General features: G+C 45.4%; 3 protein-coding genes and 3 long non-coding RNA genes across 10 annotated transcripts; 5 read left to right on the top strand and 1 right to left on the bottom strand.

The window, feature by feature from the left end:
- The first annotated feature begins 8,774 nt into the window (after positions 1–8,774).
- Positions 8,775–10,720, top strand: LOC138663422 (uncharacterized). Its single transcript, XR_011318185.1, has 3 exons — positions 8,775–9,224; positions 9,571–9,651; positions 9,859–10,720. It is a non-coding gene; the product is annotated as an uncharacterized lncRNA (long non-coding RNA).
- A 686-nt stretch (positions 10,721–11,406) lies between these two features.
- LOC138663421 (uncharacterized) lies at positions 11,407–15,403 on the top strand. The gene is made up of 3 exons (XM_069749622.1): positions 11,407–12,763; positions 13,829–14,620; positions 14,828–15,403. The coding sequence occupies exons 1-3, from the start codon at positions 11,695–11,697 to the stop codon at positions 14,839–14,841; spliced, it is 1,875 nt and encodes a 624-aa protein (XP_069605723.1). The 5' UTR covers positions 11,407–11,694; the 3' UTR covers positions 14,842–15,403.
- Positions 15,404–17,319: 1,916 nt separating this feature from the next.
- Positions 17,320–18,634, top strand: LOC138667410 (uncharacterized). Its single transcript, XR_011318746.1, has 3 exons — positions 17,320–17,448; positions 17,615–17,733; positions 18,535–18,634. It is a non-coding gene; the product is annotated as an uncharacterized lncRNA (long non-coding RNA).
- A 412-nt stretch (positions 18,635–19,046) lies between these two features.
- On the top strand, positions 19,047–20,148 carry LOC138663420 (uncharacterized). Its single transcript, XR_011318184.1, has 3 exons — positions 19,047–19,162; positions 19,484–19,564; positions 19,772–20,148. It is a non-coding gene; the product is annotated as an uncharacterized lncRNA (long non-coding RNA).
- Positions 20,149–63,696: 43,548 nt separating this feature from the next.
- On the bottom strand, positions 63,697–191,301 carry LOC138663418 (zinc finger protein 345-like). 4 transcript variants are annotated; one of them, XM_069749615.1, is made up of 8 exons: positions 188,896–188,984; positions 167,543–167,681; positions 88,644–88,794; positions 88,333–88,512; positions 88,126–88,249; positions 87,942–88,039; positions 79,895–79,985; positions 63,697–65,699 (listed from the first exon to the last, which is right to left on the bottom strand). In XM_069749615.1, the coding sequence occupies exons 3-8, from the start codon at positions 88,719–88,721 to the stop codon at positions 64,267–64,269; spliced, it is 2,004 nt and encodes a 667-aa protein (XP_069605716.1). In that variant the 5' UTR covers positions 88,722–88,794; positions 167,543–167,681; positions 188,896–188,984; the 3' UTR covers positions 63,697–64,266. The 4 variants fall into 4 exon arrangements, with proteins under 4 accessions (XP_069605716.1, XP_069605718.1, XP_069605715.1 ...); XM_069749617.1 differs by lacking the exons at positions 167,543–167,681; positions 188,896–188,984 and adding an exon at positions 191,199–191,301; XM_069749614.1 differs by lacking the exon at positions 167,543–167,681 and having other exon boundaries at positions 188,896–189,202.
- A 35,026-nt stretch (positions 191,302–226,327) lies between these two features.
- LOC138663414 (zinc finger protein 773-like) lies at positions 226,328–263,926 on the top strand. 2 transcript variants are annotated; one of them, XM_069749611.1, is made up of 7 exons: positions 226,328–226,384; positions 256,575–256,722; positions 256,852–257,031; positions 257,115–257,238; positions 257,322–257,419; positions 257,618–257,708; positions 261,742–263,926. In XM_069749611.1, the coding sequence occupies exons 2-7, from the start codon at positions 256,645–256,647 to the stop codon at positions 262,776–262,778; spliced, it is 1,608 nt and encodes a 535-aa protein (XP_069605712.1). In that variant the 5' UTR covers positions 226,328–226,384; positions 256,575–256,644; the 3' UTR covers positions 262,779–263,926. The 2 variants fall into 2 exon arrangements, with proteins under 2 accessions (XP_069605712.1, XP_069605711.1); XM_069749610.1 differs by having other exon boundaries at positions 226,339–226,384; positions 261,739–263,892.
- Positions 263,927–286,851: the final 22,925 nt, after the last annotated feature.

Below are 286,851 nucleotides of genomic sequence, written 5' to 3'. Positions count from 1 at the left end.
TATATATAAGTGCAAATAGTGCAATAATATACCAAAAATTGGGGCTAAAAAGTGCAAATAAATCTCAATATAATACGCAATATTGCAACCCCTGCATAAAATATAAAAATGTGCTGCTATAAAGTGCAAAAGGGCTGATATTATTAGCCACTACTAAGTTCCTATATTGCACAATTACCACAGTTCAGCCAAAAGAGAAAGTAGTGCAACAATATTGAAAAAATAGGACAATGCCGCATTAAAGTGCAAACAGTGCCTTACTGAGTCGACCGCTATTGTGTACTAACAGCAGCATGGGTAAAATAAGTAAAATCAATTGCTAACAGAGGCTCCACATACCTATAAGTGCTCAAACCCTACGCACGTTTCCGCTGATGCTTTCTTCCGGGGGCGTATCAGACGCCTGAGACTGCAGGGTGTAGACCCAAATCCGGGACTGTCCGCTGTATCCGGGACAGTTGGGACTAGAGAGGAGCGGGGGGATTCAGGGGTCTCTGGTCCAGCACGTGGGACCTGGGGATTATTGTTTGTTCCTCCATTCACAGTCGGAGCCTCCAGAACTTTCTCATCTTTATGTAGCGTCACTATACGACATCCGGCTTTGTTGTGTCTGTACGGCTGTGTTCACACGTTGCAGAAATGCTGTGCTTATTGCTTTCTGCGTCTTATAGTTGGAATGCAGGCTTACCGTCTGGCGGCGGCAGAGGTGCGGGGATGATGAGGCGCAGTGAGCGGTATGGCGTTCCCTCTTATTTGGCAAGCTGCAGAGGGAACGTAAAAAATTGAGACCCAGCGGTAGCTTCCAGAAAAGGAAGATGACAGATCATGTGCCACTATCTCCATTCATTTCTATAGGAACTGCGGAAATTTCTGAATGACCCTGGTAGGACATTTATGTATGTAACATACCGTAGATTATATATCCCATCAATATGCCATACATATCCCTGATGGGACAGGGAACTTTCTAATTATATGCAAAGAAAAAAGAAAAAAAGCCAGCTCACTATATCCAGCAGAGCACGGAACCAAGTCCTGACACGATGCGAACCAATGGAAAAAAAAAACCACGATGTTTCAGCTCCAAAAGGTAAAATAAACAAACTTTATTGGGAAAATATAAAAACATGAAAAATCATGACCTCCTTGAAGACAACACCATGACCTGCGTGAGTTTGGCTACGCGCTTCGACCGGAAAGGTCTTTGTCAAAACTTTCTAATTACATGGTCAAGATATACAGACATACACCTGTACTTTAGTCAGAGATTAGTATACACTAATATAACCAAGTCTACCCCATATAGTGACCATATTGTGCTCAGATAGCAGGTCTGGGCAGGCAGGCAGCAGAGGATTTTTACGCTCTGGACTTTACAAGAGTCTACAGCACTGATCAGCCTGTTCTTGGGAGAGGTAATATGGACCTTTCTGCCATCTTCACTAAATATATGAATAAATTGACAAATGGCTGATACCATTCATCTGTGTGTCCCTACCAGTCTAATCTTGGCTGATCGCTGCCGAAAGTGTCAGACTGTATGGGCGCATCTTATTTAGGAGGGGAATTGTGATCCCTAGTTGTCAGTTAGGCCTGGGATACAGATTTTGCAATGTGACTGATTAATTTAACCCATCGAGTGAAAGCTGAGGTTCTAAGAATTGCAAGGCACACAGTAAATTGCTTTGTACAGCAGCTGTAGCCCTATAGGTTAGGCTAGTTTCACATTTGCGTAAGAATCTGCAGCGCTTAATCCGCATCCGCAAGTGGTGGAAAAAACGCATATAAACGCGGCGTTTTTTAGACGTAGGTATTTTCCTTTCTGTTTTTAGTGTAAACACACCATAATTAGAATAGTTTATTATTTTTTGGGGGTTTGTTTTTCTTACAGATTTCTGGCAACCGGAGAGAGTTGCCTCCACTTCCAATACCAATATCCACCCTGTCTGGAATAGTTGTGGACACCTGTTGGGCTTTGTGGAATGTACTCCAGGATGAGTTTATACCCCTACCCACCTTGAACATGTGGCTTGCAATTGCGGAACAATTCTGGAATGTGTGTGATTTCCCCAACTGTTTAGGAGCGGTGGATGAAAAGCACATTCGCATTATCAAACCTGCCAGAACAGGATCGGAGTACTTCAACTATAAAAAATATTTTTATGTTGTGCTCATGGCAATAGCCGATGCGGACTTTCGCTTCATCGCCGTGGACATTGGAGCTTTTGGCTGTGGCAACGATTCCCAGACTTTTAAGAACTTGGATATGGGCCGGCGTGTGTATGGCAAAAATTTCAATATTCCCCCGCCACAACCTCTCCCCAACACTCAAGGTCCACCGATGCCATTTGTTATGGTTGGGGATGAAGCCTTTCAGATGTGTGAAAACCTACTGAAGCCCTATTCCAGTCGAGACTTGAACCACACTAGAAGGATCTTCAACTACAGACTGACCAGGGCCCGGAGAACAGTAGAGTGTACCTTTGACATTCTAGTCTCAAAATGGCGCATTCTTGCATCAGCCATTAATCTAAAAATGGAGACAGTCGGCGAGGTGGTCAAAGCCTGTGTGGTTCTGCACAATTATATAATGGCAAAGGAGCAACCCAACATTGAACTGGATGAACCAGTTGCACACCCATTGCCCGATTACCAGCATCACCCGCTGCGGTCAACTGCTGAAGTTGGTCACATGCGGGACCAATTTGCTGCCTTTTTTGATTCTGATATTGGACGTGTGTCATTGCAGGACAATGTTGTGTAAATGTCCTGTTGTAATTTTATCTGTACAAGTAATTTTCTTAAATGTTAATAATATTTCTCATTAATAAACTTTATTTTTGGTTGTTTTGACCGTGTCTCCTATGTATTTCCTCTACAAACCAAGGCTGTCCTCAAAGTAGCAGTATTTGGTGTGTATTTAATATCAGTATTTGTAATCCAAAACCTGGAGTGGGTGATAAAGGCAGAGGTGCTAGTTATTATGTTAATATCAAAATTTACCTCTAATTGTTTCACTCCTTGTTTTGGCTTACAAATACGGATATAAAACACTGACCACATACTGCTAGTCTTATGGCAGCCATGTTGCTTTAGTGGTAAGCTTTTTGATCGTGTGTTATTCCACTTTTTGTTCGGCGGTATGATAATAAAGCATTGTTTTTTGCCTCGTTTTTTTTCTTACGGTGTTTACTGAAGGGGTTAACTAGTGGGATAGTTTTATAGGTTGGGTCGTTACGGACGCGGCGATACTAAATATGTGTACTTTTATTGTTTGTTTTTTTATTTAGATAAAAAAAAAATTTATTTATGGGAATAATATTTTTTTTTTCTTTATTTAGGAATTTTTTTTTTTTTTTACACATGTGGAATTTTTTTTTAAACTTTTTTACTTTGTCCCAGGTGGGGACATCACAGATCGCTGATCTGACAGTTTGCTGTTATGGACCTGGTGGATAGGAGCACCAGGAATGACCTGATGGTTAAACCATAAGACAAGCTCTGGGTAGTGGGAACTCTGCTGACCGCAATCCCTAATCCTATCACACACACTAGAAATAGCCGTGGAGCGAACCTAACAGGCCTAGTCGCCTCGACACAGCCTAAGAACTAGCTACCCCTAGAGGAGAAAGTAAAGCCTACCTTGCCTCAGAGAAATTCCCCAAAGGAAAAGGTAGCCCCCCACAAATATTGACTGTGAGTAAGATGGAATACACAAACATAGGAATGAAAAGAGATTTCAGCAAAGGGAGGCCCGACTAATTAAACAGACAGAGGATAGAAAAGGTCACTTTGCGGTCAGCACAAAAAACTACAAAAGACCACGCAGAGTGAGCAAAAAGACCCCCGCACCGACTCACGGTGCGGAGGCGCCACCCTGCATCCCAGAGCTTCCAGCTAGCAAGACAAAATCATGAAAGCAAGCTGGACTAGAAAACCAAGAACAGAAAATAACAATCGGGGACTTAGCTTCTTGCAGGAAGAGACAGGTCTCCAGAAGATCCAAGAGCGAACTGAACCAGCACAGGAACATTGACAGCTGGCCAGGAGTAACGATCAGGGTGGAGTTAAATAGGGCAGAGCCTAAGAACAAACCAGGTCACCTGTGGAAGGAATCTCAGAACCAGCAGCTCCACTCACAGCCACCAGAGGGAGCCCATGGACAGAACTCGCCGAAGTACCATTCATGACCACAGGAGGGAGCTCCAAAACAGAATTCACAACAGTACCCCCCCCCTTGAGGAGGGGGTCACCGAACCCTCACCAGAACCCCCAGGCCGATCAGGACGAGCCAAATGGAAGGCACGAACCAGATCGGCAGCATGAACATCAGAGGCAACAACCCAGGAATTATCCTCCTGACCATAACCCTTCCACTTGACCAGGTACTGGAGTTTCCGTCTCGAAATACGAGAATCTAAAATCTTCTCCACCACATACTCCAACTCCCCCTCGACCAACACCGGGGCAGGAGGATCAACAGAGGGAACCATAGGCGCCACGTATCTCCGCAGAAACGACCTATGGAACACATTATGGATGGCAAAAGAAGCTGGAAGGGCCAACAGAAATGACACAGGATTAAGAACTTCAGAAATCCTATAAGGACCAATGAAACGAGGCTTAAACTTAGGAGAGGAAACCTTCATAGGAACATAACGAGACGACAACCAAACCAAATCCCCAACACGAAGTCGAGGACCAACACAGCGACGGCGGTTAGCGAAACGTTGAGCCTTCTCCTGGGACAATGTCAAATTGTCCACTACGTGAGTCCAAATTTGCTGCAACCTGTCCACCACCGAATCCACACCAGGACAGTCCGAAGACTCAACCTGCCCTGAAGAGAAACGAGGATGGAAACCAGAATTACAGAAAAAAGGCGAAACCAAAGTAGCCGAGCTGGCCCGATTATTAAGGGCGAACTCAGCCAAAGGCAAGAAAGACACCCAATCATCCTGATCAGCAGAAACAAAGCATCTCAGATATGTTTCCAAGGTCTGATTGGTTCGTTCGGTTTGGCCATTTGTCTGAGGATGGAAAGCCGAAGAAAAAGACAAATCAATGCCCATCTTAGCACAAAAGGACCGCCAAAACCTCGAGACAAACTGGGAACCTCTGTCCAAGACAATGTTCTCCGGAATGCCATGCAAACGAACCACATGCTGGAAAAATAATGGCACCAAATCAGAGGAGGAAGGCAATTTAGACAAGGGTACCAAATAGACCATCTTAGAGAAGCGATCACAAACCACCCAGATAACCAACATCCTTTGAGAGATAGGGAGGTCTGAAATAAAATCCATAGAAATATGCGTCCAGGGTCTCTTCGGGACCGGCATGGGCAAAAGCAACCCACTGGCATGAGAACAGCAGGGCTTAGCCCGAGCACAAGTCCCACAGGACTGCACAAAAGAACGCACATCCCGTGACAAGGAAGGCCACCAAAAAGATCTAGCCACCAAATCCCTAGTACCAAAGATTCCGGGATGACCAGCTAACACCGAACAATGAACCTCAGAGATAACTCTACTAGTCCATCTATCAGGGACAAACAGCTTCTCCGCTGGACAACGGTCAGGTCTATCAGCCTGAAATTTCTGCAGCACCCGCCGCAAATCAGGGGAGATGGCAGACAAGATTACCCCCTCCTTGAGAATACCAGCCGGCTCAGGAACGTCCAGAGAGTAAGGCACAAAACTCCTTGAAAGGGCATCAGCCTTCACATTCTTAGAGCCCGGAAGGTAAGAAACCACAAAATCGAAACGGGAGAAAAACAGCGACCATCGAGCCTGTCTAGGATTCAACCGTTTGGCAGACTCGAGATAAGTCAAATTCTTGTGATCTGTCAGGACCACCGCTCCTTCAAGCCAATGTCGCCACTCCTCGAATGCCCACTTCATAGCCAACAACTCTCGGTTGCCAACATCATAATTACGCTCGGCAGGCAAAAACTTTCTAGAAAAGAAAGCACATGGTTTCATCACCGAGCCATCAGAACTTCTCTGAGACAGAACAGCCCCTGCACCAATTTCAGAAGCATCAACCTCGACCTGAAACGGGAGCGAAACATCTGGCTGGCACAACACAGGGGCAGAAGAAAAACGACGCTTCAACTCCTGAAAAGCCTCAACGGCCGCAGAAGACCAATTGACCACATCAGCACCTTTCTTGGTCAAATCAGTCAATGGTTTAACAACACTAGAAAAATTAGCGATGAAGCGACGGTAAAAATTCGCAAAGCCCAGGAACTTCTGCAGACTCTTCACAGATGTAGGCTGAGTCCAATCATAAATGGCCTGAACTTTAACAGGATCCATCTCGATAGTAGAAGGGGAAAAAATGAAACCCAAAAATGAAACCTTCTGAACTCCAAAGAGACACTTAGACCCCTTCACAAACAAGGAATTAGCACGAAGGACCTGGAACACCATTCTGACCTGCTTCACATGAGACTCCCAATCATCCGAAAAGACCAAAATATCATCCAAATATACAATCATGAATTTATCCAGATACTCTCGGAAGATGTCATGCATAAAGGACTGAAACACAGATGGAGCATTAGAAAGCCCGAATGGCATCACCAGGTACTCAAAATGGCCCTCGGGCGTATTAAATGCTGTTTTCCATTCATCGCCCTGTTTAATACGCACAAGATTATAGGCTCCTCGAAGATGTATCTTGGTGAACTAACTAGCCCCCTCAATCCGAGCAAACAAATCAGACAGTAGTGGCAAAGGGTACTGAAATTTAACCGTGATATTATTAAGAAGGCGGTAATCAATACAAGGTCTCAAAGAACCATCCTTCTTGGCCACAAAAAAGAAGCCTGCTCCCAACGGTGACGATGACGGGCGAATATGTCCTTTCTCCAAGGATTCCTTTATATAACTCCGCATAGCGGTGTGTTCAGGCACAGATAAATTGAACAGTCGGCCCTTAGTAAACTTACTACCAGGAATCAAATTAATAGCACAATCACAGTCCCTATGAGGAGGTAGGGCACCGGACTTGGGCTCATTAAATACATCCCGGTAGTCCGACAAAAACTCAGGAACTTCAGAAGGAGTGGAAGATGAAATTGAAAGCATTGGAACATCACCATGTATCCCTTGACAACCCCAGCTGGACACAGACATAGATTTCCAATCTAATACTGGATTATGGACCTGTAGCCATGGCAACCCCAAAGCAACCACATCATGCAGATTATGCAATACCAAAAAGCGAATATCCTCCTGATGAGCAGGAGCCATGCACATGGTCAATTGAGTCCAGTACTGAGGCTTATTCTTGGCCAAAGGCGTAGCATCAATTCCTCTCAATGGAATAGGACACTGCAAGGGCTCCAAGAAAAAACCACAGCGCCTGGCAAACTCCAAGTCCATCAAATTCAGGGCAGCGCCCGAATCCACAAACGCCATAACAGAATAGGACGACAAAGAACAAATCAGAGTAATGGACAAAAGAAATTTAGGCTGTACCGTACCAATGGTGGCAGACCTAGTGAACCGCTTAGTGCGCTTAGGACAATCAGAGATAGCATGAGTGGATTCACCACAGTAAAAACACAGCCTATTCTGACGTCTGTGTTCTTGCCGTTCAGCTCTGGTCAAAGTCCTATCACACTGCATAGGCTCAGGCCTATGCTCAGAGAATACCGCCAGATGGTGCACAGCTTTGCACTCACGCAAGCGCCGATCGATCTGAATGGCCAAGGACATAGACTCATTCAGACCAGCAGGCGTGGGAAATCCCACCATGACATCCTTAAGGGCTTCAGAAAGACCCTTTCTGAAAATTGCCGCCAGGGCACACTCATTCCACTGAGTAAGCACAGACCACTTTCTAAACTTTTGACAGTACACCTCCGCTTCATCCTGACCCTGACACAAAGCCAGCAAGATTTTCTCTGCCTGATCCACTGATTTTGGTTCATAACAAAGCAATCCAAGCGCCAGAAAAAACGCATCAACATCACGCAATGCAGGATCTCCTGGCGCAAGGGAAAATGCCCAGTCTTGAGGCATAGCTTGTATCTCGAGGAAGCAATTAGACAACTTGGTAACCAGCATTTTTATCGAAGACTCCCCTCCAATCCTACGGGGGTATTCTCTACGAAATTGAGAGCTCTCTTGGATAGGGCTTTTGAACTGGGGGTTATCAGTGTTCAGGAACGGGACTTTATTTGGGTAGAGGAACCAACTACATCTACGTTCTATATGCTACCCAAGGTTCACAAAGATTTGAATAAACCCCCAGGCCGACCTATCGTGTCTAGTATTGGGAGTCTGTGTGAGAAGGCGTGTATTTACATTGATTTTTTTCTACAGCCATTTGTGCTTAAATTGCCTTCTCACATTAGGGACTCCTCACACTTTATCAGCATATACAAAGGGTTGGATTTATCATCAGGGGAGATTATGGTTATCTGTGACGTGGAATCCCTTTATTCGAATATCAGTCACGATGATGGCCTACAGGCAATCATGTTTTTCCTCGATCAACAAACCAATTCTGACAGAATGCATGACTCCTTCATTATTGATTTATTAGACTTTGTTTTGAGACACAATTTTTTCTTATTTGACAGAACCTTCTATATTCAAACATCAGGCGTGGCAATGGGGGCGCGCTGCGCCCCAGCTTTTGCAAACCTTTTTTTAGGGTGGTGGGAGCACACTGTCGTCTATGTCTCCAATTTCTTCATCAATTAGGTACGGCATTGGTCGCGATTCATAGACTACATTTTCTTTATTTGGTCAGGCTCTATTGAGGAATGTCTGGAATTTCTGGACGTCCTCAATCATAATCCTTTTAATATTTTTTTGACTCACCAGTTTTCTTCTGTTGCAGTGCAATTTCTGGATCTTGAGGTTAAATGTCAGAATGGCAAATTATCTACTTGTCTTTATCGCAAGCCCACAGCGGTTAATAGTCTGTTGGAGTATCGTAGCTTCCATCCAAAACATACGAGGGATGGCATTCCGAGGGGACAATTCCTCAGGGCACGACAAAACTGTACCGATGACGAGGATTTTCGTAGGGAAGCCCATGATCTTACAGAGAGATTTAGGAGGAGGAATTACCCCAAGAAATGTATCTCTCGGGCCTATCAGAGAGCAAAAATACAGACACAGGACACCTTACTGGTCCCTACAAAGAAGGAAACGGACAAATTTGTGCGCTTCATTACCGGATACCATACTCAGTGGAACCAGGTAAGGGACATCCTGAACAATCACTGGAGAATCCTGACTGCTGACACGCAAACAGCACAGGTGATCAGCCCACGACCCTTAGTGACCGCAAAAAGGGCTCCCAATTTTAGGGACATACTTACGAGGAGCCATTATTCTAGGCCCACTCATAAATTGAATCGTGGTATTGTCCTGAAAGGTTCTTTTCCTTGCGGGAATTGCACGGTATGTACATATATGCACCCCACGCGAGATTCCTTTATTAACCCAACAGATCAGACGCCACATAGATTAAAGTCCTACATTAATTGCAAAACATCTAATGTTATCTATGCCATCATATGTACTTGCCCTCGTGTCTATGTAGGCCAGACCACACAGGAGCTGCGCCGGAGGATTCAGGGACATTTTTCCACGATCAATACAGCGGTGGCTGATAGACGCAAAGGTAAGACCCTTACTACGGTGGCGGTTCATTACTTGACGCATCATGCTGGGAGTTATACCAATACTAGAGTTATTGGTTTGGAACATCTGAGGACCTCCGATAGGGGTGGCACATTGCATAAAAAATTGCTACAGGTAGAATCCCGTTGGATCTACCAGCTCCACTCTATGGCGCCCCATGGAATTAACGAGGACCTCCTTTTTACAGGTTTTTTGGGATAACTCGGCTATTCTTCTTCAGGATTTCTGCGGTGGTGGTGGACGTTTGGAATAGAGTTATGCATTTCCCGAACAGCATATTGAGTGGCATCGACTCCCTCTGGTTGTGATATGGAAGTCTGGAGAAGAATTTATATGTTTTTTTTTTTTTTTTTTTTTTACAAAACTTCGGAGAAGAGGAAAAGACTCTGGACCTAAATGGAACATTATATGGGGGAAAGGGAGAGGGATCCAATTCTTCTCCTCCCCATTGGACCATATACTACATAACAGGACAATTGAAGTATCCGCCTGTAATCCTGTGTAATATCATATCATGGAAGTGTTATCCATATATATTGTGAGGATGCTGTATATATATTGATGAAATAATCTGATTCAGCATAGTTTGATAGTATTTAATTCTGTCTTCAATGTACTGTATGTTCTAATGAAGTCTGCACACCGGAATACATATATATATATATATATTTATTTCATGTTATAACACTATGATCTATATATGTGCTTATTTATTGGTATATATATGTACATAATCATAAAATCTTTTTTCAGGATTTAATCTTCTGGTTCTATATTAATCTTATAGGATTTGTTCTGCTTTCTCTTCCTTGCTGTGTACTTGCTGCCTCTCTCTATGGACTGTACAAGTATGCTTCCTCTCTTGTGCCCATAGATGTGCTGACAGTCATGCATCGCAGGACTGTCACCACATCTGCTCCCGGGAGCTGCGCTGTCATAAACACTTACGTTTCTTCAGGCTTTTTGCCTGTATCCATTCAGCTGTTTTGACCTTCCATTGGCACATGTGCAGTGTGTTATTCAGGACACTTTCATTTTCCCTTCTTCCTGGTGAGTCACTTTCGGTTTTCCGGCCCCCATGCTCTGCCAGCCACACACCAGACCTGACCACACAATTGATTATAAGGTATTTAAGCGCTATTGGGGGTATTTGCACTACTTCCCCTGACGAAGCTGTCCTAGAACAGCGACACGCGTTGGGCTTCTCCTCCGGTCGCATTTGCCCTGTGACTATTCAGCCTCACAGCCTCCTGCAGCAGGATTTATCCTATGGTGCTTTCTCCAGCACTATCTTCACCTTTTGACCACTCCTAGGATCAGACTATGCAGGGTATTTCAGTGTTTATATTTGGACATCTTCCCCTGTCCCTTTCTTTGGATATCTAGGGCAGTTTATTTTATCTGCTCCTCTGGGTCCATAGGGGTTTTTTTTGCTGGAAGCTGCATATTGTGGTGGGGTGTTGCATGCTATTTGCATGCTGTGTGGCTTGTATTATACTTGACTGTGTGCATATTTGTTGTTATATGGTTGTATACAGCGTGTTCATTTCAAATTTTGACTATATATAGTTACATTAATAATATTAAGTGCAGAGGGCAGGGACACGTCTGGAAGATTTCATACGTTTATATATCTATGTATATTTTGGCATACAGTGTTCACAGGCGCGTCTGCACGGAGGTTATGTGTGATTTTAGATGTTTTTAATTATGTTCCCAATAAAGCTTATATTATTTTTATCATAACTTTGGTGGTGTGCAGATATTTTGATGGCTCTTGTTTCTTGTGCTTTTGTTAGTTTGCATTATTAGCCATCAGTCTTGCACCCCCTTTATATATTATATCTGCATATTGCAGTGGTGCGTCAGCTATCCCATATGTTACAGGTTTTTTAAACACCCAGTGGTGTTTTTTTCTTTTGCTTGGCAGCACACGGCTTACTGTAGCTTATTTCCTCATATTTGTGAGGATCTATTGATATAAAATATATATTGTGTGGTTATTTGGTCCCTTGTGGGTGGTATGGATTGGGAGGCGAGGGAAGCGGCGTGGAAGGCCTCAGCCTCTGCGGCATTTGTGGACACTATTGGTAACTGTCCAGATTCTAATTTTGCGCGTTTATCTATGGATCTTATGGCAGCACAAAAACATGGAATTAGATTATTATGGAACATTCGGTGTTTGGAGGAATACTTTAAATTGAATTTAGTACCTAGAGGTTTGAGGATACCTATTTTTCCAGCATGGGAACCCTCGGTGGCTTTTCGCACTACATGGGAGGAGGGGTTACTCCGCTGTTCACAAATTCTAATTAACATGCTTATTGCACATGATAGGGAACTCTTGGTGCAGGTAAAGACAGAAATCAGGGATTTGGAAAATGGCCTCAGTAAATTTGATGAGGTCTCACAAATCCAGCCCTTTAAAATCAAACTTAAAGAGGGATTGGACAAGTATGACAAGGAGATTATGGATAAAAAAAGAGCAAAATTTTTGAGGGATAAATTGGACTTCGATCAACATATGGCCTATAAGTGGGGACATCAAGGCAATCAACGTCGAGGTCTTAAAACCAGACAAGGTCCAACAAATTCCTCCCGTAACATCACAACCACTGAGGGTCCGTCTTCGAGTGATTTTTTTGTCCTCGGCGGAAAGCGACACAGAACCAGGACCAGGACTAGGCGTGGGCATAGGAGACGTAGACCTAACCACTCGGATCACCAGGAACAGGGGATACAGACCTCCATATCACAACAAACGGATGAAACAACGCAAGTGATCCCGTCATCAACCAACAGTGATGGTGAGTCTGATGTTCGGGTTAAACATGATTCATTGCAGATTGTCAACTTGTCTCAACACCAACTAACACCTATTGAAACTGCAGTATTAAGCAGGGGTCTGACTTTCTCACCAGCACAACGGGCTGATAATTTCACTTTGATCAAGGATCTTTTTTTATTCTGTAGGAAAATCGTCCTCCAGGTTTTGCACATACAACCACAGGCGATTTCCTCTCTTGATCAGACTGAACATGGAGTTTTTCAAGATCTGATGGAGCTCCTACAAGAGGGTGAATCTAACACAGGTAGGCGTAATTTTCCTCACAAGAACAAATCCACTGTGTGTCCACCCCTGTCCACTATACCAGCTGTCAAAATCTTCTTCGAGATGGTCAAACAGGATATTGAAGCACTCCCCCCTAGGATAGGCCTCATGCCTAATTTGACTACTCAGGAACGACGGGCTCTATCTGACCTACGGTCAAATAAAGAATTCTTGATCAGGGAGGCGGACAAGGGGGGTAATGTTGTCCTGTGGCCCCATAGCTTGTATCTCGAGGAAGCAATTAGACAACTTGGTAACCAGCATTTTTATCGAAGACTCCCCTCCAATCCTACGGGGGTATTCTCTACGAAATTGAGAGCTCTCTTGGATAGGGCTTTTGAACTGGGGGTTATCAGTGTTCAGGAACGGGACTTTATTTGGGTAGAGGAACCAACTACATCTACGTTCTATATGCTACCCAAGGTTCACAAAGATTTGAATAAACCCCCAGGCCGACCTATCGTGTCTAGTATTGGGAGTCTGTGTGAGAAGGCGTGTATTTACATTGATTTTTTTCTACAGCCATTTGTGCTTAAATTGCCTTCTCACATTAGGGACTCCTCACACTTTATCAGCATATACAAAGGGTTGGATTTATCATCAGGGGAGATTATGGTTATCTGTGACGTGGAATCCCTTTATTCGAATATCAGTCACGATGATGGCCTACAGGCAATCATGTTTTTCCTCGATCAACAAACCAATTCTGACAGAATGCATGACTCCTTCATTATTGATTTATTAGACTTTGTTTTGAGACACAATTTTTTCTTATTTGACAGAACCTTCTATATTCAAACATCAGGCGTGGCAATGGGGGCGCGCTGCGCCCCAGCTTTTGCAAACCTTTTTTTAGGGTGGTGGGAGCACACTGTCGTCTATGTCTCCAATTTCTTCATCAATTAGGTACGGCATTGGTCGCGATTCATAGACGACATTTTCTTTATTTGGTCAGGCTCTATTGAGGAATGTCTGGAATTTCTGGACGTCCTCAATCATAATCCTTTTAATATTTTTTTGACTCACCAGTTTTCTTCTGTTGCAGTGCAATTTCTGGATCTTGAGGTTAAATGTCAGAATGGCAAATTATCTACTTGTCTTTATCGCAAGCCCACAGCGGTTAATAGTCTGTTGGAGTATCGTAGCTTCCATCCAAAACATACGAGGGATGGCATTCCGAGGGGACAATTCCTCAGGGCACGACGAAACTGTACCGATGACGAGGATTTTCGTAGGGAAGCCCATGATCTTACAGAGAGATTTAGGAGGAGGAATTACCCCAAGAAATGTATCTCTCGGGCCTATCAGAGAGCAAAAATACAGACACAGGACACCTTACTGGTCCCTACAAAGAAGGAAACAGACAAATTTGTGCGCTTCATTACCGGATACCATACTCAGTGGAACCAGGTAAGGGACATCCTGAACAATCACTGGAGAATCCTGACTGCTGACACGCAAACAGCACAGGTGATCAGCCCACGACCCTTAGTGACCGCAAAAAGGGCTCCCAATTTTAGGGACATACTTACGAGGAGCCATTATTCTAGGCCCACTCATAAATTGAATCGTGGTATTGTCCTGAAAGGTTCTTTTCCGTGCGGGAATTGCACGGTATGTACATATATGCACCCCACGCGAGATTCCTTTATTAACCCAACAGATCAGACGCCACATAGATTAAAGTCCTACATTAATTGCAAAACATCTAATGTTATCTATGCCATCATATGTACTTGCCCTCGTGTCTATGTAGGCCAGACCACACAGGAGCTGCGCCGGAGGATTCAGGGACATTTTTCCACGATCAATACAGCGGTGGCTGATAGACGCAAAGGTAAGACCCTTACTACGGTGGCGGTTCATTACTTGACGCATCATGCTGGGAGTTATACCAATACTAGAGTTATTGGTTTGGAACATCTGAGGACCTCCGATAGGGGTGGCACATTGCATAAGAAATTGCTACAGGTAGAATCCCGTTGGATCTACCAGCTCCACTCTATGGCGCCCCATGAAATTAACGAGGACCTCCTTTTTACAGGTTTTTTGGGATAACTCGGCTATTCTTCTTCAGGATTTCTGCGGTGGTGGTGGACGTTTGGAATAGAGTTATGCATTTCCCGAACAGCATATTGAGTGGCATCGACTCCCTCTGGTTGTGATATGGAAGTCTGGAGAAGAATTTATATGTTTTTTTTTTTTTTTTTTTTTTTTACAAAACTTCGGAGAAGAGGAAAAGACTCTGGACCTAAATGGAACATTATATGGGGGAAAGGGAGAGGGATCCAATTCTTCTCCTCCCCATTGGACCATATACTACATAACAGGACAATTGAAGTATCCGCCTGTAATCCTGTGTAATATCATATCATGGAAGTGTTATCCATATATATTGTGAGGATGCTGTATATATATTGATGAAATAATCTGATTCAGCATAGTTTCATAGTATTTAATTCTGTCTTCAATGTACTGTATGTTCTAATGAAGTCTGCACACCGGAATACATATATATATATATATTTATTTCATGTTATAACACTATGATCTATATATGTGCTTATTTATTGGTATATATATGTACATAATCATAAAATCTTTTTTCAGGATTTAATCTTCTGGTTCTATATAAAATCTTATAGGATTTGTTCTGCTTTCTCTTCCTTGCTGTGTACTTGCTGCCTCTCTCTATGGACTGTACAAGTATGCTTCCTCTCTTGTGCCCATAGATGTGCTGACAGTCATGCATCGCAGGACTGTCACCACATCTGCTCCCGGGAGCTGCGCTGTCATAAACACTTACGTTTCTTCAGGCTTTTTGCCTGTATCCATTCAGCTGTTTTGACCTTCCATTGGCACATGTGCAGTGTGTTATTCAGGACACTTTCATTTTCCCTTCTTCCTGGTGAGTCACTTTCGGTTTTCCGGCCCCCATGCTCTGCCAGTCACACACCAGACCTGACCACACAATTGATTATAAGGTATTTAAGCGCTATTGGGGGTATTTGCACTACTTCCCCTGACGAAGCTGTCCTAGAACAGCGACACGCGTTGGGCTTCTCCTCCGGTCGCATTTGCCCTGTGACTATTCAGCCTCACAGCCTCCTGCAGCAGGATTTATCCTATGGTGCTTTCTCCAGCACTATCTTCACCTTTTGACCACTCCTAGGATCAGACTATGCAGGGTATTTCAGTGTTTATATTTGGACATCTTCCCCTGTCCCTTTCTTTGGATATCTAGGGCAGTTTATTTTATCTGCTCCTCTGGGTCCATAGGGGTTTTTTTTGCTGGAAGCTGCATATTGTGGTGGGGTGTTGCATGCTATTTGCATGCTGTGTGGCTTGTATTATACTTGACTGTGTGCATATTTGTTGTTATATGGTTGTATACAGCGTGTTCATTTCAAATTTTGACTATATATAGTTACATTAATAATATTAAGTGCAGAGGGCAGGGACACGTCTGGAAGATTTCATACGTTTATATATCTATGTATATTTTGGCATACAGTGTTCACAGGGGCGTCTGCACGGAGGTTATGTGTGATTTTAGATGTTTTTAATTATGTTCCCAATAAAGCTTATATTATTTTTATCATAACTTTGGTGGTGTGCAGATATTTTGATGGCTCTTGTTTCTTGTGCTTTTGTTAGTTTGCATTATTAGCCATCAGTCTTGCACCCCCTTTATATATTATATCTGCATATTGCAGTGGTGCGTCAGCTATCCCATATGTTACAGGTTTTTTAAACACCCAGTGGTGTTTTTTTCTTTTGCTTGGCAGCACACGGCTTACTGTAGCTTATTTCCTCATATTTGTGAGGATCTATTGATATAAAATATATATTGTGTGGTTATTTGGTCCCTTGTGGGTGGTATGGATTGGGAGGCGAGGGAAGCGGCGTGGAAGGCCTCAGCCTCTGCGGCATTTGTGGACACTATTGGTAACTGTCCAGATTCTAATTTTGCGCGTTTATCTATGGATCTTATGGCAGCACAAAAACATGGAATTAGATTATTATGGAACATTCGGTGTTTGGAGGAATACTTTAAATTGAATTTAGTACCTAGAGGTTTGAGGATACCTATTTTTCCAGCATGGGAACCCTCGGTGGCTTTTCGCACTACATGGGAGGAGGGGTTACTCCGCTGTTCACAAATTCTAATTAACATGCTTATTGCACATGATAGGGAACTCTTGGTGCAGGTAAAGACAGAAATCAGGGATTTGGAAAATGGCCTCAGTAAATTTGATGAGGTCTCACAAATCCAGCCCTTTAAAATCAAACTTAAAGAGGGATTGGACAAGTATGACAAGGAGATTATGGATAAAAAAAGAGCAAAATTTTTGAGGGATAAATTGGACTTCGATCATCATATGGCCTATAAGTGGGGACATCAAGGCAATCAACGTCGAGGTCTTAAAACCAGACAAGGTCCAACAAATTCCTCCCGTAACATCACAACCACTGAGGGTCCGTCTTCGAGTGATTTTTTTGTCCTCGGCGGAAAGCGACACAAAACCAGGACCAGGACTAGGCGTGGGCATAGGAGACGTAGACCTAACCACTCGGATCACCAGGAACAGGGGATACAGACCTCCATATCACAACAAACGGATGAAACAACGCAAGTGATCCCGTCATCAACCAACAGTGATGGTGAGTCTGATGTTCGGGTTAAACATGATTCATTGCAGATTGTCAACTTGTCTCAACACCAACTAACACCTATTGAAACTGCAGTATTAAGCAGGGGTCTGACTTTCTCACCAGCACAACGGGCTGATAATTTCACTTTGATCAAGGATCTTTTTTTATTCTGTAGGAAAATCGTCCTCCAGGTTTTGCACATACAACCACAGGCGATTTCCTCTCTTGATCAGACTGAACATGGAGTTTTTCAAGATCTGATGGAGCTCCTACAAGAGGGTGAATCTAACACAGGTAGGCGTAATTTTCCTCACAAGAACAAATCCACTGTGTGTCCACCCCTGTCCACTATACCAGCTGTCAAAATCTTCTTCGAGATGGTCAAACAGGATATTGAAGCACTCCCCCCTAGGATAGGCCTCATGCCTAATTTGACTACTCAGGAACGACGGGCTCTATCTGACCTACGGTCAAATAAAGAATTCTTGATCAGGGAGGCGGACAAGGGGGGTAATGTTGTCCTGTGGCCCCATAGCTTGTATCTCGAGGAAGCAATTAGACAACTTGGTAACCAGCATTTTTATCGAAGACTCCCCTCCAATCCTACGGGGGTATTCTCTACGAAATTGAGAGCTCTCTTGGATAGGGCTTTTGAACTGGGGGTTATCAGTGTTCAGGAACGGGACTTTATTTGGGTAGAGGAACCAACTACATCTACGTTCTATATGCTACCCAAGGTTCACAAAGATTTGAATAAACCCCCAGGCCGACCTATCGTGTCTAGTATTGGGAGTCTGTGTGAGAAGGCGTGTATTTACATTGATTTTTTTCTACAGCCATTTGTGCTTAATTGCCTTCTCACATTAGGGACTCCTCACACTTTATCAGCATATACAAAGGGTTGGATTTATCATCAGGGGAGATTATGGTTATCTGTGACGTGGAATCCCTTTATTCGAATATCAGTCACGATGATGGCCTACAGGCAATCATGTTTTTCCTCGATCAACAAACCAATTCTGACAGAATGCATGACTCCTTCATTATTGATTTATTAGACTTTGTTTTGAGACACAATTTTTTCTTATTTGACAGAACCTTCTATATTCAAACATCAGGCGTGGCAATGGGGGCGCGCTGCGCCCCAGCTTTTGCAAACCTTTTTTTAGGGTGGTGGGAGCACACTGTCGTCTATGTCTCCAATTTCGTCATCAATTAGGTACGGCATTGGTCGCGATTCATAGACGACATTTTCTTTATTTGGTCAGGCTCTATTGAGGAATGTCTGGAATTTCTGGACGTCCTCAATCATAATCCTTTTAATATTTTTTTGACTCACCAGTTTTCTTCTGTTGCAGTGCAATTTCTGGATCTTGAGGTTAAATGTCAGAATGGCAAATTATCTACTTGTCTTTATCGCAAGCCCACAGCGGTTAATAGTCTGTTGGAGTATCGTAGCTTCCATCCAAAACATACGAGGGATGGCATTCCGAGGGGACAATTCCTCAGGGCACGACAAAACTGTACCGATGACGAGGATTTTCGTAGGGAAGCCCATGATCTTACAGAGAGATTTAGGAGGAGGAATTACCCCAAGAAATTTATCTCTCGGGCCTATCAGAGAGCAAAAATACAGACACAGGACACCTTACTGGTCCCTACAAAGAAGGAAACGGACAAATTTGTGCGCTTCATTACCGGATACCATACTCAGTGGAACCAGGTAAGGGACATCCTGAACAATCACTGGAGAATCCTGACTGCTGACACGCACCCTTAGTGACCGCAAAAAGGGCTCCCAATTTTAGGGACATACTTACGAGGAGCCATTATTCTAGGCCCACTCATAAATTGAATCGTGGTATTGTCCTGAAAGGTTCTTTTCCGTGCGGGAATTGCACGGTATGTACATATATGCACCCCACGCGAGATTCCTTTATTAACCCAACAGATCAGACGCCACATAGATTAAAGTCCTACATTAATTGCAAAACATCTAATGTTATCTATGCCATCATATGTACTTGCCCTCGTGTCTATGTAGGCCAGACCACACAGGAGCTGCGCCGGAGGATTCAGGGACATTTTTCCACGATCAATACAGCGGTGGCTGATAGACGCAAAGGTAAGACCCTTACTACGGTGGCGGCTCATTACTTGACGCATCATGCTGGGAGTTATACCAATACTAGAGTTATTGGTTTGGAACATCTGAGGACCTCCGATAGGGGTGGCACATTGCATAAGAAATTGCTACAGGTAGAATCCCGTTGGATCTGCCAGCTCCACTCTATGGCGCCCCATGGAATTAACGAAGACCTCCTTTTTACAGGTTTTTTGGGATAACTCGGCTATTCTTCTTCAGGATTTCTGCGGTGGTGGTGGACGTTTGGAATAGAGTTATGCATTTCCCGAACAGCATATTGAGTGGCATCGACTCCCTCTGGTTGTGATATGGAAGTCTGGAGAAGAATTTATATGTTTTTTTTTTTTTTTTTTTTTTTTTTACAAAACTTCGGAGAAGAGGAAAAGACTCTGGACCTAAATGGAACATTATATGGGGGAAAGGGAGAGGGATCCAATTCTTCTCCTCCCCATTGGACCATATACTACATAACAGGACAATTGAAGTATCCGCCTGTAATCCTGTGTAATATCATATCATGGAAGTGTTATCCATATATATTGTGAGGATGCTGTATATATATTGATGAAATAATCTGATTCGGCATAGTTTGATAGTATTTAATTCTGTCTTCAATGTACTGTATGTTCTAATGAAGTCTGCACACCGGAATACATATATATATATATATTTATTTCATGTTATAACACTATGATCTATATATGTGCTTATTTATTGGTATATATATGTACATAATCATAAAATCTTTTTTCAGGATCTAATCTTCTGGTTCTATATTAATCTTATAGGATTTGTTCTGCTTTCTCTTCCTTGCTGTGTACTTGCTGCCTCTCTCTATGGACTGTACAAGTATGCTTCCTCTCTTGTGCCCATAGATGTGCTGACAGTCATGCATCGCAGGACTGTCACCACATCTGCTCCCGGGAGCTGCGCTGTCATAAACACTTACGTTTCTTCAGGCTTTTTGCCTGTATCCATTCAGCTGTTTTGACCTTCCATTGGCACATGTGCAGTGTGTTATTCAGGACACTTTCATTTTCCCTTCTTCCTGGTGAGTCACTTTCGGTTTTCCGGCCCCCATGCTCTGCCAGCCACACACCAGACCTGACCACACAATTGATTATAAGGTATTTAAGCGCTATTGGGGGTATTTGCACTACTTCCCCTGACGAAGCTGTCCTAGAACAGCGACACGCGTTGGGCTTCTCCTCCGGTCGCATTTGCCCTGTGACTATTCAGCCTCACAGCCTCCTGCAGCAGGATTTATCCTATGGTGCTTTCTCCAGCACTATCTTCACCTTTTGACCACTCCTAGGATCAGACTATGCAGGGTATTTCAGTGTTTATATTTGGACATCTTCCCCTGTCCCTTTCTTTGGATATCTAGGGCAGTTTATTTTATCTGCTCCTCTGGGTCCATAGGGGTTTTTTTTGCTGGAAGCTGCATATTGTGGTGGGGTGTTGCATGCTATTTGCATGCTGTGTGGCTTGTATTATACTTGACTGTGTGCATATTTGTTGTTATATGGTTGTATACAGCGTGTTCATTTCAAATTTTGACTATATATAGTTACATTAATAATATTAAGTGCAGAGGGCAGGGACACGTCTGGAAGATTTCATACGTTTATATATCTATGTATATTTTGGCATACAGTGTTCACAGGGGCGTCTGCACGGAGGTTATGTGTGATTTTAGATGTTTTTAATTATGTTCCCAATAAAGCTTATATTATTTTTATCATAACTTTGGTGGTGTGCAGATATTTTGATGGCTCTTGTTTCTCGTGCTTTTGTTAGTTTGCATTATTAGCCATCACCATCAGTCTTGCACCCCCTTTATATATTATATCTGCATATTGCAGTGGTGCGTCAGCTATCCCATATGACACAGCCTAAGAACTAGCTATCCCTAGAGGAGAAAGTAAAGCCTACCTTGCCTCAGAGAAATTCCCCAAAGGAAAAGGTAGCCCCCCACAAATATTGACTGTGAGTAAGATGGAATACACAAACATAGGAATGAAAAGAGATTTCAGCAAAGGGAGGCCCGACTAATTAAACAGACAGAGGATAGAAAAGGTCACTTTGCGGTCAGCACAAAAAACTACAAAAGACCACGCAGAGTGAGCAAAAAGACCCCCGCACCGACTCACGGTGCAGAGGCGCCACCCTGCATCCCAGAGCTTCCAGCTAGCAAGACAAAATCATGAAAGCAAGCTGGACTAGAAAACCAAGAACAGAAAATAACAATCGGGGACTTAGCTTCTTGCATGAAGAGACAGGTCTCCAGAAGATCCAAGAGCGAACTGAACCAGCACAGGAACATTGACAGCTGGCCAGGAGTAACGATCAGGGTGGAGTTAAATAGGGCAGAGCCTAAGAACAAACCAGGTCACCTGTGGAAGGAATCTCAGAACCAGCAGCTCCACTCACAGCCACCAGAGGGAGCCCATGGACAGAACTCGCCGAAGTACCATTCATGACCACAGGAGGGAGCTCCAAAACAGAATTCACAACAGTTTGCACAGCACTCTGTCAGATCACCGATCTGACTTAGAGCACTGCAGGCTTACCAAGCGCCTACTCGGAGCAGGCACTTGGTAAGCCACCTCCCTCCCTGCAGGACCTTCATGCCGCGGCCATCTTGGATCCGGGGCCTGCAGCGAGGAAGAAGGTAGGAGAACCTCGGATCAACGCGATCACATCGCGTTGCTGCGGGGGTCTCAGGGAAGCCCGCAGGGAGCCCCCTCCCTGCGCGATGCTTCCCTCTACCGCCGGCACACCGCGATCATGTTTGATTGCGGTGTGACGGGGGTTAATGTGCCGGGGGCGGTCCGTGACCACTCCTGGCACATAGTGCCGGATGTCAGCTGCGATAGGCAGCTGACAACCGGCCGCGCTCCCCCCGTGAGTGTGGCCGATCGCTTGTGACGTACTATCCCGTCGGTGGTCATACGGGCCCACCCCACCTCGACGGGATAGTACGTCTAATGTCAGAAAGGGGTTAAAATACTGTAGAACTAGCGCCTATTCACACTAATTTAATTGTGAAAGATGCCCAGTTAGTTGTTCATGCATATAAATACTGGCAGGTACTGTTAGATAAAAGGGCTGTACTCATTAACCCCTATTTCCACAAGAAAAAGTTATGCAATTATATACAAAAAAAAACAATGTAAATTTATAGATCAGAGCAATAAAAGCACTAAAATAACAATTTAAAAGAATGTTTATGGAGACCCTCCTTAATGTCTAATATAGGGTGTATCAGAGTCCCTCTTCCTTCTAATTTAAGGAAGTTCTTGCATTATCCGCATAGGATTTATGATTTTCAGAGTCCCTTCATAAATTAAACAGGATGTGTCTCACTAAGGCTAAGTTCACATTAGCGTTGTGCGGGGCAGCGTCTGGTGCAGCCGCGGTGACGCATGCGTCATGCGCCCCTATATTTAACATGGGGGGCGCATGGACATGCGTTGTCTTGCGTTTTGTGACGCATGCGTCATTTTGCCGCAACTGTCAGGGTGCAGAAAACGCTGCATGATGCAGTTTTTTCTGCGCCAAAAATCGTGCAAAAATGAATGCATGCGTCACAAAAGGCTGCGTTGTGCATGCATTTTTGCATGCGTTGTGCGGTGCGTCGCTGACGCTGCCCCGCACAACGCTAATGTGAACGTAGCCTATGACACACACCCCATGTCCAGATAAAGTATTAAAATATTAAAAATACATTTACAATGAATGTTTTTTTTTTTCACCATTGAAAGCAATGACAAAATGGAAAAATGCAGCAAAGAGGCTACGTGTAAACACAAACCAAGGGATGAAGGAAGATTATTTTTTCTCCTTTTTAAATTACCTTATGTACAAGAACAAATGTTTTTACTTGTAAAATACATTTTATTTTCGTTTTTGGATGTTTTGTTGTCACTCCTTAAAAGTGGCGCAATACTCTGACAACATTGATCCCAAAAGCGACCTGAGAGTCAGAGATGCATCCAGCCATCTTCCCCATGCTGTTCTCATTCCAATTTAGCACAGTTTTCATCCATTTCAGCAATTTTCCTGCCCCCTCAGTCTTCCTGGAAAAGTCTGCTGAGCATGGGACCTGTTGACTCAAATATCGAGCACTCAAGTATTTTAGTGCTCGCTCATCGCTAATAATGACTGCTATCTGTGTGGGATTTTTGATGCTTAAAAGGGTTGTCCACTACTAGGACAACCCCTTCTTATTCCTCATGATTGGTCTATTTAACCCCTTAAAGAAGTTGTCCACTACAATAATGTTTTTTTTTCTTCATAAATCTTGCTATTATGTGCCACTGAAAACATCCACTGTGTTTATTTTAGCAATATTACGTTTTATCATGCTGTAGCAGCACATGTTCAGTGCTGGATCCAGCTCTCATGGGGTTAATCGACAACTTCCTTTCTCCTGAGTTATTATGCTCTAATACTACAAGTTCCATGATGCATTGCACTGCCACTAAGCCCGAACCTACCACACCCACTCCAAAAACACACCCAAACCCCTCCCTCCTCTCGCTTCAAAAAGATTTGTGATGTCATTTCTGTCCAACCTCCTCTTTTACATTTGTCCAACCCACACTCCATTACAGATAGATAGATAGATAATAGATAGATATGGGATAGATAGGTACATACAGATATATCTATATATCTATTCCCATAGATATGTCCATATCCATGTTTCTAAACCCCTTCACCCCTGGAGCTTTTTTCATTTATCGCTCCCCTTCTTTCCAGAGCCATAATGTTTCGGTCAATATGGCCATGTGAGGCCTTGTCTTTTGTGGGACAAGTTCTACTTTTGAACGACACCATTGGTTTTACCATATCGTGTAACAGAAAATGTGAAAATAAATCAAAGTGTGATGAAATTGCAAAAAAAGTGCAATCCCACATTTGTTTTTTTGCTTGGCTTTTTTGCTAGGTTCACTAAATGCTAAGACTGTGTGGACACAGACTTGTGCACATGCTGCGGAAAAGGCCGCACCGAAACGCAGCTTCTTTTTCCGCAGCATGTCTCTTCTTTTGTGCCGAACTGCAGCGTTTCTGCACCCTTAGACGTTCATGGAGTCGGACACATCTGCAGCAAAACCGCAGATGTAAAAAAGATCTGCAGTTCTGCTGCGGATGTGGGTCCGAGAAACACTGAAGTTCGGGAGGAGGGAAGTGTGTGGGCTGTGACTGTGTGCGTGTATGTGTGTGCGGATGGGGTCTGCGGGCTGTTCGGGTGTGTGCGGGACTGTTCAGGTGTTAGCGGGCGGGGTAGGCGGGCTGTTCGGATGTGTGCGGCGCTGTGCGGGACTGTTTAGGTGTGTGCGGGGTCTGCGGGACTGTTCGGGTGTGTGCAGGGCTGTTCGGATGTGTGCAGGGCTGTGCGGGTGTGTGCCTGGCTGTTCGGGTGTGTGCGGGACTGTTCAGGTGTGAGCGGGTGGGGTCTGCGGGCTGTTTGGATGTGTGCGGCGCTGTGCGGGATTGTTCAGGTGTGTGCGGGGTCTGTGGGACTGTTCGGGTGTGTGCGGGGCTGTTCGGATGTGTGCGGGGCTATGAATAGATAGATGTATGCATCTATAGATCTATCTATATGTAGATCTGTCTATCCATTTCATCCATCATCTATCTGTGTGTAATTGAGTGCGGGTTGGACAAATGTAAAAGAGGAGGTTGGACAATAATGACATCACAAACCTTTTTTTTCTTCAATAATACATCTTTACTTAGCTTACAAAAACGCACAAAAGCCGCACCAAAGAAAAATTTAAAAATGCATCAAAACTGCACCAAAAACTGCATCATAACCACGCAAAAAATGCACCAAAAACCGCACCAAGAACTGCATCAAAACCACACAAAAAACCCACATCAAAACCGTGCAGCTGCGTTTTCTGCAAGGAGATGCAGATTTTTCTGCACCCAAATCTACAACGTGTGCACACAGCATAAAACTGACCTACCATTATGATTCTCCAGGTCATTACGAGTTCATAGACACCAAACACGTCTAGGTTATTTTTTTATCTAAGTGGTGAAAGAAAAATCCAAACTTTGCTAAAAATAAATAAAATAATTGCGCCATTTTCCGATACCCGTAGCGTCTATATTTTCTGAGATATCGGGTTGGGTGAGGGCTAATTTTTTGGGTGCCGAGCTGACGTTTTTAATGATACCACTTTTGTGCAGATACGTTCTTTTGATCGCCCGTTATTGCGTTTTAATGCAATGTCGCAGCAACCAAAAAAACAATTTTGGCTTTTGATTTTTTTTCTCACTACGCAGTTTAGCAATCATGTAAATTTTTAATTTGTATTGAAAACAGCTGACATGTTGCAGCTTTGAAGTGGGCTCACCGCCGAAGTCCTCCTCAAAGCGGGGGATACTGCCAGCTGACGTACTATTCCGTCAGCTGGCAGAAAGGGGATAATGAACAATATGTTTCAGTTAAAAAAAGGCGAAAAAAAATGGCGCGGGCTCCCGCGCAATTTTCTGCGCCAGATAGGGAAAGCAGACGGCCGGGCACCAATATTTGTAGCCTGGGAAGGGGGTAATACCCATGGCCCCTCCCAGGCTATGAATATCAGCCCGCAGCTGTCTGCATAGCCTTTACTGGCTATTAAAATAGGGGGACCCCCCCAAAAAAAATGACGTGGGGTCCCCCTATATTTTATAGCCAGAAAGGCTACGCAGACAGCTGCGAGCTGATATTCATAGCCTAGAGAGTGGCCATGGATATTGGCCCCCCTGGCTACAAATACCAATCCGCAGCCGCCCCAGAAATGGCGCATTTGTGAGATGCGCCAGTTCCGGCACTTAGCCCCTCTCTTCCCACTCCTGTGTAGCGGTGGCATATGGGGTAATAGGGGGTTAATGTCAACTTGCTATTGTAAGGTGACATTCAGCCGGGTTAATAATGGAGAGGCGTCAATATGACGCCTATCCATTATTAATCCTATAGTAGTGAAAGAGTTAAAAAAAGACGTAAAAAAAGTAAAATAATAAACCGTATACTACCTGTCCGCCATAGTCCTATTAATAACGATTGTCCCACGACGATCTCCCCTATAGAACAGTGACATCGGGTGATGTCAATGCTCGATAGGGCCCTCAGTGACACACTGACAGGAGACAATGGCTTTTGCAGTGCATCACTGAGAGGTTACCTTAGGACAAAGCCTCATTTTATGGCAATTGCTGCGTGGGAAAATTTCTCACCCAGCAATGCCATAAGTGAGACTAGAGACTATTTTCTCACAGGGGCGTAGGAATACATTGTGGGGAATACATTATGGAAGGATACCTTCCATCATTGTATTCCTGGAGCCCCTGGAGAGCGGTCACATCAGATGATGTTGCTGCTCTCCACGGGAGATTGTCGTGGGACACTCGTTTTAATTGGATATCTGCGGATCAGGGAGTATATTGTTTGTTTATTATTTAAAAATTTTTTACAGGTGACACTGGCTTCGGGGATCAAAGTGACAAGTGATGGTGAGTATGTAATCTATGTTATATGTACTGTATGTCTATATGTATGTTGTATGTATGTACTGTATGTGGCATGTTGCATGTCGCATGTTGCATGTCGCCGCATGGTGCATGTCGCATGGTGCATGTCGACGCATGGTGCATGTCACATGGTGCATGTCGCACAGCGTCGCACGGTGCATGTCGCATGTGCATGTCGTCGCAAGGTGCATGTCGTCACATGGTACATGCCTTCGCATGTGCATGTCGCATGGTGCATATTGCATGTCGTCACATGTGCATGTTGCATGTCACATCTTGCATGTTGTCACATGTTGCATGTTGCTTAGTGCATGTCGTCACATGTTGCATGTCATGTCGCATGGTGAATGTCGCATGGTGCATGTAGTCGCATCTTGCATGTTGTCACATGTTGCATGTTGCCGCATGTCGCATCTTGTATGTTGTCACATGTTGCATATCGTCACATGTTGAATGTCTAATGTGCATGGTGCATGTCGCATCTTGCATGTCGTCGCATGTTGCATCTTGCATGTTGTCACATGTTGCATGTTGTCACGTCGCATGTGCATGGTGCTGATATGGAAATTTGGGTTGGATAAATCTATCCTTATGTGTGTGCTGCGGCCATTCCCAATAAGACTGAGTATTTTGAGCGCTCAAGGAATGAGACTGCACAACATTGTGTCCATAACATTCCATCAATACTGATACTTTATTTCCTGATACATAGTTTTAGAATTGCATATAGAAAGGAGTGGTTAGGGGTGGTTACTTAATTACCATATTGTCTAGCTCCTCTGTTATTGGTTATCTGAATATATATGGAATATTGTTATTAATGCACATATGATTGCTGATTAAGCAACTAAAATGTATCTCTGCATCTAGGACAAAGTTGAGACATCTCATGAGCACTTAAGACATCTGGAGTTCTTCCGCTTTTTTTGGTGGAAATCACCGAACAGTCTGTCTGGCTTATATCAGTTTATGTCAGTCATTTTAAGCAATTGATTATAGTGTATATAGATATATTTGCGTTTATAAGAGTATATATGATTATAGAGGAGTATACATGCAAGTGAGATCTACATGATATAAATATTTCTATCACAAGCCCCCTTAGATATCACTTGCCCTAATCCTAGCCTCCTGTCCCAATGCGCTGCAACTCTCTTGTGCTGCCGGCGAACTCATGCAAGCCTAGCGCCTACACTCTACACCGTACAGACTTTTCGCAAATGGGCGGTCAGGAGATCTGTCCCTAACGAGGGTTTGTTGCAATCAGTCTCTTAGTCAATAGCATGTGTAGTGTATTCTTTATCAGGTCGGTCATCTATTCGGTCAGGCATGGCATCCACAACATCGTTCTGGCTTGGGTGTCAACTTCTGGTAGGGGAGCGTTCTTGCAATGCGATGTGTGGAGCCTCCAGCTTCACAGAGGTTGGTGTCATCAGTGGCACTTGGACAGGACCATCAGATCTGGGATCAAGTGGTGTTCTCCTTACAAACGTTTTTCACCAACAACCAGTCTCCTGGCTTCAAGGAGTGCGTACCGGACACTGAATCTGGATCTGGCAATGAAGAAAAAACTCGAGAATGGATGTTAGCAAGTTTCTTGGTGAGTTCAATTACATAAGCAGACAAAGTATCATATTACATAGTCAGCTGCTGAGGAAAAGAATACCCCTAACCTGGGACTAGACCCAAACAAAATTTCATATGGTGACAGCTTTTCTAGGCCTCTGGGAGTGTGCCTTACACTAAGTAGTGAGATTGGGAGTGTCTCATGCCATGGTTTGCGTGTCTTGGGCAACTTTCAACATCCTGTTCTTAAGTGTCCCATTCGATCTATCCACTTTCTCGCTACTCTGGGGATTGTAGGGACTGTGTAGGCCTAATGGGCACCAATGGAGAAATATGAAGAGACTGGATCTCAATTCTGTTTCCAATAAAAACAATACTTTAATTGCAAAAATATATTAAAACAACATTAAACATACAATAACATGGTGAGATTCAATTACTGAACTGTTGTGAATTCTGCTTTTGGGTTCCCTCCAGTGGTTGAAGGTGGGAATGCAGTTGTCTCTGAGTCACAGTCCTGGCCAGGTGTATCTGCTATCTCTTTCTGGTTTCTCCTGCTTAGCTGCCAATTCAGCAAATATAAGTGTCTGTTTCTTTTTCTGTGGCACACAAGCTGTGTGCTTATATTCTGTGCTATTCATTTGTTTTTTCTTGTCCAGCTTAGACTGTGTCAGTGTTTTTTCAGTCTTGTTGGATTCTCTGGAGTTGCAGATATACGCTCCACATCTTTAGTTAGATGGTGGAGTTTAGTATTTTCTGCTGTGGATATTTTTGGAAGGATTTTAATACTGACCGCTTAGTATCCTGTCCTATACTTTCCTATTTTAGCTAGAGTGGCCTCTTTTGCTAAATCCTGTTTCCTGCCTACGTGTGTCTTTTCCTCTACTGCTCACAGTCAATATTTGTGGGGGGCTGCCTATCCTTTGGGGTTCTGCTCTGAGGCAAGGTAGATTTCCTATTTCCATCTATAGGGGTATTTAGTCCTCCGGCTGTGATGAGGTGTCTAGGTTTTGTTAGGCACACCCCACAGCTACTTCTAGTTGCGGTGTTAAGATCAGGATTTGCGGTCAGTATAGTTACCACTTACTCCAGTGAAAGTTTTCATGCTGCTCCAAGGTCACCTGATCACAACACTGAACATTGCGGTGTCCTAACAGAGCCAGAAATGTTGTGAATTCTGCTTTTGGGCTCCCTCCGGTGGTTATGATTGGTAGTGCTGCTGTCTTTGGATCGCAGCATTTATCAGGTGTGTCCACTTTTTGCAATTTGGACTGGGCTATTTAGTCTTGCTTTATCCTTTAGTCAGTGCCAGTTGTCCATTGTTTTTGGAGGATTCACATCCATACCTGGTCTCCTGTTTGCTGTTCTTTTCTACAAAGATAAGTTCTGGCTTTGTTTTTGCTGTCCACAGGCTGTGGACCTTATAGTTCAGTGCATTTTCACGTATTGTCTTGTCCAGCTTTGTCTGTGAAGGATTTTTGCAGCCAAGCTGTGTCTCTGGAGATGCAGATTTACCCTCCATGTCTTTAGTCAGATGTGGAGATTTGTATTTTCTGTGGTGGATATTTTCTAGTCTTTTAATACTGACCGCATAGTACTCTGTCCTATTCTTTCTTTTTAGCTAGAATGGCCTCCTGTGCTAAATCCTGATTTCAGTCTGCGTATGTCTTTTTCCTCTCCTCTCACAGTCAATATTTGTGGGGGGCTGACTATTCTTTGGGGATTTTCTCTGAGGCAAGATAGTTTTCCCTTTTCTATCTCTAGGGTTAATTAGTCCTCCGGCTGTGTCGAGATGTCTAGGGAGTGTTAGGTACATCCCACGGCTACTTCTAGTTGCTGTGCTAAGTTCAGGGTCTGCGGTCAGTACAGGTACCACCTTCTCCAGAGTACGTCTCATGCTGCTCCTAGGCCACCAGATCATAACAGTACAACTGGCCAACAATGAGTTAAACGCATCTCAGAAGAAGGGAAGGAAAGTGCTGAGCCATTTTTTTTCTGTAGTCTGTTTTGTCTTTCCTTCCCTCTTTACCTCTGGGTGGCTCAGGAGTTAGGCGCTGGCATGGAGGTTCAGGAATTGGTTTCTCGTGTGGACCAACTTGCTGCTAGAGTACAGGGTATTTCCGATTATATCATTCAGACTCCGGCTTTAGAGCCTAGAATTCCAACTCCTGATTTGTTTTTTGGGGACAGGTCCAAATTTTTTTTGCTTTAAAAATAACTGTAAACTGTTTTTTTGCTCTGAAACCCCGTTCTTCTGGTGATTCCATTCAGCAGGTTAAAATTGTTATTTCCCTGCTGCGTGGTGACCCACAGGATTGGGCATTTTCCCTGGAATCTGGCAATCCTGCTTTGCTTAATGTTGATTCTTTCTTTCAAGCATTGGGGTTATTGTATGATGAGCCTAATTCTGTGGATCAAGCTGAGAAGACCTTGTTGGCCCTATCTCAGGGGCAAGAGGCGGCTGAATTGTTTTGTCAGAAATTCAGAAAATGGTCTGTGCTGACTAAATGGAATGATGATGCTTTGGTGGCAATTTTCAGAAAGGGTCTTTCTGAATCCGTTAAGGATGTTATGGTAGGGTTTCCCACACCTTTCAATCTGAGTGATTCTATGTCTTTGGCCATTCAGATTGACCGGCGCTTGCGGGAGCGCAGGGCTGTGCGTGATATGGCATTATCTTCAGGAAAAGGTCCTGAGCTTATGCAATGTGATAGGATTCAGTCTAAAACGGAACGACAAGGTTTCAGACGTCTCAATAGGTTGTGTTTTTATTGTGGCGACGCTTCTCATGTCATTTCTGATTGCCCTAAGCGTACAAAGAGAGTCGCTAGTTCTGTTACCATCAACCTAAATTTCTGTTATCTGTGACCTTGATCTGCTCATTATCGTCATTTTCTGTCATGGCGTTTGTGGATTCAGGCGCCGCTCTGAACTTAATGGACTTGGAATTTGCCAGACGTTGTGGTTTCCCCTTGCAGCCTTTGCGGAACCTATTCCTTTAAGGGGGATTGATGCTACACCGTTGGCTATAAATAAACCTCAGTTTTGGACACAGCTGACCATGCGCATGGCGCCAGCCCATCAGGAAGATTGTCGTTTTCTGGTGTTGCATAATTTGCATGATGATATTGTGCTGGGTTTTCCATGGTTACAGGTACATAATCCGGTGTTAGATTGGAAATCTATGTCTGTGACTAGTTGGGGTTGTCAGGGGGTTCATGGTCACGTTTCTTTGATGTCAATTTCCTCTTCCCCCTCTTCTGAAATTCCTGAGTTTTTGTCAGATTTCCAGGATGTATTCGATGAGCCCAAATCCAGTTCCCTTCCACCGCATAGGGACTGTGATTGTGCTATAGACTTGATTCCAGGTTGTAAGTTCCCTAGGGGCCGACTTATCAACATGTCTGTGCCAGAACATGCCGCCATGCGGAGCTATATTAAGGAGTCTTTGGAGAAAGGGCATATTCGGCCATCTTCTTCACCATTGGGAGCAGGTTTTTTTTTTTGTTGCCAAGAAGGATGGCTCCTTGAGACCCTGTATTGATTATCGCCTCTTGAATAAGATCACGGTCAAATTTCAATACCCTTTGCCTTTGCTTACTGATTTGTTTGCTAGGATTAAGGGGGCTAGTTGGTTTACTAAGATTGACCTTCGAGGGGCATATAATCTTATTCGTATTAAGCAGGGTGACGAATGGAAAACTGCATTTAATATGCCCGAAGGCCATTTTGAATACCTTGTGATGCCATTCGGACTCTCTAATGCCCCATCTGTGTTCCAGTCCTTCATACATGATATCTTTCGGAGTTATCTTGATAAATTCATGGTTGTATATTTGGATGATATTTAGATTTTTTCCGATGATTGGGAGTCTCATGTGAAACAGGTCAGGATGGTATTTCAGATCCTCCGTAATAATGCTTTATTTGTGAAGGGGTCGAAGTGCCTCTTTGGAGTGCAGAAGGTTTCTTTTTTGGGCTTCATTTTTTCTCCCTCATCTATAGAAATGGATCCGGTTAAGGTTCAGGCCATTCATGATTGGATTCAGCCCACATCTGTGAAGAGCCTTCAGAAACTCTTGGGCTTTGCTAATTTTTATCGTCGTTTCATTGCCAACTTCTCCAGTGTGGTTAAACCTCTGACCGATTTGACGAAGAAAGGCGCTGATGTGACGAATTGGTCCTCCGCGGCTGTTTCTGCCTTTCAGGAGCTTAAACGCCGATTTACTTCTGCCCCTGTGTTGCGTCAGCCGGATGTTTCTCTTCCATTTCAGGTTGAGGTTGACGCGTCTGAGATTGGGGCAGGGGCCGTTTTGTCTCAGAGGAATTCTGATGGTTCCTTGATGAAACCGTGTGCCTTCTTTTCTCGGAAGTTTTCGCCTGCGGAATGCAATTATGATGTCGGCAATCGGGAGTTGTTGGCTATGAAGTGGGCATTTGAGGAGTGGCGACATTGGCTTGAGGGGGCCAAGCACCGTATTGTGGTCCTGACCGATCATAAGAATCTGATTTACCTCGAGTCTGCCAAACGACTGAATCCTAGACAGGCTCGATGGTCCCTGTTTTTCTCCCGTTTTGATTTTGTGGTCTCGTATCTTCCGGGTTCTAAGAATGTTAAGGCTGATGCCCTCTCTAGGAGTTTTTTTCCTGATTCCCCTGGGGTTCTTCAGCCGGTCGGCATTCTGAAGGAAGGGGTGATTCTCTCTGCCATCTCCCCTGATTTACGACGGGTTCTTCAGGAATTTCAGGCTAATAAACCTGACCGCTGTCCAGTGGGGAAACTGTTTGTTCCTGATAGATGGACTAGTAAAGTGATTTCTGAGGTTCATTGTTCTGTGTTGGCTGGCCATCCTGGGATTTTTGGTACCAGAGATTTAGTTGGTAGGTCCTTTTGGTGGCCTTCTTTGTCGTGGGATGTGCGTTCTTTTGTGCAGTCCTGTGGGATTTGTGCGCGGGCTAAGCCTTGCTGTTCCCGCGCTAGTGGGTTGCTTCTGCCTTTGCCGATCCCTGAGAGACCTTGGACGCATATTTCTATGGATTTTATTTCAGATCTTCCTGTTTCCCAGAGGATGTCGGTTATCTGGGTGGTTTGTGACCGGTTTTCTAAGATGGTTCATTTGGTACCTTTGCCTAAATTGCCTTCCTCTTCTGATTTGGTTATGTTGTTTTTTCAGCATGTGGTTAGTTTGCATGGCATTCCAGAGAATATTGTGTCCGATAGAGGTTCCCAGTTTGTCTCTAGGTTTTGGCGGGCCTTTTGTGCTAGGCTGGGCATTGATTTGTCTTTTTCTTCCGCATTTCATCCTCAGACAAATGGCCAAACCGAGCGAACTAATCAGACCTTGGAAACTTATTTGAGATGCTTTGTGTCTGCTGATCAGGATGATTGGGTGGCTTTCTTGCCATTGGCCGAGTTTGCCCTTAATAATCGGGCTAGTTCTGCTACCTTGGTTTCGCCTTTTTTTTGTAATTTTGGTTTTCATCCTCGTTTTTCTTCAGGGCAGGTTGAGCCTTCTGATTGTCCTGGTGTGGATTCTGTGGTTGACAGGCTGCAGCAAATTTGGGCTCATGTGGTGGACAATTTGGTGTTGTCTCAGGAGGAGGCTCAGCATTTTGCTAACCGTCGTCGGTGTGTTGGTTCCCGGCTTCAGGTTGGGGATTTAGTCTGGTTGTCTTCCCGTCATGTTCCTATGAAGGTTTCTTCCCCTACGTTCAAGCCTCGGTTTATTGGTCCTTATAGGATTTCTGAGATTATCAATCCAGTGTCTTTTCGTTTGGCCGTTCCAGCCTCTTTTTCCATCCATAATGTTTTCCATAGATCTTTGTTGCGGAAGTATGTGGTGCCCTGTTGATCCTCCGGCCCCGGTGTTGATTGATGGGGAGTTGGAGTATGTGGTTGAGAAGATTTTGGATTCTCGTTTTTCGAGGCGGAAGCTTCAGTATCTGGTCGAATGGAAGGGTTATGGCCAGGAGGATAATTCTTGGGTTGTTGCCTCCGATGTTCATGCTGACGATTTGGTTCGTGCCTTTCATTTGGCTCGTCCTGATCGGCCTGGGGGCTCTGGTGAGGGTTCGGTGACCCCTCCTCAAGGGGGGGGTACTGTTGTGAATTCTGCTCTTGGGCTCCCTCCGGTGGTTATGAGTGGTAGTGCTGCTGTCTTTGGATCACAGCATTTATCAGGTGTGTCCACTTTTTGCAATTTGGACTGGGCTATTTAGTCTTGCTTTATCCTTTAGTCAGTGCCAGTTGTCCATTGTTTTTGGAGGATTCAAATCCATACCTGGTCTCTCCTGTTTGCTGTTCTTTTCTACAAAGATAAGTTCTGGCTTTGTTTTTGCTGTCCACAGGCTGTGGACCTTATAGTTCAGTGCATTTTCATGTTTTGTCTTGTCCAGCTTTGTCTGTGAAGGATTTTTGCAGCCAAGCTGTGTCTCTGGAGATGCAGATTTACCCTCCATGTCTTTAGTCAGATGTGGAGATTTGTATTTTCCGTGGTGGATATTTTCTACTGTTTTAATACTGACCGCATAGTACTCTGTCCTATTCTTTCTTTTTAGCTAGAATGGCCTCCTGTGCTAAATCCTGATTTCAGTCTGCGTATGTCTTTTTCCTCTCCTCTCACAGTCAATATTTGTGGGGGGCTGACTATTCTTTGGGGATTTTCTCTGAGGCAAGATAGTTTTCCCTTTTCTATCTCTAGGGTTAATTAGTCCTCCGGCTGTGTCGAGATGTCTAGGGAGTGTTAGGTACATCCCACGGCTACTTCTAGTTGCGGTGCTAAGTTCAGGGTCTGCGGTCAGTACAGGTACCACCTTCTCCAGAGTACGTCTCATGCTGCTCCTAGGCCACCAGATCATAACACAGGAACTGAAGTGGCTCCCCACTTGGTCACTGTGTGTGGAACAGAAATGTGTAACCACATATATACACTGGTACGAAAACCATGCCCATGATAAAGCTAGCCCACAGTATTACAAAAAGTATATACCTGGATCGTCTTGCTATACATAAGAAACAATCTGACCTTAAGTTGTCATGAGGCTAGCAAGACCAACACGATTAATCGCATATAATAATTATTTACCTGCAGTCATGTTCAAGACCAAGAGGAGGGGGAGTCGCCTCAGCCAAGGCACACCTCGACGTGCGTTTCGCCATATAACAGCTTCGTCAGGAGGTACGGAGCCATTGCTGTAATGATCTTTTTATATCAACCTGATAGTACTCTATTGCCGGCATGTGTGTGTGTAATCGCGCACCGACGCCATGATGCGATGTCACTGAAGGGACCGCGCTCAGTGTGCGCGTCATCCGGTCACATGCCCCGGTCATGTGACCGGGCAGGTAACCAGGACGACGCAACGCAGCGAGAGAGCGCCTCCCCACAGCGACGGCACAGCGCATGCGCGCCGTGCGCCCACACAGCCCTGCAAGATGTACAGTTAGGTCCATATATATTTGGACAGAGACAACATTTTTCTAATTTTGGTTATAGACATTACCACAATGAATTTTAAGCAAAACAATTCAGGTGCAGTTGAAGTTCAGACTTTCAGCTTTCATTTGAGGGTATCCACATTAAAATTGAATGCAGGGTTTAGGAGTTTCAGCTCCTTAACATGTGCCACCCTGTTTTTAAAGGGACCAAAAGTAATTGGACAGATTCAATAATTTTAAATAAAATGTTCATTTTTAGTACTTGGTTGAAAACCGTTTGTTGGCAATGTCTGCCTGAAGTCTTGAACTCATGGACATCACCAGACGCCGTGTTTCCTCCTTTTTGATGCTCTGCCAGGTCTTCACTGCGGTGGTTTTCAGTTGCTGTATGTTTGTGGACCTTTCTGTCTGAAGTTTAGTCTTTAACAAGTGAAATGCATGCTCAATTGGGTTGAGATCAGGTGACTGACTTGGCCATTCAAGAATATTCCACTTCTTTGCTTTAATAAACTCCTGGGTTGCTTTGGCTTTATGTTTTGGGTCATTGTCCATCTGTAGTATGAAACGACGACCAATCAGTTTGGCTGGATCTGAGCACACAGTATGGCTCTGAATACCTCAGAATTAATTTGGCTGCTTCTGTCCTGTGTCACATCATCAATAAACACTAGTGAACCAGTGCCACTGGCAGCCATGCATGCCCAAGCCATCACACTGCCTCCGCCGTGTGTTTACAGATGGTGTGGTATGCTTTGGATCATGAGCTGTACCACACCTTCGCCATACTTTTCTCTTTCCATCATTCTGGTAGAGGTTGATCTTGGTTTCATCTGTCCAAAGAATGTTCTTCCAGAACTGTGCTGGCTTTTTTAGCTGTTTTTTAGCAAAGTCCAGTCTAGCCTTTTTATTCTTGATGCTTATGAGTGGCTTGCACCGTGCAGTGAACCCTCTGTATTTACTTTCATGCAGTCTTCTCTTTATGGTAGACTAGCTGAAGAGCCCGGCGTTGCCTGGGCATAGTAAATATCTGTGGTTAGTTATAGCACCTCACTTGTCTTATTTTCCCATCACGCCTCTCATTTTCCCAATCACATCTTTCATTTTCCCCCTCACATCTCTCATTTTCTCCCTCACACCTCTCATTTTCTCCCTCACTCCTCTCATTCCCCCCTAACACTTGTCATTTCAACCTCACATCTGTCATTTTCTGATCACTCCACTATCTTTCCTCACTCCTCTCATTTTGCACTCACACCTTTTCATTTTCACCTCACACCTCTCATTTTCACCTCATCACCTCAGTATATACATGTTTGTCATCTCCCTTATATATAGTATACATCTGTATGTCATCTCCTGTATATAGTATATACCTGTATGTCATCTCCCCTGTATATAGTATATACCTTAATGTCATCTCCTTCTATATATAGTATATACCTGTATGTCATCTCCTCCTGTATATAGTATATACCTGTGTGTCATCTCCCCTGTATATAGTATATACCTGTGTGTCATCTCCCCTGTATATATCTGTGTGTCATCTCCTGTATATAGTATATACCTGCATGTCATCTTCTATATATAGCATATACCTGTATGTCATCTCCTCCTGTATATAGTATATACCTGTGTGTCATCTCCTCCGGTATATAGCATATACCTGTATGTCATCTCCTCCTTTATATATATGTACCTGTATGTCATCTCCTCCTCTATATAGTATATACCTGTGTGTCATCTCTCCTGTATATAGTATATATCTGTGTGTCATCTCCCCTGTATATAGTATATACCTGTGTGTCATCTCCTCCTGTATTAGACCTCGTTCACACGTTATTTGCTCAGTATTTTTACCTCAGTATTTGTAAGCTAAATTGGCAGCCTGATAAATCCCCAGCCAACAGGAAGCCCTCCCCCTGGCAGTATATATTAGCTCACACATACACATAATAGACAGGTCATGTGACTGACAGCTGCCGTATTTCCTGTATGGTACATTTGTTGTAGTTTGTCTGCTTATTAATAAGATTTTTATTTTTGAAGGATAATACCAGACTTGTGTGTGTTTTAGGGCGAGTTTCGTTTGTCAAGTTGTGTGTGTTGAGTTGCGTGTGGCGACATGCATGTAGCAACTTTTGTGAGATGAGTTTTGTGTGGCAACATGCGTGTAGCAGCTTTTTGTGTGTCGAGTTGCATGTGACAGGATAGTGTAGCAAGTTGTGTGCAGCAAGTTTTGCGCATGGCGAGTTTTGTGCGTGGCGAGTTTTATGTGTGGTGCGTTTTGAGTATGTGCAAGTTTTGTGTGAGGCAACTTTTGCATGTGTTGCAACTTTTGTGCATGTGGCAATTTTTCCGCGTGTGCAAGTTTTGCGTGTGGCGAGTTTTCCATGAGGTGAGTTTTGCACTTGTGGCGAGTTTTGCAAGAGCCTAGATTTTGCATGTGGCGAGTTCTGCGCGTAGCGAGTTTTGAGTGGGGACTTTTGTGTTTCGACTTTTATGTGGCGAGGTTGGTGTATTTGTGGTGAAATGTGTGCTGAGGGTAATATGTGTTCAAGCACGTGGTAGTGTGTGGCGCATTTTGTGTGTGTTCATATCCCCGTGTGTGGTGAGTATCCCATGTCGGGGCCCCACCTTAGCAACTGTACGGTATATACTCTTTGGCGCCATTGCTCTCATTCTTTAAGTCCCCCTTGTTCACATCTGGCAACTGTCAATTTGCCTCCTACACTTTTCCTTTCATTTTTTCCCATTATGTAGATAGGGGCAAAATTGTTTGGTGAATTGGAAAGCGCAGGGTTAAAATTTCACCTCACAACATAGCCTGTGACGCTCTCGGGGTCCAGATGTGTGACTGTGCAAAATTTTGTGGCTGTAGCTGCGACGCCTCCAACACTTTTCCTTTCACTTTTTCTCCATTATGTAGATAGGGGCAAAATTGTTTGGTGAATTGGAAAGCGCGGGGTTAAAAATTTCGCCTCACAACATAGCCTATGACGCTCTCGGGGTCCAGACGTGTGACTGTGCAATATTTTGTGGCTACAGGAACACATGGGCTACCTGCACAGTGAACAAGTCTGTATGTTCATGTTCACACACCACCAAGAAACCTGAAGACACAAAAGAGAATAGTAAAACCAAAAACACTCAGTTTGAAAAAATGTTGCAGTAATCCGCAAGTGCTAGTAAAAGATGTAAAAAACAGGGTATTTGGTTGATACGTTTTTTGCAAAAAATGTATACTAAGCTGCTCTACCAATCTTCACGGTATACCCTTATCAGAGCAGTCCTAACTAATGTATGCAATCCCTATCTGATGTATTTAAAAACCTGATCATCTGTATATAACCTGTGTGAACAGGGTTAGGAGAGGAAAAATCCATGTGTGCATACAGGGTAGAACAGCTTTTGTGCAGCCAGCCCAAGAGGAGTGGTGGAACTCCCCAGTCTTGTAGACACAAGAGAACAATTATGGAAACAGGAACACATGGGCTACCTGCACAGTGAACAAGTCTGTATGATCATGTTCACACACCACCAAGAAACCTGAAGACACAAAAGAGAATAGTAAAACCAAAAACACTCAGTTTGAAAAAATGTTGCAGTAATCCGCAAGTGCTAGTAAAAGATGTAAAAAACAGGGTATTTGGTTGATACGTTTTTTGCAAAAAATGTATACTAAGCTGCTCTACCAATCTTCACGGTATACCCTTATCAGAGCAGTCCTAACTAATGTATGCAATCCCTATCTGATGTATTTAAAAACCTGATCATCTGTATATAACCTGTGTGAACAGGGTTAGGAGAGGAAAAATCCATGTGTGCATACAGGGTAGAACAGCTTTTGTGCAGCCAGCCCAAGAGGAGTGGTGGAACTCCCCAGTCTTGTAGACACAAGAGAACAATTATGGAAACAGGAACACATGGGCTACCTGCACAGTGAACAAGTCTGTATGATCATGTTCACACACCACCAAGAAACCTGAAGACACAAAAGAGAATAGTAAAACCAAAAACACTCAGTTTGAAAAAATGTTGCAGTAATCCGCAAGTGCTAGTAAAAGATGTAAAAAACAGGGTATTTGGTTGATACGTTTTTTGCAAAAAATGTATACTAAGCTGCTCTACCAATCTTCACGGTATACCCTTATCAGAGCAGTCCTAACTAATGTATGCAATCCCTATCTGATGTATTTAAAAACCTGATCATCTGTATATAACCTGTGTGAACAGGGTTAGGAGAGGAAAAATCCATGTGTGCATACAGGGTAGAACAGCTTTTGTGCAGCCAGCCCAAGAGGAGTGGTGGAACTCCCCAGTCTTGTAGACACAAGAGAACAATTATGGAAACAGGAACACATGGGCTACCTGCACAGTGAACAAGTCTGTATGATCATGTTCACACACCACCAAGAAACCTGAAGACACAAAAGAGAATAGTAAAACCAAAAACACTCAGTTTGAAAAAATGTTGCAGTAATCCGCAAGTGCTAGTAAAAGATGTAAAAAACAGGGTATTTGGTTGATACGTTTTTTGCAAAAAATGTATACTAAGCTGCTCTACCAATCTTCACGGTATACCCTTATCAGAGCAGTCCTAACTAATGTATGCAATCCCTATCTGATGTATTTAAAAACCTGATCATCTGTATATAACCTGTGTGAACAGGGTTAGGAGAGGAAAAATCCATGTGTGCATACAGGGTAGAACAGCTTTTGTGCAGCCAGCCCAAGAGGAGTGGTGGAACTCCCCAGTCTTGTAGACACAAGAGAACAATTATGGAAACAGGAACACATGGGCTACCTGCACAGTGAACAAGTCTGTATGATCATGTTCACACACCACCAAGAAACCTGAAGACACAAAAGAGAATAGTAAAACCAAAAACACTCAGTTTGAAAAAATGTTGCAGTAATCCGCAAGTGCTAGTAAAAGATGTAAAAAACAGGGTATTTGGTTGATACGTTTTTTGCAAAAAATGTATACTAAGCTGCTCTACCAATCTTCACGGTATACCCTTATCAGAGCAGTCCTAACTAATGTATGCAATCCCTATCTGATGTATTTAAAAACCTGATCATCTGTATATAACCTGTGTGAACAGGGTTAGGAGAGGAAAAATCCATGTGTGCATACAGGGTAGAACAGCTTTTGTGCAGCCAGCCCAAGAGGAGTGGTGGAACTCCCCAGTCTTGTAGACACAAGAGAACAATTATGGAAACAGGAACACTTGGGCTGGCTGCACAAAAGCTGTTCTACCCTGTATGCACACATGGATTTTTCCTCTCCTAACCCTGTTCACACAGGTTATATACAGATGATCAGGTTTTTAAATACATCAGATAGGGATTGCATACATTAGTTAGGACTGCTCTGATAAGGGTATACCGTGAAGATTGGTAGAGCAGCTTAGTATACATTTTTTGCAAAAAACGTATCAACCAAATACCCTGTTTTTTACATCTTTTACTAGCACTTGCGGATTACTGCAACATTTTTTCAAACTGAGTGTTTTTGGTTTTACTATTCTCTTTTGTGTCTTCAGGTTTCTTGGTGGTGTGTGAACATGATCATACAGACTTGTTCACTGTGCAGGTAGCCCATGTGTTCCTGTTTCCATAATTGTTCTCTTGTGTCTACAAGACTGGGGAGTTCCACCACTCCTCTTGGGCTGGCTGCACAAAAGCTGTTCTACCCTGTATGCACACATGGATTTTTCCTCTCCTAACCCTGTTCACACAGGTTATATACAGATGATCAGGTTTTTAAATACATCAGATAGGGATTGCATACATTAGTTAGGACTGCTCTGATAAGGGTATACTGTGAAGATTGGTAGAGCAGCTTAGTATACATTTTTTGCAAAAAACGTATCAACCAAATACCCTGTTTTTTACATCTTTTACTAGCACTTGCGGATTACTGCAACATTTTTTCAAACTGAGTGTTTTTGGTTTTACTATTCTCTTTTGTGTCTTCAGGTTTCTTGGTGGTGTGTGAACATGATCATACAGACTTGTTCACTGTGCAGGTAGCCCATGTGTTCCTGTTTCCATAATTGTTCTCTTGTGTCTACAAGACTGGGGAGTTCCACCACTCCTCTTGGGCTGGCTGCACAAAAGCTGTTCTACCCTGTATGCACACATGGATTTTTCCTCTCCTAACCCTGTTCACACAGGTTATATACAGATGATCAGGTTTTTAAATACATCAGATAGGGATTGCATACATTAGTTAGGACTGCTCTGATAAGGGTATACCGTGAAGATTGGTAGAGCAGCTTAGTATACATTTTTTGCAAAAAACGTATCAACCAAATACCCTGTTTTTTACATCTTTTACTAGCACTTGCGGATTACTGCAACATTTTTTCAAACTGAGTGTTTTTGGTTTTACTATTCTCTTTTGTGTCTTCAGGTTTCTTGGTGGTGTGTGAACATGATCATACAGACTTGTTCACTGTGCAGGTAGCCCATGTGTTCCTGTTTCCATAATTGTTCTCTTGTGTCTACAAGACTGGGGAGTTCCACCACTCCTCTTGGGCTGGCTGCACAAAAGCTGTTCTACCCTGTATGCACACATGGATTTTTCCTCTCCTAACCCTGTTCACACAGGTTATATACAGATGATCAGGTTTTTAAATACATCAGATAGGGATTGCATACATTAGTTAGGACTGCTCTGATAAGGGTATACCGTGAAGATTGGTAGAGCAGCTTAGTATACATTTTTTGCAAAAAACGTATCAACCAAATACCCTGTTTTTTACATCTTTTACTAGCACTTGCGGATTACTGCAACATTTTTTCAAACTGAGTGTTTTTGGTTTTACTATTCTCTTTTGTGTCTTCAGGTTTCTTGGTGGTGTGTGAACATGATCATACAGACTTGTTCACTGTGCAGGTAGCCCATGTGTTCCTGTTTCCATAATTGTTCTCTTGTGTCTACAAGACTGGGGAGTTCCACCACTCCTCTTGGGCTGGCTGCACAAAAGCTGTTCTACCCTGTATGCACACATGGATTTTTCCTCTCCTAACCCTGTTCACACAGGTTATATACAGATGATCAGGTTTTTAAATACATCAGATAGGGATTGCATACATTAGTTAGGACTGCTCTGATAAGGGTATACCGTGAAGATTGGTAGAGCAGCTTAGTATACATTTTTTGCAAAAAACGTATCAACCAAATACCCTGTTTTTTACATCTTTTACTAGCACTTGCGGATTACTGCAACATTTTTTCAAACTGAGTGTTTTTGGTTTTACTATTCTCTTTTGTGTCTTCAATATTTTGTGGCTGTAGCTGCGACGGTGCAGATGCCAATCCCGGACATACACACACACACACACACACACACACACACACACACATTCATTCAGCTTTATATATTAGATTTGAATATTGATACGCCTACCTCCTGGAGAGTGTTGTTCACTTGCTTGGCTGTTGTGAAGGGGTTTCTCTTTACCATGGAGATTATTCTGCGATCATCCACCTCTGTTGTATTCCGTGGGCTCCCAGGTCTTTTTGCATTGATGAGTTCACCAGTGCTTTCTTTCTTTCTCAGGATGTACCAAACTGTTGATTTTGCCACTCCTAATATTGTAGCAATTTCTCGGATGGTTTTTTTCTGTTTTCGCAGCTTAAGGATGGCTTGTTTCACCTGCATGGAGAGCTCCTTTGACCGCATGTTTACTTCACAGCAAAACCTTCCAAATGCAAGCACCACACCTCAAATCAACTCCAGACTTTTTATCTGCTTAATTGAGAATGACATAATGAAGGGATTGCCCACACCTGTCCATGAAATAGCCTTGGAGTTAATTGTCCAATTACTTTTGGTCCCTTTAAAAACAGGGTGGCACATGTTAAGGAGCTGAAACTCCTAAACCCTTCATCCAATTTTAATGTGGATACCCTCAAATGAAAGCGGAAAGTCTGACCTTCAACTGCATCTGAATTGTTTTGTTTAAAATTCATTGTGGTAATGTCTATAACCAAAATTAGAAAAATGTTGTCTCTGTCCAAATATATATGGACCTAACTGTAAGGACGATGCGACGCAGTGAGAGAGCGCCTCCCCACAGCGACAGCACAGCGCATGCGCGCCGTGCGCCCACACAGCCCTGCAAGATGTAAGTATCTGCTCCTAAAACAACATAAATCAAACCCTTGCCATGTGTCAGCATATGTAAATCACATGCTATGCCCCTTAAACAATATTAAATACAAAGTGTATATAATTACAACTTATTACCGCTGTTAACCCTCAAATAGCCGCATCCCTCCACCCAACCTATACAGACTCATAAAGATTATACAATTCATATCTTAAAAGACATAACATCAAGTCCGATGTGCAATATTTTTAGAACTACATAGTCCAGTAACATAGATCTCATGCGGAGTATCATCCAATATTCATATCTGGAGATGACGGTAACTTCATTAGTTTTTCAAAGGTTGTCATGCACTGCACCGGTATAAATATCGTCTTCCAGATGCTTGGGGTAGCTCATAGTATCAATACAAAATGCTCATCGGACATTTCTGAGATGACCAGCATTAACTGCTCTAGTGTTACATTGGAATGGAGGAGAGCAATATAATTATTATATCACAGAGACGGTACAGCTAACAAACAATGAAATGTGCAAAAAGAAAGGGACAAAGAAAAAAAGGGGGGAAAAGAAAAAGAAGAAAAAGGAGAGGGAATAATATACACATATTAAAACAGCAACATATAAAATTTGCGCTAACCTAAAAAGGATTTGAAGCTAACAAACTCATTTAAGCCTTTGGGGGCAACTGTGTCCAGATCTACCATCCATCCACAGGTGCAGGTGGGTGTTCCGACATTTCTACATGGCAAATCACAACATTTTCCCCCTAGTGGCCTATGTCCAAATGTTGACATTTTTGTCAAACTGGTCAAAAGAGATATGGCTGAGATTTCTAAAAAACCTATACACTTTAACCTGTCAGCAGCTCAAAATAAAGCGATTAAAGAACTTAAAAATATGAAAAGTGTAGTTATAAAACCTGCTGACAAGGGGGGAAATGCTGTGGTTTGCCCAGTGAAGATGTACGAACATGAGGCATTTAGACAATTGAAGGTTTCACAGTGTTATAGACATTTAGAGAATAATCCGCTCGAGCGATTTAAAAGTGAATTGGACGTGATACTTACATCAGCAAGGGATAATGGAGTCATTTCAACAAAAATGCTGCAAGGCCTTACAGTCGATTTTCCTGTTACTCCTACATTTTACTTGACACCAAAAATTCACAAAAATGACACCAATCACCCAGGTCGGCCAATCGTGTCAGGGATAGGAAGCCTTACAGAAGGTGTCTGTAGGTTTATTGATTTCTACCTCCAGCAATGTGTGGAGATATTACCCTCATTCATCAGAGACACGACTGATATTCTCAACCGGTTGAATGGAGTACAGCTTGAGGAAAATATGTACATAGTGACATGTGATATAGAGTCACTATACACGTCTATACGGCATGACCATGGGATCGCGGCGTCTGGTTTCTTTCTGAATATGGCAAATTTTGATGATAAACTATGTTTGTTTATTTTGAAGTTGTTACAATTTTCTTTAACACACAATTTTTTTGTTTTTAAGGACCGTTATTTCCTACAGCTCCAGGGAACAGCGATGGGGGCGACTTGTGCGCCTTCATACGCTAACCTTTTCCTGGGGCTGTGGGAGAGAGAGACAGTCCAAAATACTGTAGGTATTGACGCCGTGGTCTCATGGTCTCGCTATATAGACGATGTCTTGTTTATCTGGCAGGGCTCTGAGCTTTCCCTTATTTCTTTCCTCAATAGGCTGAATGACAATCAACTGAACATTAACTTGACATGGAAATACAGTAGAGATAAAGTTGAATTTTTGGATGTCATTTTGGGAAAAGATGACAAGGGATTCATTACAACCAATGTATTTCGTAAGTCTACTGCCACTAACACCTTGCTACACGCAACATCATCACATCACCCCAGACGTTTAGATCAGTGCCCATTAGCCAATTTTTGCGTATAAACCGTATTTGTTCAGATGATAATACATTTGAACAGCAAGCTAAGATCCTTAAAAGTAACCTCCAGCAAAGAGGATATAATCACAGGGCTATACGTGCTGGCTATAGAAGGGCAAAATTTACATCACGAGAAACACTCTTGGCCCATTCTGGACATAAGATTTTAAAAAGGTGCCCTGAAAATCAACCTGTGCGATTTATAACTACCTTTAACTCCGGATGGAGAGAGATATCAGGGATTTTAAGAAAATACTGGTCTGTACTCTTAGCTGACGAAGATGTGGAACCACATATTTCCCATCATCCATCAATAACATGGCGTAGGTCTAAAAATCTTACAGACCTGTTAACAAGAAGCCACTATGTGCCACCCTACAAGTCAGTGTTTTCTGAAAGGACAGGCCCTAGATGGGGGTCATTTCAGTGTGGTGAGTGCTCTGCTTGCAAATTTACAGAAAGGGCTTTTACATTTGAAAATAGTAGCACCAACAAAACCTTCTCCATCACCCATCATATCAATTGTAAAACCGAAAATGTGGTATACTATGCAAAATGTGCATGCAACCTTATCTACATAGGGATGACCACACGCGAATTGCGCGTGCGTGTTCTAGAACCTGTAAGGGATATAAAAAACGGAGCCCTGGCAGTTGATATAGGAACTTTAAAAACAATCCCAAAACATTTTAGACTGTTTCACAATAGCAATCCAAAACTGTTCAAAGTGAGAGGGATTGATCGCGTCCAATTAGTTATCAGAGGAGGTAACTATAAAAAGGAGTTACTTAAGAGAGAAACCAGATGGATGGTAGATCTGGACACAGTTGCCCCCAAAGGCTTAAATGAGTTTGTTAGCTTCAAATCCTTTTTAGGTTAGCGCGAATTTTATATGTTGCTGTTTTAATATGTGTATATTATTCCCTCTCCTTTTTCTTCTTTTTCTTTTTCCTCTTTTTTTCTTTGTCCCTTTCTTTTTGCACATGTCATTGTTTGTTAGCTGTACCGTCCCTGTGATATAATAATTATATTGCTCTCCTCCATTCCTTTGTAGCACTAGAGCAGTTAATGCTGGTCATCTCAGAAATGTCCGATGAGCATTTTGTATTGATACTATGAGCTACCCCAAGCATCTGGAAGACGATATTTATACCGGTGCAGTGCATGACAACCTTTGAAAAACTAATGAAGTTACCGTCATCTCCAGATATGAATATTGGATGATACTCCGAATGAGATCTATGTTACTGGACTATGTAGTTCTAAAAATATTGCACATCGGACTTGATGTTAGGTCTTTTAAGATAGTCTGAGAGAGTCTGTATAGGTTGGGTGGAGGGATGCGGCTTAACGTTAGCGGTACTAAGTTGTAACTATATACACTTTGTATTTAATATTGTTTAAGGGGCATAGCATGTGATTTACATATGCTGACACATGGCAAGGGTTTGATTTATGTTGTTTTAGGAGCAGATACTTACATCTTGCAGGGCTGTGTGGGCGCACGGCGCGCATGCGCTGTGCTGTCGCTGTGGGGAGGCGCTCTCTCACTGCGTCGCATCGTCCTAGTTACCTGCCCGGTCACATGACCGGGGCATGTGACCGGATGACGCGCACACTGAGCGCGGTCCCTTCAGTGACGTCGCATCATGGCGTCGGTGCGCGATTACACACACACATGCCGGCAATAGAGTACTATCAGGCTGATATAAAAAGATCATTACAGCAATGGCTCCGTACCTCCTGACGAAGCTGTTATATGGCAAAACGCGCGTCGAGGTGTGCCTTGGCTGAGGCGACTCCCCCTCCTCTTGGTCTTGAACATGACTGCAAGTAAATAATTATTATATGCGATTAATCGTGTTGGTCTTGCTAGCCTCATGACAACTTAAGGTCAGATTGTTTCTTATGTATAGCAAGATGATCCAGGTATATACTCTTTGTAATACTGTGGGCTAGCCTTATCATGGGCATGGTTTTCGTACCAGTGTATATATGTGGTTACACATTTGTGTTCCACACACAGTGACCAAGTGGGGAGCCACTTCAGTTTCTCACTCTGTTAGGACACCGCAATGTTCAGTAATTGAATCTCACCATGTTATTGTATGTTTAATGTTATTTTTAATATATTTTTGCAATTAAAGTATTGTTTTTATTGGAAACAGAATTGAGATCCAGTCTCTTCATATTTCTCTATTGGTACCCACTAGATTATAGATGGAGGGATCAGAGTAACCTCATGAGGATATTTCTTGTGTGTTGTGTGTAGGCCTAAGTCTGACCCTACTGCTGACCAGATCTCTCGTGTGAGACTTGCTGTGAATGCGGGTCCCTGGTCACTGCCTATCACTTCTGGGACCCCATATCTGCGTATCTCATCTCTGAGGGTAGTCTCTTTGCAGTAGTCTTTGCTGACTGTTTCCTCACTGGGAAAACTTCTGGCCATCCACAACCACAAGGGCATATTCAAAACCTCCACTTGGCGGCATCTGGATGTGGTCTATCTGGATCCTCTGGAAGGGGTACAGCGGTCTGGCAAGATGATGTGTGGGAACTTTCTCCATTCTTCCAGAGTTCCATTTGCCGCTGGTCAGACAGCTGCTAGTGAACTTGGCTGTTAGGGTGGAGATCCCTGGAGCGAACCAGTAAGCACCTATCAGATCATTCATCTGTGTCTTTGATCTGTGTGTGGGCCCATGTGCCCACTGGACCACCATAGGATACATGCTTCGGGATAAACAGGGCGGGGTAAACAGAGTTTTGTAGTCCATTGCATATACCCTTCCTTCTTCATGTGTTGCTCCATTCCGCATCCAGCATTCCTTCTTGTCCTTTTTTGGGGCTTGCTCTTGCAGGTTTTTGAGCAGATCCCAGGACGTCATCTGGTCAGGTTTCTTGTCTTCAGTCGTCATGTAGTAGCCGTTCGGCTCTACGACCTCTCCCACTTCTCCATTTTGCCTTCCTTTGGCTGCTTCTTTGGCTGCTATATCTGCCATGTTGTTACCCTGTGCCTCTACTGTGTTCAGTTTTCCATATGCTTTAACTTTTAGTACTGCCACCATTTTTTGGAAGTTGGAGTGCATCCAGCAGGTCCTTGATGGCTCCATGATGCTTCATGGTTGTTCCGCTTGCTGTGATGAAGTCTCTTGCAGTCCAGACGGGTCCAGAGTCGTGTGCTATGCCATGCGAGTACCTTGAATCGGTGTATATGTTCACAGTTTTGCCTTTTGCAATCTGGTAGGCCTTCGTCAGCGCTATCAGTTCTGCTTCCTGAGCTGACAGACTAGGCGGCAGACATCTGGACCACAGGATCTCTTGATTGCTGGTCACTGCACATCCCGTGTTGAATCTTCCTTCATCATCTGCAAATCTGGAGCCATCCATGTAGAGGATCAACTCTGGTTTGGTTAGTGGCTCTTCTGCCACCTTTGGTAGCCCTGCTGTTTCCTGTTGCATGATAATGAAGCAATCATGGTCATCCATCCGGAGCAAATCCAGATCCCTGCGGAAGGTATCATGCAGATTTTGATCAGTATTTTGATCTGAGGGTCCATATCTGTATCCCCCCTTGGGAGTGGGAGTAGAGTGGACGGGTTGAGGACTGTGCATCTGGAGATGGTGACATTGTCGGGCAGGAGTAGAGAGCACTGGAAGCGAAGATGCCTGGCGGTGGAGAGATGTTTTGGCTGGGTTTGGTTGAGGATTGCTGAGATGTCATGCAGAAGGAGGCTTCCCTTGCAACTGGATCCAAGCAAACTGAAAACTAGCCCAAAGGTCTCGGCTTTCCCCCCTGAAGCTGCGTCAGGACTCCAGTAGCAAGGCCTTCTTTTTCCATCAGGTAGAGACGGAATGGCTTCCCGTAGTCAGGTAAGCCTAGTGCTGGCGCTGAGACTACAGAGTCTTTTAACTTCTTGAACGAGCTGAAGGCTGCATCTGTCAGGAGGAACGGGGTTATGTTGACGCAGTCATACAGAGGCTGCATTAGGACTGAAGCATCAGGGATCCAGGCTCTACAATACGAAACTAGACCAAGGAAGGCCTGTAGCGCCTTTGGAGTTGTTGGAGGAACCATCTTCTCCACTGTGGTCTTCCGGTCATCTGTCAGGTGTTTCGTCTGGTAAGCAATACAGTGTCCCTGGAACATAACTCGCTTCAGACACCATTTGACATTGTTCTTTGAGACCTTGCAGTGCTGCTCCACCAGGTAGAGTAGGAGAGACAAGGAATGGGCTTTACACGTGCACAAAGGAGTAGATTGTCCACATATTGTAGCAGGGTTAGTTCTGCATGTTCTGTGACCCAGTTGGTGAGGACTGTGGACATTGCTTTGGTGAACTGTGAAGGGCTGTTCTGGGCCCACTGTGGCATCACTGTCCATTTGTGGTGTCCCCCCTGGTGCATTAAAGCAAACAGGTACTGGTCATCTGGGTGAAGGGGAACACTGAAGAAAACATTAGCCAGGTCGGTCACTGTGAACACTTTTGCTGTGGTAGGCACATTTGAGAGCAGAGTGTGAGGATTCGGCATAATTGCAGTTTCAAACACCGTGGCGTTATTCACGTCTCTCAGGTCATGTACCATTTTGAACTTGGCTGGCTCTCCTTATACAGTCTTTTTTTTTCCTTGACCGGGAAAAGCAGGGTATTGCAAGGCGATGTGCAAGGAACAATGATTCCTATTTCCAGGTAGACCTTCAGTTGGTCAGAGGCAGCTTGACTCTAGGCCTGGCCTGGGCCTTACGAGGGTATGGGGTACCTGGCTTGAGTGACACCCGTACTGGGGCAACTTGAGGTTTTCCCACATCCTGGGGTCCCTTAGACCATAGACTCTCTGGTACTACGTCCAGTACCTCCTAGGGTAGGCCTCATCGGTTGTTTGAGGTTCTTGTAGGGCCGCCAGCATGATTCTTCTTCGGTCAGGGAAGAAGAAAGTGTCACGGTCCCATCTTCCTGGAACACTGTGGTTGCCTTCAGCTTCTGCAGTAGGTCCGCTCCCAGCAGGTTGAGTGGCAGGTTTTTGACACCACAAACTGGGACAGGATAGAGTGTCCTGGCTGAGTGCACACGCTCAGAGGCTTTGTAAGCTGAGAATGTCTGACTTGACCATCAATGCCCATGCGAGACACAGAGGATTCTGATAGGCAGGTGGGATCAGCGAGTTCCACAGGTCTCATCACACTTCTGGCTGCACCGTTGTGCAGAAGAAAAGATCTGACAACGCCATCCACTTTCAGGGCAATTTGAGGTATTGGTCCTGCAGACGGGGTTTTACATGTCAGGAGCGTAGTGTCTTGCAGACCTGGCTTGCTTACCCCTGTCCCATGGACGGGGTACTTCACTGTTTTCTGTACTTCTTCCTTGACCTGTTTCTCTGGACCAACTCTTGGGTTGCATGGGTGCTCTGCACTGGTTCCGGAAATGGCCAAACTTGCCACAGTTGCAACATTTGACACTTCTGTCTTTGTAGGGTGGTTGCGCTTCCAGGTCAGTGGTCACCATGAGAGGGGCTGTCTTCTGCACTCCTGGTTGGGACTCAATCCCTTTGGCTACTGTGGACAACGGCATGATGGGCACTGTAGCGGCAGCGGGGTCCGGCCTGCTGATTGAATCTGCGGGGCCTGGTGGTAAGATGGGGCCTGCAGGTGCGTCCGTGTTGAGGCCCAGGGGTGCCATGAAACCGGCGGCTGCATCCAACCTGAGGTCTTGGGGCATTACAGGGGCTGCGGCTGCATCTGCCACCACTTCTTCCCCCTGGTTTAACATAACTTCTCCCCTTTGCTAACCTTATTGAGGTCGGTGTCTCCTCTCCAGAGTCTGCAGCGGTTCTTCCGGAGTGTCGCTTGACACTTTGCAGCGTCTTCACTTCTGGCTCCCCTTCCAGCGTTCTCAGCAGCACGGCACCCGTTTCCTTCTTCGCGCGCTTTGTGGCGCTATAATGGCAGTTTTGGCGACAATTGGCAATAAACAGTCTCCCAGGCGCACATAACTCATTTTGCTGGGTCAGTCCACTGCTATTGACCTGTTCTCGGGCCTAGCCACTATCAGTGGTTTCCTGATTGGCTGTCTCAGTCCATGCACAAAGGCCTGTGCCAACATTTGCGTGTGTATCTGGTCATGAATAGTGAATCCCAAGTCTTGGAATACTTGCATTACTCTGCCATGAAAACTTCTTTACAGACTCTGTCTTGTCTTGACTCATGTCATGTAAGCTGAGGGCTTGTCCTGCCAATCTGCCTTTGGCCCACTCTCTGAGCTGTTCAATTAGCTGTGGTCCTGACTCCCAAGCGTGTACATCTAATTCTGCTGGAAGTTTGAATTGTTCCTTCATGATTGGCCAGAGTGCATCACCTGCTTTTATTTCCACTTATGGCCCAGAGATCATTCCAGGTGACTGCATATGTTCGCTGGTTCTGCTACATTCTTCAGTAAAATGGCATGGGATGCATCCCTGGTCTGAAAGATTGTCACCTGTCTTGAAGTGCAGTGCACATAGTGTAATGGTGGTGCCTCTATCTGCCCCTGCATTCTTGGTGCCTGTGGGTTTCTTTAACTAGTACTGGACAGCATGTATGATGTTTCCTCCTCATCTTCATCAGAGGAATAGTTGTGATAGCGTGTGCTGGGGTCATACACTGGCTGATTTTGGACTTAGAAGCTGCCTTTTTGTGTGAGGATGTCTCCCCCCTTGCTGAAGCTGTGGTGGACTAGGCTTATAGCTCTATGTTGATGTGAATGTAGGCAGCTCTGACCGGTGCTGAAGTTGTACATTATCAACAGATGGTGAGTCCTCCCCCCTCTGCACCCAGGGCTGAGCTGTCTGCTGCCTGATGTGTCTGTATCTTGGGGGGTGCCTTCTACTGGGGAATCTCCACCTTCCTCCCCCGATACCATGACTGTCAGAGGCTGGGCTGTATTGGGAACATAGAATGTGCTTTGTGCTGTGAGCACCAGATACAGAGACACCTCACGGCTTGAATCTGGCACCTGCCCAAATCTGGCACCAGGCGCAAAGCAGGAGAAGGAGAGTGTGAAACAGGAAGAGATAAGTGGTGCAGAGGAAAAGAAAGAGGTAGAGATATGAGGTGCGCAGAAGGCGGGACGTGCGGAGGTGAAGAGTGAGGGAGCGGAGCTGATAGAGCAAAAGACGGGTGGTTTAGAGAAGGGGGAGAGAGAGAGGAGGCAAAGGGTTGTGGCGAAAGAGAAGGAGGAGGTGTGGAGTGTGATGTAGAAGGAGGGAGGAGAACAGAGGGAGGAGAGAGAGGCAAAGGGTGTGGTGAAAGAGAAGGAGGAGGTGTGGAGTGTGATGTAGAAGGTGGGAGGAGAAGATGGGAGGTGTGGAGGAGAAAGAGGAGGAGGAGAAGAAAGGCGTGAAGATGGGTGTGGAGAAGGAAGAGCAGGAGGAGATAGGTGTGGTGTGGAAGTGAAGAAGGAGGAGAGAAGGAGGGTGAGTGAAGGAGGAAAGAGGTGTGGAGAAGGAGGAGTAGATGTGTAGAGGAGATAGAGAGGGAGAGGAAAAGAGAGTGAGAGGAGAAGGAGGAGAGAAAGAGTGACAGAGAAAAAGGAGGATAGAGAGGAGAAAGATGGAGGAGAAAGACAAAAAACACAACAAAAAAAAGAAAATTCCTTCTTCTTTGATGGCAGATGCAGCCTGAGACTGCATGGTCAGAGCAACAGCGCCATCTCCATGTGCAAAGGTTGGGCGGGGCGCACCACATACTGTGCAAAAACTCCCTATACCATGGAATCTGTTGAGAGCATGGGGAGGCGCTGATGGCTTAATACCTTTCCCCATTTTATATACATAAAAATCACTTCCTGGTTTGCTCACATATCTCTCTGTACCACCTAAGCGATGTAAGCTCTGCTGCTACTGTATACTATGTATCAGCATTCAGCAATGTAACATCAGCTAACTTCCCTTATTTTCCTTTCTACGTCATGCCATTCTGCAGCTTGAATTCTGCCGTTCTGATGAATTTCACATACAGTACTTTATACCTTCTAAAATTCTTCACGTACTTAACACCTTCGTGTTCTACCACTATCTGGTTGGCCGTTTTCTCATCAGGAAGTAAAAGACCCTCCTGTTGCTTGGCCACCTTATTCCCCATGGCAAAAACCAAAATGAAAAACAAACAAAAAAAAGGAAAAAAACAGCAAAAACTTCTAAAAATGAGTATATAAAAACTCCAAAAAAAAACAAAAGAACAGAAAACAATCAAAAACCTGGTACACGATCAAAAACTCAAAATTTTGATACAAAAGGAAAAAAAACGTTTTTAAAAAGTAAAAAGTAAAGAGATTGAAGGAAAACTTTGGAAAACTTAATAAATAAAAACTTAAACTTTAAGAATATGAAAAAACAGAATAAAGACCTTCAAAAGAGTAAAGAGTAACAAAAACACAAAAACAGCTAATTTTTTTTCCTTCTCTCTGCGCTCAACGCAGTCAGAGTCACACTTCCCCTTTTCTTATGCCGCTGTATCCAATGTCTAAGATCACGTATCTGAAAACACGTATGTCGCATCAAAAATAATAGATACAATTTGTTTCACTTCTTCACAAAAAATGCTATACCATAGCCAGATATATGCAAAAACAGGAAACTTAGAAAAAGGAAAAAAAAAACATATGACTGTGTGATTTACAATGGATATACGGTATCTCTGCTTGCGGCGTGGAAAAGGGGAAGTTCAGAAGAGAAAAAAAAAAAACCCTCTTTTACAATTGTATGCTCTTAAAGCAGCGATACATGAATCGAACCAAACAGATAGACGTCCGGGAGATGCCCCTTTTCATTCTGTGACACTTGCAGGTTGTGCAGGGAACAGACTACTGCCAATCGCACTGGGCACACCTGTGCCCGGGCCGCCTGAGTGAGAAACACAAGCGGGAAATCTACCACCCCAGTCCGGTTTACCTAACTGGCTGACCGGCACTACAGGAATCTGCAGTGGCCCTCTAAGTTATCACTACCCATGTGCCTGGATATGGAGCCACCTGCCCCAGAACTGAGCTGTTCCTCCTATGCACAGGAATCCTGCAATAACTTATCGAGCGATATGACCTCCTGCGGTCTGTTACCCAGCAACCACAAACAGTCACTGTTCCTTGCTTCTCCGGAATCTTACACAAACACAGAACACATACACGGCACACAGCAGACACCTTGATCCCAGGGTTTTGGGTACAGGCTTTGGACTTTTTACACTACTTGGGAATGCGGTGGTGACCACACCTGACAGTCAAGAGGTATAGACCTGGACTGGGCACAGGGGACTTTCAGGTAAGATGATAACATTTTCTTACCTTACTTATGGAGCTGCGCAGTCTCCGTCCCATGAACCAAGGCCGTGGCCAACACCTCCGTCTCTCCGGTCAGCAGGGTCCCGTGTGTTTTGTCCACGCCTTGCAGTTGGGGGCCATTTGATATGAAAATTTGGGTTGGATAAATCTATCCCTATGTGTGTGCTGCGGCCGTTCCCAATAAGGCCGGCGTCACACTCAGCGTATAAAAATACGGCCTTAATACGCTGAAAAGTCCCCAAAATAGTGGTCCGTATCTCCTCCGTAGGCAGGGTGTGTCAGCGTATTTTGCGCATGGTATCCTCCGTATGTAATCCGTATGGCATCCGTACTGCGAGATTTTCTCACAGGCTTGCAAAACCGACATACGGATATACAAGGGATCCATGTGCTCAAAAAACAATAAAAACATATGTACGGTATATATATATATATATATATATATATATATATACAGTGGGGCAAAAAAGTATTTAGTCAGTCAGCAATAGTGCAAGTTCCACCACTTAAAAAGATGAGAGGCGTCTGTAATTTACATCATAGGTAGACCTCAACTATGGGAGACAAACTGAGAAAAAAAAATCCAGAAAATCACATTGTCTGTTTTTTTAACATTTTATTTGCATATTATGGTGGAAAATAAGTATTTGGTCAGAAACAAACAATCAAGATTTCTGGCTCTCATAGACCTGTAACTTCTTCTTTAAGAGTCTCCTCTTTCCTCCACTCATTACCTGTAGTAATGGCACCTGTTTAAACTTGTTATCAGTATAAAAAGACACCTGTGCACACCCTCAAACAGTCTGACTCCAAACTCCACTATGGTGAAGACCAAAGAGCTGTCAAAGGACACCAGAAACAAAATTGTAGCCCTGCACCAGGCTGGGAAGACTGAATCTGCAATAGCCAACCAGCTTGGAGTGAAGAAATCAACAGTGGGAGCAATAATTAGAAAATGGAAGACATACAAGACCACTGATAATCTCCCTCGATCTGGGGCTCCCCGCAAAATCCCACCCCGTGGGGTCAGAATGATCACAAGAACGGTGAGCAAAAATCCCAGAACCACGCGGGGGGACCTAGTGAATGAACTGCAGAGAGCTGGGACCAATATAACAAGGCCTACCATAAGTAACACACTACGCCACCATGGACTCAGATCCTGCAGTGCCAGACGTGTCCCACTGCTTAAGCCAGTACATGTCCGGGCCCGTCTGAAGTGCTAGAGAGCATTTGGATGATCCAGAGGAGTTTTGGGAGAATGTCCTATGGTCTGATGAAACCAAACTGGAATTGTTTGGTAGAAACACAACTTGTCGTGTTTGGAGGAAAAAGAATACTGAGTTGCATCCATCAAACACCATACCTACTGTAAAGCATGGTGGTGGAAACATCATGCTTTGGGGCTGTTTCTCTGCAAAGGGGCGAGGATGACTGATCCGGGTACATGAAAGAATGAATGGGGCCATGTATCGTGAGATTTTGAGTGCAAACCTCCTTCCATCAGCAAGGGCATTGAAGATGAAACGTGGCTGGGTCTTTCAACATGACAATGATCCAAAGCACACCGCCAGGGCACCGAAGGAGTGGCTTCGTAAGAAGCATTTCAAGGTCCTGGAGTGGCCTAGCCAGTCTCCAGATCTCAACCCTATAGAAAACCTTTGGAGGGAGTTGAAAGTCCGTGTTGCCAAGTGAAAAGCCAAAAACATCACTGCTCTAGAGGAGATCTGCATGGAGGAATGGGCCAACATACCAACAACAGTGTGTGGCAACCTTGTGAAGACTTACAGAAAACGTTTGACCTCTGTCATTGCCAACAAAGGATATATTACAAAGTATTGAGATGAAATTTTGTTTCTGACCAAATACTTATTTTCCACCATAATATGCAAATAAAATGTTAAAAAAAACAGACAATGTGATTTTCTGGATTTTTTTTTCTCAGTTTGTCTCCCATAGTTGAGGTCTACCTATGATGTAAATTACAGACGCCTCTCATCTTTTTAAGTGGTGGAACTTGCACTATTGCTGACTGACTAAATACTTTTTTGCCCCACTGTATATATATATATATATATATATATATATATATATATATGTTAGTGAGACACATATATATATTAATATTTCATCCAGCGCGAGATAGCTTAAAAGCCGGTAATTCAATTGCCGGCTTTTGCTATCTCCTTCCAAAACCCGACATGATATGTGACATGGTTTACAGTAAACCATGTCATATTCCCATTTTTTTTTTTTGCATATTCCACACTACTAATGTTAGTAGTGTGTGTATGCAAAATTTGGCCGTTCTAGCTATTAAATTAAAGGGTTAAATGGCGGAAAAAATTGGCGTGGGCTCCCGCGCAATTTTTTTCCGCCAGAGTAGTAAAACCAGTGACTGAGGGCAGATATTAATAGCCTGGAGAGGGTCCATGGTTATTGGCCCCCCCCTGGCTAAAAACATCTGCCCCCAGCAACCCCCGAAAAGGCACATCTGGAAGATGCACCTATTCTGGCACTTGGCCACTCTCTTCCCATTCCCGTGTAGCAGTGGGATATGGGGTAATATATGGGGTAATGAAGGGTTAATGCCACCTTGCTATTGTAAGGTGACATAAGCCAGATTAATAATGGAGAGGCGTCAGTTATGATACCTATCCATTATTAATCTTGCTTAATGTCACCGTACAATAGCAAGGTGACATTAACCCTTCAATTTAAGCTATCTAGCGCTGTATGAAATATTAATATATATACATATATGTGTCTCACTGACATATACAGTGGGGCAAAAAAGTATGTAGTCAGTCAGCAATAGTACAAGTTCCACCACTTAAAAAGATGAGAGGCGTCTGTAATTTACATCATAGGTAGACCTCAACTATGGGAGACAAACTGAGAAAAAAAAATCCAGAAAATCACATTGTCTGTTTTTTTATCATTTTTTTTGCATATTATGGTGGAAAATAAGTATTTGGTCAGAAACAAACAATCAAGATTTCTGGCTCTCACAGACCTGTAACTTCTTCTTTAAGAGGCTCCTCTTTCCTCCACTCATTACCTGTAGTAATGGCACCTGTTTAAACTTGTTATCAGTATAAAAAGACACCTGTGCACACCCTCAAACAGTCTGACTCCAAACTCCACTATGGTGAAGACCAAAGAGCTGTCAAAGGACACCAGAAACAAAATTGTAGCCCTGCACCAGGCTGGGAAGACTGAATCTGCAATAGCCAACCAGCTTGGAGTGAAGAAATCAACAGTGGGAGCAATAATTAGAAAATGGAAGACATACAAGACCACTGATAATCTCCCTCGATCTGGGGCTCCACGCAAAATCCCACCCCGTGGGGTCAGAATGATCACAAGAACGGTGAGCAAAAATCTCAGAACCACGCGGGGGGACCTAGTGAATGAACTGCAGAGAGCTGGGACCAATGTAACAAGGCCTACCATAAGTAACACACTACGCCACCATGGACTCAGATCCTGCAGTGCCAGACGTGTCCCACTGCTTAAGCCAGTACATGTCTGGGCCAGTCTAAAGTTTGCTAGAGAGCATTTGGATGATCCAGAGGAGTTTTGGGAGAATGTCCTATGGTCTGATGAAACCAAACTGGAACTGTTTGGTAGAAACACAACTTGTCGTGTTTGGAGGAAAAAGAATACTGAGTTGCATCCATCAAACACCATACCTACTGTAAAGCATGGTGGTGGAAACATCATGCTTTGGGGCTGTTTCTCTGCAAAGGGGCCAGGATAGTAACATAGTAACATAGTTAGTAAGGCCGAAAAAAGACATTTGTCCATCCAGTTCAGCCTATATTCCATCATAATAAATAAATACCCAGATCTACGTCCTTCTACAGAACCTAATAATTGTATGATACAATATTGTTCTGCTCCAGGAAGACATCCAGGCCTCTCTTGAACCCCTCGACTGAGTTCGCCATCACCACCTCCTCAGGCAAGCAATTCCAGATTCTCACTGCCCTAACAGTAAAGAATCCTCTTCTATGTTGGTGGAAAAACCTTCTCTCCTCCAGACGCAAAGAATGCCCCCTTGTGCCCATCACCTTCCTTGGTATAAACAGATCCTCAGCGAGATATTTGTATTGTCCCCTTATATACTTATACATGGTTATTAGATCGCCCCTCAGTCGTCTTTTTTCTAGACTAAATAATCCTAATTTCGCTAATCTATCTGGGTATTGTAGTTCTCCCATCCCCTTTATTAATTTTGTTGCCCTCCTTTGTACCCTCTCTAGTTCCATTATATCCTTCCTGAGCACCGGTGCCCAAAACTGGACACAGTACTCCATGTGCGGTCTAACTAGGGATTTGTACAGAGGCAGTATAATGCTCTCATCATGTGTATCCAGACCTCTTTTAATGCACCCCATGATCCTGTTTGCCTTGGCAGCTGCTGCCTGGCACTGGCTGCTCCAGGTAAGTTTATCATTAACTAGGATCCCCAAGTCCTTCTCCCTGTCAGATTTACCCAGTGGTTTCCCGTTCAGTGATGACTGATCCGGGTACATGAAAGAATGAATAGGGCCATGTATCGTGAGATTTTGAGTGCAAACCTCCTTCCATCAACAAGGGCATTGAAGATGAAACGTGGCTGGGTCTTTCAACATGACAATGATCCAAAGCACACCGCCAGGGCAACGAAGGAGTGGCTTCGTAAGAAGCATTTCAAGGTCCTGGAGTGGTCTAGCCAGTCTCCAGATCTCAACCCTATAGAAAACCTTTGGAGGGAGTTGAAAGTCCGTGTTGCCAAGCGAAAAGCCAAAAACATTACTGCTCTAGAGGAGATCTGCATGTAGGAATGGGCCAACATACCAACAACAGTGTGTGGCAACCTTGTGAAGACTTACAGAAAACGTTTGACCTCTGTCATTGCCAACAAAGGATATATTACAAAGTATTGAGATGAAATTTTGTTTCTGACCAAATACTTATTTTCCACCATAATATGCAAATAAAATGTTAAAAAAACAGACAGTGATTTTCTGGATTTTTTTTTCTCAGTTTGTCTCCCATAGTTGAGGTCTACCTATGATGTAAATTACAGACGCCTCCCATCTTTTTAAGTGGTGGAACTTGCACTATTGCTGACTGACTAAATACTTTTTTGCCCCACTGTGTGTATATATATATATATATATATATATATATATATATATATATATATATATATATACCTATTCTATGTGTACACATTTATTCTACCTATTCTAGTGTAAGCTGTCAGTGTGATTTTACTGTACACCGCACTGAATTGCCGGCTTTTCTCTCTAACATGGCTGCGTATTTCTTGCAAGTCACACTGCTGGTCCGTGTGTAATCCGTATTTTTCTCGCCCCCATAGACTTTCATTGGCGTATTATTTGCGCAATACGGTAATAAACGCAGCATGCTGCGATTTTGTACAGCTGTAGAAAGCCGCATAATACGGATGCGTTATATACGGCTGATAGGACCTGACCCATTGAGAATCATTGGGCCGTGTGTAATGCGTGTTTTACGGACGTATTTTATGCGCTCATACGTCTGTAAAACTCGCTAGTGTGACGCCGGCCTAAGACTGAGTATTTTGAGCGCTTAAGGAATGAGACTGCACAACATTGTGTCCATAACATTCCATCAATACTGATACTTTATTTCCTGATACATAGTGTTATAATTGCATATAGAAAGGATTGGTTAGGGGTGGTTACTTAATTACGAAATTGTCTAGCTCCTCTGTTATTGGTTATGAATATATATGGAATATTGTGATTAATGCACACATGATTGCTGATTAAGCAACTAAAATGTATCTCTGCATCTAGGACAAAGTTGAGACATCTCATCAGCACTTAAGACATCTGGACTTCTTCCGCTTTTTTGGGTGGAAATCACCGAACAGTCTGTCTGGCTTATATCAGTTTATGTCAGCCATTTTAAGCAATTGATTATAGTGTATATAGATATATTTGCGTTTATAAGAGTATATATGATTATAGAGGAGTATACATGCAAGAGATATCTACATGATATAAATATTTCTATCACAGTGCATGTCATGTCGCATGGTGAATGTCGCATGTCGTCGCATGTCACATCTTGTCACATGTTGCATGTCATCACATGTTGCATGTGCATGTCATATGGTGCATGTCGTCACATGTCGCATCTTGCATGATGTCACATGGTGCGTGTCATGTCGGTGTATGGTGTATGTTCTGTATGTGTGTAATGTATGTTGTCTGTACTGTATATGTGTGTATGTGTTTTTTTTTTACATTCAACACATTAGCTGGATGATGTGACTATATTGTCCAATCATTGGCTAATGTGTCACTCACTGTCACTGTAGCAGGCATAGCCCAATGGGACTTGTAGTCCTTTCGGATGATGCCTGCACAGAGACACAAAGACCCCACTGCACAGCCCCGCAGACCCCCCACCTGCACACTCCAGCACCTTTCGCAGACCCCCACACCCTGCCGCCGTCCCCGCCACCACCGCAACCGGCTGCCGCCACCTCCGCACTGGCCGCAGATCTCAGCACATTAGCGCGGCGGCCGGCCAGCAGATCCGAGCCCCGCCCGCAGATCCCAGCCCCGTCCACCCGCAGATCACAGCAGGCAGCCCCGCCCACAGCCCAGTCACTCTTGAGTGACCACTGTCTGTGGAGGCTAGGTCATGCCTGCAGCTGACGTCACGTCAATTTCCAGACTCTGGAAATTGACATGACGTTGGTGGAAATTAGCGGCGGCTGCAGCCTGGGGGTCACGTGACCCAGACTCAGCCGCCGCCATAGCACCGCTCACAGGCGAAAACGGCAACAGAAGGCATTTATAAAATTCATTAAGGGCCCTGGGGGGATACATTGGGGGTTAACTGAAAGTAGTGGACAACCCCTCTAAGAACCAGGGTTATTTCCGTTTTTGAGTTTCCATCTTTTGCTCCCCTTCTTTACACAGCCATAGCTTTTTTTTTTCCGCCAATATGGCCATGTGAGGGCTTGTTTTTTGCAGGACAAGTTGTACTTTCCAAAGGCACCATTGATTTTACCATACCATGTATGGGAAAATGGGAAAAAAAATCCAAATGCGGTGAAATTGCAAGAAAAGTGCAATTTCACAACAATTTTTGTGATTTTTTTTTTACCATGTTCACTAAATGCTAAAACTGACCTGACATTATGATTCTCCAGGTCATTACAAGCTCACAGACACTAAACATTTCTAGGTTCTTTTTACTTTAAGTGGTGAAAAAAAAATTCCAAAGTTTGTAAAAAAAAAAAAATGTTGCCATTTTCCGAGACCCATAGCGTCTCCATTTTTCGGGACCTGGGGCTGGATGAGGGCTTATTTTTTGAGTACCGGTCTGACGTTTTTATTGATACCATTTTGGTGTAGATATGATCTTTTGATTGCCCGTTAATGCATTTTTGCATTTTATTGTAATGTTGCATCGACCATAAAAACATAATTCTGGCGTTTCAATTATTTTTCTCAGCGAATGAGCAAAAACCAAGGCGCACCACACAGATGTACATATGGTATACCAACAATATGAAAATATGATACGGGGTGCAAGTGAGTGATAAACAACTATGTAATACAAACAAAGAAACAGGTATCACTCCAATGATGCACACCACATATAAAAATAAGAAACAAGATATTGAAAAAACACAAGATTTTATTGAAACACCACATAAAACATAATTAAAAACAACAAGCACAAAACCCTGTCCATAACAATAAATGCAAGGTACAATAATATGTATAAAGCACAATAAATGTACAAACCTGCAATGCTGTAACCCTGCCTATACCCCAGATAAAGTAAGGACTATATATGGTCAGCTGAAAATACCAAGCTGGCCAGAGAATGTACACCCTGCACCACCCTATACGTAGCGATGGGTACCTGACCCAAAAAGGTGCCTGAATATAAACAGTAACCTATGCGGCTCATGGGACACTTATAGGTGTCTTACCCAGACTCACTGGGCTATGAAAATTCAGCAGTCCCAAAATAACATGCTAACAGCAGAGAGAGGACCACCAAATGGCGTCCCCAGCAAATGCTGGGATAAAGATTACCCAAGGCAGAAGGGTGGCCAGGAACAGTCCAGGGGTAAAGCGGCACGCCAGCAGGACTAGGGACAAAGCTAGGGCTGCTTTGTCCCTAGTCCTGCTGGCGTGCCGGTTTCTTATTTTTATATGTGGTGTGCATCATTGGAGTGATACCTGTTTCTTTGTTTGTATTTAAATTTTTTTTCTCGCTACACCGTTTACTGATTGGATAAATTATTTTTATATATTGATAGAGCGGGCGATTCTGAATGCGGTGATCCCAAATATGTGTATTTTTTTTCTTTTTTGAATGGGGTGAGATGGGGTGATTTGAACTTTTATATTTTTTTATTTTTTAATATTTTTAAAAACATTTTTTTTTACTATGTACTTGCTTCAATAGTCCCCATGGGAGACTAGACGCTGCACTTGTCTGATTGCTTCTGCTACATAAAGCAGGGCTGCTCACTTGCTATGAGTGCCGACCGCTGGGCAATGCTCATAGCTATACGGCTATGACAACCACAGGAGTCTCCTGCTGACGCCGGGTTGTCATGCCAACCCTTTGGCGACCCGCGGTCATGTGGGAAGACTCGGTCATTGGATGTTAAGGGGTTAAAATAAAAATATTTATAGTCACCTTCCATGCTGGAGGGGCTTCTCCCCTATGTGGATTCTATGATGTTTAACAAGTTGTGATTTCTTCACAAAACATTTTCCACATTCTGAACAGGAAAAGGTTTCTGCCCTGTGTGGGTTCTCTGGTGTTTATCAAGATTTGATTTCCGGTTAAAACATTTCCCACAATGAGAACATGAAAAAGGCTTTTCCCCTGTGTGGATTCTTTGGTGACTAACAAGATCTGATTTCGTCACAAAACATTTTCCACATTCTGAACAAAAAAAAGGTTTCTCCCCTGTGTGGCGTCTCTGATGTTCGATAAGATGTTTTTTCTCTACAAAACATTTCTCACATTCTAAACATGAAAAAGGCTTCTCCCCTGTGTGAGTTCTATGGTGTCTATCAAGATGCCCTTTCTTATTAAAACATTTCCCACATTCTGAACATGAAAAAGGCTTCTCCCCTGTGTGAATTCTCTGGTGGCTATCAAGATTCACTTTCTGGGTAAAGCATTTCCCACATTCTGAACAGGAAAAAGGCTTCTCCCCTGTGTGAATTCTCTGGTGCTGAAGCAAATCTGATTTTAGGGTAAAACATTTTCCACATTCTGAACAGAAAAAAGGCTTCTCCCCTGTGTGAATTCTCTGGTGCTTAAGCAAATCTGATTTATGGTTAAAACATTTTCCACATTCTGAACAGAAAAAAGGCTTCTCCCCTGTGTGAATTCTCTGGTGCTTACGAAAATCTGATTTATGGTTAAAACATTTTCCACATTCTGAACAGAAAAAAGCCTTCTCTCCTGTGTGAATTCTCTGGTGCTTAACCAAATCTGAATTCTCAACAAAATATTTTCCACATTCTGAACATGAAAAAGGCTTCTCCCCTGTGTGGAGTCTCTGGTGTCTAACAAGACGTGATTTTGTCACAAAACATTTCCCACATTCTGAACAGGAAAAAGGCTTCTCCCCTGTGTGAATTCTCTGGTGCTTAACCAAATCTGCTTTCTCTACAAAATATTTTCCACATTCTGAACATGAAAAAGGCTTCTCCCCTGCGTGGAGTCTCTGGTGTCTAACAAGATTTGATTTCGCCACAAAACATTTTCCACATTCTGAACAGAAAAAAGGCTTCTCTCCTGTGTGGAGTCTCTGATGTACGATAAGACTTGATTTTTGTGCAAAACATTTCTCACATTCTAAACATGAAAAAGGCTTCTCCCCTGTGTGAATTCTCTGGTGCTGAAGCAAATCTGATTTTTGGTTAAAACATTTCCCACATTCTGAACATGAAAAAGACTTCCTTGCTTTAGGAACAGTTTGTTTTTTAATGCCTCTTTTGGGTCTTTGATTTTCCTTCGTAGTCGGTAGTGAATCAGATGACAAATCTTTGCTGTGAAGGGATGATAGTATATCTGGAGTAATGGCATTCACTTCAATTGTATCCTGTGAGATCTCAAGATCATCTGATTTTAAAATTGAAGATGTCAGCTGTCCCTCTGATCTCCAGGTACAGTCATCTGTCAAGAATAAAAACAATTATTTTTCAATAAAATATCCTTGAACTTTATATTTTTGAACATTTCTCCTAAAGCTGTCTGTAAAAATGGTAAGTTGATGTACATACTCGTGTATAAGTAGAGGTTTTCAGCACTTTTTTTGTGCTGAAATCACTCCCCTCAGCTTATACTCGAGTGAGGTGTCAAGAACATAGAGAGGGAGAGGCAGCGGCAGAGCAGCGGGTCACAGAGGTAGGAGCCGGCTGCTGCAGCTAACTCCGGTGCCCGCTGCTAAAATGAAATGAATATTCATTTCTCTGTAAAAGCTCGTGCAGTGTTAGCTGCAGCAGCTGGTCCTGCAGCTACTGGGAGGTCACGTGTGCCGCTACTTAACAGAGATGAATATTCATTCTGAATATTAATTTCTCTTAAGTAGCGGCACACATGACCGCCTGGCGGTTGACACTGTGTGCCCTAATTAATACTCACTGCCCCACACACATAGTTCCGGCGTTGGGAGCGGTGAGTATTCCGGAAGCTGTGCTCCGCTTGTGAGCAGCGCATGACGTCCCTGCCATGCAATGCTTACAAGCATAAAGCAGCTGCTGGCATCGAGACAAGACGCTGCGAGGGAGCGAAGGAAGGTAAGTGTAATGGTTTATTTTTTAATGCTTTTTGATGGGGGCCAATCATACAAGGATAATATTGGGGGCCATGCATTCAAGGATAGGGATGGGGCCATGCATACAAGGATAGGGATGGGGCCATGCATACTAGGATAGGGATGAGGGCATGCATTCAAGGATAGGGCTGGAGCCGTGCATACATGGATAGGGATGGGGCCGTGCATACAAGGATAGGAATGGGGACATGCATACAAGGATAGGGATGGAGCCATGCATACAAGGATAGGGATGGGGCCGTGCATACAAGGATAGGGATGGTGCCGTGCATACAAGGATAGGGATGGAGCCGTGCATACAAAAATAGGGATGGGACCATGCATACAAGGATAGGAATGGGGCCATGCATACAAGCATATGGATGGGGGCCAATCATACCAGGATAAGGATAAGGAGCCTTGCATACAAGAATAGGGATGAGGAGCCTTGCATACAAGGATAGGGATGAGGAGCCTTGAATACAAGGATAGGAATGAGGAGCCACGCATACAAGGATGGGGATGAGGGGACAATGCATACCCGGCTTATACTCGAGTCAATAAGTTTCCCAGTTTTTTTAGGTAACATTAGTAAAATTAGGTGACTCGGCTTATACTCGAGTATATACGGAATGTAAAGATAGCTTTATTGATTTATTCTCATTTGCACAATGAAAGACTAGAAGCAATGGGATGAAAATGAAATGGAGGAGACACAGATTGGATATTAGAAAAAAACCTTTTGACAGTGAGGGTGATCAATGAGTGGAACAGGCTGCCACGAGACGTAGCGAGTTCTTCTTCAATGGAAATGTTCAAATAGCAGTATGACTTTTATAAACCAATCCATCAATATCCACTTTCACAAAGTCAAATCTTCCCATCGCTTCTGAGCCATTCAGGATGCCCAAATCAAAATTAGGACCCATGTAGTTGTCATTATTATAGTGAGAAGAACCCACTTAATTTACGGTGTGTGTCACTTGGAGCACAATCTGGGCACTATGTGGTGAGTAATAAAATGGTATATTCAAGAGTTTTCACTCTCCAACATCCACTGTGCGCTAATTTTTGGAAAGTGGCTGTGGAGTCAAAATAGTCACTACTATAGATTAATTCACTGAAGGTTAATGTAGCACCCCAGGTAACCGGTTGCTACAGTGGTGTTGCTTTTCCTTCGGTGAAGGTAATGTCATGATCAGAGGCAAAAAAGTTCTCTTCACTAGGTAAGGCACCCACATGCAACAAATTCTGAATCCAGGCCAGGAGGGGGAGCTCAAGACCCGTATTCAGGGGAGCATCCCCCAGCTATATGTATCCTGACCTGGAGGAGGAGTTAGGTTAGTTGGAGAGGAACAATGAAGTGGACGGACGTCTAGGAGAGATGCAGAGCAGGAGAGAGGTCTGACAGCCACAAGGGAGCTGCAGCCTCTGGGAAAGGAGAAAGAATCTGGAGAGTTGGATGTGGAGTATCTGGAGAGGAAAGGAGCAAAGGTTATGAACAGGGCTCAGAGGAGAACTGTGACTGGGCACCCTCAGAGCCGAAGCGCAGGAACCAGGTACTGGGAGCCCGAGGCTTTTGTGGAACTCTAGGACACAGAGCATAACCGGAAGGCCAGTAACTGTATGTAATTGGCCCACACCTCGCCTGAGACGCAGCAGCACCTAAGGAGCCCGGGGCATGATAGAGTCCCTGTAAAACGGCTCAAGCTGCCCATCGTGCAGGTACCTGTCCCAGGACAGGGGGAAAATGGAAGTGTTATGATAAGGTAATTCAGTACCACAATGGACATAGAAGTCAGAGCACATACAGTGACCTGACAATAACCCAAAAACATAGAACGAGCTCTGAGACGTGGAAACTCTGCTGACCGCAATCCCTAATCCTCTCCAACCACACTAGAGGCAGCAGTGGATTGCGCCTAACGCTCCCTATGCAACTCGGCACAGCCTGAGAAACTAGCCAGCCTGAAGATAGAAAATAAGCCTACCTTGCCTCAGAGAAATACCCCAAAGGAAAAGGCAGCCCCCACATATAATGACTGTGAGTTAAGATGAATAGACAAACGTAGAGATGAAATAGATTTAGCAAAGTGAGGCCCGACTTTCTGAACAGAGCGAGGATAGGAAAGGTAACTTTGCAGTCAACACAAAACCCTACAAAAAAACCACGCAAAGGGAGCAAAAAGACCCTCCGTACCGAACTAACAGCACGGAGGTACACCCTCTGCGTCCCAGAGCTTCCAGCAAACAAATAAGCAAGCCGGACAGAAAAAACAGCAAACAAAATAGCAAAAGCGGAACTTAGCTATGCAGAGCAGCAGGCCACAGGAACGATCCAGGAGGAAACAGGTCCAATACTAGAACATTGACTGGAGGCCAGGATCAAAGCACTAGGTGGAGTTAAATAGAGCAGCACCTAACGACTTCACCACATCACCTGAGGAAGGAAACTCAGAAGCCGCAGTACCACTTTCCTCCACCAACGGAAGCTCACAGAGAGAATCAGCCGAAGTACCACTTGTGACCACAGGAGGGAGCTCGGCCACAGAATTCAAAGCAGTACCCCTGCCTTGAGGAGGGGTCACCGAACCCTCACCAGAGCCCCCAGGATGACCAGGATGAGCCATATGAAAGGCACGAACAAGATCGGGAGCATGGACATCAGAGGCAAAGACCCAGGAATTATCTTCCTGAGCATAACCCTTCCACTTAACCAGATACTGGAGTTTCCGTCTTGAAACACGAGAATCCAAAATCTTCTCCACAATATACTCCATCTCCCCCTCCACCAAAACCGGGGCAGGAGGATCAACAGATGGAACCATAGGTGCCACGTATCTCCGCAACAATGACCTATGGAATACGTTATGTATGGAAAAAGAATCTGGAAGGGTCAGACGAAAAGACACAGGATTAAGAACCTCAGAAATCCTATACGGACCAATGAAACGAGGTTTAAACTTAGGAGAGGAAACCTTCATAGGAATATGACGAGAAGATAACCAAACCAAATCCCCAACACGAAGTCGGGGACCCACACAGCGTCTGCGATTAGCGAAACGTTGAGCCTTCTCCTGGGACAAGGTCAAATTGTCCACTACATGAGTCCAAATCTGCTGCAACCTGTCCACCACAGTATCCACACCAGGACAGTCCGAAGACTCAACCTGCCCTGAAGAGAAACGAGGATGGAACCCAGAGTTGCAGAAAAACAGCGAAACCAAGGTAGCCGAGCTGGCCCGATTATTAAGGGCGAACTCAGCCAAAGGCAAAAAGGACACCCAATCATCCTGATCAGCAGAAACAAAGCATCTCAGATATGTCTCCAAAGTCTGATTAGTTCGTTCGGTTTGGCCATTAGTCTGAGGATGGAAAGCCGAGGAAAAAGACAAGTCAATGCCCATCCTAGCACAAAAGGCTCGCCAAAACCTCGAAACAAACTGGGAACCTCTGTCAGAAACGATATTCTCTGGAATGCCATGTAAACGAACAACATGCTGGAAGAACAATGGCACCAAATCAGAGGAGGAAGGTAATTTAGACAAGGGTACCAAATGGACCATCTTAGAGACGCGATCACAGACCACCCAAATGACTGACATCCTTTGAGAGACGGGAAGATCTGAAATAAAATCCATAGAGATATGTGTCCAAGGCCTCTTCGGGACCGGCAAGGGCAAAAGCAACCCACTGGCACGAGAACAGCAGGGCTTAGCCCGAGCACAAATCCCACAGGACTGCACAAAAGAACGCACATCCCGCGACAGAGATGGCCACCAAAAGGATCTAGCCACTAACTCTCTGGTACCAAAGATTCCAGGATGACCAGCCAACACCGAACAATGAACCTCAGAGATAACTCTACTTGTCCATTTATCAGGGACGAACAGTTTCTCCGCTGGGCAACGATCAGGTTTATTAGCCTGAAATTTTTGCAGCGCCCGCTGCAAATCAGGGGAGATGGCAGACACAATTACTCCCAATTTGAGAATACCCGCCGGCTCAGATAAACCCGGAGAGTCGGGCACAAAACTCCTTGACAGTGCATCCGCCTTCACATTTTTAGAGCCTGGAAGGTATGAAATCACAAAGTCAAAACGGGCAAAAAACAGCGACCAACGAGCCTGTCTAGGATTCAACCGCTTGGCAGACTCGAGATAAGTCAAGTTCTTATGATCAGTCAAGACCACCACGCGATGCTTAGCTCCTTCAAGCCAATGACGCCACTCCTCGAATGCCCACTTCATGGCCAGCAACTCTCGATTGCCCACATCATAATTACGCTCAGCAGGCGAAAACTTCCAGGAAAAGAAGGCGCATGGTTTCATCACCGAGCAATCAGAACTTCTCTGCGACAAAACAGCCCCTGCTCCAATCTCAGAAGCATCAACCTCGACCTGGAATGGAAGCAAAACATCTGGTTGACACAACACAGGGGCAGAAGAAAACCGACGCTTCAACTCTTGAAAAGCTTCCACAGCAGCAGAAGACCAATTGACCACATCAGCACCCTTCTTGGTCAAATCGGTCAATGGTTTAGCAATACTAGAAAAATTGCAGATGAAGCGACGATAAAAATTAGCAAAGCCCAGGAACTTTTGCAGACTTTTCAGAGATGTCGGCTGAGTCCAATCATGGATGGCTTGGACTTTAACAGGGTCCATCTCGATAGTAGAAGGGGAAAAGATGAACCCCAAAAATGAAACCTTCTGAACACCAAAGAGACACTTTGATCCCTTCACAAACAAAGAATTAGCACGCAGGACCTGAAACACCGTTCTGACCTGCTTCACATGAGACTCCCAATCATCCGAGAAGATCAAAATGTCATCCAAGTACACAATCAGGAATTTATCCAGGTACTCTCGGAAGATGTCATGCATAAAGGACTGAAACACTGATGGAGCATTGGCTAGTCCGAATGGCATTACTAGATACTCAAAATGGCTCTCGGGCGTATTAAATGCAGTTTTCCATTCATCGCCTCGCTTAATACGCACAAGATTATACGCACCACGAAGATCTATCTTGGTGAACCAACTAGCCCCCTTAATCCGAGCAAACAAATCAGATAACAATGGCAAGGGGTACTGAAATTTAACCGTGATCTTATTTAGAAGGCGGTAATCTATACAAGGTCTCAGCGAACCATCCTTCTTAGCCACAAAAAAGAACCCTGCTCCTAATGGCGACGATGACGGGCGAATATGCCCCTTCTCCAAGGACTCCTTCACATAACTCCGCATAGCGGCGTGCTCAGGCACAGATAAATTAAACAGTCGACCTTTTGGGAATTTACTACCAGCAATCACAATCCCTATGCGGAGGTAGGGTATCGGACTTGGGCTCATCAAATACATCCCGGTAATCAGACAAGAACTCTGGAACCTCAGAAGGGGTGGATGACGAAATAGACAGAAATGGGACATCACCATGTACCCCCTGACAACCCCAGCTGGACACAGACATGGATTTCCAATCTAATACTGGATTATGGACTTGTAGCCATGGCAACCCCAACACGACCACATCATGCAGATTATGCAACACCAGAAAGCGAATAACCTCCTGATGTGCAGGAGCCATGCACATGGTCAGCTGGGTCCAGTACTGAGGCTTATTCTTGGCCAAAGGCGTAGCATCAATTCCTCTCAATGGAATAGGACACTGCAAGGGCTCCAAGAAAAACCCACAACGCCTAGCATACTCCAAGTCCATCAAATTCAGGGCAGCGCCTGAATCCACAAATGCCATGACAGAATTAGATGACAAAGAGCAGATCAAGGTAACGGACAAAAGAAATTTTGACTGTACCGTACCAATGGTGGCAGACCTAGCGAACCGCTTAGTGCGCTTAGGACAATCAGAGATAGCATGAGTGGAATCACCACAGTAGAAACACAGCCCATTCAGACGTCTGTGTTCTTGACCGTTCAACTCTGGTCAAAGTCCTATCGCACTGCATAGGCTCAGGTTTATGCTCAGATAATACCGCCAAATGGTGCACAGATTTACGCTCACGCAAGCGTCGACCGATCTGAATGGCCAAAGACATAGACTCATTCAGACCAGCAGGCATAGGAAATCCCACCATGACATCCTTAAGGGCTTCAGAGAGACCCTTTCTGAAAATAGCTGCGAGCGCACCTTCATTCCATTGAGTGAGTACGGACCACTTTCTAAATTTCTGACAATATACCTCTATCTCATCCTGACCCTGACACAGAGCCAGCAACTTTTTATCTGCCTGATCCACTGAATTAGGTTCATCGTACAGCAATCCGAGCGCCAGGAAAAACGCATCGATATTACTTAATGCAGGATCTCCTGACGCAAGAGAAAATGCCCAGTCCTGAGGGTCGCCACGTAAAAAAGAAATAATGATCCTAACTTGTTGAACTAGGTCACCAGAGGAGCGAGGTTTCAAAGCCAGAAATAGTTTACAATTATTTTTGAAACTCAGAAATTTAGTTCTATCTCCAAAAAACAAATCAGGAATAGGAATTCTTGGTTCTAACATAGAATTCTGAACCACAAAGTCTTGAATATTTTGTACTCTTGCCGTGAGCTGATCCACACATGAAGACAGACCTTTAATGTCCATCGCTACACCTGTGTCCTGAACCACCCAAATTTCTAGGGGAAAAAAAAGGCAAAACACAGTGCAGAGAAAAAAAAAAATGATCTCAGAACTTTTTTTCCCTCTATTGAGAATCATTAGTACTTTGGGCCTCCAGTACTGTTATGATAAGGTAATTCAGTACTACAATGGACATAGAAGTCAGAGCACATACAGTGACCTGACAATAACCCAAAAACATAGAACGAGCTCTGAGACGTGGAAACTCTGCTGACCGCAATCCCTAATCCTCTCCAACCACACTAGAGGCAGCCGTGGATTGCGCCTAACGCTCCCTATGCAACTCGGCACAGCCTGAGAAACTAGCTAGCCTGAAGATAGAAAATAAGCCTACTTTGCCTCAGAGAAATACCCCAAAGGAAAAGGCAGCCCCCACATATAATGACTGAGTTAAGATGAAAAGACAAACGTAGAGATGAAATAGATTTAGCAAAGTGAGGCCCGACTTTCTGAACAGAGCGAGGATAGGAAAGGTAACTTTGCAGTCAACACAAAACCCTACAAAAAACCACGCAAAGGGGGCAAAAAGACCCTCCGTACCGAACTAACGGTACGGAGATACACCCTCTGCGTCCCAGAGCTTCCAGCAAACAAATAAGCAAGCCAGACAGAAAAAACAGCAAACAAAATAGCAAAAGCGGAACTTAGCTATGCAGAGCAGCAGGCCACAGGAACGATCCAGGAGGAAACAGGTCCAATACTAGAACATTGACTGGAGGCCAGGATCAAAGCACTAGGTGGAGTTAAATAGAGCAGCACCTAACGACTTCACCACATCACCTGAGGAAGGAAACTCAGAAGCCGCAGTACCACTTTCCTCCACCAACGGAAGCTCACAGAGAGAATCAGCCGAAGTACCACTTGTGACCACAGGAGGGAGCTCTGCCACAGAATTCACAACATGGAAGACCCTGTAGGAAACTTCAGGCAGTAGGGACTTCATCTTCAAGAGGCGCTAGAGGAAAGGCTCACGGACCTCACCTGGAGAAGGGGACCCTCCATTGCCTCTGAGTTGGCCGGGCCATACCACCATCCGTGCCTGGTGCCCTGGACTGTGGCCAGCCAATTGAAGTAAACCAGGTAAAGGCTTACAACTTGTGCCCTATCTTTATTCACTGGCACATACCATCCACACCTTACATCTTAGGACCCTGCTTCACCTGTGGGAAGTGTAACATCAGTGCTGCCACAACATCCCCAGAGGACTCCTTTAATGCAGCGTCGGTCCCACTATTGACCGAACTCCACAGGTGGCATCACTACAGACTTTAAACATTTTTCCCTGAAAAGACAGTTCCCCTTTAAATTTGAGGCCAAGGGCCACGGACCGGGTCGCAGCCACCGTGACATTCCCCCTCGAGACCGGACCCGATACCGAGTACCCCACTGCCCTGGGAGCGACTCATTATCATTTCCAAAATGGAGTCACTTTATGAGGTTTTAAACTGCTCTGGTTTTCTGCATTTTGTCATATTAAGGCTTGTGAAAATGGTGTGTACCATCTCGCCTGGGATTTGCACCTGCCACCTCTACTTCTGTCACCAGGCATGGCCTCATTCATTCTGCAGGCAGCACTGGGGATGGAGGAGATATCGGAACCAGAAGCTCTGAATGGTGCAGGCTCTGTTCAGCCATTTAGATTAGGGTTGCTGTGAACTGTAGTACCATTGTCACGCCGTTCTGTCTGTATCTGGTTTTCGGCGTGACAATGCTTATGTTTGCGTTAACCCTTTACTCTTTTCCACCTAATTTGAGCTGGGATACTGTTGACTGTTACCTGGATGGAGCCTTCTCAGTTCCCTGCTCTGCTGCACAGCCGTACATGGGTATAGGTCTTTTCTATTGCTTACCTTCCTCATGTGCTGTCCCTGGTTGTCCGCGGGTTGCAAGGTAATTTGCTGCTGGTGCATGACTTTCCACGTGTGTCAGTGCATGCAGTCACAGCCAGGTGCCCTAAGCCACAGTTCCTGCACTTATTGTGCTTTAATGGTTTCTGTTTGTGCTTAGGGCATGCGCGGCCACTTGAAATGCTGTCCCCAGCCAATTGCTGAGGGGAAGCTCCTATTTAAACTTCCCCTGCCCTATGGGTGGGGCCTGAGCTACTCACAAAGCTCCTGAATTTTGCTATGTGTGTTTGTGTTCCTGCACCTCTCCTGTCTATGTTTTGGTACCAAAGTCCTTGCCTTGATTACTGTTTTGTCCTGTTCTGGCGCCTGTCCTGGAGGCGGTATATCCAGGCCAGATTCCTTGATCCTGTACCTGTCCTGTACCTGAACCTGTCTGAACTGTGTCTGCTGTGATTATGTTCCTGGAATCCCTCTGCATCTGGAGCCTCACACCCAGTGACTTTGAGTCTCTTGTAACCGGTGACTACCATGCGGTGTTAACCCTGTTTGGCTCACGTCCAGTACAGCGGTGCTTGCATCATCACGCTTGAGTTCCTTCCTAGGTCCGATGCCCGGAGCCTGACGACCGCAGTCTAGAACCTTATGACCGCTGCCTGGAGCCTGATGACTGTGGTGGTGCCTGTAGGTCGTTTCAGATGTCCGGAACCGAACAACTCCTGTCTGATGTCTGCCGGTGACCCTGATGTCCTGATATCCTGTCTGTACCCTGATGTCCTGTGCTCTATGTCCTGATGTAACTGATGACCTGAGCTGCCAAGCCAGTGTCCCAGCTGATGACCTGGGCTGCCACGTCAGCGTCCCAGATGTCTATCCGATGCCCTAATGACCTTGTGCACCCTGATGTCCCAATGACCTGATGTGTCCTGATGTCCTGCCTGTGTCGTGATAACCATCCAGTCAGGCATTATGGGTGTGTGTGCTGTCCATCTGGAGTAATCCGCTTCCTGCTTTCGCCAATTGGAAAGCACCCCACCCTACTAAAGCTCAAAACAAATTGCAGGAAGATGCCAGATACAGCCTTGTTCTCCTCTGGTTCAGTCCTCTGTGCTAAGCTGCTGTGACCCCTTAATCTTGCTTCTTATGATTTTGTATTTTCTCTGCCCTCGTGGATCTGACCCAACTACTTGACTATTCGTCATCCCACCTCACTCCACAGAACAGCAGGTAACACCATGGCCCAAGCCTAGGGATCTCTGTGTAAGAACAGATCCACGTAAAGAATGTTGAGCAAGGAAATCCTTGGGATCTGCAAAGCTGAGTAGATAGTGCCAAGCCTGATTGTGGTAGCCATATTTTGAGCTGCCAGGTAACCAATACATTGTGTCTGGAATCTATTCCAACAAGATATGCATTCAAATAGCTAAATGGCAAGCCTTCCCTTCTTAACCCTGCCATGTGCCCAGACAGTAGAGTACAACCATATACAGGGTATTGTTGGATTCAAGAGATGTTGGAAAATAATTTGTGAGGTCCATTTGTTTCCCATTATCCTTTGTGAAGAAGTCCACAGTTATCACTACAAAAAGCGACTGTGACTATGGACAATAACACATCTATCAAAATGTTCAAACTCAACAGTCTTTATCAGTAAAATATGAGTAGTGGTATCAACTCTCTGGAGTAATTAGAGTATGGGGCTCGGTGGCTCTTGGCAATCTAAACTATCGTAAGGGCCAATATTTTCTATCAGATGAGTTTCAAGAAAAAATATTAGACATTTAAAGAGAACTTTTTATAATACTGCAGAGCTGGGGCATCTTCAAATTAGATCTCACACATTTGGAAGAGGTAATGGAGACTTAAAAAAAAAAAAAATACCAGGGAGTTCCAAACTTACAAACTCACCTAACTGAGGCAGGCTGAACCTACCACAATCAAACTATCAACCAGAATGAACATGTAAAAAAAAAATTAAAAAAAAAACAGAACAAAAAATATGTTACATCTTTCCAAAAAAAGTATGTACGAGGGGAGAACTCCAACACTAAACTGGAGTTGCACTCGTTTATGGTGGATCATTGGAGCTACTGAGTACTGACCAGAAGAGTAAAGAAAGTATTAGCGCCCCCATTTTAGGAGAGATTGTGCAGTAATCTGAATCTATGAGACCAGGACTCGAGCCATGCCAACACATGCCAACACAAGGGCTTGCGCCCTTTCTAATCACACTGTATACTTCAGACTTTCAGTATAAATCTGAACTTTGCCACCTTCAAAAATTTTCAGATTACTCTGTGGTTGTGGGATGCATTAGGGGAGATCAGGGGGATGAGGAATACAGAAGGGTGGTGTCGAATTTAGTGGATTGGTGCAATGGTAACTATCTACAACTAAATGTTAAGAAAACTAAGGAGTTGGTGGCCAACTATAGCAGGATTAAATTGGAATGCTTACCGATCACTATTGCTGGTCAGGAGGTAGAGCAGGTGGAGAGTTACAAATATTTAGGGGTCCATTTGGATAGCAAACTGGACTGGAGATGCCACTCAGAGTTTGTCTACAAGAAGGGGATGAGCAGACTGTATTTCCTAAGGAAACTGAGGTCTTTTAATGTGTGTAGCAAAATGTTAGAAATGTTCTACCAATCTGTAGTGGCAAGTGCCATCTTTTTTGCAATCACGTGCTGGGGTAGTAGTGCGCGGGCCTCTGATGCAAATAAGCTGAATAAGATTATTAAGAAGGCAAGTTCTGCTGTGGGCTGTAATCTGGACTCTTTTGGGGAGGTAGTGGAGAAAAGAACTCTGAAAAAGTGTATGGCAATTATGAACAATAATGCACATCCATTATATGAGCTATTCATGAGACAGAAGAGCACCTTCAGTAACCGGCTAATACTTCTGAGGTGTAAGAAGGAAAAATATAGGAAATCGTTTGTGCCAACTGCCATGGGAATGTACAACAATAACATTAGGGTTAAACCACCAAGGTGAATGTCTACTTATTTCTCTACATTTCAGTTCACTTGTTGTGTATGTCCTATTCTAATGTATAATGTTCTTCTGTCAACTCCACTGTCATGTCAACTATGTAATTCCTTTATGATTTAAGTTGTGCTGCTGTGATACCATAATTTCCCACGGGATCAATAAAGTGTATCGTATCGTATCGTACATCTCCTGCAGGCATGAATAAATGTATATTACAGCCATGAACCATGCACAGCTTAGAGATATATCATGGTACAAGTGTAATGTTTTTTATGTAGTTTATCACAATCCTCCTTGAAATTAGTCGGTTTTAATACAAATTGAAAAGTCAGGATAAAGGGAAACTCTGTTATTGTACAGAAATTCACACTTGGCCCTCACTGCACATTAAATGCTGTTGATCATAAATGCGAAGTTTGTCCAGAAAGACTGGACCTGGTCTTGTAGGGACCATATGAGCACATTCAGCAGCACAGAAGGGGGAGAAGGTAGATTCATCCAATAAGATATCAGGGTTCTAGGAAGCCAAAAGCATCATTACCCTCCGCTTTCTCTTACAGGCCCATCATAATATCTTGTCAGCACATTCTACGTACGTTGTTATTTGGCTTTGAAGTCTACAGACCTTGGCAGGTAACGGTCAGTGTGTTCTAATCCCTTAGGGGTAGGTGGATCCTGTGTAAGAAGGTGGCGGGGACCCTCATGTGCCCTCTCTCTCCTGGACTCTGTTCGCACGTTCACATGTGGCTGCCAGACCTGAAATAACGAGCACTTTTCACCTATTGTGTCCCCCCATTTCCTTGTAGATTGTAAGCTTGCGAGCAGGGACCTCACCTCAATGTCACTGTTTAAATTGTCTTAACTTGTACTGAATTTGTCTGTACATGCCCCCGCTTAATTGTAAAGTGCTGCGGAATTTGTTGGCGCTATATAAATAAAAATTATTATAATTATTATTATTATTATTATTATGTGGCACCTCACTGTGTATTACTGTTCATATATTGTAATGTGATGTAATGTTTATATACATACAGTATATATATATATATATATATATATATATTCCAAAAAATGGAGGCAGCTCTCCAACTGTAGTGGGGCTAGAATAGAGGGGGGCACAGTAGTGATAGATGATATCATAGAATAGCGCAGGAGGTAGGGAGCACAGGGGTTAACTGAAGGGGAGGTACAGCAAAGAGCAGGGAAGTATAATCAGGATACTTCCTGATTAGAGACAGACTCCCGGGCAGCCTTGCCAAGGGCAGGGTGCATGCAGTGTATGAGACAGCTACAGGTTATGGGGGTAAAGCTGCGGATGGTAATAAGGGGCCCCAGACTGGAGAATAGTACAGTCGGGCATCAGCTCAATAGGATTATCCTCAGGGCGGTTCTGGGGTCTACGACTGGGGCGGGAGTCAGTAAGATGGAACTCCAGGCACCTTTGCAAGATGGAATCGGACAAGAGGCTGACAGAGAGCTGGTGATGCAGGAAGTACGGAAGGGACACGGATTGTCCACAGAAATGGCATGGATTGTCGGGAGAGAAGGAGAGGTTATAAAGGAAATGGAGTCTGCGCAGAAGGAAGGGAAAGTGCAAGATATGATGCTTTGTGTGAAACGTGCTGCAAAAGTGATGGGTGCCCATGTTATCAGTAAAGTTGAACTGTTTGAAAAGGACTGTGACGCTGCAGTGTTTTATGGAACGTGGAATCCTGAAGCTAGAGTGAAACTGAGGGAACTGAAATGAGTACTCTGCTGCACACATCACACACACACAACAGAAAGGACTCTGTATTTCATCTGCGGGGTGACAGGGTGTGGAAACACTACAGCTTGTTGCCACGACTACCACCCTGGCCGCCTTACACTTGCAGGTTGTAAGCGCTATACAAAAGAGTTTTCAAAATTTCACAAAGCCATTTAAACATTTTCAGATGGAGGAGAATGTTATGCTCTACCAGCAAAATGGGGATCACTTGATAGTGGCAAGTCTGAACTACACCATTGATAAAGCAGCCACAGCTAGTGACTGAGAAGAATCTGTGACTTCTCTGTAGTTAGTGGTCACTACTCACCTGGGTATTCATATGTAGGAATCTTCTCTTTACACCGCTCATCGCCCCTCACATATGTCTCTGTAGTATTAATATGGGTCAGATCTTCACCCTGAAATAAATATTATAAAAGTCACAGACAGATGGAGAAGTCACATCTATGATCAGCTCTAATCAGGGTCGGACTGGCCATCGGGCAGCTCTGGCAAATGCCAGAAGGGCCAGTGCCAGTAGTGGGCTGCTGCGCGCCGACTCACCCTTCCCCCCCCAGCGCCGCCCCTGCTGCATTCAACTATACCGCTCCCTCTCCCATCATTCCCCGCTCTGCCTCTGACACTGTGGGTGCGCACTCACTCCCACTCACTGTGTCCCAGGCAGTGCAGTGGCAGCCGCCGAGACAGGAGCAGGGAGCACCGCAGGCAAAAGGGGAGGTGTATACTACTATGTGGGCTGTACTGTATACTACTATGTGGGCTGTGCTATACACACCTATATGTGGGCTCTGCTGTATACTACTATGTGGGCTGTGCTATTCACTACTATGTCGGCTCTGCTGTATACTACTATGTGGGCAGTGCTGTATACTACTATGTGGGCTGTGCTATATACTACTATGTGGGCAGTGCTGTATACTGCTATGTGGGCTGCACTATATACTAATGTGTGGGCTGTACAGTATGCTACTATGTGGGCTGTGCTATACACTACTATGTGGACTCTGCTGTATACTACTATGTGGGCTCTGCTGTATACTACTATGTGGGCAGTGCTGTATACTACTATGTGGGCAGTGCTGTATACTACTATGAGGGCTGTGCTGTATACTACTATGTGGGCTGTGCTGTATACTACTGTGTAGGCTCTGCTGTACACTACTATGTGGGCTGTGCTATACACTACTATGTGGGCAGTGCTGTATACTACTATGTGGGCTGTGCTATACACTACTATGTCAGCTCTGCTGTATACTACTATGTGGGCAGTGCTGTATACTACTATGTGGGCTGTGCTGTATTCTACTGTGTGGGCTCTGCTGTATACTACTATGTGGGCTGTGCTATATACTACTATGTGGGCAGTGCTGTATACTACTATGTGGGCAGTGCTATATACTACTATGTGGGCTGTGCTGTATACTGCAACATTGGCTGTGCTGTATACTGCTATGTGGGCTGTGCTATCTGCTATGCGGGTTGTGCTATATACTATGGTGGGTATATTATATTCTATGGGGGAGGCCGTGTTATATACTATGTGGCTGTTATACACTATTGTGGGGTATATTATATTCTATGGGGGAGGCTGTGTTATACTATGGGGGGCTGCATTATACTCTAGGGGGGCTACATTATATATTATGGGGAGGTGGGCTGTATTATATTCTATGGGGTGGCTGCATTATATTCTGGGGTGGCTGCATTATACTCTGGGGTGGGTGCATTATACTCTGTAGGGTGGTGGCTGCATTATACTGTATGTGGGCTGCATTATACTGTATCGAGGACTATGGGGAATACGTTATACTATATGAAGAACTATTGCGTGAATTATACTATGGGAAGTGAATTGTACTACATGGATGACTATGGCGGTGCATTATACTATATGGAGCACTATGAGGAGTGTATTATGCTATATGGAGGACTATGAGGAATGTATTATGCTATATGGAGGTCTGAGCAGTGTATTTTAATATATGGAGGACTATAGGGAGTGTATTATACTATATGGAGGACTGTGGTGCACATTATAATATACTAGCTATTGAACCCGTTCTACGCCCGGGTGGCGAGCATTTATATTGGTATATGGTCTCCATCCTGTCATGTGCTGCTCCATCCTGCGTCCCCATCCTGTCATGTGCTGCACCCATCCTGCGTCCCCATCCTGTCATGTGCTGCACCCATCCTGCATCCCCATGCTGTCATGTGCTGCACCCATCCTGCGTCCCCATCCTGTCATGTGCTGCTCCCATCCTGCGCCCCCATTTTGACATGTGCTGCTCCCATCCTGCGCCTCCATTCTGACATGTGCTGCACCCATCCTGCGCCTCCATTCTGACATGTGCTGCACCCATCCTGCGCCTCCATTCTGACATGTGCTGCACCCATCCTGCGCCTCCATTCTGACATGTGCTGCACCCATCCTACGCCTCCATCCTGTCATGTGCTGCTCCATCCTGCGTCCCCATCCTGTCATGTGCTGCACCCATCCTGCGTCCCCATCCTGTCATGTGCTGCACCCATCCTGCGTCCCCATGCTGTCATGTGCCTCACCCATCCTGCGTCCCCATCCTGTCATGTGCTGCTCCCATCCTGCGCCCCCATTCTGACATGTGCTGCTCCCATCCTGCGCCCCCATTCTGACATGTGCTGCTCCCATCCTGCGCCTCCATTCTGACATGTGCTGCACCCATCCTGCGCCCCCATTCTGACATGTGCTGCTCCCATCCTGCGCCCCCATTCTGACATGTGCTGCACCCATCCTGCGCCCCCATTCTCTCATTTGCTGCTCTCATCCTGCGCCCCCATCCTGCTCCCCCGTTCTGTCATGTGCTGCTCCCATCCTGCGCCCCCGTTCTGTCATGTGCTGCTCCCATCCTGCGCCCCCGTTCTGTCATGTGCTGCCCTATTCTGTCATGTGCTGCTCCCATCCTGCGCCCCCATTCTGACATGTGCTGCACCCATCCTGCGCCTCCATTCTGACATGTGCTGCACCCATCCTGCGCCTACATTCTGACATGTGCTGCACCCGTCCTGCGCCTCCATTCTGTCATTTGCTGCTCTCATCCTGCGCCCCCATCCTGCACCCCCGTTCTGTCATGTGCTGCTCCCATCCTGCGCCCCCGTTCTGTCATGTGCTGCCCTATTCTGTCATGTGCTGCTCCCATCCTGCGCCCCCATTCTGACATGTGCTGCACCCATCCTGCGCCTCCATTCTGACATGTGCTGCACCCATCCTGCGCCTCCATTCTGACATGTGCTGCACCCATCCTGCGCCTCCATTCTGTCATTTGCTGCTCTCATCCTGCGCCCCCATCCTGTCATGTGCTGCTCCATTCCTGCTCCCCCGTTCTGTCATGTGCTGCACCCATCCTGCGCCTCCATTCTGACATGTGCTGCACCCATCCTGCGCCTCCATTCTGACATGTGCTGCACCCATCCTGCGCCTCCATTCTGACATGTGCTGCACCCATCCTGCGCCCCCATTCTGACATGTGCTGCACCCATCCTGCGTCCCCATCCTGTCATGTGCTGCTCCCATCCTGCGCCCCCATTCTGACATGTGCTGCTCCCATCCTGCGCCCCCATTCTGACATGTGCTGCACCCATCCTGCGCCCCCATTCTGTCATTTGCTGCTCTCATCCTGCGCCCCCATCCTGCTCCCCCGTTCTGTCATGTGCTGCTTCCATCCTGCGCCCCCGTTCTGTCATGTGCTGCTGCCATCCTGGGCCCCCGTTCTGTCATGTGCTGCTCCCATCCTGCGCCCCCGTTCTGTCAGGTGCTGCTCCCATCCTGCGCCCCCGTTCTGTCATGTGCTGCCCTATTCTGTCATGTGCTGCTCCCATCCTGCGCCCCCATTCTGACATGTGCTGCACCCATCCTACGCCTCCATCCTGTCATGTGCTGCTCCATCTTGCGTCCCCATCCTGTCATGTGCTGCACCCATCCTGTCATGTGCTGCACCCATCCTGCGTCCCCATGCTGTCATGTGCCTCACCCATCCTGCGTCCCCATCCTGTCATGTGCTGCTCCCATCCTGCGCCCCCATTCTGACATGTGCTGCTCCCATCCTGCGCCCCCATTCTGACATGTGCTGCACCCATCCTGCGCCTCCATTCTGACATGTGCTGCACCCATCCTGCGCCCCCATTCTGACATGTGCTGCTCCCATCCTGCGCCCCCATTCTGACATGTGCTGCACCCATCCTGCGCCCCCATTCTGTCATTTGCTGCTCTCATCCTGCGCCCCCATCCTGCTCCCCCGTTCTGTCATGTGCTGCTTCCATCCTGCGCCCCCATTCTGTCATGTGCTGCTGCCATCCTGGGCCCCCGTTCTGTCATGTGCTGCTCCCATCCTGCGCCCCCGTTCTGTCATGTGCTGCTCCCATCCTGCGCCCCCGTTCTGTCATGTGCTGCCCTATTCTGTCATGTGCTGCTCCAATCCTGCGCCCCCATTCTGACATGTGCTGCACCCATCCTGCGCCTCCATTCTGACATGTGCTGCACCCATCCTGCGCCTACATTCTGACATGTGCTGCACCCGTCCTGCGCCTCCATTCTGTCATTTGCTGCTCTCATCCTGCGCCCCCATCCTGCACCCCCGTTCTGTCATGTGCTGCTCCCATCCTGCGCCCCCGTTCTGTCATGTGCTGCCCTATTCTGTCATGTGCTGCTCCCATCCTGCGCCCCCATTCTGACATGTGCTGCACCCATCCTGCGCCTCCATTCTGATATGTGCTGCACCAATCCTGCGCCTCCATTCTGACATGTGCTGCACCCATCCTGCGCCCCCATCCTGTCATGTGCTGCTCCCATCCTGCACCCCCGTTCTGTCATGTGCTGCTTCCATCCTGCGCCCCCGTTCTGTCATGTGCTGCTCCCAACCTGCGCCCCCGTTCTGTCATGTGCTGCTCCCATCCTGCGCCCCCATACTGACATGTGCTGCACTCATCCTTCACCTCCATTCTGACATGTGCTGCACCCATCTTGCCCCTCCATTCTGACATGTGCTGCACCCATCTTGCGCCTCCATTCTGTCATTTGCTGCTCTCATCCTGCGCCCCCATCCTGTCATGTGCTGCTCCCATCCTGCACCCCCGTTCTGTCATGTGCTGCTTCCATCCTGCGCCCCCGCTCTGTCATGTGCTGCTGCCATCCTGCGCGCTGTTCTGTCATGTGCTGCTCCCATCCTGCGTCCCCGTTCTGTCATGTGCTGCTCCCATCCTGTGCCCCCGTTCTGTCATGTGCTGCCCTATTCTGTCATGTGCTGCTCCCATCCTGCGCCCCCGTTCTGTAATTTGCTGCTCCCATCCATATGGCCCATACGCTGCTCCATAAAGGTTTATGGCCCCCATAAAATGCTCCATAGTATATGCCCCGTACACTGCTCCATAAAGGTTGATGGCCCCCATAAGATGCTCCATAGTATATGCCCCCGTACATTGCTCCATAAAGGTTTATGGCCCCCATAAGATGCTCCATAGTGTATGCCCCGTACGCTGTTCCATAAAGGTTTATGGCCCCCATAAGATGCTCTATGGTATATGCCCCCGTACACTGCTCCATTATGGTTTATGGCCCCCATAAGATGCTCCATAGTATATGCCCCGTACACTGCTCCATTATGGTTTATGGCCCCCATAAGATGCTCCATAGTATATGCCCCGTACACTGCTCCATTATGGTTTATGGCCCCCATAAGATGCTCCATAGTGTATTCCCCGTACGCTGTTCCATAAAGGTTGATGGCCCCCATAAGATGCTCCATAGTATATGCCCCCGTACACTGCTCCATTATGGTTTATGGCCCCATAAGATGCTCCATAGTGTATGCCCCGATAATAAACAAGAAAAGGAAAGCCACTATAATGTATGCACCCCACCAAAAGTTATAATAAGTCAAAAAAGCTTTATTGGTAACATATAAAAACAATTAAAACCATACATACAAAACTCCCTCCATATACGTGTGCCCAACACTGCCCAATACACAATACTTCCATATAGTAGTGGAAAACATGCTTCAAATATGGCAGATAGTCAAATAGTATACACATATAAATAATTACTGACAAAAATCCGCCCTGTCCTGATCAGCAAAAGATATATCCATCGATAGCAAAACCCTGTCAGGCTGCAGCTTACCCACAGCAAATAGTCCTCCTGGTATATAATGAGTAGGGCACAAGCAAATACGGCCAAATAATTACCCCAAATAGGAAGAAGGAGCACGGCTGTCACCCGTCCTGAGCATAAGAGGGGAACATGCTGCGGCAGCTAGAAGGTGATCCAGACAGAAGGCTCACAAAATATAGAGAAAATATAGCAAGAACTGGGCAGCCAGCAAGTGAGGGGCAACGGAGGGAGAGCCCTACGCGTATCGCTGTTCAAGACAGCTTCGTCAGGGGAAGTAAGATGCTCTATTGTATATGCCCCGTATGCTGCTGCAATATTTAAAAAAAAAAAAAAAAAACATACTCACCTATCGTCGTTGGGCGCCGAGTGCTTGGGGGCCTGAGCAGGCGGGGACACCGGCGCGCTGTGGGGGTCAGGTGCCGGTATCGCCGCCAGCTCAGGCCCCCCAGCACTTACTATATTCACCTGTCCTCCGTTCCACCGCTGCGCGCCGCCATCTTCCCGGTCCTCTGGCTGTGACTGGTCAGTCAGAGGGCGGCGCCGGCGCGCATTAAGCGCGTCATCGCGCCCTCTGAACTGAAGGTCACAGGCTGAGGACCGGGAAGATGGCGGCGTGCAGCGGTGGAACAGAGGACAGGTGAATATAGCCGATACTCACCCTCCTGGCGCGTCCCTGCTTCTCTGTTGGAGATCTCGGTGTGCGTTCAGTGTTTACACATACCGCGATCTCCTGGGAGCGTCACTCTGTGAGGCCCAGACTGCGCCGGCGCTTGCGCTTTCGCAGTTTATAAAGGCTTCGGACAGAGTGACGCTCCCAGCGTTATATTATAGATGGAGGATTATGGAGTGTATTTTACTAAACAAGTAAATTGCTGCTGTTAGCATTTGGGGCCCCATTTTAAACTTTGCCTAGGGCCCCACTTTGCCTAAAACCGGCCCTGCCTACAAGTGTGCAAATATATTATACATTGAATAAAAGCTCACCGACACAAAAAGAGGACTTACAAATCCTCCAAAAAATTCAAAAAAGTCACAGAAAAAAGCAGAGATGTTTTACCTGCTGAAGCCTCCAACTGAATGCACCAGCAGGGCGCAGCGGACCTGATAAATAATGGCAAACACACAGGTGCAAAAGATACCGATGAAACAACCACTTTCAATCCAGTGTTGGCTGTTTGGCATTAGTGCACAAAAAGATAAGAGATACTTGTCTGTATATGGCATAGTTCACACACGCAATGCAAGGCATCTGGTTTGCAACCTATTAGTAACGCACATACAGGCGGGCTGCCCAGTGCTACAAAATGCATGTTGTGTGAACAGAGGCCAATAGTTTACAGAGCCATCATGGTCCGACTGTGCCCTGCAAGATAAAGTGCAAAAAGAAAACCACATATCAATGTATGTAAGGTATTAGTTTATATTGGGGCCTCAATACGTAAGCTGGCAACCCACGTCACGGGTCCTTACAATTTGCCAGTCCTAACGCTAAACATTGAATAAAAGCTCACCGACACAAAAAGAGGACTTACAAATCCTCCAAAAAATTCAAAAAAGTCACAGAAAAAAGCAGAGATGTTTTACCTGCTGAAGCCTCCAACTGAATGCACCAGCAGGGCGCAGCGGACCTGATAAATAATGGCAAACACACAGGTGCAAAAGATACCGATGAAACAACCACTTTCAATCCAGTGTTGGCTGTTTGGCATTAGTGCACAAAAAGATAAGAGATACTTGTCTGTACATGGCATAGTTCACACACGCAATGCAAGGCATCTGGTTTGCAACCTATTAGTAACGCACATACAGGCGGGCTGCCCAGTGCTACAAAATGCATGTTGTGTGAACAGAGGCCAAGATGGAGGATTATGGAGTGTATTTTACTAAACAAGTAAATTGCTGCTGTTAGCATTTGGGGCCCCATTTTAAACTTTGCCTAGGGCCCCACTTTGCCTAAAACCGGCCCTGCCTACAAGTGTGCAAATATATTATACAGTCACCATGTGACAAGTGGGCCAGTTTAACTTCAAATGCCAGGGCTGAATTTTAGTCCCAGTCCGGCCCTGGCTCTAATCCTGCCATCTCCACCGTTCTCATGAAGCCAGTATGAAACATGTAATACTGGTGGATAAAATAAGACTGAGCATAAGACCTTAACCACCGTCTACACATCATAGGAGAGATCTCAGGACACCTTCTCTCCATCTACCTGATGATTCTGAGGAACATTGGGATCTTCTTGTTTACAGTCCTGTGGAAGAAGAGGACGGGGACATCTCTCTGGTGTTGTCCTCTTACTGGATAGATCTGGAGGAAACACACAGGGACTGAATTCATTCCTTACATACAGATAATACAGATAATTATAGGCTGTGTGTATTTAATCCTTTTACCTGGTGATGTGAGGGGCTGGGGAACCTCCATCATGACGTCCTCATACAGATTATTGTGTAATTCTAAATACTCCCACTCCTCCATGGAGAAATAGACAGCGACATCCTGACACCTTATAGGAATCTGACACATACAATGATACCGTCATCACTCCGATACCTTCATAGTTTTACTGTATAATGTCCCAGCATTCCCAGCAGTGTCACCTCTCCAGTCAGCAGCTCAATCATCTTGTAGGCGAGTTCTAGGACCTTCTGGTCATTGATGTCCTCATGGATCAGGGGGTGAGGTGCAGGCCCCATGACTGGGCACAGGGGTCTTTCCCATCCCTCAGACACAGGGTCCTGACAGTGCTCACTAGAGGTCTTCTTCACTACTGTGTAATCCTGGTTAAGGAGAGGCACATTAATAAATGTCACTACAGACATTTCCAGATTCCTCAACTCTTGAGTTCTGTCCAACAGTTTTATTGCCATAAATAAGAATTATGTAATATGACGCTATCAAAATCTCTCACCTCTCCAGTAAGACGGAAGAGGATCTCTAGGGTGAGGTGTAATATCCTCTCTGCCATCTTGTCCCTCTTCATATCCATTCTTGATGGGTAGTTAAGAAAAATTCTCTTAATATAGAAGATGTCTACTGAAAGGATTGGATATTGTAGGGACCTGAATAGGAAGACGATGAGAGGATGAATCATTACAAAGAATTCTGTGTAATAATAAAATTACTGGAGATAACAAGGGAAACATTTCAGAAGACAGAACGTGTAGATGTTGTATTCTCTAGTCTTGTATGGACTGGAACATAAGGCTAAGTTCACACTGCGTTAGTGAAGTCCGTTCAACACATCTGTTAAACGGACTGCACTAACGCAAGTGCCGACGTTTGCACAGTGCAGCCCGCGTCTCGGGCCATCACTCAATGACGGCACATCGCTAGCGCACGCCCATTGTGGGCGTGCGCTAGCGATGCATCTGCCATTGAAAGTAATGGTGGCATTAACGGACTACGTTACACCACGTTATGCCGCGGTGTAACGTAGTCCGTTAAACGGGTCACACTAACGCAGTGTGAACCCAGCCTTAGCTGAGTTACTGAGTAAGACATCTCCTCCATGCATCCAATCACTGGCTAAGTTACTCACTGCTTCGGCAATTAATTTGCTGTAGGAGTCACAAGTTCGTTGGGGCAGACCAGAAAATACAGAGTCTGGCGGGGACCCAAGCAGCAATTACCGTATTTTTCGGACTACAAGATGCACTTTTTCCCAAAAAAATTTTGGTGGAAAATGGGGGTGCGTCTTCTAGTCGGAATGTACTTACAATTAGTGTGACGGCAGCAGGAGTCGAGTGATTCTATAGCGGTCCGACACTGCAGGGAGATCACACTCCCTTCCTAGGCTGGTGCGGCAGTATTCGGCGGTGTGCAGTGGTGTGGGGCACTGCACATCCACACTGCTGCCATGCGTTAGCCCCTGGTAAAATGTCCACCGGGTTGGCACATGCACACATTGAGATCTCAGGAGATGAGATCTTGGAGCAGAGATCTCAATTTGCAGCGGCATTTTCCCAAAGGCCATTTTACCGGAGGCCACTGCATTGCAGCAGTAGGGGTGTGCGGGGCTCGAGGGCTTTCACAAAATGACAGCGTAGCCCCTGCAACCCTGAGCACTGATGAACCTGCTGCATCAGCCTGGGATGGGATTTCCCAGAGGCCACTGCTTCACAGCAATGGATGTGCAGGTGCTTCGGGCTTTCAGAAAATGTTGGAGGAGCCACAGCACCACAGAACCTACAGCATCAGTCTGCGATAGGAGTCATATCACTGCCGAACCACCGAACACCCCCTGTGACCACCCTCCACCAGTGCTACTGATTTCCCATGGTAAGCTGAATTCGGTCTGTATGATGGACCACCATTTGACACATTTTTTCCCCTATTTTCCTTTTGTAAATTTGGGGTGCGTCTTATGGCCCAGTGCATCATATAGTCCGAAAAATATGGTATATTTTTATTATTTTACAACATTGTTTTTTCTCTGATATCTACTAATAAAACCTATAAAGTTTAGGCCACAGTCAACAAATAGTTTGTTCCTCGGAGTCGGCAGCTGAATACGTTTCTCATAGACTCATCTTCCATAACGCTAATTTACAGATGCTGGAATCGGCATTAGCAATACTGCAGGAGATATTCATTACACAGGACAGGAGAAATAACTACTTCATGATGAGGACGACATCTTCATCTTCTACTACGGCTCTAGAAACATATTTGTCCGAGTCCGTCACTGACTCCATCACCACCGGCCGTCTATATGAATGTTTCCAGTCTTCCCCACACTGTAATCTTCTATCACGTTAGATCTCAGGTCTGATTCACACACAGAAGTTTGAGGCTTTAATAAAAGCTTCTTTGTTTTCAAAAAACACCATGGTCAGAAATTACCATATTTTTTGGATTACAAGACACACTGGACCATAAGACGCACCTAGGTTTTAAATTTTATATATACAGCTCTGGCAAAAATTAAGAGACCACTGCAAAATTTTCATTTTCTCAGATTTTTCTCTTTATAGGTATGTTTGAGTAAAATATACTTAAAGAGGACACCTCATATACTTATTGAATGGGGATACCTTCTACCCTAGGCATATACCAATAGAGAAACAACTAAAGGAACGGTTCCCAATATAACAATTTTTATTAATTAATCTACATAAAATTATTCCATTACAAAAAGACTTTCTTTTATACACATATAGTGGAAAGAGTACATTTCCAATGGTTTTACACCATATATACAGAGGTTTAGCAGAGAAAGAGAATATAGGATCACAAAACTGAAGACCATGTAGCCATATACAGATCCTTTAAATGGCTCACAGCCGTATTTCTGTCCAGCCAATCCATGGGTGTCAAAGGCTGGTATCAAAATAATGAAAGTGCATATGTGCCAATCCTAAAGGAACTCACACATACTATATAACTTACAATAACAAAGATCATTGCACTCCACCCTATAGCCTATATTCATATAATGATCCCATAAGATGGTCCGCGGTTATAATAACAGCCATATTATATCTGCAGTCATGGTGTCCTCAGTGTGATCCAATGGTTACTACACCTCAAACCATGTTTGAGTAAAATGTACACTGTTGTTTTATTTTATAAGGTACTGACAACATGTCTCTGAAATTTAAAGCTAAAAATGTTGTACTTATTTTCAGAAAATGAGAAATTGACAAAATAATAAAAAATAAACAGTGCTTTCAGACCTCAAATAATGCAAAGAAAACAAAGTCTTATTCATGTAGTAACAATACTATTATTTTAACTCAAGAAGAGTTCAGAAATTAATATTTGGTGGAATAACCATGATTTTTAATCCCAGTTTTCATGCGTCTAGGCATGCTTTCCACCAGTCTTTCCCACTGCTTTTGGGTGACGTTATACCACTCCTGGAACAAAAATTTAAGCAGTTCTTCTTTGTTTGATGGCTTGTGACTATCCATCTTCCTCTTGGTTACATTCCAGAGGTTTTCAATGGGGCTCAAGTCTGGAGATTGGGCTGGCCATGACAGGGTCTTGATGTGGTGCTCCTTCATCCACACATTGATTGACCTAGCTCTATGGCATGGGGCATTGTCCTGCTGGAAAAAAACAGCCCCCAGAGTAAGGGAGCATTGCCTGAGCAGAAGGAAGCAAGTGGTTTTCAAGGATAACCTTGTATGCGGCTTGATTCATACTTCCTTCGCAAAGATTAACCTGCCCAATTCCAGCCTTGCTGAAGCATCCCTAGACCATTACCGATCCTCCACCAAATGTCACAATGGGTGCAAGACGCTGTGGCTTCTACGCCTCTCCAGGTCTCCGTCTAACCATTAGATGACTAGGTGTTGGGCAAAGCTGAAAATTAGAAGCATCAGAGAAGATTACCTTACTCCAGTCCTCCATGGTCCAATCCTTAGGGTCTTTGGCAAACTTCAGCCTGGCTCTCCTTTGCTTCTCATTGATGAAAGGTTTTTTTCTAGCTTTACATGACTGGAGGCCTGCCTCGAGGAGTCTGTTATGAACTGTTCTTGCCGTACACTTCACCCCAGCTGCCATTTGCTATTCCTTTTGTAGGTCACTTGATGTCATCCTGGGGTTGCTGAGTGACATTCGAATAAGATGACGGTCAACTCGATCAGTGGAGAGTCGCTTTCGCCCTCTGCTGGTCTGTAGCTTTGTTGTCCCAAATGTCTGCTGCTTGACCTTGTTGTAATGGACTACAGTCCGTCTACTAGTAAAGCCAGAATTGAGCCCATCTTTTCCTCACTCAAGACTTTTCTTTTCAACTCCTTTGTCATGGTTAAAATAATTTTTTCATTTAAATTAATTTTGGACTATTTCTAGCACTTGTTTGGTCATCCAGCTTGTCCTATTGCAAGAGGATTGTGAAGACCACTACAGTGGTTTTTATACTTTCCCTCGTTAAATAAGATTTTGTTCATCTGATCACCTAATCCGAATCACATTAAGTAGAATGAGGTGTACTTTGGTTGGAATTGAACTGATCCTGGAATGGAATGGCTGTCAGACATGTAGAGATGGTGATTTTTAGAAAACTGTGCAGTGGTCTCTTAATTTTGCCAAAGCTGTATATGTTCCAAACCTGATATAAGTGGCTCCATTCAGGTATATATAATATCTATCATGGTATGCATGTCCTCATTCAGTTATATATAGCCACCAATCCAGGTATACGTGCCCCCCATTGAGTATACATGGCCCCTTATCCTGGTCTATATGGCCCCCACCCCCATCCTGGTTTACATGATTAACCATCCTGGTATATATGGCTGGCCCCCATCCCGGTATACATGGCCCCCCTTTCTGGTATACATGGCAACCCATCCTGGTTCACATGGCCACCATCCCCATCCTAGTATACATGGCCCCCATCTCCATCATAGTATACATGGCCCCTATCCCCAACCTCATATACAGTACATGGCCACTATCCCCATTTTGGTAAACATGGCTCCCATCATTATCATGGTATAGATGCCACCTAATCCTGGTAAACATGGCCCCATCATGCTGCTCACTTAAAAAAATAAACGATTTTACTCACCTTCCCTCTGCTCAGCGCCATGTTTGATTCCATCAGCTGATTTCAGAGTGTAAGCAGCACAACGTGTAAGTAGCCTCCACACGCAGAGGTCAGCTGCTGGGAATATTCACTGCTCCCCACACCCATATTTTTGGGCGTGGTGAGCAGTGAATATTCATTTTCTTTAATAGTGGTTGGGCGATCATGTGTGCCCCCTATTAAAGAGAATGAATATTCACTGCTCCACAGGCCCAGTGAGAGGGACTATGGGTGAGAGGGACTATGGGTGTGGGGAGCAGTGAATATTCATGTTCTTTAACAGTGGGCAGATGTGTTAGCCGCAGCTGCTGGCTTCTGCCTCCTGTAACCTGCTCCTCTGTCTCTGCCACTTCCCCCGGGCCCATAGTCACTATAAGGTATATCTGGGCTATAGGACGCACCCTTTTCTCTAAAATTTTGGAGGGAAAAAGTGTGCCTTATTGTCCAAAAAATATGGTACTTGACTCTAAAGTCTCCATATACAGTGTTTTTTGGGGTTTATTTCTGGCCTTAAGGTACCGTTACACTAAACGACTTACCAACGATCACGACCAGCGATACGACCTGGCCGTGATCGTTGGTAAGTCGTTGTGTGGTCGCTGGGGAGCTGTCACACAGACAGCTCTCTCCAGCGACCAACGATCAGGGGAACGACTTCGGCATCGTTGAAACTGTCTTCAACGATGCCGAAGTCCCCGGTTAACCAGGGTAAACATCGGGTTACTAAGTGCAGGGCCGCGCTTAATAACCCGATATTTATCCTGGTTACCATTGTAAAAGTAAAAAAAACAAAACACTACATACTCACATTCCGATGTCTGTCACGTCCCCCGCCGTCAGCTTCCCTGCACTGACTGTGTCAGCGCCGGCCGTAAAGCAGAGCAAAGCGGTGACGTGACCGCTTGTCAAGAAAATAGACACCAACAATTCTTGGAAGAAGAAAAAAAACATAAAAAAGCAGAAGACACAATCTAATATTTTTTAACACGCTAAAGATTTGTTTTTAAATTGACTCTTTTGGACCCCAGAACATAGATGTACACTGCAGGGACAGAACAGGTGCGGCTGTAACAAAAACCCTGGCAGTTTAGGGGTGGATGACTGTATGAAAATAGTCGTGCATTCAGGCTTCCACTATGCCTTCATAAGACCTTCACACCAGCGGAGAGGAATTATTTCATCGGGGACAGGGAGTTGCAAGCTATGAAGTTTGCCTTTTCGGAGTGGAGACACCTCCTGGAGGGGGCTCATTTTCCATTCTAAGTGTACACTGACCACAAAAATGTGGTTTATTTACAGACAGCCCAGCGGCTAAACTCTCGCCAGGCTAGATGGTCCTTGTTCTTCTCCCTCTTAGACTTCACCCTCCATTATCTTTCCGGGGAGAAGAACATCCGTGCCGAGTCTCTCTCCCGTTCCGTAGTGTCATAAGTGGAGGAGGAGGAGGAGCCTCGGCTAATTGTCCCCTCAGAGAGCATGAGAACTGTGGCCCAGGTCTCCTTATAGTCTGTACCTCCAGGCAAGACTTTTGTTCCACCTAATTTGCAACCGGAGGTTCTCTCTTGGGCTCACTCGTCCTCCAGGGTGGGTGGACATTTTGGGACCAAGAGGACATCTGAGCTCCTGGCGAGGACGTACTGGTGGCAGCATATTGCCTGTGACATAGTAACATAGTTATTAAGGTTGAAGGAAGACTTTAAGTCCATCTAGTTCAACCCATAGCCTAACCTAACATGCCCTAACATGTTGATCCAGAGGAAGGCAAAAAAAACCCCTGTGGCAAAGAGTAAGCTCCACATTGAGGAAAAAATTCCTTCCCAACTCCACATACGGCAATCAGACTAGTTACCTGGATCAATGCCCTATCAAGGAATCTAGTATATATATACCCTGTAACATTATACTTTTCCAGAAAGACATCCAGTCCCCTCTTAAATTTAAGTAATGAATCCCTCATTACAACATCATACGGCAGAGAGTTCCATAGTCTCACTGCTCTTACAATAAAGAATCTGCGTCTGTTATTATGCTTAAACCTTCTTTCCTCCAGACGTAGAGGATGCACCCTTGTCTCAGGTCTATGATTAAAAAGATCATCAGAAAGATCTTTGTACTGTCCCCTCATATATTTATACATTAAAGTAAGATCACCCCTTAGCCTTCGTTTTTCCAAACTAAATAGCCCCAAGTGTAATAATCTATCTTGGTATTGCAGACCCCCAGTCCTCTAATAACCTTGGTCGCTCTTCTCTGCACCAGCTCTAGTTCAGCTATGTCTTTCTTATACACCGGAGACCAGAACTGTGCACAGTATTCTAAGTGTGGTCAAACTAGTGACTTGTATAGAGGTAAAATTATGTTCACCTCATGAGCATCTATGCCTCTTTTAATGCATCCCATTATTTTATTTGCCTTTGTAGCAGCTGCCTGACACTGGCCACTAAATGTGAGTTTGTCATCCACCCATACACCCAGGTCTTTTTCATTGACGGTTTTACCCAAAGTTTTAGAATTAAGCACATAGTTATACATCTTATTACTTCTACCCAAGGGCATGACCTTACATTTATCCCCATTAAAGCTCATTTGCCATTTATCAGCCCAAGCTTCTAGTTTACATAAATCATCCTGTAATATAAAATTGTCCTCCTCTGTATTGATTACCCTGCAGAGTTTAGTGCTATCTGCAAATATTGAAATTCTGCTCTGAATGCCCCCTACAAGGTCATTAAAGGGAACCTGTCACCTGAATTTGGCGGGACCGGTTTTGGGTCATATGGGCAGAGTTTTCGGGTGTTTGATTCAGCCTTTCCTTACCCGCTGGCTGCATGCTGGCCGCAATATTGAATTGAAGCTCATTCTCTGTCCTCCGTAGTACACGGAGAATGAACTTCAATCTAATGCATGCAGCCAGCGGGTAAGGAAAGGGAAAATCAAACACCTGAAAACTGCACCCATATGATCCAAAACCGTTCCCGCCAAATTCAGGTGACAGGTTTCCTTTAATAAATATGTTTAATATAAGAGGGCCCAATACTGACCCCTGTGGTACCCCATTGCTAACCGCGACCCAGTCCGAGTGTGCTCCATTAATAACCACCCTTTGTTTCCTATCTCTGAGTCAGCTCTTAACCCACTTGCACATATTTTCCCCTATCCCCATTATTCTCATTTTATGTATCAACCTTTTGTGTGGGACCATATCAAAAGCTTTTGAAAAGTCCATATACACTACGTCCACTGGGTTCCCTTGGTACAGTCCGGAACTTACCTCTTCATAGAAACTGATCAAATTAGTCTGACATGAACGGTCCCTAGTAAACCCGTGCTGATACTGGGTCATGAGGTTATTCCTCTTCAGATACTCCAGTATAGCATCCATTAGAATGCCCTCCAGGATTTTACCCACAGTGTAGGTTAAGCTTACTGGCCTATAATTACCGAGTTCAGTTTTTGTCCCCTTTTTGAATATTGGCACCACATTTGCTATACGCCAGTCCTGTGGTACAGACCCTGTTATTATGGAGTCTTTAAAGATTAAAAATAATGGTCTATCAATGACTGTACTTAATTCCTGCGGTACTCGGGGGTGTATCCCATCCCGCCTGGAGATTTGGTAATTTTAGTGATTTTTAGACGCTGCCGTACTTCCTGCTGAGTTAAGCAGGTGACATTTAATGGGAAATTTTTGTTATCACTGATCATATTGCCCGCCATGGAATTTTCTTATGTAAATACTGATGAAAATAGTAATTTAGTATATTGGTTTTTTCCTCATCCTCATCCACCATTTCACCCAGACTATTTCTAAGGGGGCCAACACTATCATTTTTTTAGTTTCTTACTATTTACGTAGTTAAAGAATATTTTGGGATTATTTTACTCTCTCTGCCAATGAGTCTCTGTCACGATCCATGTTTGGATCTGTGGCAGATCTGGTTTTCCTTTGATTTAAACCTTTTTTCCTTTTCTGGTCATTGGGGGTTAATGCAGTTTTCTCCCCCCGGTGGCCGGTGGTGTTATTGCATAGCATTGCTGCTAGGTAAGCTGATGTTTGTGACCACTCCCACCATCCTATATAAGGTCACCTGTGCATCAGCTGACTGTTGGTTATACAGTTCCTTTGGAGACCAACCTTGCAGTAGCCGCTCCCTGGTGTCAGCCAAGTCTGGTGTTTGGAGCTCAGTTTTTTGTATTATCTTTGTTGTGGAGTTTGCAGCGGCGTGCACAAGCTAAGTTCTGAGTTTTGTTATTTTGTAGTTTGTGCATTCACCTTTTGGTATCGTGTTCCCCTCACTCTTATATTATTTATTTGCTTTGTGGTGCCGTTTACACTGTTCACCCACTGGGGTGGGGGTTGGGAGTTTAGTACATGGTTTAACAGGAGACAGTGACAGGTCGGTGACTTGGGCCTACCTACCTTCAAGGGTACCCCCAAGTTAAGGAAAGACAGGGCTTCCCCTAGCCTGAGGGGAGCATTACACAAGTCGTAAACAATATACATCTGCGTATAGGGGCTTGTCATGAAGAGTAGTTATCATGCTACGTCTTGGAGGGCATACCAACTCCCATGGTTTTAGGACTCCCTTGGTTGAAAAGACATAACCCGGTCATAGACTGGTGGTCCAGGGAAGTTGTCAGCTGGGGTCAGTCGTGTAAGGACTGCTGCCCGGGAGCTACAATCTCTGCCGTTCTTCTAAAACCTACCCCTTCCCCTTCAGTGGGGCAGCAGAGGTGCTGCCAGGGACTAGAGGCAAGACTATACCCTCACTACAGGTTAACCCAGTGGGTCAGAGACCTCTTAGGAGGAGGGGTCAGAGGAGGGTGGTGGGTCCCTCTGAGCATAATGGGGGTGTGAGTTTGGCAACACAGGGGGACGCCTTTGTTGTCAATTCTTCAAAGAATTCTCCGTCCTGTGGCAAACGTTTGCATGGAAATAAACGTTCAGGTCCGGACCTGTGTGTGAATGAGTACGTATGGGTGTCCACCAAAAACATCAGGTGGAAGTGTGCAACTGGGACCTGGAGTTCCAGGGTGATTGGGCCATATCGGGTGTCGGCCATTCTCAGCCCGGAGACGTTTCAGTTGGAGTTACCCCCAGTTATGCAGGTACACAACTCATTCCCCAGGTCGACCCCCTGGAGATTTATGGCTCCTCCGGAGACTTAGTTGGTGACATTTTCATCAGGTTGCGTTTGTCATAAACCTGAGAGTCAGGTGACTGCCGAGGTGAACTCTGGTGGATCGAGGTGTCCTCGCTGTAGGTAGGTCTGGTGAGGTCTGATGTTGAGTGTCCTGAGGCCACTCATTGAAAGGGGGGCACTGTCACGATCCATGTTTGGATCTGTGGCAGATCTGGTTTTCCTTTGATTTAAACCTTTTTTCCTTTTCTGGTCATTGGGGGTTAATGCCGTTTTCTCCCCCCGGTGGCCGCTGATGTTATTGCATAGCATTGCTGCTGGGTAAGCTGATGTTTGTGACCACTCCCACCATCCTTTATAAGGTCACCTGTGCATCAGCTGACTGTTGGTTACACAGTTCCTTTGGAGACCAACCTTGTAGTAGCAGCTCCCTGGTGTCAGCCAAGTCTGGTGTTTGGAGCTCAGTTGCTGTATTATCTTTCTTGTGGAGTTTGCAGCGGCGTGCACAAGCTAAGTTCTGAGTTTTGTTATTTTGTAGTTTGTGCATTCACCTTTTGGTATCGTGTTCCCCTCACTTTTATATTGCTTATTTGCTTTGTGGTGCCGTTTACACTGTTCACCCCCTGGGGTGGGGGTTGGGGGTTTAGTACAGGGTTTAACAGGAGACAGGGACAGGTCGGTGACTTGAGCCTACCTACCTTCAAGGGTACCCCAAAGTTAAGGAAAGACAGGGCTTCCACTAGCCTGAGGGCCAGTTCAGGGGCCCAGATTCCTCATTTCCTGGTTTCCTATCTCTGACCTGTGACACTCTGTCTCCATCTTTGCTGCCTTGATTTGCTTTTTACAGAATTTAATTAATTTTCTGTATTTAATGCCTCATCACTACCTACTTCTTTTAATTCTCTAAATGCTTTCTTTTTGTCACTTATTGCGCCCCTTACAGCTCTATTTAGCCATATTGGTTTCCTCCTATTTCTAGTACGTTTATTCCCATACGGTATATGCTGTGCACAGGTCCTATCCAGGATGCTAATAAACGTCTCCTATTTTCTTTGTGTATTTTTATGTCTCAGGATATCGTCCCAGTTAATTGCACTAAGATCATCTCTCATCCATTGGAAATTTGCCCTCCTGAAGTTTAGTGTCCTTGTAACCCCTCTACTACACATCTTATTAAAGGATACATGAAAACTTATTATTTTGTGATCACTATTCCCCAAGTGACCCCCAACCCTTATATTTGATATGCGGTCTGGCCTGTTGGTTAATATTAGGTCTAGCAGTGCCCCCCTTCTTGTTGGGTCCTGAACCAGTTGTGAAAGTTAGTTGTCTCTCATAGTTGTCAGACACCGATTACCTTTGCTGGAACTACAGGCTTCTGTTCCCCTATCTATTTCATTTTAGTTGAAGTCCCCCATAATAATGACTTCTCCTTGAGTCGCAGCATCATCTATTTACTTTACGAGGATATTCTCCATTGCTTCCATTATTTTTGGAGACTTATAACAAACCCCTATCAGTAATTTATTATTTTTCCCCCTCCCCTTATCTCCACTCACAGGAACTCTACATTTTCATTAGATTTACCTATATTATCACGCAGGATGGGTTTTAAGGATGATTTTTCATATAGACACACCCCTCCCCCTCGCTTATCCATTCGGTCATTTCTAAGCAGATTATAACCCTGCAAGTTAACAGCCCAGTCATAGCTCTCATCCAGCCACGTTTCAGATATCCCCACCAAGTCATAATTATGCTTCAACAACATTAATTCTAATTCCTCCATTTTGTTGGCGAGGCTTCTGGCATTAGTATACATACACTTTATGTATCTCTCTGTACCTGTATTCTTTCTTAAATTATTAATTGTTCTAACCCCACCCCCCATGCCACCACCACCCCCAACTTCCTAATTTGCGCTCAGGTCTTTATCTGCACTATCTTCCCTTCTAGAACCTGTAGCCAACTGAGAAGTCGGCCCAGTTCTGCAGGAACCCAAACCCCTCCTTCCTACACCAATTCTTGAGCCACTTATTAACCTCCCTAATCTCCCATTGCCTTTCTGGCGTGGCACGTGGTACAGGCAGTATTTCGGAAAATACCACCTTGGAGGTCCTTGCTTTCAGCTCGCAGCCTAATTCCCTGAAATCATCTTTAAGGACCTTCCACCTACCTCTAATTTTGTCATTTGTGCCAATGTGCACCATGACCGCTGGGTTCCTCTCCAGCCCCTCCCAGTAATCTGTCAACCAGATCAGCGATGTGTCGGACTCGATCGCCAGGTAGGCAGCACACCGTTCGATGATCCCGGTCTTTGTGACAGATTGCCCTATCTGTTCCCCTAATAATTGAGTCCCCCACTACCAGCACCTGTCTGGCCTGCCCTGCTCTCCTGTTTCCTCTCTTACTTGAGCAGTCACTCCTCCGGATTTCAGAGGACATGCCTTGCTGCAGCAGTGCTATCCTTGTACTGGCACCCCCCTCATCTGCCAACTTAGCTAACTTATTGGGGTGTGCCCAATCAGCACTAGCCTCCCTGGCACTCTTCCCTCTACCCGGCCTTATAACTGTCACCCAGCTTGCTGCTCCACTGTCCTGCAGCTCCATCCTACCATCCCCCTCATCTATCCCATTGAGCTCAGTGAGCAGAAGACTCCTTTCCATATTGTCACTGGATCTCAGTGTTGCCAGCTGCACATTTAGATTCAGAATCCGGGCTTCCAAATGCACAACGTGCTCACATCTCGCACAGCAGTATGCACCCTCAACTGGCTGATCAAGGAATGCATACATATGGCAAGATGTACACTGGATTGTTGTGAATTCTGTTGTCAAGCTCCCTCCTGTGGTCATGAATGGTACTTCGGCTGGTTCTGTCCATGGGCTTCCTCTGGTGGTTGTGAGTGGAGCTGCGGCTTCTGAGTTTCCTTCTACAGGTGACAAGGTTAATTCGTTAGCTGGCTGCTCTATTTAACTCCACTTAGATCATTGCTCCACGCCACCTGTCAATGTTCCAGTATTGGTCTTGCTCTCTCCTGGATCGTTCTTGTGACCTGTCTTCCCAGCTGAAGCTAAGTTACTGCTGTTTTTTCTCTGGTTTGCTATTTTTCTGTCCAGCTTGCTATTTTGATTTTTGTCTTGCTTGCTGGAAGCTCTGGGACGCAGAGGGAGCGCCTCCGCACCGTGAGTCGGTGCGGAGGGTCTTTTTGCGCCCTCTGCATGGTCTTTTTGTAGGTTTTTGTGCTGACCGCAAAGTTACCTTTCCTATCCTCTGTCTGTTCAGTAAGTCGGGCCTCACTGTGCTAAATCTATTTCATCTCTGTGTTTGTATCATTATATGGGGGGGCTGCCTTTTCCTTTGGGGAATTTCTCTGAGGCAAGGTAGGCTTTATTTTTCTTCTCTAGGGCTAGCTAGTTTCTTAGGCTGTGTCGAGTTGCATAGGGAGCGTTAGGAGCAATCCACGGCTATTTCTAGTGTGTGTGATAGGATTAGGGATTGCGGTCAGCAGAGTTCCCACGTCTCAGAGCTCGTCCTATATTATTAGTAACTATTAGGTCATTCCGTGTGCTCTTACCCACTAGGTCCATTATTGTCCTAACCACCAGGTCATAACAGTACAGGTGGCCCAAAGTATTAATGCATCTCAATAGAGGGATAAGAGAACTTCTGAGACCATTTTTTTTTCTTTGCACTGTGTTTTGTTTCTCATTTCCCCTACACCTTTGGGTGGTTCAGGACACAGGTGTAGGTATGGACATTCAAGGTCTGTCCTCTTGTGTAGATCATCTCACTGCAAGGGTACAAAACATTCAAGATTTTGTGGTTCAGAATCCGATGTTAGAGCCTAGAATTCCTATTCCTGACTTATTTTCTGGGGATAGATCTAGGTTCTTGAATTTCAAAAATAATTGTAAACTGTTTCTAGCTTTGAAACCCCGCTCCTCTGGTGACCCCGCTCAACAAGTAAAAATCATTATTTCTTTGCTGCGTGGTGACCCTCAAGACTGGGCATTTTCCCTTGCGCCAGGAGATCCTGCATTGCGTGATGTTGATGCGTTTTTTCTGGCGCTTGGATTGCTTTATGATGAACCAAATTCAGTGGATCAGGCAGAGAAAATCTTGCTGGCTTTGTGTCAGGGTCAGGATGAAGCGGAGGTGTACTGTCAGAAGTTTAGAAAGTGGTCTATGCTTACTCAGTGGAATGAATGTGCCCTGGCAGCAATTTTCAGAAATGGTCTTTCTGAAGCCCTTAAGGATGTCATGGTGGGATTTCCCACGCCTGCTGGTCTGAATGAGTCTATGTCTTTGGCCATTCAGATCGATCGGCGCATGCGTGAGCGCAAAGCTGTGCACCATCTGGCGGTGTTCTCTGAGCATAGGCCTGAGCCTATGCAGTGTGATAGAACTTTGACCAGAGCTGAAAGGCAAGAACACAGACGTCGGAATGGGCTGTGTTTTTACTGTGGTGTATCCACTCATGCTATCTCCGATTGTCCTAAGCGCACTAAGCGGTTCGCTAGGTCTGCTACCATTGGTACGGTACAGTCGAAATTTCTTTTGTCCGTTACTCTGATTTGCTCTTTGTCATCCTATTCTGTTATGGGATTTGTGGATTCAGGCGCTGCCCTGAATTTGATGGACTTGGAGTTTGCTAGGCGCTGTGGTTTTTTCTTGGAGCCCTTGCAGTGTCCTATTCCATTGAGAGGAATTGATGCTACGCCTTTGGCCAAAAATAAGCCTCAGTACTGGACCCAATTGACCATGTGCATGGCTCCTGCACATCAGGAGGATATTCGCTTTTTGGTGTTGCATAATCTGCATGATTTGGTCGTTTTGGGGTTGCCATGGCTACAAGTCCATAATCCAGAATAGGATTGGAAATCTATGTCTGTGTCCAGCTGGGGTTGTCAGGGGGTACATGGTGATGTTCCATTTTTGTCTATTTCGTCATCCACCCCTTCTGAAATCCCGGAGTTTTTGTCGGATTACCGGGATGTATTTGATGAGCCCAAATCCAGTGCCCTACCTCCTTATAGGGATTGCGATTGTGCTATCAATTTGATTCCTGGTAGTAAGTTTCCTAAGGGCCGACTGTTCAATTTATCTGTGCCAGAGCACGCCGCTATGCGGAGTTATGTAAAGGAATCCTTGTAGAAGGGTCATATTCGCCCGTCGTCGTCACCATTGGGAGCAGGGTTCTTTTTTGTGGCCAAGAAGGATGGTTCTTTGAGACCTTGTATTGATTACCGCCTTCTTAATAATATCACGGTTAAATTTCAGTACCCTTTGCCGCTACTGTCTGATTTGTTTGCTCGGATTAAGGGGGCTAGTTGGTTCACCAAGATAGATCTTCGAGGGGCCTATAATCTTGTGCGTATTAAACAGGGCGATGAATGGAAAACAGCATTTAATACGCCCGAGGGCCATTTTGAGTACCTGGTTATGCCATTCGGGCTTTCCAATGCTCCATCAGTATTTCAGTCCTTTATGCATGACATCTTCCGAGAATACCTGGATAAATTCCTGATTGTATATTTGGATGATATTTTGGTCTTCTCGGATGATTGGGAGTCTCATGTGAAGCAGGTCAGAATGGTGTTCCAGGTTCTTTGTGCGAATTCTTTGTTTGTGAAGGGGTCAAAGTGTCTCTTTGGTGTTCAGAAGGTTTCATTTTTGGGTTTCATTTTTTCCCCTTCTACTATCGAGATGGACCCTGTTAAAGTCCAGGCCATTTATGATTGGACTCAGCCGACATCTGTGAAGAGTCTGCAAAAGTTCCTGGGCTTTGCTAATTTTTATCGTCGCTTCATCAGTAATTTTTCTAGTGTTGCTAAACCGTTGACTGATTTGACCAAGAAGGGTGCTGATGTGGTCAATTGGTCTTCTGCGGCTGTGGAAGCTTTTCAGGAGTTGAAGCGTCGTTTTTCTTATGCCCCTGTGTTGTGCCAGCCAGATGTTTCGCTTCCGTTTCAGGTGGAGGTAGATGCTTCTGAGATTGGAGCAGGGGCTGTTTTGTCGCAAAAAAGTTCTGATGGCTCGGTGATGAAACCATGTGCCTTCTTTTCTAGAAAGTTTTCGCTTGCTGAGCGCAATTACGATGTTGGCAATCGAGAGTTGTTGGCCATGAAGTGGGCATTCGAGGAGTGGCGTCTGTTATGAAAGGTAATTCAGTACCACAATGGACATAGAGGTCAGCGCACATACAGTGACCTGGCAATAACCCAAAAAACAAGGACGAGCTCTGAGACGTGGGAACTCTGTTGACCGCAATCCCTAATCCTATCCAACCACACTAAAGGCAGCCGTGGATTGCACCTAACGCTGCCTATGCAACTCGGCACGGCCTGAGAAACTAGCTAGCCTGAAGACAGAAAATAAGCTTACCTTGCCTCAGAGAAATACCCCAAAGGAAAAGGCAGCCCCCACATATAATGACTGTGAGTTAAGATGAAAAGACAAACGTAGAGATGAAATAGATTTAGCAAAGTGAGGCCCAACTTTCTGAACAGAGCGAGGATAGGAAAGGTAACTTTGCGGTCAACACAAAACCCTACAAAAACCACACAGAGGGGGCAAAAAGACCCTCCGTACCGAACTAACGGCACGGAGGTACACCCTCTGCGTCCCAGAGCTTCCAGCAAGCAGTAAAAAACAAATTGACAAGCTGGACAGAAAAAAACAGCAAACAAATAGCAAAGAGGAACTTAGCTATGCAGAGCAGCAGGCCACAGGAACGATCCAGGAGGAAACAGGTCCAATACTAGAACATTGACTGGAAGCCAGGATCAAAGCACTAGGTGGAGTTAAATAGAGAAGCACATAACGACTTCACCACATCACCTGAGGAAGGAAACTCAGAAGCCGCAGTACCACTTTCCTCCACCAACGGAAGCTCACAGAGAGAACCAGCCGAAGTACCACTTGTGACCACAGGAGGGAGCTCTGCCACAGAATTCACAACAGTACCCCCCCTTGAGGAGGGATCACCGAACCCTCACCAGAGCTCCCAGGACGACCAGGATGAGCCATATGAAAGGCACGAACAAGATCGGGAGCATGGACATCAGAGGCAAAGACCCAGGAATTATCTTCCTGAGCATAACCCTTCCACTTAACCAGATACTGGAGTTTCCGCCTTGAAACACAAGAATCCAAAATCTTCTCCACAATATACCCCAACTCCCCCTCCACCAAAACCGGGGCAGGAGGATCAACAGATGGAATCATAGGTGCCACGTATCTCCGCAACAATGACCTATGGAATACGTTATGTATGGAAAATGAATCTGGAAGGGTCAGACGAAAAGACACAGGATTAAGAACCTCAGAAATCCTATACGGACCAATAAAACGAGGTTTAAACTTAGGAGAGGAAACCTTCATAGGAATATGACGAGAAGATAACCAAACCAAGTCCCCAACCCAAAGTCGGGGACCCACACAGCGTCTGCGATTAGCGAAACGTTGAGCCTTCTCCTGGGACAAAGTCAAATTGTCCACTACATGAGTCCAAATCTGCTGCAACCTGTCCACCACAGTATCCACACCAGGACAGTCCGAAGACTCAACCTGCCCTGAAGAGAAACGAGGATGGAACCCAGAGTTGCAGAAAAACGGTGAAACCAAGGTAGCCGAGCTGGCCCGATTATAAAGGGCGAACTCAGCCAAAGGCAAAAAGGACACCCAGTCATCCTGATCAGCAGAAACAAAGACTCAGATATGTTTCCAAGGTCTGATTGGTTCGTTCAGTCTGGCCATTAGTCTGAGGATGGAAAGCCGAGGAAAAAGACAAGTCAATGCCCATCCTACCACAAAAGGCTCGCCAAAACCTCGAAACAAACTGGGAACCTCTGTCAGAAACGATATTCTCTGGAATGCCATGTAAACGAACCACATGCTGGAAAAACAATGGCACCAAATCAGAGGAGGAAGGCAATTTAGACAAGGGTACCAAATGGACCATCTTAGAGAAGCGATCACAGACCACCCAAATGACTGACATCTTTTGAGAGACGGGAAGATCTGAAATAAAATCCATAGAGATATGTGTCCAAGGCCTCTTCGGGACCGGCAAGGGCAAAAGCAGCCCACTGGCACGAGAACAGCAGGGCTTAGCCCGAGCACAAATCCCACAGGACTGCACAAAGGTACGCACATCCCGCGACAGAGATGGCCACCAAAGGGATCTAGCCACTAACTCTCTGGTACCAAAGATTCCAGGATGACCAGCCAACACCGAACAATGAACCTCAGAGATAACTTTATTCGTCCACCTATCAGGGACAAACAGTTTCTCCGCTGGGCAACGATCAGGTTTATTAGCCTGAAATTTCTGCAGCACCCGCCGCAAATCAGGGGAGATGGCAGACACAATTACTCCCTCTTTCAGGATACCCGCCGGCTCAGATACACCCAGAGAGTCGGGCACAAAACTCCTAGACAGAGCATCCGCCTTCACATTTTTAGAGCCCGGAAGGTATGAAATCACAAAGTCAAAACGGGCAAAAAACAACGACCAACGAGCATGTCTAGGATTCAACCGCTTGGCGGACTCGAGATAAGTCAAGTTCTTATGATCAGTCAAGACCACCACGCGATGCTTAGCTCCTTCAAGCCAATGACGCCACTCCTCGAATGCCCACTTCATGGCCAGCAACTCTCGATTGCCCACATCATAATTACGCTCAGCAGGCGAAAACTTCCTGGAAAAGAAGGCGCATGGTTTCATCACCGAGCAATCAGAACTTCTCTGCGACAAAACAGCCCCTGCTCCAATCTCAGAAGCATCAACCTCGACCTGGAACGGAAGCGAAACATCTGGTTGACACAACACAGGTTCAGAAGAAAAACGACGCTTCAACTCTTGAAAAGCTTCCACCGCAGCAGAAGACCAATTGACCAAATCAGCACCTTTCTTGGTCAAATCGGTCAATGGTTTAGCAATACTAGAAAAATTGCAGATGAAGCGACGATAAAAATTAGCAAAGCCCAGGAACTTTTGCAGACTTTTCAGAGATGTCGGCTGAGTCCAATTATGGATGGCTTGGACCTTAACAGGATCCATCTCGATAGTAGAAGGGGAAAAGATGAACCCCAAAAATGAAACCTTCTGAACACCAAAAAGACACTTTGATCCCTTCACAAACAAAGAATTAGCACGCAGGACCTGAAACACCGTTCTGACCTGCTTCACATGAGACTCCCAATCATCCGAGAAGATCAAAATGTCATCTAAGTACACAATCAGGAATTTATCCAGGTACTCTCGGAAGATGTCATGCATAAAGGACTGAAACACTGATGGAGCATTGGCAAGTCCGAATGGCATTACTAGATACTCAAAATGGCCCTCGGGCGTATTAAATGCAGTTTTCCACTCATCGCCTCGCTTAATACGCACAAGATTATACGCACCACGAAGATCTATCTTGGTGAACCAACTAGCCCCCTTAATCCTAGCAAACAGATCAGATAACAATGGCAAGGGGTACTGAAATTTAATCGTGATCTTATTTAGAAGGCGGTAATCTATACAAGGTCTCAGTGAACCATCCTTCTTGGCTACAAAAAAGAACCCTGCTCCCAATGGCGACGATGACGGGCGAATATGCCCCTTCTCCAAAGACTCCTTCACATAACTCCGCATAGCGGCGTGTTCAGGCACAGATAAATTAAACAGTCAACCTTTTGGGAATTTACTACCAGGAATCAAATCGATAGCACAATCACAATCCCTATGCGGAGGTAGGGCATCGGACTTGGGCTCATCAAATACATCCCGGTAATCAGACAAGAACTCAGGAATCTCAGAAGGGGTGGATGACGAAATAGTCAGAAATGGGACATCACCATGTACCCCCTGACAACTCCAGCTGGACACAGACATGGATTTCCAATCTAAAACTGGATTATGGACTTGTAGCCATGGCAACCCCAACACGACCACATCATGCAGATTATGCAACACCAGAAAGCGAATAACCTCCTGATGTGCAGGAGCCATGCACATGGTCAGCTGGGTCCAGTACTGAGGCTTATTCTTGGCCAAAGGCGTAGCATCAATTCCTCTCAATGGAATAGGACACTGCAAGGGCTCCAAGAAAAACCCACAACGCCTAGCATACTCCAAGTCCATCAAATTCAGAGCAGCGCCTGAGTCCACAAATGCCATGACAGAATACGATGACAAAGAGCAGATCAAGGTAACGGACAGAAGAAATTTTGACTGTACCGTACCAATGGTGGCAGACCTAGCGAACCGCTTAGTGCGCTTAGGACAATCAGAGATAGCATGAGTGGAATCACCACAGTAGAAACACAGCCCATTCAGACGTCTGTGTTCTTGCCGTTCAACTCTGGTCAAAGTCCTATCGCACTGCATAGGCTCAGGTTTAAGCTCAGGTAATACCGCCAAATGGTGCACAGATTTACGCTCGCGCAAGCGTCGACCGATCTGAATGGCCAAAGACATAGACTCATTCAAACCAGCAGGCATAGGAAATCCCACCATGACATCCTTAAGGGCTTCAGAGAGACCTTTTCTGAAAATAGCTGCGAGCGCACCTTCATTCCACTGAGTGAGTACGGACCACTTTCTAAATTTCTGACAATATACCTCTATTTCATCCTGACCCTGACACAGAGCCAGCAAATTCTTCTCTGCCTGATCCACAGAATTAGGCTCATCGTACAGCAATCCGAGCGCCAGGAAAAATGCATCGATATTACTTAATGCAGGATCTCCTGGCGCAAGGGAAAATGCCCAGTCCTGAGGATCGCCACGCAAAAAAGAAATAACGATCCTAACTTGTTGAACTGGGTCACCAGAGGAGCGAGGTTTCAAGGCCAGAAACAGTTTGCAATTATTTTTGAAATTCACAAACTTCGCTCTATCACCATAAAACAAATCAGGAATAGGAATTCTTGGTTCTAACATAGGCTTCTGAACCACCAAATCTTGAATCTTTTGTACATTTATAACGAGATTATCCAATGAAGAGCACATACCCTGAATATCCATGTCCACACCTGTGTCCTGAACCACCCAAATGTCTAGGGGAAAAAAAAGGCAAAACACAGTGCAAAGAAAAAAAAATGGTCTCAGAACTTCTTTTTTCCCTCTATTGGGAATCATTAGTACTTTTGTCTTCCAGTACTGTTATGAAAGGTAATTCAGTACCACAATGGACATAGAGGTCAGCGCACATACAGTGACCTGGCAATAACCCAAAAAACAAGAACGAGCTCTGAGACGTGGGAACTCTGTTGACCGCAATCCCTAATCCTCTCCAACCACACTAAAGGCAGCCGTGGATTGCGCCTAACGCTGCCTATGCAACTCGGCACGGCCTGAGAAACTAGCTAGCCTGAAGACAGAAAATAAGCCTACCTTGCCTCAGAGAAATACCCCAAAGGAAAAGGCAGCCCCCACATATAATGACTGTGAGTTAAGATGAAAAGACAAACGTAGAGATGAAATAGATTTAGCAAACTGAGGCCCAACTTTCTGAAAATAGCGAGGATAGGAAAGGTATCTTTGCGGTCAACACAAAACCCTACAAAAACCACGCAAAGGGGGCAAAAAGACCCTCCGTACCGAACTAACGGCACGGAGGTACACCCTCTGCGTCCCAGAGCTTCCAGCAAGCAGTAAAAAACAAATTGACAAGCTGGACAGAAAAAAACAGCAAACAAATAGCAAAGAGGAACTTAGCTATGCAGAGCAGCAGGCCACAGGAACGATCCAGGAGGAAACAGGTCTAATACTAGAACATTGACTGGAAGCCAGGATCAAAGCACTAGGTGGAGTTAAATAGAGAAGCTCCTAATGACTTCACCACATCACCTGAGGAAGGAAACTCAGAAGCCGCAGTACCACTTTCCTCCACCAACGGAAGCTCACAGAGAGAACCAGCTGAAGTACCACTTGTGACCACAGGAGGGAGCTCTGCCACAGAATTCACAACAGGCGTCATTGGCTTGAAGGATCACAAGAATTTGACTTATCCCGAGTCTGCCAAACGGTTGAATCCTAGACAGGCTCGTTGGTCGCTATTTTTCTCCCGTTTTGATTTTGTGGTTTCGTACCTTCCAGGCTCTAAGAATGTTAAGGCTGATGCCCTGTCAAGGAGTTTTGTGCCCGACTCTCCGGGTGTTCCTGAGCCGGCGGGTATTCTCAAAGAGGGGGTAATTTTGTCTGCCATCTCCCCTGATTTGCGGCGGGTGCTGCAAAAATTTCAGGCTGATAGACCTGATCGTTGCCCAGCGGAGAAACTGTTTGTCCCTGATAAATGGACTAGTAGAGTTATCTCTGAGGTTCATTGTTCGGTGTTGGCTGGTCATCCTGGAATCTTTGGTACCAGAGTTTTGGTGGCTAGATCCTTTTGGTGGCCGTCTTTGTCGCGGGATGTGCGTTCTTTTGTGCAGTCCTGTGGGACTTGTGCTCGGGCTAAGCCCTGCTGTTCTCGTGCCAGTGGGTTGCTTTTGCCCTTGCCGGTCCCGAAGAGGCCCTGGACGCATATCTCTATGGATTTTATTTCGGATCTCCCTGTCTCTCAAAAGATGTCGGTCATTTGGGTGGTTTGTGATCGCTTCTCTAAGATGGTCCATTTGGTACCCTTGTCTAAATTGCCTTCCTCCTCTGATTTGGTGCCATTGTTTTTCCAGCATGTGGTTAGTTTACATGGCATTCTGGAGAACATCGTTTCGGACAGAGGTTCCCAGTTTGTTTCGAGGTTTTGGCGAGCCTTTTGTGCTAGGATGGGCAATGATTTGTCTTTTTCCTCGGCTTCCCATCCTCAGACAAATGGCCAAACCGAACGAACTAATCAGACTTTGGAAACATATCTGAGATGCTTTGTTTCTGCTGATCAGGATGATTGGGTGTCCTTTTTGCCTTTGGCTGAGTTCGCCCTTAATAATCGGGCCAGCTCGGCTACTTTGGTTTCGCCGTTTTTCTGCAATTCTGGTTTCCATCCTCGTTTCTCTTCAGGGCAGGTTGAGTCTTCGGACTGTCCTGGTGTAGATACTGTGGTGGATAGGTTGCAGCAGATTTGGACTCATGTGGTGGACAATTTGACATTGTCCCAGGAGAAGGCTCAATGTTTCGCTAACCGCCGGCGCTGTGTGGGTCCCCGACTTCATGTTGGGGATTTGGTTTGGTTGTCATCTCGTTATGCTTCTATGAAGGTTTCCTCTCCTAAGTTTAAGCCTCGTTTCATTGGTCCGTATAAGATTTCTGAGGTTCTCAATCCTGTGTCGTTTCGTTTGACCCTTCCAGCTTCTTTTGCCATCCATAATGTATTCCATAGGTCATTGTTGCGGAGATACTTGGCGCCTGTGGTTCCATCCGTTGATCCTCCTGCCCCGGTGTTGGTTGAGGGGGAGTTGGAGTATGTGGTGGAGAAGATTTTGGATTCTCGTATTTCGAGACGGAAACTCCAGTACCTGGTCAAGTGGAAGGGTTATGGTCAGGAAGATAATTCCTGGGTCCTTGCCTCCGATGTTCATGCTGCCGATCTGGTTCATGCCTTTCATTTGGCTCTTCCTGGTCGGCTTGGGGGCTCTGGTGAGGGTTCGGTGACCCCTCCTCAAGGGGGGGTTACTGTTGTGAATTCTGTTGTCAAGCTCCCTCCTGTGGTCATGAATGGTACTTCAGCTGGTTCTGTCCATGGGGTTCCTCTTGTGACCTGTCTTCCCAGCTGAAGCTAAGTTACTGCTGGTTTTTCTCTGGTTTGCTATTTTTCTGTCCAGCTTGCTATTTTGATTTTTGTCTTGCTTGCTGGAAGCTCTGGGACGCAGAGGGAGCGCCCTCTGCGTGGTCTTTTTGTACGTTTTTGTGCTGACCGCAAAGTTACCTTTCCTATCCTCTGTCTGTTCAGTAAGTCGGGCCTCACTGTGCTAAATCTATTTCATCTCTGTGTTTGTAATTTTCATCTTTACTCACAGTTATTATATGGGGGGGGGCTGCCTTTTCCTTTGGGGAATTTCTCTGAGGCAAGGTAGGCTTTATTTTTCTTCTCTAGGTCTAGCTAGTTTCTTAGGCTGTGCCGAGTTGCATAGGGAGCGTTAGGAGCAATCCACGGCTATTTCTAGTGTGTGTGATAGGATTAGGGATTGCGGTCAGCAGAGTTCCCACGTTTCAGAGCTCGTCCTATATTATTAGTAACTATTAGGTCATTCCGTGTGCTCTTACCCACTAGGTCCATTATTGTCCTAACCACCAGGTCATAACACTGGATGGCATTAACAATAGTGGAGCACATTTCCTAATGGAGATTCCACCAGACAGAAAAGTTAAATACAAAATAAATACAAAGTATTGATAAAATACAGACAGCAATTAAGAAATTCCTCCCTTGGAAACTCCCTGAATCCAAAGTCACTGAATCACAAGTCACACTTACCGCCGTTCACACTACGCTCCGGTCACACTCAGCTCGTTCACACTCACTAAGCTGACGATTTAAATAGATTCTTTTTTTTTCTTCCCCTCAGCAGCAATCCACCTTGCTGTTCAATGCACTTCCATTGTCGGAGACTATATTCGGGCGTGTGTCTCCTGCGACAAGAATCGGTCTTCTCGGCAACGGCCTGCTGGGCTACTTTACCCCCTGACGGTGGGGGACAGGCCCTGGAAAATGGTCGGGTGGGCTTACCCAAGTCTCGTAGCTGCACAGTCACAGACCATTTTTCCAAAATGGTGCACTTGGTGCCTCTTCCTCGGCTACCTTCTGCATGGGCCTTGGTGGCGTTGTTCATTAAGCAAGTTTTTTGCCTACACGTTATGCCTTACAAAATTGTCAGTGACCGGGGTCCCCAGTTTGCGTCTCAGTTCTGGAGAGAGCTCTGTCGTCTACTCAGCATTGAGCTGAATCTCTCTTCAGCTTACCATCCTGAGATGAATGGGTTGGTAGAAAGGGCCAACCAGACCCTGGTCACATACCTGCAACATTTTGTTTTGGCCAGGCAGGATGACTGGGCATCTTTGCTACCGTGGGCGGAGTTTGCACTGAACAATGCCGTAGCTGACTCTACTGGACAGACCCCATTCCTCCTTAACTACGGCCAGCATCCACGTGTCCCTGTGCCCATGCCTGTGTCGTCCACCGATTCTAGGGTGGCAGACTGGGCGGTGGAGGCACGTAACGTTTGGGACCACACACAGGATGCCATCCGGGCCTCCAAGGAGAGAATGAGGGTTTCCGCCGATGCACACGGCGCCCCGCTCCGACTTTTGCTCCTGGCGGCTTAATGTGGCTATCTGCCCGTAACATCAGGCTGCGAGTTGAGTCTACTAAGTTTGCATAGGTCCCTTCAAGGTCCTGGAACAGGTCAACCCTGTAGTCTATCGCCTGGCCCTTCCTCCATACCTTGGTATCACCGACACCTTTCATGTGTCCCTCCTAAAGCCCATCAACATGTCCCGGTTTTCTGAGTCACCTGCTGGGACATCGGGTTCGTCCATGGACGATTATGAGGTGAATGCTATTGTTGGGTGCAAGGTGCTTATGAGACAAAAAGTACTATCTGGTGGACTGGAAGGGTTATGGTTCCGAGGACAGGACCTGGGAGCCTATTGGGCTCCTCAGCTCATTGCAGCTTTTGAGCGTAGTGAGGCCCAAGTAAAGGGCCCTAGGAAAGGGGTAATGTTAGATGTCGAGTTCCCGCTGCTGCACAGGGGGAATCTCGCACCATGTCCTCTGCAGTCTCCCATTCTTCCCCAGCCGCAGTGGAGTCTGCTCAGCAGAGACATCGGTCCCAGCATCTGGCTCAAGCTGATACTGTGCGTCTGGTTACAGCTGCTGTCCCTGGTTCAGCCTTTGTGACAAGCATTGATCAACAGCGAGCAGACGTTCCAGGGACTAAGTCCTGCATTTCATCTTCTGAGCATGCCTGTGGGATGACCTCTCATTGGAGGTCGGATGTCACATGCCCAGGTCCTGTAGCAGCTCTGATTGGACCACCAGGAAGGTGGTGTACGAAGGATATGGAGCGAGGCCATGTGTGTATGAGGTGTACGGAGCGGAGCTGTGTGTGTAAGAGGTGTACGGAGCGGAGCTCTGTGAGTACGAGGTGTACGGAGCAGAGCTGTGCGTGTACGGATCGGAGCTGTGGTGTACGAGGTGTATAGCGCGGAGCCGTGGTGTACGAAGGATATGGAGCGAGGCCATGTGTGTATGAGGTGTACAGAGCGGAGCCGTGTGTGTACGAGGTGTATGGAGCGGAGCCGTGTGTGTACGAGGTGTATGGAGCAGAGCCGTGTGTGTACGAGGTGTATAGAGCAGAGCCATGTGAGTATGAGGTGTACGAAGCGGAGCCGTGCGTGTACGGATCAGAGCTGTGGTGTACGAGGTGTATAGAGCGGAGCCGTGGTGTACGAAGGATATGGAGCGAGGCCATGTGTGTATGAGGTGTACAGAGCGGAGCCGTGTGTGTACGAGGTGTACGGAGCAGAGCCGTGTGTGTACGAGGTGTACGGAGCAGAGCCGTGTGTATACGAGGTGTATAGAGCGGAGCTGTGGTGTACGAGGTGTATAGAGTGGAGCCGTGGTGTACGAGGGGTATGGAGCGAAGCCATGTGTGTACGAGGTGTACGGAGCAGAGCCGTGGTGTACCAGGTGTATAGAGCGGAGCCGTGGTGTACAAGGGGTATGGAGTGAAGCCATGTGTGTACGAGGTGTACGGAGCAGAGCCGTGGTGTACGAGGTGTATAGAGCGGAGCCGTGGTGTACGAGGGGTATGGAGCGAAGCCATGTGTGTACGAGGTGTACGGAGCAGAGCCGAGGTGTATAGAGTGGAGCTGTAGTGTACGAGGTGTATAGAGCGGAGCTGTGGTGTACGAGGGGTATGGAGCGGAGCCGTGTGTGTCCGAGATGTATGGAGCGGAGCCGTGTGTGTACGTGGTGTATGGAGCGGAGCCGTGTGTGTACGAGGTGTACGGAGCAGAGCCGTGTGTATGTACGAGGTGTATAGAGCAGAAGCAGAACTGTGTGTGTACAGAGCGGAGCCGTGTTTATACGAGGTGTACGGAACAGCTGCACGTGTATAGAGTGAAGCCGCACGTCTACGAGGTGTACGATGTGTGGGATGATGGCGGTACTGTGGAAACATTATACAGTATGTAGGGATATGGTGGTATTATGAGGTGATCAGTGTATGTTACCATGCATGTTATGGGGGGTTTACTGCACTATACACTGTGTGGGGGATTTTACACTGCACTGTTCTGTCAATAGACGATTGGTCCTCATCAAATAGGGAGACACAAAACTAATATGTAAATCTAAAGTGCATCATCTGGAAGGGTCTTATCCCACAAAGAGCAGGTGACCACAGTGACAACATGAAGAGAATATCTGCACATAAAGAACATAACAGATACTGATAATGGATGATAAAATCAGGAGCCTCTAGTGTGAGAGACACAAGGACATTGTACCCAGCGCATGTGAGTAAGGGTATCGTCACACAGTGGCATTTTGATCGCTACGACGGCACGATTCATGACGTTGTATACTTACAATCTTGCTGTGTCTGACACGCTCCTGCGATCAGGGACCCCGCTGAGAATCGTACGTCGTAGCAGATCGTTTGAAACTTTCTTTCGTCGTCTAGTGTCCCGCTGTGGCGGCATGATCGCATGGTGTAACAAAGGTGTGCACGATATTGTATACGATGTGCGCATAGTAACCAACAGCTTCAACATCGCAAATACGTCGTGAAATTATCGCTCCAGCATCGTGCATTGCGAAGTGTGACCGCAGTCTACGACGCTGGAGCGATATTGGAGCGATGCTGGAGCGTCACAGATCGTGCCGTCGTAGCGACCAAAGTGCCACTGTGAGACGGTACCTTAACGACATCCTGCACAACAATAGTGCCTCCCTACTTACAAAATACAGTGCTAGAAATGGAGACAGTAAGACTAGATGCAAATATAGATGACAGGGAAGGGCCACACATGGTGTCTAATCCAGCAATAAGAAAACTACAGTGCATAGTGCGTATGTATATGGAGCGCCCCCAGACACAGGGCCACGGGTTACTCGGTACCGGTCTTCTCTGTCTCAATCCTGGGGTTGTCACGGTGGCTGGACCCGGTCCGTGACCCTGCTAAGGGGCGTCCAATGAATGGTGATGGAAGTTGGTCAGGTGTTCGTGACGCCACCTGTGGTATTCGGTCAGGCTAACCGACGCTGCTTGGGGGTCCACTGGGGTGATGTTAGGGCAGCTAGATGGTAAACCTTCCCACAGGCGAAGTATGTCCCCAGGGCTTCCCAGTGGTGTAGGTGGCGATGATGTGAGGCGTGGTTAATAACGAGGACACAGGGTTGCAGTCTCTTTACCTTTTTACTGAAGACTTCGGGATCCGCAATCCAGAGCACTGCTAACAGGGCTGGCTGAGACCGGCCGGTCTGAAGGCACATCCAGAGTTCCCTTTGCAGGTGGAAATCAGTGCCTACCAACTAGCGCCTGTGTGTTGTAGTTCTTCCCTGCTGAGCACCACGGGATAGTCCTCACAACTTTCGTATCTTTTCTTTCTCTTCTCCGTCCCCCAGTTTATCTGGCTAGGACACACCCGTATGACGGGTAGGCTTGGAGCTATTCTGGGACCCTAGAGACGCCGCTCTCCACGATTGCCCCTATGTCTGCTTAGGTGATTTAAGGTAGACAGCCAACCTATAATCAACTGTCCTGCTGCTGTTTGAAGTAATGCTTGAAGTCTGTTACTTCCTCAGCATTCCGGCCACCGGCTACGCGCCTCAGTAGGATGTTGCCGATCTCGGGGCACGACTCCTACTGGTTCTATCTCCTTGTGCTGTGATCTTGTTTCTCACTTCTCCACAATATACTTCGCTTTGTGTCCTTCCTTAGGATGCCGTCGCAAGGTAGTGCAGGCGTGGCTCCGTAACGATCTGTCCTTTCTGCTAGGTACCTGTCAGGAACCGACCCCTGACAGGTCCTCCCTGGAGCTCTCCCAGGCTGCTTTCTGACTAACATCCTATCCAACCCACAATTTTACCAGAGTGTGAGGAGTGGCCTAATACATAGTGCCTTTTGCTCCCCCTAGTGGCCGGAGTGTGAATTGTAATGTGTGACTGTGATACCTGGTCAGGTGAACTCCTTTAGTGCAATCAGACATAACATCACTCCCCTTAGTGGCAGAGCGACATTACTGCAACGACCAGGACTCTGGGGCGCTGCATATACAAGTCTCTATTAAAGGGAACCTGTCAGCTGTTATGGCAGATATAAGATGTGGCCACTGCCTTTCAGGGCTTATACACAGCATTCTATGCTAAAGATAAGCCCCGATCCGAACTGAAAGATAAGAAAAATTTTATTTTTATTATATTCACCTGCAGGGCGGTCCGGTCAAATTGATGTCGCAGGTCCAGGTCTGGCGTCTCCAATCTTCTTGCGATGACGCCCTCCTGTTGCTTCATCACTCCCTGGAATCGCTCTCCTGCGCAGGCGTACTTATCTGTCCTGTTGAGGACAGAGGAAAGTGCTGCAGTGCGAAGGCGCTGGGAAAGGTCAGAGAGGCCCGACGCCTGCGCACTGCAGCACTTTACTCTGCCCTCAACAGGACAGATAAGTATGCCTGTGCAGGAGAGCGATGCCGGGGAGTGATGAAGCAACAGGAGGGCGGCATCGCAAGAAGATGGAAGACGCCAGACCTGGACCAGCGACATCAATCGGACCGCACTGCACCAGACCGCCACACCAAACCCCCTTCCCCACCCCACCCCCCTCCATCGTGTGAGTATAATAAAAGTTATTTTTATTTTCTTTAAGGTCGGATCCAGGACTTATTATAGAATACTGTAGATAAGCCCTGAAAGGTGGTGGCCGTCTCTTATATCAGCCAAATCTGGTGACAGGTTCCCTTTAACTCCAGTGAGATCATGTAATCCTGTGGTAAGGAGAACAGAAAAGCTGACTAACTTCCTTAAAAAGTGTAACACAACATGCTGCCAATGATCTGTAGCATAGGATGGAGAACAAGAAATTGTATTAATCATAAATGGATGAATCATTCCAAGTGGCAGCCAACTTGGGGACCGCTATGTATACTAAAAAGATAGAACTATGTCAGCTGTGAAGGTAGATAGTTATGAGCGGTGAAAGTGCTCAGTATCGAGGTCATAGTAATGACCGCACTGCGTGCCAGCAGGGTCCGATAGCCAAAGACAAGCAGGTCAAGAGGCGTGGTCCAAAGAAGCGTGAGCTCCGTTATCCCAAGCCTGGATATATAATGTGTAGTGATGAGCGAACGTGCTCGCCACTACTCGTTACTCGCCCGAGTATCACTGTGCTCGGTGTACTCGGCGAGCAGCGAGCATCTCCGGGATTCTTCAGTGGTAACTGGTGTCTCCCCCGAGCATTTTTGGCGGACTTTAGAGAACAAATCATTGTCTGCGAGGCCATGAAACACCGCAGCCATCTTTGTTGTGGTCGTGCAGTGATTGGCTGGGCCGCACAGCATCATCACGAGTATAAGAGACCTGGTGCCGCCCTGCTCGCCGCATTCTGCTCCGGATTCAGCGACAGTAGGGAGAGCTGCTGCCGAGATAGGGTCGGAATCGTGCTTTTAATAGTTAGTAAAGTTGAGCGACATACTTTTTTAGGATCGAGTCGGGTTTCGCGAAACCCGACTTTGTCAAAAGTCGGGTCGGGTGAAATCGGCCGATTATTTTGAAAAGTCGGGGGCCGACTAAAACACGAAACCCAATGCAAGTCAATGGGGAATCAAAGTCGGCAGTGAGTGGAGTACAGGAAAACACCTACAGTGCCCATTTTAATGCCAAAAACATAAATTCTTATTACTTAAGCTTGTCAATCTTAATTTACTTTACAATAATAGTTAGGCATTGAAAACTGGGGGTCATTTGGCTAAAGTTGTTGGGGGGTAGGGCTGGCTCAAGATTTTTGTGGGCCCAGGAAACGCGGAATACGTCACGGCGGTGGAGCAGGGAGAGGTAAGTATTTCAACTTTGCAAGTGCTGTGATCCTGAGCAAGCAGGGGGGGCCCACTAGTTGGCACTGGCAAAGGGCCCCTCATAGTACGACGGTGTGTTTGACGGTGGGTGGCGCCTCCCACTGCCAGATACACTTTTGCGTACTATGAGGGGCCTTTGGCAGTGCCAACGAGTATGCCCCCCCACCTGATGAAGGAACCTGCACTTTCATCTGCACCTTCCTCTTTGTCCCCGTGTAAGGTGGTATAGTATACGGGAAGGGGAACCTGACTTTCAGCAGGGTCAGATTCTGGCTGCGTAGAGTGCAAGGGGAATGTAGTGGTCTGGGTCAATGTATCAGCAGACTCATCTAGCAGTGGCTGGGCAATGGGCAGGATGAGGAGGAAACACAGATATAGGCCCAAATAATAAAGTAGGCTAAATGCAGTTCAAAATTGGTAACAGGACTAAACAGGCGGCCTAGCTTTGTTCAGTAGAGGACAACTGTAATGAGTGGCGCATGCACACAGTTAGTAGGCCCAAATAAAAAAGTAGGCTAAAAGCAGTTTAAAATTGGTAACAGGACTAAACAGGCGGCCTAGCTTTGTTCAGTGGAGGACAACTGTAATGAGTGGCGCATGCACACAGTTAGTAGGCCCAAATAAAAAAGTAGGCTAAAAGCAGTTTAAAATTGGTAACAGGACTAAACAGGCGGCATAGCTTTGCTCAGTGGAGGACAACTGTAATGAGTGGCGCAGACACACTTAGTAGGCCCAAAATAAAAAAGTAGGCTAAATGCAGTTCAAAATTGGTAACAGGACTAAACAGGCGGCCTAGCTTTGTTCAGTGGAGGACAACTGTAATGAGTGGCGCAGACACAGTTAGTAGGCCCAAATACAAAAGTAGGCTAAATGCAATTCAAAATTGGTAACAGGACTAAACAGGCGGCATAGCTTTGTTCAGTGGAGGGCAACTGTAATGAGTGGCGCAGACACAGTTAGTAGGACCAAATACAAAAGTAGGCTAAATGCAGTTCAAAATTGGTAACAGGACTAAACAGGTGGCATAGCTTTGTTCAGTGGAGGACTACTGTAATGAGTGGCGCAGACACACTTAGTAGGCCCAAAATAAAAAAGTTGGCTAAATGCAGTTCAGAATTGGTAACAGGACTAAACAGGTGGCATAGCTTTGTTCAGTGGAGGACAACTGTAATGAGTGGCGCAGACACACTTAGTAGGCCCAAAATAAAAAGTTGGCTAAATGCAGTTCAAAATTGGTAACAGGACTAAACAGGCGGCATTGCTTTGTTCAGTGGAGGACAACTGTAATGAGTGGCAGACACAGTTGGTAGGCCCAAATAATAAAGTGGGCTAAATGTCTGCCAAAAAATAGTTAATAAATAAACAGGTGGCATAGCTAGGTACTGGGGTAGGCTCTTCTGCTGAGTAGCAGACAGTGGTAGTAGGCGCAAAGTATTAACTGGTCTAAATGGAGGCCAGGGCCCCTGTATATTTTAACAATCATCTATCATTTCAACAATTTAGTATTGGCAGTGGCATTGAAGGATTTAACAGCACAGACTACACTGTGGTGGAGCAGGGAAAGGTAAGTATTGCAAGTGGTAGCCTGAACCAAACGGTCTACAAGAGTTGCTTGATTGGTAGCAAAAACCCTGTACCTGACCTTACAACGCCACAAGTTTCTATTGCCACCTGAGAAGCATCCTTCTCCCCTAAATATTCATCCCCATCATCCTCCTCCTCCTCTTCGTCCGCCACCTCGTCCAGGAGAGTTCTCTGAGCAGACAATGACTGACTGTCATCAAGGCTTCCCTCCTCCTCGGCTGCAGGCGCCAGCTCCTTAATGTGCGTCAAACTTTGCATCAGCAGACGCATTAGTGGGATGCTCATGCTTATGATTGCCTCATCTGCACTTACCAGCCGTGTGCATTCCTCAAAACACTGAAGGACTTGACAGAGGTCTTGGAGCTTCGACCACTGCACACCAGACAACTCCATGTCTGCCATCCAACTGCCTGCCCGTGTATGTGTATCCTCCCACAAATTAATTACAGCACGCCTCTATTCGCACAGCCTCTGAACCATATGCAGTGTGGAGTTCCACCAAGTTGCAACGTCGATTATTAGGCGGTGCTGGGGAAGATTCAGCGATCGCTGATGGTTCTGCATACGGCTGGAGTGCACGGGCGACCGGCGGATGTGCGAGCAAAGTCTTCGCACCTTCAGGAGCAGGGCTGGTAACTCCGGATAATTTTTGAGGAAGCACTGCACCACCAGGTTCAAGGTGTGAGCCAGGCAAGGTATGAGTTTAAGTTCTGAAAGGGCTATGGCAGCCATAAAATTCCTCCCATTATCACTGACTACCTTGCCTGCCCAGCCATGACTGAGTTTGTTGCTGCAAGTACTCGGCCAGTACTTCCGCGGTGTGTCTGTTGTCGCCCAAACACTTCATTTGTAGCACAGCCTGCTGATGCTTGCCACTAGCTGTTCGATAATGGGACACCTCGTGTGCAACACTGGCAGCTGCGGATGGAGTCGTCATGCGACTGCACTCTGTGGACGAGCTTTCGCTTCTGGAGGAGGAGGGGTGGCGAACGCCTAGAGCCAACTGTTTCCTAGACCGTGGGCTAGGCAGAACTTTCCCACTATGGCGGTCCCCTGTGGACCCTGCATCCACCACATTAACACAGTGCGCCGTGTTGGACACGTAACGTCCCTGGCCATGCCTACTGGTCCATGCATCTGTTGTGAGGTGCACCTTTCTACTGACTGATTGCCTCAGTGCATGGACAATGCGGTCTTTGACATGCTGGTGGAGGGCTGGGATGCCTTTTCTCGCAAAGAAGTGCCGACTGGGTAGGTCATAGCGTGGTACTGCGTAGGCCATCAGGTCTTTGAAAGCTTCGCTTTCAACCAACCGGTAGGGCAACATCTCTAACAAGATTAGTCTAGCAATGTGGGCGTTCAAACCCTGTGTACGCGGATGAGAGGATGAGTACTTTCTTTTCCTAACGAGAGTCTCTTGTAGGGTGAGTTGGACTGGAGAGCTGCATATGGTGGAACTAGCCGTGGTGGTGGTGGACATGGTGGATTGAGAGAGGGTTGGTGATTGTATTCTTGATGTTGGCCTACATACAGTGTTTCCAACCAAGAACCTTGTGATTCCCTGACTGCTTTGGCCTTGCGACGATACCTCCACATTTGCTGCTGGTGGTGTACTAACCGGTGGGCTTACAGTGAGGGAAGCAATGTAGCGTTGCTGACTACCTTCATTCTGAGTAGGTGCACCAACAGTACGGGACTTTTGATAGTTAGTCCAGGCTTGCAAGTGCATGCTGGTTAAATGTCTTAGCATGCACGTTGTATTTAAATTTTGAAGATTCTTGCCTCTGTTAAAGGTCTTTGAGCATTTCTTACAGATAACTTTTGACTGATCATTTGGATCTTGGTTAAAAAATTGCCACACTAAACTCTTCCTACTATGGAATACCTTTTCAGGCATTGCACGCTGTGCTACTTTCACAGGATGGCCACACTGTCCTAAAACTGGTTTTTTTTTGACAAACGTTTTTGGCCGGATATGGGCCTGCCAGATGACAGCTGTTGTGATGTAGATGGCTGCTGCGGATCATCCTCCTCCGCTTCTGAGCTACTGGCAGCGGCACCCTCTTCCCCCAATGGCTGCCAATCTGGGTCAACAACTGGGTCATCTATCACCTCCTCTTCAATGTCATGTGCACCTTCCTCTGTGTCACCGTGTAAGGTGCTATAGCGTTCTGGATGGGGAACTATAGTCTCATCAGGGTCAGATTCTGGCTCTGTACACTGCGAGGGCAATGTAGTGATCTGAGTTAATGGAACAGCATAATAATCTAGCTGTGGCTGTGCATCAGTGCACTCCATGTCCGATTCATCCTGTAATGGGGAGTTAACAATTTCCTTTTCTAACCCAGACATGGTATGTGTAAAGAGCTCCATGGAGTAACCTGTAGTGTCGCCTGACGCATCCTTCACTTTTGGTTTGGGTGAAGGACACAAGGAAACGTCTTGTTCCTGACTGGGAGCATCCACTGACGACTCGCTGCTTTTATATTTGGAACTTTCTGAAGAGGAGGCGAAAGAGCTAGAGGCTGAGTCCGCAAGGAAAGACAAAACTTTTTCCTGCTGCTCCGGCTTTAAAAGCTGTTTCCTACTCCCAGATAAGGGAGCCTTAGAGGCCTTGTGTAGCCAGACGATGACGCTGGCTCAACACCTCCAGCCTTAGGTGCTATTGTGCTTTTGCCACTACCACCAGATGCACCACCACCATCAGTACCAGCTGGCAACCACCGCCCACGGCCTCTTCCACGAGACTTTCTCATTTTTTGGAAAATCTAACCAAAATAACAACCGTTATATGGTACTGTAAAACAAGGTAGGTGTATATAAACTTGTTGAGGATTTGAATATCCCTTTTTTGGGGGGGAGATTGAACCAAATCTCAGGCCCTGTGCATAAAACAACGCAAAGTAAGTCGCAGAAAGTGGCTGGCTGAAATACACCAAACTAACAGGACTGCAGTATATCCACTTTGTGAGAATTTGAATCTCCCTTTTTTTGGGGGGAGACTGAACCAAAACTCAGGCCCAGTGTATAAAGCAACGCAATCTAAGTGGCAGAAAGTGGCTGGCTGACATACACCAAACTAAAAGGACTGAAGTATATCCACTTTGTGAGAATTTGAAACTCCCTTTTCTGGAGGGAGACTGAACCAAAACTCAGGCCCAGTGTATAAAACAACGCAATCTAAGTGGCAGAAAGTGGTTGGTTGACATACACCAAACTAACAGGAATGCAGTATATCCACTTTGTGAGAATTTGAAACTCCCTTTTTTGGGGGGAGACTGAACCAAAACTCAGGTCCAGTGTCACGCCGTTAACGGCGATAAAGGGGCAGGATGGCGTACTGGGACCCGCACCTGTCCCTGCCACTATAATGGGGCCCTGACTTTCCCTTATCTCAGGGGTACCTATGATGGTTAGGAGGCCTGAGCCGCCAGCGTATCCCTGTCTCTTGTGCAGGCCCTATCAGTGGCCACCTCTCCCCCAAAGGAGGTGGACTGCACCAGTGTATAAATACGACAGTTAAAAAGGTTATACCGTCAAGGTAACTAAAAGTCTCAAACTCACCAAATGCTCACACAACCACAGAGGTAACGCAGAGAAGGGAAGAGAAGGAAAAAACTAGGAAGAAAAACAGGTTAAACATGCAACCAAAACAGCAGACACCAATCTCTGTAAATAAACCTCCAAGCTCCCAAAACACCACGCTCCTTCAACCTCCAAGCCAGGCAGCAGAGCTGATCACTGACAACAGTTGAAGACAAGGCTGAGTCTATATAGGAGTGGTGATTACCAAAACCTAATCAGCTGAGAGACATAGCTCTCAGTACCTTCAGTAACAAGGTTTAACTCCTGCCCTGCTGGCACAAGACAGCCAGGTCAGAACTCAGGAGAAGAGCTTCTGTTCATCGTGTGTGAACGAGGCTCAGAGCACTGCGGTTCTCTGGAACCTCTCTGTCGCGGTAGCCCCGTGACCGTACCCTCCCTTCTATGAGGGACCTCCGGAACCTCAGGACCAGGTTTCTCAGGATGAGCTGTATGAAATGCCCGGACTACCTAACCGCATGGACATCGGCTGCAGGTACCCACATCCTCTCCTCAGGACCGTACCCTTTCCAATGTACTAGATATTGAAGAGACCGGTGAACAAATCGAGAATCCATGACCCTGGCTATCTGGAACTCGAGATTTCCATCAACAAGGACCGGAGAGGGAGGTAAAGGTGATGGATTAGGTGACGCCACAAACCTCTTGAGTAAGGAGCGATGAAAAACATTATGGATCCTAAACGACTGAGGTAAAGCCAGCCGAAATGCAACAGGATTGATGACGGCCACAATCCTACAAGGGCCAATAAACCTAGGGCCCAATTTCCACGAGGGAACTCTAAGTTTAATATTCTTTGAGGACAACTACACCCAATCACCCACACATAGGTCCGGACCTTTCATACGTCTCCGATCAGCCGCATTCTCATATCTGGAACTCATCCTCTTTAATTTATCAAGAACCCCTTGCCGAACAGACGTGATGGATGAAGAAAACCTCTCCTCTTCAGGCACCTCTGAGGAATCCTTCCTATTAAAAGAACTGAATTGAGGATGAAAACCATATGCCCCGAAAAACGGGGACTTACCAGTGGACTCATGAGTAAGGTTGTTTATAGCAAACTCTGCCAACGGTAAGTATTTAACCCAGTCCTCCTGATTTTCTGAAATGAAACACCTGAGATAAGTTTCAAGATTTTCATCTACACGTTCTGTTTGACCATTAGATTGAGGATGAAAAGCTGAAGAAAATGACAAATGAATCCCCAGCCGGCTGCAAAAAGCCCTCCAAAACTTAGAAATAAACTGTACCCCACGGTCTGATACAATATCAGAAGGAACACCATGCTATCTCACAACGTCCTTGATAAAGATCTGTGCCAGAGTCTTGGCATTAGGTAACGCGAACGCGGGAAGAGCAATAAAATGTGACATCTTGCTAAATCTGTCAGCTACGACTAAAATAACTGTATTACCCTCAGAAACCGGTAAGTCAGTGATGAAGTCTATTGACAAATGGGTCCAAGGTCTATTGGGAATCTCCAGAGGTTGGAGAGACCCAGATGGGCGAGTACAAGGCGTCTTGGAACGCGCACACACACTGCAGGCAGCGACATATTCCTGTACATCATGATTTACCCCAGACCACCAAAAACGCCGAGCCAGAAGGTCCGAGATAACCTTACTTCCAGGGTGTCCGGCCAGAACCGAATCATGATGTTCATTGATGACCCTAAGACGAAGATTAGTTTACGTAAAGGACAGGCTGCTGGGGCGTCTCCCTGCGCCTCTACCACCTCTCTCTCAAGATCCAAATTAATTGCGGCGACAATTACACCCTTCTGCAGTATAGGACCTGGCTCACAGTTATCCCCACCCCCTGGAAAACAATGGGATAACGCATCGGCCTTGACATTCTTGCTTCCCGGCCTATACGTAATGTAGAAATTGAACCTGGCAAAGAACAGAGACCACCTAGCTTGCCTAGGTGTGAGACGCTTCGCAGATTCTAAATACAACAGATTTTTGTGATCTGTGATCACCATGACTGGGTGAAGTGCTCCCTCCAAAAAATGACGCCATTCTTCAAATGCCCATTTAATTGCCAATAGCTCCCTGTTACCAATATCATAATTCCTCTCAGTAGGAGATAATTTTTTTGAGAAAAATATACATGGACGCCACTTACTCAGAGAAATCCCCTGTGACAATACAGCTCCCACCCCCACCTCAGAGGCATCCACCTCTACCACAAATGGCTGCACGCTGTATGTCAGGCTGTATTAGTATGGGTGCAGTGGAAAAACACTTCTTCAAAGTCTCAAAAGCCTGGCAGGCCGTACTAGACCAGACAGAGAAGTCCGTGCCTCTCTTGGTCATGTCTGTTAAAGGTTTGGCTACTACTGAAAAGTCTTTAATACATTTGCAATAGTAGTTTGCAAAACATAAAAACCTCTGTAAGGCCTTAAGGTCCTCAGGACGCTTCCTCTCCAAGACCGCCTTGACCTTAGCTGGATCCATACGAAATCCTGTGGAGGATAAGAAATAACCCAAAAACGGAATCTCTTTGACCGCGAACATGCATTTCTCAAGTTTGGCAAACAGTTTATTGTCCCTGAGTACCTGAATGACCTGCCGTACATGATCCTGATGGGACACGAGGTCAGGGGAATAAATTAAGATATCATCGAGATATACCACCACAAACCTACCTGTTAGATGACTAAGTACAGTGGGGCAAAAAAGTATTTAGTCAGTCAGCAATAGTGCAAGTTCCACCACTTAAAAAGATGAGAGGCGTCTGTAATTTACATCATAGGTAGACCTCAACTATGGGAGACAAACTGAGAAAAAAAAATCCAGAAAATCACATTGTCTGTTTTTTTATCATTTTTTTTGCATATTATGGTGGAAAATAAGTATTTGGTCAGAAACAAACAATCAAGATTTCTGGCTCTCACAGACCTGTAACTTCTTCTTTAAGAGTCTCCTCTTTCCTTCACTCATTACCTGTAGTAATGGCACCTGTTTAAACTTGTTATCAGTATAAAAAGACACCTGTGCACACCTTCAAACAGTCTGACTCCAAACTCCACTATGGTGAAGACCAAAGAGCTGTCAAAGGACACCAGAAACAAAATTGTAGCCCTGCACCAGGCTGGGAAGACTGAATCTGCAATAGCCAACCAGCTTGGAGTGAAGAAATCAACAGTGGGAGCAATAATTAGAAAATGGAAGACATACAAGACCACTGATAATCTCCCTCGATCTGGGGCTCCACGCAAAATCCCACCCCGTGGGGTCAGAATGATCACAAGAACGGTGAGCAAAAATCCCAGAACCACGCGGGGGACCTAGTGAATGAACTGCAGAGAGCTGGGACCAATGTAACAAGGCCTACCATAAGTAACACACTACGCCACCATGGACTCAGATCCTGCAGTGCCAGACGTGTCCCACTGCTTAAGCCAGTACATGTCCGGGCCCGTCTGAAGTTTGCTAGAGAGCATTTGGATGATCCAGAGGAGTTTTGGGAGAATGTCCTATGGTCTGATGAAACCAAACTGGAACCGTTTGGTAGAAACACAACTTGTCGTGTTTGGAGGAAAAAGAATACTGAGTTGCATCCATCAAACACCATACCTACTGTAAAGCATGGTGGTGGAAACATCATGCTTTGGGGCTGTTTCTCTGCAAAGGGGCCAGGACGACTGATCCGGGTACATGAAAGAATGAATGGGGCCATGTATCGTGAGATTTTGAGTGCAAACCTCCTTCCATCAGCAAGGACATTGAAGATGAAACGTGGCTGGGTCTTTCAACATGACAATGATCCAAAGCACACCGCCAGGGCAACGAAGGAGTGGCTTCGTAAGAAGCATTTCAAGGTCCTGGAGTGGCCTAGCCAGTCTCCAGATCTCAACCCTATAGAAAACCTTTGGAGGGAGTTGAAAGTCCGTGTTGCCAAGCGAAAAGCCAAAAACATCACTGCTCTAGAGGAGATCTGCATGGAGGAATGGGCCAACATACCAACAACAGTGTGTGGCAACCTTGTGAAGACTTACAGAAAACGTTTGATCTCTGTCATTGCCAACAAAGGATATATTACAAAGTATCGAGATTAAATTTTGTTTCTGACCAAATACTTATTTTCCACCATAATATGCAAATAAAATGTTAAAAAAACAGACAATGTGAATTTCTGGATTTTTTTTTCTCAGTTTGTCTCCCATAGTTGAGGTCTACCTATGATGTAAATTACAGACGCCTCTCATCTTTTTAAGTGGTGGAACTTGCACTATTGCTGACTGACTAAATACTTTTTTGCCCCACTGTATATCATTGACAAAGTGTTGGAACACAGCAGGAGCATTACTTAACCCAAAAGGCATAACCAAGTTCTCGTAATGTCCCTCTGGAGTATTAAATGCCGTCTTCCATTCATCCCCCTCCTTCATCCGAATGAGATTATATGCCCCCCTGAGATCTAATTTGGAGAACCACTTAGCTCCCACAACCTGATTAAAGAGGTCCGGAATAAGAGGGAGCGGGAAAGAATCCCGGACTGTAATTTGGTTCAATTCACGTAAGTCTAAGCATGGGCGTAAACCCCATCCTTCTTCTTTACAAAGAAGAACCCGGTAGCAATGACGAGGGTCTGATGTGACCCTTGGCCAGACTCTCCGTGATATAGTCCTTCATGGCCTGTCTCTCTGGGGCAGAGATGTTGTATAGCCTACTCTTAGGCATTTTAGCACAAAGAATGAGATGTATGGCGCAATCATAAGAACGGTGTGGAGGTAGCTCTTGACACCCCTCCTCAGAGAATACATCCTCAAAATCTGAGATGAACTCTGGCAAAACCTGAGAACTCAACCCGGCCAGCCGAGTGCCCAGGCAATGTTCCTGACAAAGCTCACTCCATCTAGTAATCTCCCGAGTCTGCCAGTCTAACACCGGGTTGTGTAACGTGAGCCATGGTAAACCGAGAACTACAGGCGACGGCAAACCCCCCAACACATAACAATCTATTTACTCGGAGTGCAACGCCCCTATTTGTAGGCTCACCCCATGGACGATCAGAGTGAAAGTCTCCTGGCTCAAAGGTGCAGAGTCAATAGCAATTATAGGTATGGGTCTAGACAACTCTTGAGTTTTAAGCCCATGTGCCAGAACAAACCCAGCATCAATTAAATTAAACCCTGCCCCAGAGTCCAGAAAGGCAGAGATATTAAGCCTACCTTTACCAAGACGAATCTCGGCTGGTAGGAAAAATTGTGCTTTACCTAAGAAGGAAACTAGTACACCCGAGTTGCCAACCTCCCCGCAACCCGGGCTCAATAGTTTTCCAGAGGTTGTTTTTTAGAAGGATACACATTCACATAATGACCCCTTCTGCCACAAATATAAATGCACCTCCTTTATGCCGTACTACTGCAGCACCCTTAGAACGAGAAGCACCACCCAACTGCATAGGTTCTCCTATAGACTCAGATTCTGAAGAGTCCAAATCTGAATTACCCCTGAATAGCGGCGATTCATTAAGTCTCTGGCGCAGGCGGCGGTCCACACGGATAGCAAGAGACATAGCTGCCTCCAGTGTGGTTGGTGTCTCCTGTAGGGTGAAGGCATCTTTTATTTTATGAGACAGGCCCTGATAAAATTGACTGCGGAGTGCAGGGTCATTCCACATTGTGTCAGTAGCCCATCTCCGAAACTCAGAGCAGTGATCCTCTACTGGCCGGTCTCCCTGTGTAAGATGGCGTATTGTGGACTCAGCGAGGGAGACGCGGTCAGGATCATCATACACTTGACCTAAGGCTTGAAAAAACTCCTCCACAGTCCGTCACGGCAAAGCGTCAGCGGGAAATGAAAAAGCCAAGGCCTGAGGGACACCTTGTAGGAGCGATACTACAATTCCAATCCTCTGCTCCTCTGAACCTGAAGTGTGAGTACGAAACCTAAAATACAATTTACAGGCCTCCCTGAATGTAACAAATTTGTCACGCCCCCCAGAGAACCTGTCAGGTAACGCAATTTTAGGCTCCAGCGAAGCTTGTGGAGGTGTAGCAGCCCCTGCAGTGGCCACTGGAGTGCGCTGTACAACCGCCGAGTGGAGGTCAGCCATGTCTAGACTGAGTTGCTGCAATTGTCCAGCTAAAGCAGCAATGGGGTCCATATTGGACCAAGAAAATTTTTAAGGTCAGTGACACTGTCACGCCATTAGCGGCGATAAAGGGGCAGGACGGCGTACTGGGACCCGCACCTGTCCCTGCCACTATAATGGGGCCCTGACTTTCCCTTATCTTAGGGGTACCTATGATGGTTAGAAGGCCTGAGCCGCCAGCGTATCCCTGTCTCTTGTGCAGGCCCTATCAGTGGCCCCCTCTCCCCCCAAAGCAGGTGGACTGCACCAGTGTATAAATATGACAGTTAAACAGGGTATACAGACAAGGTAACTAAAAGTCTCAAACTCACCAAATGCTCACACAACCACAGAGGTAACACAGAGAAGGGAAGAGAAGGAAAAAATTAGGAAGGGAAACAGGTTTAACATGTAACCAAAACAGCAGACACCAATCTCTGTAAATAAACCTCCAAGCTCCCAAAACACCACGCTCCTTCAACCTCCAAGCCAGCAGCAGAGCTGATCACTGACAACAGTTGAAGACAAGGCTGAGTCTATATAGGAGTGGTGATTACCAAAACCTAATCAGCTGAGAGACATAGCTCTCAGCACCTTCAGTAACAAGGTTTAACTCCTGCCCTGCTGGCACAAAACAGCCAGGTCAGAACTCAGGAGAAGAGCTTCTGTTCATCGTGTGTGAATGAGGCTCAGAGCGCTGCGGTTCTCTAGAACCTCTCTGTCGCGGTAGCCCCGTGACACCCAGTGTATAAAACAACGCAATCTAAGTGGCAGAAAGTGGCTGGAAGATATATGAAAAAATGCAAGGACTGTAGTACAATTTCAATCTCCCTACAATGATCTCAGGAAAAGTATGGCAGCAATAAAAAGGACTGCTGCACACAAAAGTGTGGACAAATAAACAAGATAACTGTGCAGAAAGGAGCAACAGGATTTTTGCTTTTAAAAAAAGCAGTTGGTTTGCACAGCAGCATGCAAACAGCAATGCAGCTATCAGGGAGCCTTATAAGGCAGCCTAATAAGCTACAGAGCTGATACACAAAAATATAGCCTCCACTGTCCCTGCAAAACAATGGTGGTGTTGGACAGTGGAAATCGTTACAGCACAAGCAGTCTGGGGGTTAATCTTCCCTCCCTAACTATATCCCTTCTTCTGATGAAGCTGCAGCAACCTCTCCCTATGCTAAGATCGGCAGAAGTAAGATGGCGGTCGGCGTGCACGCCCCTTTATAGCCCCTGTGACGCCGCATAAAGCAAGCCAATCACTGTCATGCCCTTCTCTAAGACGGTGGGGACCGAGACCTATGTCATCACGCTGCCCACACTCTGCGTCCTCCTTCATTGGCTGAAAAATGGCGCTGAAAGCGTCATACGAAACGCGACTTTGGCGCGAAGATCGCCGACCTCCCGACTTTGCCGACCCTAATAGTTAGTGTAGGTCTGCAACTGTTAATTCCACAACTCCTCAGAAACCAAGAGTCCTTTTTAGGACTAATTCGTGGGGCCCGAGGTTGCAGCGCTAGGTAGGCAGGGCACAGCATATCCACATCAGTGCAAGGCCTGCAGGCACTGTATGTGCATACATAGCTCTCACTGCATACATCCAAATGCTCCATAACTGTCTGCTGCTGCTTATTTACTATATACCTAGTTGCAGTTTTCTTTTCTTTTTTTTCCAAAAATTCACCCCCCCCCCCCCCCCCAAAGAAAAAAAATATATATATATACATACAGTGGGGCAAAAAAGTATTTAGTCAGTCAGCAATAGTGCAAGTTCCACCACTTAAAAAGATGAGAGGCGTCTGTAATTTACATCATAGCTAGACCTCAACTCTGGGAGACAAACTGAGAAAAAAAAATCCAGAAAATCACATTGTCTGTTTTTTTAACATTTTATTTGCATATTATGGTGGAAAATAAGTATTTGGTCAGAAACAAAATTTCATCTCAATACTTTGTAATATATCCTTTGTTGGCAATGACAGAGGTCAAACGTTTTCTGTAAGTCTTCACAAGGTTGCCACACACTGTTGTTGGTATGTTAGCCCATTCCTCCATGCAGATCTCCTCTAGAGCAGTGATGTTTTTGGCTTTTCGCTTGGCAACACGGACTTTCAACTCCCTCCAAAGGTTTTCTATAGGGTTGAGATATCGAGACTGGCTAGGCCACTCCAGTACCTTGAAATGCTTCTTACGAAGCCACTCCTTCGTTGCCCTGGCAGTGTGCTTTGGATCATTGTCATGTTGAAAGACCCAGCCACGTTTCATCTTCAATGCCCTTGCTGATGGAAGGAGGTTTGCACTCAAAATCTCACGATACATGGCCCCATTCATTCTTTCATGTACCCGGATCAGTCGTCCTGGCCCCTTTGCAGAGAAACAGCCCCAAAGCATGATGTTTCCACCCCCATGCTTTACAGTAGGTATGGTGTTTGATGGATGCAACTCAGTATTCTTTTTCCTCCAAACACGACAAGTTGTGTTTCTATCAAACAGTTCCAGTTTGGTTTCATCAGACCATAGGACATTCTCCCAAAACTCCTCTGGATCATCCAAATGCTCTCTAGCAAACTTCAGACGGGCCCGGACATGTACTGGCTTAAGCAGTGGGACACGTCTGGCACTGCAGGATCTGAGTCCATGGTGGCGTAGTGTGTTACTTATGGTAGGCCTTGTTACATTGGTCCCAGCTCTCTGCAGTTCATTCACTAGGTCCCCCCGCGTGGTTCTGGGATTTTTGCTCACCGTTCTTGTGATCATTCTGACCCCACGGGGTGGGATTTTGCGTGGAGCCCCAGATCGAGGGAGATTATCAGTGGTCTTGTATGTCTTCCATTTTCTAATTATTGCTCCCACTGTTGATTTCTTCACTCCAAGCTGGTTGGCTATTGCAGATTCAGTCTTCCCAGCCTGGTGCAGGGCTACAATTTTGTTTCTGGTGTCCTTTGACAGCTCTTTGGTCTTCACCATAGTGGAGTTTGGAGTCAGACTGTTTGAGGGTGTGCACAGGTGTCTTTTTATACTGATAACAAGTTTAAACAGGTGCCATTACTACAGGTAATGAGTGGAGGAAAGAGGAGACTCTTAAAGAAGAAGTTACAGGTCTGTGAGAGCCAGAAATCTTGATTGTTTTTTTCTGACCAAATACTTATTTTCCACCATAATATGCAAATAAATTGTTAAAAAAACAGACAATGTGATTTTCTGGATTTTTTTTTCTCAGTTTGTCTCCCATAGTTGAAATCTACCTATGATGTAAATTACAGACGCCTCTCATCTTTTTAAGTGGTGGAACTTGCACTATTGCTGACTGACTAAATACTTTTTTGCCCCACTGTATAGCTGCGTCCTCCAAGTTTGGCATTTTAGGCCGGTTTTCCACTGTTTTTGCTGTCTGTTACTCTACTTATATACACCATATTTTGCATTTAAAAAATACAGGCCACATATTTGGCAGTGTGGTATTTCCGTGACAGGCCTCATATATCTGCATGCTACAAGTTTGGGCATTGTAGGCCGGTTTACCACTTTTTTTGCTGTCTGTTACTCTACTTATATACATATAAACCAAAAATCAAAAAGAATACCCCTAAAATATAACCTTTAATTTGCTGGGTAAAATTACCCTATATAGGGTCAGGAGACAATAACAACCTTAATACTATAGTCTAAACACTCTTATACAATACTAAAAAGGATAGAGACTAATGTTGTGGGGGAAGGGGGGGTGATCTCTCCCTACTCACCGTACCTCACAGCGGAGGTTGGCACCCTAAATTCAAATAGTAAATTTGTCCCTCCAACATATTCAGCCGCCATTGAAGCGTTTGAATTGGCTGTGAAATCAGATATAGAACAATTGAAGTGTAATAGTGTAAGAGAATATAGACATCCGAATATTCTGAAAGAGGAAGTTGAAGCTTTGCAGGAACTTGTCCATGACGACGACATTATTGTGAAACCCGCGGACAAAGGGGGTGCTGTCGTCGTCATGGACAAGTGTGCATATATTGCAGAAGTAATGAGACAGCTAAGCGATGAAACAGTTTATGAGAAATTAGAGAGGGATCCAAGGTTCAATTTCTGTGAGGAGATTAAAAAATGTCTTAAGGAAGCAATGGATGTATCTATAATAGATCAAGAGTTATATAACTATCTTTTGGAGGAGAACCCACGCACACCGGTGCTTTATATAACACCGAAGATACATAAAACTTTGGTCGACCCTCCGGGGCGACCTATAGTTTCAGGAGTTGGATCAATATTTAACAAAATGGGTATATTCCTGGATAGAATACTTAACCCGATTACAAAAGAGAGTAAATCATATATAAAGGACACCACAGACTTTTTGAGTAAGATAGAGGCACTGCATCTTGAGGGGGAGGTAGTTCTAGCATCCTTTGATGTAGTGTCACTATATACGTCTATTGACCATAAACGAGGGTTAAAAGCAGTAGAGAAGAAGTTGGACCCCATGAAATATACTGTGGAAGGTAAAGTGTTTTTGCTAAAGATGCTGGAGATCATACTTAGGCGCAACTATTTCCTATTTGGTGACACATTTTACACGCAAAATCAAGGTACAGCCATGGGGGCCAATATGGCCCCTTCATACGCCAATTTGGTCATGGCGGTCTTAGAGGAAGACCTCGTCTATGTGTTCCACCACTTCCGGCATGTGCTGGGGTGGTGGAGGTACATAGAAGATGTCTTTCTCCTGTGGACAGGTACACCGATAGAATTAGATGAGTTCCACGCATTTCTCAACACAATTGATGAAACGATTAAATTTACATTAGTTAAATCCAAAACCGAAATCCAGTTTCTGGATGTCCTAATTGAATTAAGAAATGGCCAACATGTAACTACACTATATGTGAAAAAGACAGATAGGAACAATCTGCTTTTGTATGACAGCCAGCATCCGAGATCTATGAAAAACTCGATCCCACTGAGTCAACTGCTCAGGGTTAAACGTATTGTTAAAGAGGAGGACAAGGCTGATGTAGCAATAGATCTGTTGGTAAAAAAAATTCTTAAACAGGATATCCTAGAAAGTTATTGGAAAGGACAAAAGATACAGTAATGAAAACGACCCAGGAAAACATACTCAGAAGGGAGGTAAGAACATTTCTAAAACAATCCACAGTGAGGAGATTGGAACAAAACAAAATCCTCTAAACTGCATGCTCGCAAACGCCAGAAGCCTGACAAACAAGATGGAAGAACTAGAAGCAGAAATATCTACAGGTAACTTTGACATAGTGGGAATAACCGAGACATGGTTAGATGAAAGCTATGACTGGGCAGTTAACTTACAGGGTTACAGTCTGTTTAGAAAGGATCGTAAAAATCGGAGAGGAGGAGGGGTTTGTCTCTATGTAAAGTCTTGTCTAAAGTCCACTTTAAGGGAGGATATTAGCGAAGGGAATGAGGATGTCGAGTCCATATGGGTTGAAATTCATGGAGGGAAAAATGGTAACAAAATTCTCATTGGGGTCTGTTACAAACCCCCAAATATAACAGAAAGCATGGAAAGTCTACTTCTAAAGCAGATAGATGAAGCTGCAACCCATAATGAGGTCCTGGTTATGGGGGACTTTAACTACCCGGATATTAACTGGGAAACAGAAACCTGTGAAACCCATAAAGGCAACAGGTTTCTGCTAATAACCAAGAAAAATTATCTTTCACAATTGGTGCAGAATCCAACCAGAGGAGCAGCACTTTTAGACCTAATACTATCTAATAGACCTGACAGAATAACAAATCTGCAGGTGGTTGGGCATTTAGGAAATAGCGACCACAATATTGTGCAGTTTCACCTGTCTTTCACTAGGGGGACTTGTCAGGGAGTCACAAAAACATTGAACTTTAGGAAGGCAAAGTTTGAACAGCTTAGAGATGCCCTTAATCTGGTAGACTGGGACAATATCCTCAGAAATGAGAATACAGATAATAAATGGGAAATGTTTAAGAACATCCTAAATAGGCAGTGTAAGCGGTTTATACCTTGTGGGAATAAAAGGACTAGAAATAGGAAAAACCCAATGTGGCTAAACAAAGAAGTAAGACAGGCAATTAACAGTAAAAAGAAAGCATTTGCACTACTAAAGCAGGATGGCACCATTGAAGCTCTAAAAAACTATAGGGAGAAAAATACTTTATCTAAAAAACTAATTAAAGCTGCCAAAAAGGAAACAGAGAAGCACATTGCTAAGGAGAGTAAAACTAATCCCAAACTGTTTTTCAACTATATCAATAGTAAAAGAATAAAAACTGAAAATATAGGCCCCTTAAAAAATAGTGAGGAAAGAATGGTTGTAGATGACGAGGAAAAAGCTAACATATTAAACACCTTCTTCTCCACGGTATTCACGGTGGAAAATGAAATGCTAGGTGAAATCCCAAGAAACAATGAAAACCCTATATTAAGGGTCACCAATCTAACCCAAGAAGAGGTGCGAAACCGGCTAAATAAGATTAAAATAGATAAATCTCCGAGTCCGGATGGCATACACCCACGAGTACTAAGAGAACTAAGTAATGTAATAGATAAACCATTATTTCTTATTTTTAGTGACTCTATAGCGACAGGGTCTGTTCCGCAGGACTGGCGCATAGCAAATGTGGTGCCAATATTCAAAAAGGGCTCTAAAAGTGAACCTGGAAATTATAGGCCAGTAAGTCTAACCTCTATTGTTGGTAAAATATTTGAAGGGTTTCTGAGGGATGTTATTCTGGATTATCTCAATGAGAATAACTGTTTAACTCCATATCAGCATGGGTTTATGAGAAATCGCTCCTGTCAAACCAATCTAATCAGTTTTTATGAAGAGGTAAGCTATAGGCTGGACCACGGTGAGTCATTGGACGTGGTATATCTCGATTTTTCCAAAGCGTTTGATACCGTGCCGCACAAGAGGTTGGTACACAAAATGAGAATGCTTGGTCTGGGGGAAAATGTGTGTAAATGGGTTAGTAACTGGCTTAGTGATAGAAAGCAGAGGGTGGTTATAAATGGTATAGTCTCTAACTGGGTCGCTGTGACCAGTGGGGTACCGCAGGGGTCAGTATTGGGACCTGTTCTCTTCAACATATTCATTAATGATCTGGTAGAAGGTTTACACAGTAAAATATCGATATTTGCAGATGATACAAAACTATGTAAAGCAGTTAATACAAGAGAAGATAGTATTCTGCTACAGATGGATCTGGATAAGTTGGAAACTTGGGCTGAAAGGTGGCAGATGAAGTTTAACAATGATAAATGTAAGGTTATACACATGGGAAGAGGGAATCAATATCACCATTACACACTGAACGGGAAACCACTGGGTAAATCTGACAGGGAGAAGGACTTGGGGATCCTAGTTAATGATAAACTTACCTGGAGCAGCCAGTGCCAGGCAGCAGCTGCCAAGGCAAACAGGATCATGGGGTGCATTAAAAGAGGTCTGGATACACATGATGAGAGCATTATACTGCCTCTGTACAAATCCCTAGTTAGACCGCACATGGAGTACTGTGTCCAGTTTTGGGCACCGGTGCTCAGGAAGGATATAATGGAACTAGAGAGAGTACAAAGGAGGGCAACAAAATTAATAAAGGGGATGGGAGAACTACAATACCCAGATAGATTAGCGAAATTAGGATTATTTAGTCTAGAAAAAAGACGACTGAGGGGCGATCTAATAACCATGTATAAGTATATAAGGGGACAATACAAATATCTCGCTGAGGATCTGTTTATACCAAGGAAGGTGACGGGCACAAGGGGGCATTCTTTGCGTCTGGAGGAGAGAAGGTTTTTCCACCAACATAGAAGAGGATTCTTTACTGTTAGGGCAGTGAGAATCTGGAATTGCTTGCCTGAGGAGGTGGTGATGGCGAACTCAGTCGAGGGGTTCAAGAGAGGCCTGGATGTCTTCCTGGAGCAGAACAATATTGTATCATACAATTATTAGGTTCTGTAGAAGGACGTAGATCTGGGTATTTATTATGATGGAATATAGGCTGAACTGGATGGACAAATGTCTTTTTTCGGCCTTACTAACTATGTTACTATGTTTCTATGTTACTATGAAAAAAGATAAAATGGAACTAATCAATAAGGGATCAAAGGAAAATTGTAGGAAACTATATAACAGAGTCCCCTTTGTCTCTACATATGGGGAAGAAAGTTAATAGCCCTCTGTGTCTGTACTGTTACATACTTAGGCAGTTAACTGGTTCATGCAGCTTTACATGAACACCCGAGCCTTACACTATGGCTGGTCCGAATAACTATAGCAATTGTTACCATCTACCTCTCGTGTCTCCCCTTTTCCTCATAGTTTGTAAGCTTGCGAGCAGGGCCCTCATGCCTCCTGGTATCTGTTTTGAACTGTATTTCTGTTATACTGTAAGGTCTATTGTCTGTGCAAGTCCCCTCTATAATCTGTAAAGCGCTGCGGAATATGTTGGCGCTATATAAATAAAAAATTATTATTATTATAAGAAAGTAGAGAGATTGCTAACATTATTAAAAAAAACATTGGTCAATGCTGGGAAAATGTCTTCCTGATGTTCAGGAATTTAGAATGCCACCACTAAATTCATATAGGAGAATTAGGAATATTAAAGATATCCTAATCAAATCAGACATTGGCTCTAAAAAAAAAGTACCCAAAGGTCACTAACAGGGTCCAAAAGAAAGGGTTGCTTTCCTTGCCTAAATTGTATAAATTGTAAATATATGATTAAAGGATCGACGTTTCAGCACCCAACAACAGGGAAGATGTATGAAATTAAACATTACCTGACTTGTAGCTCAGATTACATTATTTATCTTTTGATGTGTCTGTGCAACCTATGGTATGTAGGTGAAACAACCTGCGAATTTAAGACAAGGTTGAATCAGCATCGATACACCATAAGAAAGAATAAAGCGGACCTTCCAGTTCCCAAGCACTTTGCTGACTGTAAGCATTGTGAAAAAGATTTAAAATGTAGAATTATAGACACCGTCCCAATACAGAGAAGAGGAGGAGATAGGGAACAGATTCTCAAAAAAAGAGAACTGACGTGGATATATGAACTCAACACCCTTAGACATAGGGGCCTTAATGTAGATTTTAAGATCCACACAATATCACAAGAAGGCTCATTAGTCTAATACCCAATATGGTGGAGTCCCTAGATATAGTATTACTATTTTTAATGTAGAGGTACTTTGATATAATTGTCAATATGTACGTTCTAATTTTATCTTTATTTTATTTTATTTAGATGCTGTTTAGTACCCAAACAGGACTGGATGATTACCGTGAAGGACCCTGCAAACATGGAGGACATAGAGTTCTTTATATTGTAAACATTCGCTATAGTCTATATAATATGAAAAAATATATTTGTACTTTATAAGATAATAATATGTCGGGCTGTGGGCCAATCAATAAAGCAGTTAAATGTATACATGCATCATGTTCATTTCAGCGTGGTCACAATCAATATACTCGAGGATATTAGTGTTACTGCTATGTGGTGGGTCATGCTTGGGGCATCCTGACCTGAGAGGGTTAAGTGCAACTAGCTGAACATCATGTGACCCCCGGCAGATGACCTGATGAAGGCTGAGCCTGGTGGGTCAGGGCAGTATTATGCACATTGTATCCTGTAGCAACATAGAAATAACGCGTGTATCATCAAAAGATGACACTATAAAGATGGAGATTCTAGTAAAGACTGCCCGCAATGTGTTTAGTGGTTAGTGATCAAGACGGCGCTATGAATGCATATACGCATGCGCCAGCCCTCAGGGATACGCTGGACGAACGGAAAAAATCAGGTATGCCACTACAAAGATGGCATAACATGGAGCTTATGCGCATGAATTCCTAGTTTAGGTTTGGTCTGCAACCTGGGATAGTTATATGATGCGCCAGACATGCGCAGTGGATCTTCAAGAATGCCGAATAGAATGTTGTCCTCCATTAGTAGCAGGCTACCTCAGCGGTAAGAGTAAATGAAATATGATTATATCATACACAGTTTGGGTTATTGTATCTATGTATTAAGAACACCTGTTGCACATAAACACGTATGCACTTTATTGATATCAGATGACAAATGAAACACAGGAAGTATACTATATGGTATTTTAATGAGCACTAATGGCATTAATTAAGGACAATGTTAAAAGGTATATACAGTGGGGCAAAAAAGTATTTAGTCAGTCAGCAATAGTGCAAGTTCCACCACTTAAAAAGATGAGAGGCATCTGTAATTTACATCATAGGTAGACCTCAACTATGGGAGACAAACTGAGAAAAAAAAATCCAGAAAATCACATTGTCTGTTTTTTTTAACATTTTATTTGCATATTATGGTGGAAAATAAGTATTTGGTCAGAAACAAAATTTCATCTCAATACTTTGTAATATATCCTTTGTTGGCAATAACAGAGGTCAAACGTTTTCTGTAAGTCTTCACAAGGTTGCCACACACTGTTGTTGGTATGTTGGCCCATTCCTCCATGCAGATCTCCTCTAGAGCAGTGATGTTTTTGGCTTTTCGCTTGGCAACACGGACTTTCAACTCCCTCCAAAGGTTTTCTATAGGGTTGAGATCTGGAGACTGGCTAGGCCACTCCAGGACCTTGAAATGCTTCTTACGAAGCCACTCCTTCGTTGCCCTGGCGGTGTGGTTTGGATCATTGTCATGTTGAAAGACCCAGCCACGTTTCATCTTCAAAGCCCTTGCTGATGGAAGGAGGTTTGCACTCAAAATCTCACGATACATGGCCCCATTCATTCTTTCATGTACCCGGATCAGTCGTCCTGGCCCCTTTGCAGAGAAACAGCCCCAAAGCATGATGTTTCCACCACCATGCTTTACAGTAGGTATGGTGTTTGATGGATGCAACTCAGTATTCTTTTTCCGCCAAACACGACAAGTTGTGTTTTTACCAAACAGTTCCAGTTTGGTTTCATCAGACCATAGGACATTCTCCCAAAACTCCTCTGGATCATCCAAATGCTCTCTAGCAAACTTCAGACGGGCCCGGACATGTACTGGCTTAAGCAGTGGGACACGTCTGGCACTGCAGGATGTGAGTCCATGGTGGCGTAGTGTGTTACTTATGGTAGGCCTTGTTACATTGGTCCCAGCTCTCTGCAGTTCATTCACTAGGTCCCCCCGCGTGGTTCTGGGATTTTTGCTCACCGTTCTTGTGATCATTCTGACCCCACGGGGTGGGATTTTGCGTGGAGCCCCAGATCGAGGGAGATTATCAGTGGTCTTGTATGTCTTCCATTTTCTAATTATTGCTCCCACTGTTGATTTCTTCACTCCAAGCTGGTTGGCTATTGCAGATTCAGTCTTCCCAGCCTGGTGCAGGGCTACAATTTTGTTTCTGGTGTCCTTTGACAGCTGTTTGGTCTTCACCATAGTGGAGTTTGGAGTCAGACTGTTTGAGGGTGTGCACAGGTGTCTTTTTATACTGATAACAAGTTTAAACAGGTACCATTACTACAGGTAATGAGTGGAGGAAAGAGGAGACTCTTAAAGAAGAAGTTACAGGTCTGTGAGAGCCAGAAATCTTGATTGTTTGTTTCTGACCAAATACTTATTTTCCACCATAATATGCAAATAAAATGTTAAAAAAACAGACAATGTGATTTTCTGGATTTTTTTCTCAGTTTGTCTCCCATAGTTGAGGTCTACCTATGATGTAAATTACAGACGCCTCTCATCTTTTTAAGTGGTGGAACTTGCACTATTGCTGACTGACTAAATACTTTTTTGCCCCACTGTATATGCACAAAGATGATGTAACCACTGATGGGAAAGGCTCATTTGAGCTGAAACGTCGCACCAGACATGTGGTCTGATTAAACTCTGCACAGCTATTTGGAATATGGAGTGCTGCCTCTTTTTTTTAACTTAATTTATACTCCAGCAATATATTTAAGTCCGTAACGGCAAAGCGACAGCGGGAAGTGAAAAAGCCAAGGCCTGAGAGTCACCTTGTAGGAGCGATACTACAATTCCAACCCTCTGCTCCTCTGAACCTGAAGTGTGAGGATGCAACCTAAAATAAAATTTACAGGCCTCCCTGAATGTAACAAATTTGTCGCGCCCCCCAGAGAACCTGTTAGGTAACGCAATTTTAGGCTCCAGCGAAGCTTCCCTGAGCTCCCTGAACTGCTAGGGTAATCCACCCGCTTTAATATAATTCGGACACCCATCCAGAGGGAATAAAGGCAGCAACATATAGCCCCCGGGCCACGGAAGCAATATCTGGCCGCGGATGCGAAAAGAGCGGTCTGGAACCGCAGCGCCAGTCCGAGGCCTACAGTCAGGCCTGATGCCTGTGATACGCCAGCGCGGCCGGCTTCCGGACGGAGAGCTCCCGGCACCTCCCAATACAAGCGGGACGACCCAGACTTCAACGGGCAGGGAAGCCCGTTCACCCCCACCATCCCGGAACCGGAGGATCCCTGCTGCCGGGGTCGGGACGTCGCCAAGGGAGAGCGGGGGCCGCTAGGCGGTGAGTTGCGGCGGACGCCGCGGACCCACGTGTTGTCCTGCCTCCCCCTGGGCCATAAAGGTGGCAGCGTGCGTCCCGATTTGTGCTGCCGAAGAGACAAATCGGCAGTACTCACCCGTGCGCCGGCTGCCCCGGAACTGCCACCGCGTTGTGCCGCCTGCTGATCCCCTGGGCTTCTCCCGACGCTTGGGCCTTGCGGCGGAGGCTGTGGCCACTAGGGGGCGCGCGGCCCATGCTGATGGCTGGCTGCCTGAAAGGCGAGTGAGGGACGCGCCGCCATTAATTGCAGCCCCACAGATGCTGTGCACTGGACCCCTGAAGCTGCAGGCCCGAGCACAATCGCTCCACCGCCCTGCTGCGGGGAACCTGGAGCCCTCCAGTGGACAGAGGACCTCCCAACGCCGGACTGAAGAGGTGAGAGGTCACCTCATGTTATATTCCCCCAGCTGGGCCATCAGTGAGGGGTCCGGGCCTTGAATGCGGGGGGGTTGCTGTCCTCCTCGGCTGGATGCGCGCAGCCCGTGGTGGGCTGTCGCCGTCGTGGCTCCCTTCCCGGCCCCTGTGGACAGCTTCTGGCTCTGCTGGCCTCCAGACCTGCTGCTTGTTAACTCAATCCAATCTCCACTGGCACAACCACATTCTTTCGACTATTTTTAACGCAACATCCGCCTAACTAGACTTAGTATACGGAATAACATAAAGATTGTTGCAATGCCTTAACCGAACCCTCGCGCATGTGCTAGGGGTCACTGCGCAATATGTCCTGTCTTAGACCTTAGCTTTCTTAATACGGGTGGAAAAATATCACGGGGTCTTACTCCCACCCATATTCTAATTGCCCTCACGCCTAAAGCGCGCAGAACTTTATAAAAAAGATTTTATAACCTGCAAAACTGATCACGTTGTCTATGTTATTTTTTGTCCCTGCAAGTTGTTTTATATAGGGAAAACTATTCGTTCCCTATATATCAGATTTCGTGAACATTGCAGGTCGATAAGTACCGGGAAAGGTGTCCCTAGGCTGATTTCACATATCACAGATGTACATGAGGGTGACGCCGCTGTACTTACATTTGCAGGGATTGAACGAGTGAATGCTTCGGCCAGGGGAGGTAATTGGGACAATCTCCTTCTGAGGCAGGAAGCCAAATGGATTATGCGAACCAACGCTGTGGGACCATTAGGATTTAATGATAGAATAGATATGTCCATTTTTCTGTGAAGGCTCTTTATTATTTATTTTAGAGAGTGAGTTATTGTGTTGCATATATTTATATAAAAAAATCTTTTTTGCATAAAAAAATCTTTTTTGCATAAAGCTTAAAATACCGGCTGTAGGATATCTTACAATTGTTTACATCGCTGCTGTTTTTTGTAAAAAGACTTTTCTTCTTTCCCTAAACATAATTTATGTGGATTAATAGTATATAACTTATCTTGTTTTTATTCAGGCTGCACTCGGATGTCACCCGAGTGCATGTTTTTAGTTTGTATTTCTTGACATGAGTGAGGTTGTAGGTGTGTGAGCGGGTTCATGTTGGGGGTGGGCTTATTGGCCACCATATCCCATCCACCACTCTGCCCTCACTCATGTAGACCCGTTGAAGCGCAAGGACCGCGCGAAACGGCCGTCGTCTCCCCTGCTCGGACGAGCTCCTTTTCTTCTCTCCCGGCCATGAAGTTTTAATTGTGAAGACTCAATAAAATTTGCTACTTTGAAGATTGGTGAGTGCATCCTGCTTTTTTCTTTTGCTACCTGGGTTGTTATGTTTTGTTATCAGATCTATGCCCCCTGTTTATTAGCTGCTATAATAAGTTGACAAGATAGGCCATCATTGAATATCCCCAGGATAGCAGAATCAGACCCCTAGCTCGTCGTTATTACCCATTTACTCCAGTACCCCGTTACGACCGCATACAATTTTTTCTCACGCGCTGCCCCTAGCAGACCCCAACGACCCCACAGTGTCCTCGCACACTGCTGCTCAGCACATAGTGCTTAGCTAATATTACAGTTCCTCCTTTCCCCTTAACAAGCCTTTTTACCCCACCTACACCACAGGCACTTTCAAATCTATCCCATCCCCTAACCCAACTACCTGCCTGAGCTTACATTACCCATCAAGTCCATTCTGTAAGACGTCCTCCACCCCCATTGATATACCGCAAGTAATAATTACCACAAGCTTACCTCCCAACCTCCCACAATGCCACTCACAATCTTATCACACAACGTGAGGGGACTCAACTCCCCACACAAACGCACCAAGGCTTTCCGCTATTATAGATCCCAGCAAGCAGATGTAGTATGTCTCCAGGAGACGCACTTCTCAACTAAATCCTGTCCTAGATTCTTGTCCGCCTCTTACCCGCTCTTTTACTCCGCTAATGCCTGCCCAAAAAACAAAGGCGTAGCTATCTGTTTCAAGAAATCTGTCCCGTTTGTTTTTAAGTCTTCAGTAGTTGATAAGGAAGGCCGCTATATTATGGTGACGGGCACTATAACAGACGAATTGGTGACCTTTGTCTCCTACTATGCCCCTAATACTCATCAGGCTGCCTTTTTCTCTCAACTATTAGAACTAATTTCAGAACACGCACAGGGCACCACAATTCTATGTGGAGACTCCAATTGCACACTTAAAGCTAACCTAGACAAATCCTTAAGCCCCCATTCTCCTACTCCTCCGCCCCCATACCCTTCGGCTGACTCGACTGTCCTCAACAAACTTCTCTCCCAATATCATTGGATAGACTTATGGAGGGAACTTCACCCCACCGAAAGAGATTACACCTTTTTCTCCGCACGCCACTTAGTATACACCAGAATTGATCATGTCTTAGTCCATCCTTCCTTTATTCCCAACATATCAAACATCTCAATCCAATCTATCCCCTGGTCAGACCATTCCCCATACCTGGTCACATGCTCAACACTCCACCCGCGGCCCCGCTCGTTCAACTGGACCCTAAACGACTCACTGCTCTCCTATCCTGACATCGCCCAAAAACTGAAAAACCACATTGATGAATATTTCTCTTTGAAGAACCAATCAGCTTCCTCGCCAGTTTCCCTATGGGAGGCTGTTGTGAATTCTGTTATCGAACTCCCTCCTGTGGTCATGAATGGTACTTCGGCGAGTTCTGTCCATGGACTCCCTCTGGTGGCTGTGAGTGCAGCTGCTGGTTCTGAGGTTCCTTCAACAGGTGACCTAGTTTATTCTTAGGCTGGCTGCTCTATTTAACTCCACTCTGATCGTTACTCCTTGCCAGCTGTCAATGTTCTTGTACTGGTTCAGTTCGCTCTTGGATCTTTCTGGTGACCTGTCTATTCCAGCAGAAGCTAAGTCCCTGCTTGTTAATTTTCTGTTCATTGTTTTCTTGTCCAGCTTGCTTTCATGATTTTGCCTTGCTAGCTGGAAGCTCTGGGATGCAGAGTGGCACCTCCGCACCGTGAGTCGGTGCGGGGGTCTTTTTGCACACTATGTGTGGTCTTTTGTAGTTTTTGTGCTGACCGCAAAGATACCTTTCCTATCCTCTGTCTGTTTAGTAAGTCTGGCCTCCCTTTGCTGAAACCTGTTTCATTTCTGTGTTTGTGACTTTCATCTTAACTCACAGTTAATATTTGTGGGGGGCTGCCTTTTCCTTTGGGGAATTTCTCTGAGGCAAGGTAGGCTTTATTTTCTATCTCTAGGGCTAGCTAGTGCTTAGGCTGTGACGAGGCGTCTAGGCAGAGTCAGGTACGCTCCACGGCTTTTCTGGTGTGTGTGATAGGATTAGGGGTTGCGGTCAGCAGAGTTCCCACTTCCCAGAGCTTGTCCTGTATCGGTTTAACCATCAGGTCATTTCGGGTGCTCCTAACCACCAGGTCCATAACAGTACAGCTGGCCAAAAGTGTTAATGCATCTCAACTACCAGGTCCATAACAGGAGGCACACAAAGCAGTACTCAGAGGCTTCTGTATCCAAGAGGCCTCTCATAAGAAAAAAGATAGAAACGCGAAGATAGCGGAATTGGAGAGCAGGGTGTCAACTTTGGAGTCCCAGATGAAAACTGTACCCCTACCTGCTACGTATCGAGATCTTCTCCATGCACGGACGGAACTAGATCTACACCTCTCTGAGAATGCTGACCGAGCTATACGCTGGTCACAGCAACGCTTCTATGCCCTTAACAATAAAAATAACTCTAACCTCGCTCGCCGCTTGAAATGCCAACCTTTACCTAGACCCCCCATACGTCTCCGCACCTCCGCACGTGTCACAACCAACCCACAACAAATTGTCTATTTATTTCAACAGAAACTTAGACAGTTGTACAGTGCCCCAACTGCCACAGACACAGACACCCTGAAGAACTTTTTGGACTCGGTTCCCCTTCCAGCCCTTAGCCCCGACATGATCGAACTCCTTGATCAAGCTATAACTCCTAGCGAAATTGAGATAGCCATTAAAAATTTGAAAACTAACAAAAAACCAGGCCCCGACGGGTTCACGGCCCTTTACTATAAGAAATACGCCCCGGTACTGATCCCCCACCTCATCAATTACTTCAATTCCCTGAGAGACGGAAACAAACCAGGTGCAGCCTCATTAATGGCTGCAATCTCTATGATACCTAAGCCCAACACAGATCACTTACTCTGGTCCAATTATAGGCCGATATCTCTAGTTAATATAGACCTTAAAATATTGGCTAAAATCCTATCCCAAAGATTGAACTCAGGCTTAGGTGCATTAATCCATAAAGACCAAGTAGGCTTCGTTCCGCGTCGACAGGCCTCTGACAACATACGGAGGGTTTCCCACCTGCTACACCTCTGCAAACACCGTAATATATCAAGTATGCTACTGTCATTAGACATTAAAAAAGCCTTCGACTCTGTATCGTGGCCCTATCTGTTTGCGGTGCTGCAGAGATGGAAGTTCCCCGATCATTTTCTCTCCTGGATTCATGCACTCTATAGTTCCCCTTCCGCCTATGTGCGCTATAGTGGCTTTTCCTCTACGCTTTTTCCAATCAGCAGAGGCACCCGACAGGGTTGCCCTCTCTCACCCCTACTGTTTCTCCTAGCGCTTGAACCATTAGCCATCCAACTACGCCTCAACTCCAATATACAAGGGGCAGAGGTAGCGGCGGTCCCACACAAGCTATTCATGTTTGCAGACGACATCCTGCTCCTTTTATCGTCCCCCCAGAAGTCTTTACTGGCCCTTCTCCAAGCCTTGCAAAACTTTGGAGCATTATCCGGCCTGCAAATAAACACCACCAAATCCTACGCTATGAATATATCCCTCCCACAATCAACTATAACAAATCTCCAAAACGACTTTCCTTTCCAGTGGGTTACTAAACACTTGGACTATTTGGGAGTGAAACTGACGGCTAACCTAGACTCTCTCTATACGGCCAACTATCCCCCCATGTTTCGAAAACTTCGCCTTTTGCTACAGTCTTGGGAGAAATTGCATCTTTCATGGTTAGGCCGTGTGCGAGCCCTTAAAATGTCTATCCTTCCCAAGCTACTTTACTTATTTTGTGTCCTACCAATCCCCATCCCATCGCACTTCCTTAAAATGGCCCAGAGAGCAATAGATGCCTTTGTTTGGAGGGGAGGTCTCCCCAGGGTTAACAAAGCTACTCTCTACCGACATCGCCTAAAAGGAGGTCTGGGAGTTCCCAACCTCTCTTAATACTATCGCGCAGCTCAATTAGGCCAACTGACCCTGTATCATGCTACACCAGAGATATACGAGTCAAATAATTGCCAAAAGTACTACTAGCAAATCATATTTATTAGATTTTCACTGAAAATCATACATATAATATATAATAGAAAACAACAGATAAAAGGATGTGACTGCATCCATGGATACAGTAATCCAGGTGCAACAGACAGGGACACAGTAAAAATAAATAATCACACTACCTTCATGGTTCTTAAGTACACATAAGTGCTAGTAGCCCAGATGCATAGCAAATAAACATAAGTGCTACTAGCACTTATGTGTACTTAAGAACCATGAAGGTAGTGTGATTATTTATTTTTGGCAATTATTTGACTCGTATATCTCTGGTGTAGAATTATTATTGTTGAGTCGCCTGATATATATCACCCACTGACGCCTATGTTTATATATGACCCTGTATCATGCCTACACCGAACCCCCATTATGGCTTTCTCTAGAAGCCGCCGAGCTACAACCCGACACTCTAGACACAATACTATGGATTCTCCCAACCCAACGTAAACATATTTCAAACTCCATAATAAAGCATTCCCTTGCAATCTGGGACTCCCACAAGTACTCCTCACAAATAATCTCAGCCTTCTTGCCTCTCGCCCCAATTTGGGGCAATGTTCTATTTCCCCCAGGTATGGGTCCCCTAAGATACTTCTATAAGTGGGTTGAAGCGGGGATAACTAAAGTCCACCACCTCTTTAATGTAGACGGGATTATCCCATTCCCAACCCTTAGAGAAAAATACGGTTTCCCCCCCGGAGAGGTATTTCGATATTTGCAACTTAGGAACTTTATCAGCTCTTTACTGAAGAATTCTGATCCCCCATACTCTTTCACTCCATTTGAACAAAGATGCCGCCAAAACCCCCACGCCTCAGGTACTATATCTCTCCTCTATTCGCAAATCAACTCCCCCTCACATAGGAATTGTTTAAAATATACATCTCGATGGGAGTCCGATATTGGATCTACCCTGACTGACTCCGAATGGTCCCAAATTTGGAATCCTAAATACCCTTATGTTAGAAACTAACTATAAAGTATTAACCCGTTGGTACCTGACCCCAGCGAGAGTAGCCAAGGCAGTGGCCAACTACCCCCCAAACTGCTTCAGAGGATGCAAATCTACCGGAGACATGTTCCATATCTGGTGGCTATGCCCGACTGTTAGGAGACTGTGGATCAGAGTTTACCATTTAGTTTTCTCAGTCACAAATATAAACCTCAGAAAGAACCCTTGGGAGGCCCTGCTCAATAAACGCATCCCCAACATTCCCAAACACACCCAGGCTCTTATATCATTTATATTTCTAGCAACCAAGCAAACAATAGCTTTAGCCTGGAAAAAAACAGCTATAGATTTTTCCGCAGTCAAGTCTCGCCTCTCCTGGTATATTATTAATGAGAAACTGTTGGCTATTCTCATGGACAAAGTTGGTAAATTTGAAAGAGTATGGCTTCCCTGGGTGGAATACACCAACCACACTCCCTTTGCGGTACCTGCACTTTACCTAACTAACCCTGAACTGTCTGATTCAGAATAACTCTTCATAACTACTGTACACAACACAATCTCATCCTTGGGCCTTCCCCCCCCCCTCCCTTTTCCTCTTTCCCCCTTTTGTGCCTTACTCCATCTCCCCCTACCCCTTGTAGTTGTTTGATCAAAGAACTACGTGTTACTTGCTTACACGCTTTCTATGCACATGTTGAATTTACAGTTTGTAATGATACCTTAGTTATTGCATCATTTGTAAACTTAAAAATGTTTCAATAAAAACTTATTGTTGAAAAAAAAAAATACAGGCCACATATTTGGCAGAGTGGTATTTACGTGACAGGCCTCATATATCTGCGTGCTCCAAGTTTGGGCATTGTAGGCCAGTTTACCACTTTTTTTGCTGTCTGTTACTCTACTTATATACATATAAACCAAAAATCAAAAAGAATACCCCTAAAATATAACCTTTAATTTGCTGGGTAAAATTACCCTATATAGGGTCAGGAGACAATAACAACCTTAATACTATATTCTAAAGACTCTTATACAATACTAAAAAGGATAGAGACTAATGTGGTGGGGGGTGATCTCTCCCTACTCACCCTACCTCACAGCGGAGGTTGGCACCCTAAATTCAAATAGTAAATTTGTCCCTCCAACATATTCAGCCGCCATTGAAGCGTTTGAATTGGCTGTGAAATCAGATATAGAACAATTGAAGTGTAATAGTGTAAGAGAATATAGACATCCGAATATTCTGAAAGAGGAAGTTGAAGCTTTGCAGGAACTTGTCCATGACGACAATATTATTGTGAAACCCGTGGACAAAGGGGGTGCTGTCGTTGTCATGGACAAGTGTGCATATATTGCAGAAGTAATGAGACAGCTAAGCGATGAAACAGTTTATGAGAAATTAGAGAGGGATCCAAGGTTCAATATCTGTGAGGAGATTAAAAAATGTCTTAAGGAAGCAATGGATGTATCTGTAATAGATCAAGAGTTATATAACTATCTTTTGGAGGAGAACCCACGCACACCGGTACTTTATATAACACCGAAGATACATAAAACTTTGGTCGACCCTCCGGGGCGACCTATAGTTTCAGGAGTTGGATCAATATTTAACAAAATGGGTATCTTCCTGGATAGAATACTTAACCCGATTACAAAAGAGAGTAAATCATATATAAAGGACACCACAGACTTTTTGAGTAAGATAGAGGCACTGCATCTTGAGGGGGAGGTAGTTCTAGCATCCTTTGATGTAGTGTCACTATATACGTCTATTGACCATAAACGAGGGTTAAAAGCAGTAGAAAAGAAGTTGGACCCCATGAAATATACTGTGGAAGGTAAAGTGTTTTTGCTAAAGATGCTGGAGATCATACTTAGGCGCAAGTATTTCCTATTTGGTGACACATTTTACACGCAAAAACAAGGTACAGCCATGGGGGCCAATATGGCCCCTTTGTACGCCAATTTGGTCATGGCGGTCTTAGAGGAAGACCTCATCTATGTGTCCCACCACTTCCGGCATGTGCTGGTGTGGTGGAGGTACATAGACGATGTCTTCCTCCTGTGGACAGGTACACCGATAGAATTAGATGAGTTCCACACATTTCTCAACACAATTGATGAAACTATTAAATTTACATTAGTAAAATCCAAAACCGAAATCCAGTTTCTGGATGTCCTGATTGAATTAAGAAATGGCCAACTTGTAACTACACTATATGTGAAAAAGACAGATAGGAACAATCTGCTTTTGTATGACAGCCAGCATCCGAGATGTATGAAAAACTCGATCCCACTGAGTCAACTGCTCAGGGTTAAACGTATTGTTAAAGAGGAGGACAAGGCTGATGTAGCAATAGATCTGTTGGTAAAAAAATTCTTAAACAGAGGATATCCTAGAAAGTTATTGGAAAGGACAAAAGATACAGTAATGAAAAAAAGATAGAATGGAACTAATCAATAGGGGATCAAAGGAAAATTGTAGGAAACTATATAACAGAGTCCCCTTTGTCTCTACATATGGGGAAGAAAGTAGAGAGATTGCTAACATTATTAAAAAACATTGGTCAATGCTGGGAAAATGTCTTCCTGATGTTCAGGAATTTAGAATGCCACCACTAAATTCATATAGGAGAATTAGGAATATTAAAGATATCCTAATCAAATCAGACATTGGCTCTAAAAAAAAGTACCCAAAGGTCACTAACAGGGTCCAAAAGAAAGGGTTGCTTTCCTTGCCTAAATTGTATAAATTGTAAATATATGATTAAAAGATCGACGTTTCAGCACCCAACAACAGGGAAGATGTATGAAATTAAACATTACCTGACTTGTAGCTCAGATTACATTATTTATCTTTTGATGTGTCTGTGCAACCTATGGTATGTAGGTGAAACAACATGCGAATTTAAGACAAGGTTGAATCAGCATCGATACACCATAAGAAAGAATAAAGCGGACCTTCCAGTTCCCAAGCACTTTGCTGACTGTAAGCATTATGAAAAATATTTAAAATATAGAATTATAGACACCGTCCCAATACAGAGAAGAGGAGGAGATAGGGAACAGATTCTAAAAAAAAAAGAGAACTGACGTGGATATATGAACTCAATACCCTTAGACATAGGGTCCTTTATGTAGATTTTAAGATACATACAATATCATAAGAAGGCTCTTTAGTCTAATACCCAATATGGTGGAGTCCCTAGATATAGTATTACTATTTTTAATGTAGAGGTACTTTGATATAATTGTCAATATGTACGTTCTAATTTTATCTTTATTTTATTTTATTTAGATGCTGTTTAGTACCCAAACAGGACTGGATGATTACCGTGAAGGACCCTGCAAACATGGAGGACATAGAGTTCTTTATATTGTAAACATTCGCTATAGTCTATATAATATGAAAAAATATATTTGCACTTTATAAGATAATAATATGTCGGGCTGTGGGCCAATCAATAAAGCAGTTAAATGTATACATGCATCATGTTCATTTCAGCGTGGTCACAATCAATATACTCGAGGATTATTAGTGTTACTGCTATATGGTGGGTCATGCTTGGGGCATCCTGACCTGAGAGGGTTAAGTGCAACTAGCTCAACACCATGTGACCCCCGGGAGATGACCTGATGAAGGCTGAGCCTGGTGGGTCAGGGCAGTATTATGCACGTTGTATCCTGTAGCAACATAGAAATAACGCGTGTATCATCAAAAGATGACACTATAAAGATGGAGATTCTAGTAAAGACTGCCCGCAATGTGTTTAGTGGTTAGTGATCAAGACGGCGCTATGAATGCATATACGCATGCGCCAGCCCTCAGGGATACGTTGGACGAACAGAAAAAAATCAGGTATGCCACTACAAAGATGGCGTAACATGGCGCTTATGCGCATGCGCCTGAATTCCTAGTTTAGGATTGGTCTGCAACCTGGCATAGTTATATGACGCGCCAGACATGCGCAGTGGATCTTCAAGAATGCCGAATAGAATGTTGTCCTCCATTAGCAGCAGGCTACCTCAGCGGTAAGAGTAAATGAAATATGATTATATCATACACAGTTTGGGTTATTGTATCTATGTATTAAGAACACCTGTTGCACATAAGCACGTATGCACTTTATTGATATCAGATGACAAATGAAACACAGGAAGTATACTATATGGTATTTTAATGAGCACTAATGGCATTAATTAAGGACAATGTTAAAAGGTATATATATGCACAAAGATGATGTGACCACTGATGGGAAAGGCTCATTTGAGCCGAAACGTCGCACCAGACATGTGGTCTGATTAAACTCTGTACAGCTATTTGGAATATGGAGTGCTGCCTCTTTTTTTGAACTTAATGTATACTCCAGCAATATATTTTTTGGGTGCGAATATTCAATCTACTTATATACAGCACTATTTTGCATTTAAAAAAATACAGGCCACATATTTGGCAGTTTGGTATTTCCATGACAGGCCTCATATCTGCATGCTCCAAATTTGGGCATTTTAGGCCGGTTTCCCACTTTTTTTGCTGTCCATTACTCTACTTATATACACCATATTTTGCATTAAAAAAAATACAGGCCACATATTTGGCAGTGTTGTATTTCCGTGACAGGCCTCATATATCTGCGTTCCCCAAGTTTGGGCATTTTTGGCCGATTTCCCACCTTTTTTGCTGTCTGTTACTCTACTTATATACAGCACTATTTTGCATTTAAAAAATTCTACAAAACCCTCCCAAAAATTTCAGACAGTCTGTTATGTCAGACTGAGGCCTGTTGTATCTGTGTTTGAAAAATCGAAGCTTATGAGGCATAAGTTTCATCTTTCTGTTTGTTAGCCTTGCTCTTTTTTTTTTTAATTATACAAAACCCTAAAAAAAGTTGATACAGTCTGTTATGTCCGGCTGAGTTCTGTTGTATCTGGTTTAGAAAAATCGTATTTCAGCAGGCATACGTAGCATAGTTCTGTGTGCTAGCCTTGTGCCACTCTTTTTTGGAGGTTTTAAATTCACCAAAAAGCCAAAAAAAATTTAACACAGTCTGTTATGTCAGGCTGAGGCCTGGTGTTTGTGTTTGAAAAATCGTAGCTTTGCAGGCATACTGATCAGATATCATTTAGCTCCAAATAAATACATTTGTGTTGAGCTTTTGAAATAGTGCAGTAGTCCATTTAAAATGGGCAAGACAAGGAGCAAGGGACGGAGAAGTGGACATGATGCTGATGGTGCAGAGGACGATGCCGTGGCTAAGGTGAAAGTGGGCCACAACAAAGACCCACATCTTCTCGCTCGACCTTCCTGTCCCAGTTTCTAGGGGACCGCAGCACACCACTATTGAAACCAGAGCAGTGTGAAATGGTTGTTGTTTGGATTCCTCCGGAATTTTGAGGGCTGCACCAAGATGGTGAGCCATAATTAGCTTCACCATCTTGCTTCTCAGCATTCTGAAAAGCTCTCTGCTCACAATTAACCCCTTAGCGACCGCCGATACGCCTTTTAACGGCGGCCGCTAAGGGTACTTAAACCACAGCGCCGTTAATTAACGGCGCTGTGGAAAAAGTCCATAGCGCCCCCCAGAGGCCGATTTTCTCCGGGGTCTCGGCTGCCGAGGGTAGCCGAGACCCCAGAGAACATGATTCGGGGGGTTTTTCACCCTCCCCGCATTTGCGATCGCCGGTAATTAACCGTTTACCGGCAATCGCAAAAAAAAAAAAAAGCGATCTCTTTTTAATTTCTCTGTCCTCCGATGTGATCGCACATCGGAGGACAGAGAAAAGGGGTCCCAGGTGGCCCCCCAATACTCACCTAGCTCCCCCGATGCTCCTCGTGTCTCCCGGTGGGCGCCGCCATCTTCAAAATGGCGGGCGCATGCGCAGTGCGCCCGCCGGCCGGCACCGGGAGAATCTTTGGGGTCTCGGCTGCCGGGGGTAGCCGAGACCCCAAAGACCATGATCGGGGTCGGTATTACCGACCCCTGTTTTGCGATCGCCGGTAATTAACTGTTTACCGGCGACCGCAAAAAAAAAAAAAAAAAAAAGTAAAGTGTAATTCTCTGTCCTCTGATGTGATCGCACATCAGAGGACAGAGAAATAGGGGGATTCGGGGACCCTAGCATACTCACCTAGGTCCATGGATCCTCTTGCTGCTCCTCCTGGCCGCCGGCAGCAGAACATGGCGGACGCATGCCCAGTGCGCCGGCCATCTGTCTCCATCTGCCGGCCGGCAGGAGAACAGCAGTTGGGGCTAAAATTAGGGGTAGGGGTAGGGTTAGGGGTAGGGGTAGGGTTAGGGGTAGGGTTAGGGGTAGGGTTAGGGGTAGGGTTAGGGGTAGGGTTAGGGGTAGGGGTAGGGTTAGGGGTAGGGTTAGGGGTAGGGTTAGGGCTAGGGTTGGGGCTAAATTTAGGGTTAGGGTTGGGGCTAAATTTAGGGTTAGGGTTGGGGCTAAACTTAGGGTTAGGCTTCTTTCACACTTACGTCGGTACGGGGCCGTCGCAATGCGTCGGCCCGACATACCGACGCACGTTGTGAAAATTGTGCACAATGTGGGCAGCAGCTGTAGTTTTTCAACACATCCGCTGCCCAATCTATGTCCTGGGGAGGAGGGGGCGGAGTTATGGCCACGCATGCGCGGTCAGAAATGGCGGATGCGACGTACAAAAAACGTTTCATTGAACGTTTTTTTGTGCCGACGCTCCGCCAAAACACAACTGATCCAGTGCACGACGGATGCGACGTGTGGCCATCCGTCACGATCCGTCGGCAATACAAGTCTATGGGCAAAAAACGCATCCTGCGGGCACATTTGCAGGATCCGTTTCTTGTCCAAAACGACGGATTGCGACGGAATGCCAAACGACGCAAGTGTGAAAGTAGCTCTAGGGCTAGGGTTAGGGTTGGGGCTAAAGTTAGGGCTAGGGTTGGGGCTAAAGTTAGGGTTAGGGCTGGGATTAGGGTTAGGGTTTGGATTAGGGTTGGTATTAGGGTTAGGGTTGGCATTAGGGTTACGCTTGGGATTAGGGTTAGGTTTGGGATTAGGGTTAAGGTTAGGGTTGTGATTAGGGGTGTATTGGGATTAGGGTTAGGTTTGAGGTTAGGGTTGAGATTAGGATTAGGGGTGTGTTGGATTTAGGGTTTTGATTAGGGTTATGGTTAGGGTTGACATTAGGGTTGTTTTGGGGTAAGGGTTGTGATTATGGTTAGGGTTAGTGATTAGGATTATGGATCAGGTTGGGATTAGGGTTAGGGGTGTGTTGGGGTTAGGGTTGGAGCTAGAATTGGGGGGTTTCCACTGTTTAGGTACATCAGGGGGTCTCCAAACACGACAGCCAATATTGCGCTCAAAAAGTCAAATGGTGCTCCCTCCCTTCTGAGCTCTGCCGTGCGCCCAAACAGTGGGTTACCCCCACATATGGGGCATCAGCGTACTCGGGATAAATTGGACAACAACTTCTGGGGTCCAATTTCTCTTGTTACCCTTGTGAAAATAAAAACTTGGGGGCTACAAAATCTTTTTTGTGGAAAAAAAAAATATTTTTTATTTTCACGACTCTGCATTCTAAACTTCTGTGAAGCACTTGGGCATTCAAAGTTCTCACCACACATCTAGATAAGTTCCTTGGGGGGTCTAGTTTCCAAAATGGGGTGACTTGTGGGGGGTTACTACAGTTTAGGTACATCAGGGGCTCTGCAATCGCAACATAATGCCCACAGACCATTCTATCAAAGTCTGCATTCCAAAAAGGCGCTCCTTCCCTTCCGAGCTCTGCCGTGCGCCCAAACAGTGGTTTACCCCCACATATGGCGCATCAGCGTACTCAGGATAAATTGGACAACAACTATTGCAGTCCAATTTCTCCTGTTACCCTTGTGAAAATAAAAACTTGGGGGCTACAATATCTTTTTTGTGGAAAAAAAAATATTTTTTATTTTCACGACTCTGCATTCTAAACTTCTGTGAAGCACTTAGTCATTCAAAGTTCTCACCACACATCTAGATAAGTTCCTTGGGGGGTCTAGTTTCCAAAATGGGGTCACTTGTGGAGGGTTTCTACTGGTTAGGTACATCAGGGGCTCTGCAAACGCAACATAATACCCGCAGACCATTCTATCAAAGTCTGCATTCCAAAACGGCGCTCCTTCCTTCCGAGCTCTGCCGTGCGCCCAAACAGTGGTTTACCCCCACATATGGGGTACCAGCATACTCAGGACAAATTGGACAACAACTTTTGGGGTCCAAATTTCTCTTGTTACCCTTGTGAAAATAAAAATTTGGTGGCTAAAAAATCTTTTTTGTGGAAAAAAAAAATATTTTTTATTTTCACGGCTCTGCATTATAAACTTCTGTGAAGCACTTGGGCATTCAAGGTTCTCACCACACATCTAGATAAGTTCCATGGGGGGTCTAGTTTCCAAAATGGGGTCACTTGTGGGGGATTTCTACTGTTTAGGCACATCAGGGGCTCTCCAAACGCGACATGGCGTCCGATCTCAATTCCAGCCAATTCTACATTGAAAAAGTAAAACGGCACTCTGTCTCTTCCAAGCTCTGCGGTGCGCCGAAACAGTGGTTTACCCCCACATATTGGGTATCGACGTACTGAGGAGAAATTGCACAACAACTTTAGTGGTCTAATTTCTCCTGTTACCCTTGTGAAAATAAAAATTTGTGGGCAAAAAGATCATTTTTGTAGAAAAAATGCAATTTTTTTTTTTCACGGCTCTACGTTATAAACTTCTGTGAAGCACATGGGGGTTCAAAGTGCTCGCCACACATCTAGATAAGTTCCTTAAGGGGTCTAGTTTCCAAAATGGTGTCACTTGTGGGGGGTTTCCACTGTTTAGGCACATCAGGGGCTCTCCAAACGCGACATGGCGTCCAATCTCAATTCCAGCCAATTCTACATTGAAAAAGTAAAACGGCACTCCTTCTCTTCCAAGCTCTGCGGTGCGCCCTAACAGTTGTTTACCCCCACATATTGGGTATCAGCGTACTCAGGAGAAATTGCACAACAACTTTTGTGGTCTAATTTCTCCTGTTACCCTTGTGAAAATAAAAATTTGTGGGCAAAAAGATCATTTTTGTAGAAAAAATGCAATTTTTTTTTTCACGGCTCTACGTTATAAACTTCTGTGAAGCACATGGGGGTTCAAAGTGCTCGCCACACATCTAGATAAGTTCCTTAAGGGGGTCTAGTTTCCAAAATGGTGTCACTTGTGGGGGGTTTCCACTGTTTAGGCACATCAGGGGCTCTCCAAACGCGACATGGCGTCCAATCTCAATTCCAGCCAATTCAACATTGAAAAAGTAAAACGGCGCTCCTTCACTTCCAAGCTCTGCGGTGCGCCCAAACAGTGGTTTACCCTCACATATGGGGTATCGACGTATTCAGCAGAAATCGCATAACAACTTTTGTGGTCTAATTTCTCCTGTTACCCTTGTGAAAATAAGAATTTGTGGGCGAAAAGATCATTTTTGTGTAAACAAAAGCGATTTTTTATTTTCACGGCTCTACGTTATAAACTTCTGTGAAGCACTTGGGGGTTCAAAGTGCTCACCACACATCTAGATAAGTTCCTTAAGGGGTCTAGTTTCCAAAATGGTGTCACTTGTGGGGAGTTTCCACTGTTTAGGCACATCAGGGGCTCTCTAAACGTGACATGGCGTCCGATCTCAATTCCAGCCAATTCTGCATTGAAAAAGTCAAACGGCGCTCCTTCACTTCTAAGTTCTGCGGTGCGCCCTAACAGTGGTTTACCCCCACATATGGGGTATTGGCGTATTCAGGAGAAATTGCATAACAAAATTTATGGTTACATTTCTGTTTTTACACTTGTGAAAATAAAAAAAAATGGTTCTGAATTAAGATGTTTGCAAAAAAAGTTAAATGTTCATTTTTTCCTTCCACATTGTTTCAGTTCCTGTGGGAAATGTTATTTATTAACTATTTTTCATGACATATCTCTCTGATTTAAGGGCATAAAAATACAAAGTTTGAAAATTGCATAATTTTAAAAATTTTCGCCATATTTCCGTTTTTTTCATAAATAATCGCAAGTAATATCGAAGAAATGTTACCACTAACATGAAGTACAATATGTCACGAAAAAACAATCTCAGAATCAGCGGGATCCGTTGAAGCGTTCCAGAGTTATAACCTCATAAAGTGACAGTGGTCAGAATTGCAAAAATTGGCCTGGTCATTAAGTACCAAATTGGCTCTGTCACTAAGGGGTTAAAGAGGATGCATTGTAGGCAGAGCACAAGGACATGGAGCAAGGAACCATACAGGGGGATTACACTCAGCCCAGCCTCATGTCTTCTCAATGTGGATTGGTAGGCAATGAGGAGGAGGAACAGGAGCTACTTTCATGCGCTATAGACGGTACTAAAAGCACAGCTGTCATACCATCTGTTCAGCGGGGATGGCCTGAGAACAGGGGGAGGAGGATGAGGATGAGGAGGACAGCATGGTTAGCCGTCCTGTTGGTGAGGACACGGAAGTCTTGCCTGTCAGCAGTCTGGCACGCATGGCTGACTTTATGTTGCGCTGCGTTTCACGTGACCCTCGCATTATAAAAATTTTGGGTGACACTCATTTCTGGTTGGTGACACTTCTAGACCCACGCCCCAAGGAGAACTTTCAATCTCTTCTGCCAGAGGCAGAGAGGTGTACTAAAATGTTGCAGTACTAGAGGGCTGTTGTGAATTCTGTGGCTGAATTCACTCCTGTGGTCACAAGTGGTACTGCAGCTTCTGAGCTTCCTCCCTCAGGTGTTCTGGTGAGCTCGTTAACTGCTTCATTACTTAACTCCGCCTGATGCTGCTATCCTTGCTCCTTGTCAATGTTTCAGTGTTGGATCTGAGCTTCTCCTGATTGTTCCTGTGACCTGCTGCTCTGTATAGCTAAGTGCTTTTTGCTTTTTTGTTGCTTTTTTTCTGTCCAGCTTGTCTTTTGTTTTGCTGGAAGCTCTGAGACGCAAAGGGTGTACCGCCATGCCGTTAGTTCGGCACGGTGGGTTTTTTTTGCCCCCTTTGCGTGGTTTTGCTTTAGGGTTTTTTGTAGACTGCAAAGTTCGCTTTACTGTCCTCGCTCTGTCCTAGAATATCGGGCCCCACTTTGCTGAATCTATTTCATCCCTACGTTTTGTCTTTTCATCTTACTCACAGTCATTATATGTGGGGGGCTGCCTTTTCCTTTGGGGAATTTCTCTGGGGCAAGTCAGGCCTATTTTTCTATCTTCAGGCTAGCTAGTTTCTTAGGCTGTGCCGAGTTGCCTAGGTAGTTGTTAGGCGCAATCCACAGCCGCTTTTAGTTGTGTTTAGGATAGGATCAGGTGTGCAGTCTACAGAGTTTCCACGTCTCAGAGCTCGTTCTTGTATTTTTGGGTATTTGTCAGCTCACTGTGTGCGCGCTGATCGCTAAGCACACTGTGTTTCTGGATTGCCTTCATAACACCTGTCAGTAGCAAACATAACAGTACAAGGAGCCACCCTAATGATTCTCAATAGAGGGAAAGAAAAAGTTCTGACATCATTTTTTTTTTTTTTTTTTTCTGCTCTGTGTTCACTTTTTTTTTTTCCCCTAGACATTTGGGTGATTCTGGACACAGGTGTGGACATGGATATTCAGGGTCTGTGCTCTTCAATGGATAATCTCGTTATAAATGTACAAAAAATTCAAGATACTATTGATCAGAAATCTATGTTAGAACCAAGAATTCCTATTCCTGATTTGTTTTTTGGAGTAGAACTAAGTTTCTAAGTTTCAAAAATAATTGTAAGCTATTTCTGGCCTTGAAACCTCATTCTTCTGGTAATCCTATTCAACAGGTTTTGATTATTATTTCTTTTTTGCGCGGCGACCCTCAAGACTGGGCATTTTCTCTTGCGCCAGGAGACCCTGCATTGAGTAGTGTCGATGCGTTTTTCCTGGCGCTCGGATTGCTGTACGATGAGCCTAATTCAGTGGATCAGGCTGAGAAAAATTTGCTGGCTTTGTGCCAGGGTCAGGATGATATAGAAGTATATTGTCAGAAATTTAGGAAATGGTCAGTACTCACTCAGTGGAATGAATCTGCGCTGGCAGCTTTGTTCAGAAAGGGTCTCTCTGAGGCTCTTAAGGATGTCATGGTGGGATTTCCTATGCCTGCTGGTTTGAATGAGTCTTTGTCTTTGGCCATTCAGATCGGTCGACGCTTGCGCGAGCGTAAATTTGTGCACCATTTGGCGGTACTGCCTGAGGTTAAACCTGAGCCTATGCAGTGCGATAGGACTATGACTAGAGTTGAACGGCAGGAATACAGACATCTGAATGGTCTGTGTTTCTACTGTGGTGATTCCACTCATGCTATTTCTGATTGTCCTAAGCGCATTAAGCGGTCCGCTAGGTCTGCCGTCATTGGTACTGTACAGTCCAAATTCCTTCTGTCCATTACCTTGATATGCTCTTTGTTGTCGTTTTCTGTCATGGCGTTTGTGGATTCGGGCGCTGCCCTGAATCTGATGGATTTGGATTATGCTAAACGTTGTGGGTTTTTCTTGGAGCCTTTGCGGTGTCCTATTCCATTGAGAGGAATTGATGCTACACCTTTGGCCAAGAATAAACCTCAATACTGGGCCCAGCTGACCATGTGCATGGCTCCTGCACATCAGGAAGTTATTCGCTTTCTGGTGTTGCATAATCTGCATGATGTGGTCGTGTTGGGGTTGCCATGGCTACAAACCCATAATCCAGTATTGGATTGGAATTCCATGTCGGTATCCAGCTGGGGTTGTCAGGGGGTACATGGTGATGTTCCATTTTTGTCGATTTCGTCATCCACCCCTTCTGAGGTCCCAGAGTTCTTGTCTGATTATCAGGATGTATTTGAAGAGCCCAAGTCCGATGCTCTACCTCCGCATAGGGATTGTGATTGTGCTATCAATTTGATTCCTGGTAGTAAATTCCCTAAAGGTCGATTATTTAATTTATCCGTGCCCGAACACGCCGCTATGCGCAGTTATGTGAAGGAATCCCTGGAGAAGGGACATATTCGCCCATCGTCATCACCACTGGGAGCAGGGTTCTTCTTTGTAGCCAAGAAGGATGGTTCGCTGAGACCGTGTATTGATTACCGCCTTCTTAATAAGATCACTGTTACATTTCAGTATCCATTGCCATTGTTATCTGACTTGTTTGCTCGGATTAAGGGGGCTAGTTGGTTCACTAAGATAGATCTTCGTGGTGCGTATAATCTGGTGAGAATCAGGCAAGGAGATGAATGGAAAACTGCATTCAATACGCCCGAGGGTCATTTTGAGTATCTGGTGATGCCGTTCGGACTTGCCAATGCTCCATCTGTGTTTCAGTCTTTTATGCATGACATCTTCCGTGAGTATCTGGATAAATTCCTGATTGTTTACTTGGATGACATTTTGATCTTCTCAGATGATTGGGAGTCTCATGTGAAGCAGGTCAGAATGGTTTTTCAGGTCCTGCGTGCTAACTCTTTGTTTGTGAAGGGATCAAAGTGTCTCTTCGGTGTGCAGAAAGTTTCATTTTTGGGGTTCATCTTTACCCCTTCTACTATCGAGATGGATCCAGTTAAGGTCCAAGCCATCCAGGATTGGATTCAGCCGACATCTCTGAAAAGTCTGCAAAAGTTCCTGGGCTTTGCTAATTTTTATCGTCGCTTCATCTGTAATTTTTCTAGCATTGCCAAACCATTGACCGATTTGACCAAGAAGGGTGCTGATTTGGTTAATTGGTCTTCTGCTGCTGTGGAAGCTTTTCAGGAGTTGAAGCGTCGTTTTTGTTCTGCCCCTGTGTTGTGTCAGCCACATGTTTCTCTTCCGTTCCAGGTCGAGGTTGATGCTTCTGAGATTGGAGCAGGGGCGGTTTTGTCACAGAGAGGTTCTGATTGCTCAGTGATGAAACCATGTGCTTTCTTTTCCAGGAAGTTTTCGCCCGCTGAGCGTAATTATGATGTGGGCAATCGAGAGTTGCTGGCCATGAAGTGGGCATTCGAGGAGTGGCGTCATTGGCTTGAAGGAGCTAAGCATCGCGTGGTGGTATTGACTGATCATAAGAACTTGACTTATCTTGAGTCTGCCAAGCACTTGAATCCTAGACAGGCCCGTTGGTCGTTATTTTTTGCCCGCTTCGACTTTGTGATTTCGTACCTTCCGGGCTCTAAAAATGTGAAGGCGGATGCTCTGTCTAGGAGTTTTGTGCCCGACTCTCCGGGTTTATCTGAGCCAGCGGGTATCCTCAAGGAAGGAGTCATTGTGTCTGCCATCTCCCCTGATTTGCGGCGGGTGCTGCAAAAATTTCAGGCGAATAAACCTGATCGTTGTCCAGCAGAGAAACTGTTCGTCCCTGATAGGTGGACTAATAAACTTATCTCTGAACTTCATTGTTCGGTGTTGGCTGGTCATCCTGGAATCTTTGGTACCAGAGAGTTAGTGGCTAGATCCTTCTGGTGGCCATCTCTGTCACGGGATGTACGTACTTTTGTGCAGTCCTGTGGGATTTGTGCTAGGGCTAAGCCCTGCTGTTCTCGTGCCAGTGGGTTGCTTTTGCCCTTGCCGGTCCCAAAGAGGCCTTGGACACATATTTCGATGGATTTCATTTCTGACCTTCCCGTTTCTCAAAAGATGTCAGTCATTTGGGTGGTCTGTGATCGCTTTTCTAAAATGGTCCATCTGGTGCCCTTGGCTAAATTGCCTTCCTCCTCTGATTTGGTACCTTTGTTCTTTCAGCATGTGGTTCGGTTGCATGGCATTCCTGAGAATATTGTTTCTGACAGAGGTTCCCAGTTTGTTTCAAGGTTTTGGCGAGCCTTTTGTGGTAGGATGGGCATTGACCTATCCTTTTCCTCGGCTTTCCATCCTCAGACTAATGGCCAGACCGAACGAACCAATCAGACCTTGGAAACATATCTGAGATGTTTTGTTTCTGCAGACCAGGATGATTGGGTGTCCTTTTTGCCGTTGGCTGAGTTCGCCCTTAATAATCGGGCCAGCTCGGCTACCTTGGTTTCTCCATTTTTTTGCAATTCTGGGTTCCATCCTCGTTTCTCTTCAGGACAGGTTGAGTATTCGGACTGTCCTGGTGTGGATTCTGTGGTGGATAGGTTGCAGCAGATCTGGACTCAGGTAGTGGACAATTTGATCTTGTCCCAGGAGAAAGCTCAACTTTTCGCTAATCGCAGACGCCGTGTGGGTCCCCGACTTCGTGTTGGGGATCTGGTTTGGTTATCTTCTCGTCATATTCCTATGAAGGTTTCCTCTCCTAAATTTAAACCTCGTTTTATTGGTCCGTATAGGATTTCTGAGGTTCTCAATCCTGTGTCTTTTCGTTTGACCCTCCCAGACTCCTTTTCCATACATAATGTATTCCATAGGTCGTTGTTGCGGAGATACGTGGCACCTATGGTTCCATCTGTTGAGCCTCCTGCCCCGGTTTTGGTGGAGGGGGAATTGGAGTATATTGTGGAGAAGATTTTGGATTATCGTGTTTCTAGACGGAAACTCCAGTATCTGGTTAAATGGAAGGGTTATGCTCAGGAAGATAATTCCTGGGTTTTTGCCTCTGATGTTCATGCTTCCGATCTTGTTCATGCCTTTCATGCGGCTCATCCTGGTCGGCCTGGGGGCTCTGGTGAGGGTTCGGTGACCCCTCCTCAAGGGGGGGGTACTGTTGTGAATTCTGTGGCTGAATTCACTCCTGTGGTCACAAGTGGTACTGCAGCTTCTGAGCTTCCTCCCTCAGGTGTTCTGGTGAGCTCGTTAACTGCTTCATTACTTAACTCCGCCTGATGCTGCTATCCTTGCTCCTTGTCAATGTTTCAGTGTTGGATCTGAGCTTCTCCTGATTGTTCCTGTGACCTGCTGCTCTGTATAGCTAAGTGCTTTTTGCTTTTTTGTTGCTTTTTTTCTGTCCAGCTTGTCTTTTGTTTTGCTGGAAGCTCTGAGACGCAAAGGGTGTACCGCCGTGCCGTTAGTTCGGCACGGTGGGTTTTTTTTGCCCCCTTTGCGTGGTTTTGCTTTAGGGTTTTTTGTAGACTGCAAAGTTCGCTTTACTGTCCTCGCTCTGTCCTAGAATATCGGGCCCCACTTTGCTGAATCTATTTCATCCCTACGTTTTGTCTTTTCATCTTACTCACAGTCATTATATGTGGGGGGCTGCCTTTTCCTTTGGGGAATTTCTCTGGGGCAAGTCAGGCCTATTTTTCTATCTTCAGGCTAGCTAGTTTCTTAGGCTGTGCCGAGTTGCCTAGGTAGTTGTTAGGCGCAATCCACAGCCGCTTTTAGTTGTGTTTAGGATAGGATCAGGTGTGCAGTCTACAGAGTTTCCACGTCTCAGAGCTCGTTCTTGTATTTTTGGGTATTTGTCAGCTCACTGTGTGCGCTCTGATCGCTAAGCACACTGTGTTTCTGGATTGCCTTCATAACACCTGTCATTAGCAAACATAACAGAGGGCCCTTGTAGCGGAATTACTTCGAAAATTCCCATGTGAGAACGCTGGCAGCAGATGTCAGAGTTTGTTGTACAACCAAGGAGTCCAAGCGAGAGAGATAGAAGTACAATCCAGCTCAGGCAGGGGAACAGTGGAAAAGTTCTGGGACAGTTTTCTCAGACCCTCTCATTGTGACAGCTCAGAGGCAAGGGGTGCTGTCACAAGAAGTGCAATGTTTGGGAAGATGGTGAGAGAGTACCTTGCAAATCGTACAAACGTCCTCCGGGATTCCACTGTGCCTTTTAATTATTGGGTATCCAAGCTGGACACGTGGCATGAACTGGCTCTCTACGCCTTGGAGGTCCTGGCCTGCCCTGCTTCTAGCGTTCTGTCAGAGCGGGTTTTTAGTGCCGCTGGTGGAATTATAACAGATAAGCGCATCCACCTGTCAATTGAAAATGCTGACAGGCTGACTCTTATAAAAATGAACAAGGGCTGGACTGGGAAAGACTTCTGTACACCACCAAGTGAAAACAGCGAAACATAACCTCAAATACATTCTCTGTTTTGGGGAGGTGTATTCTCATGCACCTCTTCACAACCACACATGGGTATACGCTTCCAGATTTGGTCTGTTTGTTCTTATCCTCTTCATTATCCTCATCCTCATCATCCAGAATCACTAGATGACCAGGGTGAATGTGCTCTGTACTGTTATAGGCCGGTGAATTTTGGGCAAGAGGGCTGTGATGGCACTATTTTATTTATTAAAAAAAGGACCCCCATTGGGGAATTGTTTGTCAGCTCATGCCCCCATTACAAGTCTCAGAGACCCACACTCTTACATTGGGCCTACTTAACTCTGCCTTCTGCAGTGTTTCTTCCTTACCTGCCACTAGATCACCAGGGTTAACGTGATCTGTACTGTTATAGGCAGGGGTGGATGAAGGGTAGCCAGGGCCCCGGGCTGTTCAGCACTGTGGGCCCCCCGGTCATGTGACGGGGTCATGTGACGGGGTCATCATATACCTGAACTAGATTATTCCAGAAAAATAGTTGATGTGTGAAACTACAACCTGTCAAACATCCATTGATCTAGTCAACTTACCCTTCAGTTCAGTATATAGTATACAGTGTATAGTGTCAGTGTAGAGGTAACACTGACTCACCAGTGACGTCTCTAGGTGAAGTTCTTCATCTTTTATCCAGCACAGACTGCCATCACTTCATCCAGCCAGGACTCGTTTCTGCAGGAAATAACACAGTTATCTTGAGCTCCGCTTGCAGAACACATTACTTAATTTTTCCCAACTTCTACATTACACCACATGAAGAAAGAGGCAACATAGTATCACTCTGCACAGTAACAGGACCGCCCCCCATTTAAAACAGTGTCCTCAAAAAAATAAAATACATCACTGCAGTAATAATATCCCTTAATTAGCCCCTATGGTAATAATAATATCCCCCATCCTGGCCCCAGCTATATGTTCTCCCATCCTGCCCTCATGCGTATCCATCCTGCCCCATATGATCTCCCCATCCTGCCCATCCTGCCCCATCAGTCTCCATCGTATCATCCTGCCCCATGATCCTGCATGATCTGTCTCCAATCCTGCCCCATGTCTTTCATTCTGCCCCGTGTCTCCAATCATGCCCCGTATCTACTTTCTGCCCATTATTATTATTATTATTATTTATTGTTATAGCGCCATTTATTCCATGGCGCTTTACATGTAAGGAGGGGTATACATAATAAAAACAAGTACAATAATCTTAAAAAATACAAGTCATAACTGGTACAGGAGGAGAGAGGACCCTGCCCGCGAAGGCTCACAATCTACAAGGGATGGGTGAGAATACAGTAGGCGAGGGTAGAGCTGGTCATGCAGCAGTTTGGTCAATCGGTGGTTGCTGCAGGTTATAGGCTTGTCGGAAGAGGTGGGTCTTCAGGCTCATTTTGAAGGTTTCGATGTAGGTGAGAGTCTGATATGTTGTGGTAGAGAGTTCCAGAGTAGGGGGGATGCGCGAGAGAAATCTTGCATGCGATTGTGTGAAGAGGAGAGGAAGTGTGTCCAGCATATTGCCCACATTGTCTTCAGCATATTGCCCCAGTGTCTCCAGCATATTGCCCCCAGTGTGTCCAGCATATTGCCCCCAATGTGTTCAGCATTCTGCCCCAGTGTGTCCAGCATGTTGCCCCTAGCTTGTCCAGCATTTCTGCCCCCAGTGTCTCCAGCATATTGCCCCTAGTGTGTCCAGCAATCTGCCACAGTGTCTCCAGCACATTGCCCCGGTGTGTCCAGCATATTGCCCCCAGCATGTCCAGCATTTCTGCCCCCAGCATGTCCAGCATTTCTGCCCCTAGTGTCTCCAGCATATTGCCCCCAGTGTGTCCAGAAATCTGCCCCCAGTGTCTCCAGCATATTGCCCCAGTGACTCCAGCATATTGCCCCCAGCATGTCCAGCATTTCTGCCCCAAGTGTGTCCAGCATATTGCCCCCAGTGTGTCCAGCAATCTGCCCCAGTGTCTCCAGCATATTGCCCCCAGTGTGTCCAGCATCCTGCCCCCAGTTTGTCCAGCATATTGCCCCCAGTATGTCCAGCATCCTGCTCCCAGTGTCCATCATCTTGCCCCCAGTGTGTCCAGCATCCTGCCCCCAGTGTCTCCAGCATATTGCCCCAGTATCTCCAGCCTATTGCCCCCAGTGTCTCCAGCATATTGCCCCAGTGTCTCCAGCCTATTGCCCCCAGTGTCTCCAGCATATTGCCCCAGTCTCTTCAGCTTATTGCCGCCAGCTTGTCCAGCATTTCTGCCCCCAGCGTGTCCAGCATTCTGCCCTGGGATCAAAAAAAAAACAAGCAAACAAAAAAACACTAGTTCTTACTTACCTAGCTGCGCCCCTGCGGCAGCCGGCGGGCGAAGCTTCCTCCCTCCACTCAGGTGAAGCGCGCACTCGCCGGCGGTTGACAATGACGTCAGACGCTGGCGAACTGCGTGCTGCGGCACATGTCAGCTGCGAGCCTCCGATTGGCTGGCGGCTGTTAACTATTGACATGCGGGCCCACACCCGCACGTCAATAGCCTTACTGCTGCTGTAGGGGGCCCAGTGAGCAGATGACAGGGCCCGATGCGGGCCCCCTTTGCCCACCGAGCCCATACGCCAGTCAGGGCAGTAATGCACTGATGGCAGCCGAGATCAATCTGAGCAGTTGCCCAGGGCCCCCCACACCACTGGGCCCTGGGCTACTGCCCAGATTGACCCTATTATAATCCGCCACTGGTTATAGGCCACTGAATTTTGGGCAAGGGGGTTGTGATGGCACTAGTTTATTTATTAAAAAAAGATACCCCCCATTGGGGATTTGTTTGTCAGCTCATGCACTCTATTACAAGTCTCAGAGACCCACACCCCTACATTGGGCCTACTTCTTAACTCTGTCTCCTGCAATGTCTCTCCTTTAACTGCCACTAGATGACCAGGGTGAACGTGCTCTGTACTGTTATAAGCCGGTGAATTTTGGGCAAGGGGGCTGTGATGGCACTATTTTATTTATTAAAAAAGAACCCCCCATTGGGGAATTGTTTGTCAGCTTATGCCCTCCATTACAAGTCTCAGAGACCCACACTCTTACATCTTAGAGAAGGGCATGACAGTGATTGGCTTGCTTTCTGCGGCGTCACAGGGGCTATAAAGGGGCATGCACGCCGACCGCCATCTTACTTCTGCCGATCGTAGGATAGGGAGAGTTTGCTGCAGCTGCATCAGAAGAAGGGATATAGTTAGGGAGGGAAGATTAACCTTCGAAACTGCTTGTGCTGTAGCGATTTCCACTGTCCAACACCACCATTTGTTTGCAGGGACAATGGAGTCTATTTTTTTGTGCATCAGCTCTGCAGCTTATTAGGCTGCCTTATAAGGCTCCCTGATAGCTGCATTGCTGTTTGCACGCTGCTGTGCAAACCAACTGCTTTTTTAAAAGCAAAAATCCTGTTGCTCCTTTCTGCACAGTTATCTTGTTTATTTGTCCACACTTTTGTGTGCAGCAGTCCTTTTTATTGCTGCCATACTTTTCCTGAGATCATTGTAGCGAGATTGAAATAGTACTACAGTCCTTGTATTTTTTCATATATCTTCCAGCCACTTTCTGTCACTTACATTGTGTTGCTTTATACACTGGACCTGAGTTTTGGTTCAGTGTCCCCAAAAATAAGTGAGATTCAAATTCTCACAAAGTGGATATACTTCTGTCCTGTTAGTTTGTCATATGTCAGCCAGCCACTTTCTTCCACTTAGATTGCGTTGTTATACACACAGGGACTAAGTTGTGGTTCAGTCTCCCCCCAAAAAAGGGGAGATTCAAATTGTCACAAAGTGGATATACTTCTGTCCTATTAGTTTGTCGTATATCACCAAGCCACTTTCTGCCACTTACATTGTGTTGTTTTTTGCACAAGGTCTGATTTTTTGTTCAGTCTCCCATAAAAAAAGGGGAGATTCAAATTCTCACAAAGTGGATATACTTCAGTCCTGTTAGTTTGTCGTATGTCAGCCAGTCACTTTCTGTCACTTAGATAGCATTGTTATATACACTGGGCCTAAGTTGTGGTTCAGTCTCCCCCCAAAAAAAGGGAGATTCAAATTCTCACAACGTGGATATACTTCTGTCCTGTTAGTTTGTCGTATATCAGCCAGCCACTTTCTGCCACTTACATTGTGTTGTTTTTTGCACAGGGCCTGATTTTTTGTTCAGTCTCCCATAAAAAAAAGGGAGATTTAAAATCTCAACACGTTTATATACACCTTCTACCTTGTTTTACAGTACCATATAACGGTTGTTATTTTGGTTAGATTTTCCCTAAAATGAGGAAGTCAGGTGGAAGAGGCCGTGAGCGGTGGTTGCGAGCTGGTACTGATGGTGGTGGTGGTGCATCTGGTGGTAGTGGCAAAAGCACAATAGCACCTAAGGCTGCTGGTGTTGAGCCAGCTTCATCGTCTGGCTACACAAGGCCTTGAAGGCTCCCTTATCTGGGAGTATGAAAACTACTTTTAAAGCCGGAGCAGCAGGAACAAGTTTTGGCTTTCATTGCTGACTGAGCCTCTCGCTCATTCGCCTCCTCTTCAGAAAGTTCCAAATAAAAAAGCAGCAAGTCGTCAGTGGATGCTCCCGGTAAGGAACAAGACGTTTCCTTGTGTCCTTCACCCAAACCAAAAGTGAAGAATGCATCTGGCGACACTACAGGTTACTCCATGGAGCTCTTTACACATACCGTGCCTGGGTTAGAACGGGAAATTGTTAACAGCCCATTACAAGATGAATCGGACATGGAGTGCACTGATGCACAGCCACAACTAGATTATAGTGCTGTTCTATTGACTCAGATCACTACATTGCCCTCGCAGTGTACTGAGCCAGAATTTGACCCTGATGAGACTATGGTGCCCCGTCACGAATGCTATAGCACTTTACACGGTGACACAGAGGAAGGTGCACATGACATTGAAGAGGAGGTGATAGATGACCCAGTTGTTGACCCAGATTGGCAGCCATTGGGGGAAGAGTGTGCCGCTGCCAGTAGCTCTGAAGCGGAGGAGGATGATCCACAGCAGCCATCAACATCGCAACAGCTGTCATCTGGCAGGCCTGTATCAGGCCAAAAACGTTTGTCAAAAATAAAAACAGTTTTAGGACAACGTGGCCATCCAGTGAAAGTAGCACAGCGTGTAATGCCTGAAAAGGTATTCCATAATAGGAAGAGTGCAGTGTGGGAATTTTTTAACCAAGATCCGAATGATCAGTCAAAAGTTATCTGTAAGAAATGGTCAAGGACCTTTAGCAGAGGGAAGAATCTTCAAAATTGAAATACAACGTGCATGCTTAGACATTTAACCAGCATGCACTTGCAAGCCTGGACTAACTACCAAACGTCCCGTACCGTTGGTGCAACTGCTCAGAATGAAGGTAGTCAGCAACGCTACATTGCTTCCCTCACTGTAAGCCCACCGGTTAGGACACCACCAGCAGCAAATGTGGAGGTATCTTCGCAAGGCCAAAGCAGTCAGGGAATCACAAGGTTATTGGTAGGAAACACTGTATGTAGGCCAACATCGAGAATACCGTCACCAACCCTCTCTCAATCCGCCATGTCCACCACCACCACCACCACCACCGCTAGTTCCACCATATGCAGCTCTCCAGTCCAGCTCACCCTACAAGAGACTCTCGTTAGGAAAAGAAAGTACTCCTCCTCTCATCCGCGTACACATGGTTTGAACACCCACATTGCTAGACTCATCTCATTAGTAATGATGCCCTACCGGATGGTTGAAAGCGAAGCTTTCACAGCCCTGATGGCCTATGCAGTACCACGCTATGACCTACCCAGTCGACACTTCTTTGCGAGAAAAGTCATCCCAGCCCTCCACGAGCATGTCAAAGACCGCATTGTCCATGCACTGAGGCAATCAGTCAGTAGAAAGGTGCACCTCACAACAGATGCATGGACCAGTAGGCATGGCCAAGGACGATACGTGTCCATCACGGCACACTGGGTTAATGTGGTGGATGCAGGGTCCACAGGGACAGCCATAGTGGGACCGTTCTGCCTAGCCCACGGTCTAGGAAACAGTTGGCTCTAGGCGATCGCCACCCCTCCTCTTCCTCCTCCTCCTCCAGAAGTGAAAGCTCGTCCACAGAGCGCAGTCGCACGACCACTCCATCCGCAGCTGCCAGTGTTGCACACGAGGTGTCCCATTATCGAACAGCTAGTGGTAAGCGTCAGCAGGCTGTGTTAGAAATTAAGTGTTTGGGCGACAACAGACACACCGCGGAAGAACTGGCCGAGTACTTGCAGCAACAAACTCAGTCATGGCTGGGCAGTGTACATCTTGAAGCAGGCAAGGTAGTCAGTGATAACGGAAGGAATTTTATGGCTGCCATAGCCCTTTCAGAACTTAAACACATACCTTGCCTGTGTCACACCTTGAACCTGGTGGTGCAGTGCTTCCTGAAAAATTATCCGGAGTTACCAGCCCTGATCCTGAAGGTGTGAAGACTTTGCTCGCACATCCGCCAGTCGCCCGTACACTCCAGCCGTATGCTGAACCATCAGCGATTGCTGAATCTTACCCAGCACTGCTTAATAATCGACAATGCAACAAGGTGGAACTCCACACTGCACATGGTTCAGAGGCTGTGCGAACAGAGGCGTGCTGTAATTAATTTGTGGGAGGATACCCATAAACGGGCAGGCAGTTGGATGGCAGACATGGAGTTGTCTGGTGTGCAGTGGTCCACGCTCCAAGACCTCTGTCAAGTCCTTCAGTGTTTTGAGGAATGCACACGGCTGGTAAGTGCAGACGACGCCATCATAAGCATGAGCATCCCACTAATGCATCTGCTGATGCAAAGTTTGACGCACATTAAGGAGCTGGCGTCTGCAGCCGAGGAGGAGGGAAGCCTTGATGACAGTCAGCCATTGTCTGCTCAGGGAACTCTCCTGGACGAGGTGGCGGACGAAGAGGAGGTGGAGGAGGATGATGGGGATGAATATTTATGGGAGGAGAATGCTTCTCAGGGGGCAATAGAAACTTGTGGCGTTGCAAGGTCAGGTACAGGGTTTTTGCGGGACACAAGTGATGTTGATTTGCAGGAAAGTGCTCCTCAACCCAGCACAAGCAGTGAATTAACACCTGGAACATTGGCCCACATGGCTGAGTATACCTTGCGTATCCTAAAAAGGGACCCCCGCATTATCAAAATGATGACCGATGACGATTACTGGTTGGCCTGCCTCCTGGATCCACGATATAAAGGAAAATTACAAAATATCATGTCACATGAGAACCTTGAGCAAATATTGGCTACCAAACAAGCAACTCTTGTAGACCGTTTAGTTCAGGCATTCCCAGCACACAGCGGCGGTGATTGTTCTCACCCGAGCAGTAGGGGGCAACATGGCAGAGGTGTTAGAGGTGCACAAATCCGAAGTGGACAGAGGCGTTTTATGACCAGGTTGTGGAGTGATTTTGCAATGACCGCAGACACGACAGGTAGTGCTGCATCGATTCAAAGTGACAGGAGACAGCATTTGTCCAGTATGGTTACGAACTACTTTTCCTCCCTTATCCATGTTCTCCCTCACAGGTCATTCCCCTTTGATTACTGGGCATCTAAAATAGACACCTGGCCTGAATTGGCAGAATATGCATTACAGGAGCTCGCTTGCCCTGCTTCTAGTGTGCTATCAGAAAGAGTCTTCAGAGCTGCTGGTTCAATACTGACCAAAAAAAGGACACGTCTGGCTACCCAGAATGTTGATGATCTAACCTTCATTAAAATGAACCAATGATGGATTTCAAATTATTTTGCCCCACCTTCTCCTGCTGACACGTAGCTTGCCTGAAAAATGTCTTGCTTTTGGCCTCCTCTTACTGACTTCTCCAATTACGCCATTTGCAGCTGCTGAATGTCCACCATAGGCCATTTTTATACCTCCCTAAATGGTCAGACTCCCCCCACAGGGCCGTGGTCACCACCTGGCGCAAGCACCCATGCGAGTGCCATTTGCCTGGACAGGTGGGTGTGCCCACTCTATGGCGATGGCACTGGCACAGGGTCCCTCATAGTACAATGAAGTGTCTCTGACGGTGGTGGTGCACAGCCAACGTCAGACACACCGTCATAATATGAGGGGCCCTGTGCCAGTACCACCATCCACGAGAGTGTTCCCCCACAGCTCGAACAGTGCTCTACCACTTGCAATACTTACCTCTCCCTGCTCCACCACTGTGTAGTCTGTGCTGTTAAATCCTTCAATGGCACTGCCAATACAAATTTGTTGAAATTATAGATGATAGTTAAAATATACAGGGGCCCGGCCTCCATTTAGACCACTTAATACTTTGCGCCTACTACCACTGTCTGCTACTCAGCAGAGGAGCCCACCCCTGTACCTAGCTATGCCACCTGTTAATTTATGAACAGTTATTTGGCAGACATGTCGCCCAATTTATTTTTTTGGCCTACTAACTGTCTCTGCGCCACTCATTACAGTTGTCCTCCACTGAACAAAGCAATGCCGCCTGTTTAGTCCTGTTACCAAATTTGGACTGCATTTAGCCCACTTTTTTATTTTGGGCCTACAAACTGTGACTGCGACACTCATTACCGTTGCCCTCCACTGAACAAAGCAATGCCGCCTGTTTAGTCCTGTTACCAGATTTGGACTGCATTTAGCCCACTTTTTTATTTTGGGCCTACAAACTGTGACTGCGACACTCATTACCGTTGCCCTCCACTGAACAAAGCAATGCCGCCTGTTTAGTCCTGTTACCAAATTTGGACTGCATTTAGCCCACTTTTTAATTTTGGGCCTACAAACTGTGTCTGCGACACTCATTACAGTTGTCCTCCACTGAACAAAGCAATGCCGCCTGTTTAGTCCTGTTACCAATTTTGAACTGCATTTAGGCTACTTTATTATTGGGGCCTACTAACTGTGTTTCCTCCTCATCCTGCCCATTGCCCAGCCACTGCTAGATGAGTCTGCTGGTACATTGACCCAGACCACTACATTCCCCTTGCACTCTACACAGCCTGAATGAATCTGACCCTGCTGAAAGTCAGGTTCCCCTTCCCGCATACTATACCACCTTACACGGGGATAAAGAGGAAGGTGCAGATGAAAGTGCAGGTTCCTTCATCAGGTGGGGGGCATACTCATTGGCGATGTCACTGGCACAGGGCCCCTCATAGTACGCAAAAGTGTCTCTGGTAGTGGGAGGCGCCGCCCGCCGTCAAACACACCGCCGTACTATGAGGGGCCCTGTGCCAGTGCCAACGAGTTGGCCCCCCGGCTTGCTCAGGATCACAGCACTTGCAAAGTTGAAATACTTACCTCTCCCTGCTCCACCGCCGTGACGTATTCCGCGTTTCCTGGGCCACGAAAATCTTGAGCCAGCCCAACTCCCCCACAACTTTAGCCAATTGACCCCCAGTTTTCAATGCCTAACTATTTTTATAAAGTAAATTAAGATTGACAAGCTTAAGAAATAAGAATTGATGTTTTTGGCATTAAAATTGGCACTGTAGGTGTTTTCCTGTGCTCCACTCACTGCCGACTTTGATTCCCCTTTGACTTGCATTGGGTTTCGTGTTTCGGTCAGCCCCCGACTTTTCGAAATAATCGTCCGATGTCACCCGACCTGACTTTTGACAAAGTCGGGTTTCGCAAAACCCGACTCGATCCGAAAAAAGTAAAAGTCGCTCAACTCTAGTACAAATGGCAAATATACAAATGGCGATTTGGAATCCAGAATAAAATACTGTATAGCTAATGCATTCAGACAATTACAAAGCTGCATTTCTTGTAAAACATTTACAGATGTGACAGACAATGCTCATAGTGACACAGCTTGAGAAATGTTTGTTTATTCACTTCACAAACATTTCTAAGCCTCTATATATTTGCTGTTTGTCATTGTAAAACATTAAGGTATACTGAAACTCTGCCTCTGGTGGATTGATCTAAATCCTTGTGGCTTTTATATTCTAGGGGTTTATGGCCCCTCGTCTGATGACTCCATGATATCTCAGTTTCATACAACTTTGAAAGCTGACCACTTGAAGGGCTGGGTGAAACTAGAGTTACTACATAGTGTAAATCACTATATAAGGCCAGAGAAACATGACTAAAGGTACCGTCACATTTAGTGACGCTGCAGCGATCTAGACAACGATCCCGATCGCTGCAGCATCGCTGTGTGGTCGCTGGAGAGCTGTCACGCAGACAGCTCTCCAGCGACCAACGATCCCAAAGTCCTCTGGTAACCAGGGTAAACATCGGGTTACTAAGCGCAGGGCCGCGCTTAGTAACCCGATGTTTACTCTGGTTACCAGCATAAACGTAAAAAAAACAAATACTACATATTTACATTCCGGTGTCTGTCCCCCGGCGCTGTGCTTCTCTGCACTGACTGTGAGCGCCAGCTGGAAAGCACAGCGGTGATGTCACCGCTGTGCTCTGTTTTCCGGCTGGCTGGCGCTCACAGTGCAGAGAAGCACAGCGCCGGGGGACAGACACCGGAATGTAAGTATGTAGTGTTTTTTTTTATGTTTACGCTGGTAACCAGGGTAAACATTGGGTTACTAAGCGCGGCCCTGCACTTAGTAACCCGATGTTTACCCTGGTTATCAGTGAAGACATCGCTGGATCGGCATCACACACGCCGATTCAGCGATGTCTGCGGGAGTCCAGCGACAAAATAAAGTTCTGGACTTTCTGCGCCGACCAACGATGGCACAGCAGGATCCAGATCGCTGCTGCCTGTCAAACTCAACGATATCGTTAGCCAGTACGCTGCAACGTCACGGATCGCTAGCGATATCGTTCAGTGTGACGGTAACTTAAGACAGATGCCAAAACTGGGGTACCTGTACATGAACAGTGTGCTCATACCTGCATAATTGGGGACGCCCATGCAGTGTAGGTAATCTCCCAGGGGTTCTCTGTCTTGGTGTTGCTTCTCTGATATTCCAGACGGATGTTGTTTAAAAGCCTCTGGATGATGTAAGTATACTGTATGTAGTTAATCTTTATATATTTCTAACCATTATATGTATTTATTCCTTATATGTACTTATTAACCTTTGTATGTTAAGTACATATACAAAAGTGTACGGATTCATACTATTCTATCATACCATTCCTTGAATTTTGTAATTTGCAATAAAATTGCATTGTATTGCAAGTATTAGCCTTCTTTAAAGCCGTATCTGAACCTTAGTGTTAAAAACGTGGCAAATAAAATTGCCAAATTCACCTGTAAACCATCATACCATTAAAAAATACAAGTGAATTTTCATGGGCCCATCCAGTATGTGGGTTCAAAGGCATAATGGGGTGCATATGACTATGCAGCAGGGCTGGCCTTGCTGCCAATATGCAAAGCAAAGGAGTATGGGAGTACAAAATGAATGTTGTGAAGTGGATTTTCATGGGCCCATCCAGTATGTGGGTTCCAAGGCCTAATGGGGTGCATATGACTGACTATGCAGCAGGGCTCGCCTTCCTGCCAATGTGTAAAACCAAGGAGCACGGGAGTACATAATGCATATTGTGAAGTTGATTTACATGGGCGCATCCACTATGTGGGTTCCAATGCCTAATGGGGTGCATATGACTGACTATGCAGCAGGGCTCGCCTTGCTGCCAATGTGTAAAACAAAGGAGTATGGGAGTACAAAATGCATATTGTAAAGTGGATTTTCATGGGCCTATCCAGTATGTGGGTTCCAAGGCGTAATGGGGTGCATATGACTATTCATCAGGGCTGGCATTGCTGCCAATGTGTAAAACAGAGGAGTACTGGAGAACAAAATGAATATTGTGAAGTGGATTTTCATGGGCCCATCCAGTATGTGGGTTCCAAGGCATAATGGGCTGCATATGAATATGCAGCAGGGCTGGCCTTGCTGCCAATGTGTAAAACAAAGAAGAACGGGCGTACAAAATGAATATTGTGAAGTGGATTTTCATGGGCCCATCGACTATGTGGGTTCAATGGCATAATGGGGGGCATATGACTAGGCAGCAGGGCTCGGCTTCCTGCCAATGTGTAAAACAAAGAAGTATGGTGTACAAAATGCATATTGCGAAGTGGTTTTCATGGGCTCATCCAGTATGTGGGTTCCAAGACGTAATGGGGTGCATATGACTATGTAACATTTTTCCAGGAGGCCCTCCTGGACATCTTATGACAGGGGTATTGTGGTGTCTTGTAATTCTTGGCAGCCCATCCACTCACAGCATAGGCTACAACAGCTTAGGAGACCCACTGTTTAATAATGGCCCTTTAAGAAGATTAATGCTGCCTGATGCACCAGTAAAAATAGGCTCTGTGACTTTAAGGCTAAGTGCACACGTTGCAGAATTGCAGCAGAAATTTCCGCGGCAATTCCGCAACTCCTGCCGCGGGTATATCGCATGCGGAATTGGCATGCATTTTCCCGCTAATCACTAGCGTTTTGCAAGCGTAATTAGCTTTCAGAATGCTAGCGTTTTCCAAGCGATCTGTAGCATTGCTTGGATAAGTGATTGACAGGTTGGTCACACCTGTCAAACATAGTGTTTGACAAGTGTGACCAACCTTTTACTATTGATGCTTCCTATGCAGCATCAATAGTAAAAAGATCTAATGTTAAAAATAATAAAAAAAATAATAAATCGTGATATTCTCACCTTCCGGCATCCCCGACAGCCTTTCCCGTTCCTTGCGATGCTCCAGTCCCAGTAATGCTTTGCGGCATGACCCCAGATGACGTAGCGGTCTCGCGAGACCGTATGTCATTACAGGTCATTTTCGCAATGCATTACTGGGACCGGAGCGTCGGGCGGAGCAGGAAGCCTGCGGGGGACACTGGAAGGTGAGAATGTCATTATTTTTTATTTTAATTTTTGTTTTAACCCCTTCCCGACCCATGACGCCATGTAGGCGTCATGAAAGTCGGTGCCAATCCGACCCATGACGCCTATGTGGCGTCATGGAAAGATCGCGTCCCTGCAGATCGGGTGAAAGGGTTAACTCCAATTTCACCCGATCTGCAGGGACAGGCAGAGTGGTACTTTAGCCCGGGGGGGGTGGCTTCACCCCCCGTGGCTACGATGGCTCTGATTGGCTGTTGAAAGTGAAACTGCCAATCAGAGCGATTTGTAATATTTCACCTAAAAAACTGGTGAAATATTACAATCCAGCCATCGCCGATGCTGCAATATCATCGGCCATGGCTGGAAACACTGGTATACCCCCCAACCGCCATCGATCTCCTCCCCAGTCCTCCGTTCTGTGGTCCGCTCCCCTCCGCCGTCCTGTCCGCTCCCCCCATGCTCTGATGCCACCCCCCCGTCCTCCGATCCACCCCCCATGCTCAGATCTCCCCCCTTATACTTACCGGGCCTCCCGGTGTCCGTCCGTCTTCTCCCTGGGTGCCGCCAAAATGGCAGGCGCATGCGCAGTGCACCTGCCGAATGGCAGATTCGTTCCAGGTATATTTTGATCACTGTGATATAACCTATCACAGTGATCAAAATAAAAAAAAATAGTAAATGACCCCCCACCTTTATCACCCCCATAGGTAGGGCCAATAATAAAATAAAGAAAATATTTTTTTTTCTATTTCCACTAGGGTTAGAACTAGGGTTAGGGTTAGAACTAGGGTTAGGGTTAGGGCTAGGGTTAGGTTTAGGGTATTTGCACATGGTGCAGATTTGGCCGCGGATCCACAGCGGATTGGCCGGGGATCCGCAGCAGATTGGCCGTTGCGAATTCGTAGCAGTTTTCCATCAGGTTTACAGTACCATGTAAACCTATGGAAAACCAAATCCGCTGTGCCCATGGTGCGGAAAATACCGTGCAGAAACGCTGTGTTGTATTTTCCGCAGCATGTCAATTTTGTGCAGATTCCGCAGCATTTTACACCTGTTCCTCAGCCAGCAATGAAAAAGAAAAAATAATCTCCAGCACGGATCTTCTAAAAAAATAAAAAAAATGTTGCTAAAACATCATTTTTGTGACTAAAAAGTTAAATGTTCATTTTTTCCTTCCATGTTGCTTCTGCTGCTGTGAAGTACCTGAAGGGTTAATAAACTTCTTGAATGTGGTTTTGAGTACCTTGAGGGGTGCAGTTTTTAGAATGGTGTCACTTTTGGGTATTTTCAGCCATACAGACCCATCAAACTGACTTCAAATGTGAGGTGGTCCCTAAAAAAAATGGTTTTGTAATTTTCGTTGTAAAAATGAGAAATCGCTGGTCAAATTTGAACCCTTATAACTTCCCAGCAAAAAAAAATGTTTTTTCCAAAATTGTGCTGATGTAAAGTAGACATGTGGGAAATGTTATTTATTAACTATTTTGTGTCACATAACTCTCTGGTTTAACAGAATAAAAATTCAAAATTTGAAAATTGCGAAATTTTCTAAATTTTAGCCAAATTTCCATTTTTTTCACAAATAAACGCAAAAATTATTGACCTAAATTTACCACTAACATGAAGCCCAATATGTCACGAAAAAACAATCTCAGAATTGTTAGGATCCGTTGAAGCGTTCCCGAGTTATTACCTCATAAATGGACACTGGTCAGAATTGCAAAAAACAGCCAGGTCATTAAGGTCAAAATAGGCTGGGTCATGAAGGGGTTAACAATTATATGGTACCTGGGACCTGGAGGAGAGTCTCCTGTCCTCCACCCTGGGTACCAACCGCACATGATCTGCTTACTTCCCACATGGTGGGCATAGCCACATGCGGAAAGTAAGCAGATCAATGCATTCCGATGTGTGTGGAATCCCCACGATTCCGCACAAGGAATGAACATGCAGCGTTTTTTTCTGGAATGTGATTCTGCTGTGGAAAAAAAAGCATGTGCACAAAAAATGCGGAATGCATTCTAATAATAGGATGCTTAATGTATGCGTTTTTTTCACGGTTTTATCGCGTTTTTATAACGAAAAAACGCAAAAAAAGCGAAAATTCCTAAACGTACGCACACAGCCTAAGAGTCCCTCCTTCATAAATGAAACAAGATGGGTCTGCTTATGTGTCACACACCACATGGCCAGCTAGGGGTGTTAAATGTTACAATGACATTTGAATGTATTTGTAGTGGTTGAAAGCAATGTTAAAGTTGAAAAACGCTTCAAAAACGCTGCGTCTGAACTAAGCCCAAGTGGGGGAGGAAATTTTCGGTCTGGGGTTAATTATTTGGCCTTACAGGTAAGTCATTAACCTGCAAAGGATGTGCCTTGACATATTTCCCTGCAAAACCCGTTTTGGTTTCGTTTTAGTGTGTTTTTTGTGGCACCAGGAAAATGGCGTGAATCTCAGAAAAAATTGTTTAAAGCTGTGAACTAGGAGTCAGGAATGCTTTCAGGGGCGATCCCCATGATGTTCCTGTGTCATTTGAGCAGTGTTTCCATCATTAACCCCTTTCTGCCATCAGACGTACTATTGCGTCCATGGGGGGTGGGCCCTACTTCCCAAGGACGCAATAGTACGTCATATGCGATCGGCAGCGCTCACGGGGGGAGCGGCGCCGATCGCGGCCGGGTGTCAGCTGCCTATCGCAGCTGACATCCGGCACTATGTGCCAGGAGCGGTCACGGACCGCCCCCGGCACATTAACCCCCGGCACACCGCGATCAAAGATGATCGCGATGTGCCGGCGGTGCAGGGAAGCACCGCGCAGGGAGGGGGGCTCCCTGCGGGCTTCCCTGAGACCCCCGCAGCAACGCGATGTAATCGCGTTGCTGCGAGGGTCTTGCCGCCCTCCCTCCCTGCTCCAGGTCCCGGATCCAAGATGGCCGCGGATCCGGGTCCTGCAGGGAGGGAGGTGGCTTCACAGAGCCTGCTCAGAGAAGGCACTGTGAAGCCTGCACTGCTGCATGTCAGATCAGTGATCTGACAGAGTGCTGTGCAAACTGTCAGATCACTGATCTGTGATGTCCCCCCCTGGGACAAAGTAAAAAAGTAAAAAAAAAAATTTCCAAATGTGTAAAAAAAATTTAAAAAAAATATTCCTAAATAATGAAAAAAAAAAAAAAATATTCCCATAAATACATTTCTTCATCTAAATAAAAAAAAAACAAAACAATAAAAGTACACATATTTAGTATCGCCCACTAGTTAACCCCTTCAGTAAACACCGTAAGAAAAAAAAAAAAAAACGAGGCAAAAAACGACGCTTTATTATCATACCGCCGAACAAAAAGTGGAATAACACGTGATCAAAAAGACAGATATAAATAACCATGGTACTGCTGAAAGCGTCATCTTGTCCCGCAAAAAACGAGCCACCATACAGCATCATCAGCAAAAAAATGAAAAAGTTATAGTCATGAGAATAAAGCGATGCCAAAATAATTATTTTTTCTATAAAATAGTTTTTATCGTATAAAAGCGCCAAAACATAAAAAAATGATATAAATGAGATGTCGCTGTAATCGTATTGACCCGAAGAATAAAACTGCTTTATCAATTTTACCAAACGCGGAACGGTATAAACACCTCCCCCAAAAGAAATTCACGAATAGCTGGTTTTTGGTCATTCTGTCTCACAAAAATCGGAATAAAAAGCGATCAAAAAATGTCACGTGCCCGAAAATGTTACCAATAAAAACGTCAACTCGTCGCGCAAAAAACAAGACCTCACATGACTGTGTGGACCAAAATATGGAAAAATTATAGCTCTCAAAATGTGGTAACGCAAAAAATATTTTTTGCAATAAAAAGCGTCTTTCAGTGTGTGACGGCTGCCAATCATAAAAATCCGCTAAAAAACCCGCTATAAAAGCAAATCAAACCCCCCTTCATCACCCCCTTAGTTAGGGAAAAATAAAAAAATGTATTTATTTCCATTTTCCCATTAGGGCTAGGGTTAGGGCTAGGGTTAGGGCTAGGGCTAGTGTTAGGGCTAGGGTTAGGGCTAGGGTTAGGGCTAGGGCTAGGGTTAGGGCTAGGGTTAGGGCTAGGGTTAGGGCTAGGGTTAGGGCTAGGGTTAGGGTTAGGGCTAGGGTTAGGGCTAGGGTTAGGGCTAGGGTTAGGGCTACAGTTAGGGTTGGGGCTAAAGTTACAGTTAGGGTTTAGATTAAATTTACAGTTGGGAATAGGGTTGGGATTAGGGTTAGGGGTGTGTCAGGGTTAGAGGTGTGGTTAGGGTTACCGTTGGAATTAGGGTTAGGGGAGTGTTTGGATTAGGGTTTCAGTTATAATTGGGGGGTTTCCACTGTTTAGGCACATCAGGGGCTCTCCAAAAGCGACATGGCGTCCGATCTCAATTCCAGCCAATTCTGCGTTGAAAAAGTAAAACAGTGCTTCTTTCCTTCCGAGCTCACCCGTGTGCCCAAACAGGGGTTTACCCCAACATATGGGGTATCAGCGTACTCAGGACAAATAGGACAACAACTGTTGGGGTCCAATTTCTCCTGTTACCCTTGGGAAAATACAAAACTGGGGGCTAAAAAATAATTTTTGTGGGAAAAAAAAGATTTTTTATTTTTACGGCTCTGCGTTATAAACTGTAGTGAAACACTTGGGGTTCAAAGTTCTCACAACACATCTAGATAAGTTCCCGGGGGGATCTAGTTTCCAATATGGGGTCACTTGTGGGGGGTTTCTACTGTTTAGGTACATTAGGGGCTCTGCAAACGCAATGTGACGCCTGCAGACCATTCCATCTAAGTCTGCATTCAAATGGCACTCCTTCCCTTCCGAGCCCTCCCATGCGCCCAAACAGTGGTTTCCCCCCACATATGGGGTATCAGCGCACTCAGGACAAATTGGACAACACATTTTTGGGTCCAATTTCTCCTGTCACCCTCGGGAAAATACAAAACTGGGGGCTAAAAAATAATTTTTGTGGGAAAAAATTTTTGTTTTATTTTTACGGCTCTCCATTATAAACCTCTGTGAAGCCCTTGGTGGGTCAAAGCGCTCACCACACATCTAGATAAGTTCCTTAGGGGGTCTACTTTCCAAAATGGTGTCACTTGTGGGGGGTTTCTACTGTTTAGGTACATTAGGGGCTCTGCAAACGCAATGTGACGCCTGCAGACCATTCCATCTAAGTCTGCATTCAAATGGCACTCCTTCCCTTCCGAGCCCTCCCATGCGCCCAAACAGTGGTTTCCCCCCACATATGGGGTATCAGCGCACTCAGGACAAATTGGACAACACATTTTTGGGTCCAATTTCTCCTGTTACCCTCGGGAAAATACAAAACTGGGGGCTAAAAAATAATTTTTGTGGGAAAAAATTTTTGTTTTATTTTTACGGCTCTCCATTATAAACCTCTGTGAAGCCCTTGGTGGGTCAAAGCGCTCACCACACATCTAGATAAGTTCCTTAGGGGGTCTACTTTCCAAAATGGTGTCACTTGTGAGTGGTTTCTACTATTTAGGTACATTAGGGGCTCTGCAAACGCAACATGGCGTCTCATCTCAATTCCTGTCAATTTTGCATTGAAAAGTCAAACGGCGCTCCTTCCTTTCCGAGCTCTCCCATCCGCCCAAACAGTGGTTTACCCCCACATATGGGGTATTAGCGCACTCAGGACAAATTGTACAACAACTTTTGGGGTCCAATTTCTTCTCTTACCCTTGGAAAAATAAAAAATTGGGGGCGAAAAGATAATTTTTGTGAAAAAATATGATTTTTTTATTTTTACGGTTCTGCATTATAAACTTCTGTGAAGCACTGGGTGGGTCAAAGTGCTCACCACACCTCTAGATAAGTTCCTTAGGGGGTCTACTTTCCAAAATGGTGTCACTTGTGGGGGGTTTCAATGTTTAGGCACATCAGTGGCTTTCCAAACGCAACATGGCATCCCATCTCAATTCCTGTCAATTTTGCATTGAAAAGTCAAACGGCGCTCCTTCCCTTCCGAGCTCTCCCATCCGCCCAAACAGTGGTTTACCCCCACATATGGGATATCAGCTTACTCAGGACAAATTGTACAACAACTATTGGGGTCCAATTTCTTCTCTTACCCTTGGAAAAATAAAAAATTGGGGGCGAAAAGATAATTTTTGTGAAAAAATATGATTTTTTATTTTTACGGTTCTACATTATAAACTTCTGTGAAGCACTTGGTGGGTGAAAGAGCTCACCACACCTCTAGATAAGTTCCTTAGGGGGTCTACTTTCCAAAATGGTGTCACTTGTGGGGGGTTTCAATGTTTAGGCACATCAGGGGCTCTCCAAACGAAACATGGCGTCCCATCTCAATTCCAGTCAATTTTGCATTGAAAAGTCAAATGGCGCTCCTTCGCTTCCGAGCTGTGCCATGCGCCCAAACAGTGGTTTACCCCCACATGTGGGGTATTGGCGTACTCAGGACAAATTGTACAACAATGATTGTGGTCCATTTTCTCCTGTTACCCTTGGTAAAATAAAACAAATTGGAGCTGAATTAAATTTTTTGTGAAAAAAAGTTAAATGTTCATTTTTATTTAAACATTCAAAAAATTCCTGTGAAGCACCAGAAGGGTTAATAAACTTCTTGAATGTGGTTTTAAGCACCTTGAGGGGTGTAGTTTTTAGAATGGTGTCACACTTGGGTATTTTCTATCATATAGACCCCTCAAAATGACTTCAAATGAGATGTGGTCCCTAAAAAAAAATGGTGTTGTAGAAATGAGAAATTGCTGGTCAACTTTTCACCCTTATAACTCCCTAACAAAAAAAAATTTTGGTTCCAAAATTGTGCTGATGTAAAGTAGACATGTGGGAAATGTTACTTATTAAGTATTTTGTGTGACATATCTCTGTGATTTAATTGCATAAAAATTCAAAGTTGGAAAATTGCGAAATTTTCATAATTTTCGCCAAATTTCCGTTTTTTTCACAAATAAACGCAGGTACTATCAAAGAATTTTTACCATTGTCATGAAGTACAATATGTCACGAGAAAACAATGTCAGATTCACTGGGATCCGTTGAAGCGTTCCAGAGTTATAACCTCATAAAGGGACAGTGGTCAGAATTGTAAAAATTGGCCCGGTCATTAACGTGCAAACCACCCTTGGGGGTAAAGGGGTTAAAGGACCCCCGGGGGAATCACGGTAAAAATACTCGGGTCTCCCATAGACTTACATTGGGCTCGTTGCTCGGGTCGAATACCCGAGTATTCCAATTTGCTCAACCCGAGCAACGAGCACCCGAGCATTTTAGTGCTCGCTCATCACTAATAATGTGCTGTCAGTAAATAGAATGGCAAGGGAATGTATAATGGGTGCTGGGCCTAATATGTATGGAGATAAGCATGAAAAAGGACGCATTATACATATAGAGGAGGGAGTGGTGAAGAAAGTGTTTCCTCTATGAGCAACCTATTAATGTGTGTGAATATTAGCGGTGAGCTGTAAAGTGTTACAGTGTGGATAAACACTTAAGAAAAATGAAAATATGGTGGGGTGGCTTGAGATCTGGCTATGTAGGAGGCAGAAGGTCTGAGCTCCCTCCTTGACATCTTAAAAGCGACTCACAAAGCCTACAAGAATATTATCTAACTGACTCTTCCTGATCCAGAACAGTTTCTCATCGTGCCTGGACCATTTTGATACCAAATTCTGTGTCTTTGGACAAAGAAATCAGAAGACACAGCGTTTTAAAATCTGAGGACAACAGTGGTGCAGGAGAGGCGGAGGGATCCTCTCTTTCATCATTTAATCTTTGTGGAGCGCTTCTGCGCCATAGTGCCAGCGTTACCCACGCAGAGGACACACAAGACGGACTTCCCCAGCATCAAGGGACCCACAGCAACCTTTTAGGGTATGTTCACACGTTCAGGATTTCCATCCTTTTTTTTTCAGGACAGTTTTTTTAAAAAACTGCAGCTCTTGGCAGAAAACGCAGGTCCTTTTTTTGGTCCTTTTTTGATGCGTTTTTTGATGCGTTTTTTTATCCTTTTTTTATGCAGTTTTCTATGCAGAGACTGTGTGTTTCCTAGGAAGCTTTTTAGGGCTAAAATGGCTGAAAATACCCTAACCCTACCCCTAACCCTACCCCTACCCCTAACCCTACCCCTAACCCTAACCCTACCCCTAACCCTAACCCTAACCCTACCCCTAACCCTACCCCTAACCCTAACCCAACCTTAGTGAAAAAAAAAAAAAATTCTTAATTTTTTTATTGTCCCTACCAATGGGGGTGACAAAGTGGGGGGGGTGTCATTTACTATTTTTTTATTTTGATCACTGAGATAGGTTATATCTCAGTGATCAAAATGCACTTTGGAGCGAATCTGCTGGCCGGCAGATTCGGCGGGCGCACTGCGCATGCGCCCGCCATTTTGCAAGATGGCGGCGCCCAGGGAGAAGACGGCCGGACAGACACCGGGACGCCGGGTAAGTATAAGGGGGGGAGATTAGGGCACGGGGGGGGCATCGGAGCACTGGGGGGGGCATCGGAGCACGGGGGGGGCATCGGAGCACGGGGGGGCGGGATCGGAGCACGGGGGGGCAGCCACACTCCGCCCACGCACTTCCGCCCGCTCCCCCGCACTTCCTGCTGCAGCGGTTCTGCACATCAAATCGCAGTAAAACCCGCAGATATATTTTTGATCTGCGGGTTTTACTGCGATTTTGACCTCACAATGGAGGTCTATGGGTGCAGAACCGCTGCGGTTCAGGAAAAAGAAGTGACATGCTCCTTCTTTTTTGCCGCAGCTATTCTGCGCGGCTTTTTAAACAAAATTACGGACCATGTGCACAGCAGTGACTGTTTTCCATAGGGTTACATTGTTATGTACCCTGCATGGAAAACTGCTGCGGAACCGCAGCGGCAATACCGCTGCGGTTCCGCAGTAAAAAACGCACTGTGTGAACATGGCCTTAAGGTGAGGCACAACGGACATCTCACTCTATTACCGCGGCGGGCCTGCCACGCCCCGGGCTGTGCTTACCTCGAGGTGCAGAAAGTAGATCCAGCCACGTCCAGGTGCCATCTTGCAACAGACCCAGGCTCAGATATGACAGCAGCTCTCTGCGCTCCTCGCATCTAGCTGCAGCATGACACAGAAGAGACTGCAGAGTCTGCCGGTGAGCCTCTTGCGAGGAGCCCTGTGGTCAGTGACTGATCCAGTGTTGCCCACCGAGGCTCATCAAGGAGCAGTGCAAAGAATCCGGCAGCGGCAGACCCTAAAGTACAAGGGAACCCTCCCAGCAGGACTAACCGAGGGACGGAGTAGGGAAGCATAACAGAATAAAGAGGAACTTGGTGCTGCTCAGTGCTGACAGGGAGGATATGCCTAAAAACCAATAGGCCTGCATTTCCTCCTATAAGATTCACACAACATCCTGTTTGGGATGACAGTCAGATAATCACTGAAACAATTTAATCTATATACTGGAGGCAACAGTACTGTATTGAGTGCCAGGGTTAAAGACCCGAGATATTAAATCAATAAATCACAATGGCACTGAACACAGATGTCTAAAGGTACAGCAGCAGGCAAACCGGCTAGTGTGGTGTGTAAAACTGCCAAAGAATGCAAAATCAATAATGTAAAAGGTTGCCGCGCTGAAGGGCACTTACAAATCAGCGTGTAGTCCTGTGCAGGAAAAGTCCACTTGTGTGGCGGTTTCTTCCCCACTATCCGATGATGTTAGCACTGGGAGCATCGTCCCTAAGGTTGCAATCCCCCGTTACAATCCGCCGCTGGTTCACAGCGGTAGCCTCGGCCGCTGGCGCCGCTGTCCGAGTGGCGTGGTGAGCGGGGGGCGTGTTCAAGCGGTGACGTCATCTGTCCGTGTAAGACGGACGTGTGTGAGTGCCAATCCCGTCTTAGACGGACAGGTGACGTCACCGTTTGAACACGCCCCCCGCTCACCACGCCACTCGGACAGCGGCGCCATCGGCTGAGGCTACCGCTGTGAACCAGCGGTGGATTGTAACTGGGGATTGCAACATTAGGAACGACGCTCCCAGTGCTAACATCATCGGATAGTGGGGAAGAAACCGCCACACAAGTGGACTTTTCCTGCACAGGACTACACGCCGATTTGTAAGTGCCCTTCAGCGCGGCAACCTTTTACATTATTGAGACCCGAGATATAACTAACTCTGCAAGTCCAAATATAAATAAACCAGAGCAGATACTCTACTTTGTCTATATTTCCTTAACCTTGCAGTCTACTTAAAGGTATATTCATTATAAATCTTATCCTGTGGCACCACATGGTTGGAGGAGTAAAGTCTACCTGGCATTGTACTACACCAGAGTTCGACCCTCTTACACCTGAGACCCTTGTAAATAAGATATATAAGCCTAGATCAACGAGAAGATTGGTTGTCTATCTTAACACAACATATCTCCTTATTGGGAAACAGCCATCTACATCATCGCAACCTCTCTATCTACTTAAAGAGATCACTCACCTGACCTACTTGCCTACCTACCATCTTTGCCAATACTGCATGGTCATAGTGTACCCACTTGTCTACTTGTCAACTTTAATTCTATTGCAAGTATATTGAAATCTCGTTTGTATTATGCTATATTGCAGGTTAAAAATTCTACATATACTGTATACTCTGAACTGTACTACCATATACAGCTCTCATGAAAATTACTGGTTGATGGCTTGTTGGGGGCAGTGGACTTAAAATGGAGCCAGCTGGAGGGAAGTTCAAAAACAAATCTCAAAAAAACATACAGACCTCCCTGGGAGCTCTCTCAAAATCATAGGAGGACTTCCCAAACCTATTAAGTCCTATTAAATCTAGGTCTCCACTAAAAAGAGATGAATCTAAACCTTCCTATCCAAAACAATCATATATCCCGACATATAATAAGACAATAAAAGTAGGGGTTAGCCCAAAAAAACAACAAAAACTAAAACAAATCCCAGCTCACTTTCATTCAAAAGTGACACTAAAGGAGACACCAATCCACTGACGCCATCTGTGATACCTACAGAGGAAATGGACACCTCTAAATCGTATAAAAGAAAGGGTCTTAGTAGCCAAGAGAATAAAGCTAACCTGTCTACAGATGAGTCAGATAGCCTTTCAGACGATTACTCACCTAACAAAGACTTTAATAAAATTGAACAAGTTATGAATTTCCTCTACACTTATTAGGTTTAATATTTAACCTCCCTCTGACCGAATCATGGAACAAATCTGGCATTAAGAGAATTGGGAATATTCACAATGGGATTAAATTCCTTACATTCAGCTAAATAAAATCTAAATACAACTTACCCTCTTCTGAACTGGTCCTTTTTATTATGTTATAGGACAGTATACAAAAACTCCTGACGGTAAAGCCTTGAATCTTGAAATCCTTTCTTCACTGCTGTGCAACCTAAACAATGAAAACATTTGGAGCCAAAGTCACCTATATAGTTACAGTGCCTTGCGAACGTATTCAGCCCCCTGGAACTTTTCAACCTTTTCCCACATATCATGCTTCAAACATGAAGATACCAAATGTAAATTTTTGGTGAAGAATCAACAATTGGAACAAAGTTGTGAAGTTGAACGAAATTTATTGGTTATTTTAAATTGTTGTGGAAATTCAAAAACTGAAAAGTGGGGTGTGCAATATTATTCGGCCCCTTTACTTTCAGTGCAGCAAACTCACTCCAGAAGTTAATTGTGCATCTCTGAATGATCCTAAATGCCTAATCATGATAAATATAATCCACCTGTGTGTAATCAAGTCTCCGTATAAATGCACCTGCTCTGTGGTAGTCTCAGGGTTCTGTTTGAAGCACAGAGAGCATCATGAAGACCAAGGAACACAACAGGCAGGTCTGTGATACTGTTGTGAAGTTTAAAGCCGGATTTGGATACAAAATGATTTCCAAAACTTTAAACATCCAATGGAGCACTGTACAAGCGATCATATTGAAATGAAAGGAGTATCATACCACTGCAAATCTACCGAGACCCGGCCGTCCCTCTAACTTTCATCTCAAACAAGGAGAAGAATAATCACAGATGCAGCCAAGAGGCCCATGATAACTCTGGATGAACTGCAGAGATCTACAGCTGAGGTGGGACAGTCTGTCCATAGGACAACAATCAGTCGTACACTGCACAAATCTGGCCTTTATGGAAGAGTGGCAAGAAGAAAGCCATTTCTCAAAGATATCCATAAAAAGTGTCATTTAAATTTTGCAACAAGCCACCTGGGAGACACACCAAACATGTGGAAGAAGGTGCTCTGGTCAGATGAAACCAAAATTGAACTTTTTGGCAACAATGCCAAATGATATGTTTGGCGTAAAGGCAACACAGCTCATCACCCTGAACACACCATCCCCACTGTCAAACATGGTAGTGGCAGCATCATGGTTTGGGCCTGCTTTTCTTCATCTGGGACAGGGAAGATGGTTAAAATTGATGGGAAGATGGATGGAGCCAAATACAGAACCATTCTTGAAGAAAACCTGTTGGAGTCTGCAAAAGACCTGAGACTGGGACGGAGATTTGCCTTCCAACAAGACAACGATCCCAAACATAAACCAAAATCTACAGTGGAATGGTTCACAAATAAACATATCCAGGTGTTAGAATGGCCAAGTCAAAGTCCAGACCTGAATCCAATCGACAATCTGTGGAAAGAGCTGAAAACTGCTGTTCACAAACGATCTCCATCAAACCTCACTGAGCTCGAGCTGTTTGCCAAGGAAGAATGGGCAAGAATTTCAGTCTCTCGATGTACAAAACTGATAGAGACATACCCCAAGCGACTTGCAGCTGTAATCGCAGCAAAAGGTGGCGCAACAAAGTATTACGTTAAAGGGGCAGAATAATATTGCACGCCCCACTTTCAGTTTTTGAATTTCCACAAAAATTTAAAATAACCAATACATTTCGTTCAACTTCACAATTGTGTTCCACTTGTTCTTGATTGTTCACCAAAAATTTGCATTTGGTATCTTTATGTTTGAAGCATGATATGTGAGAAAAGGTCGAAATGTTCCAGGGGGGCGAACACTTTTGGAAGGCGCTGTACTTTATCAAGGACAATGTTAGCTCTAAAAACGTATATATGAAGAGGTGGAAGTCCGGCCTTGGTACAGACTTGCGAACTGAACAATGGGACAGCGCTATAAAAAAACACATACCAGTCAAACATATCAATGGCGTTCCAGGAGTCCTACTTTAAAATAATGACAAGATGGTATCTAATGCCCATCAGATTGTCACATATAAACCAGGAACACTCTCCCTTATGTTGGAGAGACTGCGGACAACAGGGTAATCTCTTCTCTTTCACTTATTTTGGGGTTGTCCGATAATAAAAAAATCTCTGGTTCGAGGTATCGCGCCATATTACGGTAACTCCTTATCTAAAAACTTTGTGATCACCCCTCAAAGGGCGCTTCTTTCCCTCAACATGGAGCAATTTGACCCCTCGGTTAGAAATGTTCTCATACAGATCCTCCTAGTTGTCAAAGATGCATTGGCATTCTGGTGGAAAAACCCGAAACATCCAAATTCTCAGATATTTTGGACACAATTCACCAACACAGCGCTCTGGAATGGAGATCTGCGGCTAACAATAGCAGTGTTTACAAATATTCTAAGAAATGGAAAATCTGGAACAGCAAATTTAAGGTTTAAAAATTGCCATTTTGTGCCTCTTTCCTCGGAATTGTATACATTTAAGTATGACATCTACATACAACATTCTTCACATTGCAAATCAGTATTTGTTAGAGACTGTTATTAGGCTTCTCTAATTTTATTGATCCCTTCCTCTGTCCACTGTGAACCCTTCCCTTCCCCTCACTCATTTCCCTAATCCCAGTTTTTAATACAAAAGCTAATAAAAATATTTTAAAAAGAAAAATGAAAATATGGGACTAGTGTATGCAATGTTACTGTGCAAAAAGGGAAATAATAAAAGTGCAGATGTGCTGCTAAGTGCTAAACTGATAATTATCCCAATTGTAAAAGATGGTTTTTGCTGTTATTGTGAACAGTTAAGCAAGTTAAAGGTTAAATGATGTCTAAAAGGCCTAAAGTTAAAGATGACACATTTCCTTTGTACGTTAGGTATATTTATTTGCATTTTTTACATTTTAAAAAGTACAAAAAGGAAAAGGGGGTGATGAAAAAGTTTGGGCAATGCTTGCAGATGTGTGCGCTCAGATAACTTTGATCCAGGTTTCACACCTTAATTAACCTGTTAGGGTTATCGCTTATTCATTGTTAGGAAAGGTCAGGTGATGCAAATTTCCCAGCTTTGTAAAAACCCGGCCTCCTCCAACCTTGTGCCAAAAAACAGCAGCCATGGGTTCTAAGCAGCTGCCGAGCTCTGACAATGGTGGAGGCCACAAAGCAGGAGAAGGATAGAAGAAGATAACAAAGTGTTTACAAGTTGCCCTTTCCTCAGGTTGGAATGTAATTAATAAATAGCAGTTACCAGGAACAGTGGAGGTCAAGATAAGGTCTGGAAGACCAAGCAATATATTTCTAATATTAATGCGCCAGTAAGGCTACGTTCACATTGGCGTTCCGCCAATGTGCGTCGCTGTTGCGCCGGCGACGCAGCGGCGACGCGCCCCTATGTTTAACATAGGGGACGCGTGCGTCGTTTTGGTGGCGTTTTTCGCCACGTGCGTCGTTTCCGACGCTAGCGTCGGACGCAAGAAAACGCTACATGTAGCATTTTCTGTGCGTCCGATTTTCGTCGGAAAACGACGCACGCGTCGCAAAATGTGAACGTAGCCTAATGGGGAATCTCCACATACCTTCACCTGCAGAGCCGCACTCCACATATATGGCAGTTCTGTGCGCACAGGACCTGTGATGAGGTCACAGGAGGGGAGGAGTCAGGGGTCACATGATCAGGGGTCTCAGTGTATGCAGGACTCTGCTGTGCTGGTTGTCATGGTGCTGGATGAGGGGAAGTTTATGTGTGGGGTCAGGAGGGGTTTACAGTGTGGATGTAGCTGAGCCGTGTGTGTACGAGGTGTACGGAGCAGAGCCGTGTGTGTACAAGGTGTACGGAGCGGAGCCGTGTGTGTACAAGGTGTACGGAGCAGAGCCGTGTGTGTACGAGGTGTACGGAGCGGAACCATGTGTGTACGGAGCGGAGCCGTGTGTGTACAAGGTGTACGGAGCAGAGCCATGTGTGATATATGGAGTGAAGCCGCCTGTGTACAGGGTGTGTTGAGTGGAGCTGTGTGTGTACAGGGTGTACGGAGCTGAGCCGTGCGTGTACTGTATGTACAGAGCAGAGTTGTTTGTGTATGGACAGGAGCCATGTTTGTACAGCGCAAAGCTGTGTGTCTACGACATGTACTGAGCAGAGCTGTGTGTATGAGGTGTATGGAGCGGAGCCGTGTGTGTATGGAGCGGAGCTTTGTTCATTTAATAAGTAGATTTTTTTAAATAAAATAATGATTGGATCATCTCAATATTACATGTATTGTTCTATCTCCAATATTTCCTCTCTATTATTCCTATTATCGTCTTGCGTCTTTTTCCTTCTTCCTAGTAACATAGTAACATAGTTAGTAAGGCCGAAAAAAGACATTTGTCCATCCAGTTCAGCCTATATTCCATCATAATAAATCCCCAGATCTACGTCCTTCTACAGAACCTAATAATTGTATGATACAATATTGTTCTGCTCCAGGAAGACATCCAGGCCTCTCTTGAACCCCTCGACTGAGTTCGCCATCACCACCTCCTCAGGCAAGCAATTCCAGATTCTCACTGCCCTAACAGTAAAGAATCCTCTTCTATGTTGGTGGAAAAACCTTCTCTCCTCCAGACGCAAAGAATGCCCCCTTGTGCCCGTCACCTTCCTTGGTATAAACAGATCCTCAGCGAGATATTTGTATTGTCCCCTTATATACTTATACATGGTTATTAGATCGCCCCTCAGTCGTCTTTTTTCTAGACTAAATAATCCTAATTTCGCTAATCTATCTGGGTATTGTAGTTCTCCCATCCCCTTTATTAATTTTGTTGCCCTCCTTTGTACTCTCTCTAGTTCCATTATATCCTTCCTGAGCACCGGTGCCCAAAACTGGACACAGTACTCCATGTGCGGTCTAACTAGGGATTTGTACAGAGGCAGTATAATGCTCTCATCATGTGTATCCAGACCTCTTTTAATGCACCCCATGATCCTGTTTGCCTTGGCAGCTGCTGCCTGGCACTGGCTGCTCCAGGTAAGTTTATCATTAACTAGGATCCCCAAGTCCTTCTCCCTGTCAGATTTACCCAGTGGTTTCCCGTTCAGTGTGTAATGGTGATATTGATTCCCTCTTCCCATGTGTATAACCTTACATTTATCATTGTTAAACCTCATCTGCCACCTTTCAGCCCAAGTTTCCAACTTATCCAGATCCATCTGTAGCAGAATACTATCTTCTCTTGTATTAACTGCTTTACATAGTTTTGTATCATCTGCAAATATCGATATTTTACTGTGTAAACCTTCTACCAGATCATTAATGAATATGTTGAAGAGAACAGGTCCCAATACTGACCCCTGTGTTCCGCAGCTGCAGGAGAAAATGGTGAAATTAATGACTATCATGAAGTAGGATCTTCTCCACGCACAGGCAAGGGTCTATGACCAATCAGCGAGACTGAGGCAGTTCCAGCCCGGGAACCCCATGCTAGTGCTTTCACATGTAAAGCGCCATGGAATAAATGGAGCTATAAAAATGTATAATAATAATAAAACAATAATAGTGCTTATCTATATGGCGGAGAGCAAGTTCTTAGCTAAGTGGAAAGGCCCATATGAGGTGGTGGAAAAACTGGGTGACGTTAATTACAAGGTACACAACTGGGCCGAAGGAAGCCGCACCAAGTCTTATCATGTGAACTTGCTAAAACCTTGGCGAGACCGAGAATCGCTGGATGTCCCTTGCCTGGGAACCAGTCCCCAAGTCACAGTGGATGATGTCACTGTTGCGGAGACTCTAACACCCACCCAGAGGCAATGGTGTCAGGAGTTAACAGAACCGCATGTCAGGGTGAACCTCAATCCCTATAGAATTAGAGAATCACGTCAGGAGGTGATTTCAAATGAGATGAAGAGGATGCTAGATTTCGGGGAGATAGAGGAGTCGAATATTGGATGATCGAGTCCAGTCATCCTCGTGCCAAAGCTCGATGGTTAGTGGCAGTTCTGCAATGACTACAGCAAGCTGAATGAAGTCTAAAGATTTGATGCATACCCGATGTCTTGTGTGGACGAGCTCATCGGGAGACTTGGTCCCGCAAGGTACATTACAACCCTAGACATGACGAAGGGTGTTATGATAAGGTAATTCAGTACCACAATGGACATAGAGGTCAGAGCACATACAGTGACCTGACAATAACCCAAAAACATAGAACGAGCTCTGAGACGTGGGAACTCTGCTGACCGCAATCCCTAATCCTCTCCAACCACACTAGAGGCAGCCGTGGATTGCGCCTAACGCTCCCTATGCAACTCGGCACAGCCTGAGAAACTAGCTAGCCTGAAGATAGAAAATAAGCCTACCTTGCCTCAGAGAAATACCCCAAAGGAAAAGGCAGCCCCCACATATAATGACTGTGAGTTAAGATGAAAAGACAAACGTAGAGATGAAATAGATTTAGCAAAGTGAGGCCCGACTATCTGAACAGAGCGAGGATAGGAAAGGTAACTTTGCGGTCAACACAAAACCCTACAAAAACCACGCAAAGGGGGCAAAAAGACCCTCCGTACCGAACTAACGGCACGGAGGTACACCCTCTGTGTCTCAGAGCTTCCAGCAAGCAGGGAAAAACAAATAGACAAGCTGGACAGAAAAAAAACAGCAAACAAAATAGCAAAGCAGAACTTAGCTATGCAAAGAAGCAGGCCACAGGAACGATCCAGGAGGAAACAGGTCCAATACTAGAACATAGACTTGAGGCCAGGATCAAAGCACTAGGTGGAGTTAAATAGAGCAGCACCTAACGACTTCACCACATCACCTGAGGAAGGAAATTCAGAAGCCGCAGTACCACTTTCCTCCACCAACGGAAGCTCACAGAGAGAATCAGCCGAAGTACCACTTGTGACCACAGGAGGGAGCTCTGCCACAGAATTCACAACAGTACCCCCCCTTGAGGAGGGGTCACCGAACCCTCACCAGAGCCCCCAGGACGACCAGGATGAGCCACATGAAAGGCATGAACAAGATCGGGAGCATGGACATCAGAGGCAAAGACCCAGGAATTATCTTCCTGAGCATAACCCTTCCACTTAACCAGATACTGGAGTTTCCGTCTTGAAACACAAGAATCCAAAATCTTCTCCACAATATACTCCAACTCCCCCTCCACCAAAACCGGGGCAGGAGGATCAACAGATGGAACCATAGGTGCCACGTATTTCCGCAACAATGACCTATGGAATACGTTATGTATGGAAAAAGAATCTGGAAGGGTCAGCCGAAAAGACACAGGATTAAGAACCTCAGAAATCCTATACGGACCAATGAAACGAGGTTTAAACTTAGGAGAGGAAACCTTCATAGGAATATGACGAGAAGATAACCAAACCAAATCCCCAACACGAAGTCGGGGACCCACACAGCGTCTGCGATTAGCGAAACGTTGAGCCTTCTCCTGGGACAAGGTCAAATTGTCCACTACATGAGTCCAAATCTGCTGCAACCTGTCCACCACAGTATCCACACCAGGACAGTCCGAAGACTCAACCTGCCCTGAAGAGAAACGAGGATGGAACCCAGAGTTGCAGAAAAACGGCGAAACCAAGGTAGCCGAGCTGGCCCGATTATTAAGGGCGAACTCAGCCAAAGGCAAAAAGGACACCCAGTCATCCTGATCAGCAGAAACAAAGCATCTGAGATATGTTTCCAAGGTCTGATTGGTTCGTTCGGTCTGGCCATTAGTCTGAGGATAGAAAGCCGAGGAAAAAGACAAGTCAATGCCCATCCTACCACAAAAGGCTCGCCAAAACCTCGAAACAAATTGGGAACCTCTGTCAGAAACAATATTCTCTGGAATGCCATGTAAACGAACCACATGCTGGAAGAACAATGGCACCAAATCAGAGGAGGAAGGTAATTTAGACAAGGGTACCAAATGGACCATCTTAGAGAAGCGATCACAAACCACCCAAATGACTGACATTTTTTGAGAGACGGGAAGATCTGAAATAAAATCCATAGAGATATGTGTCCAAGGCCTCTTCGGGACTGGCAAGGGCAAAAGCAACCCACTGGCATGAGAACAGCAAGGCTTAGCCCGAGCACAAATCCCACAGGACTGCACAAAAGAACGCACATCCCGTGACAGAGATGGCCACCAAAAGGATCTAGCCACTAACTCTCTGGTACCAAAGATTCCAGGATGACCAGCCAACACCGAACAATGAACCTCAGAGATAACTTTATTCGTCCACCTATCAGGGACAAACAGTTTCTCCGCTGGGCAACGATCAGGTTTATTAGCCTGAAATTTTTGCAGCACCCGCCGCAAATCAGGGGAGATGGCAGACACAATTACTCCCTCTTTGAGAATACCCGCCGGCTCAGATAAACCCGGAGAGTCGGGCACAAAACTCCTAGACAGAGCATCCGCCTTCACATTTTTAGAGCCCGGAAGGTACGAAATCACAAAGTCAAAACGGGCAAAAAACAGCGACCAACGAGCCTGTCTAGGATTCAACCGCTTGGCAGTCTCGAGATAAGTCAAGTTCTTATGATCAGTCAAGACCACCACGCGATGCTTAGCTCCTTCAAGCCAATGACGCCACTCCTCCAATGCCCACTTCATGGCCAGCAACTCTCGATTGCCAACATCATAATTTCGCTCAGCAGGCGAAAACTTCCTGGAAAAGAAGGCGCATGGTTTCATTACCGAGCAATCAGAACTTCTCTGCGACAAAACAGCCCCTGCTCCAATCTCAGAAGCATCAACCTCGACCTGGAATGGAAGCGAAACATCTGGTTGACACAACACAGGTTCAGAAGAAAAACGACGCTTCAACTCTTGAAAAGCTTCCACAGCAGCAGAAGACCAATTGACCACATCAGCACCCTTCTTGGTCAAATCGGTCAATGGTTTAGCAATACTAGAAAAATTGCAGATGAAGCGACGATAAAAATTAGCAAAGCCCAGGAACTTTTGCAGACTTTTCAGAGATGTCGGCTGAGTCCAATCATGGATGGCTTGGACCTTAACAGGGTCCATCTCGATAGTAGAAGGGGAAAAGATGAACCCCAAAAATGAAACCTTCTGAACACCAAAGAGACACTTTGATCCCTTCACAAACAAAGAATTAGCACGCAGGACCTGAAACACCGTTCTGACCTGCTTCACATGAGACTCCCAATCATCCGAGAAGATCAAAATGTCATCCAAGTACACAATCAGGAATTTATCCAGGTACTCTCGGAAGATGTCATGCATAAAGGACTGAAACACTGATGGAGCATTGGCAAGTCCGAATGGCATTACTAGATACTCAAAATGGCCCTCGGGCGTATTAAATGCAGTTTTCCATTCATCGCCTCGCTTAATACGCACAAGATTATACGCACCACGAAGATCTATCTTGGTGAACCAACTAGCCCCCTTAATCCGAGCAAACAAATCAGATAACAACGGCAAGGGGTACTGAAATTTAACCGTGATCTTATTTAGAAGGCGGTAATCTATACAAGGTCTCAGCGAACCATCCTTCTTAGCTACAAAAAAGAACCCTGCTCCTAATGGCGACGATGACGGGCGAAGATGCCCCTTCTCCAAGGACTCCTTCACATAACTCCGCATAGCGGCGTGCTCAGGCACAGATAAATTAAAAAGTCGACCTTTTGGGAATTTACTACCAGGAATCAAATCGATAGCACAATCACAATCCCTATGCGGAGGTAGTGTATCGGACTTGGGCTCATCAAATACATCCTGGTAATCAGACAAGAACTCTGGAACCTCAGAAGGGGTGGATGACGAAATAGTCAGAAATGGGACATCACCATGTACCCCCTGACAACCCCAGCTGGACACAGACATGGATTTCCAATCTAATACTGGATTATGGACTTGTAGCCATGGCAACCCCAACACGACTGATGCAGATTATGCAACACCAGAAAGCGAATAACCTCCTGATGTGCAGGAGCCATGCACATGGTCAGCTGGGTCCAGTACTGAGGCTTATTCTTGGCCAAAGGCGTAGCATCAATTCCTCTCAATGGAATAGGACACTGCAAGGGCTCCAAGAAAAACCCACAACGCCTAGCATACTCCAAGTCCATCAAATTCAGGGCAGCGCCTGAATCCACAAATGCCATGACAGAATACGATGACAAAGAGCAGATCAAGGTAATGGACAGAAGAAATTTTGACTGTACCGTACCAATGGTGGCAGACCTAGCGAACCGCTTAGTGCGCTTAGGACAATCAGAGATAGCATGAGTGGAATCACCACAGTAGAAACACAGCCCATTCAGACGTCTGTGTTCTTGCCGTTCAACTCTGGTCAAAGCCCTATCGCACTGCATAGGCTCAGGTTTAAGCTCAGGTAATACCGCCAAATGGTGCACAGATTTACGCTCACGCAAGCGTCGACCGATCTGAATGGCCAAAGACATAGACTCATTCAGACCAGCAGGCATAGGAAATCCCACCATGACATCTTTAAGGGCTTCACAGAGACCCTTTCTGAAAATAGCTGCGAGCGCACCTTCATTCCATTGAGTGAGTACGGACCACTTTCTAAATTTCTGACAATATACCTCTATCTCATCCTGACCCTGACACAGAGCCAGCAAATTTTTCTCTGCCTGATCCACTGAATTAGGTTCATCGTACAGCAATCCGAGCGCCAGGAAAAACGCTTCAATATTACTTAATGCAGGATCTCCTGGCGCAAGGGAAAATGCCCAGTCTTGAGGGTCGCCACGCAAAAAAGAAATAATAATTCTCACTTGTTGAACTGGGTCACCAGAGGAGCGAGGTTTCAAGGCCAGAAACAGTTTGCAATTATTTTTGAAATTCACAAACTTGGCTCTATCACCATAAAACAAATCAGGAATAAGAATTCTTGGTTCTAACATAGGCTTCTGAACCACCAAATCTTGAATCTTTTGTACATTTATAACGAGATTATCCATTGAAGAGCACAGACCCTGAATGTCCATGTCCACACCTGTGTCCTGAACCACCCAAATGTCTAGGGGAAAAAAAGGCAAAACACAGTGCAAAGAAAAAAAAATGGTCTCAGAACTTCTTTTTTCCCTCTATTGGGAATCATTAGTACTTTTGGCCTCCAGTACTGTTATGATAAGGTAATTCAGTACCACAATGGACATAGAGGTCAGAGCACATACAGTGACCTGACAATAACCCAAAAACATAGAACGAGCTCTGAGACGTGGGAACTCTGCTGACCGCAATCCCTAATCCTCTCCAACCACACTAGAGGCAGCCGTGGATTGCGCCTAACGCTCCCTATGCAACTCGGCACAGCCTGAGAAACTAGCTAGCCTGAAGATAGAAAATAAGCCTACCTTGCCTCAGAGAAATACCCCAAAGGAAAAGGCAACCCCCACATATAATGACTGTGAGTTAAGATGAAAAGACAAACGTAGAGATGAAATAGATTTAGCAAAGTGAGGCCCGACTATCTGAACAGAGCGAGGATAGGAAAGGTAACTTTGCGGTCAACACAAAACCCTACAAAAACCGCGCAAAGGGGGCAAAAAGACCCTCCGTACCGAACTAACGGCACGGAGGTACACCCTCTGTGTCTCAGAGCTTCCAGCAAGCAGGGAAAAATAAATAGACAAGCTGGACAGAAAAAAAACAGCAAACAAAATAGCAAAGCAGAACTTAGCTATGCAGAGCAGCAGGCCACAGGAACGATCCAGGAGGAAACAGGTCCAATACTAGAACATAGACTGGAGGCCAGGCTCAAAGCACTAGGTGGAGTTAAATAGAGCAGCACCTAACGACTTCACCACATCACCTGAGGAAGGAAACTCAGAAGCCGCAGTACCACTTTCCTCCACCAACGGAAGCTCACAGAGAGAATCAGCCGAAGTACCACTTGTGACCACAGGAGGGAGCTCTGCCACAGAATTCACAACAGAAGGGCTATTGGTAAATTCCCATGTCCCATAGTGTCAAGGAGAAGATGGCCTTCTCGATGCCTGATGGGTGTTTTCAATACACCAGAATATCCTTCGGTCTTCAGTGGGCCCCGGTAACCTTCCAGAGGGCGATGGATCGGATCCTGACTCCGCATAAGAAGTATGCCGCAGCGTACCTCGATGACATTGTGGTCTTTAGCCCTGACTGGGCTAGTCATTTGCCCCTATATTCATACCCTCTACCATATTAGAACAACACTAGTAACTTATGGAATATGATTTTTATTTATTTGCACATTACCTCATTTTGAAATACTTAAACCTATAGCCTATGACCTTTAGGAACCATTTACTATCTCCAAATAGCCACATATTGACAGTTCTGACAAAAGCCCTATAGTTCTGACAGAGAACAGCTGTATCTACCAAAGTCCTCAGAACAACTCAGTCGCCCACTAACCAGAGTTAGACTTAACTGCATATGTTAAGTAATCTATATTTTTCATTATTGAAATAGATATTTTGCATTCCCCCGATTATGATTTGAGAAATATTATAATCAATCCTAAACTCATTCTCTCACCATTCATATCACATTCATTCTTTATTCTGAGAACTTTGTATCAACACCTGTGTTGAATGACATCTGAGCTTTGAAAATTATATAAAAATTATATCAGAGTTATATTTTTCCATTTTATCACCTCTCTTAAAATATCATCTCTTTTCATTTCTGTCTTTATCTTTTTATAAATTGTCTTAATTTTACACATAACTATTTGATATATTATACACAGCAAAACCACAATAAATATAACAACAATCGGATTAGATAATACATTTCCTGCTGCCATTTTCGTTGAAGACTGTGACCAACTAGTTAGTGATTTTCCTAAATTTCTCCACCAAGATGAGCCTGACATACTCGTCCATTGATGTTCAATATCATTTAAATTCCCTTGCTCATGTCTGAATACAGTTTCAGCTTCTTTTAATTGTTTTGTTAACACATTTAAAGGGAACCTGTCACCCCCAAAATCGAAGGTGAGCTGAGCCCACCGGCATCAGGGGCTTATATACAGCATTCTGCAATGCTGTAGATAAGCCTCCGTTGTATTCTGAAAGATAAGAAAAACAAGTTACATTATACTAACCTGGGCGGGCGGTCCGATCTAATGGGCGTCGTGGTCCGGGGCCTCCCATCTTCTTACGATGACGTCATCTTCTTGTCTTCATGCTGCGGCTCCAGCGCAGGCGTACTTTGTCTGCCCTGTTGAGGGCAGAGCAAAGTACGTCAGCGCGCAGGCGATGGGCCTCTCTGACCTTTCCTGGCACCTGCGCACTGCAGTATTTTGCTCTGCCCTCATTAGGGCAGACACAGTACGCCTGCGCCGGAGCCGCAGCGTGAAGACAAGAAGAGGATATCATCGTAAGAAGATGGGAGGCCCCGGACCGAGACGCCCATCGGACCGGACCACAGCGGGACTGCCCCTGGGTGAGTATAATATAACCTCTTTGTTTATCTTTCAGGATAAATCGGGGGCTTATCTACAGAATTACATAATGCTGTAGATAAGCCCCTGATGCTGGTGGCCATAGCTCACCTTCGACTTTGGGGGTGACAGGTTCCCTTTAACAAACCCTTGTCTTTCTTTATCTCAATTGTCCACATATCCCAAGGAAAATTCTTTATTTGTGACAAACTGAACTGTATCGGGAGGATTTTCAGATTTCTTGTGCCTGTTGATGTATTATTTATACTTCTTTTTTTTAGAGTTTTCACATTTTCCTCAATAAAATATAAACCTATTTTCAGACTTTCGGCTTGTGATGAAAAGAATGCAGAAACAACTTCTTTTTCTGACATAACTTGGAAACAAATCTTGTCAGCGCTTACTGGTGTCACCAAGTCCTGGATCGTGTGTACATTCTCCACTCTGGCAGGTCATGAGGTATGATTATGGAAACATGAATAATGACTTTATCCTGTCCAGGTAGACACATTACCTTAGAAACAACATTTAAGCATGAAGAAATGTCTAATTGTTCAGTGTTTGTGAAAACAAATGCAAAATCTCTGTCCTGTAATTGATAATATAGCAATTGTGTTTGACTAACAGGAATTCCCAGAACAGTTATAGGAACCAGGGTTTCTTCTCTTCCCAACAACCATTGTTCTATTCCCATTTCCATGTTAATGAGATGTGATTGACACTGGGGATATCTAGAAGATATTTTCCAGTTAGACAAGTTAAAAGTCCATATCATAGTCATAAACACTCCATCTCGTAATAAAGGTTTAGATTGGAATTGATTGATTTGGAAAGGAGTAGATGGTTGAAACCTTGTCTACTGCTGACCATCCACTTCACATTCACATGTTTACATTGTTTGTAGTTATTTTTACTTAAAACGCAACATTGGTAAAGTCCAGAATCCTAAGGAGGTGGATTATCTACAGAAAAAATAAAATTCTTATTCAACCAACTCACATTACCGGATTCACCTCTGTGTATAACATTTGTTGGACCATTTGAAAAACTTCCCAAAAATAATCTATCTTTGGTCCATGTCAACAGAGATTCTGAAGGTAATTCTAACCTTGTGTTGAATTTTAACAATAAAGGAGACATATTTTCTTGACTATGTACTGCTTGTGGTGTAACCCTTACTTCTGGAGCTAGAGTATTTGTTACTGTAAAAACTACAGCTACCTGTACTTGTACTGGTTCTCTGTAAGTTCCATGTTTTTACCCAAACTTTATCTCCTTCTGTAACAGAAAGTAATGAAGGATCCAAAATTTTCCAAAAAAGATATGTCGTTAACCAAAGATTTGTTTTGGATCTTCCATCTTTCAGTTTTGTGATCACATCATTTGTAATATCACCTGAGCACACAGCTTTTTCTTCACCTCTTACCTCTATATTCCAGTATAACACATCTGTAGGATTACATTCCCATGTGCCTGTCTTATTATTGTGTACATAATCTCCTTGTAACTGTATAAACCCATCTTAGGTCCTGTGGTAGCATGTAATATTATGTCAGTGTCATGTATGAAGTGTAGCTCAATACAGCATTTTACACCATAGCTCATGCAAATGTTTCCGGTAATATCTACTGAATCGTCAGGTATGTTGTCATCTATTAGGTTTTGTAGACTAGATCCTCTTGGTTTCTGTGAACGTAGAGTTCTTTTGAAAGGTTCATTCATTTCACTAGTATTCATTCCATGATGTAAAATATCTTCTGCATAGATCACAGTTGAAATAGTACAAAGAAGCAGAAATTTAATTCCCATCAGATTGTAGCTTTTCCTGGGAAATGTCTTCTTCTCCTGCAGGATTGATGCTGAATCCCTTCCATCAAGGACATGGTGTTTTATATTCCAGCTCTTATTGGAATCCATTTCTTCCTAAAAGAAATGCAGTATCATTATTTTGCAACATACAATTTGCATTGATCGACATGTACCCACACTGTTAGCTGTCTGCGGGTATTTTTAACCATATTAGATGATCGTCGTACAAGAATCATACCTTGTCCCATGGTTTCGATTATCTCAAAGGGACCTTCCCAGTTACTTTCCCATGGTCCACTCTTCCTGAAAGTTTTAATCATCACTAGAGCCAGTTTCTTGAATTTGGATTCATGTGGTGGCTCCATTCTCTGCATTCTTGATGCAACTTGTGGAAGAATAGTTTTCAAGTTTTCCGGCAACAATTACAACCATTTGGACCTTGCAACAGCATCTTTTTGAGGTGTGGACAAAAATGGTTCATGTGGAAAAATCAATGGCATTTTTTTCCTGTCATTAGTTCAAAAGGAGTAAATTGAGTTGTGGAAGAAGTTGTTCCTCTCACACTCAACAGTACCAAAGGTACTGCAACAACTCAAGTATTGCCTTTGTCCAGTAGCATCTTGGCAATTCTGGATTTTATTGTTCTATTCATCCTTTCCACAATACCAGCAGACTGTGGATGGTAATGTACATGGGACTCTTTTCGTACCCCTAGAATAGTACATGCTTGCATGATTTTTCCTGCAAAGTGACTTCCTCGATCAGAGGAGATCATTCTTGGGATCCCCCAAGTACAAAAGACATGATTAACTTATGCTCTAGCTGTAGACAAAGCATCATCTTTCCTGACAGGTAAATTTTCTATCCATTTATAAAAAAACATCTACTACAACCAATGCATACCCGATACCATTTTTACCTGATGATAACGGACCAATGTAGTCGATTTGTAATGTAGACCGTGGACCATCTGCAGGTGTGGTTCAGAGTAGTGGCGGTTTCTGTCCTTTTGGTCTTGGATTAATTTGGGCACAAATGAAACACGATTGAACAATACTTTGTACTGTCTCTTCCATCTTTTCCCAGTAAAATTTCTCTCTGAGAATGCCTAACAAATTCTTTTGGCCCAAATGACCCAAATGAAACCAAACTGTGGCGCAGACACAGGTAGTAGGCCCAAAATACAAAAGTAGGCTAAATGAAGTTCAAAATTCGTAACAAGACTAAACAGGCGGCATTGCTTTGATAAGTGGAGGACAATTGTAACGAGTGGCGCACACACAGTTAGTAGGCCCAAAATAAAAAAGTAGGCTAAATGTAGTTTAAAATTGGTAACAAGACTAAACAGGCGGCATAGCTTGGTTAAGTGGAGGACAATTGTAATGAGTGGCGCAGACACAGGTAGTAGGCCCAAAATACAAAAGTAGGCTAAATTCAGTTCAAAATTGGTAACAGGACTAAACAGGCGGCATAGCTTTGTTCTGTGGAGGACAATTGTAATGAGTGGCGCAGACACAGGTAGTAGGCCCAAAATACAAAAGTAGGCTAAATTCAGTTCAAAATTCATAACAGGACTAAACAGGCGGCATAGCTTTGCTAAGTGGAGGACAATTGTAATGAGTGGCGCAGACACAGGTAATAGGCCCAAAATACAAAAGTAGGCTAAAAGCAGTTCTAAATTGGTAACAGTACTAAGCAGGCGGCATAGCTAGGTACTGGGGTGGGCTCCTCTGTTGAGTAGCAGACAGTGATAGTAGGCGCAAAGTATTAACTGGTCTAAATTGAGACCAGGGCCCCTGTATATATTAACTATCATCTATCATTTCAACAAATTTGTATTGGCAGTGCCATTGAAGGATTTAACAGCACAGACTACACAGTGGTGGAGCAGGGAGAGGTAAGTATTGCAAGTGGTAGAGCACTGTTCGAGCTGGGGGGAACACTCTCTCGTGGGCAGCGGTACTGGCACAGGGCCCCTCATATTACGACGGTGTGTCTGACGTTGGTTGTGCACCAGACAGACAGAGACACTTCATTGTACTATGAGGGACCCTGTGCCAGTGCCGTCGCCCAAGAGTGGGCGCACCCACCTGTCCAGGCAAACGGCACTCGCATGGGTGCTTGCGCCAGGTGGTGACCACGGCCCTGTGGGGGGAGTCAGCCCATTTAGGGAGGTATAAAAATAGCCTACGGTGGACATTCAGCAGCTGCAAATGGAGGAATTGGAGAAGTCAGTAAGAGGAGGCCAAAAGCAAGACATTTTTCAGGCAAGCTACGTGTCAGCAGGGGAAGGTGGGGCAAAATAATTTGAAATCCATGATTGGTTCATTTTAATGAAGGTTAGATCATCCGGCTTTAAAAGCTGTTTTCCTACTCCCAGATAAGGGAGCCTTCGAGGCCTTGTGTAGCCAGACGATGACGCTGGCTCAACACCTCCAGCCTTAGGTGCTATTGTGCTTTTGCCACTACCACCAGATGCACCACCATCACCACCATCAGTACCAGCTGGCAACCACCGCCCACGGCCTCTTCCACGAGACTTCCTCACTTTTTGGAAAATCTAACCAAAATAACAACCGTTATATGGTACTGTAAAACAAGGTAGAAGGTGTATATAAACTTGTTGAGAATTTGAATCTCCCTTTTTTTGGGGAGACTGACCCAAAACTCAGGCCCAGTGTATATAACAACGCAATCTAAGTGGCAGAAAGTGGCTGGCTGACATACACCAAACTAACAGGACTGCAGTATATCCACTTTGTGAGAATTTGAAACTCCCTTTTTTGGGGGGAGACTGACCCAAAACTCATATAGAAAGTATAGAAGGCTAGCACTTGACAGTTGCAGGTGTGACGGTGCAAGTGAACGGAACCAATGGTCCCCTCAGTCATAAAATTCATGTAATCACTGCACTCGTACTATGAAGATGCTTGATTCAAGTGAATAGTTTATTTAAACAAATGTTGTGGTGAAGCGATAGGCAAAAAATGTTTCGGCCAATCTGTGGCCTTGATCACAATATCGCTGAAACAGATTAGACAAAAAACAATAAATAACTATATACAGACAAGACAATGATATGTACCAGCAAGCATAAATATTTACATATATACAGTATAGAAAACATGTCAAGACCATTGCTGAAATAAGGTTATATTGCAGAGACTGCCAATATGTATAGGTACAGTATACATGTTACAAGGACCAAAAAAGGAAAGAGAGGGGTAAGGGGGTTGTAGATGCACAATATATGGTACCGTAATATTTATAACGAGACGGTAAAAAACAACAATGCAGCATACCCTTATATGAAGTTTCTTCTTAGAGTATATCTATGGTGCTGCTAAAGGTATCAGCCAGAAATAGAGATATGCGGACCTGCAGAGGGTAATAGGACATAATGAGTCGTACAGTTGAAGTTATGAGTAGGTTGACCTCAGGTTTGGTCCCTTAGAGAGAAGTGGACAAAGCAGGTATATATGTGTGTGTCCGGGGACCCAGTCTCACTAGTGGGTTAACACAATGCAGCTTGATCTGATATATAGGAAATTAATTTTATATAGTAAATGTGCCCCAAATAGTGATTAGAGTCAAAATTCGAACGGACAGAAAAAACCTCTATTCCCCAAAAGGCCATAGTATATCACCAATGGGTAAAGTCAAAGGGCTATGGTATACTTGCCAACTTATTGTTTGTGTTGCTACAGCCAAACGTATTGCCGCCGTAATGTGGAGTTGGCCGGTATATGTAAATGTGGCTGTGGGAACAGATGTAAACAAGCTAGGTAAATTTGTCTGCTAGGTACATGGTTGGCAGTTGTCTATATTGGTAACTTATCTGTTGGATGGTGGTAGCTCACATCTGTCATCTGCTGGTGGTGATCATAGTGGCAGGGACCAGCGTTGGTGGTCAGGTGGGGAAAGCAGACACCGGCCGTGTCAGTGCAGAGGAGACGCTGGCAATGAATGCCATAGTGGCGCCATATAAAGCCCCGGCAGGTCGCATTACCGGATGTAGTGTGAGGACGCCAGCGCCAGCGCAGTTTGTGTATGAGTAGGATGATGCGCAGTAAGATGGCGCCCGCACATGCGCAGTACGCGCTGGAAGTGGATGTACCCGCACCTGCGTAGTAAGTTTTGGACGGATGTAACAACATCGTTTTATGTCAAGAACCCTGTCGGCGCATGCGCGGTGCTTTAAAGTAATGGAAGGAAGCCGAGTACCTGCTCAGGAGAGCGACACCAAGCGCAGCACTGTTGAATGTGGATAGAATGGTTGGCTGGAGAGTCCTGTTGTGCTACTTTGAGGCATGCATGCTGATACCCATTAACAACATGACAGATATGCAATCATATATATACACACAAATACATGGTAGGAGTCCAAACTAAAGAAAATGAAGAAAATAAAAGAAATGAATGAATAAAGTGGAAAATAATGATAAATAAGATGGAACTAATGGGAAAAATTGATGGGGAACAATGGAAGAAAATAATATTAAAAATAAAATTAATAGGTAAAACGGTAACACTGGTCCCTGCCACTATGATCGCCACCAGCAGATGACAGATGTGAGCTACCACCATCCAACATATGAGTTACCAATATAGATAACACTGGCTGCATTCTATCTTCACGTTGTCCGTCTCTCTTACAGCTGAATTCACTTTCTCCTCACCTCTGGTTGAAAAGCAACCCAGGAATATCATAGGTTGGCCCTGGCTGGCTCTACAAACAGGCAGGTAGTAAATTTGTCGCTCAACTGCCAACCATGTACCTAGCAGACAAATTTACCTAGCTTGTCTACATCTGTTCCCACAGTCACATTTACATAAACCGGCCAACTCCACATTACGGCGGCAATACGTTTGGCTGTAGCAACACAAACAATAAGTTGGCAAGTATACCATAGCCCTTTGACTTTACCCATCGGTGATATACTATGGCCTTTTGGGGAATAGAGGTTTTTTTCTGTCTGTTCGAATTTTGACTCTAATCACTATTTGGGGCACATTTACTATATAAAATTAATTTCCTATATATCAGATCAAGCTGCATTGTGTTAACCCACTAGTGAGACTGGGTCCCCGGACACACACATATATACCTGCTTTGTCCACTTCTCTCTAAGGGACCAAACCTGAGGTCAACCTACTCATAACTTCAACTGTACGACTCATTATGTCCTATTACCCTCTGCAGGTCCGCATATCTCTATTTCTGGCTGATACCTTTAGCAGCACCATAGATATACTCTAAGAAGGAACTTCACATAAGGGTATGCTGCATTGTTGTTTTTTACCGTCTCGTTATAAATATTACGGTACCATATATTGTGCATCTACAACCCCCTTACCCCTCTCTTTCCTTTTTTAGTCCTTGTAACATGTATACTGTACCTATACATATTGGCAGTCTCTGCAATATAACCTTATTTCAGCAATGGTCTTGACATGTTTTCTATACTGTATATATGTAAATATTTATGCTTGCTGGTACATATCATTGTCTTGTCCGTATATAGTTATTTATTGTTTTTTGTCTTATCTGTTTCAGCAGTATTGTGATCAAGGCCATGGGTTGGCCGAAACATTTTTTGCCTATCGCTTCACCACAACATTTGTTTAACCCCTTAGTGACAGAGCCAATTTGGTACTTAATGACCAGGCCAATTTTTGCAATTCTGACCACTGTCACTTTATGAGGTTATAACTCTGGAACGCTTCAACGGATCCCGCTGATTCTGAGATTGTTTTTTCGTGACATATTGTACTTCATGTTAGTGGTAACATTTCTTCGATATTACTTGCGATTATTTATGAAAAAAACGGAAATATGGCGAAAATTTTTAAAATTTTGCAATTTTCAAACTTTGTATTTTTATGCCCTTAAATCAGAGAGATATGTCTTGAAAAATAGTTAATAAATAACATTTCCCACATGTCTACTTTACATCAGCACAATTTTGGAATCAAAATTTTTTTTTGTTAGGGAGTTATAAGGGTTAAAAGTTGACCAGCAATTTCTCATTTTTACAACACCATTTTTTTTTAGGGACCACATCACATTTGAAGTCATTTTGAGGGGTCTATATGATAGAAAATAATGAAGTGTGACACCATTCTAAAAACTACACCCCTCAAGGTTCTCAAAACCACATTCAAGAAGTTTATTAACCCTTTACGTGCTTCACAGGAACTGAAACAATGTGGAAGGAAAAAATGAACATTTAACTTTTTTTTGCAAACATCTTAATTCAGAACCATTTTTTTTATTTTCACAAGTGTAAAAACAGAAATGTAACCATAAATTTTGTTATGCAATTTCTCCTGAATACGCCAATACCCCATATGTGGGGGTAAACCACTGTTAGGGCGCACCGCAGAACTTAGAAGTGAAGGAGCGCCGTTTGACTTTTTCAATGCAGAATTGGCTGGAATTGAGATCGGACACCATGTCACATTTAGAGAGCCCCTGATGTACCTAAACAGTGGAAACTCCCCACAAGTGACACCATTTTGGAAACTAGACCCCTTAAGGAACTTATCTAGATGTGTGGTGAGCACTTTGAACCCCCAAGTGCTTCACAGAAGTTTATAACGTAGAGCCGTGAAAATAAAAAATCGCTTTTGTTTACACAAAAATGATCTTTTCGCCCACAAATTCTTATTTTCACAAGGGTAACAGGAGAAATTAGACCACAAAAGTTGTTGTGCGATTTCTCCTGAATACGTCGATACCCCATATGTGAGGGTAAACCACTGTTTGGGCGCACCGCAGAGCTTGGAAGTGAAGGAGCGCCGTTTTACTTTTTCAATGTTGAATTGGCTGGAATTGAGATTGGACGCCATGTCGCGTTTGGAGAGCCCCTGATGTGCCTAAACAGTGGAAACCCCCCACAAGTGACACCATTTTGGAAACTAGACCCCTTAAGCAACTTATCTAGATGTGTGGCGAGCACTTTGAACCCCCATGTGCTTCACAGAAGTTTATAACGTAGAGCCGTGAAAAAAAAAAATCGCATTTTTTCTACAAAAATGATATTTTTGCCCACAAATTTTTATTTTCACAAGGGTAACAGGAGAAATTAGACCACAAAATTTGTTGTGCAATTTCTCCTGAGTACGCTGATACCCAATATGTGGGGGTAAACAATTGTTAGGGCGCACCGCAGAGCTTGGAAGAGAAGGAGTGCCGTTTTACTTTTTCAATGTAGAATTGGCTGGAATTGAGATTGGACGCCATGTCGCGTTTGGAGAGCCCCTGATGTGCCTAAACAGTGGAAACCCCCCACAAGTGACACCATTTTGGAAACTAGACCCCTTAAGGAACTTATCTAGATGTGTGGCGAGCACTTTGAACCCCCATGTGCTTCACAGAAGTTTATAACGTAGAGCCGTGAAAAAAAAAAATTGCATTTTTTCTACAAAAATGATCTTTTTGCCCACAAATTTTTATTTTCACAAGGGTAACAGGAGAAATTAGACCACTAAAGTTGTTGTGCAATTTCTCCTGAGTACGTCGATACCCAATATGTGGGGGTAAACCACTGTTTGGGCGCACCGCAGAGCTTGGAAGAGAAAGAGTGCCGTTTTACTTTTTCAATGTAGAATTGGCTGGAATTGAGATCGGACGCCATGTCGCGTTTGGAGAGCCCCTGATGTGCCTAAACAGTAGAAATCCCCCACAAGTGACCCCATTTTGGAAACTAGACCCCCCATGGAACTTATCTAGATGTGTGGTGAGAACCTTGAATGCCCAAGTGCTTCACAGAAGTTTATAATGCAGAGCCGTGAAAATAAAAAATATTTTTTTTTTCCACAAAAAAGATTTTTTAGCCACCAAATTTTTATTTTCACAAGGGTAACAAGAGAAATTGGACCCCAGAAGTTGTTGTCCAATTTGTCCTGAGTATGCTGGTACCCCATATGTGGGGGTAAACCACTGTTTGGGCGCACGGCAGAGCTCGGAAGGAAGGAGCGCCGTTTTGGAATGCAGACTTTGATAGAATGGTCTGCGGGTATTATGTTGCATATGCAGAGCCCCTGATGTACCTAACCAGTAGAAACCCTCCACAAGTGACCCCATTTTGGAAACTAGACCCCCCAAGGAACTTATCTAGATGTGTGGTGAGAACTTTGAATGCCCAAGTGCTTCACAGAAGTTTAGAATGCAGAGTCGTGAAAATAAAAAATATTTTTTTTTCCACAAAAAAGATATTGTAGCCCCCAAGTTTTTATTTTCACAAGGGTAACAGGAGAAATTGGACTGCAATAGTTGTTGTCCAATTTATCCCGAGTACGCTGATGCGCCAAATGTGGGGGTAAACCCCTGTTTGGGCGCACGGCAGAGCTCGGAAGGGAAGGAGCGCCTTTTTGGAATGCAGACTTTGATAGAATGGTCTGTGGGCATTATGTTGCGATTGCAGAGCCCCTGATGTACCTAAACTGTAGTAACCCCCCACAAGTGACCCCATTTTGGAAACTAGACCCCCCAAGGAACTTATCTAGATGTGTGGTGAGAACTTTGAATGCCCAAGTGCTTCACAGAAGTTTAGAATGCAGAGTCGTGAAAATAAAAACTATTTTTTTTTTCACAAAAAAGATTTTGTAGCCCCCAAGTTTTTATTTTCACAAGGGTAACAAGAGAAATTGGACCCCAGAAGTTGTTGTCCAATTTATCCCGAGTACGCTGATGCCCCATATGTGGGGGTAACCCACTGTTTGGGCGCACGGCAGAGCTCAGAAGGGAGGGAGCACCATTTGACTTTTTGAGCGCAAAATTGGCTGTCGTGTTTGGAGACCCCCTGATGTACCTAAACAGTGGAAACCCCCCAATTCTAGCTCCAACCCTAACCCCAACACACCCCTAACCCTAATCCCAACCTCATCCATAATCCTAATCACTAACCCTAACCATAATCACAACCCTTACCCCAAAACAACCCTAATGTCAACCCTAAATCCAACACACCCCTAATCCTAATCTCAACCCTAACCTCAAACCTAACCCTAATCCCAATACACCCCTAATCACAACCCTAACCTTAACCCTAATCCCAAACCTAACCCTAATCCCAAGCGTAACCCTAATGCCAACCCTAACCCTAATACCAACCCTAATCCAAACCCTAACCCTAATCCCAGCTCTAACCCTAACTTTAGCCCCAACCCTAGCCCTAACTTTAGCCCCAACCCTAACCCTAGCCCTAGGGCTACTTTCACACTTGCGTCGTTTGGCATTCCGTCGCAATCCGTCGTTTTGGACAAGAAACGGATCCTGCAAATGTGCCCGCAGGATGCGTTTTTTGCCCATAGACTTGTATTGCCGACGGATCGTGACGGATGGCCACACGTCGCGTCCGTCGTGCACTGGATCAGTTGTGTTTTGGTGGAGCGTCGGCACAAAAAAAGTTCAATGAAACGTTTTTTTGTACGTCGCATCCGCCATTTCTGACCACGCATGCGTGGCCGTAACTCCGCCCCCTCCTCCCCAGGACATAGATTGGGCAGCGGATGTGTTGAAAAACTACAGCTGCTGCCCACGTTGTGCACAATTTTCACAACGTGCGTCGGTATGTCGGGCCGACGCATTGCGACGGCCCCGTACCGACGTAAGTGTGAAAGAAGCCTAACCCTAAGTTTAGCCCCAACCCTAACCCTAAATTTAGCCCCAACCCTAACCCTAAATTTAGCCCCAACCCTAGCCCTAACCCTACCCCTAACCCTACCCCTAACCCTACCCCTAACCCTACCCCTAACCCTACCCCTAACCCTACCCCTAACCCTACCCCTAACCCTACCCCTAATTTTAGCCCCAACTGCTGTTCTCCTGCCGGCCGGCAGATGGAGACAGATGGTGGGCGCACTGGGCATGCGTCCGCCATGTTCTGCTGCCGGCGGCCAGGAGGAGCAGCAAGAGGATCCAGGGACCTAGGTGAGTATGCTAGGGTCCCCGAATCCCCCTATTTCTCTGTCCTCTGATGTGCGATCACATCAGAGGACAGAGAATTACACTTTACTTTTTTTTTTTTTTTTGCGGTCGCCGGTAAACAGTTAATTACCGGCGATCGCAAAACAGGGGTCGGTAATACCGACCCCAATCATGCTCTTTGGGGTCTCGGCTACTCCCGGCAGCCGAGACCCCAAAGATTCTCCCGGTGCCGGCCGGCGCACTGCGCATGCGCCCGCCATTTTGAAGATGGCGGCGCCCACCGGGAGACACGAGGAGCATCGGGGGAGCTAGGTGAGTATTGGGGGGCCACCTGAGACCCCTTTTCTCTGTCCTCCGATGTGCGATCACATCGGAGGACAGAGAAATTAAAAAGAGATCGCTTTTTTTTTTTTTATGCGATCGCCGGTAAACGGTTAATTACCGTCGATCGCAAATGCGGGGTGGGTTAAAAAAACCCCGAATCATGATCTCTGGGGTCTCGGCTACCCTCGGCAGCCGAGACCCCGGAGAAAATCGGCCTCTGGGGGGCGCTATGGACTTTTTCCACAGCCGTTAATTAACGGCGCTGTGGTTTAAGTACCCTTAGCGGCCGCTGTTAAAAGGCGTATCGGCGGTCGCTAAGGGGTTAAATAAACTATTCACTTGAATCAAGCATCTTCATAGTACAAGTGCAGTGATTACATGAAATTTTATGACCCAAAACTCAGGCCCAGTGTATATAACAACGCAATCTAAGTGGCAGAAAGTGGCTGGCTGACATACGACAAACTAACAGGACTGAAGTAGATCCACTTTGTGAGAATTTAAATCTCCCTCTTTTTGGGGGGGAGACTGCACCAAAACTCAGGCCCAATGTATTACACTACACAATGTAAGGGGCAGAACGTGGCTGGAAGATATATGAAAAAATACAAGGGCTGTAGTACAATTTCAATCTCCCTACAATGATCTCAGGAAAAGTATGGCAGCAAAAAAAAGCTACTGCTGCACACAAAAGTGTGGACAAATAAACAAGATAACTGTGCAGAAAGGAGCAACAGGATTTTTGCTTTTAAAAAAGAAGTTGGTTTGCACAGCAGCGTGCAAACAGCAATGCAGCTATCAGGGAGCCTTATAAGGCAGCCTAATAAGCTACAGAGCTGATGCACAAAAATATAAACTCCACTGTCCCTGCAAAACAATGGTGGTGTTGGACAGTGGAAATCGCTACAGCACAAGCAGTTTTGGGGTTAATCTTCCCTCCCTAACTATATCCCTTCTTCTGATGAAGCTGCGGCAACCTGTCCTTATGCTACGATCGGCAGAAGTAAGATGGCGGTCGGCGTGCACGTCCCTTTATAGCCCCTGTGACGCTGCAGAAAGCAAGCCAATCACTGTAATGCCCTTCTCTAAGATGGTGGGGACTAAGACCTATGTCATCACGCTGAAAGCGTCATACAAAACGCGACTTTGGCGCGAAGATCGCCGACCTCATGGCCGATCCCATACTAGGATCGGGTCGGGTTTCATGAAACCCGACTTTGCCAAAAGTCAGCGATTTTTGAATTTGTCCGATCCATTTCGCTCAACCCTAATTCTCACCTTCCGTGGCCCCCGCAGCCTTCCCAATCCTCGCAATGCTCCCGGCAACTCCTGTTCCCAGTGACGCCTTGCGACAATAACCCCAGATGACGTAGCATCACACAAGACCGCTACGTCATCCAGGTGATTCGCGCAAAGCATCCCTGGTAACGGGAGTTGGCGGGAGCATTGCTAAGGCTTGGGCTGGATCCGGGGGCCGCCAGAAGGTGAGTATATAACCATTTTTTATTTTAATTCTTTTTTTTAATTTTTTTTTTACACAGGATATGGTGCCCAGTCCCAGGAGGAGAGTCTCCTCTCCTCCACCCTGGGTACCAACCGCACATGATCCGCTTACTTTGCGCATGGTGGGCATAGCCACATGCAGAAAGTAAGGGGACCAATGCATTCCTATGTGTGCGGAATCAACACGATTCTGCACAAAGAATGAACACGCTGCGTTTTTTTCCCCGAATGCGTTTCTGATGCGGAAAAAAACACAGCATGTGCACAAAAATGCAGAATGCATTAAATATGATGGGATGCTTATGTAAGCGTTTGTTAGCGTTTTTTTCCGGAGAAAACGGCCAAAAATTAAAAAAAAACACTAAAAATCCTGAACGTGTGCACATAGCCAAAATTTTCCGGTTTGTGGTAGTCAAAAGGTAATATCAGTTTGTCACCTTTAACTCTACCTCCCAAACCACATTTTTCATACATATCAGGAACAGCTCATGAGACTAAGCATTTACTGCTAATTATTAGGAGATACAATCCATCTTTCCAGATGACATCCTTTGGTACGACAGCTGGACTCGAGGAAGCTGCATTTATGGCGACTTTTAGGGTAAGTTCACACAGGGCGTTTGTGCTGCGTTTTTTATGATAATTTTCAGCTGCTTTTTTACAGTACCATCAAAGCCTATGAGATTTCAGAATTCTCATGCACACACATTGGTTTTTGTGTGATCAGTATTTTGTGCTTTGCTGCATTTTATGGACATAGAGCCTTTCACTTCTTTCAGCGTTTTTGCCGCGTTTTTTCAGCATTTTTCACTCATTGACTTGAATGGGTGTTGAAAAAAACGCAGCAAAAGCGCAGGTATCATTATTTGCTGTGTTTTTGCTACTGAAAATTCAAGGACATTAGCATGGACAAAGAGAAAAAAAACACACGAAGAAAATGCACAAAAAATGCATTTTTGACGCAGCTTCTTTCCTGCCAAGATCAGGTTTTGCTGCAGAAAAAAAAAACGCAACAAAAACGCCCTGTGTGAACTTACCCTTACAGTCCAGGGACAAATATATCACAAATACAGTAGGTCTGATGCTTCCTGTAGCAAATCAAGACCCAACATTTTTACAAATTTAGTGTTTGGGAGATGAACAGATACAAGCTGATCAATGTTGTGAAGTTACACCTGAGACACAAAGATTTTGGTTTGAATTTGCAAAAATTTTTCCAGCAAAACAATCAGTTAGTAAACCTTTATAAAACAGCCTTATAAGTAATGCCAAGTGCGGAATATCAGGGTGTAATAAGAGCAAACAAGACACCGGTTGGTGGCACAAAAGGAGATTTACTTCTCCCGGTGTTAATGAAGAAGCTATTGTAATGGTTGGACGGGACTTTCTAAGCCGAGATATAATTATTCAGCGACGGAGAGAACATGTTCAGCGTATTACAGAAACACAGATCATATGATGCTCTGCAATATCCGATAATATTGTGGAATGGCCAAGATGGCGATCACTATAATCTAACAGACTGATCCCAACACTGCGAGGCCGACCAATAAACCAACCAATAAAATATCAGCTATGGACGTCTACACCTTCCAAATAATGATCAGACAACAATGGAGGGAACTTTCTCATCAATGTATAGTAGATCTGTATGCCAAGGTAGAAAGCGAGCGTCTTCTGTACATACAGTTGAACCAACAAACACTTACAGGGAGGCCATGCCAAAAGCGTGGTCTGATGGAGGATGGTCCACACTGGGACATGACATTGCAGGAGGCGTCTCTCACTCGCTTTCCTCCTCATCTTCTAACCTGCTCCCTATAATGACTACAACCTGTGCACCTTCCAATCCCCGGGCTCTGTGGGACAAATACACAGAATATCCTAGAGAAGATCTTCATAGAGAGCACAGGAGAGGTAAACCGGACTTAGACATAAATGTCACTGCCGACAGATTCACCACAGTCCTCCTGATTCTAGAAGAAAGGAGCAAATGTATCAGTAGTAACACTCTAATAATAATAATTTTATTTATATAGCGCCAACATGTTCCGCGGTGCTTTACAAATTATAAAGGGGACTTGTACAGACAATAGACATTACAGCATAACAGAAATCACAGTTCAAAATAGATACCAGGAGGAATGAGGGCCCTGCTCGAAAGCTTACAAACTATAAGGAAAAGGGGAGACACGAGAGGTGGATGGTAACAATTGCTTTAGTTATTCGGACCAGCCATAGTGTGAGGCTGTAAGTGTTCATGTAAACCTGCATGAACCAGTTAACTGCCTAAGTATGTAGCAGTACAGACACAGAGGGCTATTAACTGCATAAAGTGTATGAGAACATGATGCGAGGAACCCAATTATTATTTTTTTTTGTGTAGGCCACACAGGGATAGTTAGGTTAATGTGTTGAGGCGGTAGGCCAATCTGAACAAATGCGTTTTTAGGGCACGCTTAAAACTGTGGGGATTGGGGATTAATAGTATTAACCTAGGTAGTGCATTCCAAAGAATCAGCGCAGCACATGTAAAGTCTTGGAGACGGGAGTGGGAGGTTCTGATTATTGAGGATGCTAACCTGAGGTCATTAGCGGAGCGGAGGACACGGGTAGGGTGGTAGGCTGAGACCAGAGAGGAGATGTAGGGTGGTGCTGAGCCATGGAGTGCTTTGTGGATGAGGGTAGTAGTTTTGTACTGGATTTTTGAGTGGATGGGTAGCCAGTGTAATGACTGGCACAAGGTAGAGGTATCGGTGTAACGGTTGGTGAGGAATATGATCCTGGCTGCAGCATTCAGGACAGATTGGAGCGGGGAGAGTTTGGTCAGAGGGAGGCCAATTAGTAGAGAGTAAAGGCCCCTTCACATTAGGCGACGCTGCAGCGATACCGACAACGATCCGGATCGCTGCAGCGTCGCTGTTTGGTCGCTGGAGAGCTGTCACACAGACCGCTCTCCAGCGACCAACGATGCCGGTAACCAGGGTAAACATCGGGTTACTAAGCGCAGGGCCGCGCTTAGTAACCCGATGTTTACCCTGGTTACCATCGTTAAAGTAAAAAAAACAAACACTACATACTTACCTTCCGCTGTCTGTCCCCAGCGCTCAGCTTCTCTGCACTCCTCCTGTACTGGCTGTGAGCCGGAAAGCAGAGCGGTGACGTCACCGCTCTGCTTTCCGGCTCACAGCCAGTACAGGAGGAGTGCAGAGCACAGCGCTGGAGGACAGACAGCGGTAGGTAAGTATGTAGTGTTTGTTTTTTTTTACTTTTAGCATGGTAACCAGGGTAAACATCGGGTTACTAAGCGCGGCCCTGCGCTTAGTTACCCGATGTTTACCCTGGTTACCAGTGAAGACATCGTTGGATCGGTGTCACACACGCCGATCCAGAGATGTCAGCAGGAGTCCAGCGACGAAATAAAGTTCTGGACTTTATTCAGCGACCAATGATCTCCCAGCAGGGGCCTGATCGTTGGTCGCTGTCACACATAACGATTTCATTAACGATATCGTTGCTACGTCACAAATAGCAACGATATCGTTAACAATATCGTTATGTGTGAAGGTACCTTTACAATAGTCCAGATAAGAATGAATAAGTGAAACAGTAAGAGTTTTTGCAGAGTCGAAAGTAAAAAAAAGGGCAAATTCTAGAAATGTTTTTGAGGTGCAGATAAGAAGAGCGAGCCAGTGACTGGATGTGGGGGGTGAATGAAAGCTCAGAATCAAGTATGACCTCAAGGCAGCGGCCATGTTGCTTTGGAGTAATGGTGGAACCGCACATGGAGATGGCAATGTCAGCCAAAGGTAGGTTAATAGAGGGAGAGAACACGAGGAGTTCAGTTTTTGACAGGTTCAGTTTCAGATAGAGGGAGGACATGATGTTAGAGACAGCGGTGAGACTGGTGTTTTCTAAAAAGGCAGACGTGAGATCAGGAGAAGTGTATAATTGGGTGTTGTCAGCATAGAGATGGTACTGGAAACCAAATCTACTGATTGTTTGTCCAATAGGGGCAGTATACAAAGAGAAGAGGAGGGGTCCTAGGACTGATCCTTGAGGAACCCCAACAGTAAGGGGAAGGTGAGAGGAGGAGGAACCAGCAAAAGATACAGTGAAGGATTGGTCAGAGAGATAGGAGGAGAACGAAGAGAGAACGGTGTCCATGAGGCCGATGGAGCGGAGCATAGTGAGGAGGAGCTGATGATCCACAGTATCGAATGCTGCAGAGAAATCCAAGAGAATTAGCATGGAGTAGTGACCATTAGATTCAGCTGTTAGTAGGTCATTAGAGACTTTAGTGAGGGCAGTTTCAGTAGAGTGTAAAGAGCGGAAACCAGATTGAAGAGGGTCTAGAAGAGAGTTATCTGAGAGATAGCGGGTAAGACGGGAGTGGAGTTTAGAGATGAAGGGAAGATTAGAGACAGGTCTTTAATTAGCGGCACAGTTTTGATCGAGGGATGCTTTTTTAAGTAATGAATGTATGATGGCATGCTTAAATGAGGATGGAAAAATACCGGAAGTGAGAGAAAGGTTGAATATTTTTGTTAGGTGAGCGGTGACAGCCGGGGAAAGGGACTGGAGGAGATGTGACGGAATCGGGTCACTGGTGCAAGTGGTTGGGCGAGAAGATGCAAGGAGCCCGATTACTTCTTCTTCTGTAACTGGTTCAAAGTCAGAGAGTGAACTAGATGCAGTGGGGGAGGGAGGACAGTGCATGGTATGAAGAGATTGGGAGATGATTTCCTGTCGAATGTGGTCAATTTTTTCTTTGAAGTAATTGGCCAGATCGTCAGCGCAGAGATCTGTGGTTGGGGCCTGCACTCTTGGGTTGAGTAGGGACTGGAAAGTGTCAAAGAGACGTTTAGGGTTATTTGACAGTGAGGTGATGAGGGTGTTGAAATAGGTTTAGAGAAGTGAAGGGCAGAGTTGTATGTTTTTAGCATGAACTTATAATGGATGAAATATTCGGGTAGACTAGATTTTCTCCACAGACGTTCGGCGCACCTGGAGCACCGCTGCAGGAAACGTGTTTGCAGCGTGTGCCACGGTTGTCGCTGTCTGTGCGGAGTTGTTTTATGTATAGGAGGAGCAGCTTCATCCAGGGCACTTTGCAGGGTTTCATTGTAATGCTTCAGAGCAGAATCAGGACATGAGATGGAGAAGATTGGGGCCAATGAGGACTGCAAGTTCTTCATAAGTTTCTGGGTGTTAATAGCCTGTATGTTTCTATAAGTTTATCCAAAATGTGATCCAACTTTAATTTGTGCTGCAAATTAACTATCAGTTCCGTCCATGCCACATATCACTGTACATCAGTAGTGACACAGAAAAGCACAACCACCATTATTCAACCCAATAAAATCAATTTTATTAAATAGAAAACATACATAAAAAATCAAGACAAAAACACAGTATCTCAAATGTGAGGGACCTGTAGACTACTAGACTCTTAAAACATTCAGAATGTAATAGTACAAAAATAAGCTAATTAGCTACTCAGCTGGGCACTGGAATTGAATCACTCACTAAAGTATCTGCGGTATAAAGGTACCGTCACACTTAGCGACGCTGCAGCGATACCGACAACGATCCGGATCGCTGCAGCGTCGCTGTTTGGTCGCTGGAGAGCTGTCACACAGACAGCTCTCCAGCGACCAACGATCCCGAGGTCCCCGGTAACCAGGGTAAACATCGGGTAACTAAGCGCAGGGCCGCGCTTAGTAACCCGATGTTTACCCTGGTTACCAGCGTAAAAAAAACAAACAGTACATACTTACATTCAGCTGTCTGTCCCTTGCCGTCTGGTTCCTGCACTGACTGCTGGCCGTAAAGTGAAAGTGAAAGCACAGCACAGCGGTGAGTCACACAGCGGTGACTCACCGCTGTGGCTGTGCTCTGCTTTCACTTTACGGCCAGCAGTCAGTGCAGAAACCAGACGGCAAGGGACAGACAGCTGAATGTAAGTATGTACTGTTTGTTTTTTTACGCTGGTAACCAGGGTAAACATCGGGTTACTAAGCGCGGCCCTGCGCTTAGTTACCCGATGTTTACCCTGGTTACCAGTGAAGACATCGCTGAATCGGTGTCACACACGCCGATTCAGCGATGTCTACGGGGAGTCCAGCGACGAAATAAAGTTCTGGACTTTCTTCCCCGACCAGCGATCTCCCAGCAGGGGCCTGATCGCTGCTGCCTGTCACACTGGACGATATCGCTAGCGAGGACGCTGCAACGTCACGGATCGCTAGCGATATCGTCTAGTGTGACAGTACCTTAAGGGGTAGAGGGACCGGACACTATTCCTTTCATTCAGCAGTAAGTATAGTGCTTTTTCACTGGCGCCTGGCAATAGATTATTAGCTGAGCTAATCCTTTTAAGGTGAATAATACTCTGGATTACGGGTGCTATTGACTTAGCGGTGGTTACTTTACTTCACTTGATACACAGCAAATATGGGTGAGGAACACTCTGTTACCATGTGGATATCTTTGTAGCTTATACCGCAGATACTTTAGTGAGTGATTCAATTCCAGTGCCCAGCTGAGTAGCTAATTAGCTTATTTTTGTACTATTACATGCTGAATGTTTTAAGAGTCTAGTAGTCTACAGGTCCCTCACATTTGAGATACTGTGTTTTTGTCTTGATTTTTTTATGTATGTTTTCTATTTAATAAAATTGATTTTATTGGGTTGAATAATGGTGGTTGTGCTTTTCTGTTCACTACTGATGTACAGTGATATGTGGCATGGACGGAATTGATATGTTTCTATAAGTGTGGAAAGTGGGGGTGACCTGAGCGGGATGGCAGTTCTTGCTAGAGAATGAAAGAAGGTTGTGGTCAGAGAGCGGGAGAGGGGAGTTTGTGAAATCATCCATTGAGCAAAGCCGGGAGAAGACCAAGTCAAGGGAGTTTCCATCTTCATGTGTTGGAGAGTTAGTATGCTGCGAGAGGCCGAAAGAGGAGGTTAGAGATAAAAGGTGAGAAGCAGATGGGGAGAGGGGAGAAGCAATGGGGATGTTGAAATCACCCATGATGAGGGTGGGGGCGTCACAGGAGAGAAAGTGTGGATGCCATGTGGCAAAGTGAGCTGATGAGAGGGGCTGGGAGGCCGATACACCACCGCCACTCGCATGGAGAAGGGGATGTAGAGTCTGAGAGCATGGACCTCAAAGGAAGGGAAGTGAGGGTACTTGGGGGATAACTTGGAAGGTACATTTGGGTGAAAGGAGCAGACCAACGCCTCTACCTGCTCTAATAGCATTAGGTTACCGGCTCCAGCTCCACCAGCCTTTGTGTTATGGGCAGAGATATTCTGTGAGCGAAAAGCCAGGATTTGGGAAAGATGAGAGGATTTGTCCCAGTAAATAAGCCTCTTCTGGTTGATGACCACAGATCGGGGGATTTGGCAATTATGGCTCAGATTCCAGGTGGGAATGGGAGACTGTTTTCCTTGATGCCCTAGGAGGTTCCGGTAAAACATTCTTATTAATTTGCTGCTCTCAGAAATTCCCTCAATCAATAACATTGCTCCGGCCGCTGCATCGTCTGGGGTTGTGGCCGCTCTCTTAGATGTAGGCGCACGGCTCAGTCAGCACTAGGATTACCCCTGAATCCAGCGCTCTTGGAATCTCCCGTCTGTAATATCACTAAGGTCTATGAAAGATCTGGGGGGATCCAATCACTTAAGGGGGGGAATTGTAAGGGTACGCGTCCACGCTCAGGATGGCCGGCGGTTTGGACGGAGCGGCAAACTAACTCCGCCCCCTTCTGGGGGCGCGATGATGCCGGATGTGTTCATTGCACACATCCGGTATCATTGCACCCCACACATGGGGCCCTGTGTTATACCTTGCGGCGGCGCAGCGTAAACAGACATGCTGCGATGTAAAAAGACGCGCCGCATGTCCGGAATCGCAGGGCCGCCGGATGCGTGTTACCACGCATAGTGGAGACGGGATTTCATTAAATCCCCTCCACTCTGCTGTAACATCTGGACGCCGCGTGTTTGATGCTGCGGCTCTATGGAGCGTCAAACACGCAGCGTTTCCTAAACGTGGAAACATCCCCTAATACTTTTTGCAACGTTACCTGTTCTTAAAGGAACAGCACCAGCAGAGCTGAATACTTGTCAGCACAGCAGAGTCCTGCATACACTGAGGGCCCTGATCATGTGACCCCTGACTCCTCCCCTCCTGTGACCTCATCACAGGTCCTGTGCGCACAGAAAAGCCATGTATGTGGAGTGCGGCTCTGAGGGTGGAGGTAGGTGCTGGAGATTCCCCATTACTGGGTGCAGGGGACATTAACCCCTTCAGCACTGAGGCTCTTTTGGGGTCTCTGTGTGGTGTGAACAGTGATGTAACACAGGGGCGCAGCTAGGGTTTTGGTTCAGGGGCGCGAAGCTTCTGAGTGGCCCCTAACCCGGTAACCTTGATTACAACTCGGTGATGCACCCTAATAGTGGAGGAGAACCTCGGCAGATGACCGCGCTGTTACTGAAGATAATCTCTATATAACGACCAACATGGATATTACCGCCATATGGTCAGTGGTAGATACCAGTCCTACAGAACATGTAAGAGATCACAGCACAGTTACAGATAATGACTTACCGCTGAAGTCCTGTCTGATGGAATCATTCACATTTCTTGTCTTTTCCATCTGGCCCAGACTGACATGACAACTTCTTCCAGACAGGACTCGGCTGCAGAGAAAACAGCAAAGACACATTTCACTTCTTACATTCCAGACATCACCATCTATTCCCAACCTGCACAAACTCCTCATCCTGCTGATACCCCAATACTGAGCCGCTGCTGCCGTATGTGTCCCTATTACTGCCCCTAATACCCCAATACTGAGCCGCTGCTGCCGTATGTGTCCCTATTACTGCCCCTGATACCCCAATACTGAGCCGCTGCTGCCGTATGTGTCCCTATTACTGCCCCTGATACCCCAATACTGAGCCGCTGCTGCCGTATGTGTCCCTATTACTGCACCTGATACCCCAATACTGAGACACTGCTGCCATATGTGTCCTTATTACTGCACCTAATACCCCAAAACTGAGCCGCTGCTGCCGTATGTGTCCCTATTACTGCTCCTGATACCCCAATACTGAGCCGCTGCTGCCGTATGTGTCCCTATTACTGCACCTGATACCCCAATGCTGAGCCGCTGCTGCCGTATGTGTCCCTATTACTGCCCCTAATACCCCAATACTGAGCCGCTGCTGCCGTATGTGTCCCTATTACTGCACCTGATACCCCAATACTGAGCCACTGCTGCCATATGTGTCCTTATTACTGCACCTAATACCCCAATACTGAGCCGCTGCTGCCGTATGTGTCCCTATTACTGCACCTGATACCCCAAGACTGAGCTGCTGCTGCCGTATGTGTCACTATTACTGCACCTGATATCCCAATATTGAGCCGCTGCTGCCGTATGTGTCCCTATTATTGTACCTGCTGTGTGGTTCTCTGTGCCCTCTAAATTCTAAAGCAACCCTCTAGAATATAGTAATGCCAGGTGCAAGTGCCCTAGAAAACAGTGCCCATATTTTGCCCCCTAGAAAGTAATAATCTCCCGTGTGCCCCTTTGACAGTCACAGTAACCTGAGTTCCCCTATAACAATAAGTGTCCACTTTACATTTTATAATGTTCCTAGTCTTCCCCCTGTACAGCTCCCCTATACACAGTATGATGCTCTTATGCACAGTATAATGCCACCTCACTGTATATACTGACCCCTTAGTATCCCCCAAACGGTTTGATAGGTCCAACACTGTATGATGGCCCCCCTAGATAGCCACTATATAGTATTATGCACCAGACAATCCTCAATATAGTATAATGTACTCCCCATAGGCAGACTCTATTGTATAATGCAGTCCTTAAAGGGAACCTGTCACCAGTTTTGGCCTATATAAGTTACGGCCATCACCTTTCAGAGCTGATATACAGCATTCTATATATGCTGTATATCTGCCCCCAAGCCGACCTGTAAGAGAAGAAAAATACCTTTTATTATAATCACCTGTATGGCAGTCCAGTCCGAGGGAAGTCGCGGGTCAAACAGCCCCGTCATCTGCGCACTGCAGTACTTTGCTCTGCCCTCAACAGGGCACATAAGTATGCCTGCGCAGGAGCGTGATGCCGAGGAGCCTGTGTGGATGATGCATAGACGCATCATCCACATGAAGCAAGCAGGAGGACGGTGATCATAAGAAGATGGGAGGCGCTGGACCAAGAAGAGCGACACCCCTTGGACCAGACCGCCCCGCAGGTGAGTATAATAAAAGTTATTTTTCTTCTCTTACAGGACGGGTTGGGGGCATATAAATAGCATTATAGAATGCTGTAGATAAGCCCAGAAAGGTGATGGCCGTATCTCATTGGCCAAACCTGGTGACAGATTCCCTTTAATATAATGCACCCCCCATAGGCCACCTCTATAGTATATTGCACCCCCATAAGCAGCCTCTATAGCATATTGCAGCCCCTATTATAATGCACCTCAATAGGCAGCCTTTACAGCATAATGCACCCCCTAAAATAATGCACCCCCATAGGCAGCCTCTATAGTCTATAGCATAATGCAGCCCCTAATGCACCCGCATAGGCAGCCTCTATAGCATAATTCAGCCCCTAATATACAGCACCCCCATAGGCAGCCTCTATAGCATAATTCAGCCCCTAATATAATTCACCCCATAGGCAGCCTCTATAGCATAATGCAGCTTTTACTATAAAGCACCCCCATAGGCAGCCTCTGTAGTATAATGCAGTCCCCATAGGCAGCCTCTATAGTATAATTCAGCCCCTAATATAATGCAACCCCATAGGCAGCCTCTATAGCATAATTCAGCCCCTAATATAATGCACCCCCATAGGCAGCCTCTTGTTGTGAATTCAGCTTTTGGGCTCCCTACGGTGGTTGTAGAGGGTAATGCAGTTGTGTCTGGATTGCAGGAGTGGACATGTGTTTCTACTAATTGCAGGACGGACTGGGGTATATAGCTTCGCAGGATCCTTTAATCAGTGCCAGTTGTCCATTGTTCTTGAAGGATTCACTTCCCTGCTGGTCTCTCCAGTTTGCTGTGTTTTTCTACAAAGATAAGTCCTGGCTTTGTTTTTTCTGTCCACCTGCAGTGGACCTTATAGTTCTGTGCATTTTCATGTTTTTGTCTTGTCCAGCTTGGTCTGTGAAGGATTTTTTGCAGCCTAGCTATTTCTCTGGAGATGCAGATATACCCCCCATGTCTTTACTCAGATGTGGTGATCCGTATTTTCTGCGGTGGATATTTTCTAGTGTTTTTGTACTGACCGCATAGTACTCTGTTCTATTCTTTCTTTTTAGCTAGTATAGCCTCCTATGCTAAAATCTGATTTCATATCTGCGTATGTTTTTTCCCTCTCCTCTCACAGTCAATATTTGTGGGGGGCTATCTATCCTTTGGGGATTTTCTCTGAGGCAAGATAGGTTTCCTGTTTCTGTCTTTAGGGGTAGTGTTGTGAATTCTGTTGTCGGGCTCCCTCCTGTGGTCATGAATGGTACTTCGGCTGGTTCTGTCCATGGACTTCCTCTGGTGGGTGTTTCTGAATTTCCTTCCACAGGTGACGAGATTAATTCGTTAGCTGCTGCTCTATTTAACTCCAATTAGATCTTTGCTCCAGGCCACCTGTCAATGTTCCAGTATTGGTCTAGTTCACTCCTGGATCGTTCTTGTGACCTGTCTTCCCAGCTGAAGCTAAGTTCCAGCTTGTATTTCTTTGGTTTGCTATTTTTTCTGTCCAGCTTGCTATTTTATTGTTTTCTTGCTTGCTGGAAGCTCTGGGACGCAGAGGGAGCGCCTCCGCACCGTGAGTCGGTGTGGAGGGTCTTTTTGCCCCCTCTGCGTGGTCTTTTTGTAGGTTTTTGTGCTGACCGCAAAGTAACCTTTCCTATCCTCGGTCTGTTCAGTAAGTCGGGCCTCACTTTGCTAAATCTATTTAATCTCTGTGTTTGTATTTTCATCTTTACTCACAGTCATTATATGTGGGGGGCTGCCTTTTCCTTTGGGGAATTTCTCTGAGGCAAGGTAGGCTTTATTTTTCTATCTTCAGGGCTAGCTAGTTTCTTAGGCTGTGCCGAGTTGCATAGGGAGCGTTAGGCGCAATCCACGGCTATTTCTAGTGTGTTTGATAGGATTAGGGATTGCGGTCAGCAGAGTTCCCACGTCCCAGAGTTCGTCCTTTATTATCAGTAACTATCAGGTCATTCCGTGTGCTCTTAACCACCAGGTCCATTATTGTCCTGACCACCAGGTCATAACAGTACAGGTGGCCAAAAGTACTAATGCATCTCAATAGAGGGATAAGAGAAGTTCTGAGACCATTTTTTTTTCTTTGCAGTGTGTTTTGTCTCTTTTTTCCCCTTTTCCTCTGGGTGGTTCAGGACACTGGTGTAAACATGGACATTCAAGGTCTGTCCTCTTGGATGGATAATCTCACTACATGGGTACAAAACATTCAAGATTTTGTGGTTCAGAATCCGATGTCTGAGCCTAGGATTCCAATTCCTGATTTGTTTTTTGGTGATAGATCTAAGTTCTTGAATTTCAAAAATAATTGTAAATTATTTCTTGCCTTGAAACCTCGCTCCTCAGGTGACCCTGTTCAACAAGTAATGATCATTATTTCTTTGTTACGTGGTGACCCTCAAGACTGGGCATTTTCCCTTGCGCCAGGAGATCCGGCATTGCGTGATGTTGATGCGTTTTTCCTGGCGCTTGGATTGCTTTATGACGAACCTGATTCAGTGGATCAGGCAGAGAAAATCTTGCTGGCTCTGTGTCAGGGTCAGGATGAAGCGGAAATATATTGTCAGAAGTTTAGAAAGTGGTCTGTGCTCACTCAGTGGAATGAATGTGCCCTGGCAGCAATCTTCAGAAAGGGTCTCTCTAAAGCCCTTAAGGATGTCATGGTGGGGTTTCCCATGCCTGCTGGTCTGAATGAGTCTATGTCCTTGGCCATTCAGATCGATCGACGCTTGCGTGAGCGTAAAGCTGTGCACCATTTGGCGGTACTATCTGAGCATGGGCCTGAGCCTATGCAATGTGATAGGACTTTGACCAGAGCTGAACGGCAAGAACACAGACCTCAGAATGGGCTATGTTTTTACTGTGGTGATTCCACTCATGCTATCTCCGTTTGTCCTAAGCGCACTAAGCGGTTCGCTAGGTCTGCCACCATTGGTACGGTACAGTCTAAATTTCTATTGTCTGTTACTCTGATTTGCTCTTTGTCATCCTATTCTGTTATGGCATTTGTGGATTCAGGCGCTGCCCTGAATTTAATGGACTGGGAGTTTGCTAGGCGCTGTGGTTTTTTCTTGGAGCCCTTGCAGTATCCTATTCCATTGAGAGGAATTGATGCTACGCCTTTGGCCAAGAATAAGCCTCAGTACTGGACCCAATTGACTATGTGCATGGCTCCTGCACATCAGGAGGATATCCGCTTTCTGGTGTTGCATAATCTGCATGATGTGGTCGTTTTGGGGTTGCCATGGCTACAGGTTCATAATCCAGTATTGGACTGGAAATCTATGTCTGTGTCCAGCTGGGGTTGCCAGGGGGTACATGGTGATGTTCCATTTTTGTCTATTTCGTCATCCACCCCTTCTGAAGTTCCAGAGTTTTTGTCGGATTATCGGGATGTATTTGATGAGCCCAAAGCCAGTGCCCTACCTCCTCATAGGGATTGCGATTGTGCAATTAATTTGATTCCTGGTAGTAAGTTTCCTAAGGGCCGATTGTTCAATTTATCTGTGCCAGAACACGCCGCTATGCGGAGTTATATAAAGGAATCCTTGGAGAAAGGCCATATTCGCCCGTCGTCATCACCGTTAGGAGCAGGGTTCTTTTTTGTGGCCAAGAAGGATGGTTCTTTGAGACCTTGTATTGATTACCGCCTTCTTAATAAAATTACAGTCAAATTTCAGTATCCTTTGCCGTTGCTATCTGATTTGTTTGCTCGTATTAAAGGGGCTAGTTGGTTCACCAAGATAGATCTTCGAGGGGCGTATAATCTTGTGCGTATTAGACAAGACGATGAAAGGAAAACAGCATTTAATACGCCCGAGGGCCATTTTGAGTACCTGGTTATGCCATTCGGGCTTTCCAATGCTCCATCAGTATTTCAGTCCTTTATGCATGACATCTTCCGAGAGTACCTGGATAAATTCCTGATTGTGTATTTGGATGATATTTTGGTCTTTTCGGATGATTGGGAGCCTCATGTGAAGCAGGTCAGAATGGTGTTCCAGGTCCTTCGTGCGAATTCCTTGTTTGTGAAGGGGTCAAAGTGTCTTTTTGGAGTTCAGAAGGTTTCATTTTTGGGGTTCATCTTTTCCCCTTCTACTATCGAGATGGACCCTGTTAAAGTCCAGGCCATTTACGATTGGACTCAGCCGACATCTGTGAAGAGCCTGCAGAAGTTCCTGGGCTTTGCTAATTTTTATCGGCGCTTCATCGCTAATTTTTCTACTGTTGCTAAACCGTTGACTGATTTGACCAAGAAGGGTGCTGATGTGGTCAATTGGTCTTCTGCAGCTGTAGAGGTTTTTCAGGAATTGAAGCGTCGTTTTTCTTCTGCCCCTGTGTTGTGCCAGCCAGATGTTTCGCTCCCGTTTCAGGTTGAGGTTGATGCTTCTGAGATTGGAGCAGGGGCTGTTTTGTCGCAAAGAAGTTCTGATGGCTCGGTGATGAAGCCATGTGCTTTATTTTCTAGAAAGTTTTCGCCTGCTGAGCGTAACTATGATGTTGGTAATCGCGAGTTGTTGGCCATGAAGTGGGCATTCGAGGAGTGGCGTCATTGGCTGGAAGGAGCCAAGCATCGCGTGGTGGTCTTGACAGATCACAAGAATTTGACTTATCTTGAGTCTGCCAAACGGTTGAATCCGAGACAGGCTCGATGGTCGTTATTTTTCTCCCGTTTTGATTTTGTGGTTTCGTACCTTCCGGGCTCTAAGAATGTGAAGGCTGATGCCCTGTCAAGGAGTTTTGTGCCTGACTCTCCGGGTGTTCCTGAGACGGCGGGTATTCTCAAAGAGGGGGTAATTTTGTCTGCCATCTCCCCTGATTTGCGGCGGGTGCTGCAAAAATTTCAGGCTGATAGACCTGACCGTTGCCCAGCGGAGAAACTGTTTGTCCCTGATAGATGGACTAGTAGAGTTATCTCTGAGATTCATTGTTTAGTGTTGGCTGGGCATCCTGGAATCTTTGGTACCAGAGATTTGGTGGCTAGATTCTTCTGGTGGCCGTCTTTGTCACAGGATGTGCGTTCTTTTGTGCAGTCCTGTGGGACTTGTGCTCGGGCTAAGCCCTGCTGTTCTCGTGCCAGTGGGTTGCTTTTGCCCTTGCCGGTTCCGAAGAGGCCCTGGACGCATATTTCTATGGATTTTATTTCGGATCTCCCCGTCTCTCAAAAGATGTCGGTCATTTGGGTGGTTTGTGATCGCTTTTCTAAGATGGTCCATTTGGTACCTTTGTCTAAATTGCCTTCCTCCTCTGATTTGGTGCCATTATTTTTCCAGCATGTGGTTCGTTTACATGGTATCCCGGAAAACATCATTTCTGACAGAGGTTCCCAGTTTGTTTCGAGGTTTTGGCGATCCTTTTGTGCTAGGATGGCCATTGATTTGTCTTTTTCCTCGGCTTTCCATCCTCAGACAAATGGCCAAACCGAACGAACTAATCAAACTTTGGAAACATATCTGAGATGCTTTGTTTCTGCTGATCAGGATGATTGGGTGTCCTTTTTGCCGTTGGCTGAGTTCGCCCTTAATAATCGGGCCAGCTCGGCTACTTTGGTTTTGCCGTTTTTCTGCAATTCTAGTTTCCATCCTCGTTTCTCTTCAGGGCAGGTTGAGTCTTCGGACTGTCCTGGTGTAGATACTGTGGTGGATAGGTTACAGCAGATTTGGACTCATGTGGTGGACAATTTGACATTGTCCCAGGAGAAGGCTCAACGTTTCGCTAACCGCCGGCGCTGTATGGGTCCCCGACTTCGTGTTGGGGATTTGGTTTGGTTGTCGTCTCGTTATGTTCCTATGAAGGTTTCCTCTCCTAAGTTTAAGCCTCGTTTCATTGGTCCGTATAAGATTTCTGAGGTTATCAATCCTGTGTCATTTAGTTTGGCCCTTCCTGCTTCTTTTGCCATCCATAATGTGTTCCATAGGTCGTTGTTGAGGAGATACGTGGCGCCTGTGGTTCCATCCGTTGATCCTCCTGCCCCGGTGTTGGTTGAGGGGGAGTTGGAGTATGTGGTGGAGAAGATTTTGGCTTCTCGTGTTTCGAGACGGAAACTCCAGTACCTGGTCAAGTGGAAGGGTTATGGTCAGGAAGATAATTCCTGGGTTTTTGCCTCTGATGTTCATGCTGCCGATCTGGTTCGTGCCTTTCATTTGGCTCATCCTGGTCTGCCTGGGGGCTCTGGTGAGGGTTCGGTGACCCCTCCTCAAGGGGGGGGGTACTGTTGTGAATTCTGTTGTCGGGCTCCCTCCTGTGGTCATGAATGGTACTTCGGCTGGTTCTGTCCATGGACTTCCTCTGGTGGGTGTTTCTGAGTTTCCTTCCACAGGTGACGAGATTAATTCGTTAGCTGCTGCTCTATTTAACTCCACTTAGATCTTTGCTCCAGGCCACCTGTCAATGTTCCAGTATTGGTCTAGTTTATTCCTGGATCGTTCTTGTGACCTGTCTTCCCAGCTGAAGCTAAGTTCCAGCTTGTATTTCTTTGGTTTGCTAGTTTTTCTGTCCAGCTTGCTATTTTATTGTTTTCTTGCTTGCTGGAAGCTCTGGGACGCAGAGGGAGCGCCTCCGCACCGTGAGTCAGTGCGGAGGGTCTTTTTGCGCCCTCTGCTTGGTCTTTTTGTAGGTTTTTGTGCTGACCGCAAAGTAACCTTTCCTATCCTCGGTCTGTTCAGTAAGTCGGGCCTCACTTTGCTAAATCTATTTCATCTCTGTGTTTGTATTTTCATCTTTACTCACAGTCATTATATGTGGGGGGCTGCCTTTTCCTTTGGGGAATTTCTCTGAGGCAAGGTAGGCTTTATTTTTCTATCTTCAGGGCTAGCTAGTTTCTTAGGCTGTGCCGAGTTGCATAGGGAGCGTTAGGCGCAATCCACGGCTATTTCTAGTGTGTTTGATAGGATTAAGGATTGCGGTCAGCAGAGTTCCCACATCCCAGAGTTCGTCCTTTATTATTAGTAACTATCAGGTCATTCCGTGTGCTCTTAACCACCAGGTCCATTATTGTCCTGACCACCAGGTCATAACGGGGTAGTTAGATCTTAGGCTGTGCCGAGGGGTCTAGGGAGAGTTAGGTACCCCCCACGGCTGCTTTTAGTTGCGCTGCTAGGTTCAGGGTTTGCGGTCAGTACAGGGACCACCTTCTCCAGAGTACGTCTCATGCTGCTCCAAGGCCACCAGATCATAACAGCCTCTATAGCATAATTCAGCCCCCAATATAATGCACCCCCATAGGCAGCCTCTATAGTATAATGCAGCCCTTAACCCCTTCCCGACCCATGATGCCACATAGGCGTCATGAAAGTCGGTGCCAATCCGACCCATGACGCCTATGTGGCGTCATGGAAAGATCGCGTCCCTGCAGATCGGGTGAAAGGGTTAACTCCAATTTCACCCGATCTGCAGGGACAGGGGGAGTGGTACTTTAGCCCAGGGACTACGATCGCTCTGATTGGCTGTTGAAAGTGAAACTGCCAATCAGAGCGATTTGTAATATTTGACCTAAAAAACTGGTGAAATATTACAATCCAGCCATGGCCGATGCTGCAATATCATCAACCATGACTGGAAACACTGATGTGCCCCCCCCCCCCGCCCCACCGATCGCCCCCCCGATCGCCCCCCCGATCGCCCCCCCGATCGCCCCCCCAGTCCACCGATCTGTGGTCCGCTCCCCTCCGTCCTGTGCTCCGATCCCCGTCCTCCTGTTCGCTCCCCCCGTGCTCCTATGCCCCCCGTGCTCCGACGCCCCCCCCCCCCCCGTGCCCCTATCTGCCCCCGTTATACTTACCGAGGCTCCCGGTGTCCGTCCATCTTCTCCATGGGCGCCGCCATCTTCCAAAATGGCCGGCCGGCAGATTCGTTCCATGTACATTTTGATCACTGATAAAACCTATCACAGTGATCAAAATAAAAAAAAAAGGAAATAAACCCCCCCCTGTATCACCCCCATAGGTAGGGACAATAATAAAATAAAGAAAACATTTTTTCCACTACAGTTAGAACTAGGGTTAGGGTTAGGGAATGTGCACACGTATTCTGGTCCTCTGTGGATTTTTCCGCAGCGGTATTTATAAATCCGCAGTGCAAAACCGCTGCGGATTCATCGCGGATTTACCGCGGTTTTTTCTGGTGATTTCACTGCGGTTTTCTACTGGAGCAGTTGTAAAACCACTGCGGAATTTGCAGAAAGAAGTGAAATGTGCGGAATGTAAACCGCTGCGTTTCCGCGCAGTTTTTTCCGCAGCATGTGCGCAGCGTTTTTTGTAAACTCATGGGAAACTGCTGCGGACCCGCAGCGGCGCAAACGCTGTGGATCCGCAGCGTTTTCTGCATCATGTGCACATACCCTTAGAATTAGGATATGTGCACACGGTTCGGATTTGGCTGCGGAACCGCAGCGGGTTTGGCTGCGGATCCATAGCAGTTTTCTATCAGCTTTACAGTTCCATGTAAACCTATGGAAAACCAAATCCGCTGTGCCCATGGTGCGGACAATACCGCGCGGGAACGCGGTGTTGTATTTTCCGCAGCATGTCAATTCTTTGTGCGGATTCCGTAGCGTTTTACACCTGTTCCTCAATAGGAATCCGCAGGTGAAATCTGCACAAAAAACACTGGAAATCCACGGTAAATCCGCAGGTAAAACGCAGTGCCTTTTACCCGCGGATTTTTCAAAAATGGTGCGGAAAAATCTCACACGAATCCGCAACGTGGGCACATACCCTTAGGGTTAGGGTTAGAATTAGAGTTGGGGTTGGAATTAGGGCTAGGGTTGGAAATAGGGTTAAGATTAGGCTTGTGGTTAGGGTTATGGTTAGGGGTGTGTTGGGGTTGTGGTTAGGGGTGTGTTGGGGTTACGGTTTGGATTAGGATTATGTTTAGGGTTGGGATTAGGGTTAGGGGTGTGTTGGGGTTAGGGCTGCGGTTAGGGGTGTGTTGGGGTTAGGGTTGTGATTAGGGTTATGGCTAGAGTTGAGATTAGGGTTAGGGGTGTGTTGGGGTTAGTGTTGGAGTTAAAATTGAGGGGTTTCCACTGTTTAGGCACATCAGGGGTCTCCAAAAGCAACATGGCGCCACCATTGATTCCAGCCAATCTTGCGTTCAAAAAGTCAAATGGTGCTCCCTCCCTTCCGAGCCCCGACGTGCGCCAAAACAGTGGTTTACCCCCACATATGGGGTACCAGCATACTCGGGACAAACTGGGCAACAACTATTTGAGTCCAATATCTTCTGCTACCCTTGTGAAAATAAAAAACTGCTTGCTAAAACATCATTTTTGAGGAAAGAAAAATTATTTTTTTATTTTCACGGCTCTGCGTTATAAACTTCTGTGAAGCACTTGGGGGTTCAAAGTGCTCAACACATATCTAGATAAGTTCCTTGGGGGGTCTAGTTTCCAAAATAGGGTTACTTGTGGGGGGATTTACTGTTTAGGCACATCAGGGGCTCTGCAAATGCAACGTGAGGCCCGCAGACCATTCCATCAAAGTCTGCATTTCAAAGCGTCACTACTTCCCTTCCGAGCCCCGACATGTGCCCAAACAGTGGTTTACCCCCACATATGGGGTACCAGCATACTCAGTGCAAACTGGGCAACAACTATTGGGGTCTAATTTCTCCTGTTACCCTTGTGAAAATAAAAAATTGCTTGCTAAAACATCATTTTGAGGAAAGAAAAATTATTATTTATTTTTACGGCTCTGCGTTGTAAACTTCTGTGAAGCACTTGGGGGTTCAAAGTGCTCACCACATATCTAGATAAGTTCCTTGGGGGTCTAGTTTTCAAAATTGGGTCACTTGTGTGGGGTTTCAACTGTTTAGGCACATCAGTAACATGATGCCCGCAGACCATTCCATCAAAGTCTGCATTACAAAACATCACTACTTCCCTTCTGAGCCCCGACGTGTGCCCAAACAGTGGTTCCCCCCCACATATGGGGTGTTGGCGTACTCAGGACAAACTGGACAACAACTTTTGGGGTCCAATTTCTCCTGTTACTCTTGTGAAAATAAAAAATTGCGGGCTAAAAATAATTTTTGAGGAAAGAAAAATTCATTTTTATTTTCACGGCTCTGCGTTATAAACTTCTGTGAAGCACTTGGGGGTTTAAAGTGGTCACTGCACATATAGGTTAGTTCCACGGGAGGTCTAGTTTCCAAAATGGGGTCACGTGGGGGAGCTCAAATGTTTACGCACACAGGGGCTCTCCAAACGCGACATGGTGTCAGCTAACGATTGGAGTTAATTTTTCATTCAAAAAGTCAAATGGCGCTCCTTCCCTTCCAAGCCCTGCCGTGTGCCCAAGCAGTGGTTTACCCCCACATGTGAGGTATCACTGTACTCAGGATAAATTGCCCAATAAATTTTAGGATCCATTTTATCCTGTTGCCCATGTGGAAATGAACAATTTGAGGCCAAAATAATTTTTTTTGTGAAAAAAAATTACTTTTTCATTGTTACGGATCAATTTGTGAAGAACCTGGGGGTTCGAAGTGCTCACTATGCATCTAGATAAGTTCCTTTGGGGGTCTAGTTTCCAAAAATGGGAGCTCCAATGTTTAGGCACACAGGGGCTCTCCAAACGCAACATGGTGCTAGGGCTAGCGGAACGCACCAAATAATAAGACAGATAGAGTATGGTGCGTTCGCAGCCCGGGGTCCACCGTGCAGAGATGGAACCTGCTGCCAAGTAATGACGGACTATATGGCGGTACTCATAAGTATACACACGTGGGTTAAACTTCACCCAGCGTGAAGGAAGCGATCCTGTTGCGTCACAGGACCGCGGTACCGCACACAGAGCGCGAGCAAGTAGTCAGCGAACTCAACCCCAACTAGGATTGAAGTCCGATTAGACCCTTGCTGGCACAACACCGCAACTGGGTGTGTAAGGAAACTAAATAACAAAATTAAGGCACAAGAGTGCATGCAGTGCCGCACTGACGAACGCCACTAACCACCCAGGCTTGGGTAAGGAAAGCACAGAGGAAGTGCACGGCGCCGTACTGGCGGTCACAGCAACTGGACGCTGTAATGTGTGATTCGTGCTGTAGGATAAGTCGGGCGCTAGATAGCAACCATACACCTTCCGCGAACAGACATTCAATAGGGTAGGGGTATCCAAGGACGACTTGCACTCACAACATACACACATTAACAATTGTACACTAGCGCATGGCCGTGCGGTCATGCGCAGTTTATATAGTTGCAGCACAGGAAGTGGCCACAGAAACTTTGCCCTTCCAAGACCTGCCAAGAGGACCAATGGAATGTGCTGCAGAGCCTGAGCACATGACCCTCGATCTCCAACGGGAGATCTTGCCCTGGGCATGCTCAGTGTGTGCAGACAAGGACTTGGTCCCAGAGAAGTCCGCTCGCTGCTGACCAGCACTGGCTTTAATGGCAGAAGCTGAAGAAGCAGCAGTAACTCTCTGTACAGAGTGAGACTGAGCAAGACGCTGGGACCGACGTCCCTGCTGAGCAGACTCCACTGCGGCTGGATAAGGATGGGAGACCGCAGCGGAGATGGCTCGAGATTCCCCCTGTGCAGAAGCGGGAACTCGAGACCTAACACATGGTGTCCGCTAAAAATTGGAGCCAAGTTTTAATTGAAAAAGTCAAATGGCGCTCCTTCCCTTCCGAGCCCTGTCGTGCGCCCAAACAGTAGTGCCCCCCACATATGGGGAATCGGCGTACTCAGGATAAATCGTACAATAACTTTTGGTGTCCAGTTTCTCTTTTTACCCTTGGGAAAATAAAAACATTGTTGCTAAGAGATCATTTTTGTGACTAAAAAGTTAAATGTTCATTTTTTCCTTCCATGTTGCTTCTGCTGCTGTGAAGCACCTGAAGGGTTAATAAACTTCTTGAATGTGGTTTTGAGCACCTTGAGGGGTGCAGTTTTTAGAATGGTGTCACTTTTGGGTATTTTCAGCCATATAGACCCCTCAAACTGACTTCAAATGTGAGGTGGTCCCTAAAAAAATGGTTTTGTAAATTTTGCTGTAAAAATTAGAAATCGCTGGTCAACTTTTAACCCTTGTAACTTCCTAGCAAAAAAAAATTTTGCTTCGAAAATTGCGCTGATGTAAAGTAGACATGTGGGTAATGTTATTTATTTACTATTTTGTGTCACATAACTCTCGTTCAACAGAATAAAAATTCAAAATTTGAAAATTGCGAAATTTTCAAAATTTTAGCCAAATTTTCATTTTTTTCACAAATAAACACAAAAAATATCGACCTAAATTTACCACTAACATGAAGCCCAATATGTCACGAAAAAACAATCTCAGAACTGCTAGGATTCGTTGAAGCGTTCCTGAGTTATTACCTCATAAAGGGACACTGGTCAGAATTGCAGAAAACGGCCAGGTCACTAAGGTCAAAATAGGCTGGGTCATGAAGGGGTTAATATAATGCACTCCCATAGGCAGCCTCTTTAACATAATGCAACCTTTAATATAATGCACCCCAATAGTCAGCCTCTAGCATAATGCAGCCATTAATATAATGCACCCCCAAAGGCAGCCTCTACAGCATAAAGCAGCCCCTAATTTAATGCACCCCCATAGGCAGCCTCTATAGTATAATTCAGCCCCTAATATAATGCACCCCTATAGGTAGACTCTATAGCATAATGCAGCCCCTAATATAATGCACCCCCATAGGCAGCCTTTATAGCATAATTCAGCTCTTAATATAATATAAAGAATGTAAGTCCGCAAGGACAGGGTCCTCTCCCCTCTGTACCAGTCTGTCACTGTAAACTTGTTTACTGTAAACGATATTTATAACCCTGTATGTAACCCCTTTCTCATGTACAGCACCATGGAATTAATGGTGCTATATAAATAAATAATAATAATATACCTGCATACACAGCCTCTATAGTATAATGCAGCCCTTAATATAATGCATCCCCATAGGCAGCCTGTTATAGTATAATGCAACCTTTAACCCCTTCATGACCCAGCCTATTTTGACCTTAACCCCTTCCCGACCCATGACGCCACGTAGGCGTCATGAAAGTCGGTGCCATTCCGACCCATGACGCCTATGCGGCGTCATGGAAAGATCGCGTCCCTGCAGATCGGGTGAAAGGGTTAACTCCCATTTCCCCCGATCTGCAGGGACAGGGGGAGTGGTAGTTTAGCCCAGGGGGGGTGGCTTCACCCCCTCGTGGCTACGATCGCTCTGATTGGCTGTTGAAAGTGAAACTGCCAATCAGAGCGATTTGTAATATTTCACCCATTATAACGGGTGAAATATTACAATCCAGCCATGGCCGATGCTGAAATATCATCGGCCATGGCTGGAAATACTAGTGTGCCCCCACCCCACCCCTCCGATCGCCCCCCCACCCCCCCGATCTGGCCGGTACACTGCTCCGGCTCCCCTCCGCCCTGTGCTCCGCTCCCCCCCGTGCTCGTGTCCGCTCCCCCCGTGCTCCAATCACCCCCCCGTGCTCCAATCACCCCCCCTGCACTCCGATCCACCCCCCCGTGCTCCGTTCCACCCCCCCGTGCTCCATTCCAGCCCCCCCGTGCTCCGTTCCACGCCCCCCGCGCTCCGTTCCACCCCTCCCGCGCTCCGATTCCCCCCCCCGTGCTCCGATCCCCCCCCCGTGGTCCCCCCCCACCCTATCATACTTACCGATCCAGCCGTGGTCCCGTCCGTCTTCTCCCGGGCGCCGCCATCTTCCAAAATGGCGGGCGCATGCGCAGTGCGCCCGCCGAATCTGCCGGCCGGCAGATTCGTTCCAAAGTGCATTTTGATCACTGAGATATAATCTATCTCAGTGATCAAAATAAAAAAAATAATAAATGACCCCCCCCCCTTTGTCACCCCCATAGGTAGGGACAATAAAAAAATAAAGAAATTTTTTTTTTTCCACTAATGTTAGAATAGGGTTAGGGGTAGGGTTAGGGTTAAGGTTAGGGCTAGGGGTAGGGGTAGGGGTAGGGCTAGGGGTAGGGTTAGGGCTAGGGTTAGGGCTAGGGTTAGGGCTAGGGTTAGGGTTAGGAATGTGCACACGTATTCTGGTCCTCTGCGGATTTTTCCGCTGCGGATTTGATAAATCCGCAGTGCTAAACCGCTGCGGATTTATGGCGGATTTACCGCGTTTTTTTCTGCGCATTTCACTGCGGTTTTACAATTGCGATTTTCTATTGGAGCAGTTGTAAAACCGCTGCGGAATCCGCACAAAGAAGTGACATGCTGCGGAATGTAAACCGCTGCGTTTCCGTGCAGTTTTTCCGCAGCATGTGTACAGCGATTTTTGTTTCCCATAGGTTTACATTGAACTGTACACTCATGGGAAACTGCTGCGGATCCGCAGCGTTTTCCGCAGCGTGTGCACATACCTTTAGAATTAGGCCATGTGCACACGGTGCGGATTTGGCTGCGGATTCGCAGCAGTGTTCCATCAGGTTTACAGTACCATGTAAACATATGAAAAACCAAATCCGCTGTGCCCATGGTGCGGAAAATACCGCGCGGAAACGCTGCGTTGTATTTTCCGCAGCATGTCAATTCTTTGTGCGGATTCCGCAGCGTTTTACACCTGTTCCTCAATAGGAATCCGCAGGTGAAATCCGCACAAAAAACACTGGAAATCCGCGGAAAATCCGCAGGTAAAACACAGTGCCTTTTACCCGCAGATTTTTCAAAAATGGTGCGGAAATATCTCACACGAATCCGCAACGTGGGCACATAGCCTTAGGGTTAGGGTTGGAATTAGGGTTGTGGTTAGGGTTAGGGGTGTGTTGGGGTTAGGGTTGTGATTAGGATTATGGCTACAGTTGGGATTAGGGTTAGGGGTGTGTTGGGGTTAGTGTTGGAGTTAGAATTGAGGGGTTTCCACTGTTTAGGCACATCAGGGGTCTCCAAACGCAACATGGCGCCACCATTGATTCCAGCCAATCTCGTATTCAAAAAGTCAAATGGTGCTCCCTCACTTCCGAGCCCTGACGTGTGCCCAAACAGTGGTTTACCCCCACATATGGGGTACCAGCATACTCAGGACAAACTGCGCAACAATTACTGGGGTCCAATTTCTCCTGTTACCCTTGTGAATCTAAAAAAATGCTTGCTAAAACATAATTTTTGAGGAAAGAAAAATGATTTTTTGTTTTCACGGCTCTGCGTTGTAAACGTCTGTGAAGCACTTGGGGGTTCAAAGTGCTCACCACATATCTAGATAAGTTCCTTGGGGGGTCTAGTTTCTAAAATGGGGTCACTTGTGGGGGGTTTCTACTGTTTAGGCACACCAGGGGCTCTGCAAACGCAACGTGACACCCGCAGACCATTCCATCAAAGTCTGCATTTCAAAAGTCACTACTTCCCTTCTGAGCCCCGACGTGTGCCCAAACAGTGGTTTACCCCCACATATGGGGTATCAGCGTACTCAGGAGAAACTGGACAACAACTTTTGGGGTCCAATTTCTCCTGTAACCCTTGGGAAAATAAAAAATTCTGGGCTAAATAATTATTTTTGAGGAAAGAAAACGTATTTATTATTTTCACGGCTCTGCATTATAAACTTCTATGAAGCACTTGGGGGTTCAAAGTGCTCACCACACATCTAGATAAGTTCCTTTCAGGGTCTAGTTTCCAAAATGGGGTCACTTGTGGGGGGTTTCTACTGTTTAGGCACATCAGGGGCTCTGCAAACGCAACGTGACGCCCGCAGAGCATTCCATCAAAGTCTGCATTTCAAAACGTCACTACTTCAATTCCAAGCCCCGGCATGTGCCCAAACAGTAGTTTACCCCCACATATGGGGTATCACCGTACTCAGGAGAAACTGGACAACAAATATTGGGGTCAAATTTCTCCTGTTACCCTTGGGAAAATTAAAAAATTCTGGGCTAAATAATTATTTTTGAGGAAAGAAAACGTATTTATTATTTTCACGGCTCTGCATTATAAACTTCTATGAAGCACTTGGGGGTTCAAAGTGCTCACCACACATCTAGATAAGTTCCTTTGGGGGTCTAGTTTCCAAAATGGGGTCACTTGTGGGGGGTTTCTACTGTTAAGCCACATCAGGGGCTCTGCAAATGCAACGTGACGCCCACAGAGCATTCCATCAAAGTCTGCATTTCAAAACGTCACTACTTCACTTCCGAGCCCCGGCATGTGCCCAAACAGTGATTTACCCCCACATATGGGGTATCAGCGTACTCAGGAGAAACTGGACAACAACATTTGGGGTCAAATTTCTCCTGTTACCCTTGGGAAAATAAAAAATTGCAGGCTAAAAGATCATTTTTGAGAAAATAATTTTTTTTTTTATTTTCATGGCTCTGCGTTATAAACTTCTGTGAAGCACTTGGGGGTTCAAAGTCCTCACCACACATCTAGATTAGTTCCTTTGGGGGTCTAGTTTCTAAAATGGTGTCATTTCTGGGGGATCTCCAATGTTTAGGCACACAGGGGCTCTCCAAACGTGACATGGTGTCCGCTAATGATTGGAGCTAATTTTCCATTTAAAAAGCCAAATGGCGTGCCATCCCTTCCGAGCCCTGCCGTGCGCCCAAACAGTGGTTTACCCCCACATATGGGGTATCAGCGTACTCAGGACAAACTGGACAACAATATTTGGGGTCCAATTTCTCCTATTATCCTTGGCAAAATAGGAAATTCCAGGCTAAAAAATCATTTTTGAGGAAAGAAAAATTATTTTTTATTTTCATGGCTCTGCGTTATAAACTTCTGTGAAGCACCTGGGGGTTTAAAGTGCTCAATATGCATCTAGATAAGTTCCTTGGGGGGTCTAGTTTCCAAAATGGGGTCACTTGTGGGGGAGCTCCAATGTTTAGGCACACAGGGGCTCTCCAAACGCGACATGGTGTCCGCTAACAATTGGAGCTAATTTTCCATTCAAAAAGTCAAATGGCGCGCCTTCTCTTCCGAGCCCTGCCGAGTGCCCAAACAGTGGTTTACCCCCACATATGAGGTATCGGCGTACTCGGGAGAAATTGCCCAACAAATTTTATGATCCATTTTATCCTACTGCCCATGTGAAAATGAAAAAATTGAGGCGAAAAGAATTTTTTTGTGAAAAAAAATTACTTTTTCATTTTTACAGATCAATTTGTAAAGCACCTGAGGGTTTAAAGTGCTCACTAGGCATCTAAATTAGTTCCTTGGGGGGTCTAGTTTCCAAAATGGGGTCACTTGTGGGGGAGCGCCAATGTTTAGGCACACAGGAGCAATCCAAACGCGACATGGTGTCCGCTAACGATGGAAATAATTTTTCATTCAAAAAGTCAAATGGCGCTCCTTCCCTTCCGAGCCTTACCATGTGCCCAAACAGTGGTTTACCTCCACATGTGAGGTATTGGTGTACTCAGGAGAAATTGCCCAACACATTTTAGGATCCATTTTATCCTGTTGCCCATGTGAAAATGAAAAAATTGAGGCTAAAAGAATTTTTTTGCGAAAAAAAAGTTCTTTTTCATTTTTACGGATCAATTTGTGAAGCACCTGGGGGTTCAAAGTGCTCACTATGCATCTAGATAAGTTCCTTGGGGCGTCTAGTTTCCAAAATGGGGTCACTTGTGGGGGAGCTCCAATTTTTAGGCACACGGGGGCTCTCCAAACGTGACATGGTGTCCGCTAAAGAGTGGAGCCAATTTTTGATTCAAAAAGTCAAATGGCGCTCCTTCCCTTCCAAGCCCTGCCGTGCGCCAAAACAGTGGTTTACCCCCACATATGAGGTATCAGCGTACTCAGGACAAATTGGACAACAACTTTCGTGGTTCAGTTTCTCCTTTTACCATTGGGAAAATAAAAAAATTGTTGCTAAAAGATAATTTTTGTGACTAAAAAGTTAAATGTTCATTTTTTCCTTCCATGTTGCTTCTGCTTCTGTGAAGCACCTGAAGGGTTAATAAACTTCTTGAATGTGGTTTTCAGTACCTTGAGGGGTGCAGTTTTTAGAATGGTGTCACTTTTGGGTATTTTCAGCCATATAGACCCCTCAAACTGACTTCAAATGTGAGGTGGTCCCTAAATAAAATGGTTTTGTAAATTTCGTTGTAAAAATAACAAATCGCTGGTCGAATTTTAACCCTTATAACTTCCTAACAAAAAAAAATTTTGTTTCCAAAATTGTGCTGATGTAAAGTAAACATGTGGGAAATGTTATTTAGTAACTATTTTGTGTCACATATCTCTCTGGTTTAACAGAATAAAAATTCAAAATGTGAAAATTGCGAAATTTTCAAAATTTTCGCCAAATTTCCGTGTTTATCACAAATAAATGCAGAATTTATTGACCTAAATTTACCACTAACATGAAGCCCAATATGTCACGAAAAAACAATCTCAGAACCGCTAGGATCCGTTGAAGCGTTCCTGAGTTATTACCTCATAAAGGGACACTGGTCAGAATTGCAAAAAACGGCAAGGTCTTTAAGGTCAAAATAGGCTGGGTCTTGAAGGGGTTAAAGGGAACCTGTCACCCCGTTTTTTGAGATTGAGCTATAAATACTGTTAAATAGGGCCTGCGCTCTGTGTTCCTATAGTGTATGTAGTGTACCCCGATTCCCCACCTATGCTGAGAAATAACTTACCAAAGTCGCCGTTTTCGCCTGTCAATCAGGCTGGTCAGGTCGGGAGGGCGTGGTGACATCGCTGGTTCTTCCTCAGCTTTACGTTGGTGGCGTAGTGGCGAACAAGCAGCGCGCGATCTGCGCTGTCATCTCTTTCGTCGGTGGGGGCGGCCATCTTCCTGGGGCCGCGCGTGCGCAGATCGAGTGCTCTGCTGCACGGGGCTTCAGGAAAATGGCCGCGGGATGCCGCGCGTGCGCATTAGAGATCGCGGCGGCCATTTTCCCAAAGCCGAGTTTGCATCTCGGCTTTGGGAAAATGGCCGCCGCGATCTCTAATGCGCACGCGTGGCATCCCGCGGCCATTTTCCTGAAGCCCCGTGCAGCAGAGCACTCGATCTGCGCACGCGCGGCCCCAGGAAGATGGCCGCCCCCACCGACGAAAGGGATGACAGCGCAGATCGCGCGCTGCTTGTTCGCCACTACGCCACCAACGTAAAGCTGAGGAAGAACCAGCGATGTCACCACGCCCTCCCGACCTGACCAGCCTGATTGACAGGCGAAAACGGCGACTTTGGTAAGTTATTTCTCAGCATAGGTGGGGAATCGGGGTACACTACATACACTATAGGAACACACAGCGCAGGCCCTATTTAACAGTATTTATAGCTCAATCTCAAAAAACGGGGTGACAGGTTCCCTTTAAAGACCTTGCCGTTTTTTGCAATTCTGACCAGTGTCCCTTTATGAGGTAATAACTCAGGAACGCTTCAACGGATCCTAGCGGTTCTGAGACTGTTTTTTCGTGACATATTGGGCTTCATGTTAGTGGTAAATTTAGGTCAATAAATTATGCGTTTATTTGTGATAATAACGGAAATTTGGCGAAAATTTTGAAAATTTCGCAATTTTCACAATTTGAATTTTTATTCTGTTGAACCAGAGAGTTATGTGACACAAAATAGTTAATAAATAACATTTGCCACACGTCTACTTTACATCAGCACAATTTTGGAAACAAATTTTTTTTTTGCTAGGAAGCTATAAGGGTTAAAATTTGACCAGCGATTTCTCATTTTTACAACGAAATTTACAAAACCATTTTTTTTAGGGACCACCTCACATTTGAAGTCAGTTTACGGGGTCTATGTGGCTGAAAATACCCAAAAGTGACACCATTCTAAAAACTGCACCCCTCAAGGTGCACAAAACCACATTCAAGAAGTTTATTAACCCTTCAGGTGCTTCACAGCAGCAGAAGCAACATGGAAGGAAAAAATGAACATTTAACTTTTCAGTCACAAAAATTATCTTTTAGCAACAATTTTTTTGATTTCACAATGGTAAAAGGAGAAACTGAACCACGAAAGTTGTTTACCAATTTGTCCAGAGTACGCTGATACCTCATATGTAGGGGTAAACCACTGTTTGGGCGCACGGCAGGGCTTGGAAGGGAAGGAGCGCCATTTGACTTTTTGAATGAAAAATTGGCTCCACTCTTTAGCGGACACCAGTTTACGTTTGGAGAGCCCCCGTGTGCCTAAAAATTGGAACTCCCCCACAAGTGACCCCATTTTGGAAACTAGACACCCCAAGGAACTTATCTAGATGCATAGTGAGCACTTTAAACCCCCAGGTGCTTCACAAATTGATCCGTAAAAATGAAAAAGTACTTTTTTTTTCACAAAAAAAATTCTTTTAGCCTCATTTTTTTCATTTTCACATGGGCAACAGGATAAAATGGATCCTAAAATTTGTTGGGCAATTTCTCCTGAGTACACCGATACCTCACATGTGGGGGTAAACCACTGTTTGGGCACATGGTAAGGCTCGGAAGGAAAGGAGCGCCATTTGACTTTTTGAATGAAAAATTATCTCCATCGTTAGCGGACACCATGTCGCGTTTGGAGAGCCCCTGTGTGCCTAAACATTGGAGCTCCCCCACAAGTGACCCCATTTTGGAAACTAGACCCCCCAAGGAACTTATCTAGATGACTAGTGAGCACTTTAAACCCTCAGGTGCTTCACAAATTGATCTGTAAATATGAAAAAGTACTTTTTTTTTCACAAAAAATTTCTTTTCGCCTCAATTTTTTCATTTTCACATGGGCAATAGGAAAAAATGGATCATGAAATTTGTTGGGCAATTTCTCCCAAGTACGCCGATACCTCATATGTGGGGGTAAACCACTGTTTGGGCACACGGCAGGGCTTGGAAGGGAAGGCGCGCCATTTGACTTTTTGAATGGAAAATTAGCTCCAATTGTTAGCGGACACCATGTCGCGTTTGGAGAGCCCCTGTGTGCCTAAACATTGGAGCTCCCCCACAAGTGACCCCATTTTGGAAACTAGACCCCCCAAGGAACTTATCTAGATGCATATTGAGCACTTTAAACCCCCAGCTGCTTCACAGAAGTTTATAACGTAGAGCCATGAAAATAAAAAATAACTTTTCTTTCCTCAAAAATGATTTTTTAGACTGGAATTTCCTATTTTGCCAAGGGTATTAGGAGAAATTGGACCCCAAATGTTGTTGTCCAGTTTGTCCTGAGTACGCTGATACCCCATATGTGGGGGTAAACCACTGTTTGGGCGCACGGCAGGGCTCGGAAGGGAAGGCACGCCATTTGGCTTTTTAAATGGAAAATTAGCTCCAATCATTAGCGGACACCATGTCACGTTTGGAGAGCCCTTGTGTGCCTAAACATTGGAGATCCCCCACAAATGACCCCATATTGGAAACTAGACCCCCAAAGGAACTTATCTAGATGTGTGGTGAGGACTTTGAACCCCCAAGTGCTTCACAGAAGTTTATAACGCAGAGCCATGAAAATAAAATAAAAAATTATTTTCTCAAAAATGATATTTTAGCCTGCAATTTTTTATTTTCCCAAGGGTAACAGGAGAAATTTGACCCCAAAAGTTGTTGTCCAGTTTCTCCTGAGTACGCTGATACCCCATGTGTGGGGGTAAACCACTGTTTGGGCACACGTCGGGGCTCAGAAGTGAAGTAGTGACTTTTGAAATGCAGACTTTGATGGAATGGTCTGCGGGTGTCACGTTGCGTTTGCAGAGCCCCTGGTGTGCCTAAACAGTAGAAACCCCCCACAAGTGACCCCATTTTAGAAACTAGACCCCCCAAGGAACTTATCTAGATATGTGGTGAGCACTTTGAACCCCCAAGTGCTTCACAGACGTTTACAACGCAGAGCCGTGAAAATAAAAAATCATTTTTCTTTCCTCAAAAATGATGTTTTAGCAAGCATTTTTTTATTTTCACAAGGGTAACAGGAGAAATTGGACCCCAATAATTGTTGCGCAGTTTGTCCTGAGTATGCTGGTACCCATATGTGGGGGTAAACCACTGTTTGGGCACACGTCGGGGCTCGGAAGTGAGGGAGCAACATTTGACTTTTTGAATACAAGATTGGCTGTAATCAATGGTGGCGCCATGTTGCGTTTGGAGACCCCTGATGTGCCTAAACAGTGGAAACCCCTCAATTCTAACTTTAACACTAACCCCCCCACACCCCTAACCCTAATCCCAACTGTAGCCATAACCCTAATCACAACCCTAACCGCAACACACCCCTAACCACAACCCTAACCCCAACACACCCCTAACCCTAACCACAACCCTAATTCCAACCCTAACCCTAAGGCTATGTGCCCACGTTGCGGATTCGTGTGAGATTTTTCAGCATCATTTTTTAAAAATCCGCGGGTAAAAGGCACTGCGTTTTACCTGCGGATTTACCGTGGATTTCCAGTGTTTTTTGTGCGGATTTCACCTGCGGATTCCTATTGAGGAACAGGTGTAAAACGCCGCGGAATCCGCACAAAGAATTGACATGCTGCGGAAAATACAACGCAGCGTTTCCGCGTGGTATTTTCCGCACCATGGGCACAGCGGATTTAGTTTTCCATAGGTTTACACGGTACTGTAAACCTGATGGAACACTGCTGCGAATCCTCAGCGGCCAATCCGCTGCGGATCCGCAGCCAAATCCGCACCGTGTGCACATAGCCTAATTCTAAAGGTATGTGCACACACTGCGGAAAACGCTGCGGATCCGCAGCAGTTTCCCATGAGTTTACAGTTTAATGTAAACCTATGGAAAACAAAAATCGCTGTACACATGCTGCAGAAAAACTGCACGGAAACGCAGCGGTTTACATTCCGCAGCATGTCGCTTCTTTCTGCGGATTCCGCAGCGGTTTTACAACTGCTCCAATGGAAAATCGCAGTTGTAAAACTGCAGTGAAATGTGCAGAAAAACCGCGGTAAATCTGCCATACATCCGCAGTGGTTTAGCACTGCGGATTTATCAAATCCGCAGCGGAAAAATCCGCAGAGGACCAGAATACGTGTGCACATACCGAAACCCTAACCCTAACCCTAGCCCTAACCCTACCCCTAACCCTACCCCTAACCCTAGTTCTTACCCCAACCTAAGTGGAAGAAAAAAAAAAAATCTTTATTTTATTATTGTCCCTACCTATGGGGGTGACAAAGGGGGGGGGTCATTCGGTATTTTTTTTATTTTGATCACTGCGATAGGTTTTATCGCAGTGATCAAAATGCATTTGAAACAAATCTGCCGGCCGGCAGATTCGGCGGGCGCACTGCGCATGCGCCCGCCATTTTGGAAGATGGCGGCGCCCAGGAAAGAAGACGGACGAACCACGGGAGGCTCGGTAAGTATGATGGGGTGGGGGGGGAGCACGGGGGGGTGGATCGGAGCATGGGGGGGTAAATCGGAGCACGGGGGGTGGATCGGAGAACGGGGGGTGCATTGGAGCATCGGGGGGTGGATCGGACTGCAGGGGGGGTGGATCGGACTGCAGGGGGGGTGGATCGGAGTGCAGGGGGGGTGGTTGGAGCACGGGGGTGGGATTGGAGCACGGGGGAGCGGACAAGAGCACGGGGGGCAGCAGACAGGAGGACGGAGGGGAGCGGAGCATTGTAAAGGACAGATCGGAGGGCTGGGCGGGCGATCGGTGGGGTGGGGGCACATCAATGTTTCCAGCCATGGCCGATGATATTGCAGCATCGGCCATGGCTGGATTGTAATATTTCACCAGTTATAATAGGTGAAATATTACAAATCGCTCTGATTGGCAGTTTCACTTTCAACAGCCAATCAGAGCGATCGTAGCCACGGGGGGTTGAAGCCACCCCCCCTGGGCTAAACTACCACTCCCCCTGTCCCTGCAGATCGGGTGAAATGGGAGTTAACCCTTTCACCGGATCTGCAGGGACGCGATCATTCTATGACACAGCATATGCGTCACAGGTCGGATTGGCACCGACTTTCATGACGCATACGCTGTGTCACAGGTCGGGAAGGGGTTAAAATAATGCATCCTGTGACAAAGTGACCCCTGTTACAGATAATGGGCGCTCTGTGTGCGATTCAGGAAGCGTTTGTAGGCACAATTATGATGGTGAATTAGGGACTGGCATTATTGTTGTAGGTCCTGAAAGAGGTCCAGTCTGTGTTGGAAGCTCTGGCGAGTGGAGACTTCCTGAAGAGGACGTGGAGAGACTGTGGACCTGGATGGTCGGTGTTGGAAGCTCCTGTGAGTGGAGACTTCCTGGAAGCACCTGGTGAGACCATGTACCTGCAGAGCCTGGGATGGCTTCTATGTTTGCGAAGCCAGGACTGACAAGGAGTCAGCTTGTGGAGCAGAGCTCCTGAGAGGTAACCCCAGGTATGGGGAAAGAACTATGTGCACTGACAAAGGACAGTTACTGAACTGCGCGGTCACCCAGTGACTGGAGAGAGAGAGGCTTGACTAGTGAATGCTTTGTAAAGCTATACGTGATGAAGTAATGGACTGTGTAAGCCGGTGATATGCAACCTGGCTTACGGAGCGGTTTATGATGTATGGACTGTTTCGTGTGAAAGAACTGTGCCTGACTACGTTAATCCGCTGCCAAGCGAGTGTTCCCCAACACAAACAGTAGGCGCAACACCACAACCCCCATAGGCAACCTCTATAGTATAATGCAGCCCTTAATATAATGCAACCCTATAGGCAGCCTTTATAGTATAATGCAGCACTTAATATAATGCACCCCATAGGAAGCCTTTATAGCATAATTCAGCCCCATTAAAAAAAATTAAACCAATACTCCCCTTTCTTCCTGGTTCCTCCGCTGCTCTGAGCGCACTCACATCTCCAGACAGTGGGCGCCAGGTAGTGATGTCACCATGACCCCCTGTCAGTGTCGGCGTTAGTGATATCAGACGCTGAGAGGGGATAATGGGAGAGGGAGCATAACACTCCTTCTCTCATTAATGTGGTTAGCTCTATCGGCATTTAGCCGATACAGTTGAACTTGCGATGATGGGCGGGGGCACACTGCTGGCACCAGGCCCCCCGCCTGCTTAAGGGTCCCATAGCTGCCGGGCGGCAGAGCTGGGAGATCGAGTGTCCCTGCACTGCCGCAGAATGTAACTGTATGGGCACGCTGTGCACGCCAATATAGTTACAGTAGCATAGCTTCGGGTCGGCCCCCTCAGAGCACAGGGCCCGGGGCGACCACCCCTTCTGCCCCCCTTTCCCCCCGGTAGCTACACTACGGCATAACAGCATAACATGCGGCTTAGCTGGTTCCCAAGCCCACATTAAATCCATTAAAACAACTGCAGGATGAGAGGACAGAAGCCCAAAGAAGTTCTCACAAAATGCGATTATTTCTCTTCTAGCTCCAGCACAATAATGTAGATACTAGTGATGAGTGAGCCGCTCTCCACTACTCGATCAGGCATCGGGGAGCTTGGACAAGCTTGTTACTGGAGTGAGTATCGCAGGTGATGGAGCGCCATACTCGAGTTCCCAGCTAATAAACACGCCGGGATTGCCCGCCATACACGGTAATACCGTAGCCATACTGTGACTGTCCGGCTGCATCACGACATCTATGCAATGTGCACAGCCAATTTTTTGTACCATACTTTGGTTTTTCTCATGGCACTGTAGGGTTTGGGGACCTGATCTGAGAGTTCTGAACCACCCATGTACCGATTGTAAACCAAGTTACAATCTGGCTTTGGGACTTGTATTGTGGTACCACGAACAGTGACAAGGGACCTGTTGTCACAACGTATAGTGGTGAAGAAAAGGACATCCCTTTTGTCCTTATAATTGACAACAAGCATGTTGTCGATGCACTGGGCTCGCCTTTTGCCTTTTCTCTGCGTTTGCTCAATTAGTGGCTTAGGCAGGCCTCTCTGAATTTTTCGCATCGCGCCGCAGGCAACTTTACCTCTCGCAGAAAGGGTCTTGAAGAGGGGGATGCTGGTGTGAAAGTTATCAATGTAGAGATGATAACCCTTATCCAGCAGTGGGTGCATCAATTCCCGGAAAGAAGAAATATAAGCCAGCTCACCCGTGATGCATAAACCAAACTTCAGGAGCACAGACCCGCTGTGTCCAGGCGTATAAAGTCCAAAAAAAGAAGAGAATGTCCAGCTTCACTGAATCCGTAAAAAAGAGTTTTCTTTATTCACAAACTTTAGGCATAGAGGATACAGACTTACGCACGAACCATATGGGTAAGAATATCAACGCGTTTCTGGAGACTAAGCTCCCTTAATCAGTGTGGAGTAGGAAACTGGCTATCAGGAGCAGTGCCTAGTAGAAAGTCTATAAAGGCACGGATGATTGACCTCGTGGAGACCAAAACATCCAACACCGCGGAGACACCATCACGTGTTTCTCAACACAGGCAGTGAATAGCCAGGCCTTTCCCTGGGAAGGAACAACCAAGGGAAGGGCAGCATCCAATAAAGGAAAACATCCAATAAAGGAAAACCACCTATGCCAAGCATGGTATCCATCCACAGACAGCGTTGAGAAACACGTGATGGTGTCTCCGCAGCTCCTCTACATGCATTTGCATATTTGGGGGCAGTGTTCTGGATCACTGCGTTGAGAAACACGTGATGGTGTCTCCGCGGTGTTGGATGTTTTGGTCTCCACGAGGTCAATCATCCGTGCCTTTATAGACTTTCTACTAGGCACTGCTCCTGATAGCCAGTTTCCTCCTCCACACTGATGAGGGGCAAAAACCCCGAAACAGCTGTCTGTGGATGGATACCATGCTTGGCATAGGTGGTTTTCCTTTACTGGATGTTTTCATTTATTGGATGCTGCCCTTCCCTTGGTTGTTCCTTCCCGGGGAAAGGCCTGGCTATTTACTGCCTGCGTTGAGAAACACGTGATGGTGTCTCCGCAGCTCCTCTAGAAAGTCTGTTTAGTCACTTTAGCTTCATAGTATCAGCTCTAATCCAATGGTGAGAGAGCGATTTACCCTGAGGAGTCACAGATTGTGGGGTTGATATAAAATGTTATATTTAGGGGAATTTGTGTTGTGTGCTTATAAGAATCACAATGGTTTTGTTACTTTTTAACTGATAGACACAAATGACCCAACTATGAAAGACGGGAACCAAGGAAACATGTATTACTCTCATTGTATGGTGCCCCTTTTTTGGCCCCCACACACAGTATAATGTTCCCACAGTACCACCATCCTCAATATTATTTTTGTATTCAAGATAATGGAATGGAGAAAGTCAGCACTCACCCCTTTTAGAAGATGATTCAGTTCTTCTACTGGTCCATGCTCATAGTCCAGTGGAACGTGGACCAGTAGAAGCGCAAATTAAGTCTGAAACGTTCATTGTCTGTCGGGTCTTTTTTTTGGAAATCACTGAACCTGCCGCCATGCTGCTAGCACTGTTGCACTTTTTGTCATTGTCCTGAATCAAATGAAAATTAAAAAGGACTGAAGTATCTTCTAAAATGGGTGAGTGCTGATTTTCTTCATTCCATTGTCTTGATTATAAATAGCCTCACGGATATGCACCACCCTGAAGATTTAATATACTGGAGGTTGTATCATTGGTCCAATATGTCCATATACTGGGTAAAAACTTTCTATTTGGTGCCTCAACACTTCACTATAGTTATTTTTGGAATATTTTCACACCCTTTTTTTGGAGTTTTTATGTAATATATGGAAGCCTACATGGAGACTTTGGCATCAAATAACTCCTGTCTTGGTGTTTTTATAAAAAAGCTTTTATAAAAGCCTCAAACTTCTGTGTGTGAATCAGACATGAGATGTAATGTGATAGAAGATTACAGTGCGGGGAAGACGGGAAACCTTCATATAGACGGCCGGTGGTGATGGAGTCAGTGACGGACTCTGGCCAAATCTGTTCCTAGACCCGTAGTAGAAGAAGAAGATGTCGTCCTCATCATGAAGTAGTTATTTCTCCTGTCACGTGTAATTAATATCTCCTGCAGTATTGCTAATGCCGATTCCAGTGTTGGGAAATGATATGAGAATTAGCGTTATGGAAGATGAGTCTATGAGGAACGTATTCAGCTGCCGACTCCAAGGAAGAAACTGCTTGTTGTCTGTGGCCTAAATATATAGGTTTTATTAGTAGATGTAAAGTAGGAAACTAAATACTGTAAAATAACAAATCTCCTCATATGTTTCCCTTATTATCTCCAGTAATTGTATTATTACACAGGATTTTTATGATGTTACATCGGCTCATCTTCTTATTCAGGTCTCTACAATATTGGATCCTCAGTGAAGATCTTCTATATAAGAGAATTTTCCTGATTTACCCATCAAAGATGGATATGGACAGAGACAAGATGGCGGAGAGGATATTACACCTCACCCTAGAGATCCTCTTCCGGCTTACTGGAGAGGTGAGAGATTCTGATGACGTCACATTACATCATTCTTATCTATGGGAATAACAGATGGACAGAACTGGAGAGGTGAGGACTCTGGCAATGTCTGTAGTGAGATTTATTAATGTGTCTCTCCATAACCAGGATTACACAGTAGTGAAGAAGACCTCTAGTGAGCGCTGTCAGGACCCTGTGTTTGAGGGATGCAGAAAACCCCTGAACCCAATCACGGGACCTCCACCTCATCCGCTGATACATGAGGACATCAATGACGAAAAGATCCTAGACCTCACCTACAAGATGATTGAGCTGCTGACTGGAGAGGTGACACTGCTGGGAATGCTGGGACATTATACAGTAACACTATGAAGGGATTGGGTAGATGACAGTATCACTGTATGTGTCAGGTTCCTATAAGGTGTCAGGATGTCGCCATCTATTTCTCCATGGAGGAGTGGGAGTATTTAAAAGGACACAGAGATCTGTACAGTGATTTCATGATGGAGGTTCCCCAGCCCCTCACATCACCAGGTAATAGGCAGGACTAAATACACACGGCATGTAATTATCTGTATGTAAAGAATGAATTCAGTCCCTGTATGTGTTTCCTCCAGATCTATCCAGTAAGAGGACAACACCAGAGAGATGTCCCCGTCCTCTTCTTCCACAGGACTGTAAACAAGAAGATCCCAGTGCTCCTCAGGATCATCAGGTAGAAGGAGAGAAGGTGTCATGAGATCTCCCCTATGATGTGTAGATGGCTGTGAAGGTCTTGTTCTCAGTCTTGTTTTATCCACCCGTATTATATGTTTTATACTTTTGTAATGAGAACGGTGGAGATGGCAGGACTAAAGCTGACCATAGATGGGACTTCTCCATCTGTCTGTGACTTTTACTATATTTGTTTCAGGACAAAGATCTGACACATATTAATACTGCAGAGACATATGTGAGGGGTGATAAGCGGTGTAAAGAGGAGATTCCCACATATGACTACTCAGGTGAGTGTTAACCACTAAATTCTTCTGAGACATCAGCTGTGGCTGCTTTATCGGTGGTGTAGTCCATCCGTATTTCCATGATCACCATTTTGCCTTTAGACCACAGCCCTTTTCTATATAACTTACAGCCTGGAGGATCCACCAACCCCCCAGGATTAGAAGACGCTGACCGTTTCTTGCCAACATCTGTAATATACAAAGTCAAACAGCGTACATAGAATGTGCTGATAAGAACAGAAATCGGAGGGTAATGATGCTGTTGGCTTCCTAGAACCCTGAGATCTTATTGGATGAATCTACCTTCTCCCCCTTCTGTGCTGCTGAATGTGCTCATATGGTCCCTACAAGACCAGGTCCAGTCTTTCTGACCAAACTTCACTTTGATGATCGACAACATTAAATGTACAGTGAGGCTGGGACCCGTAGAAGCACTGTTGAGCGTGAAACGGCCGTCGTCAGTACTGGCTCACACACTCCTTCATCTGTTCTCCTGGCCATGATGCTTTAAATGTTGAAATAAAGCAAGATTTTTAAGGATCGGTGAGTGCTATCCGTCCTTACTATTTTTTGCATACTCATTGTTGATAATGCCTATAATATTGTGGCTATTGTGATGCCTAGAAATAACAAATTTACATCCAGCAAAATGACACCGGTGGCGCCTGTCCAGTTGCATCTGCGCCGCCACCGCCGGTGACATTTTGCTGGCAGTAATTTTTTTTTCTAAGCCTCAGAATAGCCACAATATTTTAGGCATTATCAACAATGATATCAACACTATTATATGCATTATGTAAAAATGGGGGGCAGGTCACTGAAGGATCAGTGACCTGCCATAAGCCAATACAGATGAATATGTAATCAGTGCACCATATAAAGCCCCGCCCACAGGCCGCCCACAGCCCCACCCCAAAGCACGAGAATCTCATTAACTGAAAACTACGAATACATATTAAGCACAAGACGAATTTAATCTACCAAGGTATCATTGTAATCAGTATAAGGGTATGTTCACACGTTCCTGATTTCCATCCTTTTTTTTTCAGGACTGTTTTTTAAAAAACTGCAGCTCTTGGCAGAAAACACAGGTCCTTTTTTTGGTCCTTTTTTTGTCCTTTTTTGATGCATTTTTTTATGCGTTTTTTGATCCTTTTTTTGATCCTTTTTTTTAATGCAGTTTTCTATGCAGAGTCTGTGTGTTTTCTAGGAAGTTTTTTAGGGTAATGGCTGAAAATACCCTAACCCTACCCCTAACCCTAACCCTACCCCTAACCCTACCCCTAACCCTATTCTAACCTTAGTGGAAAAAAAAAAAAATTCTTAATTTTTTTTTATTGTCCCTACCTATGGTGGTGACAAAGGGGGGGGGGTGTCATTTACTATTTTTTTTTATTTTGATCACTGAGATAGATTATATTTGTGATCAAAATGCACTTTGGAACGAATCTGCCGGCCGGCAGATTCGGCGGGCGCACTGCGTATGCGCCCGCCATTTTGCAAGATGGCGGCGCCCAGGGAGAAGACGGCCGGACGGACACCGGGACGCCGGGTAAGTATAAGGGGGGGAGATTAGGGCACGGGGGGGCATCGGAGCACTGGGGGGGGCATCGGAGCACGGGGCGGTGGGATTGGAGCACAGGGGGGCGGGATCGGAGCACGGGGGGGCAGCCACACTCCGCCCACGCACTTCCGCCCGCTTCCCCGCACTTCCTGCTGCAGCAGTTCTGCACCACAAACCGCAGTAAAACCCGCAGATATTTTTTTCATCTGCGGGTTTTACTGTGGGTTTGACCTCACAATGGAGGTCAATGGGTGCAGAACCGCTGCGGCTCCGAAAAAAGAAGTGACATGGTACTTCTTTTTTCCCGCAGCTATTCAGCGCGGCTTTTTTTTTTTATTTTCCGCATTGTGGGCACAGCAGTTCCTGTTTTCCATAGGGTACAATGTAATGTACCCTGCATGGAAAACAGCTGCGGACCCGCAGCGGGAAAATCGCGGCAATTCCGCATGAAAAAAAGGATCGTGTGAACATGGCCTAATGGTGCCGACCTGACAGTGTCTGTAGGTTACTGTGCACAATCCTGCTGACAGGTTCCCTTTTAGACATCTCAGCTCTGCACTATTATACACAGTTCTGTTTTAAATGTGTAATATTTCTTCTTGAAACTCATCTGACCGAAAATATTGACCCTTACAGTAGTTTAGATTGTGAATAGTGATGAGCGAGTATGCTCATTACTCGAGTTTCTCCGAGCACGCTCGGGTGGTCTCCAAGTATTTGGGAGTGCTCGGAGATTTAATTTATGTCGATGCAACTGCATGATTTGCGGCTGCTAGACATCTTGAATCCCCAATACTCGGAGACCACCCAAGCATGCTTGGAGAAACTCAAGTAACGAGCATACTCGCTCATCACTAATTGTGAACTCACCGAGCCCCATACTCTAATTACCCTAGAGAGGTTTCACAACTAGTTACTCATTTATTACTGATGATGACTGTTGAATTTGATCATTTCAGTAGATGTTATTGTCTTTAGTCACAGTTTTCAACTACAGTAGTGTCCAAAATACTCTGATTTAACCTCTTCCTGTAGCCAGTTTTGTGTTCCTAATCAGGCTCCATTTTTAAAATCTGACGTGTGTCACTTTATGTGGTGATAACTTTGGAATTATTCACAAAGGATAATGGAAAACAAATGGATCTTACAAATTATATTCCAAATTCGCACAATACCCTATATACGGTTGTACACTACTGTCTGGGAGCATGGCTGTGTTCAGAAGGGAAGGAGCGCCATTTAGCTATTTGAATGCAGATCTAACTGGAATAGTTTGCAGACAGAGTGTATTGAGAGCACTGTTGGTGGTCACCTGGCATCTCAAAACATGTCCACCATGAACATGCGTGGCACTACCTTCTCTGCTTTCCATATTCCAAGTATTGCCTTGCTCATTGCCCTTTAACACAGTTACATGGATCTGGACTTACACAGAGACCCCAAGGCTTGGACCATGGTATTACCTGCTGTTCTGTGGTGTTAGATGTCAAGAATAGTCAGGCAGCTGAGTCAGAACCAGAAGGACAGAATACAGAATCTGAAGACACAAGAGTAGACCGTAAACAGTCCATGGTCACATCAGAAAACAAAAACACAAGCCGCAAGCTGAGCACAGATGACGGGACCACAGGAGAACAGTGCTGTATCTGGCAAATTGCGGCAATATGCTTTGAGCTTTAGTGGGATGTTGGACTTTCCAATTGGCTGAAGTATGGAGCAGATTACTCCAGCTGGACAGTGGGAACAGATCCCAGATGAGATTGGACACAGAAATGACAGAAAACCAGAATAGTCAAAGTCCCCATAAAGTGATTCCATTTTATAAATGAATTCATTGAGTGTTATAATCTATAGGAGGAGTGCTTATTTTGACTTCACAGCCACTTTCCGGAAATTAACACGCAGTGGATGTTGGAGAGTGAAAATTACACATTTGCCATTTTATTACCCAACACATAGTGCCCAGATTGTGCTCCAGGAGACACACACACCATAAATTAAGTGGGTTATTCTCATTATAGTATTGCTAAATACAGGGATCCTAAATGTTGTTTGAGCACACTGCAAGACTCAGAAGTGAGAGCGGATTTTGCTGGATTGGTTTAGAGAAATCTTATTGGTTTTCAACAGCCTTTGAGCCACTAATAGTGTGGGAACCTCTGTTTTTCCATTGACAGATGATGGACCTGAGTGGAGACTTGTTTTTTTGTGAGATGACAATTGGTATTATTTTTACCTACATAACATTACTTTCTATTTATTCGATATTTAGGAGGCAGAATGAACAAACAGTTTAACACCACACACTTCTGGCTCACCCAATAAGGTTTTCTATTAGACTGAACTGTCATTGTCTTGGTAATAATTAAATTGTATTACACAGCTTGCCATTTTTATGGAAAGTAGAAATGTTCAAAAATATGAAGCTCAAGGAAATTATATTAAAAAAATAATTGATTTTTGTCTTAGCAGATGACTGTACCTGGAGATCGGAGGGACAGCTGACATCTTCAATTTTTAAATCGGATGATCTTGAGATCCTACAAGATACAACTGAAGTGAATGCTATTACTCCAGATATACCATCTTCCATTCACAGCAAAGATCTGTCATTTGATCCTATGAAACAGGTCCCATCTACTGATTCATTACCGACTACAAAGGAAAACCAAATTCACAACAGAGGCATTAAAAAACAAACTTCTTCTAAAGCAAATAAGTCATTTTCATGTTCAGAATGTGGGAAATACTTTACACAGAAATCACATTTTGTTAACCACCAGAGGACTCACACTGGGGAGAAGCCTTTTACCTGTTCAGAATGTGAGAAATGTTTTAATCTTAAATCACATTTGGTTAGGCACCAGAGAATTCACACAGGGGAGAAGCCTTTTTCATGTTCAGAATGTGGGAAATGTTTTACACAGAAATCGGAGCTTGCTACTCACCAGAGAATTCACACAGGGGAGAAGCCTTTTTCATGTTCAGAATGTGGGAAATGTTTTAATCTTAACCGAAGTTTGGTATGTCACCAGAGAATTCACACAGAGGAGAAGCCTTTTTCATGTTCAGAATGTGGGAAATGTTTTAATCTTAATTCAAACTTGGTTAGGCACCAGAGAACTCATACAGAAGAGAAGCCTTTTTCATGTTCAGAATGTGGGAAATGTTTTAATCGTAATTCAAACTTGGTTCAGCACCAGAGGACTCACACAGGGGAGACGCCTTTTTCCTGTTCAGAATGTGAGAAATGTTTTAAACAGAAATCAGAGCTTGTTATTCACCAGAGGACTCACACAGGGGAGAAGCCTTTTTCCTGTTCAGAATGTGGGAAATGTTTTTGTATTAAATCACGTTTGGTTAGGCACCAGAGAATTCACACAGGGGAGAAGCCTTTTTCCTGTTCAGAATGTGGGAAATGTTTTAACCAGAAATCGGTTCTTGATAGCCACCAGAGAACCCACACAGGGGAAACTATACCGATAATTTACCCCCTGAAGGTTAGTTAGAAGGTGACTAATAGAAAAACATATACCCCACGTTTCAGTATACAGGGTGAGGTGAGGTACACACACTCGCTCTCCAAGCCTCTCATTTCTATGGGATTTGTCGTCCTCACAAAGGCGACTCATCGGGAGACTTTATTTAACCCCTTTACCCCCAAGGGTGGTTTGAACCTTATGGACCGGGCCAATTTTTACAATTCTGACCACTGTCCCTTTATGAGGTTATAACTCTGGAACGCTTCAACGGATCCCGGTGATTCTGACATTGTTTTCTCGTGACATATTGTACTTCATGATAGTGGTAAAATTTCTTTGATATTACCTGTGTTTATTTGTGAAAAAAAACGGAAATTTGGCGAAAATTTAGAAAATTTCGCAATTTTCGAACTTTGAATTTTTATGCAATTAAATCACAGAGATATGTCACACAAAATACTTAATAAGTAACATTTCCCACATGTCTACTTTACATCAGCACAATTTTGGAACCAACATTTCTTTTTGTTAGGGAGTTATAAGGGTTAAAATTTGACCAGCAATTTCTCATTTTTACAACACCATTTTATTTTAGGGACCACATCTCATTTGAAGTCATTTTGAGGGGTCTATATGATAGAAAATACCTAAGTGTGACACCATTCTAAAAACTGCACCCCTCATGGTTCTCAAAACCACATTCAAGAAGATTATTAACCCTTCAGGTGTTTCACAGGAATTTTTGGAATGTTTAAATAAAAATGAACATTTAACTTTTTTTCACAAAAAATTTACTTCAGCTCCAATTTGTTTTATTTTACCAAGGGTAACAGGAGAAAATGGACCCCAAACGTTGTTGTACAATTTGTCCTGAGTACGCCGATACCCCATAAGTGGAGGTAAACCACTGTTTGGGCGCATGACAGAGCTCGGAAGCGATGGAGCGCCATTTGACTTTTCAATGCAAAATTGACTGGAATTGAGATGGGACGCCATGTTGTGTTTGGAGAGCCACTAATGTGCCTAAACATTGAAACCCCCCACTAGTGACACCATTTTGGAAAGTAGACCCCCTAAGGAACTTATCTAGAGGTGTGGTTAGCACTTTGACCCACCAAGTGCTTCACAGAAGTTTATAATGCAGAACCGTAAAAATAAAAAATCATTTTTTTCACAAAAATTATCTTTTCACCCCCAATTTTTTTATTTTCCCAATGGTAAGAGAAGAAATTGGACCACAAAAGTTGTTGCACAATTTGTCCTGAGTACTCTGATACCCCATATGTGGGGATAAACCACTGGGCGCATGGGAGAGCTCGGAAGGGAAGGAGCGCCGTTTGACCTTTCAATGCAAAATTGACAGGAATTGAGATGGGACGCCATGTTGCGTTTGGAGAGCCACTGATGTTCCTAAACATTGAAACCCCCCACAAGTGACACCATTTTGGAAAGTAGACCCCCTAAGGAACTTATCTAGATGTGTGGTGAGCACTTTGACCCACCAAGAGCTTCACAGAAGTTTATAATGCAGAGCCGTAAAAATAAAACAAAAATTTTTTCCCACAAAAATTATTTTTTAGCCCCCAGTTTTGTATTTTCCCGAGGGTAACAGGAGAAATTGGACCCCAAAAGTTTTTGTGCAATTTGTCCTGAGTGCGCTGATACCCTATATGAGGGGGGAACCATTAAAAGAGGTCTGGATACACATGATGAGAGCATTATACTGCCTCTGCACAAATCCCTAGTTAGACCGCACATGGAGTACTGTGTCCAGTTTTGGGCACCGGTGCTCAGGAAGGATATAATGGAACTAGAGAGAGTACAAAGGAGGGCAACAAAATTAATAAAGGGGATGGGAGAACTACAATACCCAGATAGATTAGCGAAATTAGGATTATTTAGTCTAGAAAAAAGACGACTGAGGGGCGATCTAATAACCATGTATAAGTATATAAGGGGACAATACAAATATCTCGCTGAGGATCTGTTTATACCAAGGAAGGTGACGGGCACAAGGGGGCATTCTTTGCGTCTGGAGGAGAGAAGGTTTTTCCACCAACATAGAAGAGGATTCTTTACTGTTAGGGCAGTGAGAATCTGGAATTGCTTGCCTGAGGAGGTGGTGATGGCGAACTCAGTCGAGGGGTTCAAGAGAGGCCTGGATGTCTTCCTGGAGCAGAACAATATTGTATCATACAATTAGGTTCTGTAGAAGGACGTAGATCTGGGGATTTATTATGATGGAATATAGGCTGAACTGGATGGACAAATGTCTTTTTTCGGCCTTACTAACTATGTTACTATGTTTGGGCGCATGGGAGGGCTCAGAAGGGAAGGAGCGCCATTTGGAATACAGACTTAGATGGAATGGTCTGCAGGCGTCACTTTGCGTTTGCAGAGCCCCTAATGTACCTAAACAGTAGAAAACCCCCACAAGTGACCCTATATTGGAAACTAGACCCCCCAAGGAACTTATCTAGATGTGTTGTGAGAACTTTGAGCCCCCAAGTGTTTCACTACAGTTTATAACGCAGAGCCGTGAAAACAAAAAATCCTTTTTTTTCCCACAAAAATTATTTTTTAGCCCCCAGTTTAGTATTTTCCCAAGGGTAACAGGAGAAATTGGACCCCAAAAGTTGTTGTCCAATTTGTCCTGAGTACGCTGATACCCCATATGTTGGGGTAAACTCCTGTTTGGGCACACGGGAGAGCTCGGAAGGGAAGGAGCACTGTTTTACTTTTTCAACGCAGAATTGGCTGGAATTGAGATCGGATGCCATGTCGCGTTTGGAGAGCCCCTGATGTGCCTAAACAGTGGAAACCCCCCAATTATAACTGAAAGCCTAATCCAAACACACCCCTAACCCTAATTCCAACTGTAAGCCTAACCACACCTCTAACCCAGACACACCCCTAACCCTAATCCCAACCGTAAATGTAATCCAAACCCTAACCCTAACTTTAGCTCCAACCCTACCCATGTGTTCTGGTTTCATATAATAGTTTTCTTGTGTCCACAAGACTGGAGAGGCCTCCACCCCTCTTTTTTTGAGCTGTGCGTACAGGAGCCGTTCTGTCCAGCGTGTCCACATGGACATTCCTTTTCTGAATCCTGCTCATACAGGTATTGTACATATGGCCAGGTTTTAAATACATCAGATTGGGATTACAAACATTAGTTAGGACTGCTCTGATATGGGTATACCTTGACGTTTGGTAGAGTGGCTTAATATACATTTTTTGCAAAAAACGTATCAACCAAATACCCTGTTTTTTCCATCTTTTTACTAGCACTTGCTGTCCACTGTGATTTTTTTGCAACAGTGTGTTTTCGGTTTTACTGTGCTTTTTTGTGTTTTCAAGTCTCTTGGTGGTGTGAACATGTCTCTATGGGCTTGTTCACTGTGCGCAGCTCATGTGTTCTGGTTTCATATAATTGTTTTCTTGTGTCCACAAGACTGGAGAGGCCTCCACCCCTCTTTTTTTGAGCTAAGCGCACAGGAGCCGTTCTGTCCAGCATGTCCACATGGACATTCCTTTTCTGAATCCTGCTCATACAGGTATTGTACATATGACCAGGTTTTAAATACATCAGATTGGGATTACATACATTAGTTAGGACTGCTCTGATATGGGTATACCTTGACGTTTGGTAGAGCGGCTTAATATACATTTTTTGCAAAAAACGTATCAACCAAATACCCTGTTTTTTCCATCTTTTTACTAGCACTTGCTGTCCACTGTGAATTTTTTGCAACAGTGTGTTTTTGATTTTACTGTGCTTTTTTGTGTTTCCAACCCTAACTGTAGCCTTAACCGTAACTGTAGCCTTAACCCTAGCCCTAGCGCTAGCCCTAACCCTAGCGCTAGCCCTAACCCTAGCGCTAACCCTAGCCCTAACCCTAATGGGAAAATGGAAATAAGTGCAGCGCCCCAGAGACCTGGTCGTTGCAGAATGGCACTCTGCCACTAAGGAGAGTGGCGGTACGTCTGATGGCACTAAGGAGTTCTCCTGACCAGGTATCACCAGAACACATTACACTTCACACTCTGGCCACTAGGGGGAGAAAAAGGCTTTATTTATTGGGCCACTCCTCACACTGGTAAAACTAGGGGCTGGGGAGGAAGTTAGTTAGAAGCTGACTGGGTTGGAACCAGGCAACATCCCGTGGCAGGGGGTGTTGCAGGGAGAAGGCACAGGGGGGTCCCTGTCAGGCGTGGGAACCTGGCAGGTGCCTAGCGAACAGAACGTAACGGAACCGCGCCTGCACACCCTGCGGCGGTATCCAGGAGAGACACGAAGGGAAAGATATTGTGAAACAGCGTAAACGAGATCAAGCACAAAGGAGAGCCAGTAAGAGTCGTGCCGAGAGAGAGAGGCAACATCTTACTGAGGCGCGTAGTCGGTGGCCGGAACACTGTAGGAGTAACTGACTTCAGGCCTTACTTCAAACTCCAGAGCCACAACTTCATGAGAAACATGCCCATATAACAATAATGACAACATAAAAGTAATGATAGGCCATAAAGGATAAACTATGGGATAATCGCTAACTGAAAATATACTACAATAGAAAAACAACGATCAAATACCCAAACACTATATAGTAGAAAAAATTTTTCTTTATTAAATATACATAAAACAGGGTATTCAGGAAAAAGCCAGGGGGGAAGAATGAAAACACTCAGGTCACATGTGCAACCAGAAACGGCCAGGGGTACAGGCATGCGGACCATATAAAGTAGAACTAATCAATGACTAGGTTCCAAATAAGGAGTCCTAAAAATCACCATGGCAGGAATCAAAGAATCACAAAGAAACAGTATAATAAACAAAATACACCAAAGGTGAAGAATAATTACCTGCGTAGGCACACAATATGACCACGGTCCACAGCGTGTACCCACCCCATAGGGTGCAACATTGGGAGAGGCGTGTCTCTAGGGTCCCGGAAGACCTCCAAGCCTTCCTGTCATACGGGTGCGTCCTAGCCAAAACATACTGGGGGACGAGAAACTAGCAACATCTGGAACTAAAAGAGAGAGAGAGAGCTGTAGAGAACGAACGAACGAGAACAGCAGTTGTGAGGACTATTCCGAATGCTCAGCAGGGTAGGACTACAACACACAGGCGCTATTGGTAGGCAACGATTTCCATCTGCGAAGGAAACTCTGGATGTGCCCATCGGACCGGCCGGTCTCTGATAGCCCGGTTGAACGTGCTCTGGACTGAGGATCTCGAAGCCTTCAGTAAAGAGGTAAAGAGACTGCAACCCTGTGTCCTCGTTATTGCCTGCACCTCACACCATCACCTTCCACCTTACTGGGAAGCCCTGGGGACATACTTCACCTGTGGGAAGTTATACCATCCAGCTGCCATTCCATCACCCCAGCGGACCCCACAGCAGCGTCGGTCACCCTGACCGAACACCAGAGGTGGCGTCACGAACCTCTGACAGACTGTACTATCACCTTCATTGGGCACCCCTTAGCAGGGTCACGGCCAGGTCCAGCCACCGTGACAAACCTAGAACCGAGACAGAAAGGACCGATACCGAGTGACTTGTGGCCCTGTGTCTTGGGGCGATCCAACTTGGCGTCACGAACAGGATCGTACTTAAGCCTGAAGAATTGGGTCATGTGTGCCTTGGAACTGTGATTGAGACGTGTTGGAATTGTGATTTATTGCAAGGACTGTGCATTGCTATTGACGCAAGATTCCTGCCAAAACCGCCGCCATTGCCGCGCCACGAGGAGCGCAGGAGAAGGAGGGCGTGCCATGGGAGGAGACTATCAAAGTGGCGCCAGAAGTACTGACCGCCCCCTCCGATTACTGTTGCGGGAGGACGATCTGCCCTGAATCAGAGGAGAACCGCCCCCTGAGTTGCATCGGCGGGAACCAAGGCAAGGAGGAACTCGACCCCCTGGAAATGGAGGAGCCGCATGGGAGTGCCATTGCAGATCCCGGAGAGGGGATGATGACCAAAGGGTACCCGAGCGGCGGAGAAGTGATCCTGGCTTGTCCCCGTCAGCCGGAGGAGGACCCAGATTTCTTGGGGTCGCGAGCGGAGGAGCCAAGTCAGCCTATCCCGAGCGTGGAGCCGGTCGATGCGAAGCCTGGAAATCGGAGCCACCACCGAGAGCCGCGTCGGGAGGACCGCCGTGCGAGCCGCCGCCGACTCCAGTGGCCTTATTAACGAAACCGATCGGCATCGGTGGAACCATAACAGACGGAGGTATGGAAAACGCCCCTGCCCTCATGACCGATCCGGTTCCCGCGACAGCTCCCCATCCTGACGGTGACCGACTCCCTGCCCCTGGACTGGTGGCTATAGCGCCCGGCACCATGGAGAAGCTGGTGCCTTCGCTACCAACAACTATGGGGACACCACTGTGCGTAAGTTCCGAGGGGGTGATTTTCCAATGGGATAACCCGAGGATAGGGCCAGACGGGACCAGACAGGAGGGCAGCAGCATCGCTGTGCTCACATGGGAACAGTATAAACAATGCCTGATTTTACACTGGAAAGACTGAAAAGAGACGGAACAAAGTGACCCACCGAAAGCACAAGAACCAAAGACAGGACGCAATAAAGGAAGTCCGTAAAGCGGGGAACTGTGGTAGCCTTTTACCCGAAGCGAGGTTGGGGCTATATACAGGAACCGGGGCTACCGACGGAAATCTTCTTTACTAGCTACAGCGTGAAGACCCCGCGCCGTGATAGATGGGATAATCAGCTGCTGTATCAAGGGGATCAGGTGACGTACACCCGCTATCGGAGTGCGCAGGGGTGGTGCGCCCGGAACGTCCACCGATGGGAGCCGATAGTGGCGCCCCCTGCTGTCCTGACTACGACTAACCCCAATTTGACGAATTTCACCCCTGTCACCACAGTATGCATCATCGCTGCTACAGAACTGGCAACTAAAGCCGATATACGGATTCAGACACCGGGTGACTTGGTCGCACCTGAACGACGAAACCATGACAAGGACACTGCAACGGGCGAGAACACGGGACCGGAACTTCCACAGCCGGGAAGAGTCCTCTACCGATGGATGCCTTGCAACCTATTATAAAAATAAACCTCGGAGACCCGATTTGTATATAGTTCACTGTTTTCTGCTGCTACTTTCAACCCGTCCAGGGTTAACTCCTAGGGATCCCTTTGTTTACCCGGGATCCCTATTGTTTTCTGTTTTTTCTACTGTTGCACAACGATCATCATTGTTTTAAAGACTGCCGGATCATGGACGGTGAATGATTCAGAACTGCTTTGTATATAGTTTGCACCTTCTTAAAGGTGCTCCCTACTGGTTTTACAAGCCAAAGAAGACTTTGCGAAGACATGATGCAGAAGGACTTGCTTGCTGTGAATTTGCTTGCTGAGAGAGAATCTGCACCAGAGACTTGGGTCCCTCTGAAAGGGAGTGTTTGATGATTGCTGTAATAAAGGTTGAAACGTTAATAATGTTGAAGAATTTAGACAGTTTAATAATGTTGACAAAGATTGAGGACAGGAAAGCCTGGAAGTGAACCCGTAGGGGTTAGAGAGAGAGTCCTCCTGAGAAATGTAGAAAGATGGTCGGCACAATGACAGTAGGCCCAGCCAAGGAGCTAGGCGGTCCTGCATTCGGGAAGTTGGAACGGAAAAAAAGTTGAGTTATGAAGCATTCTATGGTAGGCCTTTAGTGGGTTCAGCGTAAACGCCCTTAAAGGAAGAGTTAATTTATTGTTAAGAATTTGCACTTAGTATAATACCCGGCTGGGTACTGAGAGTTATTTATAGTCTAAATGTTATTTAAAAATATTTAATCCTGTTATTGTTTATAACGTTCAAGCGTCCTTACCTCCCATAAAGGGAAGCACCTTTTCTATTTACTTGTTCTCAGCATTCTAAAATTTTGTATGTCTTTTACTGTATTATATTGTTGTTTTTCTTCCCAGTCCAGAAGTACTGGATTTAACCGGGGAAGGGGGGGAAGGGGGTTAGGGGGGAGTTGGAACCAGGCAACATCCCGTGGCAGGGGGTGTTGCAGGGAGAAGGCACAGGGGGGTCCCTGTCAGGCGTGGGAACCTGGCAGGTGCCTAGCGAACAGAACGTAACGGAACCGCGCCTGCACACCCTGCGGCGGTATCCAGGAGAGAGACACTAAGGGAAGGATATTGTGGAACAGTGTAAACGAGATCAAGCACAAAGGAGAGCCAGTAAGAGTCGTGCCGAGAGAGAGAGGCAACATCTTACTGAGGCGCGTAGTCGGTGGCCGGAACACTGTAGGAGTAACTGACTTCAGGCCTTACTTCAAACTCCGCCGGACAATTATAGGTTGGCTGTCTACCTTAAATTTCCTAACAAGACATAGGGGGCAACATTGGGAGAGGGGCGTCTCTAGGGTCCCGGAAGACCTCCAAGCCTTCCCGTCATACGGGTGCGTCCTAGCCAAAACATACGGGGGGACGAGAAACTAGCAACATCTGGAACTAAAGAGAGAGAGAGCTGTAGAGAACGAACGAACGAGAACAGCAGTTGTGAGGACTATTCCGAATGCTCAGCAGGGTAGGACTACAACACACAGGCGCTATTGGTAGGCAACGATTTCCATCTGTGAAGGAAACTCTGGATGTGCCCATCGGACCGGCCGGTCTCTGATAGCCCGGTTGAACGTGCTCTGGACTGAGGATCTCGAAGCCTTCAGTAAAGAGGTAAAGAGACTGCAACCCTGTGTCCACGTTATTGCCTGCACCTCACACCATCACCTTCCACCTTACTGGGAAGCCCTGGGGACATACTTCACCTGTGGGAAGTTATACCATCCAGCTGCCATTCCATCACCCCAGCGGACCCCACAGCAGCGTCGGTCTCCCTGACCGAACACCACAGGTGGCGTCACGAACCTCTGACAGACTGTACTATCACCTTCATTGGGCGCCCCTTAGCAGGGTCACGGCCGGGTCCAGCCACCGTGACAACCCTAGAACCGAGACAGAAAGGACCAGTACCGAGTGACTTGTGGCCCTGTGTCTCGGGGCGATCCATAAATACATTTTTTTAATTTTTCCCTAAGGGGGTGATGAAGGGGGGTTTGATTTACTTTTATAGCGGGTTTTTTAGCGGATCTTTATGATTGGCAGCCGTCACACACGGAATGACGCTTTTTATTGCAAAAAATATTTTTTGTGTTACCACATTTTGAGAGCTATAATTTTTCCATATTTGAGTCCACAGAGTCATGTGAGGTCTTGTCTTTTGCGGGACGAGTTGACGTTTTTATTGGTAACATTTTCGGGCACGTGACATTTTTTGATTGCTTTTATTCCGATTTTTGTGAGGCAGAATGACCAAAAACCAGCTATTCATGAATTTCTTTTGGGGGAGGCATTTATACCGTTCCGCGTTTGGTAAAATTGATAAAGCAGTTTTATTCTTCAGGTCAGTACGATTACAACGATACCTCATTTATATCATTTTTTTTATGTTTTGGCGCTTTTATACGATAAAAACTATTTTATACAAAAAATAATTATTTTTGCATCGCTTTATTCTGAGGACTATAACTTTTTTATTTTTTCGCTGATGATGGTGTATCGCGGCTCGTTATTTGCGGGACAAGATGACGCTTTCAGCGGTACCATGGTTATTTATATCCATCTTTTTGATCGCGTGTTATTCCACTTTATGTTCGGCGGTATGATAATAAAGCGTTGTTTTTTGCCTCTTTTTTTTTTTTTCTTACGGTGTTTACTGAAGGGGTTAACTAGTGGGACAGTTTTATAGGTCGGGTCGTTACGGACGCGGTGAAACAGCTGTCTGTGGATGGATACCATGCTTGGCATAGGTGGTTTTCCTTTATTGGATGTTTTCCTTTATTGGATGCTGCCCTTCCCTTGGTTGTTCCTTACCGGGGAAAGGCCTGGCTATTCACTGCCTGCGTTGAGAAACACGTGATGGTGTCTCCGCAGCTCCTCTACATGCATTTGCATATTTGGGGGCAGTGTTCTGGATCACTGCGTTGAGAAACACGTGATGGTGTCTCTGTGGTGTTGGATGTTTTGGTCTCCACGAGGTCAATCATCCGTGCCTTTATAGACTTTCTACTAGGCACTGCTCCTGATAGCCAGTTTCCTAGTCCACACTGATAAGGGGCAAAAACCCCGAAACAGCTGTCTGTGGATGGATACCATGCTTGGCATAGGTGGTTTTCCTTTATTGGATGTTTTCCTTTATTGGATGCTGCCCTTCCCTTGGTTGTTCCTTCCCGGGGAAAGGCCTGGCTATTCACTGCCTGCGTTGAGAAACACGTGATGGTGTCTCCGCAGCTCCTCTACATGCATTTGCATATTTGGGGGCAGTGTTCTGGATCACTGCGTTGAGAAACACGTGATGGTGTCTCCGCGGTGTTGGATGTTTTGGTCTCCACGAGCTCAATCATCCGTGTCTTTATAGACTTTCTACTAGGCACTGCTCCTGATAGACAGTATCCGGCTCCCGGAATGCTGTGATCTTGTTGAATTGCAGTATTTCAGGGGTTAAAGTGACAGGAGTGGTCTGTGACTGCTCTTGGCACCTAGTGTTGGGTGCCAGCTGTAAGAATCAGCTGACACCAGCAGCGATCGACCGCGCCCCTGTTGATCGCAGCCGATCGCTGAGACCTACTATTCCGTCCATAGTCAAATTGGCCACATGGACGGAATAGTATGTTTGATGTCAGAAAGGGGTTAAAAGTCTAATATTTCTTTTTGAAACTCGTGATAAAAAATATTGGCCTTTGCAATAGTTTATATTACCAAGAGCCACAGGTTTCACCATTCGTTACTCATTTTTTATGCATAAAAAGAATGTTCATCTTGATCATTTCGGTAGATGTATACTGTCCTCATACACGTTAGCAGGGTGTGCAATGAGACATGTAGCTAAACCCCCTGCCTTCTTTAAGAAAAGAGCCTGTAAAATTGTAACCTTCTTTTATTGATTGCATATGTGGCAGGAAAGGGTGAAACTATACGATGCAATAACAGGAGCATTTCAGATTATATAACTGCACAGAGCATGAAACACAAATAGTCTGCAATACACAGGTAACATGAGGTAATACAAACTGATGATTACCTACTTAGTACAACAAATGCATTGATAAACACAGGATTGTAACACATAGATAGCGCTTACCAACTATGCTTAGGGCAGGCTGTTTAAGGAGCATGAAGAAAACGAATGATGTGGTTTCTCCTAAGACGCATGGAGGAACAATGGCTGCTGTTCCCTTCACAGTGTCATAATAAGACCACAATGTAATAGGAACAATCCCACAATGCCCTAGGAACTTCCCACAACACATTGCAAATTAAACTAGAATCTATGCATTAAACGGCCAACAGGTGGTGCTGTTAGCTTACAATATGAAATATAGGAAGGATTAATGCACACAAAAATACAATGTCTGTAATAACAGAGACATAAAAAAATGACTAAACTTTCTAGACAGCAATTATATGGCTGGACAGAACACTCCCCGCTTGACGTCAGCCGACATCACTATTGTGTTTATTGGACGAGAACAGAAGAACGAGTTCCCCTACTAGCCTGAGGAACAATTTGGTCTTGCCTTGTTTTCCTATTTTTACTTCCACCTTACGTACAATTCCATCCTAACTTGGGAATGTCTAGGTAATGAGACCTAATGGCCATTCATTTCTCAGAGACTGACAGTCTTTCATTAGTACTATATCGCCAGGCTGGAGGTTAGGCTTGCTGGTTTGCCACTTTCTCCTCTGTTGCAAAGTAGGCAGGTACTGTTTTTTCCACTTGTCCCAAAAGGCATTGGAGAGACTCTGTACTTGTCTCCATCGACTCCTGTAACGGTCTTTAACATTAAATTCTCCAGGTGGAGAGCAATTAGGGTCAGTCTTCTGTATAAGCAGCAGGGCTCGGATGAGAACAGTTGGGTCATCAGGATCACTGGAAATTGGAGTCAACGGTCTGGCGTTTATGATGGCTGACACTTCGGCCATGAATGTTGTCAAGCTTTCGTGTGTCAGTCTTGCAAATCCTTCCTGTAAGAAGATTGAATTGAGGATTCTCCTTGCGACACCTATCATTCTCTCCCATACACCTCCCATATGTGAAGAATGTGGTGGGTTAAAAGTCCAAGTACACCCATGTTCACTTATGTATTTTTCTACGTCCTTGATATCCAAGTTGGAAGAGAGCTGCAGTTCTCTTGCTGATCCAACAAAGTTCGTGCCTCGGTCTGAACGAATATGTTTGACGGGTCCTCTGATGGCAATGAAACGCCGGAGAGCATTTATGAAGCATGAAGTGTCCATAGATTCAATTACCTCTATGTGGATGGCTCTAATGGATAGACAAGTGAACATAATTGATTCCCATTTGCGTGGCCTCCTCTGGCTTGTCGGACAACCACAGACCAAGGACCAAACACATCTAGACCAATGTTGGTGAAAGGTGGATATGTGCTAAATCGGTCATATGGAAGATCCGCCACCTTCAGAATCTGTGACATACCCCGAAGTTTCTTGCAAGTAACACAGTTAAAGATGAATCTGCATACACATCTCTTATCTCCAACTCCAACTGTCCACAAACCAGATGTTCTTAAAGCTCCATCTTTGAACATATGACCTTGGTGTTTTGTCCGCTCGTGATAATATTAAACAAGCAGAGAAGCTATGTGATGTTGTCCAGGAACTATCACGGAATGTTGCTCTGCAGAACCTATTTTTGCCTCTTTAGGCATCCTCCTATTCTTAAGAGATCGTCTCCATCCATGACTGGGTCGAGTTTCCTCAGAACACTATCTTTTGGTATTGGTCTTTGGTTGGTTGCACAGTCGATTTCTTTGGCGTAGTTTTCCCATTGTACAGCTCGGATAATTATATTCTTCGACTGCTTTAGCTGTAGAGCTGCGTGGACGTGTTTACCATGATGCCAGTAGTCCTCAAAGTCTTGAAGTGTAGGTGCTAACTCTGCATGACCGTTCTTACATATCTTCTCCATGAAGTTTATGAAATGGGCATTTATCTTTAGTCTACTACAAAAGCTGTGCATGAGGGAGACAAAATGCTTCTAAACTTGTTCTCTGTTGTTAAGCCAGCGTTGTCTTTGAGGCTTAAAGGGCAAAGGTGCAATCCAGCTCTCCGTTTTGTCATGCACCATTCCTTGCTCCATCATCTCTAGGAACAGTCTATCTTCAAATGACATTGCTGTACTGCTGTACATTGCTGTACTATTATCTTCTTTGGTCTTGAAGAAGACCGTACACCCAATGTGATCTTGGTCACAATTCTGGCAATCATCATAGGCACGATTCGCTAATAATAATAATAAATACTTGGTGCTGAAGTGCTGTGTAGCAACTCTTTTATGAAGTAGTGATTTTCACATGGTTGATGGGGAGATGAACATCCATTCTCAAGCCTACTGGTAAGCATGTGGTTAACCACTGTCTGTTTGTGTGCTTCTTCTAAACAGTCCTCTCCTACAATGACTCACCCAAGGTCGAGTCTCAGGACATATGGAGCGTTGTGAGAGCCATTGATATGCTGCCTAACCTTGTAGACTCGTAGTCTGCTGTGTGGTTCCTATAAGTGTGTCCTAGAAGTGTGAAGATTACTTTTAGAATTAAAACCAGAAGGATGTATACAGACTGTGCCCTGCTATCTGCCACCATCGCACTCTAGCTAGCATGTCTATTCTTCCTACAGGTATGTTCATGCACCCAGCTCTCCAGCCTGCTCTCCTGCCCAATCTGTCAATGAAGTGCACATAGTACATCACCCAACTTTGCACACATACTTTCCTCTGCTCCTAGCATTCTCATGGTATATTTGGATTGCCCCTCCCCGTGTAGGGCAATGGGGTACTCGGAGCCGAGCCCTTTGGTTCTTGTCGGGGATGTCACGGTGGCTGACCCGGTCCGTGGCCCTAGGGGAGGTCCATTGTAAATTGGGGGAAAGGTCTTTAAAGGGATAGTGTTCGTGATGCCACCTTTGGTATTCGGTCAGGGCGACCGACGCTGCCTAGGGGTCCGCTGGGGTGATGTTATGGCAGCTAGATGGTATACCTTCCCACAGGTGAAGTGTTTCCCCAGGGCTTCCCAGTGAGTAGATGATGGATGGTGTGAGGCGCAGTGAATAACGAGGACACAAGGTGCAGTCTCTTTACTGAAGGCTTCAGCGTCCACAGTCCAGAGCACCAGATCACAGGGTAGGCAGAGTCCGGCCGGTCTGAAGGCAAATCCAGAGTCCCTTTATCCAGGTGGAAATCAGTAGCCTTCCTCTAGCGCCTGAGTGTTGTAGTACCTCCCTGCTGAGCTTCTCGGTGAGGTCCTCACAAATGATGTTGGTGTTCTAGATGTTATTTCTCTTTCTCTCTGTCCCCCAGATGGTATGGATAGGACAAACCCGTATGACTGATGGCCTGAAGCTTTTTACAGGGACCCTACGACACGCCAGCCCCCACAAGTTGCCACCGTGCCTCCTGGGTGTTAGGTCGGGCAGCTAACATGGAAATAACTGCCCTGCCGGTCTCTGAAGCAAGGCTTGGAGACGATTGCTTCCTCGGTGTTCCGGCCACCGGCTTCTGTGCCTCAGAAGGAGGCAGCCTTTTACAGGGCAGAACTCCTTTTAGTTTCCTCTCCTTTTGGTATGACTTCGGTTCTCACTCTCCACAATACAATTCTCTTCGTGTCCTTTCTTAGGATGCTGGCGTACATGGGGCAGGCGCAGCTCCGTGACCCTCTGTCTAGGCCTCTGACAGGATCCCCCCTGTCGGGGACCTTTCTGTCTGCAGCTGTTTGATGTTCCTCCTTCCCCACTGGCTGCCTCACAGGTGCTGCTTGGGTGAAGCCCAGTCAGCCTCTGCCTAACTTCCTATCCAGACCACCAGTTTTACCTAATTGTGAGGAGTGCCCTAATAGGAGCATAGCTCCCCCTGGCGGCCTGGAGTGTGAAGTGTGTTGTGTTGTTTGTGATACCTGGTAAAGTGACCTCCTTTATTGCCTTCAGACGTAACATCACTCCCCCTGGTGGAAGAATAACATTACTGCAATGACCAGGGCTCTGATGTAAAATACTGACCAAGTACTGCTAGTGTGACGGCAGCCTAAGGCTAAGTGCACACATCCGGAATTACCGCGGAAATTTCAGCGGCAATTCTGCAACTCCCTGCCACGGGAAAAACACATGCGAAATTGGCATGCGTTTTCCCACTAAACATTAGCGTTTTACAAGCGTAATTAGCTCGCAGAATGCTAGCGTTTTCTAAGCGATCTGTAGCATCGCTTGGAAAACTGATTGACATGTTGCTCACACTTTCAAGCATAGTGTTTGACCAACTTTTTACTATTGATGCTGCCTATGCAGCGTCAATAGTAAAAGATATAATGTTAAAAATAATTTTAAAAAGTTAACAATCGTGATATTCTCACTAGAGTTGAGCGACTTTTACTTTTTTAGGATCGAGTCGGTTTCGCGAAACCCGACTTTGTCAAAAGTCGGGTCGGGTGAAATTGGCCGATTATTTCAAAAAGTCGGGGGCCGACCGAAACACGAAACCCAATGCAAGTCAATAGGGAATCAAAGTCGGCAGTGAGTGGAGGACAGGAAAACACCTACAGTGCCCATTTTAATGCCAAAAACATCAATTTTTATTTCTTAAGCTTGTCAATCTTAATTTACTTTGTAATAATAATAAGGCATTGAAAACAGAGGGTCATTTGGCTAAAGTTGTGGGGGGTAGGGCTGGCTCAAGATTTTCGTGAGCCCAGGAAAAGCGGAATACGTCAGAGCGGTGGAGCAGGGAGAGGTAAGTATTTCAACTTTGCAAGTGCTGTGATCCTGAGCAAACGGGGGGGGGGGGGGGGGGCACTCGTTGGCATTGGCACTGGCACAGGGCCCTTCATAGCACGGCGGTGTATTTGACGGCGGGTGGCGCCTCCCACTGCCATTGACACTTTTGCGTACTATGAGGGGCCCTGTGCCAGTGACGTCACCAACGAGTATGCCCCCCTACCTGATGAAGGTACCTTCCTCTTTGTCCCCGTGTAAGGTGGTATAGTATGCGGGAAGGGGAACCTGACATTCAGCAGGGTCAGATTCTGGCTATGTAGAGTGCAAGGGGAATGTAGTGGTCTGGGTCAATGTACCAGCAGACTCATCTAGCACTGGCTGGGCAATGGGCAGGATGAGGAGGAAACACAGATATAGTCCCAAAGAATAAAGTAGGCTAAATGCAGTTTAAAATTGGTAACAGGACTAAACAGGCGGCATAGCTAGGTACTGGAGTGGGCTTCTCTGCTGAGTAGCAGACAGTGGTTGTAGGCGCAAAGTATTAACTGGTCTAAATGGAGGTCAGGGCCCCTGTATATTTTAACTATCATCTATCATTTCAACAAATTTGTATTGGCAGTGCCATTGAAGGATTTAACAGCACAGACTACACAGTGGTGGAGCAGAGAGAGGTAAGTATTGCAAGTGGTAGAGAACTGTTCGAGCTAGGGGGGGAACACTCTCTCGTGGGCGGCGGTACTGGCACAGGGCCCCTCATATTATGACGGTGTGTCTGACGTTGGGTGTGCACCACCACCGTCAGACACTTCATTGTACTATGAGGGACCCTGTGCCAGTGCCGTCGCCCAAGAGTGGGCGCACCCACCTGTCCAGGCAAACAGCACTCGCATGGGTGCTTGCGCCAGGTGGTGACCACGGCCCTGTGGGGGAAGTCAGCCCATTTAAGGAGGTATTAAAATGGCCTATGGTGGACATTCAGCAGCTGCAAATGGAGGAATTGGAGAAGTCAGTAAGAGGAGGCCAAAAGCAAGACATTTTTCAGGCAAGCTACGTGTCAGCAGGGGAAGGTGGGGCAAAATAATTTGAAATCCATGATTGGTTCATTTTAATGAAGGTTAGATCATCCAGCTTTAAAAGCTGTTTTCCTACTCCCAGATAAGGGAGCCTCTGAGGCCTTGTGTAGCCAGACGATGACGCTGGCTCAACACCTTCAGCCTTAGGTGCTATTGTGCTTTTGCCACTACCACCAGATACACCACCACCACCAGAAGTACCAGCTGGCAACCACCGCCCACGGCCTCTTCCACAAGACTTCCTCATTTTTTTTAAAAATCTAACCAAAATAACAACCGTTATATGGTACTGTAAAACAAAGTAGAAGGTGTATATAAACTTGTTGAGAATTTGAATCTCCTTTTTTTTGGGGAGACTGACCCAAAACTCAGGCCCAGTGTATAAAACAACGCAATCTAAGGGGCAGAAAGTGGCTGGAAGATAAATGAAAAAACACAAGGACTGTAGTACAATTTCAATCTCCCTACAATGATCTCAGGAAAAGTATAGCAGCAATAAAAAGGACTGCTGCACACAAAAGTGTGGACAAATAAACAAGATAACTGTGCAGACAGGAGCAACAGGATTTTTGCTTTTAAAAAAGCAGTTGGTTTGAACAGCGGCGTGCAAACAGCAATGCAGCTATCAGGGAGCCTTATAAGGCAGCCTAATAAGCTACAGAGCTGATGCACAAAAATATAAACTACACTGTCCCTGCAAAGAAAAGGTGGTGTTGGACAGTGGAAATCGCTACAGCACAAGCAGTTTCGGGGTTAATCTTCCCTCCCTAACTATATCCCTTCTTCTGATGAAGCTGTAGCAACATCTCCCTATGCTACGATCGGCAGAAGTAAGATGGCGGTCGGCAGGCATGCCCCTTTATAGCCCCTGTGACGATGCAGAAAGCAAGCCAATCACTGTCATGCCCTTCTCTAAGATGGTGGGGACCGAGACCTATGTCATCACGCTGCCCACACTCTGCGTTCTCCTTCATTGGCTGAAAAATGGCGCTGAAAGCGTCATTCGAAACGCGACTTTGGCGCGAAGATTGCCGACCTCATGGCTGATCCCACACTAGGATCGGGTCGGGTTTCATGAAACCTGACTTTGCCGAAAGTCGGCGATTTTTGAATTTGTCCGATCCGTTTCGCTCAACCCCAATTCTTACCTTGCGGTGGCCCCCGCAGCCTTCCCGATCCTCGCAATGCTCCCGACAAGGTGATTCGCGCAAAGCATTCTTGGTTACGGGAGTTGGTGGGAGCATTGCTAAGGCTAAGACAGGGAGAAGGACTTGGGGATCCTAGTTAATGATAAACTTACCTGGAGCAGCCAGTGCCAGGCAGCAGCTGCCAAGGCAAACAGGATCATGGGGTGCATTAAAAGAGGTCTGGATACACATGATGAGAGCATTATACTGCCTCTGTACAAATCCCTAGTTAGACCGCACATGGAGTACTGTGTCCAGTTTTGGTCACCGGTGCTCAGGAAGGATATAATGGAACTAGAGAGAGTACAAAGGAGGGCAACAAAATTAATAAAGGGGATGGGAGAACTACAATACCCAGATAGATTAGCGAAATTAGGATTATTTAGTCTAGAAAAAAGACGACTGAGGGGCGATCTAATAACCATGTATAAGTATATAAGGGGACAATACAAATATCTCGCTGAGGATCTGTTTATACCAAGGAAGGTGACGGGCACAAGGGGGCATTCTTTGCGTCTGGAGGAGAGAAGGTTTTTCCACCAACATAGAAGAGGATTCTTTACTGTTAGGGCAGTGAGAATCTGGAATTGCTTGCCTGAGGAGGTGGTGATGGCGAACTCAGTCGAGGGGTTCAAGAGAGGCCTGGATGTCTTCCTGGAGCAGAACAATATTGTATCATACAATTAGGTTCTGTAGAAGGACGTAGATCTGGGGATTTATTATGATGGAATATAGGCTGAACTGGATGGACAAATGTCTTTTTTCGGCCTTACTAACTATGTTACTATGTTACTATGTTACTATGTAAGGCTTGGGCTGGATCCGGGGGCCGCCAGAAGGTGAGTATATAACCATTTTTTATTTTAATTCTTTTTTTTTTTTTTTTACACAGGATATGGTGCCCAGTCCCAGGAGGAGAGTCTCCTCTCCTCCACCCTGGGTACCAACCGCACATGATCCACTTACTTTGCGCATGGTGGGCATAGCCCCATGCAGAAAGTAAGCGGACCAATGTATTCCTTTTTGTGTGGAATCAACACGATTCTGCACAAAGAATGAACACGCTGCGTTTTTTTTCCCGAATGCATTTCTGATGCGGAAAAAAACACAGCATGTGCACAAAAATGCAGAATGCATTAAATATGATGGGATGCTTATGTAAGCGTTTGTTAGCATTTTTTTCCACAGAAAACGTCCAAAAAATAAAAAAAAAAAACGCTAAAAATCCTGAACGTGTGCACATAGCCAAAAATTTTCCGGTTTGTGGTAGTCAAAAGGTAATATCAGCTTGTCACCTTTAACTCTACCTCCCAAACCACATTTTTCATACATATCAGGAACAGCTCATGAGACTAAGCATTTACTGCTAATTATTAGGAGATAGAATCCATCTTTCCAGATGACATCCTTTGGTACGACAGCTGGACTCGAGGAAGCTGCATTTATGGCGACTTTTAGGGTAAGTTCACACAGGGCGTTTGTGCTGCGTTTTTTATGCTAATTTTCAGCTCATTTTTACAGTACCAGCAAAGCCTATGAGATTTCACAAATCTCATGCACACACATTGGTTTTTTGTGTGATCAGTATTTTGTGCTTTGCTGCGTTTTTGGACATAGAGCCTGTCACTTCTTTCAGCGTTTTTGCTGCGTTTTTTCAGCATTTTTCACTCATTGACTTGAATGGGTGTTGAAAAAAATGCAGCAAAAGCGCAGGTATCATTATTTGCTGTGTTTTTGCTACTGAAAATTCAAGGACATTAGCATGGACAAAGAGAAAAAAAAACACACCAAGGAAACGCACAAAAAATGCACCTAAACCTGCGTTTTTGACGCAGCTTCTTTCCTGCCAAGAAGATCAGGTTTTGCTGCAGAAAAAAAAACCACAACAAAAACGCCGTGTGTGAACTTACCTACAGTCCAGGGACAAATATATCACAAATACAGTAGGTCTGATGCTTCCTGTAGCAAATCAAGACCCAACATTTTTACAAATTTACTGTTCGGGAGATGAACAGATACAAGCTGAGCGACGTTGTGAAGTTATGCCTGAGACACAAAGATTTTGGTTTGAATTTGCAAAAATTTTTCCAGCAAAACAATCAGTTAGTAAACCTTTATAAAACAGCCTTATAAGTAATGCCAAGTGCGGAATATCAGGGTGTAATAAGGGCAGACAAGACACCGGTTGGTGGCACAAAAGGAGATTTACTTCTCCCGGTGTTAATGAAGTAGCTATTGTAATGCTTGGACGGGACTTTCTAAGCCGAGATATAATTATTCAGTGACGGAGAGAACATGTTCAGCGTATTACAGAAACACATAGATCATATGATGCTCTACAATATCTATAATATAACGCTGGGAGCGTCACTCTGTCCGAAGCCTTTATAGACTGCGCAAGCGCCGGCGCAGTCTGGGCCTCACAGAGTGACGCTCGTGGGAGATCGCGGTATGCGTTCACACTGAATGCACACCGCGATCTCCAACAGAGAAGCAGGGACCGCCAGGAGGGTGAGTATCGCCTATATTCACCTGTCCTCTGTTCCACCGCTGAGCGCCGCCATCTTCCCGGTCCTCGGCCTGTGACCTACAGTTCAGAGGGCGCGATGACGCGCTTAATGCGCGCCGGCGCCACCCTCTGTCTGACCAGTCACAGGCCGAGAAGATGGCGGCGCTCAGCGGTGGAACGGAGGACAGGTGAATATAGTAAGTGCTGGGGGGCCTGAGCTGGCGGCGATACCGGCTCCTGACCCCCACAGCGCGCCGGTGTCCCCGCCTGCTCAGGCCCCCCAGCACTCGGCGCCCAGCGACCATAGGTGAGTATGTTTTTTTGTTTTTTGTTTTTTTTTTATATTGCAGCAGCAGCAGCATACGGGGGCATATAGAATGGAGCATGTTAAGGGGGCCATAAACCATAATGGAGCAGTGTACGGGGCATATAGTATGGAGCATCTTATGGGGCCATAAACCATAATGGAGCAGTGTACGGGGCATATAGTATGGAGCATCTTATGGGGCCATAAACCATAATGGAGCAGAGTACGGGGCATATACTATGGAGCATCTTATGGGGCCATAAACCATAATGGAGCAGTGTCTACGGGGGCATATACCATGGAGCATCTTATGGGGGCCATAAACCTTTATGGAACAGCGTACGGGGCATACACTATGGAGCATCTTATGGGGGCCATAAACCTTTATGGAGCAGTGTACGGGGGCATATACTATGGAGCATCTTATGGGGGCCATCAACCTTTATGGAGCAGTGTACGGGGCATATACTATGGAGCATTTTATGGGGGCCATAAACCTTTATGGAGCAGTGTATGGGGCATATGGATGGGAGCAGCTAATTAAAGAACGGTGGCGCAGGATGGGAGCAGTACATGACAGAATAGGGCAGCACATGACAGAACGGGGGTGCAGGATGGGAGCAGCACATGGCAGAATGGGGGCGCAGGATGGGAGCAGCACATGACAGGACGGGGGCGCAGGATGGGAGCAACACATGACAGGATGGGGGCGCAGGATGGGAGCAGCAAATGACAGGATGGGGACGCAGGATGGGTGCAGCACATGACAGGATGGGGACGCAGGATGGGTGCAGCACATGACAGGATGGGGACGCAGGATGGGTGCAGCACATGACAGGATGGGGACGCAGGATGGGTGCAGCACATGACAGGATGGGGACGCAGGATGGGTGCAGCACATGACAGGATGGGGGCGCAGGATGGGTGCAGCACATGACAGGATGGGGACGCAGGATGGGTGCAGCACATGACAGGATGGGGACGCAGGATGGGTGCAGCACACGACAGGATGGGGACGCAGGATGGTTGCAGCACATGACAGGATGGGGACGCAGGATGGAGCAGCACATGACAGGATGGTGACGCAGGATGGAGCAGAACATACCAGGATGGAGACCATTTACCAATATAAATGCTCGCCACCCGGGCGTAGAACGGGTTCAATAGCTAGTCCTATAATATTGTGGAATGGCCAAGATGGCGATCACTATAATCTAACACCGACTGATCACAACACTGCAAGGCCGACCAATAAAATATCAGCTATGGACTTCTACACCTACCAAATAATGATCAGACAACAATGGAGGCAACTTTCTCATCAATGTATAGTAGATCTGTATGCCAAGGGGCAAAGTGAGCGTCTTCTGTACATACAGCTGAACCAACAAAAACTTACAGGGAGGCCATGCCAAAAGCGTGGTCTGATGGAGGATGGTCCACACTGTGACATGACATTGCAGGAGGCGTCCCTCACTCGCTTTCCACCTCATCTTCTAACCTGCTCCTTATAATAACTACAACCTGTGCACCTTCCAATCCCCGGGCTCTGTGGGACAAATACATAGAATATCCTAGAGAAGATCTTCATAGAGAGCGCAGGAGAGGTAAACCGGACTTAGACATAAATGTCACTGCCGACAGATTCACCACAGTCCTTCTGACTCTAGAAGAAAGGAGCCAATGTATCAGTAGTAACCCTCTAAGGTCAGTCTCACACGTCCAGATAATTCCGGTACCGAAAAAATCGGTACCGGAATTATCTGTGTCCGTGTGCCAGTGCGTTTCTGTGGCACATCAGTGTGGCACACGTGTGCCCTCTGGGTACCACACGCACCGTGCCGGAGACAGCGCTAAAGTTTAGCGCTGTCCCCTGCATCGTGCTGAAGCCCCATTCATATCTTCCCTGCAGCAGCGTTTGCTGTAGAGAAGAAATGAATAATAGTGTGTAAAATTCAGATCCAGGTCATCAGCCCCCTCCCAACCACCCCCATTCCCCCCCCCCCCCCCCCCGCTGTGATTAAAATACTCACCTAGCTTCCGGCTCCCTCTAAGTGTCCTGTCCTGGCCGCACCATGTACTGTATGAGCGGCCACGTGGGCGGTGGAGCCGCAGATTAATGACTGTAATCGGCCGCCCCACGTGACCGCTCATACAGTAGAAGGTGCAGCCAGGACAGGACGCTGCGAGGGAGACGGAAGCTAGGTGAGTATTTTAATCACAGCGGGGGGGGGGGGGGGGCGCATAGGGGGTAGAAGGGGGGTGATGACCTGGATCTGGATTTTACACACTATTATTCATATCTTCTCTACAGCAAACTGCTGCAGGGAAGATATGAATGGCGGATTCAGCACCAGTGGGGGGGACAGCGCTTATTGTAGCGCTGTCTCCTGCACGGCACACGGACAGCACACGGACAGCGTCCATGTGCGGTACGTGTTTTACACGGACCCATTGACTTTAATGGGTCCGTGTAATCCGTGCGCTCCCACGAACACTGACATGTCTCCGTGTTTGGCACACGGAGACACGGTCCGCAAAAAATCAATGACATCTGCACAGATGCATTGATTTTAATGTGTCTACGTGTGTTAGTGGCTCCGGTACGTGAGGAAACTGTCACTGCACGTACCGGAGCCACTGACGTGTGAAACCGCCCTAATAGCATCAGGTTACCGGCACCAGCTCCACCAGCCTTTGTGTTATGGGCAGAGATATTCTGGGAGAGAAAAGCCAGGATTTGGGAAAGATGAGAGGATTTGTCCCAGTAAATAAGCCTCTTCTGGTTGATGACCACAGATCGGGGGATTTGGCAATTATGGCTCAGATTCCAGGTGGGAATAGGAGACTGTTTTCCTTGATGCCCCAGGAGGTTCCAGTAAAACATTCTTATTAATTTGCTGCTCTCAGAAATTCCCTCCATCAATAACATTGCTCCGGCCGCTGCATTGTCTGGGGTTGTGGCCGCTCTCTTAGATGGAGGCGCACGGCTCAGCACTAGGATTACCCCTGAATCCAGCGCTCTTGGAATCTCCCGTCTGTAATATCACTAAGGTCTATGAAAGATCTGGGGGGATCCAATCACTTAAGGGCGGGAATTGTAAGGGTACGCGTCCACGCTCAGGATGGCCGGCGGTTTGGATCGGGCGGCAAACTCGCTCTGCCCAAAGCTGCGCCCCCTTCTGGGGACGCAATGATGCCGGATGTGTTCATTGC

This window comes from Ranitomeya imitator, chromosome 2 (genome assembly GCF_032444005.1).
Source record: "Ranitomeya imitator isolate aRanImi1 chromosome 2, aRanImi1.pri, whole genome shotgun sequence".
In the NCBI taxonomy this organism is placed as follows: Eukaryota; Metazoa; Chordata; class Amphibia; order Anura; family Dendrobatidae; genus Ranitomeya; species Ranitomeya imitator.
Note: the sequence above shows the minus strand (reverse complement) of the source record. Positions and strands in the feature narration are given on the sequence as shown.

Excerpts from the sequence above, each read along its gene's own strand:
- LOC138663418 (XM_069749614.1), bottom strand. The coding sequence starts at position 188,990 with ATGCGAGGAGCGCAGAGAGCTGCTGTCATATCTGAGCCTGGGTCTGTT. Across the intron at positions 88,513-88,643 it reads TCTTCCGTCTTACTGGAGAG|GATTACACAGTAGTGAAGAA; the intron begins GTGAGAGATTTT and ends CTCCTTAACCAG. Across the intron at positions 88,250-88,332 it reads TTGAGCTGCTGACTGGAGAG|ATTCCTATAAGGTGTCAGGA; the intron begins GTGACACTGCTG and ends TGTATGTGTCAG.
- LOC138663421 (XM_069749622.1), top strand. The coding sequence starts at position 11,695 with ATGGATTGGGAGGCGAGGGAAGCGGCGTGGAAGGCCTCAGCCTCTGCG. Across the intron at positions 12,764-13,828 it reads AGAGGGTGAATCTAACACAG|TGCAATTTCTGGATCTTGAG; the intron begins GTAGGCGTAATT and ends CTTCTGTTGCAG.
- LOC138663414 (XM_069749610.1), top strand. The coding sequence starts at position 256,645 with ATGGATATGGACAGAGACAAGATGGCGGAGAGGATATTACACCTCACC. Across the intron at positions 257,239-257,321 it reads CCAGCCCCTCACATCACCAG|ATCTATCCAGTAAGAGGACA; the intron begins GTAATAGGCAGG and ends TGTTTCCTCCAG. Across the intron at positions 257,709-261,738 it reads TCCCACATATGACTACTCAG|CAGATGACTGTACCTGGAGA; the intron begins GTGAGTGTTAAC and ends TTTTTGTCTTAG.